Source organism: Magnolia sinica, chromosome 14 (genome assembly GCF_029962835.1).
Source record: "Magnolia sinica isolate HGM2019 chromosome 14, MsV1, whole genome shotgun sequence".
Taxonomy (NCBI): Eukaryota; Viridiplantae; Streptophyta; class Magnoliopsida; order Magnoliales; family Magnoliaceae; genus Magnolia; species Magnolia sinica.
This window is the reverse complement of record NC_080586.1, coordinates 49,778,344-50,066,701: the sequence shown is the minus strand read 5'-3', so window position 1 is coordinate 50,066,701 and position 288,358 is coordinate 49,778,344. Positions and strand designations below refer to the sequence as shown.

General features: G+C 39.7%; 2 protein-coding genes and 1 non-coding gene across 8 annotated transcripts; 2 read left to right on the top strand and 1 right to left on the bottom strand.

Annotated features, from left to right (window-relative positions):
* The first annotated feature begins 8,959 nt into the window (after positions 1 to 8,959).
* Positions 8,960 to 9,066, top strand: LOC131226436 (small nucleolar RNA R71). The gene has a single exon (XR_009161821.1). It is a non-coding gene; the product is annotated as a small nucleolar RNA R71 (small nucleolar RNA).
* A 53,514-nt stretch (positions 9,067 to 62,580) lies between these two features.
* Positions 62,581 to 85,663, top strand: LOC131225496 (pheophorbide a oxygenase, chloroplastic). Its single transcript, XM_058221031.1, has 7 exons — positions 62,581 to 63,101; positions 63,534 to 63,769; positions 63,875 to 64,001; positions 67,352 to 67,488; positions 70,925 to 71,084; positions 84,223 to 84,501; positions 85,164 to 85,663. The coding sequence occupies exons 1-7, from the start codon at positions 62,697 to 62,699 to the stop codon at positions 85,416 to 85,418; spliced, it is 1,599 nt and encodes a 532-aa protein (XP_058077014.1). The 5' UTR covers positions 62,581 to 62,696; the 3' UTR covers positions 85,419 to 85,663.
* A 1,834-nt stretch (positions 85,664 to 87,497) lies between these two features.
* On the bottom strand, positions 87,498 to 267,723 carry LOC131225494 (protein SHOOT GRAVITROPISM 6). 6 transcript variants are annotated; one of them, XM_058221025.1, is made up of 51 exons: positions 267,495 to 267,719; positions 267,178 to 267,268; positions 266,841 to 266,895; positions 266,620 to 266,751; positions 261,312 to 261,383; positions 259,568 to 259,658; positions 259,369 to 259,464; positions 259,073 to 259,151; positions 258,922 to 258,985; positions 251,250 to 251,353; positions 251,014 to 251,119; positions 241,492 to 241,581; positions 214,063 to 214,140; positions 213,751 to 213,818; positions 213,575 to 213,674; positions 208,812 to 208,988; positions 208,620 to 208,709; positions 208,371 to 208,436; positions 208,137 to 208,235; positions 207,983 to 208,057; positions 195,319 to 195,378; positions 190,643 to 190,732; positions 190,153 to 190,274; positions 179,152 to 179,281; positions 178,981 to 179,060; positions 167,790 to 167,925; positions 159,879 to 159,960; positions 152,231 to 152,376; positions 152,045 to 152,125; positions 151,828 to 151,928; positions 140,524 to 140,762; positions 139,913 to 140,022; positions 139,644 to 139,772; positions 139,448 to 139,522; positions 139,209 to 139,342; positions 139,046 to 139,118; positions 138,347 to 138,478; positions 126,003 to 126,184; positions 125,771 to 125,893; positions 125,611 to 125,671; positions 125,414 to 125,509; positions 123,735 to 123,835; positions 102,636 to 102,741; positions 99,591 to 99,704; positions 99,420 to 99,494; positions 94,471 to 94,569; positions 88,685 to 88,756; positions 88,486 to 88,571; positions 88,279 to 88,372; positions 88,095 to 88,202; positions 87,498 to 87,987 (listed from the first exon to the last, which is right to left on the bottom strand). In XM_058221025.1, exons 1-51 carry the CDS (start codon positions 267,532 to 267,534, stop codon positions 87,859 to 87,861), a joined length of 5,139 nt encoding a protein of 1,712 aa, XP_058077008.1. In that variant the 5' UTR covers positions 267,535 to 267,719; the 3' UTR covers positions 87,498 to 87,858. The 6 variants fall into 6 exon arrangements, 5 of the variants coding, with proteins under 5 accessions (XP_058077008.1, XP_058077010.1, XP_058077009.1 ...); XM_058221027.1 differs by lacking the exon at positions 190,643 to 190,732; XM_058221026.1 differs by lacking the exon at positions 195,319 to 195,378.
* Between the last annotated feature and the right edge of the window lie 20,635 nt (positions 267,724 to 288,358).

The following is a 288,358-nucleotide window of genomic DNA, read 5'->3' as shown; positions in this document are numbered from 1 at the left end:
CCTATCAGCAGGTGGAGCAGACGATGGTGCACGACTCAGCTCAGGAACCGAAGGCGTGACTGGAGGAGCCATAGGTGTCGGCCCAACACCAGCATGAGACGGACCCGCCTGTGGATCTGACTGGCTATCGCTCAAGGGAGGAACCCCAGCAAGCGACTCAATCAAAGAGAGACGGGCCGAAGACTTTGAACCCTTAGGAGGCATCCCTACATTTAACAGAGGATGCAACCTGTCAGATTCTACGTCACATAATCCATCCACACAGCAACACAGCACAACACCAAAGATAAATAACATGCATTCCATTAATCAAAATCGTCGCAATATAAGTAGTACAGCAATACATGAATCACGACTAGGAAAGCATGTAAACAACAACAACATCTAACACTTCAAACAACCACAACAGCCAACAACAACCACAAACAACTCCAACTACAAAGCCAACAATGCCAACACATAGAAAGAAAACAACAAACAAAGCAAAGGACGGCCACGACGACAGCTACTCGTCGGAATCAGGAGATGGAGGCGGGGCACCCTTATCCTGCAAGCAACACAGGATAGACTTTAGAGTTCGAGCCACCTTCTTAAACTTATGCCTAACAAGGGCTCGAAGATCAACAATATCCTGGCGTAAAACAGCCTGCCCTTCTTCAAGCCGTGTAAGACGGGCATCTCTGGCAGTCTGCTCTGCGCTCTGCTCTGGTGCCACAGGAGGAGAGTTATCACTCGAATTCTGTGCCTCATCCTCTTCCTCATCCTGCTCTGTTTCTTCCACAGACTCAGCACCACCTTCAGCATAACTCTCTTCAGCATCGCTCTCAGACTCAGCCTTACTCTCTGAGGCATGTCTACCAGAACCGATCTCCATCTGCTTAAGAGTCCTCATATTAATATGATGAACAGGAACCGGCTTCTCTGCTCCAAGCCTATAGCCAAACTCATGTGCAAGCTTGCAAATGAGGTGGCCAAATGGAAGCGACTCGGTTCTCCTACTCGAACGAGCGATGAGAATAATCTGGCACAGGACGTACGTCGGCACACATAACTTCGCTTCCTGCCCCACCTGATACAGGAAATCCACCATCAGGCGCGTACACTCGCTGCGGTTGCTCCACCTTGGGTATACATTGAACGTACACATGTGATGAAGCAAACGGAAGTCGTCCGTCATGTAGGTAGCCAGAAGACTCCTATTAGGCTGCCATTCGACCAGACGACCACACAAGGATCGGGTGCGATGATCCCTCTCGCGCACACTATTCATATTTTTCTCACTGGCATGCACTTCACCAAGTGGCACATTCAGGAGTCGGGATATCAAAGCAACATTGACAATACCCACTCGACCGCTACCACAAGGAATCTTGAACTGTAGAGGCTCCAGCGAAGGATCAAGGATGTTGGCATAAAAGGCCCGAACAGTGCTAGCATTCACGCGATACTCGCCTTCAAACAAGGGACACCAACCAGCCCCTTCTAGGCGCTTCAACAACAAAAACTCACCATACAGCCGCGGATCAACATGAGCCTCAAAAAGGACTCTACGGCCTTCATAGACTCCATGCGACAACTCCACCAACAAAGTCTTACCAATAGGAGCTCGAGAATCGAGGTCCCGCTTGGTCTGGAATTCACGAGTGGCGGACGTGCTCGCGACGGCACCTCTCGACCTCCGTGCACGGGTTGGACGACTAGGCCCGGCTTCATCCACGGGCGCTCTCTTCTTCCCCATCAAAGAAAGAAGAGTAGAAATGGAAAATATGGCCGTGATGAACTCAAAGAGGGCCATGAGAAATGAGAGAAAGAGAGAAATAGGAAGATGGTGAAGCTTCCACACACTTAAGAGCCAAAATGGGAATGTAAGAGCTCAAATGAGAAGGAAAGAAAGAGAAAACAGCAATGGGAGTGAGGGTTTTGAAATAGGGTGATGGGGTTTGCATGAAAATGGAAGAAGAAGAGGATTTGGAAAGGATTTGGAGAAGATTAGAGAGGGTTCTCAAGAAAAGGAGAGCTTGGGAGGGGAGTTTGTGAAGGAAATAGGGTAAAGAAGAGGTTTCAAATAGAAAACCGTGGAGGGGTGGGCCACACTAGGTCTAGAAATCATCGGCCCGCCTGGCCCACTGATCGGCGAGCCCTCGCCGAACCGGCGATGGCATCGCCGGTCTCTGGACTGACCGGCGATGCCTCGCCGTTTAGGCGAGGTCCTCCTGGTCCCCCATGGTCAAAAAAGTGTGGGTCCCCCCCTGGGCCCCACTGGAAATGCCCCGATTGGCCCCTTGTATGATTTGACGCCTATCGGGCCATTCTGGCAGAAATCTGATTAAAATAAAGATTTCTTGAAGGTTTAAGGGTTAAGACAAGATGATCAACCATCTAAACTCATTAATAGATGATCTAGAAAAGGTTTCGGGTCGCTTTGTGTGATTAGGAGAGAGCACAGACTCGATCTCAGCGAAGGTTTTCAGTAAACTTTCGCCGATAGAAGCTACGGAGCACAAACACAAAATCTACGATAGACCCGCACCTAAATATACTAAAGTGGCGACAATGTGCGGTGTGTGACCATAACCCAGGTCTGGTTTAATCCAGATCATGCTTTGATACCAACTTGTAATGCCCTGAAATTCGGGGGTCGAGCATAACTCAGCTCCCGAGTTCCAAAACATCACTTATGCAACATATTTAATGATGGATATATGTTGTCTGTATTAGTACATAAAACATGGAATAGATTAAGCCAAAACTCAAATATAATTCAGGGATAAGTGAATAAAGCAAACGGAAGACTTATAGAAATATATGTGTACAAGTGTGAATCCCTAAAGTACATATACAAACCAGGTCATGATGAAAGTGTTATTATCAAAATTACAAGTATCAAGTTACATCGTTAAATCCCAAAAATAATCCCAGAGTCCCGCGCATCAAAACAAGGCTCGCTAGAACCCGTCTGAAAACTGCATATAAGAGAAAGCAGCCTCATCATCATCCATCTCCCGCTCTGCCTCAGAAGTCGCATCAACATCTGCAACATCAGAACCTAAGACAGAGTCTGGTGGGTATTTAACACCGCCCCAGAACGTGGGAGTGAGTGATCAACTCAGTGGAACAATAAGGCACTGGTTAACATGCTATCAGTTCAATCAAGCAGTAATGATAAAGCAGAATAATTAAACAAGTCCTAAGTACTCTTGTTAATGCAAGGATGTATGAAAAATGATGCGTGCCCTCACGCGTACACCCTCAGCGTCTTCATCTTACGTTACGTATGACATCGCCTCAAAGTGCGCCACATCTACAAAGCACATGCAAATGCGGTGCATGAATATGATTACCAAGTTGTTATTAGTCCTTTTCATACAGTAGGATTGGGAAGCTAAGATACCTTCCTCATATCACCATCCAAACAGTGATCCATTCTAGGGTCGTCAATCCCAGACATCTCATACGATCATATCGTTGTAGGTCGTAGCAAAGGGCTCGTCACCAATCAATGCACGACTTTCATACCTTCGTTACTACACCAAGGCTCGTTACCTCAATGCGGTATCCAGGCATGCTCGAGGTCACTACAAAGGGCTTGTCACCAATTAATGTAGGCCGACAGCACGAATATAGTATCCCATACCACCATAATCGGCTCACGAGTTTGGTTGCTCACTGGTCACTACGGGGAGGCTCGTCACCCCAGCGTAGGCCGACAGCTCGACCACGGTGTCCCATACCACCATGTCCGGCTCATGAGTCTTAGCGGATCAAGGTACCATGGTTAATAGGATTTCACTGGTAAGTTCGGTACCCTAGATTCAAGCAGTAGCGTCCATACATGGTGAACATACATCGGATAATCGGGTTACTTAACGAACTCAACTAGCACGAGCACACGTTGGGTTGAACGACATAGAGTGCGCAAACACTCCGCGTGGCCAAACCACTGCCGCCAACTCTAATACGACTCGAGTTCGTCTAATACGTCCTACGTGGCGAAAGCAACCTCAACCACAACCTTAAGGCAGATTACCGATTTCCTGGACTAATGCATAGCCCCACACACATTACACTACAACAGATATTCATATTAAATGTAGAACAGTAATGGAGCAACAACTTAAATCATGTGGTACTCAAGCATTTGAAGAATATCAACTTAACATAAATGTAAGCATAAGTAATGCTTGAAATTAAATAACAAGGAATGTAACTAGCAAGAAGGAAATCATGCACACTAGTGGGAGAGTTGAGAATCGCTTCTCAACACCCATACTAGGTTCAAATATCACACCTTAGATCAATCAGGCATTTCTACAAACACTTAGAATACATGATATAACATATATGACATATGTTGAAATACAAGTATTTGGACAATTCCTTTTACCAAGGAGTTGTCACACACACATCTAACATACATACATGACAAATAATCATGGCAAACATAAGTGCATATTTTATATGTATACGGTACTTTATAAATACACATAGAATACACAAATCTCAATATAATACATGCATATCAGGAACGCAACATAAACACAACATTTGGCATGTGAAATCTCATCCATAACAAGAATAAATCATTAACTGGCATTGAAAGCCTTGAAAACCATAACCTATACACTTAAAGTCCGCACCTTAAGCCAGAAAAGAAACACCGAACTGATTTAGATGAGTTGTCTTCGTCAACAGCGATAGAATACCCTAAAGCAAGAATAGAAATGAGATACAACAACACCAAGACTATTCTAAGCTCTAACACAGATTAGGGTTAGGTTAACTTACCCAAAGATGAACTCAGAACCGTCAGAATAACGATTCAAAGTGAAGGTTCAAGGATGTAGAAGAACAAGGAAGAATCTAAGATGATTCACCAACTTCTCTCTCACTATCTCTCTCTTTTCCACTCTCTCTCCAAGCTAGGGTTAGAGAAAATTCGTATGGAAAAGAGAGCTAGGGTTTAAGGACTATAAATAGGCCTCATAATGATGAAAATAACCCCAGGGACAAGGTATACTTAGGTTATAACCAAAGCAAGCCTCTCTCGATCCAACGAAGCACTTCTGGTGGGCCTATAACCACGAAAGGTCGGACTTAAGCTCCTCAACCATGGATCTAGGTCAAGCTGAGTTTTCGTACCGACCGGCTCTTCAGATCAGCCGTGGCAGACCACACTCAATTCAACGGTCACGGAATCTCGATCAGGTCCACAAGCACAAGGATATGCCTGGGCCACCTTCCCTGATCAGAGGGTGAAATTGGGTCAGAATCCAACGGTTAGATAACTTAAAATCATCGCGCAAGCGACACGACTCAGATTTCATAAAAGCTTATTAAATTTCCAACCGTTCCCACACTCTTCACTCCGAACTCAATCAAATCGACCCAGAGCATCACATGGACTTGATTTTTGAGGTAATGGTCAAGCCCAACATGGTGACCGCAACAGCCTAAGATCATCACTATCGGACTTTCGACGCGTGGTCCAGGTCCGATCCAGAACTTCCAAAAATTCTCCAGAACAACTGGATTTAGCGATGGATCCCAGATTTCAGAGTAACGTAACGCTAACTAATCTACAAGTTTTGAGCCATGCAGATACAATTTAAAGTGATTGATGTGAATTTCACAAGCAATCGAGTATAGCGCTAAGTACTCCAAAAACAACTACTTAGGGAAAGATAAGCACAAAATTTCTAAGGTCATTACATCAGGTGGGGCTTAGCATCAATTTTAGAAAGAAGATACTTGAGTGCCGCAGATCTGTGTAAATGATGATCTTGGATCCGATCAAATAGGACCTAAATTTGCCCAAAATGAACACTACACCTAAGAGTTTCTTTTCCGTAGTAGAGTAGTTCACTTGGGTAGGATTTAGAATTCTACTTGTGTAATGAATAATGTAAGGCTTCTTTTCTTTTCTCTGGCCTAAAACTGGCCAGGAGCATAATCAGATGTGTCGCACATAAGTTCAAAAGGAAAGCTCCAGTCAGGTGGCTGTATGATAGGTGCAATGGTTAACATAACCTTAAGCTTAGTAAAAGCTTTCTGACATTGCTTAGTCCACTCGTATAGTGCACCCTTTTAAAGTAGATTACATAGAGGACGAGAGAAGTGACTAAAGTCCTTTAAGAATCTCTTGTAAAAACTGGCGTGTCCTAAGAAGGATCACACGTCTCATATGTTCTTAGGTGGAGGTAAGTTAGAGATAAGATCAATCTTAGCATTATCCACCTCAATTCCCTTGGATGAGATGATATGTCTAAGGACAATTCCTTTACGAACCATGAAATGACACTTCTCCCAATTCAGTACCAAATTCTTTTCCTCATATCACTTTAGCACACATTTAAGATTCTCCAAACAATCGCTAAAGGATGGACCAAAGACAAAGAAATAGTCCATGAAGAGCTCTAAATATTACTCCACCATGTCAAAAAAATACTCAACATGCATCGCTAAAAAGTGGCGGTGGCATTACACAGTCCAAATGACATCCTTCGGTTAGCATAGGTGCCAAAGGGACATGTGAATGTGGTCTTTTCCTGATCTTCAAGGACTATCTCTATCTGTTTGTAGCCCGAATACCCGTCAATGAAATAATAGTACGAGCGACCAGCTAGCCTTTCCAAGATTTGATCAATGAAGCCCAAAGGAAAGTGGTCCTTCCTTATGACGGTATTCAATTTTCTGTAGTCAACGCACATTCTCCAACCAATAGTAACTCTGGTTGGCACAAGTTCATTGTTGGCATTGGCTACAATGGTGATTCCGGACTTCTTAAGAATCACCTGAGTTGGACTCACCCATTGACAATCGGATATAGGGTATATGATACCCACATCCAATAGCTTAAGAACCTCAGCCTTAACCACTTCCTTCATGTTTGGATTTAATATATGTTGTGGTTGCTAGGAGGTCTTCGCATTATTCTCAAGATAAATACGGTGAGTACAAATCAAAGGATCAATTCCCATGAGGTCCGTAATCGACCATCCATGGGCTCCCTTGTGCTCAATGAGAGTAGAGATTAGCATACTCTCCTGTTCTTGCTCAAGGTGGGAAGAAATAACCACCGGGTATGTCTTATTTTGACGTAAATAGACATATTTCAAATCAAAGGGCAAAGGTTTTAAGTCAAGCTTCGATGGCTTGAGATTAGACGGTACAGGTAGTACATCAGTTTAGGGCAATTCTTCAAATTGTGGCCTCCACCAGTTAACTTCAAGTACCGGCACAATATCCAGCATGGTCCCCATCTCCCTAATCATGTCATCATCAAAATCATGAGAGTGGGTCAAGCACGTCTCTAGAGGGTCAGAGGATAAGGTCAAAAGTGTTCTATCTTCCATGAAAGAGTCAATCATATTGATGTCATGGAAATCGCCATCATCCTCTAACTATTTGCTTGTATTGAAAAAGATATTCAACTCCAATGTCATATTTCTAAAAGATAAACTCATGACTCCATTCCAGTAATTAATGATTGCATTTGATGTGGTAAGGAATGGGTGACTAAGAATGACTGAAATTTGAGTACTCATATCATTGATGGGTTGAGTATCTAGGATGATAAAATCTACCTGTTAATAGAATTTGTCAACCTGGACCAACACATCCTCAATTATCCCTCTCGGTACACGAACTAAGCGATCAGCAAGTTGTAATGTTGTCCAAGTAGGTTTCAATTCACCAAAACCTAGTTATTCGTAGACCGAGTAAGGAATCAGATTTACACTCACTCCTAAGTTAAGAAGTGCATGTTCAATCTGGTAGTTCCCAATTACACAAGCGACAGTTGGGCTACCGGGATCTTTGTATTTCTGTGGCACATCTTGTTTTAGGATGATACTCATTTTTTCAGTTAAAAAGATTTTCTTTTGAATATTTTATCGTCTTTTGGTCGTACACAAGTCTTTCAGAAATTTGGCATATGAAGGTATTTGTTTTACGACATCAAGTAGAGGAATATTGACCTTCACTTATTTCAACACCTCTAAAATGTCCTGGGAATTGAGAGAGGTTATGGTGCAATCAATCGTTAGGGGAATGGTGCAATCGGCTTGCCTTGAAGTTTTGGTTCTAACTCTTGTGGAGTGTTGCTAGGTCTATCAGTTCCATCTACTTCCGGTTCCTTAGACTTCTTAGCCCTTACCAGAATAGATTTGTCAATTATCTTCCCACTCCTAAGAGTGGTGATAGACTTAGCTTGCTCAATTTGATTTAAAGAGCTTGGATCACTTATTTCATATTGTGGTTTAGGATTGGGGAAAGGTTGAGCAGGAAGTATCCCCCTTTCTATAACTGTAACACGTGAATCCATCTTTTGCATAAATTTTGTAAGTTCTCGTATTGCTTGAGTAAGTTCTTGAGTTTGTGTGAAATTTTGAACCGGTTCTTCTTGAGGTTTCCCTTGATTTGGAATTTGATTAAAGAAACCTTGAGGGGTAGCAGTTTGTCCATTCCTCCAACTGAAGTTTGGATGATTTCTCCAATTAGGATTGTATGTATTGGAGGTAGGTTTATTGAAAGGTTTTTGGTAATTATTCATGGCATTGGATTGCTCATTCAATACCTCTTGAAAGGCAGGTATTATTGGATAATTTTCAGTTGTGTGAATGTTGCAAGCACAAATACCGCAAACAGTTTCCTTAGCCTTATCCCTCTTTAGTTCCATGGCCTCAAATTTCCTTATGAGATTAGACACTTTAGCATTGATATCATCATCCTCTTTCAGAAGGTATAATCTGCCCCTCCTTTAATTGAGTGGGCCTAGAAGTGGTGCTTGATTTTGGGGAGGTGTCCCATGATTGTGCATTTTCAGCAAAGTCTATCCAAGCAGTCCCTCACATCATCGACATTTTTATTCATAAATTTTCCATTGCACATTGTCTCAACCAATTGGCACATGGAAGATGTCAGTCCATCATAGAAAAAGTGTGTAATGCGTCACGTTTCAAAACCGTGTTGTGGGCATGAACTGACAAGATCCTTGAACCGCTCTCAACATTGGAAGAATGTTTCATCCTCCTTTTGGGCAAAGTTCATGATTGACTTTCTAAGGGTGTTTGTTTTATGATGTGGAAAAAATTTCTTTATGAACTCCCTTATCATGTCATTTCATATGCCAATAGATCGGGGACGTAGTGAATGCAACCACGTCTTAGCTTTCTCTTTCAAAGAAAAGGGAAAGAGTTTCAGTCTGACCGTGTCCTTAAACACATTAGGAAAATATAAAGTGGCTATAATCTCGTCAAACTCTTTCAAGTGCACATATAGACTTTCAGATTCTTGTCCATGGAATTTTGGAAGGAGTTGTAACACCCCTAACTTAATATCCATATGTCCCATATTTTCTGGAAAAACCATGCATGAGGGTGTGCTCACCCCCGCCGGTTGTAAATAGTCTCACAAAGTATGAGGTGGTGGTGCTTGATGCACCTCATTCTCATCCTGGACTTCCTCAACCTGAGGTTGAGGTTGTCTTCCCGGTTGATTGACCGGTTAATTGGTAGTCATAACTTCAATTAACTCTGTGGATCTCATGTGGTGTCTAATCCTGTGATGGATAGATAACCCCTCAACCAATCCTCCTTCACTCAAAAGACGTCGAGTGTTGTCACGGACCCACTTGGACATGAAACACTCTTAGCCCTCAATTTCATATTTTAAACTAAAATTAAAAAAGGAAAGAGGGAATAAGAATTCTGAAAAAAGAAAGGAAGAGAATTAGAAAGAAGTTACCAAATTGGAAGTTCCTAATTTTAGATCCGGCAAAACAAAATAAAAGAAATCAGTTTCTAATAACAGAAATTCTAAAATTAGAAAGTTTTTTAAAACATAAATAGAAAGAAGAGTTAGTTTATAAAAAAGCAATCCTAAAATTAGAAAGTTTCTAAACTAAAATTAGAAAGTAGATCTCAGAAAAACAGAGAAGGAAAGTTTCTAAAAAAGTTAGTTTTTAAAAACAAATTAGGATAGTGTCTAAACCTATAAATAAGAAACTAAGTTAGTTTCTAAAATAATTCGGAAAAAACCTAACCTTAAAAAAGAAAAAAGAAAAACCCTAATCTTAACATAATTCTAAAACTAGTTAATCTCAGAAAAATTCAATCGTTAATCCTCGCAACGTGCCAAAAACTTGTTCACAACCCCAAGTGCAGGGTCGCGATGTAGTAATAATCTCGATGAAACCGACGTCGAATCCACAGGGACTAATCTTGTGTATATTATGAAAGTAACTAGAACTAGAACTACAAGAAGATGTGAATGTAAATTTGAATTAATTGAGAGAGTAATTGTGATTGAAGTGATTAAAATTAACAAATTCAAAGGTGGTAACTATGGTTTCCAAGGATCCACTTGTAGAGATTAGGGAGATCTATGCTTGATTCAAGGACACAACTGGAATCAAAGTCCCATCTTATCCAATTGGAAGATATCTCAGTAAAATCAAATCTGAACTTTCATTGACCTAATTCTCAATGGATGAGAGGTGTGAGAACTGGAAGTGATTCCATCACAAAACCATGCCCAAGAGACAAAGCAAACAACAGGATTTACCAATCCCACATCCAATTATAAGAGAATTGGAAAGATTAGGCATGATTCCATCACCCAACCATGCCCATGAGACGATGGTGAACAACAAGATTTCCTAATTTCATAATCTCAATACATGAAAAGAACATACTCAAAGCTATCGCAAATCTATTGTAATTTGAGTCACAACAAACCATTAACAACTGAAAGTATTTCTTAAATATCAAACTAGAATCAAAGATAGTTCAACTTAAACATGAATCAAAGCAATAAAAAACATCCTATCACGCTATAAGCTTCACCTCTTAGCCCTATCCAAGAGGTTTAGCTAAATATAGATATGATTGAACTAAAATCTCTTAAGAAAAGCATAAAAACAACTAAGGAAAAGGAAGAAAAACTCTTGGTGACAACTTCTTCATGCTTTTGGTCCACTCTTTAAACCCAAGAAGATGCCTAGGAACATCCTAGGGACCCTTATTTAGAGTTTTGCAACTTAAACTTTCGTACCGAGTTGAAAAAATCCAAAAACCGCCTCAAATTACGCAGTTCGTGTGTTGTCTACGTAACCTTAGACGAGTCAAGGAAATCCTTTGACTGGTCAAGGGCACCTTTGACTGGTTGAGGCTTTCCTTCGATTGGTCGAGGATGATGAAAAATTAGAGAATTTTGTTGCTGGAGTTCAAGTCGAGGATTCTTCGACTAGTCGAAGAAGGCAGATTTTTAGGGTTCCTTTTCTTCTTTTCAAGTCTTCAATGCTCCTCATTCCTCACTTGGTTTTCTTGGATCTTTGGCATATGAATTCTTCATTCTTGGTCTCATAAGATCCATCCTTGGTTTTGGTGATTCCTGAGCGTTAAATCCATATTTTTAGCATCCTTTTTAATCTAAGCTCTTAAATTCACCTTGCAACACAAACATGATTAAAATAGAACAATAAGAGTTATCATGTTCATAAAACTAAGTAATAAAAGGGGGATAATATGCAATATTTGACCCTCAACTAGTAAGACCCTTGCTCTTGTGAAGAGCATAAATCTTAGGTTTGGGATTAGAACCTTGGCCTATGTGGCCTAAACTGTCAGGTTCGGGATTAGGACCTTTGCTCTTGTGTAGGGCATAAATTGTAGAGTCCTTGTGTAGGGCTATAAAGGTTTGAGGTGAACCTAATTTGAAACATCCGATAGTGAAATTTGGTGCACTCATAGGTTGAGTGCGTCCGCCGAGAGTGGAGTAGACACGTAGTCGAACCACTATATATGATCGTGTTTAGGATTGCTATTTGCATATTTATTTAATTATGCTTATGTGTCTTAGATGTTTAAATATGATGCTTGATTAGATGAATGTTTAGGATTGACTGGAATCACATCCCACACACTCATATACACTATCTTCTATATGCTAGTTGCTTAACTTGCATATCTAGTGTAGCCTATGTGATTGGACCCTCTATTGGCTTGGAAGCCTTTTGAGTTATATTGCCTTAGTTTAATTACAAATTAGTTTAAGTTAGGCAATCAAATTTTTAAATTGCCATAATTTTTAATTGGTCCTAACCACCCCCGCTCTAGGACTTAGTCTACATTCTATAGCTTCGCCACATTCTGCACTTAGACGCATTGCTACTCCATAAATGTAATTTCAATTGGTATCAGAGCGGGTTCCTCTTGAAAGGCTTAACCGCCTGGAGTTGATCCTAGGAGCTTAAGAATGATGACTAGTTAAGAGGGTAATGCCATCTCACAACCACCGTACTTTGATGGGTCTAACTACACATATTGGAAGGCTAGGATGAGGATATTTCTAATGTCCTTATACCATTCAATTTGAGATATTGTGGACAAAGGATGGACAATTCCCATGGAAGAGGTCGTGGTTGATGGTAGCACCGTGAGCACTCCCAAAGCTAAATCCAAATGGAGTGCCTCTGAGAGAGCTGGGTATATCTATAATACCAAAGCTCTCGATGCTATTTATTGTGCAGTTTCCCCCAATGAATTTAAATGCATATGTACTTGTACAACGGGGAAGGATGCATGGGATATATTAGAAATCACCCACGAAGGAATTGGCATGGTAAAAAGATCAAAGCTTCAGCTCTTAGCCGCGTAATTTAAAAACATTAAGATGGAAGAGTCTGAAACGTTCATGGAATTCTATTCTAAACTGAATGACATTTGCAATTCCATGTAGGGTTTAGGAAAAAGGATTCCAATAGGACACATTTGTAGAAAAATTCACAGATCCTTGCCGGATAGGTTCACTCCCAAGATAACCTCAATAGAAGAGTATAGAAATATAGATGAGATGAAAGTATATGAACTTATAAGGTCCCTACAAACATTTGAATTACACTTTAAGACCCCTTCTAAAGGTAAGAAACTAGTCGTCTTCAAATCATTATATAGGCATTCACATAAACATAAAGAAATTAAATTAGAAAGTGATAGTAATGTTGTCACGCCCTAGACTCGGTAACCGGACTCACAAGGAACCCGATAGTCGGTTATGGTCACATCAGCCCCCGTAGTACCCCATTCTCAGTTCTTGAAGCAGGTTCTAATCCTGGGACCCTACAAGGAGGATTTTCAAATTATATGTTCATTCCAATACGAGCATACCCAAGATCACAACAAGTAAATCTCAGAAATAGCAAAGGAACACACAGCAAAATCCACTATAAATTTGAACTTTAGATACATGGCTGAAGGAACTACATATGATAATAGAAGAAAGAGGGAAGGATCTGCAATACTGGGGTCCTCGGCTCAACTCCTATCTAAGCTCCGCTGCTAAGATGCCGACCTAGGATCTCCTACACGCATCAATCGTGCATAAGCTTATAGAAAGCTTAGAGGGTGGTGAGAGTGTGTGACAATGGTGAGTAGAAGAATAATAGGGGATGCAAAAGGAAAACATGACAAATGCCAATATCCCTAGCCTTACCAAGGCTGAGTCATGAATGCAGGAAGCCATACCAAGGCTATGCAATGCAATAAGGCTTATGTAGCCAACACCAATGTAATGGGAAGTAATGTCAATGCTCATAACTAGTCCACATATCCAATATAGTTCCATCATAAGGAATACCACCGGGGTCTAATGCACTATAGGATGACTGCCTCTCTTAAGACAGCACAGTCAAACGATCATAAGAGACCACACAACCTGCCTATGGACAGCCAATCACCAGCAAGGCTCAATGGTAGCGGACCCGCTCACGAGCTAGTCAGACTCAGCCTAGTAATGCCCACTCATTCAGGCGGATAAGGCCACATCCCATCTTAACCGACTTCATGACATTGGGGACGCGGCCTAACGGTGTAAGGCACTCGGGTGCTCATAATTTTCACTCGGTCATGGCATTGAGGTGTCCTCTAGGTACCTTGAAGGTTTAGGGGCTTTCACCCAGGGATATCCTATGCACCCCAAATGCTCAAATAATATATTTTCGATGTCCACATATGGCCATCCAGGAATACCCCTTGGGGAGGCAAGGCACTGACAAGGCAAGGGCAATAATATCCATGAGATGTGATGCCGAATGCATGAATCACGCATACCAATTATGCACTAGCTCCAAGCACTCAATGTGCATAAGAGGGGAAAACTCCATCCCTCTATCATATCAACCCAATGACCACGCACAATTGAAGTCCAAACACACCATGATGCATATGGGTCATGAGGGTGCACCATACGACAATGATGACTTGGAACATACTCCTCCTTCTCTAGGAGGAAATCAAGTCTAGGTACTTAGACAGTTAATCTAAGGAACAATCCTTTAGTGGGGGCCCATTACTTTGGGGTAGCCCACAAAGCTAAGGAGGGCAATATATAAGCCTAAAGGAATAAGCGATCCTATCGAGGGCATATGGTGGGCCTTAAACCACCCATATCAACCCATGGGCCTACCTTAGGTCCACCAAGGAGGACATCCAACCTCAACTGGATCCTAAAAGGGTAGCCCGCCACTACTCGAATATGAAATAAGGCCCAAGGCCTAAGCAATCCATGGCCTAGTGGGCTATACACCAAACCCAAGGTAGGCCCTCAAGCAAGGTTTGGGCCCAACCATAAAGGTCATAAACCTACATATTGTGGTGGGCCTAAAGGGCAGCCCGGTGATCCAACCATAAGGGCAATCCTTATACTTATTCCAAGTAAGTTGGGCCTTATAACTTGGCCCAAGTACTAGCTTATTTTTGGTGGGCAAATAAGGGCCCAACTACTAACATGTTATGGCCCACAAACCCATCACAATAAGTGAAAAGATATAGGCCCAAAGGTCATGGGGCCTATCTAGAAAGTTCCAGGACAAATGGGCCTAGAAAATTCAACAATTAACTATGAACATTAATCCAATAGAAACCCAACTGGGGTGGGCCTCAAGTGTGCACTAATTAAGCCCGGAGCATGATAGGAAATAGGGCAAGATGTGTGTGCAAACATCCCCAAATCTGGTGGGCCATGTTGCCCCAAAACAAACACTTATGGGTAGCAAGTTTGGGCCTATTGCTAAAATTCCAACCCACCCACTTTCTAGGCCTGCTGGGGTCCAGCAATAATTATTTTATATAATATTATTGTTCCCTAATGACCCACAAATGTCACAAAGGGTCCCACCAGAGGAAGGGAGTGGATACAACACATATATCAGAGGAAGGGAGTAGATACAACACATATATCAGGTGGGCCATGCTGCTGGACTGGACGTCCAACAGCAGCCCAATAGGCTTGGGCATCCTTGGGTGGACGGTCATGGGGGCCTGGATGGCAACCCCCAAAACACATCAAAGGTGGGTCCCATATGTGGACATCCCATAGGGAAGTGGGCCACGTTCCATGTGGACCAGAATCAGGATGAACGGCGTGGATACAAAACACATCAAGGTGGGACTAACAGAGGGTGGACAGCCAATCCATGTTGGACGTCCCAGCATTGGGCGTCCAGCCTGGTGGGCCGGTCCAGCCCTCACTGACAATTTCTCAGGGGTCCGTTGGCCTCGAAATTTGGTAGGTAGGTCCTATCATGGGTGGGACACCCCCTGGAAAAGTTTCAGATTTTTTTTTTGAAATAGAGAATTATTTATTTAAAATTAAAGAAAATTGTCTACCCAAAAATCTGGTTAGTGCAGATTTTTGGCTGGCCCTGATCTGAGCTCCCAATGGGGTGGACTAAAGGCCTCCAAAAATTGGGGAAAATAGTTTTTATGTCCCCTCATATGTATACCACAGGGTGGGGTCCACACAAGTGGCCCACCAATGCAAAAATTATTTTATAATTAAGGATTTTCAAATTGTCATGTTGTTGAAATAGTGCAGAAAATCCAGACTGTCCACCTCACTTAGGCCACACCTTTGGGACCTTAATCAAGGTCGGATGGGGCTGAAATTTAGGGGACATCAAGATGGGATCCCCACCTTTCAGAAAAGTATATTTGGTGGGTAAGAAAATTCGTACAAACATTTTCAAAATCTGGTCCAAAATCAACCAGAAAACTGTCCAGAAAATTCTAGACATCAACAAGTACTTAGATAAATTAATTATATAAGTTAAATAAAAAGGGAAATACTCCAAGAACTAGGTGTTATGGCCGACCCTAGTGGGCCCCACAAATGTCCAAAACAAATCCTAATATTACCATACTTGCATGCATCAATAAAGGTCAGCAAATGGGACACCCAACCATAATGTAGGTGGGTATGGGCGTCCCACCCTAGCTGGACTTTTCTGGTCTATCCAGGCCCACCAAGTGGACCACACACATTATCAGCAAACTATAAGAAAGGTAGAAGAGGAGGAAGAACATTCCGACTATTAGGAGAAGGCTTTGTCACTATTGAGCCTTCCCCAGCACAATCACACCCATACATTGCATTTACATCTATATTACACCATAGATCATCATCATGCATGATCTACATTTAAGATGAATGGCTGGGATGCCATCCCAACCATGATGCAAGGGTCTAGATGACCCATCATGTTATGAAATGAGAAGAACCCTCCATGATGGGGTCCATCAAGGAGAAACCCCATGCATGGACATGCATGCATAAGATGGGCCATTTTGGCCATATCCAAGGGAAGGTGTAGGATCTCCACCATTGATTGGTGGGTCCTACACTTCCCAAAAGAAGAAGAGAGTAGATCTAAACTATGGAATAAGAAATATGTCAATTAGAAGAGCACCTACATAAAATATCTTCACCAAACTTGGATCACCAAGCTCCAAATGCTCCAAGGAACCAAGATAGATGGATGAGATGAAATTTGGATGGATAGATCATGAGAGAGAGGAGAGGGAAGGGGTTGGAGTGTGTAGATGTCCCACCTCTCTCTCAAGTGGGAAGAAGAAATGGGAAGGGAGAAATGAGAGGGAGAGGGAGAGAGATGGATAGTTGTAGGAATCTCAATATGAGATGGTGGCTTAGAAAGAGAAGTTTTATAATTTCTTTCTAGAAAAAGAGTGTATGGGATGGAGAAATCTCATCATGGCTAGGGCTAAATGGTGGCTATAGGGTAGGGGTGGGTGGTGTTTGGGTGGTGGGAAGTGTAGGTTATGGAATTTTGGGTGGTGTTGGGTAGTGTGTGTTAGAAATTGCACAAGAGGGAGTGGGCCACCTTGAAAAGTGTGCGCTTCACACTAGGTGGGCCACATGATCAAGATCAAAGGCTAGAAATGAAACGTACACAACTTATGATCCTCACATCGGATGGATGCACAAGACAAAGCGTCGGAACCGCAACGACGATGCGAACAAGATGGCATAGGTTTCAGGTTGATCCGAGTCGGGTCCACATGACAGGACTTAGGGATGACCGCAAACACTATCCGGGAGTCGCAGGTCACCATGATTCGACCGGTAGGACCACAAGAATAAGAGAAATGAAATGCACACTTGAAATGGCCAAGCTATATGTCCTAAAGGGGGGGTGAATAGGACTATGCCAAATTAAATTTAAATACTGCAGAATATGAAACAAAGAATAGATAGCACTATACACCAATCACAATATAAGAGTAGAAAGCAACCTAAAATAGAGAAATAGAAACAAAAATTATTTTAAGGACAACCTTACACCAAAAATCAAAGTTTATGGTAGGACAACCTTATTTCTAGAACAAATAGAGAAACTGAAGCTCAACGTAATAAAGAGATAGTAAAAATATAATGCTGAAATGTAAATCTAAATTATTACAACATTCCCCACTGTGCTTGAAATGTAAAATTTACAACATTCACATCCACACATACATTTCACAATTCTGAATGATAAAAGATAGGAAATATAAATCACACATCCACAACACAAAGAATTATAGTGGTTCGCCTATGTATTCACCAACTGTTAAAAAACAGCCATACAGAATGCTACTCCACTCCTAATATCCTCACATAGGGGATATTAGCATTCACTATCAAATAGGTTTTCACAAGTTCACCCAAAACCTTCACAATCATGTCTTTTTCAAAGGGCTTACACAATTCAAAAACCCTCACTTCTGAGTTTTCTGGCTCTCCTCAGATAACCAACAATTTTGAGATTTTTCTGGCTTAACCTCAAACAAAACCAAACAATGTAAATTACAAAAATTGTAAAATACCTGATTTTCTCCTTCGTTGTAGCAGCTCAGAAAAACCAAGTCGGAGTAGAGATTTGAATGTCAAAGTTTAATGTCCAATACTCACTTTATAATGGTTCTAGGTTCTAATAGATTTTAAATTAAAACAAAAGGGCTAGCTCTAATTGATTTTGACTCCAGAAAAAGGAAAACAACAATTCCTCTTTTCAGATTAGATTGGAATGCAAGAAACAAAATCAATTAACAAAGCTAAAGAAAGAATATTAAATATGCACACTTAGCTTAAATGGAGCACCGACTTATCTCTCAGAAGGCCGAATTAAATCAACTGAATTGCTTGTTTTATTCTGAGATTCGTGCTCTATTTATAGGTGAACAAATCACGTCTTCGACTGGTCTAAGGACCTCTACGACTAGTCGTAGAACTAACAGATATTTGAAAATTCGGGCATGATAAGATTTGGCAGTTTCACGACTAGTTGTAGGTTTCCTTCGACTGGTCGTAGGTCTCCTTCAACTGGTCATAGGTGGCCGAATTTCAACGCTGTTCTTTGAGTCGTAGGTCTACGACTGATCAAAGATGCAATCGACACTGTTCCTACGACTGGTCGAACAGTCCCCAGGACTAATCGAAGCCTAACAGAAAATTTCTGATTTTTGTAACAAACTTACGACTGATCCAGGAAATGTTTAGACAGGTTGAAGTAGTGCTAAGACTAGTCGAACAAAGTCCAGGACTAGTCTTAGAATGGACCAAACTCACTTATATAAAACATATGAATTATGTATCAAAAATGGCCTACTCTAAAGGTCAACCTAAAGTCAGTCATACCTCAATAGTGAAGCAAGGACATTGAAACTTTAGAGAGGAGTGACCTTTGAAAGTAATGGAGCTTGAAGTCTTGATGTCGTTTAAACTTAAGAGCTTTTTGAGATCTTGAGATTGAACTTGAAAGCTTTTTGAGATCTTGAGTTTAAACTTGAAAGCTTCTTGAGATCTTGAGTTTGAACAGTGCTTGTCAAACTAAGTTGATCGTGAGTAGAGCATTGTTCTTCACAGATGCAAGGTTCATAACAGTGTCTTTGGTACCACAAATTTGACAACAAACAGGGCTATAAACTATAGCACTTACAACACTCATACACACACATGCACACACATACACTCGGGTCGGGTCTTATAGATGTGGACGAAGAGGAATTAGAAAATACACTTAAGAAATTTCTTAAATTTACTAGAGGGAAGAGTTGTGACAAGAAGGACATGAAAGTGTATAAGCATAAAGGAAAACCCACTAAACCATTTAAAAATGTCCAATGTTACAACTGTGGAGAGTATGGACATTTTTCTCCTGATTGCCCTTGCAAAATAAAATCTAAAGGCAAGGTAATGGCAACAACATGGGATGATAAAGAGGAGTCCAGATCTACTTTAGATGACTCCTCTAGTGTGAAAGATAAGTGCCAAATGTGCATCTTATCGGCTCACGTCACACCATCCCTCCCAAGGAATTTGAGAGACCATAACTCCGCAAGGAGGTGACCTTAGATGTCCATTTGAGCTAAATTGGTAAATCAGAGGACCATGCCTCCTCTATGAACTTTATTGTTGAATTTGAGGATTTTAGCCTCATACTTGAACATATATGTAAATATGAGGACTTTAGCCTCATTTCATTCTTTTATCGTAAATCTGAGGATTAAGCCTCATTTAACTCAAGGTTATCTAAGTTTTAAAATCTGCTAAACAATACATCACATGTTTTTAGCTTAGATTGTCCTTAGTCATTTCTATTTTCATTGATATATCCGTTTGAATGACCTAAATTTACATGCTCCTTATTTTTAATGTTTATATGCATCCCTAACCCTTGTCAGTATAAGCTTTAATTAATACATTATTGACTTATAGAGTTGGTTCATATGTAATTTCTCTTGATATATCTAGTTTGGACTAACTCTTTGTCAACTACTGGCAAAAGGGGGAGAAAGATCAATCCCACAGAAAACATCCATTTTCTTGTTGTGTTTGTTTGTTGTGTTACAGGTTGATCGGGGAAGCAATTATGGGGGAGCATTGCTACATTACATGTCTTAATGTATCGAGTTATAAATAATTTATATTTGACATGTAACTTTGTTTAGTTGTTTTGATATGTCATTGGTATGGACCATGACATGGTATATGTTAGTTTGTGTCATGTATTTAACAAAGAGAGAGATTGTTAGTGCACTCATTTTTACACTCTGGTTTGTCAATGACGTAAGTAGTTGTGTTGTAAAGTTGGTTGAGCCCTTGGAATGTGAATGAAAGTGCCCTGGTTTGTCAATTAGCGTGAGTATTGAGTCAACTAGACTGCAGAGCCTCATAGGAAGATCAATTCAAAGCGTCTACCTCAACCGGATGTGTGCAAGCTCGCCACAAGTAAATCTAAGCATCACATCCCATGTCCCAAAACACCAGGTATATAAACCCTTAAAACAAGTTAGAACATCATAGGATTTTTAAGTGAAGAAAACTTTTTTCAAAATCAGAAAATCTCTAAGTTTTCTTACTTTGTCGATTTTATCGATACACAGCTCGATATGATCGACATGCGCTGTCGATGTCCTCAATGACAAATCAATTCCATCGGAATGAAGACAAAAGTGTCCAGCAACCACATATATCTCTGAACGGATTTATCGATGTATCGATATACCTATCGATATCATCGATATTTGAATCTCGAGTCCATCAAAGGTGACTCGATAATATCGACAAGCAGATCTCTGGTGCCCCTATTTTTTCTTAAGAATATCATATGTGCATCGATATATCAAAGCCCCCTCGATACCATCAAAGTTCAAATCTCGATGATATCGATCATGGGCATGAAGATTTTCAGCAAAATATTTCAGGATAGTTTATTTATGATCGAGGGTCACTCGATAATGATGATATCGGTATAGTTTCGATGGCATCGATCAAGGACAGAAACTATCCAGCAAGCTTAAATGAAAATCTCTTGGATTTATCGATGCCTCGAAACAACTATCGATATCATCGACATTCAAATTTCGATGATCTCGAAGGTCCCTCGATCATTCTTGTAAACCTAAAATATTTCAGAGCAAGTCCCTCTCATTTTCAAATGTCGAGGAATTGAACCTCGCATCAATGGAATCAGAGTTCAAAATCCGATGACACCGATATGTATTTCGATTCCCCTCGACCAGCTGGCAATATGTTTCAAAAGCGTATGACATCTGAGTTTGTGTCATCGAGCGGACTGTCGATGCTATCGAGAGTATACGCTCGATGATATCGATCCCGCTCAATGATATCAAACTCTGTCATAAATGTGACCGTTTTATATCCATTGGAACATTTTGCCTATATAAAGAGGACTTGTCTATTATTGCTGGTAGAGAAAGAAGAGAGTGTTTTTGAGTGTTTAACCTTAGATCATTTACCCGAAGCCCTTTCTCTCATGGGAGTTCATCCTCCAATCTACCCTCATAATTAATATTCAATAGACTGGATTGGGGAATGAACTTCCGCATTCAAGGATCCTTCAGCTACCACCTTAATGGCAAATCATTAACCTTGACCCAACCCGTCGCCGCGTATTGGTACATCTTCTGAGTTGCAGATCAAGGAAGCAGAAGACTCTTCATCAACAAAGGGACTCATTTGCTTATCTGTAAGTTATCAGAGTCCAGAGGACCCTTGTAATCATTCCTTTGTAGGATTGGGTCTAAGGTGTTTCTCACCCTTTGCAAGTCCTTTAGGAGGCCTCCGGTGGGAGTGTACGTGGTGGGTGCATTGTGTTGACCCTTGCTCGTGAGAGCATAAATAGTGAGGTTCCTTGTGTGGATCCTTAGCTAGTGTGCTTAAAACCGGGTGCTATGTGTTGACCCTTGCTCAAGGAGCATAAACAGTCAGCCTAGGTGTAGGTCATAAAGGTTGAAGGTGCACCTGATTTAAAACCTTAGGTTTGAGGTGAACCGCTATGAAACCTTCTTAGTGAAATCCGGTACACTCAAGGGTTGAGTGCGGTTACCGGGAGTGGAGTAGACAAGTAGTCGAACCACTATAAAAATGACTGTGTTTGAGATTGATATTTATTTGCCTGTGTGATTTCCTTCTATATTTTCATATCTGATTATCTAAAATCACACCTCATACACACACACACACAGAGTCATATCCATCATAAACTAGATTGCATATTATTCATCTCTAAAATAGTTTGTGATTGGATCCTTTACCGAGCTTGGAAGCTAATAGAGTTATTTTTGAGTAATCCTAATTTATGCTTGTTGTTAGGATTAGTGTGATAGGATTTTAAATTGGCATAAAATTATTAAAAAGTCCTATTCACCCCCTCTAGGACATATTGGCATATTTCCACTTCAACTAAAGTGGTCTTCACCGTAATTTTAGTGAAGATCGAAGACACAGCGGAGTAGAAGTAACAAGGTGGAAAGAACAGGTAAACAAGTGGCCTTGGTGATCTTAACCCTTGTCCCAAAACAACTCTTTAACCTCTAGATGATTTGGACCTAAATAGGAAAATCCACTTAGATCATCTATTCAAGTCGTTCTAAGTTCATATTTTCCATCATTCTAGAGTTGGCTTAAGGAAGAATGAAGTTGTTGAAGATTTAAAGGACAAAGAACTTAAACAGGAAAATCTGTCCAATTTAGGTGGCAGAATGTGCCACTGAAGCTATTTAGGTAGAAGAATGTGCCACCGAAGTTGTTTAGGTAGAAGAATGTGCCACTGAAAGTGACTGTTTTTGTCCAGCAACTTCAGGATATAATTCGGTACCACCGAAGCAACTTCGGTGATACCGAAGGTACCTTCAGTAGCACCGTAAACTAGTTGTTTTCTATTCGTTGAAACTTTCTTTATAAAAGTAGCTTGTAGAAACTTAGAAAATGGATGGATTAAGGCATTTTAGAGACTCTAGTGTATCTCAAGCCTAATCTATAGCTTAGAACTCTTTTCCACTGAGATTCATGTACTCTTACTTGTGATTTATCACTCAACAAGCATTCTAAACTTCTATTAAGGAAAAACATGATCTCATGCCTTCTCTAGAGTATTGAGACCAACCTTATAGGTATATCTATAGTCTCTATGATACTCTAGAATGTCCATCAGTTGAATTACTTAGGATAAACAACTTCCCATTAGTTGTAGGAGATTCAACCCACTCCCACCACCTTGGTCATCTTGAAGAAGAATCAAATGCAAGGAGATTAATCGTAGAGTTGAAGCCTTGGCGAAGTAGCAACAACATGATCGGGGGAGCATCGGGGAGATGATTGAAGCACGGGAGAGTGGAGATCAAGCAAACTAAAAGGAGCTACAAAAAGAGACTCAATCCGACAAGTGTCATTGTTAGGAGTCCAAAGGTTAACCTCCTTCCTTGTGAAAGATTGAGGGTAATAGTTTGCTATTCACAAACTCAAATAGGTTAGGGAATAGGACCCTTGCTCTTGAGTAAAGCATAAATATTAGGTTCGGGATTAGGACCTTGGCATGTGTGGCCTAAATTGTTGGGTTCAGGAGTAGGACCCTTGCTCTTAAGTAGAGCATAAATCTTAGGTTCGAGATTAGGACCTTGGCATGTGTGGCCTAAATTGTTGGGTTCAGGAGTAAGACCCTTGCTCTTGAGTAGAGCATAAATCTTAGGTTTGGGATTAGGACCTTGACCTGTGTAGCCTAAATTTTTGGGTTCGGGAGTAGGACCCTTGTTCTTGAGTAGAGCATAAATCTTAAGTTCGGGATTAGGACCTTAGCTTGTGTGGCCTAAATTGTTGGGTTCAGTAGTAGGACCCATGCTCTTGTGAAGAGCATAAACTTAGGTTCTAAACTAGTGTAAGTGCTATGTTTTCTAGCTCCTATTATTATCAAATTTTGTAATGTCAAAACCTCTTGGAATCTATGTCTTGTGTAGCTCATCTACAAATTCAAGACAGTGCATCTCATGTACAAGATCAAAGGTCTTTATCTTAAGAACTTCAAATGTAAGATAAAGAGATATACAAGTTCAAGTACATAGTTCACTCCTTCAAACTTCAAAGTTCAAGGTTTCAAAGCTACATCTAAAGGCAAGACAATAGTCTTCACTTTAGTATTCAAAACTCAAGTTGGAATACAAGACAAGTACTTCAATTTTAAGCTTCAAAAGGTCTCAAGTTCAAGCTTCATCATATGTAAAGATCTCAAGCTTCGTGAACTTCAAAGAACGACTATAAGCTAAAGCAAAAGAAGATTCAATGTTCATATATTACTTACAAAGTATGAATGACCCTAGATTGACCATATGATAGGTCATTTTGAATACATAATTTAATTGTGTCATTTTATAAGTGCATAGTCTATTTTTTGACTAGTCTTAAACTAAGTTCGACTAGTCCTAGCACTGGCTCGACCAGTCCAAGAAATCCTTGACCAATCCTAAGTTTGTTACTTATTTTCAGGATTTTTTTCTAGAAGCCTTGACCAGTCCTGGAGACTACTCAACCGGTCGTGTGAATAGTACTCAACCAATTCTGCAGACTCGACTCAAAGTCTAGCAACTAATTTGAGTTCCACACTACCAGTCGTGGATAGGACTGAAAAGGCCAAGCTATATGTCCTAGAGGGTGGGTGAATAGGACAATGCCAAATAAAACTAATAACAGCGGAAATAAAAAGAAAATGATAGCCAAAGTAAATCACAAAGCAGTAAATTAAAATAACCTCAAAATTCAGATCTTGAGAGGTTAATACAAACGTTGTTCTAAGGATAACCTTACACAAAAAACCAGAGTTTATAGTAGGACAACCTTATTTCTAGAAAGATCTTTGTATCAAATCTCAAATCGAAGAGGAATACAGAATTAAATACAAACTGAGTAAATTGTAATTAAAAATGTATTGTTCTAGGGATAGCCATACACCATAAAAATGGCAGGGCAACCTTGCTGGAACAACTTTCAAAAGAAATTGAAAATCAAGCTGATAAAGGAATAGCAGAAAATAAATTCTAAGCTATTACAACATTCTCACAAAGCTTGAATTAAATAATTACAACATTCACCACCATACATACATCCCACAAAAATTAATTAAAGATTAGAAGAATAAATCAATCAACCACAACACAAGGGTTTATAGTGGTTCGCCTGTGTGTTCACCAACTGTTAAACAACAGCCACACAAAATGCTACTCCACTCCTAATATCCTCACACAAGGGATATTAGCGTTCACTAAAAATAGGTTTTCCCAGGTTCACCCAAAACCTTTACAATTGTGTCTTTGTCTGTGGGCTTACACAATTAAAAAAAACCCCACTTCTGAGTTTTCCTGGCTCTCCTCAGAAAACCAATACAACAAGATTTTTCTAGCAAATCTTGAAAGAAACCAAAATAGAAAGGGATTTACAATTAAATGTAAAATACCTGATTATCTCCTTCGTTGTAGCAGCCCGGTAGAACCAAATCAAAGTAGATGATTGAATGTCCAAGTTCAATGTCCAGTACTCGATTACAATGGTTCTAATTCTAATAGATTTTAAATTAAACCAAATAGGGCTTGCCTTAATTGATTTTGATTCTAAAAAAAGGGAATAATTAATTCCTCTTATCAAATCAGATTGGAATAGCAGAAACAAAATCAATTAAATAAAGCTAAGGAAAGAGAATATTAAATAAGCACACTTAGCTTAGATGAAGCACAGAATTATCTCTCAGAAGTTCGACGAAGACTGGCTTGAATGAATTAATTAAATCGAGGATTTCTTCTGAGATTCGTGCACTATTTATAGGTGAGCAGATCGGGTCTTCGACTGGTCTAGGGAGCTTTTCGACTAGTCGAAGCAACAACAGATATTTGAAAAATCTGACGGGATATACTCTGACCGTTCTACGACTGGTCGAAGGTCTCCTACGACTGGTCGTAGGTCACTTACGACTGGTCGTAGGTCTCCTTCGACTGGTCGTAGGTCCTGTAAAACTTCGCTGGAATTTGAGTCGAAGATGTTCGACTGGTCGAAGATGCAGTTGACACTGTTCCTACGACTGGTCGAACAGATTCCTGGACTAGTCGAAGCCTAACAGATTTCATCCGGAATTTGTAACAAACTCACGACTAATCGAGGAATTTCTTAAACTGGTCGAAACAAGTCTAGGACTAGTCGAAGAAGGCCTAGGACTAGTCGAAGAACAGACCAATCACATGTAAAATAAACATTCGGTTTATGTATCCGAAATGACCTACTTCTAAGGTCAACCTATGGTCAATCAAACCTCAATCATGAAGTATGGACATTGAAACATTCGGAACAAGTGACCTTAAAGAATGAGTCTTGAAGTCTTGATGTAGATCAATCTTGAAATCTTCATGTAGCTCAATCTTGAAAGGGTCTTGAGTTCTTTACCAACTGCCTTGTACTCTTTAGCTTGAGTCTTGTCTTATGAGCTTAGCTTGTTCATGAATGTTGATCCTTGAGAGAGCTTCACTTATGCAAGTTATATATAACATAACAGTGATTTTGGCACCACAAATTTGACAACAGACAGGGATATAAACTATAGCACTTACAAGGACTCGACTGGTCATGGAGGCCACTCGACCGGTCGAGCAGGTCCTTCGACCAATCATAGAACAGTCTGATCTTATCGCACCCAAATTTTCAAAATTTTGTTGGTCCTTCGACCAGTCGAACCGACCTCAGGACTAGTCATAGATGCGATTTCTGCACTTATAAATAGAGCACGAATTTCAGAGTTTGATATCCAATTCAAGCAAAGTCAATACACCACTATGAGAGATAAGTTAGTGATATTCTTAAGTTATTTAGTACTCATTTCATATTCCCTTTAATTAGCTTTTTGCATTTGATTTTGTATTCTGCATTCTAATTTTATTTGAAAGAGGGATTGAAGTATTCTCATTTCTTGGAATCAAAATCAAATCAAGCTAACCCAAGGTGATTTAATTTAAAATCAATTTAGAACTTAGTACCATTTCACAAGTGAGTATGAACATTAAACTTCTACTCCGAATTGGTTCTTCCGGGCTGCATTAAAAGGAGAATATCCAGATAAGTATTTTACTATTTTGTAAATTCATTATTTTGGTTTCATTGAGATTATGCTAGAAAAATCTCTTTGTTTTGGTTTGTTTGAGGTGATTCAGAAAACTCAGAGTGTGGGATTTTTTAAATATTATGAGCCCACTTAAAAGACACAATTGTGAGGGTTTTAGGTGAACCTTGAAAAACCTGTTTTCATAGTGAACACTAATATCCACTGTGTGAGGATATTAGGAGTGGAGTAGTTGTGTGGTTGTTTTTCTAAACAGTTGGTGTACACACAAGCGAACCATTATAATTTTTAGTCTTGTGGTGATTGATTGATTATTTCATTTTGTGGGTGTTGAAATTTTCCTTTATGCATTTGTGGAGAATGTTGTAATTTTTTTTATGCAAGTGTGGGAATGTTGTAATAGCTTAGTTATTTTCGTTGTTATTTATTTCTTTATTCCTCTATATCGGTTTGAGATTTTGATACACAGAGCGTTCTAGGAATCAGGTTGTCCTACCATAAACCATTAGTTTTTGGTGTAAGGTTATCCTTAGAATAACATCTGTATCAACCTCTCAATACTTGAACACTTGAGGTTGTTTTACATTTCTGCATTGTGGGATTGTTTAATTGCTATCTTTATTAATATTTATCTAAATTCTGCATATAATTTTTAATTTGACATAGTCCTATTCACCCCCCCTCTAGGACTCTTAGCTCGGCCTTTTCAAGTGGTATCAAAGCCTAATAGCTCATTTTAATTATTATTTCTTTTGGATTAATTTTCTGAGCTAATCGATCTAAGCTTTATAAGATTTCAAATTTTAATAGCCTTTCAGTCACTAGGCCTCCACCATTTGATGGCTCCAATTATGGCTATTGGAAAGCCAGGATGAGAATTTTCTTAAAATCCATGGATGAGAGCATGTGGCAAGCCACAGTAACTAATTGGACCCCTCCTATCACTGAAGTGACTGGTACCAATGGATCTATAACTGTAAAAGTAACACCTTATTTTACTTGGACCGATCTTTAAAAAAGTGAGAGTAGTGCCAATGCAAAGGCTCTAAATGTTATCACTTGCGCACTATCACCGGATAAATTTAAGAGAATTATATCCTGTGATACTGCAAAGCAAGCCTGGGATGTTTTGGAAATGACACACGAGGGAACAACAATTGTCAAGAAATCTAAAGTCCAAATCCTCACAACCAAATTTGAGGAAATGCATATGAAAGAAAGTGAAACTTTCATGAACTTCTATACAAGATTTAATGACATTGTTAACTCTATATGGGGTCTCAGTGATGAAATCCCAGAAAGTAAAGTCTGTGCAAAGATACTATGCTCAATACCTGAACGGTTCAATTCAAAGGTGACTGTGATCCAAGAACTTCATGATACGGATAATATGAGGGTAGAAGAATTAGTTGGCTCATTACAAACCTATGAGTTAAACTTTAAAGCTCCTAAAGGTAAATCCATTGCTCTTAAATCTTCTACAAGTATTTCTAAAGAAAATAGTAGTAATTCTGATTTAGAAAATTTTGAAGATGATATGGCCCTTTTAGCTAAAAAGTTTTATAAGATTTTCAAAAGTAAAAAAAGGGTTGATTTTCAAAAACCTAATGAAAAGAAAAGATCTAAATCTAAAACCTGAAAATCTTTAAAAGACAGTTAATGTTACAACTACCATGAATATGGGAATATAATAAACAAATGTCCTAAAAAGGACAAACCTAAAAGGAAAGGAATGTTGGCTACTTGGGATGAATCTTCCAGCTCTGAAGCCTCTTCTGAGTCAGAAGATTCTGAAACCGAGTCAGGTAATGAAGTCAAAGCCCTTATGACTCTAGCTATGTAATAGCACATACCCACACTGTATGATATTGTCCGCTCTGGGCACAACCCGCACGGTTTTGTTCTCGTGGTTGCCCTCAAAAGGCCTCATACAGTATAGAGTGACAACTCCACATATAACCACCATTACTTCAAACAACTCTTCCGATGTGGGACAAGTTACTATACAGTCAACTGTAACAGTAGCTCGCCTAGGCATCCAGCCCCACCCACATTGAAACAGTGACCGGGGCGTCATAAGCTAAGTTCACTTTTTCAGATAATGATGATTCAACTAGTGAAGAAAATCTGAATAGTGATCGTGAAAATTATCTTCAAGATGCTTATAATGCCTTATACAAGGAAAGTTGTAAAATTGTTGTAAAACTAAAACTTCAGAAAGAAAAGTTTTCAAAACTTAAAGAAAATTTTGATAATCTTGTTTTAGAAAAATCTCACATTTCAGATTGTTTTGAAAAAATGAAGTGCGATTTAGATTTCAAAAACTCCCAAGTTGAAAACTTAAAATCTAAAAATGAAAAGCTAAAACTTGAAGTCTCTTCACTTTTGAGTTTAAAAGACACATGGAGGTATACCCAAGGTGATCCTAAGTTAGAAAAACTTTTATCCGGATCTAGAAAATGTGGTGATTGATCTGGATTGGGCTACGATAAAAGTATTCCTCCCAAACATAAGAATACTCCACCTAAATTTGTGAAAGGGGAGTCTTCAAACTCAAAAGGGAAAAGTCTAAATCAAAACTATTCTAAAAAGGCTAAGACTTTTCAAACCATAAAACCTAAAAGCAACCATATCAACTGTAAAAATCAAAATCAGAATCCTTTAGCTGATAAAATTGTTAATTTACTTAAGGAGCTCTTAAAATCTAACTCAATGGGTCGGTCTTATATCAACTACAAACATAAGAAGACCAACTATACTCCTAAACCCAAGACTATAATGAAATGGATTCCTAAGGTTACTTGCTTGGTTGCCCACACTGCTTTCAAAGCTACAAGCCATTCAAAGTGGTACTTAGACAGTGGATGCTCCAGACACATGACTGGCGACAAAGGTCTATTCACCAATCTTAAAGATATGAGTGATGGTTCAGTCACATTCGGTGATGGTAGCAACTGCAGAATAGTTGACCAAGGTACGGTTCAACTCTTTAACCTCCATCTATTTGAGAATGTTTTATATGTACAAGGGAAACACAACTTATTAAGCATCTCTCAAATATGCGATACTAATTATAGTGTAAAATTTACTAACCTAGGGTATGAAATTTAAATAAAAAATTTTCTATAATATTAACTGGTCGCAGAACTTCTGAAAACTTCTACATTGTAAGTGATTCAAGCTCATCTAATTTATCGTGCTACATGGTCCATACCAATGAGACATGCCTTGGACATGTACAATACCGCAACTTGTATAAATTAAGCAAAAGAGAGTTGGTAAGAGGCTTACCCAACATACAAAAAATAGATAAAATATGTGGCAAATGCCAGATTAGCAAAAAAACTAAGAGTACTCACAAAAAAAAAGTGAACTCCAATGTCACATCTAAACCACTCGAACTTCTCCACATAGATATTATTGGACCAACCAGAACGGAGAGTCGAGGTAGCAAGAAGTATATACTAGTAATTGTTGATGACTTTACCAGATATACATGGGTAGTCTTCTTAAGGGACAAATCAGAAACTCTCGATGAAGTAAAAAGGGTACTTAAACGTATCCAAACGGAAAAAGGATCTTAAGTCTAAAAGATCTGTAGTGATCATGGATCAGAATTTGAGAATAGCAGTTTTGAGAAGTTTTATAATGATCAGGGAATAACACATGAATTCTCTGCACCCAAAACACCACAACAAAATGGTATAGTAGAAAGAAAAAAATAGAGTGCTTTAAGAAATGGCAAATGTAATGTTAAATAGTATAAAGCTCCCTAAAAATCTTTGAGCCGAAGCCATAAATACTGCTTGTTATATAATTACCGCATTTATACTAGAAAATTAAATGGGAAAATGGCTTATGAAATATGGTTTGATAAGAAGCCCACTGTCAAATACTTTCGAGTTTTTGGCGGCAAGTGTTACATTTTATGTGACCGAGAAAATCTGGGTAAGTTTGACACCAAAAGTGATGAAGGGATATTTTTAAGGTATGCTCTGAATAGTTGAGCACATTGAATTCTTAACAAGAGGACTGGTGTAATTCAAGAGTTTACTAAGTGGTTATTGATGATCACTTAAATACACCTGTCTCAAGTTCAAAAAATGATGAAGTTCTTCTAATTGATAAACCAGACTCTTCATCAAGCCAACATAACACTGAACTGAGGACTATTAAAGACCATCCAACTAATCAGATTATTGAAAACTCTCTCACTAGTGTGCGCACTCGTAAACAGTTAGAAGATATGTGTAATTATGTGTGCTTTACATCTCAGATAGAACCGACTAACATAAAAGAAGCCCTTTCTGATGAAAACTGGATTGTTGCGATGCAAGAAGAGCTTAATCAATTTATTAGAAATAAAGTTTGGTACTAGTTCCTAGACCTAAAGATAAACACATTATCAGAACAAAATGAATTTTTAAAAATAAGTTTGATGAACTTGGTAATATTATTAGAAACAAGGCTAGGTTAGTTGTACAAGGGTACACTCAAATTGAAGGCATCGATTATGATGAAACCTTTGCCCTAGTAGCTCGTCTTCAATCAATCAGACTATTTATATCCATTGCATGCTTTAAAAAGTTCAAAATATACCAAAAGGATGTAAAGAGTGCTTGCTTAAATGGCGATTTGCATGAAGAAGTGTATGTTGAACAACCAACGGGTTTTGAAGACCCTAAGAATGTTGATCATGTATACCGCCTAAAAAAGGCCATTTACGGTTTAAAACAAGCTCCCAGGGCATGGTATGAAAAGTTGACTAAGTTTCTACTAAGTCATAACTTTATAATGGGAAGTGTTGATAAGACATTATTTGTAAAGAAACATAATGATCACATTTTAATATTGTAAATTTATGTTGATGATATTATTTATGGATCTACCTGTGTGTTGAGGCATAAAAAATAAGAGAAGGAAGAAAGCAAGAGCTGTTGTGTGAAAATCACCTAAAAATACCTGTTGTGCAGAAATTACTAGAAATTAGCTGTTATGCAATAATTACCCGGGCTCAACTACCACACAAAGGAGTCCGCACAAAGGGATCTGCACAAAGTAGTCCACACAAAAGGAAGAGTGTGCAAAGGTGTCCATGCAAAGGACTCCGCACAAAGGAGGAGCATGCAAAGGTGTCCGCGCAAAGGACTTCGCACAAAGGAGCACGCAAAGGTGTCCGCACAAAAGAGGAGCACACAAAAGGGGAGCGTGCAGTGCTGATGTGGCATGATCACACATGCGAGGGGCTATAAATATCCCCTGACCCCTTTAAAGGGGTCATTAGCAATCTGTGAGAGAGGAGTGGACTGAAGAGAGAGAAGGTAGAGTTTGTGTGGAATAGCCATTGTGCGATGCACAAAGCCTCCCGCGCACAACGCTTGCTGCGCACAAAGGCTTCTAGCGCACAAAGCCCATCTGCACATAGAGCCTCCAGCACACAAAGCCCATCTGCACACAAACCCATTTATGCACAAAGCTTCCTGCGCATAGAGCTCCAGCCTCCAGCGAACAAAGGCTTTAGTGCATAATGGAATGATAGCTTTCAACCTGATATTTGATATAATCAAATATCTACTTTATATTATAATTTGTGAATATTTTATTTTGGAATCAAGGGAGAATGGGATGTAAAAGAACTTGGAATGAATGAATAATGAGATTATCTTTCTTGCCTTCTTCTGTTAAATATAAAGTGAATAAATTACCCGAAACAGAATACATTTGTTTCTTGTTCGAAACAAAACAACTTCGTCGAAAAGTGGAGAAGCTGTGGTACATATGACCAGGATAAATTAAGGAAATAGGTTGACCACAGAGGATCGCATCAATGCAATGGCAGAAGCACAAGGAGCACTCATGGAAGAGTTCAGGAACCTTAGAGAGGCTCTAGCAACCCTTGGGCATAATGTAGCCCAAATGGCGACTCCAGTAATGATGGGCACAATGAATGGACAAGAAAACCAGCCTGAAGGTTTTCAATCATAGGGGGCAGGATCACAAGGATCTGCTCCAGCCGCAAGAACTGTAACACAAGATGAGGTGAGACAAGTCGTTGAAGAAGTTGTCAGAGTAGAAAGAGAACATGAAAATACTGGTCATTTCAGATACCGAACGTCGTATCCAAAAAAGTGGAAGATATCCCATTTCCAGCCAACTTCAAACATCCAGATTTTCAGAAGTTTAATGGAGAGGGATCGCCAGAAGAACACTTAATGCACTCCATTACTAGCATGAAGAATTTTTCTACGATACCTCAGTATTGCTTACGATTGTTCGGGACGTCACTGACGCACAAAGCATTCTGATGGTATTCCAGCCTGGCTCCAGGGTTGATACGTACTTAGGAACAAATGCAGGACGCCTTTACGTCAAACTTCTTCTCTTTCGAATGAGATGTCAGTATTACAGAATTGGCTTCTATGCGACAGAGAGAAAGCAAACCAATGAAAAAGTGTATAGACAGATGGAAGATATTAGGGGCATCGTGTAGACAGCTACCGGAAGAAAAAGAACAAGTCAAAATGTGTCTGAATTCTATGAAGATAGGAATCGCGTTTGGACTCACCAACGCCGACATCAAAACTTTTCGTGACCTAGCCACCAAAGCTCATGCTTTGGAATTGATGATTCATAAAATGCCAGCGTTCCACCAGGAGACAGTTAGGAGAGTGTCCACTAGGATGGCTGTAAATACCATCAATCGTGACAAGAGAAGTAAAGATACAAGGGACTCAAGCAAAAAGAGATCAGAATGAAAAGAAGAATGGAACCAATCAAGAAGCAGATACAGTGGAAAGAGGCCCAGGGTGCTCAATTCCCACGAGCGGTTCGCATTCGACAAGGAAGACGTCGTTCCCATGATGAACCAACTGCTAAAGGTTGGCACGATTGAATTACTGGAACCCAAGCACCCCGAGGATGTGACAAAAACAAGAGAGAGATTTTTGCCGTTACCATCGCCTGGTGGGACACCCGACTGAGAATTGTTATACATTGAAGCGTATAATACAATGGATGATAGATAGAGGTGAAATAGTAATTGGAAAAGAAAAGGAAAGAGGTACGATGACAACAGTGAATATGCTTACGATCCGAGAAAAGGGCTGTGAAGTGAGAAAGAAAGAGGACCGGAAGACAACAAAAAAGGTGGCAGTGATTACACTGCGATCGGGAAAAAGGATGGCAAGTCCCGTGAAGCAAAAAACAGGGATCGCGAGAAGAGAGGCTGTCGATGGGCAGGGCGATGACGATGAGAAAGAAAAGAAAAATGAGATGACGAAGGTGACTTATGACGTAATAAGTCATTTGAAGGGCATACCGGCTCGGTTAAGCATATATGATGCGCTTAAGTTATCAAAAGAATTTCAGTAAAGTTTAGTTCAAGCATTGTCTAATCATGATGTCAGAGAAATGGAGCACGAAGAGCACATGAGCATGAGAACTGTCTACCAATCATTTTCTTCTCTGATAATGATTTGATTTGTGATGCAGGGCATAATAGGCCACTAATGATAGAAGGCATATCCGCGAAAAGAAGGTCAAGCGAATTATGATAGATAATGGGTCTGCAGTGAACCTCTTGCCACTCTTGATGTTGAATAAACTGAGGTATCGTCGTTCAGATCTACACCACAGTAGAATGATGATACATGGTTTCGATCAAGATGGGCAGCAGGCACTCGGTAAAATTACAGTAATGCTAGAAATAGGGGAGTTGATTACTAATGTCATGTGCCACGTTATAAATGTTGTGACGACATACAATCTTCTCCTAGGAAGGCTATGGACCCATCAATATAGCATCATACCCTCTACACTGCAGTAATGCTTCAAGTACTGTAAAGATGGGATACAGTATAAAGTAACGGCCGATGCGAAGCCATATAGAGAGGCCGAGTCCTTCTTTGCAGATGCTAGTTACTATAAAGGATTCGCTGAAGATGAAAGAAAGAATGATGAAAGCAAAGTCCTAAAGGACAAATAAGTAAATAGGATTAAAGAAGAAACAGAAAAGATTAAATCATCCAAGATAGCAGAAGCAAAGAAGAAATTCTATTTTGTGCCGAAACATCTAAGACAACTAGGGCAGCCGCCACTTACCTTGCTATCATCTGAACAGTTGAAAATTTTGCAGTCTAATTATACAGTGCCATTGCCGTGTGTTGAGAGAAATAAGCCATTTTCAGCCGCACCAGGAAGATTTCAAGTCAAGCCTAACGCAAAGCACCCGGAGCCAATAGAATTTTATGCTTCAGTGGAAATGAAGGCAGGGGAAGAAATCGAGGATGATGTGCACCGTGGAAGGCTAACACTGCAAGACCTCATGAAGTATAGTCCAGCAAGCAAGAAATTATGAGAAGCATGGGGTTTAATTATGAAGAACCCACCGGCTTGAACCATGGCAGAGGAATTCAAATTCCTATCAGGGTCAGCTAGGAAAGGAGAAGAAAATTTCAAGGACTGGGGGCAGAGTCATAAGTGAATATGGTTACAACCAAACAATTATCAGAAGTTGTACCTTAAATAGTTGAGTATCCTGAAATGGCTCTGAAGTAAATGGAAGATGGGGGGCAGCCGACAATAAACAGTTTACGCGAGATAAACCTGGGTGCTAAAGAAGAGCCAAGGAGCACATTCGTCAGTAGCAAGAGTCTGAGGAATACGTTCAGCTCCTCAAAGAAAATAAAGACGTCTTCGCTTGGACGTATGCAGAGATGTCGGGCTTAGAACCTTCCATAGCACTGCACCGATTAAATATCTCTAAAGAGAAAAAGCCAATTAAGAAAGCACAAAGACGATTTCATCCAGACTTGGTTCCCCTGATAGAAGAAGAAGTCATTAAGTTGATAAAGGTCGGGTTTATCAGGGAGGTCAAGTATCCCAAGTGGATATCAAATATTGTCCCTGTGAAGAAGAAAAATGGACAAATCAGGGTGTGTATTGACTTCAGAGATCTGAACGAGGCCTGTCCGAAAGATGATTTTCCTCTCCCAATCACTGAATTATTGATTGACAGTACGACCCAGTATGCTATTATGTCCTTCATGGACGGCTATGCAAGGTATAATCAAATTCGGATGGCACCCGAAGATGAAGAAGCGATGACATTCAAGACGCCATTAGGAATTTATTATTATAAAGTTATACCATTCGGTCTCAAAAACGCCGGGGCGATATATCAAAGAGCAATGCAGAATATCTTCCAGGACATGATGCACAAGCATGTTGAGTGTTATGTTGATGATCTGATAGTTAGGTCATAAGATCATCAGGAGCATTGCGAACACCTGGTTGTGGTTTTTCATCAACTTAGAAAGAAACAACTAAAGATGAATCCAGCTAAATATGCATTCGGGGTGTCTTCGGGTAAATTTCTCAGTTTTTTGATATAACACAAGGGTATTGAGATCGATCCAGGGAAAGTTAAGGCCATTCAAAATATGTCGCCACCAAAGACATTAAAAGAATTAAAAAGTTTGTAAGGAAAGTTGGCGTCCATTCTCCGTTTCATTTCGAATCTAGCTAGGAGATGTCAGCCATTTTCCCATTTGATGTAGAAAGATACAGAGTTTGTATGGGATCAAGCCTGTCAAAATGCGTTTGACTCAATAAAAGAATTGCTGAAACAACCGCCAGTACTAACAGCTCCAATAAAGGAAAAACCACTTATTCTGTAGGTATCTGCCACCGAGAATTCTTTGGGAGCTTTGTTGGCTCAGGTGAACGAAGCTGGGAAAGAAAATGCTTTTTACTATTTGAGCCGAACTCTGATGGGCGTGGAATGCAACTACTCCCCTATTGAGAAAGAGTGTCTGGCGTTGATATTTACGGTTCAGAAATTGAAACACTACTGTCTCTCCCATGATATAACTTTGATCTTGAGAGCAGATCCGATAAAGTTTTTGATAATAAGGCCGATGTTATCTGGGAGATTGGCCAAATGGATGTTGCTGCTTTTAGAATATACTATTACATACGAGCCGTCAAAGGCGGTAAAAGGGCAAGCAGTGGCGGATTTCCTTGCAGCGCACCCTATAGCAGAATGTGAAACTATCAATGATGACTTTCCGGATGAACAAGTTATGTTGACTGATTCACAAAGCCCGTGGCAGATGTACTTCGACGACGCTGCTCGAACATCAAGAGCGGGGTCAGGGGTGATATTCATTACTCCTCAAGGTGATTTGCTACCTTACTCCTTCACATTGGGAACAACATGCACAAACAATGAGGCTGAGTATAGGGCCCTCATCATTGAAATGGAAATGGCTCAAGAAATGGAGATAAAAACGCTGCATATCTTCGGAGATTCTAAATTAATTATAAATCAATTGACGACTAAATTCGAAGTAAGGAAGCAAGAAATTTTACCATACTGCTGGAGAACGCAGCAGTTGCTGGAGCAGTTTTGTCATGTCGAGATTAAGCATGTACCAGGTCTGAAAATGCAAGAGCAGATGCTTTAGCCAGCTTAGCAGCGGCTCTATCCTACCTAAATCGGAGCCCTTTCCAAGTAACTATAGAAGAAAGAAGATTTTTGCCATCTTCAGAAGTCATCAATGAAACTGCGGAGATGCTTCCTATATCATGTTTGGAAGTAATGACTGATGATTGGCGTCACCCTTTCATCGATTATCTCAAATATAAGATCTTGCCGGAAGAACCAGCGCAGAGATAGCAAATTAACTAACGGTCAAGTAGATTCATCATATGTAGCAAAGTATTATACAGAAAATCTTATAATGGAGTGCTAATATGTTGCTTAGACAAACAAGAAGCGAGCCAAACATTACAAGAAGCACACTCTGGAGAATGTGGGGCACATCAAGCTGGCCAAAATTTATTCCATAGAATACATCAAATGGGGTATTATTGACCTACCATGTTCCAAGACGCGATAGATTATGCGAAGTGATGTCATGAATGCCAAATTCATAGAGATGTTATACACGTTCCTCCAGAAGATTTACACCAGTCGGCCGCTTCTTGGCCTTTTTCAGCCTGGGGACTTGACGTCATTGGTCCTATAAATCCGCTTTCATCCAAAGGAAAGCAGTATATTTTGGCAGCAACAGATTATTTCTCCAAGTGGACAGAAGCAATAGCATTACGCAGTGTCAAAGAGAAGGATGTGGTTAATTTTATCCGGCACGCAATAATATACCGCCATGGAATTTCAAAGAAAATTATTATGGATAATGGCACTCCTTTCAAAAACATAAGCATGGAGAAGCTCTGCCAGAAATTCAGTATTCATCATTCATTTTCAACACCATCAAAATCTGTCATTAGACTCATCTAAATATGTTAAAGGATGTATATATAGTTAGAGATCTATTCTGAAACAACTTAACCATTCGATTCAAGATCATTCAGTCACTTGAGATACAGGGTTGTCTAATTATAGAAATAACAGCAAATTTTCCCTAAATTGGATTACAAACCTCATATCTGGTGATCAATATAATTAGGCCATTAGTCGATAATTTAAAACACTTCAGCCATTACACCTTAAAAATTGTCCATTAAATCTTAAGAATATTTGTTAATGTAGATTATGAGCCATCTATCCCCGAGATTAGCCATCAATCGTCAAATACACGCCATGAGGCGTCTTGACCATTGAGACAACTCCCTGAGACTTTTTGACCATTGACGTTAAAGTTCAGGATGACCTGACCATCAGAACGATGGAGATCCATAACTGGATGATTCAATCAATATGTATGGCCCACCTAAACTCTAGATTTGCTTGGTTCTTGGTTAAAGGCCCTTATTGGGACCTCCAAGGAGATTAGATGGAGTGGATTTCACCATACATCTCAAGTGGACCCATGAAAGTGTTGCGAGTGTAGAAAATTTACATGCACCGCGGTGTACAGGACCGCCAAACCGGGTCAATAGGCGCTAACCCGTGCTTTTCAAATAAAGAGAGAGATTCTCTCTTCTGGCGCCTGGATGGACAGACAACGTCCGTCTGTGGATTCTATGGCCCACCATCATCATCCAGGTGCATGATCCAGCCATCCATCTGGTTTAGACAGTGGGCCTGACCAAAACCCAATTGATTTGACGAGCTTTCCTATACGTTTGGGCAAACAAACTCGGCCTAAATGGAGTTGCACATGGCAATTTCCAAAATTAGAAATCATTTTCACCTTGCCAGCTTGGTGATCCACGTGATCACCTCTCCCTCAATCCTAGTCGTCCGTCTCACGTAATCCTAGCCCTCTAAAGCTAGGTTTTTATAAAAAGAAAGAGATGGAGAGAGAGAGAGAGAGAACAGCCGTGGGAGGATTCGTTCGTGCACTATCATGATCCTAACCACCTAGTCGATTCTAGAACTCTCTCTCAAATCAATCTAGATCATCCATTTAAAGACCCTTATATGTAAGGAAACCCTAGGATCTGGATAGGAAGGAGTTTTCTCCCTTTTTTACAGCCATCGGAGAAAAAAACGCCTGTTCCATTCTTCCTCCAAACCCACCGAGAGAAACTCATCTAAACTTTGATTTTTGGGTCCCTCAAGCTTCTAGAGATGTATCTAGACAGTCCAATGTAGAGGTTTCAAAAAAATACAGCTTTATTTACAATCCGCCATTAGAGCTAAGTTTCTTCTCCCATCCAAGCTACACCGAGTCACCTCGAGCGGGGCGATATTTGGTCGAGTTGGAGATGCTTTTGCTGGCCATAGTTGAAGAAGAAGGAAGGGAGAGAAAGAAGATCGAAAGAGAGAGATCGTGGGTGTTAGAGGCGTGGTCTGAGTTCGGTCCGGGTTTAGTTGCATGACCTGTCTGGTCGAAAGAGAAAGAACAAGAAGATGAGGAAGAAGCAGATGGAAGAAGAAGAAGAAGAAGAAGAAGAAGAAGAAGAAGAAGAAGAGAGCGAGAAAGAGAGAGAGAGAGTGGGGATGGTGCCACACTCCCGTTCAGGCTCGGGTTGAAGTCGAGGGCTTCCACAACAACTCGACTCAATCGAGTTGTCTGTCCGAGTTGGGTTCATTTGGGCCCTCTTGAGCCTCTGAACAGGAGGAAAGAAGAAGAAGGAAAGAGAGAAGAAGATGAGAGGAAAAAGAGAGGAGAAGAAAGAAAAGAAAAAAGAAATAGAGAGGGAGAGTGAGTCAAGCTGAGTTGACTCAGTGAATCGACCCACCATTTCAACAACGAGTCGGGCTGGCTGGGTCTGAGTTTGATTTGAATTCAGACCTTGTAAAAGGCCAAAGAAAATAGAAGAAGGAAAGAAAGATGAGGAAGAAAAAGAAATGAAGAGGTGTGAGGAAGGAGAAGAGAGTTGAGGGTCGTGTCGGCTCAATGAGTCTACCCACTCATTTCAGGGTTGAGCCAAATTAGTTGCAGGCAGAGTTTGGTTGGGTTAGCAGCATTGCATCAGGTAAATGCCTCTTTTATGTTTTCATTTATGCAAGTTTCATAGTATTTACTAGTTAATTTAATGTCTTGCTAAGTTGACTCGGTGAGTCGTAGTGGAATTTAAATTAAGTTTGGGTCCAGCTAACCTGGGACCCTAGTCGGTGTTGAACTCATATTGAAACATGTAGAATTTCTAAATATTCATTTCTGAGTCACATTACACTGTATCGAGTCGAACCGAGTGAGGTTGAATCCATTCCATTTCGACTCGAGAGGTAGGCTTATAATCATTTCTATGTGGAGACTTTCATGTTATATTAATATCTAATACAAGTTTAGGTTTTAGATAGAGTTAGGTCTTAATTCCAACTTAATTTTAATTCTAATTGTGGGATAATCTAAGATAATCAGATGATATTCATGAATTAGGGAATGGAATTGATTTCAAGAGCCATTCGCAGCTTCTAAACTTCATTTGATTTGAAGAGAGTCCACACTTTAATGTGAGGATCACCCTTCAAGCTTTTCTACATCTTGATGATTAGCTTTGCTATTTTTCCTTGTTCATTTATCTCATTAATTGCTTAATGTAATAGATTGTTCTTACTAATTTTGATCCCTTAAGATAATTGATGAATTGGATTTGGTGCGAATTAAATGCCTTTAATCTGATTTGAATTGTACGCTTTAAATATGCATGTGCTATCTCGATGTTATTATACACGATTTAATTTATCATCCATAATTACTTAATAGAATACTTAGAGGTCCTCGAACTAGTGGCCATCTGTGTTATAGATTAAATAAATTTATGTTATGGGCTATCATCTTGTGGATCATTTTTGCCTATGTGGCTTTTGGGGAATAATCCCTTCTCATCGTACTATTAAAAGAAATATTTGGCCTTTGCGGCTTTTATAGAATAATTGTCTCATGTGGCTTTAATGGATTGCCTTTGTATAACCTTACAATGGTAAGTTCTACTTGTTGGACTACGATTGGCTACTAATTGTCTAGGTTACCTTTAAACACCTCAACTGTTAGTCTCATGAGCCAGGGATGGTGGAATGGGATACTATGCCTGAGCTGTCAGCCTATGCTGGGTAACAAATCCCGCATAGTGACCTTTGAGCTTTCTTAAAATGATTGTTTGAAATTAGAATAACAATGGTTAGGCTAATCACGCATTTTCATAGCATATGGTCTTTTCCATGTGACTAGTTCTCCTTGGGTGTATCTTATGTACTTTTCCGAGTGGCTAGATCTCCTTGGGCAATCTATATATTATTATAGTCTTTTTCAGGTAGTTAGTTCTCCTTGGGTGTACCTTATGTACTTTTTCAGGTGACTAGTCCTCCTTGGGCGATCTATATATTATTATGTTCTTTTATGGGTGTTTAGTTCTCCTTGGGCGTACCTTTGTATACTTTTCCAGGTGATAGTCCTCCTTGGGTGATCTATATATCATAGTCTTTTCCGGGTGGCTGGTTCTCCTTGGGTGTACCTTTGAATACTTTTTGGGTGACTAGTTCTCCTTGGATGACTTTTTACCAGCTAGATGTGCATCCTTAAGTCTGTGAGCATGTGCATATATCCATGCATTTAAACAAGATCATCTTTGTGAAATTTATTTAATGAATGTGTATCTGATGAACCTTAGCTGACTTCCATGATAATTATTGTGTAATATTTGTTATACACTGTCTTTGTTAACTATGCTTAATTATCTTGATGATACGATAAATCTTGAGGGGTATACCTTATTGCAATAGCCATTGACGTTATTGAACCATATTAAGAGTGCAGGAGACATAGATGATGCACATATTGGTGTTCATGTGGATTAGGAGGAGCCAAAGGACCCTGTAACTCTCTTTCTGGACTCCATTTCATTTTAATTTGTACTGTATGTTTTGTAATAAGTTAAGACATTGGTCTGTATAATTTTTTAGGTAACCACTTAAAATCTTGGTTATGTATATTTAGACTCCCTCTTATACTTGTATTGTTTCCATCCTGTTATATTACTAACTTTGATAAAAGGAAAAAAAATGTATATGAAATTGGCTGTCTTTAAAGGTTAACGCTCGAGTTTTTGGAACACGAGTAGTGTACTCGGGTTTCAGGAACCGGCAATGCAATATACGATGCGAATGAAATGACCAAGCTGGAGTGTGAAGTCGGGATGATAGCAAGTAGTATCACAAGCTGTGGGGTCATCACAAGGGATTTCTATCCAAACTAGTCCCATACCTAAATTTGGATAGTCAGACTCAATGTGGTAAACTCCTGATCTCAGGTTAGTCGTGCACCCCAACCGAAATCCTGGCCATTGCAAAGGTACACAACAATTAGTTGCGCACCACCAGCCCCAGTGATAGTGAATGAATAAATGAATAAATGAATGAGTAAAACGCTGAGTATGCAACTCCTGCTCAATAAGTCCACATATCAGTACTGTACATCTCTGGGATCATCACCGGGGTCTAGTACACTCTACACAGATCACCGCCCACTGGACGCGCAACCATGCAAGTGGAAGAGACCTCACTATCCACCTGGTCAGTAGTCAGCCAATATCTACCCGGTATGTTGATAGCGGACCCATTCACGAGCTGGTCAAACTCAGCCTAGCTATGCCCCCTACCCTCGGGCGAGTAAGGTCACACCCCCTTCCAACCAATCATGACACGGTGGGAGACGCAGCCTTCTGGTATTCGACACTCAGGCGCTCATATATCCACTCGGTTTAGACGTTGGAGCGTCTCCTGGCCACAGAGGTTTATGAACTTTCACCCAAGGACATATATAGCACCCCATGTAGAAAAAGATTTTCGGTGTCCTATCTGGCCATCCACGATATGCCTCTGAAGGCTACGGCCTGGATATCACTAGGGCCTACAATAGTCATATCCCAAAATGCGAGATACATGAGTCATACCATCCAGTCATGTATCAAACTTGTGCGTACCGTGCACTCATGTGGGGCAACTCTATCTCTCAGGGAGTCCCATAATAATCCGCCCAATGACATGTGCTATGATCAATCACTCCTCATATCAAGCATGCAGATGATGTGTATGGGCATGTGTCCTGATGCTATACTATCACATACTCATAATCAGTATCAATAATCGGCCTAACAAAGGGCCTAAGGGAAGATCACAATGTAGGCATTTAACCATCATTGCCCATCAATATGGACATTTAACCAACATTTCTCCCAAGGAGTGGCCCACATAAAGCCTAAAATATAGTGGGGCCCATGGCCTCACACAAGGGCCTAATGTACTTTTCAATGAGCTTCAACATATGGACCTTGTATACATCACATCAAGCCTCATCATATGGGCCAATATACATCACATCGAGCTTCATCATATGGGCCTCATATACATATATCGGGCCTCATCATATGGGCCAATATACATCACATCGGGCCTCGCTTAGGGGCCACATACACATCATAATGGGCCTCATCATATGGGCCATATATATACATCATATTGGGCCACGTCCCATGGGCCTCGAATACATCACAATGGGCCACAACCCATGGGCCTTACACATTGCAATGGGCCGCATCTCATGGGCCTAATACACATCACAATAAGCGTCAAATACAGGCCGCATATACATCATAATGGGCCACATCTCAGGGCCTCATATACATCGCAACGACCACAACAATGGGCCTCTCATACGGCCACAATGGGCCCTGCTCATGGCCGATGGGCCCCATCGGGTGGACCGCGGGGATATGAAACACATACATCATGTGAGTCCCACCATCAGTGCAGATTTATAACACATACATCACGTTGGGACCCCACCGTCAATACTGGACAGTGGGAATAAAATACATATATCACGGTGGGTCACCACAGATGGTCAGCGTGTGTGCATTGTGCATCAAGGTGGGGTCCACATTAGAGTGGCCCACCTGCTTTAGATCAAGGCGATATTTGTGTTTCCTTTCCATCTAGTAGGTCAGCGGATGGACGATGTGGAGGATATAATACATATATCACAGTGGGTCACACACACGTGGCCCACCAGAGGTTTGAATCTGCCTCACGTCTAGATAGACGGTGAGGATATAACATTACATCATGGTTGGGTTTCCAACGTCCAACGAACTAGACGGTGCAGATGAATCACATGCATTGCGATGGTCCCACGCGGTGGGACATGTGTCATCAAGGTGGACCCCAAGCCAGGGATGGACTGGAAGAACATATACATCATGGGGTCCACGGAGCTTGCTGACGTCAACCATCAGCTGATAGTTGCGTGGGACCCACCATCCCTGCAATGGTTGGACGGTATGGATACAACACATGCATCATGAGGGCCACACTATCGACGTGTGGCAAAACATACATCTGTGGCCTCCACTGTCCATTGCTGGACGGTGGATAACGTGAATATACATACATCAGGTGGTGTCCCACCTTGGATGGACGGTGTGTGTGTACAAAATACATACATCTGGTGGGGGCCACGTCCCAGCTAGACAGTGAGGACCTCACACATGCGACTGGGTCCCACCGTCCAGCAAATGGACGGACGGTTGGGATATACACATACCTCGTGTTGGGACCACAGAACTTGCTGACGTCAGTAGCAACCACAGCTGCTGGGTGGGCTATTGGCCCATCATCCAGAAGATGAACGGCTTAGATTTCACATACAGCAGGGTGGGTCCACGTGGTGTGGCCCACTAGAGATTTGGATCAGCTGATGTTTGTGTTTTGCCTACGTCCAGCAGCACCTGCTGCTGGACAGTGCACATACAACACATATTTGGTGAGGTCCACATCAGTGGGCCGCCCCACTGATCAAGCTGATAATTGTATTTTTCCTTCGTCCGGGCCTGTCCAAACGGATAGCCGGGGCGGGCCGGCTGGATGCGGTAGCAAGGTGGGTCCCCGATTTGGATAGTAGATGCGGTCCGCTAAATGGACAGCATGGATAAAATCAAGCATCGGGGTGGGCCATCAATCAGGGAAAGAGATATATATATATATATATATATATATATAGAGAGAGAGAGAGAGAGCAGTTATGGGAGGGGCCCCACCACTATGGGCCCCTCTTTTACATTACACACCTGCATACATCACTTGGGTCCTGTCACGCCCCAAAATCGGAAACCAGGCTCACAAAATTCCCAATCCGGCACCGACAGTCTCCGTAGTGCCCCATTCTCGGATTCCGGCACTCATATGTCAGATTCCGATCCTGAAATCCTACAAGGAGGATTTTCAGTATGAATTTTTTTTTGTAATAGAGCATAACCACAAGCATAACCAAGTCACAAAACAACATCACCACATATCCACTATATCAAAAACTTTAAGTACAGTGCGGAAAGGGAAATACAGAGTGATCAAAAACTCTAAAATGATCTGATGTGCGCTCCTGCCTCAGCGCTGCTGTGATCTAAGGCCACCTACATGCAACGGTCGTGCATAAGCTTACAAAAGCTTAGAGGGTGGTGTAAGTGTGTGCGCAAGGCAAGCGTCAAGTGTACAATATCAAAGTAATGCGGAAATACGTGGTAAGTCCATAAATGCTATCAGCTATACCAAAGCTATGTGATGCAAGGCATGAATTCTATCGGCCATACCAAGGCCATGCGATGCGAGGCTTATGTAGTCAAATGTCATATGCGAGATGCAAATCAATTATGCCAGTAATCGTCAAGTATACATATCAGTACAGTTTCTCTCTGGGATATAACCGGGGCCTAATACACTCCACACTGACTGCCGTCTCCCTAGTTGCACAGCCCAGCAAGCAGAATAGACCTCACTATCCACCTGACCAGTAATCTGTCAATACCTACCCAGCTTGTCAATAGCGGACTCATTTGCGAGCTAGTCAAACTCAACCTAGCTTATAGCCCCCTCACTCAGGTGGATAAGGTCACACCCCCTTCCAACCGACCACGACACAGTGGAAGACGCGGCCTACTGGTATTCGGCACTCGGGCGCTTGTGTATCCACTCGGTCTAGACATTGGAGCAGCTCCTGGTACCAAAAAGGTTCTGGGATTTTCACCCAAGGACATCTTAAGTGCCTACAGTACTAGAACCAAGTATTTTCGTTATCCGATACGGCTATCCACGATGTACCTATAGAGCCACGACCCTGATGTCGCTAAGGTGTACAATAATCAAGTCACACATATGAGGGATGCATGAGTCACACCGTCGAATCATGCAGCAAATCCTGCGCATATCGCACGCTCATGTGGGGGCACTCCGTCTCATAAGAAGTCCCGTAAATGCCTCAGCTCAACGGCTTATGCTATGATCAAACATTCCTCATATCAAGCATACATATGATGTGTATGGGCATGAATCATGGAGCTATACTAAGCATGTTATAAAGTGATGAACTGTCCTTACAATGAAGATGAGCCTAGATGGCCTACACACAACAAGTACGGGCCTATCAATGGGCCCTAGGGAGAGTTATAATGCAGACATTTAACCAACATTATTCTTACAATGTGGACGTCAAACCAACATTACTCCCAAGGCATGGCTTGCCATAAATATCATTACACAAACCATGGTGGAATCACACATTGCAATGGACCTTAAGTACATCCCATTGGGCCTCAACCCATGGGCCTTAGATACATCAAATGGGCCACATCACATGAGCCTTATATTCATCAAGTGGGCCACATCAATGGGCCACACCAATGGGCCTTATGTACATTGCAATGGGCTATAACCCATGGGCCTTAAATACATCACAATGGGCCCTCTTGTGGCAAGTGGGCCACATCACATTGGCCATATACATATCAAATGGGCTACACCAATGGACCCCATGTATATCAAATGGGCCACACCCAATTATAAGTTGTGATAATGATTTTCCACCATTAAAATTCCCAAGGCCCACGATAACATTTATTTCCCATCCAATCTAATCATGAGGTCACACTGACCTGAAAGGGGTTTTAATGGTGGATGTTCAAACCCACTGTTTTCTATAGTGTGGTCCACCTAATCATAGATCTGTCTTAATTTTGAACTCAAGCCTTAAAATTACCTGACAAAATGGTTGGACGGTTAGAATGCAACACATGCGTCATGGTGGGGTCCACACACATGGCCCACCAATTAAATGGACAGCTTGGATATAACACAGACATCAAGGGTGGGGCCTACTGGCCGTTCAGCAAATGCCTGGACGGCATTGATAAAACACATACATGGTGGGTTCCACCGTCCACTGCCGTGGACGATGTGAATAAAACACATACATCATTGTGGGTCCAACGTGAGCCTTCCTTAAGTTTACATGTCATCCAACCCGTTGATAAGGTCACGCTAACCTGGATGAAAGGAAAAACAAATTTCATACTGATTCAAAACTTTTGTGACCCAGAAAAGGGTTTCAATGGTAGCCGTTCAATCACACTACTTCCTGCCGTGTGGGCCACTTGAGTTCCAGATAGGGCCAATTTTTTGGATGGGGCCCACTGTCCTAAGGGGCCTAATAGATGCACGGTGTGGATATTCAACACACATCACTGTGGGACCCACATATGGGACCATGGTCCCTATTGTCCGTCCACCAAAACGCTGCAGCGTTCTGCTGCGCGTCAACAGCAACAGGCGCTGCCTACTTATATTTTTTTCTTTTCTTTGAAAAATGGAATTTCTGGGGTTTTTTGTACGTGGGGCCCACATCAGGAGGATCCACTTCGCCCAATGGCTCCTAAGGCTCAAAACAAGCCAAACAAGCCCAATATTCAATATATTTTGGTGTGTGGAAACATCATGTGAATTTTAACGATGAGAAACACTGTTTTTCTATTCTATGACCCACGAGAAAGTCGAATTGGCCCCATTTTTCAACTCAACACCTAAAATGGTCTGGTGAAAGGGATGAACGGTGTGGATTAAGTCCATACATCAAGGTGGGGCCTGTATGAGTGGCCCACCTATTAAGCTTGTGAATCAAGCTAATATTTTTGTTTTCGTTACACGTCTAGTGTCCCTAGACGCTGGACGGTTTGGCATAACACATACTTAAGGTGGGCCCTGCTCAGGTGGGCCACCAAATGATGGATGGTGTGGATACAACACATATGTAAAGTGGGCCCTACCTATAGATGGCTTGGATAAAATACATGCTTCATGATGGGGTCCATCCGGGTGGGCCACATGGCCACATCATCATATACAAATAGGAAGAAATGAAAGATAGAGGGAGAGAGAGAAAAAAAAAAGAAAAAGTAGGACACACGTGTGATGGAGGGACCCCGACACTATAGGCCCTCCTTTTTAAGCATTCGGTCATACATCAAGTGGGTCCCAATACATGTGGGCCCACCAAATCAAAAATCAACGGTGGAGATTGCTTCTCCACCAAAATGGAAGGTCTAAATGACCTCTTTAGATCTTAGGAAAGTAAACATCATGATGGGATCCATGGAGAATGGCCCCATCATGGAATGATAATGAAAATCAAGGTGGGCCATCGGCCACATCAAGGGTCCAAAGTGAGATCCATACCATCAATCGGTAGGCCTCACTTGGCCCATCATAAAAACATGAAAATCTAGCATATAGAAGCACCCACCATTCGATCTTCTTGGTCCGATGGAAAGTTAATCTCCTTGTGTCTCACTTTGATGGTGGAAGATGAAAAATGAATGGCTAGGATGAAGGTTTTTGAGAGAGAAAGTGGGCCACACACAACTCTCTCTCCTTAGAAATGCATGGATGTGTACTCCTTTTGGTTGCTTGGAATTTTGTGTTGAGAAAGAGAGAGAGAGAGAAGGGGGAGTTGTAAGGGAGATAGAGTGATGGGTGATGGATGTGAGGTGAGTGATGGGTGAGGTGAGAAACTTGTTGACTTCTGGGGTTTGCTTGACTTGTGGAGAAAGAAAGCATAGGTTGCTCTTGTACTTGACATGAGGTGATTGATTGATTGATTTGAGTGATTGATTGATGGGACATGATGTAGAGATTCTCTTAGGATTGCAAACGTGCAATTTTTCTTCGAAATAAACGCCGGCCCACATCTCCCTGCCAGGGTACCGGATCGGGATGCAAGACGCGGCGTTGGAACCGCGGCGACGGTGCGGTCACAATGGTACAAGTCTCGGATTAATCCGACTTAAATCTACGGAATATGACTTAGGGTTACACGTAAACATCAATTATAGGTTGCAGATTGCCGGACTTTGACGGGAAGGATCACGGGAGTCGACGGAACAGTACGCAATGTGTTTCTATCTAGGACTTATGAAATCCACCACCATCGGCAGATTTCAGGCATCCTAGACATGAGAATAAAAATTTAATTCTTGAAGTCATGAATCAAGGTGTACCCGGGGGAGGGAGGCAACCTTTGCCCATAAATCAACCTCATAATGAAGAGCAATATCAGGTTAGTCCAGAAGTACCTCCAGTTGTTGCACAACAATATTGGGATCATAATCAAATTGTTCAAATGGTTCAGGAAGTAGCAGGCCAAGTTTTCAGCCGAACTTCTACTCCAATTTACTAAAAGTCATATCCTAACTAGATCAACTGGCAATATCCACTGTTGAGGAATTATCGACCTAGACTCACATTATTTACAAGTGATACAGGTCAATCGACTATAGAACACATAAGTCGTTTTACCATATAATGTGAAGAGTTGGCCAATAACGATTACTATAATTGTAACTATTTGGTTATTCACTCACTAATGTAGCTTTTACTTGGTATTCCAATTTATTACTAAATTCCATGTAGAATTGATAAGAGATGGAAGAAAAGTTCCATGCTCAGTTTTTCTATAAGAATAGAAATTTCTATAATTGATCTTGCTCGTTTTCAGTAATTGTTAGGAGAATCAGTTAAAATTATATTGCTCAATTTAAGAGAGCCAAAAGTCGATTCAATTTAGTTACGACCGAAGTAGAATTTATCCAGTTAGCTCAAGACGGAATCGGAACGAAATTCATAAATCTCTATGATTTGATCAGAAATGTGTCTCGATATAAGGCTTTGCTTCATGAGTCAATGCGATAAAAGAATTCTTCAGCATGGACATTATTATGACCCTAATTATGATGTTACAATAGATGAAGTAATGGCTAAACAACCATTCATATGCTATGCATTAGTTAAAGCAAACGCAATGACATCATCTAATCAGAAAGTTTAAAGAACATATACCTTTGATATTACTTGGGCTGACGATATCTTTGATATCATGTTAGCTGGTAAATTTATCAAAATCGATGTTAACCATAAGATTCTAACGGCCAAAGAATTGAACAAAATTAATTACTATAAATGGCATGGAACTTTGTTACATTGTACTAACAAATATATTATTTTTAGGAATGTTATCCAAGACAACATCAACTAAGGATTGCTGAAGTTTTCTGAAAAAGAAAAGAAAGCAATGATGATCAATACTAATCCATTTATGTTTGATATGGATATTAATATGGCCAACGTTAATCCTCAAAGGTTGGTTCGGCTGTGACAAAAAAATGACTTCGAAACTCAAATGGATCAAGCCAGTGAGATAAATGTTGGCAAAATGAGTATGAGGCCTAAGCATACATTCAAACAGACCGAAGCACATCCAGAGGCAATAATTTCAAATTGTCAGCATCTGTGTGAGAAATGTGCGAGGCCAATTCGACCGAATTAAAGGTTTTATCGACCAAGTTATTGAACAGAACGATTGATCATTCAAAGCAATGAAGAAGGAAATCCATCTTTGCAATTAATGGATAAGTATGCCAGTAATCACCCTCGGGCCATCCTAAGGTAAAGGATGGTTAAACCTCGTTCTACTCAAAAGGTAGCTTGGAAAAGGCTCAGTCATCCAAAATTTTCATAAGTACTAGAAGGGATGAATCGTACTAAAAAAATGACGTTGGCAAAGGCAACAAACCACAAAACGAAGATAGTTAGCCATTGGAGGGGGCGAATCTTAGATGAAGTGCTCACAAATCTGATCAAAACTGGCAATACCAAAGCTAGAAGAAAAAAAGTAATATCACTTAATATGGTAGAACTTCATGTAGGGGTTGACTCGATTAAAAATTAGAATTATGATAGGGCATCAATGGATATGGAAGGATCAACCTAATACTTTAGTGATGGAGATTTTTTAGATAATCTTTTTATTGAAGAATAGATTGCAAAAGTGAGATCATTAGAACAACCTCTTCTAAACCGAATAAATAAATGGAGAATGAAACTGCAAATAAAGTTGATAAGCAATCGAATTCGAAGATACCTACGGGACAATGTACGAAATCGGTAATACAATTTGACTCATTCCCACCAATTGCATTGAATTGCAATATGATGCTAACACTACCATTGAGTTTCCAAGGTAAAGCATCTTGACCAAGCAAGATGGAAAAAAATCTAAAAGAGTTAGGTCCTATAATTATATAACATGGTTCTTTAAACTCCGAGGAGGAAGCTAAAAATGTGACGACCATTACAGTTGAATCAGGATCTCCTTCTGAAAAAATAGTTATTGAAAGACAAGCTCTTGCAATGACCCAACACTTGAAGCTATTGTATATATCCGTACACTTGGAAGGGCATTTGATCACTCAGGTTTTAGTCAACAATTAATATACTCCCAATTAGAATAACGACTAAATTGGGAGAGACTTAAGACGACCTTATTCCGACTGAATTTACAATAAGTAATTTTACTGGAGGAGTAACACAAGCACAACATGTTTTACCGGTTGAACTAACGATGAGAATCAAGAAGGTGCTAGCCACTTCTTTGTAGTCAAGACTTCATCAAATTACAATGATTTACTTAGACGGGATTGGATTCATTCATTCTCATGTATTACATCATCACTACACCAATTCGTAATCTTCTAGAATTAAGACAGAATAAAATTGATTTTATCTGATAACAAACCATTTTTAGTTATGTCCAAGGTGGCCAAGGTTTATTTATACGAAAATGAGATTGGACCAATACAATTTACTAGACAAGGCAAGAATGACAAATAGATTATGATTGACTGAGACTCAACCCAAATAATGTAATACATGCTACGATGATGATTCATCATCTAAATGAAAAGTTGCTGAATGCTATAATTCCATATATGGTAAAATGGGTGGATGGCCCCACAGAAATTTGTCACATCATCACAGTCCGGTTCTATGGTTTGGACGGTGATTGAGTTATATATATATGACACGTGTATAAATGTAAATGGCTTACTCCCTTATGTGGTCCCCGTACCGGTTAGAAACAACACTTGAAGCCCAGCAACAGCTTGCAATGTCGTGCACGGTAACGCCCTTTGACAAGTGCAATCCTTTCAGACCTTGCAGAAAATGACAAAAGTCACTCACCCACCCGGATTCTTAACTTCGCTCACCTTGAAACTTACTTGGATCCAAAATCTACCCTATCCATTCAGTAGTTGGCCCACTGTGCCAATATAAATGTGGATTTTTCTTACTAATTGTCCATTTTTATTCACACACATGTATATAAATGATTCAATGAAAATGACTTCACCCTTATTACAATGAAAATGTTTATTGTGGGGCCCACCATGATGCACTGTTGACAGTCAAGTTTAGCCAAAGTGTCCAAACATCAGTCCAATTTAAAATTGAGGTGGGACGCAATGTACGAAACAGTTCAGCAAGAGACGCCTCTAATGGGACCACTAAAGTGTGAAAACAGCCTGTTGGCCTCGCCATCCCTTAATTTGGGGCAGATGCTTCAGTTGAATTTGTTGGATGGCATATACATAGCATGGTAATGCCCACATAAAATCAAGGGTAGGTGTCCCTCATCAATTGTTTTATCTTGTGGTCAACCTAAGTCTGGGTCCTTACTCTTGCTCGGGTGGTAGACTTTCAGGAGTTTCAACTCCCGGTCAAGGGTTCGAGCACCCATAGGTGGTGAAATTCCACCAGCGTGAGTGTGTGGGGTGTGTGTGCGATGGATCGGCGTGATTTCTGAGCCCATGTCGGGACGGAGCTATGCATATGATGGTTGGAGTGGATGTCATTAATACATCACCAATGTGGCCCATAAACAATTTAATGAAAATAGTTTTGGGAAGAAATCATTTTTTGTAGAGTGCGGATATTATATATATATATATATATATATATATATATATATCTTTGGGAGGGGGAAGGGTTGCTCCTAATGGCACAATTTATGGGATGTTAGCAGGGTCTCCAAAGCTTTTGAATGGTACATGAGGTGCCCAATCATCAGTAGAGAGGGCCCATTCAATTGTGCCATTAGGAGCAGCCCATGGTGCAAGATCATGCCAATCAGATTACCCCAATTCAAAGAATCAGGTAAATTTGTTACTACTATCTGTCCTTTTTATAGGCCATAGAATACATTGTTAAAATTATAAAATCAAACTACTACTTTGGAATTATAAGCCATAAAAAATGGGATCGATTGGATTGATGGTTTGAGATGATGTTTGGGCCTATGATGTTCATCTGCTCAATTTTGATTGTCTATTTTCCATATTATTGATCGGATGCTTAAGATCATATGATAAATGTGATTTTTAAACCATAACTTACACTTATTTGATAGATTGTTGAAGATGATGATTGGACATATTTTATTCATGCACTTACCGTCAATTTGTCACGCTATTTATCATATGCTTAGGATCATCCAATTATTGTTATTTTTATACTATGGCTTGTCCCTATTTGGTACCAAAAAATGAAAAATTGATGATTGGGCATTGCACGTATTATTCAAAAGCTTAAGGGACGTTGCTAACATTTTCATGTAAGGTGAGGTGTTAGCAACATCTCCAAAGCTTTTCATTTAAATGTGGGATGCCTAATCATCAATTTAGATCATCCATTCTTTCATACAATTAGGGGCAAGCCATGGTGTAAAAATCATGCCAATTGGAATAACCCAAAAAATCTGATCAAAATTATAAAAATGGACAATCAAGATTAAGCGGAGAAACAAAATTGGTTTAATCATCCTCTTGAAGGATCTATTTAATAGATCCTACTTTGTAATGCTTATTATTCTAAAATAGTACTTCGATTTGATAATTTTAAACATTCCACTTATGGCTTGTAAAAAACAAACAAAATAAATTGGCCTCATTCATAAGGTTATAGTCATCTAATCGATGTAATTTTTGCACCATGGCTTTCTCCTAATAATAATATTAAATCTCCATTGATGATTGGGCGCAAATTAAAAGCTTCGTATGCATTAGCAAAACCCATACATATATATCCATACATATATCATGCATGTGTGTGTACACACATATGTATGTATGACGAGAAGATCTCAAGTTTAGCTACTTAGCCATTAAGTACCATCCACCCAGCAAATAACTTCCAACCTATAATGTGCATGGAACATCCAACCTATCCAATAAATTATACACACAACGAGTAACACCGATAACAAAAATCAGCTTCATGGTGTGGACCATTATTGTATTTAGTAATTTATCGATTGCTAAATATTATTTTTTATGGTATGGCCTATTGGATGAGTGGATGTGGTTGATTGTTACACAAATTGATCCTCATGGTGGGCCAACCTATTGGAAGGGTTGGATGTCACATGCACATAACAAATTCGAAATTAAGTCCAACTACTTGGTTATTGAGTTATGATCACCTCATGGATAACTTACAACTATTAAGCAAATACAACATACAACCCTTCCAATAGTTTGGCCCCACCATAAGAATCATCTAGTGAAAAAAATAAACCCATTCTACTCATCAAATGAGTGAAAGCAATATCTATCATTGATAAATTGCAAAAGCAAGTGTGGTCCACTATCAATGGATGTGGTCGATTTTTGCATAAGGCAATCTTCATGGTAGAACCAACCTATTCGACAAATTGGATTTTGCACACACATGAAAGGTTAGAAGTCATCCACTAAGTGGACCATAAACTATTGTCCAATCGGTTGGGCTTGAGACCCTTGTGTATGGAACTTAACTGCAACCTTTTTGGCAAATAAATTTATTAACTTACATATGCGAGAGTTTATCATCGCAAAGTTAGATTAATTGGTGGTATTAATTACCTTTTTTAAGAGAGAATACTTATTAAGACCGGTCAAATATTTGTTTGTTTAAATTCTTACCATCGACAGAATATCTTCCATTTAGCCATTTGGGGGATTAAACTTGTATAATTTTTAAGATATTGGGATAGGTGGCATGTACAACACATGCAGAGACAACGGAAGAGTGAAAAAGCAGGAGAAATGGAAACTAGGAGGAATAAAAAAGGGTGATTGTAGGAAATATGTGTGTGGAGGGAGAGAGAGACTCACTTGGTTTTAATGGTGTGCAACCCATCTTCATGTTTCAATGTGTAACTTACTTGAGTTTTAGATCTGGCTCATGTTTTAGCCAATTTCCTGACATAAGCCACAACAAATGTACCTTATGATTTACACCATCAACATAGTGGGGCCCGTAGAGCTTTTGCTGCATAGTTTATCTTAATACATTGTGCAGACCATATATAAAGAGGAAGATAAATTTGAGCAGGCTACATACATCAAAGAATTGAAAAATGAAAATACAAGATTATAGATAAAATCTAAGCTGTTTAAAGGTTTTTTTCATGTGAAATCTAAACAGCGACAACAACTACATTATCTAATTTTAGAAACACCTTGACTTCATTTAAAATATGTTATCTAATTCTAGAAACACCCTTCACTTCATTTAAAATATGTTCCTAATCTTCTGAATATACGTACCTCAACATGATCATCATATAGAGCACAAATTTCGTTAATTGAATCATTACATGGGCTACACATGAATTTGGATATTTTAGGATCACGTGGGTTGTTTTTCATGGTGTGGCTCACTTTATGCTTGAATCCGTTACATTTTAATTTTTTTTAATCATCATGATAGGGTTCATTTATACGACCAATAAACTTGTCTGACATATGCACCCCACCATGGCGATCACAAAAACCACAAATTTTGTCAATCGAATCATTAGACGCTCTGCAAAATGAATTTGGATTTTTTTGGATAATGTGGGTTGTTTTTCATGGTGTGGCCCACTTATGTTTCATTCAACCATATTTTTGTTTTTGTTATTATGGCAGGGTACATCTTTACGATGAGTTGGATAGTATTATCTAGCAAAATCACAAGGAAATTTAAGGTAAAAATCTCTTTTCCCCTTTTATTTTCACATTGGTATACAATGAAAAAGGGGCTTCACACAAAATTCAAGAAGAATTTCCCTTTGTTTAAATTTCCAGAATGTGCTTCTCACATGAGAAATTATCAAAATTCTCACTATTTCTTTTCTTTCCCAAATTTTAGAGTTCAGCATATTGGAGTCCATGTGGTATCTATTCATTCAGTATAACTTTTCCAACAAATGCAACCCCTCACGGTGATCAAACAAATAAAAAGAAAGGGTGGGCCACATAACAATTCAATGGTTTTTAGGCGGTGTATAATGTTTTATAGGGTGTGGCCCAGCTATTGACTGGAAAGTCCTGATTTTCTGTTCATTTGATCACCATGATGGTAGGACATCATACACGCACCATGTGGGCCACTCACACCATGATCGACTCCACTAGGAACAAATTAGACAGAGACGGCCTGTTTTGGGATTTTGAAAGAGCCACCACATTGTTTTGGTAAAAATCAGATTTGTTAAGAATTTTGTCAAAATTTAAGGAATATTTATGAAAAAATTATTTTCATTTTACAGTTTTTTATTATCTAAAACTTTCTAAATATTAAAATTTTAGTAAAACACTTATATCTCATGTTTTTTTTTTTTTTTTTTACCGGAAGAAACCTCACCGTCTCCATTGCAGGCGAGTTATCTTTTGGAAATTTATTTTACGAGATTTAATTGTTTAACACCCAGATCTATTCGATATTGGCAGACTAAGGGGAGATACCTCGTTTCAACACTTGAGGTCTTGGTATCGATCCCTAGTAGCGGTGTGTCATGCCCCAGACTCGGTAACCGGAATCACAAGGAACCCGATGGCCGGTTCTGGTCGTAACAACCTCCATAGTACCTCATTCTCGGCTCCTGAGGCAGGTTCCGATCTTCGGATCCTACAAGGAGGATATTCATAACAGTATAATCATTTCCAATATAAGCATACCCAAAATCACAGCAAGTACATCTGAGATAACAAAGGCACACATCACAAAATTCACTATAAATTTGAATTTTTACAATCATCCATAAGGTCCAAAAGGACATACATGAGAATAAAAGGAAAATAGAGAGAAATCAGCAATACTGGAGTCCTCACTACTCAACTCTATTCCACGCTCTTCTGCTACAGCGCCTACCTAGAGTCTCCTGCACGCATCAATCACGCATAAGCTTATAGAAGCTTAGAGGGTGGTGAAAGTGTGTCAATGGTGCAGAGAAGAATAGTAGGAGGTATAAGGAAATAAGCATGATCAATGAGCATATCACTAGCCTTACCAAGGCTTACCATGAACGCGATGCAATGAGTAATGGGTGCCATACCAAGACAATGCATGAAGGGGCTTACACAGCCAATGCTAATGCGATGCAAGTAATGTCAGTACTCATATCCAAACTATAAGTCAAATACATTTCCAATCATAAGGAAATCACCGAGGTCCATTACACTGCTAAATGACTGCCGCTCTGCAGACCCCGCACAATCAAACGAGCGTAAGAGACCTCACTACCCGCCTATGGACAACCAATCACCAACAAAGCCTGAAGGTAGCGGACCCATTTACGAGCTGATCAGACTCAGCCTAGCAATGCCTCCTCACACCATGGAGGTAAGGCCACACCCCTATCCAACAGACTACACGACAGTGGGAGTCACGGCCTAACGGTATAAGGCCCTCGTGCGCTCATGTATTCTACCTGGTCACGGAGTTGGAGCAGATCCTTGGTACCATGGAAGTTTTAAAATTTTCACCCATGGGCATCCTATGCACCCGGTATGCTCAACTAATATTTTCGGTGTCCACACATACGGTCATCCACGAATACCCCTGTGGAGGCAAGACCCTGATGAAGTAAGGGCGGATATTTACAAGCTATGCAATGCCAGATGCAAGAATCACACAATCACCCATGCATCAATCCCAAGCATCCATCTCTCGGGGAGATACCGACATGTCCTACAGAATGACACAACCATGACAAATCATACCTCAACCAAGCATACATATGATGCGTATGGGAGTGGGCTCTGAAGATGAATAGGGATGCTAATGAGGTGGAGATGAACTCTCTACCTAACCATGAAGGGTATAGGTACTTAACCAATTCCTTATAAGGAATACAACCTCTAGTGGGGGCCCATATACCTGGGGTAGCCTACGAGACTAAGGAGAACAATGGTATGGGCCTAAATAGATGAAATGAGCCTAGCAAGGGTCTATGGTGGGCCTTTAACCACCCATAGAAGCCCATGGGCTTACCTTAGGGCCACCAATGTGGACATCAAACCACAATTGGTCCCCAAGAGGTAGCCCATCTCTAATTGATCATGGAACAAGGCCCAAGGCCTACGCAACATCAGAAATAAGAAACGAACAGCCATAAGCATACCACAAACACTCATGTTGGGCTTCAGAAAGGTGGCCCAAGGCCTATCCAAAACATGGATCTAAGGGAAACACACATAGCCTAACTCATATATATCACTATGGGCCCATAGGGGAAAGGTTAGGGCCCAACATAAAGGCCACTAATCTCATATATTGTGGTGGCCTAGTGAGCAGCCCATTGCTCAAACCACATTGGCAAATGTCATGCTCTTAGTCAAGTAAGTTGGGCCTTCAACCCGGCCCAAGTATTAAAGTTGATTTGGTGGGCAACCAAGGGCCCATCTACTTGTGTAATCCGGCCCACTAACCCAACACAATTATATTGTAAAAATGGCCCAAGAGTTCAATGGGCCTATCTAGAAAGTTCCAGCTCAATTGAGCCTAAAGAGTTCAACAACTAGCTACATTCATGGACCCAATTAAATTCAACTGTGGTGGGCCTCAAAAGTGCATTTATTAAGCCCAACATTTAAGGAACCAAAAGTATAAATTATTCCCTCTAAGATCTTCACAATGTGGTGGGCCCAACTCTTCAAAATTTCAGCGCAAAGGCCAAGCATAATTATAACAAGTTGCTGGATTTTTAACCCAACAAGTTTATGGGCCTATTAGAGTCTAGTAATTGTTTCATTTGATTAGGACATCAGCCCAAGTGATCTAGCTATCAAGTCAGAGGGCCCCACCACATAGGGTTACATCATACGACACAAGGGAGTAGGTGAGCCACACTGCTAAACCAAAGTCCAGCAGGTAGCCCACATGGGGCGTCCCATATGGGCCTGGGCGGTCCAAGGCCTAGATGGCTTAGCTATACATACATCAAGGCAGGCTCCATGTACACTAAAGTGGGTCCCATAGGAGATGTACACTTGGGGTGGACCCTCCCTACGTGGGCCACCCATGGATGAGACGGCTGGGATATACAACACATCAAGGTGGGCCCATGAAGCAGGCTGGATGCCCCAGCCTGGGCATCCCTGCCTAGCTGGCCACTCCTGGCCCCACCACGGATAGGTCAAATGTCCATTGGGTCTAAAATTTTACAGAGTGGCACTTTCATAGGTGGGTCACACCCCCACAAAATTTCAGAATTTTTGGATATTCTGAAGTATTTTAATTAATTTAAACAAAATAGTCTGTCCAAAAAATCGGACAGACCTAGACGTCCCAACGTGGTGAGCTAGTCCGGCACTCGCCACGGTGTGCACAAGGGTCCATGGGCCCTAAAAATTGGTAGGTGGGTCCCAACATGGGTGGAACACCTCCCTGTAAATTTTCATGATTTTATGATACCCAAAAATATTTTAATTAATTTGAAGGATACAATCTGTACAGGGTGGAGTATTGCTGGAATATGACTGTGCTGAATTTGGGCTATTCCAATGAGTGGGTCCTGGGCCTCCAAAATTCTGAAAATTGAGGGCCAAGGTCTCTCATCATGTATACAATAAGAGGAAACCCAAAAAAGGTGACCCACCATCATCAAAATAATTTATGAATTTCAGTTTACAACAGTCTACATTGCTGGACTGCACAGCAGAAAATTAAGCTGACCACCCCTCTTGGCCCACCCTTTTGGATAACCAAATGGAGTCAGTTGGGACTGCAATTTGGCATACTTATAGGTGGGGTCCACACCTTTAAGAACCATATATTACATGGGACCAAACACCCCTCCAAATGCCCAAAAATCAGGCCTCAAGATGACCCAAAAATCTGTCCAGACAGTTCTGGACAGCAACATATAACTGAAAATAAATAAATATAAATACTATTTAAAAGGAGATTTAATCCTAGCAAATCATGGTATGGACCACCCCAGTGGGCCCCACAAACATCCAGACCCTTCCCATTACAAAACACCCCTTACATATGCCCCATATAGGTGGATTAGGGGGCGCTAATGTCCAAGGGTGGACTGTCATGGACATCCACCCTCCATGGATGGTCTGGATATTTTTGGTCCACAAAGTGGCCCACACACTCATGATCAGAAAGTTATCAACAAAGGAAAATAAGTATTCGGCCACAAGGGAAGGGTCTCCGCCACATTGAGTCCCTTCCCCTCATCACTCATACACACACATTCCACTATCACAAGATATACAAGATCTACATGATCATAGGATTTCTACTTGAGATCTACAATCTCCACCAAGAATCAAAGGTCTAAATGACCCAAAGATCCTTGATCAAAGAAGGAAAAGCCATGTAGGGGTCTATGAAGAATGACCCTTTGCATGGAACATGCATACAAGTAAGATGGGCTATAAGCCCCATCCATGAAATCTTGGGGGCCACCACCATCATTTGATGGGCCCCACAAGCTTCAACATTAAAAAAAAAGGAAGAACATGTAAGAAATGGAAGAAATCTGAATTTGCAATTGCATGCACACCCACCTTAAGAGCTCTATCAAAATTCCACTCCAAGTTTCTAACTATCCAAGGAAGCAAGATGAAGGGTTGAGATGGGTTTTCAATGGAGGGATTGAGGGGAAAAAAGGAGGAGAGAGGGTTGAAAAAGAGGAAAAATGGGGCTGGATTTTTTTTTTTTTTTGGCAAGAGAGAAAGAAAGAGAGAAGAGAGTAGAGAGAAATGAGAGGGAGAGTATGAAAATTTGCTAGAAAAGATAAAGAGGAAGAGTAATCATCACTTTCTCCTAGATAAGAGAAAAATCATCATAGCCTATGGTGATATAAACTATGTTGCTAGGTTAGAGTAGGGATGGGTAGTGTGTGGGTGGTGGGTGGTGTAGGATATGGGGGGTTTAGGTAGTGAATGAGTGATGTGTGTTGGAATTTGCACAAAAGAGGGTGGCCACCTTGAAAAATGTGCCCTCCACACTAGGTGGGCCACATGATCATGCTCAAAGGCTACAAATGAGACGCACACAACTTATGATCCACACATCGGATGGACGCACAAGACATGTCGTTGGAACCGCGGCAACGATGCAGTCACAATGACATAGGTCTCAACTCGATCCGAGTCGAGTCTTCACGACTGGGCTCACGGATGACCGCAAACACTATTCAAGGGTCACGGGTCGCCGGGATTCGACCGGTAGGACCGCGGGACCAAGATGGACGGAATACATACTTACACCCACATACACACAAGCGAACTCGGGTCAGGTCTCACACAGTGGCTAACATGAAGTATGTACTAAGAAGCTAACCCTAAAAAAAAAAAAATTGTTTAAATATAATTTTTTTTTGTTTAAATAAATTTTTAATATTTAAGTAGCTTTTGATAAAAAAAAACTTTAAAATGATATATATATATATATATATATATATATATATATATTGTAAATTCTGGAAACTTCAAAAAATTAAAAAAATTTAAAAAAAAGGTCAGCAGCGAAAGAGGCAATTTTGTCATTTCAATTGAATTAATAAATGAAAGTGCTCTCGTTCCCGAGAATCCAATAGAAAATTCCAGCCTCGCCTATCAAAGCACGCAGCTGATGGCAGCAGCATCCCTACTCTCGCTTCCCATCCTTCTCCAAAACCCCTCCAGAACCCTCCTTCCCTTCTCCAACTCCTCCTTCAGAAGCATCAGCAACAGCAGCAGAGCCAAAGGAAGGATTCTTTCTCCTCCTGTCCGCGTCGCCGCTCCACCCACTCCAACGCCAACCCTCGCTGACGCTGAAGAAGGAGAAGCAGAATCTAAGGAAGAAGAGAACTCGGAGAGGGGGGAATTCTCATGGAGGGAGCACTGGTACCCGGTCTCTCTCATCGAAGATCTCGACCCTCGAATCCCCACCCCTTTCCAGCTCCTCGGCCGCGAAATCGTCCTCTGGAAAAACCCTAACTCCGGCGATTGGGTCGCTTTCGATGACCGTTGCCCCCACCGCCTCGCCCCCCTCTCTGTATGTTCCTCATCTCTTCTCTTCCAAACTCGCAATTCTATTATAGCTTGGATGGATGATGAATTCATGGCTATTTGTGGGACCCACTTTCTACACGCAATCATTTGCACTTTAATGAGTTCTTTGATACTCTGGCAGACTGTGGTAGTTGATACACAGCCGACTCAGAAACTGTACACGTGATGCAGGGCATGATTTTACAGGTAACGTGTTGTTTGGGTGCCTGTAAATGGGGCTAAAAGGTCATTTACTGCTTACAGCCAAACATGACAGGCTGTAAATTATTTACACCTGTAAATCACTCTCTCCTCAGACACTGATACAACATTCTATCAGTAGTTGATTTCTGTAACAATTTCCTGATTTCTATATATATATATATATATATATATATATATATATATATATATATATATATATATATTGTGGCAGGAAGGACGGATCGATGAGGACGGTTTCTTACAGTGCTCTTATCATGGATGGTCTTTCAATGGCAATGGATCATGTGCTCGGATCCCGCAAGCGTCATCGGATGGCCCTGAGGCCCGGGCCGTTCAATCACCACGCGCATGCGCCGCAAGATTCCCCACACTCGTCTCTCAGGGCTTGCTCTATGTTTGGCCTGATGAGAATGGATGGGAGAAAGCTTTTGCTTCCGAGCCTCCCATGTACTTGTTCTTAGTTTCTTTTTTCTTTTCTGTGATAGTTTCTTTATTGTTTTTCAGCTTTGTTTTTGGCACTTGATTGCTGACTGATGGTATTGGTTTTATTAGGTTGCCAGAGGATTTTGATGATCCTGGGTTTTCGACGGTTACGATTCAACGAGATCTGTTCTATGGATATGATACGCTTATGGAGAATGTGTCAGATCCCTCCCACATTGATTTTGCACACCATAAGGTATGTTTGAATGGTGAATGCATTCCTGTACATTGATCATACCATGCCAGTAAAATCTACAGAATAGGCCCTGAAAGAAGTGACATTGGACAGTCTAAAGCACTCTTACATGCCTTTAGAAATAAGAGGATTATAGGCTTGATGCATCAGTTCTGACCCTGCAAGGTTGGCTCCTCATTTTCCGATATAAGGTGTTGATCTGATTTTCCTCAGTATGGATGGGGAATACTCCAATGGCTGGAAGGTCCTAACCCATGGGTCAGTGGAGTACAAATAGATTATTACGAAATATATAGAAAAGTACAGGAAAATGGCTAAAGATTACATGCCTGGGATCTTTAGATATGGAAGGTTGTTGGGGGCCTTGGGGCATCACCCATCTTTGGTAGGGCTTGACACATCATGGTTTTAAATTTTGTCCAAAACTGAGTCAACTCTGTATCCATGAGATTGACACTTGTTGTTGGTCAAGTCGCACCCTTGATACCAGACTGAGTTTGAATAACCAAAAGGTAAACAAATAATGACAAGGTACACCGCAGGCATACATAATAACTCGCCACATGTTTACATAAGAATACGTGCACAATGACAATGTACATGGATGTTCGTAGGAATGGATACACACTTCAGTACTTATCTCATGATGCTGAGATAATGTACATGGGCCCATGATGCTTATGTGGAATCCAAACTTCTACTAGGCCCCATGCTCACCATGCATCGCAAGAGTCATCCTGATCTAAAACTCAGGTGGGACACAACAGGGATCAGTGTACAATCGTGCCTGGAACCTGTATATTTACCAGTGTTTTCAATAGCGTTCATAGCGTAGTGTGTATTGTATGCTATGTAGCGTTGCTCCTTGGTAGTGTAAGCTATAGGTGATGTAGCGTATGCTACATGTAGCTTGTAACTCAAGCAGCGTAGCTACCTAAAATCTGTCTGTCTCTCTCTCTCTCTCTCTCTCTCTCTTTAAGTGTTTCTTCCATTTTAGTTTAACACCTATTTTAAAATGGTGGTGACTCATCCCCATCACATATGACACTACATTAGATCAATTTGGACTATGCAAATTGTGGTCCATATCATGGATAGAGCACTTAGATCAATCTGGACCATCCAAATTGTGGTCCACATCGTGAATTTGTGATGTTTCAACTAATAGAAAAAGAGGTCACACTTAGAGATGTCTGAAATATGTGGTTGACAATTCGGATTCGCAATCAAGAATTCATAAGAATTATGCATTTTATAAAATTTATCATAATTTTGTATTATTTTAATTAAAAAATATTGTATCGTGTAGCTAATGCTACATGCTATCGAGGGCCAAATGCTACACCATATGCTACATGCTATTTAAAACACTGATATTTACTTTTTTTGGCCTGCCTAAGTTTTGGAATGGTTTGAGTTTTGACCCTTTATCCTGGTGGGGCACACAAGATGAAGGGGTTACACGGCATTATAAACAATACAGACATTCCATTTTGAAGTTTCTATGGTATGTGTCACCCTCCCCAATGTCTGCCATTGATCCCTTTTGTGTGGCCCATTTGAATTATGGATTAGGCTGGAATTTGGTATCTAGGCCTAACATGAGGGGACTCATCTAATGGAATTGTTGGATGACACTCACACAGCACGGTGGGCCCACGCAATTTGAATGCATGGCGGTTACCATGAGTTGTACCTTGTAAGTTGTAAAGCATGTGATCATGCCCATGGCATTAGCTAATATGGCCAGTCATTGAATAACCACCCAAGATTTGATGGCTTCCCCCCCCCCTCCCCTCTTTTTTTTTTTTTTTGTTTTTTTGGTTATAATGTTCACAGCTGTTTATAAATATCATCATCATCATGTATGCCTTATCCCAACTAATTGGGGTCGGCTACATGAATCCTGTTTATGCATATACTTCACCAAAATAAACAAGAAAAGACTTGATACACTGGTAGAGTGTGATGGATGATACACATGCACTTAGAGATAATGAATTTCACATGGAATAGAAGTAAATTCAAATTAAACCATCCAAATCATGGCTCGAAGCTCAGATGCATCAGGAAGCAAAAATTACGCTTATTTGATTATGTGACTATTGGATTGGTGGAGAGTAATTGGATGGTTAAAAATGAAAGTGATCCAATGGTCCTATTTCAACAAAGAAGCATCCATGAACCAGAGGATAGAATTGTTCAACCAATTTTATTTCGGGACTAAACCGTAGTGACAGTGATTTCCATAATTTAGTCAGTTTAACTTAGAGTTAATGTATGCTAAGGTGCAATTTCTCAGTACTTGTGTATCAAGTGTCATACTCAGCTGGAGTATCAAATCTCTCCATTTATAGAGAGTCCAGCGTATAGGCCGAGCTGGGCCGGGCTATTCATCATTGGCCCTGGCCTGGACTCTGGGCCAAGATTTGAAGCCTGGGCCCGACCCTCAGGCTACTCCTGGCACTACAGGGCCGGGCTGTCCAGACCATCGCCAATCCTAATTGCCATGTTCCTGCTACTTACATGATTCACTATAAGAACCTGTTGTTTCCAAATGAATCACCCAAAAGAAATCACTGAAGGAGGACCTTGATATGTTTGAATCTCGGCCATTGGGTGACTTTCCCCTACTGTCTTTTCCTTTTAACAAGCTGTATAACTATTTATGGAGAATTCCCTGACTTCTTGAGTGTCCAATTCCCCTACTTTGATTTGGTGTCATCACTAAGCTTTCTCCTAAAACTTGGTGCCTAAATAACCCGCATCTAATTATTTAGGGAAAAACTCAGTTTTCCTATATTTTCTATTTTTTCATTTTCCCTGAAAGTCTTCACTAATGTCTCTACCTGGTATATTTTTATAATCATTATATGTGAGATGCTATTGTGAGGTTTTGTGCTAAACTCTCAGTTCCTGTGTTCAGTACTGAGATCTGCACTGAACTAATTGCTGTTACCTATTACTCAATTTCATTTATTTAACTGATATTATGCCATTTATTTTGCCTATCGAAAAAAGATGATGCCGTTGTTTTTCTCATAATTCATTATTTCACTGGCGGATAAATTGCAGATTTTCCTTTAAAACCAATCAGTCTTAGTTACTGGTTTTCCTACTATGACTTTTCCTTGGATGAAGACTCAGTAGTCAAAGGAGTAAAACTTCTGGTTAAGGAGTGAATGTTTGACATATAGCTTAGTTATGAAGATATAAAGATAAATAAAGACACACCGTTTGCTATTGGCATTCTTATCAATTCTTCTTTTGCTGTACTGTCATGGCTAATAAATAGCGTCTTAGTTTCACAAAAGAGAATATTTTGACTTATCAAGTATTGAACTCTACAGGTTACAGGGAGAAGGGATAGAGCCAAGCCCCTGCCATTTAAATTGGAATCGAGTGGACTTTGGGGCTTTGCTGGATCCAATGTTGGGAACCCACGAATCAGTGCCAAATTTGTTGCACCTTGTTATTATATAAATAAGTAAGTCATTCATCTTAACCCACACAATTTGTATTATTTTTATCAATAGCAGCATGTTTATGTTGATGTACGATTTGACTCTTTTTATTTTTCCATAGTTAGCATGTTTATCCAATACCTTCTTCACTCTTTAAAACTCGGTTTTTGTCGTGTGTGACAAAGTGGTAGATGTGAACTTTTAAACATTATTTAGGAAGGATGACCAAAAGGCCAACGTATTTGATTCTTTCGATTAAAATTACCCTTTTTATACAAACAGGACCATCATATTGGAAAAAGCAGTGGAGTTCACTGTTTGTGACAAACAGGGTACTTCTTGTCGTGCACTGAGTTTATACATGTGGGACCCCTGGTTGGTTTATCCAAGCCATTAATCCGATGGCCCCCATCATGGATGGATCATGCCCAAGAAGTCTCTCAAATTGGAAGATCCTAACCATCAAATCTCATGTGCCTATGTACTTAATTAAAATCCCCTTTTCATACAAAAAAGACTATCATATTGGAAAAGAGGAACAAACAGGGGACTTCTCTGTTGTGTACTGAGTTTATACAGTAGGATCCATGGCCATGTATTTACTTGACAATAATGAAAGGTTAGGGTTGACCACATAAATAGATCTTCTGGGCATGGTTCATCCATGACGAGGGCGATCATATCAACGGCTTGGATAAACAAACTGTCGGCTCTGCATGTACAAATTTGGTATGAGCATGGAAGTTCCCATTTCAACACAAACAGGGAACTCGGCACCTGGAAGTATAAACAATGCCATGTTCACTTGAGGTTATTTTTGTAATTTTTCCTTAAGTACTAAAAATATTGAAAATTAATTAACTCTCTTTTTGATGCAAGACAATTAATCACTTGCTCTAAAAGCTCAAACTGTTAGAGTATGGCGAATTAATCCCTTTATCTCATAGCCCAGGCCTTACATCGCATGGGTTAGTACCTCGGCCGAACCCCCTTCGTGAGCCCCAAATCACATGGGCCGCCCACCCCGAGTGTGTCTCTGCGTCCCATGGGCTACCCTACTCGAGCCTGGTGTGAAATGTGCATTAATCACCCACGGTGAGGAGTCTCGAATGCGAGACCTCTTTCGTGGGCTGCACCCACCCCGAGTGTGCCCCTGCATCCAATAAGCGACCCCACTCGAGCCTGGTGTGAAAATGCCCCTACATTAATCACCCCCAGTGAGGAGTCTCGAACACGAGACCTCCTGCTCTGATACCAATATGATGCAGGACAATTAACCACTTGCTATAAAAGCTCGAACTGTTAGAGTATGACGAATTAATCCCTTTATCTCATAGCCCAGGCCCCACATACCTCGGCCGAACCCCCTTCGTGAGCCCCAAATCACATGGGCCACCCACCCCGAGTGTGTCCCCGCATCCCACGGGCTACCCTACTCGAGCCTGGTGTGAAATGCGCATCAATAACCCCCGGTGAGGAGTCTCGAACACGAGACCTCCTCCGTGGGCCGCACCCACCCCAAGTGTGCCCCTACATCCCACAAGCGACCCCACTCGAGCCCGGTTGTGAAAATGCCCCTGCAATACTTTTCCTGAATAATACACCACACTAATGTAGATCATGATACGATGGGCATCTACTGAAGTGCTTAGCTCAAAAGTTGTAGCCATAATAATCGTAGCCACTTTGTTCAACGGCTTACAAATGGACATCTAGCAAGATAAGCAAAACAAGTTAACAATATTCATAGGTAAATGTTGCAAAATTGGTTAGTAATTGTTGTTTTATTGCAACAAGAGGTTTTTCATTTCTTTTATCTTATAGGCAAGGGCAAATTTGCAAAAAGTACATAGTTAATCTTGGAAGTTACACATATTCAATTCTTCATTTGTTTGTGAAATTAGAATTGGTGTTTTTTTTTTTTTTTTAGTTTTGTTTTGTTTTGTTCTGACACTAATTAATGACACTTCATTTATTCAAATACCCTCCCCTTTGCTCTATGAAATGTCATTTTGTTGCTTTCTAATTATTAAATATTCTGTTGTTCTGTTCTCTCCACAAAGACTAGAGACCGTACAACAGAGTCAATCGCCAAAATATTTTCTTCCTTCTCGAATGGGGCCCCATTGCTAGGTTGAGAACAAGGCACCAATTGATCCCGGCATTGCCCACTGCAACCCAAACAGACATATCTCCCCCATAAAGAAAGAACCTACACTGCAATGGATGAAGTTATGATTCACAGACTTTATATTTGCGGCACAGTAATTATGCATTCATAATGATGATATTCCTCCATCGAAGATGATTGATAGCCAATATCTTGTCATATGCCACAAGCTGCCACATAAGCCAACAATGTGATCTGATTCACCCTTCCATCATATCTGAGCATTATGTAGAAGGAATATTAATGCCAACTGTTGTGGTTTTGGGCGATGGTCTGACCTTAGGAAGATGTTACTAGAGTCACCTTTGGCTAAAACGACTTTTAAAAGGAGCTAGAGAAGATGCTTCATCCTTATCCAAGCGCACAGAGAAGATCCTTCATCCTTATCTTAGTGCATTTGAATCTGCTCAATTGGATTTTCCTTGTTTGGATTCCCCGGAGAATGCATCTTGATTGCCCCTGCATTGTCTTAAAAAGCCTGCTCATACTAGATGCACCCAGGTGCCAACTAAATATCTGAAATTTAATTCTAAGCATTAGGAGGATAGTATCTCCCCTTTGACAAGTTTTTGAATTTCTGCTTTCACCAGAGTTAATTGATGTTGCCTGTTCCCTCATAAAAATCAGAGATCTCAACACCCTGATATTCTTTCCGAACAATGACCCAGTTGATGATGTTGCTCTCTATGTTTTCCGCCACCATAACTAAAGTGGATATCATATTATTAAATATATGATTGTACCTTCCAATGCTATTCCAAAGTAACCCAAGAGGAAGCATTTGCCAAATATCCTCCCCTTAGAATTGAAAAGACCTCCTAAGACCTTTCACCACCTCAACAAATGCTTTCTTGGGAGACCCAACAGATTGATTGTCTTGATCTGTGAACCACTAGCCCCAAATGTTCATTCTGAAAACCCGAGTGTACTGTGCATAGGCTTGGGTTGAGAATCTTCATGTCAATCATCATCTCCTTCTTCCTTTCGTATGGTGAGAAGTGGCACACACCAGTTACCAGTGACTTTTTGTTGGGTATGGGCTTGCTGCGGATGTGAATAAACCATAGTGCAAATCTGGGCCAAAGAAGGCCACGCCGTTGACAGCCCTAGGCATGTACCTTAGAAGAGGATATTTCTCCCACAAAACTTCTGTTCCTTTTGTCCTGAAATATTGTCATTAATTTGGTGAGATGCAAAAGAATTTTCTTCTGTTATAAATGTCAATGTTAACTCTTTCTTCTTCTTCATTCTTTTCATGATCATTTCATCAATGCATTTTTTATTTACAGGGTAGAGATAGACACAAAACTCCCTATTTTTGGTGAACAGAAATGGAAAATATGGATTTGTTCCTTCAACATACCTATGGCTCCTGGGAAGACCCGTTCAATCGTCTGCAGTGCTCGAAACTTTTTCCAATTCACGATGCCAGGCCCTGCTTGGTGGCAGGTAAGAAGATCCTTTTAAACAAACTTGTGAATCATACAATGTCTCCCCATGAGATGGTGTCAGTTTCTTCTGAAGCTCATATCCAATGTTGTTAAATTGCATATGCGATCATGTGCGATTGCGTGATCGCATATGCGACCGCATTTTTTTTTTCAAAAAATTTAAAAAAATCAAAAAAATTAGAGAAAAATGTGAAAAACTATAAGAAATTAGGGGGAACTTTCTCGAGTAAATAGATATTTAATTTTACATATTTAAAATACATTTGAGAGAAATAAAATCAATTAAACAATGAATTGAGTATACATCAAGTCATTAACATTCAAGAATTAGGATTATTGTGTAAGAGAGGGAAATGTAGATTGTAGAATGAGAGTTCTTGAATCTTGAAAGTTGAATTCTTCCTCGAGAGTGCTTGAAGCTTGAATCTTGATCTTCCAATAGAGGTAAACTTATCTTCTTTAATGAATAAATGATCTTCTTGCTTTAATCTTGTAAAGAAGTAGGAACCAGGAACTTGGTTGGAAGTAGGATAGGAACTATGTAAGAGAGATTGATTGCACTTGGAAGTAAGAATGTAAGAAAAAAAAAAGAGTAAGAGAGTTTTGGAATGAGAATGTTGCAAATGGAGGAGGTTTGGATGTCTTTTAATTGGCAAAAGGTCTTCTCTCTCTTTTTTTTTTTTTTTTTTTTTTTTTTTATACACAAAAATAAAAATAAATAATAAAATAAAATAAAATAATTTGTGGATGCCAATATGCGATCACATATGTTGTATGCGATTGCATATTCTCGCATTTTTGGCATATGCGATCGCATATGCCATGCGATCACATATTCTCACATTTTTGGCATATGTGATCGCATATGCACTGCAATCGCATATGCCATCATGGCATATGCAAAATGCATGGGAGAATTTGCATATGCGATCGCATATGCGAATATGCAGTTGCATTTAACAGTGCTCATATCATTATTGCACTCTTCAACCTAAATATACCATTCTAGTTTGTTTGTCCTGTTCCAGCATATGATGTAAAGGCTATTGCATAGGTGCACCCCTGATAGTATGTGCGGAAGAGTGAGCTCTCAAGATCTGACAGTCTACACGATATGAGACCTCCACAAAGCCGAAGATGAATAGTCCAGATCTAGCGGTCCACCTAACCATTACTAGAGCAGATGGGTCTAATCACCCCTCTGATTATACGGTATAGATGGCCTCGGATTACGATCTATGGCTTAGATCGTCCCAAGGACAAGTTAGATGGACAACTATTAATTTCTCAATTTCCTCTTTTACTCTCGTTGTTGCTTAATGTATTATTCACGAAAGAGTCTCTTCCCATTTATAGGGAAGGATGGGGAGTTTGGATGAGACCAGAAATTATCCGATCTTATCGTTATCTCCTCATCTAAATCTTCATTTAAAGTTGAATGTGAAATTCAACTTCAAACGAAAGAAAGAAAAATGATTAATAAAAAAGAGGCCAAACCTCATGGGACCCACCCACCAGTGATTGCCCACCAGTGGGCCCCATTGGCCTATGTTCAACATCTCCCTTTTAATCACATTGTGGGATAAGCACAAAAAAATAAATTTGTCCATTTAACTTGCCTAATAACAATCAAAACCAAACATCGCGATAAAAAGAATCAGAGGCGTGGGACCAAGGTACCCTGTATCGGTAATGGTGGCCGTAACGACCGTTACGACCCTCGTAATGGTTAGAAGTATTCTTTTGCTTGAAAAATTCTAAAAAAATATCTAGAAAATCAAGAATAATATAAATATTTCAAATATGTATTCATTTTTTGTTTTGAACATGTTTATGGAAGTGTAATGGTCCCAATCTTTGGTGACAGTGTTGTATCGGGTTGTCTGTTGAATTGTTTAATATGATTATGTCTCTAATGTTTACACATCACAATTAAGCATTACAACTAGAAATCAGGAAAAGGCATAAATACTGTTTTTTCAATTTTTTGAAAAAAAGGGGCCCTCGGAGATTCTCTTCGCTCAAATCATTTCAATCCATAATTTCAATCTTAAAAGCTATATAGTAAGAGTGGTCGAAATATGTTGTAAAATGATATAAGAGAGTTTTTGGAATGAGAAAAGTGGAAAAGAGGAGAAAAATGAATTTAAATAGAAAAAAAAAAGTGATCGTTTTTCAACTGTTATGGAAGTAACAGTCGTTATGCCCTGTAATAGCCTTTACGACCACCGTAACGGCTGATACGGTCTCAAAAAACTAACTGCCGAATTTTACCCCCGTATCGCGTAGTGTATCGTAACAGATACAGAACACCTTGCGTGGGACCAGCTAGATCACCGTAATCTTCTCATAGGTGTTTAAGTACTAAGTGACCACCTAACTAGTACTCAATAACCTATGCTTTACAATGCCTGTTTTAGTCCGCATGATCACACCGGATGGAGTTAACTCCCGATCTGGAGTCCTCGGCCAACATACACACTTATCCAACTTATCGAGTTATTATGAAAACTCGGTTTTCACAAACTTCGACTTAAATCAATTTAAAGCAATACTTATATATATTATATACTTTTAAGAAAAAATACGGTTTGTAAAAATCTATAAAAAACACGATACTATTGGTGGATAAGTCTTCAAGTACGTATTTATAGTTTTAGAAACTTGGTGTAGCTGTCACGGGATCTTCCTCACGCAGATGTGTAATTTAGAATCAATCAAGCTACTTTCGTAGCATTACCGGGTCTGGCCAATCAAGGGCCTTTTGTCATAGTACACTAAAGTAATGATACCCAATCTCATCCTCCTATACATAAGAGGAGGGTAGCTAAGGACACAAGGAGTCACCTATGGGTCTGTCTACTCACACATTGCAATGATTAGATCTAATCAAAGCAATCTGTAGGTAAAAGGTCCCAGCATGTGGCTACAATCCAGGTCATAAAGTGGACAATACTAAGTATATGTCGGGTTTACAATGCGCAGGTCATTCCACATGAGGTACAATTTATCTCATATCCTCACAACCTAGCTATTAATTCAGGCCATAACATTGATCGCATATAAAGTAATAGTACAATTATGTTATTCGACTTGATTAGTCCCATCTTCAATCTTTTAAGGCTGTAGGCGGATACGACTCATATCCTCATCCTTTATTATTCACAATAAAGAGAAGTCCATACTTAGTGTATGAACATCGCCCCAAATGTACTTCTCTTGTACATTCAAGGTTGGTCAACTCATGCGAGTGGATGACCGGCCTGTCGACAAAAAATAGAAATCCTACATGATCTCATGGTAAATGCTGATGATCTACATACCTAGTCTATATAAGTACTCAATACTGAATAAATGGAATGTGTTATTCATTAATAAAAGATCAAAGGTACTAGATACAAGCATATCACTCAAGCTCTCCTCAATCCCATCTGCCTGACGTGAACTTGAAATAGATCTCTAGCTATAGGTTTCGTCATGGGATCAACCATCATCTACTTAGTAGAAATATAGTTGAGGGCAACCTTCTTATCTCTCACTTGATTATAGACGTAATGATACTTGATCTCAATGTGCTTGGACTTCTGGTGGTGTTTAAGGTCCTTTGCTAAGTTAATGGCAGAAGTATTGTCTCTCTTCAGCGAGATAGGCTGACGAATGCTCGGTATAACACCCAGACCTAGTAAAAATCTGCGAACCTATACACACTCCTGAACTGCAGCACAACATGCAATGTACTCGGCCTCCATAGATGAAAGAGCTGTGGATGTCTGTTTCTTACTTGACCACGAGATAACTCCCCTTCTGAGTAAGAAGACATCCTGAAGTAGACTTTCTCTCATCAGCGTCATTACCCCAAGCAGCATCAGAATATCCTTTGAGCTTGAGACTCGTGCCTTCATAATACAACATTAGGTCTTTCGTTCCTCTGAGATAGCGGAATATACGTTTGATGGCTTGCAAAACATATCTCAAAGATCCTCAAGGGCGTAGGATGGTTGAGAAGGAATCCTCCCAGACCACATCTCATATGAGGTCTTAGGAATAGATTTGAATGAGACTCTATTAAGGACGTGGACGGCTGTTAGCAACACATCTCCCCATAATGTGGTAGAGAGATTGACTTGTGCCATCATCGATCTAACCATGTCCAATAGTGTCCCATTCCTCCTCTATGCAACACCATTTTGCTGTGGAGTGTAAGCTATTGTGTACTACTAGACAATGCCAACATTTTCACAATATGATTTGAATGTTTCAGATGTATACTTGCCACCTCTATCGGATCGAAGGATTTTAATATTTTTCTCAAGCTGATTTTTCACTTCAACTTTATATTTATGAAAACAACCAAAAGCATTAGATTTGTGTGAGATGAGATGCATATATTCATAGCGCGAGTAATCATCAATGAAAGTGACAAAATATTGACAGTCATTTCTAGCATGCACATTCAAGGGTCCATATATCTTCGAATGGATTATCACTAGTAGGCCCTTGGACCTAGCCGCTTTAGGGAATTGTTTCTTCGAAGTCTTCTTGAACACACGATGTTCACAAAATGACAAATCAACTTTGGATAATAAATCCAATAGACCAGAACGTACTAGTCTTGTCATATGATCCTTTTCGATGTGACCTAACCTCGCGTGCCATTTTAGAGATTCAGACACTACAGTTTCATTCGACATAGCAGATAAATCAAGAGGTGCATTATCACTATTTATGTTAAGAATAAATAAATCTAAAATTAAATCTCCCTATGCAAAGATGAGGTTATTGAGTCTTAAAGAAACCTATGTCTCGGAAAAATGAATGTCAAAACCATCAATTAACAACCTAGAAACAAAGATTAAATTCCGACGCATGCCCGGTGCATAAAGAGTATTACGGAGGATTATTGTTTACCCCATGCGCGTGGAGATGGTAAACGCCAATCCCTAGTATGTCTTCAAAAACATTATTTCCCATATACACCTTGTAACTCCTCGTGTCTACAGGTCGGAATTCCTCGAGTCCTCAACGACTTTGTGTCACGTGCTTTGTTGCGCCTGAGTCCAAAATCCTTTCGTTAGATAGAGTATCGACGGAAAGAATTTGATAACAAATGCCTTCATACAAAGTATCTAGTGACTTAGGAATTACAATCTTTTTATGGGCACACCGTCGGGCATAATGGTCGGAGTTTCCGCAAACGAAGTAGATTATGTTTGTCTTTTTCTGCTGCTTTTTTCCATTCTCTTTCTTGGGATTTGGAGGAGTTGTTGCAGACTTCTATTTTTGGTCATTCTTTTTCACCTTCTTGCGCGTTTTGTATCGTTTCTTGTTAGCTTTCTGCTTTTGGGTCTCTGATGCAAAGGCCTTGGTTGAACTTGGCTGAATTGCATTCATTTTAACCTCTAGTACCAAATGGCCACAAAAGTTTCTGAACATAGTGATAGAATCAGTATGGTTCAGAATCCTTTTGATTGAGGCCTAAGATTCGGATAAAGGAACGGTGCATTACTATTATCTTTTGATTTTCAGTCAATTTGCACCCCACATTCCTAAGGGCACCTATCATCTGCTCCATTTTGCAGATATGATCTTTGATAGGGCAATCAACTAGCATCCTGTATTCCTGGAATTCTAATTCCATTGCTCAAACCTTTGCATCTGACTTCTACGCATAGGCATTTGCCAGTGCTTCCCAGATCCATTTAGTAGTGTTATGCACTTCATACATTGGTACGAGTTCTTTGTGCATTGTGCCAGTGTTCAAAATATCGATATCGCATTACGTATCACATCCTTTGGGTATATATATGTATCGGTTATCGCACGGGATATATCGTTTGTATCGGGTAATTTATCGCACTTTTTGGGAAACATAGGGAAATATTGCGAAAATGGTTGAATTTTTCAATGAAACTTCAGGGATTGTTAAAAAAGACCTTAATACACACTTTTAAATCATAACATCTCAAAAAAGAAGTGCTCATAATAGATTTCCTTTGTATAGGTTCCTAAGTTATGTGTTGTCTAACTAAACTAATGCAACTATATTCAAATTGAATGCATAACATTTAGAGTGTATGCAATGATCATTTCATCAAACATTCCTAAATACTTCGAAATTAGTCTTAATTGATAGCAGGTTGAAGAGAAATTAAATAATAATAATAATAATAATTTTTAATTAAAAAATGATTTTTATTTTCCAAAATTTAACAAAGACTTAACAAATTAGTAGATTAGCCCTCATACATGCTTGATTTCATGTTTGGAGTGCAACATTGCAAGCAATTTGGGAGAAATTGGGGAAATTTCGAATTTCCCCAATTTTCCCCAAATAGGACCACCTACACTCAAATTTCGAATTAGACTGTATGTGATGATCATTTCATCAAATACTCTTAAACACTTTGAAATTAGTCTTAATTGATTGCTGGTTGAAGGAAAATTTTGAAAAAAAAAACATGGTAAACATGAAGAACCAATGGATTTATAACCATTTGACACTGATTTAACATAATTTCAACAAAAAAAAGCGATCGAAAATTGAAAATGTGCACTGGATCAAACATGTGGGATATATCGACATTACTTGTCCATTTCGTATTGCACAGGTGGGATGCAAGATGTATTGTGAGATATATCGGCTGATATCGTCGATATTTAAAACATTGCATTGTGCTAATTAGGACATTATGGGCAGAACGATTTTGTTTACGCTACTTGTTGTAGCAGTTCATTGCAGCCCTATGTTCTCTTAAATTTCCGTTCTTAGCCAATATAGGTTACTCTTGAACCTCATCTAATATATGCGATATGTTGTCCTCGTCCAGAAGGCTTTGCATCGCGCGGGACCAGTCTTCGTAGTCATTACTGTCGAATTGTTGACCTTTGAGCTTTTTAACGATTAATGCTTTGGTGGCCATCTCTGCATTGCATCACGCAATGTTTTAACTTTTAAATATCGACGATATTAGCTGATGTATCCCACGATATATCTTGTATCCCACTTATGCGATATGAAACACATAGGTAGTGCCAATATATCCCACTTATTCGATTCAGTGAGCATTTTCGATTTTCGATCCATGTTTTTATTGTAAATCATGTTAAACCAGTGTCAAATGGTTACAAATATATGCTTCTTCATATTTTCCATGAAAAATCATAGATTTGGAACTTCGATTTTGAGATTTCGGGGAGATGGGTCAAGTTGCGGAAAATTGAGAAAAATCAAAATTTCTCAATTTCTCGCAAATCAATTACAATCTTTGTATCCGAACACAAAATGAAACATGTATGTAACCTGATCTAGTGCTTATTTTTTTTTCTTTTGAATGTATTATCTGTGTTTCCATACATGTCTTCTCACGTTTATAAATTATATGAATAGATTTGGAATATACTTGCATCAATTCACTTGGAAAGCACGTATATTAGGATCCCATACAAAGGAAACCCCTATTATGTGCACTTTTTTTTTTTTTTTTTTGTAATGTTTTGATTTCTAAGTGTGTATTGATGTCTTTTTCAACAATCCCTGAAGTTTCATTGAAAAATTTGACCAATTTCCCAATTTTCATATGTTTCCCAAAATGGCGATACATTACGCGATACAACCGATATATCCCATGTGATAACCAACATGTATCCGTATCCCAAGGGCGCAATACATTACACGATAACAATATTTAAAACATTGGCATCACGAATCACTACTTAGCTATGATCTAAGGTATTGTCAGTAATCATCAGCATTTCTACGTGTTATTCAAATTTTCAAGGTATAAAAGTAGTCCACCCATTTTAACGAGATCTGAAAGTCTACATACTTGAATGGGCGGTGTAGATCAATCAAGTTTTCTTATTTAAGATGAATATGATGCTTTTATAAAAATATATTTGTATAACATGCAACCTTCCAATACAGGTTACATGCATCATTTGGTGGAGAAGACTTAACTCCTACTCAAGTTTGCACAACCTTATATATATGGAGCATCTTAGCACTAAGTTTTCTATTTTCTAATGAAAAATGGGCTTAGATCTAATCACATCAAGCGTAATTATATCACATATATAAATGTTATCATCAGAAGAAAGAAAAAAACAAACCGCTTAGATATTAAGGGAGTCCTATGATCACCAATGATCATGTCCATTCATGATGGATCCAATCATTACCGATAATGATCACCGTTGATGATGGATCCTCTCATCAACGTTGATCATCACGATTGATGATGGTTCCGATCACTAATGGTCTCTTGATCAATAGTGAATAAAAGGATATATAAAGGAAACTACATTCCCATGTATGCATACGTACCTGTAATAATTAAGAAACACGTGAGATATACATTTTGATTGTCGAACCCCAAGAAATGTGTAGTCTACCTTAAATGATTATAATCATGATACTGATATATCATAATCAAAATCACAAAAAGTATATATTTTTTAATTAATTTTTTTAATCATTTATTTTAATACATACATCGATCATTATGATTTCAAGAGATCTTAACCGTTAATCATAAAAACGGACCACACTATAGGTTAGATCCTGCTAAAAAACCCCAAGTCACTTCCTACTACTTAGTTTAAATCAACCCACAAATGGCTGATTAAAAAAACATTTAATAAGATGTACTTCATCTTGAAAGAAAGTGAATTAGGCTTCAATTCCAGCCCATTTGAATTTGTATATTAATATGGGGTCCATATGGGCTTTCTAACCACTCATAGAATGCTAATGATGGTTCCTTTATTTTTGTTAGAAAAGGCAGATTCAGATAGTTTCGCAAAAATAAAATAAAAATGCTATACAAGAATAATGGGCCCGTCCAGATTTGAGCCCACCTGACTAAGGAGGCTTTAGACAACCACTGGACAAAATTGTTATCTATTGATCTCATTAAATGGGACTTAGGCCTTCAATTTTGCCGTCCATTTCATAGCCATAAATTTGATAAGCTAGGATAGATTGATTAATGTTTTTCTGGGCTAAAAAAAAAAGGATCTCACGATCATAACAGTGCGGATTGATGCACATTCCAGCTACATATTCATTAAAGGAACATGATAAACCCACACCGTCATCAGTCCCTTATGATTACCGTATTATAAGAGAGGCAGTGTCTATTAAAATGGCTTCTTTTTGTTTGACCCTCAATATCTCCCTTATCATTTAGTAAAATCAAACATTTGAGATTTGATAAAGCCCAAAAATAATATAGTAACATAGATTAATTTGAGATATAACTCAATATCTCCCTTATGATTATATCCTATTGTTTTAATCCGATTTATTTTCTATATTGTTTTTTTATTCTTATCCGGCCAATAGCCCCCTGTTTTTTTATTCTTATCTGGCCAATAGGATGTAAATCTAGATATCATACATTTGATATTACGATTACTATTATTATAATTATTTAATCCCCATACCTCATGAAGAAAATAAATAATAATAATAATAATAATAATAAGCGAATATATAAATGATCGATGTATAATTAAAATAAAATATAGAATATAATAAAAAGGGCTACTGACCTTTCGTGATTAAAACAATAAATCGGAGATCCGCCATTGAGTCTCTCTGATACCACTGAAAGTCCGTGCGGAAGAGTGAGCCCTTAAGATCTGACTGTCTACACAATATGGGTCCTCCACAAAGCCGAAGATGAACGGTCTAGATCTAGCAGTCCACCTAACCAATACTGTTGCAGATGGGTCTAATCACCCCTCTGATTCTACGGTATAGGTGGCCTCAGATTATAATTCCAGCTTAGATCGTCCGAAGGATAAGCTAGGTGGACAAATATCAATCTCTCATTTTCCTGTTTTACTCTCGTTGTTGCTTAATGTATTATTCACGAGAGAGCCTCTTCCCATTTATAGGGAAGGATGGGGAGTTTGGATGAGATCAGAAATTATCCGATCTTATCCTTATCCTCTCATCTAAATCTTCATTTAAAGTTGAATTTGAAATTCAACTTCAAATGGAAGAAAGAAAAATGATTAATAAAAAAGAGGCCAAACCTCATGGGACCCATCCACTAGTGATTGCCCACCGGTGGGCCCCACTGGCCTATGTCTAACAACCCCTACCTCTTGCTTCTACCACCAACTACCATTGCCATGCTTGCACAATCATTTTGTTATTTCCTTTTTTGCAGATTATCTTTGGAATCATTTGAGATTAGTTTAGAAGGGAAGTCTTTGTTGTTACTTTCCGATAATTCCTCATCATTGAGTTTGTAATCTCTTTTTTGTTGCTTCCCTCTCTATGCTTCGTTAATATAGTTATCTTTACCATTCTAACACGTGCAGGCGCATGCACGCGCCATAAAAAAACTACCTACTAGATTTTACTAATTTTAGATGAATGTTTTAAATTCCTTAGTATTATTTTATCATAGAGAAACAATCACATGCAATATGTGGACTTTCACTTACCACTCCATCCCTCCCACTGTGTCACCTGTGTAGGACACCTGAGTTGTGTAAAAGATGGGCCACACCATGATGATCACTTGCCATGTCAATCAGGTTTGATTGACTGTCCATTGATTCTGACAGTGTCACCTGTCCATCAACCAGCCTGATGCCACCCCTGGTGATCTTCATGGTGATCCTATTCTGGGATACATCAATTAAGGCCTGGAAATTTTTAATAAAACAAGCTTGATAAAGAAGTCCAGCACTGACAGAATGCATCCTTGAACAATTCCCAGCGATCTGAAGGAATATTGTCTATGACTGTATGGTTAGTACAAAAATCCATGGATGTTCCTGAATGGGAAAAGGTTGGTGCATCATGTGGAAACCAATTTCCCATGGTTGGGGAGCTTCTGTGGATGATTAGAATTGTTCAAGATGTGATCTTTTCTCTTTATCAAACGCTATATGTCAGAATCGTTTGTCCTATGACCGCACTTGTGTATGCTTGCACCTGAGTCCTCTTGTGCTATTGCTCCCACTTTCTGCAGTTAGGTACTGCCAATGATAAACAGCCTCAACTAAGTTCCTGATGCCTAGCTTCCATCCAACTTGAACTCTTTAGAGTTGTTTTGATGGAGTAGAAGTCTCACTTAAGGAAAGAGTTCATATAAGTATAATAATCACTTGTAAACAGTTTTTGTTTATCATGTTTGGGTGCTGGGAAGATTGGTAAGATTATATGTTTGGATGGTCGAGATGAGATTCCAGGAACATATGTAATATGTATCCTCTTGAAGGGAGGGAGGGGGAGGGTATCAAGAAAACTTGGGAGCCATTTAGCGTCTTTACTAATAAGAGTTTATTTGAGTATTCTAAAAAAAAGCTCTTATTTAGAAAATAGATTGTTTGGTAAAACTCTAATTTTACCACTTATCTTGTTAGAAGTAGCAAAAAAGCTCTTTAAAAAAATTAGTGCTGGATAGGTCAGTTTTTTTAAGGGCTTTGGGTTGAGTGGTTAGATATTTTTTGCTAATTTTTGGACAAGTTTCTCCTTCAACTTTTTAAGTAATTCCCATCTTGCTCTCTCTCTCTCTCTCTCTCTCTCTCTCTCTCTCTAAGGTAGGCCACATGATGAACGACTCATATTGAAAGTGGGGCCCCACATGATGAATAGCCCACTTCAAGGTGGCACCACATAATGCATGGTCACATCAAAGGCAGGCCCCACGTGATAGATGGCCCATATCAAAGTGTGACCCCACATGATGGACGATCCACATCAAGCGGTCCCCACCTGATGGATAGTCCACATCAAAGGTGGGACCCACATGATGGATGGTGGACATTGAAAGTGGGACCAAATGATGGAAGGTTGACATCAAAAGTAGGCCCACATGATGAACGACCCATTTTGAAGGTTGGGCCCCACATGATGGATGGTCCATAGCAAAGGTGGGACCCACATGATGGATGGCCCACATCAAAATATGGCCCTGCACGGACTATCCGCATTAAATGGGCCCTACATGATGACGGTCCACATCAAAGGTGGGACCGACATGATGGATGGTGGACATCAAATGTGGGCCCGCATAACAAATGACCAATATAGGTGGGGCCTCACATGATGAATGGTCCACATCAAGGTGGCCCCACATAATGCACAATTCACATCAAAGGTGGGCCCCACATAATGCACAATTCACATCAAAGGTGGACCCCACACGATGGATGGCCCACATCAAAGTGTGGCTCTACATAATGGATGGTGGACATCAAAAGTGGGCCCCACATGATGGACAACCCACTTCTAAGGGGGGGCCCACACGATGGACGCATCAAATGTGGACTCTAAGTTATGGGTAGTGGACATTGAGGGGCCTCACATAAAAGGACAATTAGTATTAATGTGGGCTCCACATGATGGATGACCTACATCAAGGTGGGCTCCACATAATGGACGGTCCATGTCAAAGATGAGCCCCTAATGATGAACGGTCTACATCCAAGATGGGCTTTGCATGATGGACGTCCCATTTTGAAGGTTTCGTTCATGTGATGGACAGCCCATTTTGAAGCTTTGGTTCACATGATGGATGGTCCACATTAAAGGTGGCCTCCATATGATGGGCTATCCACATCCAATGTCCAACATAATGGCCGGCCCAAATGTCTTAAAACATGAAGATTGTAGCCATCCATTCTTTTGCCATTTGGGGCACAATCCATCTATGGTGAGATCCCACAAAACAACTGTCTAGATTGCTCTTATAATGGAGTTGTAATATTTTAAAATGACAACTACCCTAAAAAAAAGCTCTTGTTTGAACATTTTACCAAACATGCTTATGTCAAATAAGAGCTTTTTTCAGTTTTGAGAAAGTGATTTTACCAAACAAGCTTATTTAAAACAAGAGCTAAAACAAAAAAGAGCTTATTAGAGTAACTCTTATTTGAAAAGCTCTTATTGAATTAGAGCAAAGATGCCAAATGAGGCATTGTTCTTATGAAACAACACTGCTGCAGAACTAAAATATTGAAGGTTGTGATTCCCTGCATAGTTGGATGTTCATTTGGTTACCTCATATTCTCTTTTTGAGATGTTGACAATTGTAGTAACTCACCTTGTTTGTCAATTTATAAAACAGGGAATCTCACTAGTTTTTTTTTTCCCCCCATCTGTGATCATGCAGCCGGTCCCTAGATGGCATGAGCACTGGACTTCAAACAAGGTCTATGATGGTGATATGATAGTCCTTCAGGGTCAAGAGAAAACATTCCTTTCAAAGTCCATGGAATCTTCGGCAGATGTTAATCATCAGTATACAAAAATCACTTTCACACCCACACAAGCAGACCGCTTTGTTTTGGCATTTAGGACTTGGCTGAGGCGGTATGGAAAAAACCAACCTGACTGGTTTGGCTCTACTTCTAAACAACCATTGCCATCAATGATCTTGTCGAAACGTCAGGTGCATAAGCTACATTGCTAATTCCATTGCTCATTTGGTTTGCTTTGTTTGACAGTAGGAATTATTAGGGCCTGTTTGGATTCAGGCAAAGTTGTATTGCGACTAGTAATCCATATCATGCTGTCAGTGCTAGCTGGTCATGGACATGCTGTTGCTAGCTAGTAATTCTATCCCTTTGTTTTTCAAATGCCCTGGAACATGGACTGGATAGATTGTGGCACATGTGGGAACTTAAGGATTAGGTGATGGCACATTTACACGCGGATGTGCACATTTGACATGTCCCACATTTTATAGTGCTTAAAGATTGATGGTGGTACATATGCACGTGGGTATGCTTGAACTTAGATGTCTCATCCGGTATGTTGGAACATGTAATGCATCTGCATGGATAAGTGTGATTGTCATCTTCACTGAAACCTTAAAGTGTCATTTTCGAGTAGTTCCACCTCTCCACCAGAGACATCCAAACCATAAGGGTCATGTATCCATGACTAGTCCGAAAGTGCACCGACACAACTTTGCTCAAATCCCAACAACCTCTTGATGGTCTTTTGCCATTTGCCATTTGCAGAGCTTATTGTGTAAACTGATGCATATTGATGAATTGATATGATTTTTATTTATTTATTTATTTTGTGTGGAAAATTGATCTCCTGCAGATGCTGGATAGATACGAGCAACATACCCTTAAATGCTCATCATGTAAAGGAGCTTATTCTGCCTTTCAGACACTACACAAAGCACTGATCGGTGTGACTGTCATCCTCTGTGCAACTGCTGGGATCCCTTCAGAGATGCAGCTGCGGGTTCTCATAGGTGGTGCTGCAATTGTCAGTGCTGGTTTGGCATATGCTTTGTATGAGCTCCAGAAGAACTTTGTCTTTATTGATTATGTTCATGCAAAGATCGATTAACTAATCATAGGATGAATGGCCTCATGTACAACACTCGAAAAGGGCGGGTGTTTCGAGTAGATCTTTAATGTTCGGTTGATCCTGCTGGTGCTGGGCTGTTTGAAAATTCATTTTGTGAAATTAGTCTGCAGGATCCATAGAATTTACACAAGTGTTTCACCTATGTATATAAAGAAATGTAAAAGATGCCAGGAAATGTATGTTATCAGATTCATTCATATAAAGGGAGAACCCCAAGTTCTTACCCACAGGTACATTTTGTGAATTTGGCTAAAGGTCATGGTATGTGTTAATGCATGATGTATGTCTAGTAGCTGAATGCTGAAGTTAGCATTAGAGAGCAAGCCAAGAGGTCCTGTACAATGCCTGGGCTGGGGGCTTTCATTCTGTAAAATACTTGGGTAAAAGTTGTGAGGAATACAGTGATGCATTTAAGTCCAGGATGTACTACACCTAGTCTATGGATGATCTTAATCTGCATACTGCACAATAGAAGAGCTTTGATATTTTAGAAGAACACGTTTGACTCTTAACCATGCGATTGCCAACTTTACATAACATATATATATATATATATATGAAAATTATCAAGGGGAGCTTCTGAGAGAGTATATTAGGCTGGGATATACAACCCTCGTATTTACTTACCTGCATGTATGCTTTTATACGAAGGAAAAACTAAAGGGGTGTTTAATTTTTCATATCCTTTGTAAATATAGGTAGTTGTGATTACTACTAATGCATATTTACCTAGAGATGGAAATCCGTGATATTTTTCTCCTCGAAAGTTGGTCCGTAAAGAGCTGACTTAAATTTCTGGGCCATCCTAATGTATGTGACTTATCCACAAATCCATCTGCATGAGCCAGAAAATGAGGCAGATCCGAAGCTCAAGTGGACCACACTACACGAAATAGCAATCCAAATATGTTCACCACTGAAAGCCAACCTTCCTAGGACCCACATTGATTTTTGTTAGTCATTTAACATGTTCATAAGGTCACAAAGACATGGATAAAGGGAAAACATAAATATCAGCTTGATCCAAAACTTCTAAGAGGCCCCCAAGAAGTTTTCGCCTAGTGGTGTGGTCCACTTGAACTTTGGATCAGTCTCATTCCCTAAAAGGAGTTGACAAAAGGGACGGACAGCGTGGATAAGTCACATATATCATGGTGGGCCTCACACTTGTGATGTTTTCCGCCTCAGGTTTAGAGACTGAATACATGATTGTCAACTTTATATTGGGAAAGCTGCTGGAATTACAAATGTAAATAATCATCATCTATTTATGGGTATTTACAAAAGTATTTACAAATCAAACACCCACTGAAGAAAGGCTAAAGGGCAAATAAAGAAAGCATGAAACAAAGATAGAAGGCCAAAAAATCGAAAACAGAGGTCCATTACATATATGACCAAGGTGTATGTACTCGTGGGTTCAATCATAGGCCCACATTCACATACACATAGGGCCATCCTTGGCCTGGCCCTATCTTGGTCCTAGCCCGACCCAGCCTTGACTAAGAGGGAAAAACTTTTGACAAGGCATTTAGCTAATTTAAGGTATGGTTGACTGGCCATACATAGACTGGCAAGTAGCCTAGTCAATAATTCACCATTTAAAAAGTGGTCGGACCTTGTATCCTTGCATTGTGGACTATCCACACCACCCAACTTGTGGGTTACCTTGTGTATAGAGCATTTCTCTAAAATCATAGCAATCAAGAATTCTAATAATCCAATTGATGACTATCGAATGAATAGTTAGGAGTACCATAGTGAGTGGTCCAAAACAAAGGGCATGACCAGATGGTAAATATCAGTTTCAATGTAATTTTCAGTTTTGCTCCATCTGAAGTTGTTGAAATCTGCCATGTTCATGGTGAAGACTCACCATCAATTTAAAAGTGATGAACTATATAGCAGGATAGCTCACCAAAAGAAGCCTAATTTTTGCAACTGCTTCACCTCTGAATCTTCAACTTACGAACCATTTCCTCTCTTTGCATGCCTTGAATGTGCCAGCCCTACTGGTACGGTAAATAAATAAATAAAAGCTCCAAACTCAAACAGAAGTCTACAAAACAAGAAAACCTAAGGCAGCTTGCATTGATTAGGGCCTCGTTCATTCATTACATTCAGTTCATGCACACCTATCACCATCTTCTGGCAACTGCATGCAGAACCCACATACAAAACAACATTGAAACAAGAAGTACAATACAACAAACTAATTACATACATGATCAACTATACAAGTGAATTGTAGCTCATATACACACAGCTAAGGAACCAACTCTCAGCCAGTGCAAACCTAACTCAGCGGACTCGGTGGACTTGTTTGGCTGGTCACTCAATTTACTTTTTTATTTTCTCGAAGTCAGGAGGATATTTACTGTTATGGACTTGACTCATGAGCCCTTCTAGCCGAGTCAGTTCAGTCGAGTCGTGATGCTCTCCATGCAAGTGAGTTGGCTTTCATCAGCATGCCTAGAGCTGATGAGCATGTTGCTCGAACAACTGCATCTGGAGAACGACTCATTTTGCCTACCAACATCCCAAACACCTGAGAGAAGAGAGGCTTCTTAGTCTAACAAGTAACAATGAATTATACTGAAATCCCATGTGTGACTGAGGTGTCTGTTCTGTTCACCACAAATTCAACTTACAGACCTGTGTATAATAAGAAGCCATGGAGCGTTCATCCTCTGAAATTGACAGCATGCTGCTGGAGAAGTAAATGGCATTCGCCTGGATTACTGGCCAAGGAGCATCAAAGGCCTGCATCAAGATGCCATGATTAGCTGTTTTTTTCTTTTAAATGTTATGACCTCCCAAAAACTAGTAACATGCAAACCTGGATAGCTGACGCCATGTAACTATCAGCCCTGTTGAAGAAGTTCTGATAAAGTTGCCTTGTAACATCTCTTATAAAGTCCTCATAGTCGGTTCTGCTTATTTACAAGAAAGAGACCCCAAATTAATCTGTGCAGAGCTGAAGATAACTGATCAATTCAAGATCAATTTCAGATACTGCGATGTTTGTGGATCTGTTATTATATACCGGTGGTCGGAATTGAAACAATGTGCGTTGAAGAGAGGAGACATGCCATCCACACTCATTAAGGGCGCAAGTCGTCTTAGGGTGTTCTATTTACAGAAAAAAAAAAAGAAAAAAAGAAAAGAAAAAAAGAAGCAAGATCATAAGGCATTTTCTACATAAAATTCATGGAGGGGAAATGTAAAAGCAGCAGTTATCGTACTCGGCAGGCCTGGCGAACATTGGAATCATCATCATGAACATGGAGAAGTAGTCGTGGTAGCATAGAATGCACCTGAAAAATGGAATTCGAATGCAATTAGCAGTGCCAGTTCACCGTCAGCGGCCTGCAGTACTAGCTACAATACCCACAATATTTTGGACACATGAATATGCATAAAAGGAACCATATATGTGACCCAAAACACAATGAATGTGCTTGAGACCCATCTCTTCACTCAAGAAATGAAGTGAGCATAGGCAATAGCATGGGACTAAGGGTCATCATTTCATTTTAAACAAACAGATAAAGAAGAACTTGCCAAATTTAGAATTATAATAATTGAGAGAGTTACATTACAAGAATACCCGATATCAGTAGATACCTGCAATATTTTAGCAATTATCGGTTGACATTAGCAACAGACAGTATTCGGCAGAGAAAAAAATTCCAGTAAAAATCCATCTTTTGCACATTTTTTTTTTTTTTTTTTAAGGGATTGTGTTTCTTCGCATGTTTTAACAAACTCCATTCAAGTTGCTTTGCATTAAAACACAAATTCAGTGGAGAAATCACGATCGAGGAGTGGATTCAGGTAGGAATTGCAAAGGAGCAGATCCTGAGGTTTGAGGTGTCTATTAGATTTGTTAAAAAATATTTTAACAAATCCCAAAAACCAATTCCCCCACAACCGTACGACCAGCCACCTTCCCCCTTACTTCCCTCTTTGGTCCTTGATTCTTCAAGCCCCAAACTGATGCATGACATGAAATTTTAAACATGATACGCGAGATTCCAGGCTTTAGATCATACTAGTTCAAAACAATCACACAAAATTCTACATCCCAAATAAAGTCAAGCACTCAATCAAGGGGAATCTATGCGGGTCCAGGCCTATACATGCTAGGGCTGGATCAGTTAAAATTATAGACCAAATAATACTCAAAGGAGAATATATTCAGCCACACACGCACAAGAATAATTTCCCCAATCCAAGGGATTCACAAGTTTCAATTCGGAAAACCCTAGGGTTGGAAAAAAGGCAAAGAAATTGGGAGTTTAAGACAATCTAGGGTTAGGGTTAGGGAAATCAAGTAAGAGAGGAGTGAAAGAGAGGAGAGAGTGAACCTGAAGGCCACCCGCACGTGTGGACAACAGGCCACGTCTGACGCATGTGCACTGAGGGCAGTCCGCACGTGCGTGGGGCCCACGAACCTAAAAACCCCCTCCTTGGGGTTGGTCAGCTAGGGTTGGACTACAAACCCCCCAAGTTTTTGTCTGATCCAACGTACGGTCCGTGTGTGGTGCTCCGCCGAAGTTTCAGCCCTCCTGCAGGGCCAGATTCCAGAAATCTACTGTAGAGGAGGAACGACTGCAAAATAACAATGGATTTGCAGGTGGAATGACTGTAGGAGAAGAGAAATATGGATGGTAGAAGGTGGAGGTGAATCGGGATGGGTGTGGCTTCGCACCACGGTAGTTAGCCCTTCGAAGCAGGGAGAGTTTTGTACCCAATTGGATTTTCACAACTTGGAGATGAGTAGGAAAACATAGAAATTTTATTCAATCATCAATTAGAAAAAGACTATAAGGGGTGCCTATTTATAATAAAATCTTATACCCCAAAACTCGCGCCATGTGCACACCCTATTACTTGGAGACAAAGTAATAAAAATAACAATTAATCAAAGCAATCTAAATTGTCCATGATATTCCTAATAACAATAATAAGCAAAACCCAAAGTACTAGATCATTTCGAATAGTGGGCCACGATCATGAGATCCCATGGTGGGATTCACATGGCAATCGAGTCTACTCCAAGGAACCAAAACACAGTCCCCCTAGCTAGGGGATCCCCCTTGGACGTCGTCATCGATCCAGATCGATGGTGGGACCCTCCCCCTTGCGTACGTACATAGGGGGCGTGCGTGTGCGCGTGATGTCCTCATCACAAACCCTAAATCCCCAATTTCCAAAACCTAAAACCCTAAAACCCTAACCCTAGAACCTAGAATTCCAAACTCTAATCTCCTAAATTCCGCAAACCTTAAACCTCCAAACCTTAATTCTTTCAAAGCATAACAAAGTGCAAGTGAATCCTCAGATTTAAATCGAATCCTATGCTAGATGGAAGTTCTACCTTCCATTGGGTTGTTTTCGATCAATAATCTTAAGATTCATATGTGGGATTGTGATGTGGCCTTGAATTTGAGCATATTTGACTACTTGATTTCTTTAGATTTGTGATAAATTGGCAATATTTTGTATTTTGATTTACTCTAATAATCCGTTTATTAATTCATTCGCATCATTATAGTTTAGGCTATTCGACTTGCATCACATTTTTCCATTTCAGCACCTAGTCAACTATGGGCCTGTGACAACCCTTCCTAATTTGTCCAACTATGACTTGGTCCTTGAATGAAACATTGGACTTTCAGTAAGTTGATCTCACTTATTGTTATGGTAGAACTTTTTTTTTTTTTTCCCTCGGAAAGTGTTTTTCACATCACAAGGAATTGTTGGTACAGCTCAAGTATAGGATCACTTCTTTGATTATGTCCCACAAACTGCATAAACAACATTTTCTCTTAGGGTTCCATGTAGTATTCAGCATCAATTGTTGACATCCCAACCATAGATGCTCTTGTTTACTAAATAAAATTGCCGATGAAGTGTGAAACAAAGTGGCAAAGGATTCGGGTGCAGGAGTGGGAAAGCATCTATTTCAAAATGTTAACAAAGATAAACAACTACGAAGTGGGAGTATTAGCAAGAGTGTGAGTCTGTAGTGGGAACAACACTTGAGTTGATGGTTTGTCCAACCAAGTACCAACTAGCAAGGAATGTCCATGACTCTAAGCTGAAAAAATGCACTTCGCTAAGGCCATGTGCACCTCTGCAGTCTACATGCATATAGTGTTTGAAATATCGGTATCACGTTACGTATTGCATCCTTGAGATACAGATACGTATTGGTTATCGCATAGGATATATCGTTTGTATCGGGTAATTTATTGCACTTTTTGGGAAACATGGGGAACATTGGGAAAATGGTAGAATTTTTCAATGAAACTTCAGGGATTGTTAAAAAAGAGCTTAATACACACTTTTAAATCATAACATCTCAAAAAAGAAGTGCACATAATAGGTTTTCTTTGTATAGTTTCCTAAGCTATATGTTGTTTGACTGAACTAATGCAATAATATTCAAATTGAATGCATAATATTTAGAGTGTATGTGATGATTATTTCATCCAACACTTCTAAATACTTCGAAATTAGTCTCAATTGACAGCTGATTGAAGGGAAATTTCGAAAAAAAATATTATTTTAATATTTTTTTATAATAGATTTTAATTAAAAAATAATTTTTATTTTTTGAAAATTGAAAAGGAGTTAACAAATCGGTAGATCAGCCCTCATACATGCTTGATTTCATGTTTGGAGTGTAACTTTGCAAGCAATTTGGGAGAAATTGAGGAAATTTGAATTTTTCTCAGTTTTTCCCCAAATCGGACCACCTTTACTCAAATTTCGAAATTTGAGTGTATGTGATGATTATTTCATCAAATACTCCTAAATACATCGAAATTTGTCTCAATTGACAGCTGGTTGAAGGAAAATTTTGAAAAAAACATGGAGAACATGACAAACCAATGGATATTGAAATCAAAGCTCCAACTCCGTGATTTTTCATGCAAAACATGAATAACCAATAGATTTATAACCATTTGACACCGATTTAACATAATTTCAACAAAAAAAAGGGATCAAAAATTGAAAATGCTCACCGGATCGAACATGTGGGATATATCGGCGCTACTTGTGCGTTTCGTATCGCATAGGTGGGATACAAGATATATCGTGGGATATATCGGTCGATATCGTTGATATTTAAAACATTGCATGCATATGCATGTATGTGGAGTGCATAAGGTGGCGACACAATTTTGATGGCATGGCCCCAAAATCAGGCTGAGCACTCATCAGGTGGGCCATACATATAAGAGAAAAATGGATAGGTTTGCCAACTGATAAAATTAAACATGCATGTCCAGCCAGCCCATGAGGAACCAGCTTCAGGTTGGCATGTGTGACTGTGAAGGGGTGAATGGGCTTTGCATAGCTATTGAACTATTGAAAACATAACCATACTTCTGCTTCCTGCTGAGCTTCACACTTGTCTTTCTCTGTAACTCTAATATTATCTAATATTCTTGCACCACCTCATTAACGCTTGTCTCATCACGTCACCCCTACATACAGCTGAAACCAGATTGCCTCACGCATACAAATTCTTAGCGGGAAGTCCTTTCAATCCCAAAAATTATTTTACAACTGCTTCAAAGCTCAAGAGTGAACAGCAAGTGATACAAAACCTGCTGCAACTTGGTTAAGAAAACCCATATCCGACATCATGACTGATTAGAAATGATCAAGCTTCTGATTAGCATGTTAACTTGGAATTCTTGCAAAACATTCATCTATTTCGAAACTGTGAAATGAAAGATGAGCTGCTCCCAACTAGCTTCTACTTAATCTGAATATGACTACCTTGGAAAAGAAATATATTCTCATAGAATGGAGCTTCTCACAAGTTTGCATGGATGTAATCATAGCTCCCACAATGTCAGCTATGTACTTTGGTCACGTTAGGTAAATAAGTAAACGAAGCTTCCCAATATTTTCAGGTTCACGATCACATGTTTAGGCTCCTTCCCCTTGCTGCTTTTCAGTTATTTTTAACTGCACCTATGATGCTCGGATACGTCAAAATAGGTAAAATGTCCACATTGAATTGTTTATGATACTTCAATTTTATGTGTAAATTCCACACACACACACAAAGAAAAAGAAAAAGAAGAAGAAGAAGAAAACTCTATCTCGGCCACATCTATGGTGTATCAATGCCATATCTGGGCATCATTGATCTTGAGTGAACATTAAATTGAAGTTTATCATCCAAACCTCACCCAACAACTTCGACATACTTCTTCTAGTACAGAACTACAGCAGTATACCTTCTCAACCCAGTGCACCACTCCACCTTCCAGACAAGGAAATACTATTTGCTCCCCTTTTACATGGATTGACTTCAGTCAGCAACATTTCATGTGAGAATCAAGTTATCCTTGTAAACAAGGATGACTGCTCTTCTTTCATAATTTTCTTTCCCAAAGATTTAGACTATGCTAGTTCCGGTATGCACCAATCAACATCAGAAATGCAACAATTTCTCATATGAGGCTTGCGGTGTTTATTGCATGCCATTTTTGCCTTTCATGAGTTCCACATGTAGTCGGCATTATGTTTACTTTTGAACCCTTGGTGCACTTCATGTAGATCCGATACCCATTTCACCATGTAAAAGTGTATTCTTAATATCCATATGTGAAAGTTGCCATGTTCAAAGGCAACCAGGGCAATCAACATGCACAACATAGTATTTTTGCAGACTGTACATCCATGATAAACCCATTATAGTCAATCATGCCTTAGAATTCACAGATCATTGTCACGTGAGATCAAATTATAAGGTTATTCAAGGGTGTGCTTTCAGTGCTTAAAATGCTAGACTAACATATAGCAAGTTCTGTTTAAGTGAAGTCAGTATATAATCACTTTTTTGCCTTCTCCCCCCCCCCACAAATTTTGAACAATAATAATAGATGGAAATCTTAAAAGCAAGCATGAAGAATAATGTTATCAATTAAATCCAAACTTAGAAAGATAGGGGACATCTTTGACTTTCCAATTGTAATATCAATGGCTATATGGTAAATACCTGCTCAAGAAATGCCTCATGTTGTGCACCATATCCGTAGTTGCTTAGTGCTCCAAATGATGCAAAGGCATTAGCTCGCATGTTCCCATTCATGCTGGTCTGTTGCCAAACAATGAGTAATAGAAAAACAGCATGCTAAGAAACATTTCTTGTTCACAACAACAATTAAGGTAATATAATTTAAAGGAGTGCTAAAATTACATGAGATCCAACGGTACAACAAAATGAATGTGCAGCCAAGAACCCGTAAAGAAATTTTTTTTTTTTGGGACCCAATCACACTTGGTCGGGCATATTTTCAAAGTTAAAAGAGTTAGAAGTTGATGTAAAACTACAGGACTTATACCATGAAGTTAGGTGGTGGAGTTTTGAGAAGCAAAAGGCGAGGGATTATACACGCGTTGTTAGGTCTATCCCCAATATTATCAAAATATCCCCAATATTATCCGTATCTCCAGCTCGGTGATACCAATAACACTGGTAGTAATAGAAATTTCAAGCATCGGCAATGTATCGCTAAGTATGGCCAATATTTTTTACTGTGTAAATTCCAAGTGTCGCTTGTATCGCCAATGTATCGACAATATTTTGATAATATCACCAATGTATCGATATCGCCAAATATCTGTTTATAAAAATTTTCCATTTCAAAATTTTTTTATGGGCGCATGGTTGTATGCGGTGTTCAAATTATTGATGATAATATCGATAATATCATGATATTATTGTTATCACAACATGGGCAATATCAAGATCACAGTCTTTCGTTTCCATTCTAGTTGTTGTTGATATTCTGAAATATCGATGGATGTTTGGATGGATAAATGGGATTGATGGGATGGTTGGATTGATTTCTTACAAGCACATGCTTTTAGGCCCACATTAAATGGAAATTTATTATGTATGCATTCTTTTTACATTTTTTAATTATTAAATATGCAAAAATATGTATTTTAACATCTCCTGAAGTTTCACTGGAAAATTCCACCATCTACCCCATGTTTACCCACATTTCCGGTTATTGGCAATATTGATACTGTTTCCATATCTTTGGCCAGCAAAACTTGTAGCGATACCGATAATTCAAACATTGTATACATGTGGTATATCTAGATATAATACATAGTGACGGGTTTCATTCTGGTTGCTGGGTATTAAGGCCATGAATTATTGTCAGAGATTAAGAATTCTATTACTAAACAATGTTAAGTCTGTATTTTCTGCATTGATTGATTAGTTATTGGTACTAGGGCAAAATGAAATCAGCAATTTAAATTCTAAAGACCTAAAGTTCTGAATCATAAAATCAAGGGCACAAAAATATGATTAGCAAGATTAATTCTGAAGACTGGTATGAGTCAATCATTCTGACATGGTTTAGTTTTGGAGCGATGAGTTGCCAGGTGATTCATTTTGTTGACATCTAAAACCAACTCAACATGGTTATTAGATGATATTTGAACCATGGTCACTTAACGATATTTGTATATTTATACCCTTTAGCATATCTAACCAGTATAGGTGACATTTAACTGCTACAATATTATGATTTTCCAGTTATTATAGGGTACTAAGAATTTATTTTAGTTCCATTTTGTACCCTAGTAAGGTGAAGGAATCCTAAACATGGCTTATGGTTTCAAAAAGCAATTAAGATACGACTGGTATCATATATGTATCGGCCACCCCTATTATCCTTTATTGAGTTGAAATGGGCCATTTCGCAAAAAAAAATAAAATAAAATAAAAAAAAAAAATAAAAAATAATAATAATAATAATTAATAAATAAATAAATAATAGAAAAGAAGAAGAAGGCCAAGAAAGTCTTAGACTTTGAGAGGGAAAACTAGTATTCACAATTCCATAACCAGACATCTCAATTATATAATCATGGTGATAAACTTAAGTCATTGGGAACCCTGAAAAGTCTTAAACTTTTAAAGGCTTCTTTGTTTTGCCAATTATCCTAATAATGTAATGGAAATGTGTCATTATTACGAATTTACCACTACCAAACCAAACATGGGAATTGTCGGTCAAATCCAGATGTATTTAGGAGATAGGTACATAAATTTGTAATCATTGCACTTTTTATGGCATATAGTGAAAATCTCGAACCCAAATAGCGACATCAGTGTATTTCGGTGATGATTTGACATTAATGTAAAAATAATAGATTTTACCGCCAATAAACCAAACATAACAATTGGTGGTCAAATGCAAATGTTGTTAGGAGACGAGTAAAGTAATTTGTATCATTGCATATTCATTTACATTACCAGTGTAATTGGCAAAACAAATAGGCCCTAAGAGGTAAAGTCAATATGCAACAACTTGTGCTCTTTGAAGACTTGGGTTCAATGATAAGAGAACTGGGTCTGGTTACTCTTAGGGCTATCAACCTTCTCAGTTGAATATATTGAGAACATTATTCAAAATGCTTGTCTCACGAATTACAAGACAATAGATCCTCACAAATTGCCGATACTAATTTGCTAAGAATCAATTGGGCTTAAGGCTACAATGTCATTGTTGGTAGGAATCAAAATATCTAGATTTGGGTTACAATTTGTATCAATTAAACAAATTGCCAGAATTCCTAAAATTAGACATTCTCAAAGAGCCGTATATTCTTCTTGTTGATCAATGATGATGACAATATCAGGTAACCTCATCTTTATTTGATCCCACCCATATATGTTTACAAGTGAGATAATTGTCTCTTCAACATTGTTGCATCTCTTTTCGGGAGACGATAAAGCAAGGTATTTCGTATTGGTAATAGTGGCCATAACGATCACCATCGTTACTGATACGGGTATCAGCCATAACGGCAGATATGGGGGCGTAACGGCCGTTACGACCCCCATAACGGTTGAATTCTTTTTTCTTTTTTTTTTTTTTGCCCAAAAATTTGTGAAAAAATATTTAAAAATCTAGAATAATGTAAATATTCCAAATATGTATTCATTTTTTGTTTTGAACATGTTTATGGTAGTGTAACGGTCCACTCTTTAGTGAGAGTGTTGTATCTGGTTGTCTGGTGAATTTATGAACATGGTTATGTGTCTCTAGTATTTACACATCACAATCAAGCACTACAACTAGAAATTGGGGAAAAAAAAAGACATAAATACAAGACATCATTTTGTTGAATTTGCGAAAGGCGATATGGTTATGGCATGTATTTGTCATGGATGGTTGCCCTCCGGTACCTTGAAGAAGCTCCATCCTCGTAATGTGGGACTGTTCAAAATCATAAAGAAGATTAGTGTCAATGCTTATGTTTTAGATCTCCCACCAAATTTACCTATCAGTCCTACTTGCAATTTGGAAGATCTTTCCATCTATTGTAGGCACCATACTGATGATATATCGAGGAACAAGCTATCACACTTCCAACCATTTTGCCACCAATAGACATGATCATTGATGTTTTTGACTACCAGATCTTCTCCACACGCCAAGGTGGTTACCAAAAGTTTCTCGTCTGTTGGTAGGGACGACCTCTCTCCCATGCTACATCGATCACAATTACAGACTTCCAGCATGAATCCTGACTTCTATGATAAATATCAGGCCATTAACTCGCCGAAGTCGAGTTCTTTCAGGCTGGGGAGAATTGATGTAGGTTGAACTGGGCCCAAGACCCCTCAATTGGCCCACCAATAAATGGCTCGAGCCTCCTAATTAGGCAGCTAGCTATGCAATAATGAATTAATCAAATCTTCTTAAATGCATTCTTATCCCTTAGGCATATCTTTATTACTTCTCCATTTTTGTAATAAGCCATTGGTTGTCAATGACATTAAGAATCTTCCTTATTTGTATATCTCAAAGCTTATTTAAGAGCATAGGATGAGTAGTATCAAGGCACCTTAGAAATGAATGAAAATTTCTAGTTATTGTTTTGCTTTATTCATGATTCTTGTGCTTAGTTGAAGGTGCCTACGTTTGGGCAAATCCTTCCCATCAACCAACTACACCAATGCAGTACTCAACGTCTAGGTGTACTAATAGAATTCGGGGAAGATAAGTCCTAGAGATATCTAAGAGAGTACCAACATTGGTACAACCAGAAGATGGCCTAGGCACAATATTATCAACATGTGGAGCGGGGCAGCAGTGCCATGGCTGACTGAGTGGGGACAAAGATGACGACTTTGAGTTCTCTCGTAATTCCATGTGGGTTTGAGGGATAACCAGATAGGTATGTTTTTCATTGTTTGTTACTTGCATTTGTATTGTATGAACGCATTTCGGTTATTATTGCTTTGTTTTTTACGATAGCACATGGTTTAGGCCATTATTAAGGTCTCATTACGTATGGTTCTTTTTTGCAATTTTTTACTCCTAAATATGTAAATATGTGTCGTTTAGCATCTCCTGAAATTTCACTAAAAATATCCACTTTTCCCCCCATGTTTCCTCAAGGTTTCCCTTACTCAGCGATACATTTCCTGGTATCGGCGACATTATTGACGATATCGATACATGTTCCTGCATCCCCTATTAGTGATACGTGTTCCTGGATGGAAGTTTTTTAAAGATGTTTTTGTAAAGAATTTTACCCTGCGAAACTAGTCATAAATTAGTAAAAGAAAAATAACATAAGACAATGCAACGGAAACAACAACAACAATTGCACGGTAGCATTTTGAAGTGGAGTAGAGCATGGATAGATGATAGTGCTTACTTCGAAACCTTCATAGGATAATAAGATAAAGTAACGTGTGATGAGATTCAAGCCTATTTAGTATAAAATTAAACTTGTCTATTTACATTGAAGTCTGATATCTATTCTTTTTTGATACCTTCAATAATGTAGCATTATTCAAGAAAATAGAAGTGTACATAATGACACAATAAGATTTCAAGCAATTGCAACACGAGAACAGAAACACTGATCTTAACTATGAAAAGTGCAATGGATGAAAGGGTGGCTCACTTGGAGATTTCTTAGCCGTATAGAAAGGTTTAGTAAAAGTGGATAAACAGCATCTTTCGGTGATGACTCAAGCACCTGTTGCATGTAGCATTGATTCATATTATAATAGAAACTGCCAAGATTCATGACAAAAACTTTCATGAATTCAAGTATATTCCTTAGGAAACTCACTGTCTGTAAGCATTGGACAGCAGTTAATTGAACCATTTCATCAGGATCCTCAAGCAAAGCTACTATCACCCCAAGAACTTGCGTAGTGTATTTAAGCATATAATGTGTTGGTATCTGCAATGAAGTTCAATTGCTAGAAAGAATCATTACATGGACCAAGATTGCAAAGACACAGTCACAATGAAAAATTAAACAAGTACAAGGTATCATAATTGAATATATGAATTAAGCTTGACAATTGCTTCTGATTTTGCCATTTCATAAGAAGGCCATGTTAAGAAACTATACCCATGCTCACTTTCTCCACAAAGAATCATATGGATTTCTAAACAGCCATGCAACAACTGAAAAAGACTATTGCATTCTCACATAATCTAATTACTGACCAACAAAATGAACTTTGTGTGGCACACCAGGGTGCAGGAAGCAAATATGAAATGGTGCAAGACTTCAATCCTAGTTATGAACAGTGTTCGAATTATCTCTGATATTATTGAAATATCTCAAATATTATCTTGATCTCCAGCTCAGCGACACCAATAACATTGGTAGCGATACCAATAACGCTACCGATAACATAATCTAATTCCTGACCAACAAAATGAACATTGTGTGGCACACCAGGGTGCAGGAAGCAAATATGAAATGGTGCAAGACTTGAATCCTAGTTATGAACAGTGTTCGAATTATCTCTGATCTTATCGAAATATCTCAGATATTATCTTGATCTCCAGCTCAGCGATACCAATAACGCTGGTAGTATCAGAAATTCCAGGTATTAGCAATGTATCGCTAAGTATCGCCAACGTATCAATATTGCTAATGTAATCGCCAATATTTTCAACTATGTAAATTCTAGGTATCTCTCGTATTGCCAATGCATCAATATTGCCAATGTATAGCCAATATTTTCAAATGTAAATTCTAGGTAATGCTTGCATCATAAGTGTATCGACGATATTTCAATAGTAATTTTTTATTTCAAGTTTTTTTTCATGGGCACATGGTTGTACGCAGTGTTCAAAATATCGGTATCGCGTTACGTATCACATCCTTGGGATACAGATACGTATCGGTTATCGCACGGGATATATCGTTTGTATCAAGTAATTTATCGCACTTTTTGGGAAACATAGGGAAAGATTAGGAAAATGGTTGAATTTTTCAATGAAACTTCAGGGATTGTTAGAAAAGACCTTAATACACACTTTTAAATCATAACATCTCAAAAAAGAAGTGCTCGTAATAGGTTTCCTTTGTATAGGTTCCTAAGCTATGTGTTGTCTAACTAAACTAATGCAACTATATTCAAATTGAATGCATAACATCCAGAGTGTATGCGATGACAATTTCATCAAACATTCCTAAATACTTCGAAATTAGTCTCAATTGATAGCAGGTTGAAGAGAAATTAAAAAATAATAATAATAATAATTTTTAATTAAAAAATAATTTTTATTTTCCAAAATTTAACAAAGACTTAACAAATTAGTAGATCAGCCCTCATACATGCTTGATTTCATGTTTGGAGTGCAAAATTGCAAGCAATTTGGGAGAAATTGGGGAAATTTCGAATTTTCCCAATTTTCCCCAAATTGGACCACCAACACTCAAATTTCGAATTAGAGTGTATGTGATGATCATTTCATCAAATACTCCTAAACACTTTGAAATTAGTCTTAATTGATAGCTGGTTGAAGGAAAATTTTGAAAAAAAAACACAGAAAACATGAAGAACCAATGGATTTATAACCATTTGACACTGATTGAACATAATTTCAACAAAAGAAAAAAGGGATCAAAAATTGAAAATGTGCACCGGATCGAACATGTGGGATATATCGGCATTACCTGTCCGTTTCATATCGCATAGGTGGGCTACAAGATGTATCGTGGGATATATCAGCCAATATCGTCGATATTTAAAACACTGGTTGTATGTAGTGTTCAATTTGTCATTGATAATATCTCAATATTGTACATATCGCAACATGTGTGATTTGGAGACCGCGATGTTTCGTTTCCTTTCCAATTGTTGATGATTTCTTGGTGAAATATCGTGTTGTTGATATTTTGCAATATCGATGGATGTTTGGATGAAAGGTTGGATGATTAAATAGACTGAATGGGATGGTTGGACTGATATCTTACAACAACACATGCTTTTAAGGCCCCATTAAATGGAAACTTGTTATGTATGCATTCTTTTTGCATTATTTATTTATTTTTTAAAATTTCTAACTATGCAAATATGTCCATTTTAACATCTCCTGAAGTTTCGCTGAAAATTCCACTGTTTTTCCCATGTTTCCCTGCATTTCTGGTTATTAGCGATATCGATATTGTTTCCGTATCCCTGACCAGCGGAATTTGTAGCGATACCGATACTTCGAACATTGGTTATGAATAAAGCATGTGAACCATTTGAAACCATGCTGTCACTGGTTGCATAAGCCCACATTGTTTGAATTTGATCTTTTAGCTCAGGCAGAGAACTGGATGTGGTTATTTCCTATCAGCATGTTATCTTCTCTCAGAAGCAGAACAGACCGAAGCATAGTGCACAACCCTCCTACGTGTATGATTTCCTTTCCTGGACGAACATGATGAACATGTATATAGACGAAAGTAGTGCATGCAGATAGCATTGAGTAAGTCGATAATATGACCAATTAAATTTGCTGCAATTATCTAGATATCACAGGAATAGACATTGAGAAGTGACAAGAAACAAATAAAAAATTGGATGATTTGACATGCAATTCTATCTTATCTACATGACTTCGATACACAACACATTTTATCTAATTACAGAATTACCTCACAGCTGTAACCTAGAGAAGTACTAGCTTATACAGAACATTTTAGGTGATGAGAAATTCTACGAAACATGACACTACACTATCAAGCAAGGAACAGCCGCAGTTAATAAACATGGGCAGACAAATGAGAAGGAATGATGTCCAACACTTATCCCTCAAAAGTGGAGAACAGGTGTTTGCCAATGGAAGATTTAAATGATAAAATTGTAGGGAAAAACAAGACCTGAACAAGTCCTCTTAGACAAAGGCGTCTTACGGTAGGTGAATCATCACGAACATGCATACACATCATCTCAACCATTTCTTCCAATAAGGAACCAACCCCATCACTGTAAAATAGCACCATTAATTAGTGATGAGATATGCAAATCCATAAACAAGCCTATGAAAACAATACAGATCACAAGACTAAGAAACATGCATGATCACATAGAGCATCAAAGTGCTTTAATCAAGCCACACTCGAAATGCATTAGAAATTAAATAAACTTCAAATACTACAGGAATTAAAATCAACATGTAATTTGTTTCTTCTCTTTCCTCACCAGCAAAATTGTTGAAGGTATAACTTGGGAATACAGTCCAAAAGTGAAAGGCTATGTGAGGCAGCTAGTTCGATTCCGTACTTCTAAACTTATTGAATGCTCATCTACATAAAGCGGGACTAGCTAATTTTAGATGTTCTAGTAGAAAAATGATTTCACATGAAGCAATTGGATATATTACTACATGTGTTACAATGCAGCTATAACGCAATTGGACACTAAACTAAGACCATCTTTGAGGAATAATCATTTCCAACATAACAATATCACATGCGATGATCTTCCAAACAGAATAAGACAACCTTTTGAAGTTGCAAAAAATGAAAATAGCAGCATTCAAAACTTAGAAACACTAGGCCAAGGTCGTTATATTTGAGTCATGCCAGATACGAACGAATGTATCAGTAGCTATCTTACTTGAGTCCAGTACAAGGGCGGTTATAGATCTGGGAGTCATATTTACTCAAATACCAAATATGAGAGTATGTGAACTTGATTATACTTAACATATTAGTATTTTTACTAGAAATTTTGTTTAAAAAATATGTCAATTAATTTTAACTATGCTTCTATAGTTTTTATTTCCTCATCATCATCACCTAAACCTTATGCCAACTAATTGATGTTGGCTACATGAATCCTTTTCCACAATTTCATTCTATCAAGGACCATAACTTCAGTTAGACCATACGTCATCAAGTCTTTTCTTACTACCTCCATCCACGTCCTTTTAGGCCTTCCCCTCGCCCATTTAAAGCCTTCAACTTGTACGAACTCACTCTTCTAACCAACACGGTTCTTCGTCTCTGTTGCACATGACCAAACCATCTAAATCTACTTTCCCTGTCTTGTTACCCATTGGTGCTACTCCTAAATTCCATCGAATGCATTCATTTCTAATTCTATCCTTGTCTTGCCACTCATCAATCTCATTTCAGCTACACTCATCCTATGGAAATATGGTTTCTTAACTGTGCAACATTCTTTCCCATAAATGTTTTGGTGAAAAATAACTTATAGTGTAAGCTAAAAAGTGTGTAGCGTAGGCTTCATTTGACTTAAGCTATTCTCATGAACTACATAGAATGATGGCTAAGCTACTATATCTATCCTATGCTACAAACTACATAGCATAAGTTATTTAAACCACTGGTTAAGTTTTAATATGTAATAGTATGAGTTAGGGGATACAATAAAGCAAAGGAGAGTTAACATAACTTGTATACATGAGACCAAGTGAAAAGGGGTAAAAGCAAAGTAAATTGATGCGGTATAAACTTTCGTAAATAGGAAAAGAAAATAGTATAAATGGGGTAGGTGATGTGGACATCACATCACCACTTCGTACATACCAGAGACGTAGGCGTCGACAGGCTACATTGACACTTTCACTTTGGCTAGGCGACTAATGGTGATCACCAGTGGTCATTGACGAGCATTAGAAAAGCATGGATGGCATGGATCATATTTGGAGATCATCTCACCGTTGATCATGGTCTACATGATTGTCCATCCATTGGATAGTCTTGTGTCCCATCATGGGGCCATCCGATGGTTGGATTATGTTGGACCCTTTTGTTAGTTAGTTTTTCTTATGTTATGTGATGATTTGGACATTTTAGTTTGTGATTGGATAGTGAACATTTATTTGCTACATAATATATTTTTTCTGGGAGGGTAGATTAGACTTTTTACCTTTTAGGACATAATGAGTATTTTTCTTTTATTACTAAAGGGGTGGAATTGTTATTTCAACAAATTTTTGCTATAAAATAATGAAAGAGGGGTGGGGACGTCCAACCCTATTGTGAATTTAGAGAAAAATCTGAGGAAGCTTTGTGGGAGTTTCTTTCTTCTTCCTTCATCATTGTGAAGTCTAGATCTTTGGATATAAGCTTAGAGGGTGTGAAGTCACTCTATCCTTCGTCCCTAAGATCCTTTATCTTCCACTTCGTGCTTGGTGAATCGTAGGTGGTAGGTCTTTTTTTTAAAATTTATTTATTTATTTTTAAAATTTCAATTCTAAGGTAAGATCTTGCCATTATTCTCACTTGGATCTTATTTTACTTGATCTATTGGCAACCTAAACCCCATTTGATCTGAATTTGAATTGGTTTTGTTCCTTTGTCCATAAAAAGGCAACTTAATGTCAGTCGTTTGCGTTCAAACTTTCACCTATTGAACCCGAATTATTCCTATGCTAGTTGGAAGATTTTTATCTTCCTTGGGCCCTATTTTCTGAGTGCTTTGTTTGGTGAAAGGGATGATGACTGTGATTTGGCCTCGAATCATACCCGTCATCTCTTGGGCTTCACGTTGTTTGCATGTGCATCACACTCTAGCTTGGTGATTTTTATATATTCCTTTGATTTTTAATTAAATCTCAGTCACATAGCTGGATTTGCATCATTCTACATCAAAGTGGTATCAGAGCGGGAGGTCTCGTGTTCGAGACTCCTCACCGGGGGTGATTAATGTAGGGGCATTTTTACACTGGTCTCGAGTGGGGCAGCCTATGGGATGCGGGTGATTCGTGTGAAGAGGAATCCATGTGAAGTGGGGCCCATGATGAGGGTTCGACCGAGGTCCTAACCCATGGGATGTGGGGCCTGGGCTATGAGATAATTGGATTGATTCGCTACTCTCTATTAGTTCGAGCTTTTAGACCAAGTGGCTAGTTGTCCTACATCAGTAGGGATAGTTGTAGACGAAGATTTAAAGGATAAAGTTGTTGATTTTAAGAGAGTAGGCAACAAGCTTTTATTGATAAAGCTTATGTTGGGAGAGGGAGAGAATCAATGTTATTAGTGCATGTGCCGCACGTAGAGATTTGAGGAGAGAATTACAAAATAATTTCGGGAGGACATGTATGGAATACTTTAATAAATAAAACATGGAGAGAGGATATTTACAGGAGGAATGATTATGTGGGAAAAGATGAGGAGAGGATATGAAAGGGTATATGGATGATATGGTTTTGGGAATGGAAATGAAACATAGGGTGATATCCTTGATTTTTCAATGGCACACGATCTTACAATAGTAAATACATATTTAAAAGGAGAAAAACATTTAATAACCTTTAAAAGTGGATCATATACAAGCAAAATAAACTTCTTTGTACTTAGGAAGAAAGAATGATCAATATGTAAAGACTATAACAAATACCAGGAGAGAGTTTGACTATGCTAATGTTATGGATGTTTTAGCAAGTGATAGAAGGAAGAGTGAAATTAAGAGGTCAAACAAAGTGTTGGAATTTAAAGAAGAGAACACCATGGTATTTAGGAATAAGTTTATATCAAATAGAAAAGAAAAGTGGAATGAATTAGTTGAGTGCATTAAAAAAGTGGCAAAAGAAGCTTTAGGAGTATCCAGAGGCAAAGCTGCTCCTATAAGATAAATTGGCAGTGGAATTATGAGGTCCAAAAGGCTATTAGAGAGAAACGACCATGCAACAAGGCTTCACAAGGGAGAAACGAGAAAATCGTAACAGAATATAGAAATGCCAAAAAGAACTCTTAAGAAAATAATGAAGCTAAACGTAGAGCATATAATGGCATGCTCAATATATTGGGGACGAGGATGGGAGGAAGATGTATTCAAGCTGGTAAACATAAGGAGAGGAAGTGCTTGGACATAATTCATTTTAGATGGATTATAGGAGATGACTAGAGGATATTGGGTAGACTCGCGCAACATAAAGGGGTTTTTGGAGTGGGTGGGACTTGCATGAGATGATCGATCTTCTGATGGCTGATGAAGAGTTTACACTGTCTAATAGGCAAGAAAAGGTAGTGATGTCCATATTAGATAGGTTTTTGGTTTCGTCTGGGTGGGTGGAGAATTTTTCGTTGGCTTCCACATGGGTGCTAATGAAGCCAATGTCTGATCATTGCCCTATTTTCTTGGACTCTACTGGGGAGAATTGGGGCCCAAAACTGTTTAGGTGCTCATGTGGTTGGAGGTGGAGGGATTTTCCAAGTTGATCAGAGAATGGTGGGAATCTATTGAGGTTGAGGGTTTTGATGGCTTCAAGTTGAGTCAGAAACTTAAGATTTTAAAAGGCAAGATATTGACGTGGAAGAGGGAAGCTTGAGGGAGACATAAGGGTGAAATAAATTATTTATTAAAGGGAATTTAGGAATTCGATATAGAGGTGGAGGGGATGGCTTATTAGAAGAAAGGAAAAATCTTAGGGTGAAGCCGTCTCAAGATTAATCTAGTCATTTGAAGGAAGAAGATATCAAGTGGAGGCAGCGGTCGAGAGCCACTTGGTTGAACGAGGGTGACAAAATTACACAAAATTTCCACAGTATAGCAAGCACTTGAGCCATGTCAATTGGAGATTCCTAGATTATATGTTGGGTCGCTAAGGATGTGGGTTGAAGTAGATGGTTGGATGAGGAAGTGCGTTCGTTCGCCCAGGTTTTCAGTGTTGGACAATGGATCCCCTAAAGGGTTCCTCAAACCACACTAATCCATACCGTTATTATTGTAGGGGCCCTTATTCAGTACTATAAACAGTTTAAATCATTGGATTTGTTTTCAATGATCCAAACCATTCATATGATTGCTTCGTTTTTGTGATCCTAACCATTTACATAATTAGTCATATGCTAAACAAATCAAAGAACCATACGTGTTGGAGCATAAAAAATTGATTAAAAGGAGTAGGCAAAGAAAGAAGATTGAAGAAATAGATTGAAAGAAGCCAAGTTGTGCGGCCGAATTCAAGTTGTGCGAGACCGCGCAACTCATCATAGTTGAGTGGGTCCGCGCAACTTATCATTAAGAAGTTTGTGTTGAAGAATGCAAATGATGCGAAGTGGGCCCCATGGCACAAGATTTGAGGATTTGCACGTGTGAAAGGCTATAAATACTCCCTTCCCCCTTCATTTGAGGGATCGGATTTCTCAGAAGACTGATACCTCTGACAGGTATCGAGGAGAGAGAGGGAAGAATGATAAGGCAGAACCGTGCAACCCTATTGAGTTGCGCGGACCTGCGCAACTCCTTGGTCCGCACAACTCAACAAAGTTGCGCGGATGATCCAAAAAAGAGAGTATTATTTAATATTTGTATACATTATCTTAAGGGCTTCTCTTCAGGATATTATTCATACTATTCATGAAGACATATGTGAAAGAAGACTCGCACAACTCCTCTCTTATGGAGACTTGAATGATATGAACCAAAATGCTGCCGAAATTTACATTTGAATCCATTCAATACTCGTACTTTTAATCATAAAGACTTTATCTTGGAATCAAAGGATAAGAAGGATGTAAACGAATTCAGAATAAATGAAATGTGATGATTATTCTCTTCATTTATTTTCTTTGTTATTATTAAGTGAGATAATTCCCAAATCCAATACCATTCGTTTCTTGTCGAAACAAAATGACGACTCTGTTGGGATCTTACTTGATATTAACTTAGAAACAATACAGAGAATATTATCATAGTTTGGCGTCTTATAGATGCCAAAATGGCTACTCTTAACAGGAACATCTTCCCTTTCATCTCGAAGATAAGGTACATAATTAAATACTGATTGATATCGTTTTGATTTCTCTGACAGAATTACAATATGATACATACGTTCAAGCTACAATCGATGGCAACCATTGCAAGCAAAACAATCTTTTACTTCTCGCCGACGGGATTTGTAATAGAATATGCCCATGATCAATCTCCGATTTATGAGAAACAATCTGTGTTGATCAAAAATGACAAATCTCAAGCCATGATTGGAGTCATAATTGTCTCACCATTAGCACAGAAAAAAAGTAATGACTGGGGATAGTTGTGTCATGCCAAAGGCCAAGAACCAGAAACACCATAACTGCCAGGACAAGTTTATCGTCACAAAAAATCAAAGGACCGATAACACGAAATGCAGCTAGAAAGAACCCTGAACTTGCTCCTCTAGCGTTATACCCGGGAAAATCAGTTCCTTCATTAACGTCGCAGGACTTTCCGGCTTTGCCTGTGGCTAACACTCGATGGACAAGAAAGGAAAAAAGGCAAATCACCTATGAGAAGCATATCAGTTTTCAAAAATGCATCTCCACAGGTCGTGTTACAATCGTCTGAATTTTAAGGAAGCACAGGAGAACCAAATGGAGCTCCTCTCTCACTAAGCCCCATCATGCCAATGCGTTCCTACTCTACTCCAACGACTGCTTTGTGAAAAAGTGGAGAAGCTACCGTATATATGAGAGGAACAAGTCAAGGTCCAACGCTGACTGCAGAAGATCACATAACCAAGATGGCACAAGCTTAAAGAACACTGATGGAAGAATGCAGGAATCTCCGAGAAGCTTTAACCACTCTGGCACATAAAGTGGCTCAGATTGTAGCTCCCCCAATGATGGCTGCCAGAAATGAACGCGAACGACAACCCGAGGGCTCACAACCACCGAGAGCGGGATCACATGGATCCACTCCTGCAATAAGAGCGATAACTCAAGAAGAAGTATGGCAAGTGGTTGCAGAGGTTGTCATAACTAAAAGAGAGCGGGAGAATGTCAAACGATTCCGTTACAGGACACCTTACCCAAGAGAGGTGGAGGATGTACCTTTCCCAGCGAACTTCAAGAACCCAAATTTCTAGAAATTCAATGGGGATGGATCTCCAGATGAACACCTCATGCACTTCATTACAACAATGGGTAACTTCTCCACTGTCTCGCAGTACTGCTTGCGACTATTTGGCTCTTCGTTGACAAGGAAAGCCTTCCGATGGTACTCTAGTTTAGCGCCAGAATCGATACGAACATGGGAAGAAATGCAGGATGCCTTTGTGTCAAATTTCTTTTCGTCAGATCGTGAAGTTTGCATTACGGAACTAGCTTCTATATGACAAAGAGAAGGCGAACCTATAAAAAAGTTTATAGATAGATGAAAGACATTGGGAGCTTCGTGCAGACAATTACCTGAGGAGAAAGAACAAGTGAAAATGTGCTTAAATTCTATGGAGAGTGGAATTGCATTTGGTCTCATCAGTGCTGACATAAGAACCTTTTGTGATTTGGCTACGAAAGCTCATGCATTAGAACTAATGACCAAGAAAATACCAGCATTTCATTACGAAACAGGCAGAAGAGGACACGGTAAACTGATGGCAAATGTCTTCGACTGAGAAAAGAAGAATGATATTCCCCGTAACAGAAAAAGTACAGAAAAAAGAGAAGAGTCAGATCGTTATAGAAGCAGATTCAATGATAAGAGACCAAGATCCCTTAATTCCCATGAAGGATTTACGTTTGAGAAGGAAGATGTTACCCTCATGATGAAACAACTGCTAAGTACAGGGACAATAGAGTTACCCTTGTCCAAATGGCCCGAAGAAGCAGAAATGACGAAAAAAAGAAATTTCTGCCATTATCATTGTTTGTTGGGACATCCCATGGAAAATTGCTTTACACTGAAATGCATAATTCAGAAGATGATAGATAAACAAGGGTGAGATTATAATAGGAAAAGATAAAGAAAGAAGTAGAAAAGTGTCAATAAACATGATCTCTGGCTGAGAGATTATATACGAGAAAAAGGGAGGGCTGAGGAAGAAGGAAAATAGTAGCACAAATATTGATAATTCTGCAAAACGAATGGGTAAAGCTGTGGTGATCACATTACGCCCAGGAAACAAAGTAACGAGTCCTCTCCAAAAACAAAAGGCTGGAGTGGTATGGGAAAGAATATCCGGGATGCACATCGATAACAATAGAAAAGAAGAAAAGAATGAAGTCGGAAAATGTAACTTATGATGTGATAAGCCATCTGAAAGGTATACTAGCTCGATTAAGTGTGTGATGCACTACAGTTATAAGAAGATTGTAGACACACTCTAATTCGCGCCTTATCTAATAATGAGGTCAAAAAAGCATTACTCGTAGAGATGGAAGGCACAGAGCAAGAGATACAAAGCAGTTGCATGCATGTCATTTCCTTCTCTGACGATTATTTGACTTGCGATGGGGAGCATAATAGGCCATTAATGATCATGGGTCATATTTGTGGTAAACAGGTTAAGCGAATAATGTTGGATAATGGATCGGCAGTGAACCTGTTGCCATTAACAGTGCTGAATAAACTCAGATATCGTCGTTCACATTTACGCCCTAGTGGAATGACGATACAGGTCTTCAACCGGGATGGGCAACGTGCGCTAGGGAAGATTACATTAACTCTAGAGATAGGGGAGTTAACTGTCATTTGTCATGTCATCAATGCGGTAATGACATATAACCTCCTGTTGGGTAGGCCGTGGATGCATCAGTATGGTATCATACCATCCACCCTACACCAATGCTTCGAGTATTACAAAGACGGAGTTCAGTACAAGGTAATGGCTAGCGCAAGACCATATACAAACGCAGAAGCTTTCTTTGCAGATGCCAGTTACTATGATGGATTCGCAACAGTAGGGAGAAGAATGGTGAGAACAAAACCTCAAGAAGTAATCACACAGAGATAATAGGGAAAGAAGCCGAAAAAATGGAATTGTCTGGGAAAGTGAACACGAAAAAGAAGTTTTATTTCATGCCAAAACACTTGAGACAACCGGGATAGCCTTCATTAACATTATTATCACCCGAGCAGCTGCAGATTCTACAGTCGAATTATACAGTACCATTGCCATATGCTGAAAGTAACAGGCCGTTTCCGGCTATCCCAAAAAGATTTCATGTCAAATCCAGTTTAAAGTATCCCGAGCCGATCGAATTTTATGCACCTTCGGAAATGAAAGTAGAAGAAAGAGTCGATAAAAGTATAAGTTGTGAAAACTGACATTTGAAGATCTCAAGAGATATAGTCCAGCCAACAGAAAAATTATGAAGAACATGGGTTTTGACTACGAAGAACCAACTGGCTTGAACTATGGAAAAGGAATCCAGATTCCAATCGGAGTAAATGAGAAAAAGCGAGAGAAATTCTGCGGATTGGGGGCAGAATCTTCAGTAAATATGGTCACAGTCGATTCGGGAGAAGAAACTGATTCTGAAATAATCAAGCATCCTAAAATAACTCTAAACAGATGGAAGATGGGGGGCAGCTGACAGTTGACAGTTTGCGAGAAGTAAATCTGGGCACAAAAGAAGAACCACAGAATACATTTATAAATGCTAGTTTGCCCGAACAAGAAATAGATCAATATAACAAACTCCTAAAAGAAAACAAAGATGTATTCGCCTGGACATACGCAGAAATGCCAGGATTGGAACCATCAGTAGCAATGCATCGACTGAATATCTCCAAAGATAAAAAGGCCAAACAAACAAGCACAAAGGCGATTCCATCCAGATCTAATTCCCCTAATATAAGAAGTAAATAAATTGATAAAGGTTGGATTCATCAAAGAAGTCAAATATCCTAAATGGATATCAAATATTGTCCCGGTGAAAAAGAAAAGCGAACAAATTAGGGTATGCGTTGATTTCAGATATTTAAATGAGGCCTGCCCGAAAGACGACTTCCCGTTGGCAATAACCGAGCTATTAATTGACAGTACGGCGAAATACGCTATTATGTCCTTCATGGATGGCTATGCCGGGTATAACCAGATAAGAATGACTCCAAAAGATAAAGAAGCCACGGCATTCAGAACTTCATTGAGAATTTATTGCTACAAAGTCATGCCGTTCGGTCTCAAGAATGCCAACGTAACATATCAAAAAGCAATGCAGAACATCTTTCAAGATATGATGCATAAGCATGTCGAATGTTATGTAGATGATTTGGTAGTCAGATCAAACGACCATAAAGAACATCACAAACATCTGATTTTAGTCTTCCGTCGGCTCAGAAGGAAATAGTTAAAGAGGAATCCGGCTAAATGTGCTTTTGGTGTCTCGTCAGGAAAATTCCTCGACTTTGTTATCAGACATAGAGGAATTGAAATTGACCTAGGGAAAGTCAAAGCTATTTAAGAAATGCCATCGCAAAAAACATTGAAAGAATTAAAAAGTTTGCAAGGAAAGTTAGCATATATTCGCCGTTTTATCTCTAACCTAGCCAGAAGATGTTAGCCATTTTCTCACTTAATGAAGAAAGGAACGGAATTCGTATGGAACAAGTCATGTCAGAATGCGTTCGATTCAATCAAAGAATTGTTGAAACAACCTCCAATATTGGCAGCTCCTGTGAAAGGTAAACCACTCATTTTATACACATCTGCAACGGAGAATTCACTAGGAGCTCTACTGGCACAGGCAAATGAACATGGGAAGGAAATCGCGCTCTATTATTTGAGTTGAACTTTGATAGGTGCAGAATGCAACTATTCGCCAATCGAGAAAGTATGCTTGGCATTAATATTTGCAGTGTGGAAACTAAGACATTATTGCCTTTCTCATGATATAATTCTAATCTCGCAAGCGGATCCCATAAAATTCTTGATGACTAGGCCGATGTTATCAGGAAGATTGACCAAATGGATGTTGTTGCTTTCAGAATACACAATTACTTACCAGCCGACAAAAGCAGTAAAAGGACAGGCAGTGGCAGATTTCTTGGCAGCTCATCCTGTAACAAACAGTGAAATAATCAGTGATGATTTCCCAGATGAATAAGTGATGATGATTGAATTGCCAAACTCATGGCAAATGTACTTTGATGGTGCTTCTCGATTGTCAGAAATAGGTGCTAGAGTGATATTCATCAATCCTCAGGGCGATTTACTGCCTTGCTCTTTCACATTGGGAACTATGTGTACCAATGTAGCCGAATATAAAGCTCTTATCATTGGAATGGAGATAGCTCAAGGAATGAAAATAAAAGCGCTGCAGATTTTTGGGGACTGCAAGTTGGTTATAAACCACCTAACAATCGAGTTCGAAATAAGAAAACAACTCCTACCATACTATCGACGAGCACAACAATTACTAGAGCAATTCCATGATGTTGAAAGTAAACATATACCGCGATAGAGAATGCAAGGGCAGATGCTTTAGCTAGCCTGGCAGCAGCTTTATCTTGTCTAGATCGAAGTCCCCTTCAAGTAACAATAGAAGAAAGAAGATTTTTACTATCATTTGAAATCATTAATGAAGCCGTTGAAGCACTTCCTGTATCATGTTTGGAGGTTACAACAGACGATTGGCACCAGCCTTTTGTGGATTTCCTCAAATACGATATTCTACCAGAGGACCCAGCACAAAGGTTACAGATCAAGCAAAGATCAAAGAAATTCATTATGTGTAGTGAAGTGTTATATAGAAGATCTCAAAACGAAATGCTGTTACAGTGTTTGAATACGGAAGAAGCAAATCAAATATTGCAAGAAACCCATTCTGGAGAATGCGGAGCACATCAAGCTGGCCGAAATTTATTCCATCGGGTGCATCGAATGGGGTATTACTGGCCCATCATGTTTAAAGACGCTATCGATTATGCGAAACGATGTCATGAATGCCAAATCCATGGCGATGTCATGAATGCCAAATCCATGGCGATGTCATACACGTGCCTTCGGAAGATCTTCATCAATTGGTAGCTTCTTGGCCTTTCGTCGCCTGGGGACTTGATGTCATCAGTCCCATAAATCCGCCTTCATCTAAAGGAAAACAATACATTCTGGCAGTAACAGATTATTTCTCCAAATGGACTGAAGCAATTACACTGCGAAATGTCAAAGAAAAAGATGTCGTGAATTTTATTCGACATGCGATAATATATCGCCATGGTATTCCAAAAAGAATAATCACAGATAATGGTACTCCTTTTAAGAACAGGGGTATGGAAAATTATGCCAAAAATTCAGCATTCATCATACGTTCTCAACACCTTACTATCCACCGGCCAATGGATTAACAGAGGCATTCAACAAGACAATTGTGAAAATACTGAAGAAAACCATCACGGGAAATAAACGCGATTGGGATGGAAAGTTGCAAGAGGCTCTATGGGCTTACAGAACTACTCATCGAACTGCGATAAAAGTTATTATTCATTGGTATATGGTGTCGAAGCTATTATACCCATTGAAACACAAGTCGCGTCACTCACAGTAGCAGTACACCAATCAATCACGGATGATGAAAATGCCAAAATAAGGCTGACCGAGTTGGATATACTCGATGAAAAATGCCTACCAGCCTAACAACGATTAGAACTATATCAGGCAAGAATTTCAGCCACCTTTGATAAGAAAGTTAAACATCGCTTGTTCCAAAAGGGGGATATGGTGCTAATGTTGAAAAGACCTATGGTGGTCACTCGAAGAGCTGGGGGCAAATTTGATCCCAAGTGTGACGGTCCATATGTGATAACAGAAGTATATTCAAATAGAGCCCGTCGATTCGTGGATCAGAATGGACGAGGCATCGGTATACCTGTTAAGGCTCACTTCATCAAGATATATTACCCCAAAGAATCGCTACAATTTTCATTCCGAAGATTATTGAATATAATACTTCCCAATCAAAAGGGGGCAAGAAAAGCAAAATGATGAAATAGCCTAAAAAGGCAAATGCCATGTATTCTTCTCCATATATGAATGAATAAAAAGTAGATTCTCAAGAATATCAAGCAGGTTCAAGTATATCAATCTTATCGCTGATCATTACCAAAATTAATACTATCGCCGATTATCGCCAAGCGCCGATGATTATCGTCGAATTGATATTATTGCTATTGCTAATCGTTGCTGACCACTATTACAAAAACCATTGTCGTCAAATTGATATTATTGCCAAGTTGATACACTATTTTAAAACATAAATATTATCAAGGATACTATTATCAACAATGGCAATATATCATTTATCGACTTATTATCTACGGCAGCGGAATGCTATACATGAGTCCTACAATAGCGATGACGATTTATTATCTACGATAGTGGAATAAGCCTAGAAGGCCAATCACGTATAAGACCTACCACAATCGACGATACATCAAATATTATGCGGGCAGCAGTGAAAAGCCAGTGACCCTAAAAAGCCCGCGTAGGCCATCACATGCTTAGACCCATGCGGGTAGTGGATGGAGCCAACGACTAAAAACCCTAAGCGACCAAAAGTCCACAACGGCCGTCACGCGTGAGACCAATGGCGTCTGTACAGCTTTTGACAACGTCATAAGGGAATGTGAGAGAAAAAGCCTTCTTGTGAATGGGTTCGACCTGGCAGACGAAGAAAAAGCGGGTTGCAATGTGTGCTCTTTGGCTTGTCCATAGATAGGCCAACCATGCGTAAGACCCCCCTAGATTCCTAGTTTGATTCCAGTAGAAACTCATGACGGGTCTTTAAAATAAACTACCCCCTCATCGATGGACTGACAGCTTTGAATTTGGTACCCTAAGGTAACCTTGTGCACCCCATGAACTCTAAAGAGTTATTGCGGCCAACCCTGTGCGTAAAACCCGATGGATCGCGGTTTGTGAACTCTCGGGCCACGATAAGTCCAACGAACTCATAAGAGTTACAGAGACCATTTGTGTAAGACCCGACTCCAACTACTTGTGAGTCTAAAAAACTGTGCCTGCTCCACTACTTAAGAGCTTGAACTGTGTGAAACTAAGACTAACAACTAGTTGCGCCCATCAAAAGAATGCCATGTAGATGACATCATGCTAACAACCATGAATAAGTTATAAATTTACTAGCATGCATTATCAAAGTATGCTTAAAAAAACTGATGAGGCAAAAAGCATGTAAATATATGCTTAATCATTTCCAATGTATTCATGAAATTCTTCAACAACCAAAATTCATTAATGATATGCGAGCATGAAATTACATTAGATGCAAAAGAAAATTTACCAATCTGTTGATATTCCTAATGCAATCATATATTTTTGGAAATCCTGTTTCAATTGAACTTCGGCAGCCGCATTGTCTAACTCCGCATCAACAACAAATTTAACTTGACCAAGAACATCAGACAATTCTTTCAAGGAAGCTATGGCTGCTTCATCTTTCGAAATCTCCGACTGTTCTAGATTAGTTATTTGCGTGATATCTTCAATGTCGGCTTCAAGCTTGCTGGTCTTTAAATCTACTTCACGCTATTGAGTCTCAAGATCAGAAATCAGCTGTTTAAGACTCAAAGTCTTCTCGCTAATAACCAATGAAGAATGCTTAGAAGCACTCACTTGTTCGTGGAGGGAGTTGAATTCTTTATTGTACCCAGAAAGTGTCGTCATTGCCCTGGCAAACTTCTCTTCAAGATGTAGTAGATCCTTCTGGTGAGCAAGTATTTCGGGGGCAATAGTCATATCTTGAGTAGACTCCAGCTTATGAAGTGTGGCGCAAAAATGAGAGAGAGATTCACGCAAAGGAGAGATATTTATCTTTGCCATCCTCGTAGCATTGTCTAGAGATGCCAATGCTATCTCCAAATCTGACCATTGTGTTGGATCTTTGAAGATATATATGGCCGCTGACAAGGAACCTTTTAGCAAGATCAATGCATGGGGGGAAATCTTCTCTAAAGATATTATATTTGAAACAGTGGCAATGGAATTGGAGCTTGCAGATCCACTTGAAACAGGGAGAGCTACAAAAAAAAATAAAAATACATATAATAAAATATGAATTAGAAGGGAATTTATGAAATACCATTACGAAATAAGAGACTAAATAAATATACTTGCAGTCGAAGCTACTGGAATTAGAGCTGGCATCTCTACAGATTGCACTCTCTTAGGAAGAGATGAAGGGCCAAGCATGTCCAAAGCCATGTCAGCAAAAGATGGCGCTCTAGCCTTAATACTAGAAGCAATCGTAGTCGGAGTTGTGGTATCAACTGGTTTTGTTGGAAAGATTATTTCGCAAGCCATTGTACTAGTTTTGACTAAAGGTGCAAGAGACGTTTTAGCCGTTCTAGTAGAGCGTGTGCCAGAAGTAGGAGCAGCCGTAACAGTTTGAGCCGCGCCTATAGAGATTGGAAGAGTTTCTGAAATTGTTGCAGTACCGCCTGTCGGACCAAAAAATATCGTACGCGGGAGAGGTGAATAATCGTTACTCAATGACATAGTCAAGTCAACCCCCGGTATGTCTTCATATTTTCCATAATCAAGAGGCTCTTCCTCTTCGTCAGCTTCTATAGCCATTGTATGAGGAGCGGCGACATCTTGAGGCATTTCTCCGTCCACTTCAGTAGCTGCAATGACTTACTCTTCATCATCGATGTCCACCTCCCCTTCTTCTTCTTCATTTATATTCAATTCACCCTCTTCTTTTGAGTCATCAGGATGATTCACTCCCGGTAGAAGAAGAGCTACCAGAGGAGGATTCTTCATCTTCCTCCTCCTCTGATGATGAAGATGATGATGAATCCAGAATCGGTTCTTCAATGATTACCTGTTTTCCTTTCCACGGAGATCTTATCTTATCAGCATGGACAGGTTCTTTTGTGACAACAATTACAGGAGAGACGGAAGATCTAGCTTGAGTTTGCGATCTGGTGACCAGAGATGACGAATCTCTACGAGCAGATGATGGTCGAGGAATAGATGGCGATACCTCGAGGTTCAGAAGGTCTGGCAACCGCTGGAGTTGGGGACCGAACAATAGATGCAGGAATTTGAGAAGTCTCTGCAGCACCTGTGGTGTCTTCTCAGCCAGTGTGCCTTCTTTGACCTTTCAAATGCTCCAAAGGAAATCCATGAGCAATCCAGCCCTCCAGGGTATTTGCAGGTTTAATCTGGCAAATTGGCTCCTTAAGAGAAATCTCCACACAGGCCTCACCAGGGGCGGGGGCATGATCCCGTTCAATGGAGTGTCTTACTCCTATGAGATTGCGCTTTCTGATCCTAGGAGCAGGTACCCATATAGGAGAATCTACCGGCATACAACGACGAATCAAGAAAGATTGGTGCGCCCACCATCTCATCCATGGATAGGTAGTATGAACAAAGCATCCGAAACTAGAAATAATAAATTTTGAATTAATACGAGCAACAAGTAATTGTCTCCAGACCAATCCCCAGTTGTAAGGCCCACCACCATAACTTCTCATAGCGCGGGTTACTACCTCGGGGTGTTCAGTCATTGTTTGGTCATATCCGAATTGTCGGGCGAATCTGCTTGGATAGTATGGTTCTCTCCAGAATTCACTACCTTCTCTTAACAGCAGGCTGTTAGACCTAATTGAGATGAAGAAAGCTTGCACAACTGGAGGAAGATTTTCACCATCGAATGTTTTGTGATCAACAACATACTTAGAGAATGAAAATTGATAGAAGTCGAAGGCATTGGTTGATTCGATTTTATCAATCACCCATTCATATGTTCTTTTTGACATCAACCGCTTTTGATAATGATATAATGGGATGCGCTAAGGATGGACATAAGCTTTCTCTGGGTCGTCATATGTCTAGGGAAATAGACACCTAGCCACCGGGAGAAGTAACCCCATGGTGTAAATGCTGAACTGGCTCCGATAGATGGATTCTGACAGTGAGTGGCCACATCGCCAAAAGCCCTGTACAGCGAACAGAGAACAGAGGGTGCTAGTGAATATTTTCAACCTTCTACTAGTCCTCCTGCAACAACAAATACAGTGGGTCTGATGGCATCGGCCCATTTGGAACTTAGGAGCACGACTATACTAAGCCAGTATGCAAGAAAAGTTGCCAGTTTGCCCTTAAAAGTATACTTCGGGGCATTCCTTATCCTCTGGCGAGCATTCTCCAGATCATCAGAGTGGTTATTCCTGAAACTGCAATGAAAAGAGAAGAAAGTAAATAAGGCGAATGTTGGTAAAATACATGAATGCGTGATATAAGTCGAAAACTATACCATAGTCCTTGAGAAAAGTGGGCCAGCCAAAGAAACTGGGGAATTTTCTTGATGTTAGGGAATTTGGACATTTCCCTGAATAATTCGATTGAAGCATCAGACACCAATGCTTGTCTTTTGGAAAGTGAGAAATGCGAAAACTCTTCATTTATAGGGATTTATTCGTCGTAGAAACGACCTGTTATGGGGAACCCTGCCATCTTGTGTAGATCCCAAAGAGTAATACTGACTTCACCTAAAGGTAGATGGAAAGAATTGGTGGTGGGACACCAGTAGCTGAGGAACCCTTTGTAAATCATAGGGTCCTTGTAGAAGTATTCAGAAGTAGCTTCGATAGCTCCATAGAGGCCAACTTCTATCAGTACAGCAGAGTGCTTGTTGAGAATCGCTTTAACCCAGTCAATATAGTAATTGCGTGAGGACAAGAAGCTGCATGTGCGAAATTCTTCGTTTCCCCACAAAGAGCTCGTCTCTGAAACGTTGATGTACTGTTTCATAGAAGGTTGTAGGAAACAATTCATGTGGGTTATAACAAGGAATAAGGAATTGCATTGGATGAATGTTGCCAACTTGTTGTTTTGATCCTCTCTCTGACAAGATACCCTCTAGCATTCTTGGTTCTTTCATAGGACCAGTTTGGGGTATACATCATCTTGCTCTGGGTCATCCGATCTATGGGCTCGCTTTGAAGAATAGACAGATGGCGACGAATGTTCAAAGAAATCACTATCAGCACATCTCTGAAAGGGCTATTAAACTTTATGATGCCCTCCTGGACTTTTACAGTGTCCTAGGTGTTTGGAAGTTTCTTCTTCTTGTGCTCTTTGATTTTCTCTTGAAGCTCTTCGTTTTTCGACTTGCTGCGTTTCTTTTTGGAAAATGAGGGAGGCGGTGTATCTTCTCTAGCAGGTGAACGGGTGATATCAGTGCAAAGATTGGCTGTTGATTTCAGCCATGTCTCCTAGTCAATCTCTCGTCCTTGTTTTGGAGGTCCCATTATATCTTCGGCAATAATGGCTTTGCATATCGGCCAAGATAACGCTTGGATTCTGTCAGAGAAATCAAGAACGGGTAAAACAGGTTCTTTAATATAGGCAGGACGTTTTTTGGTCACTTTAATTCTCTTCCTTGGGTGATCTTCGTGGGTAAGGGGGGAAGAGGTAGGTTCAGGAATTGAAGAAGAAGACGTAGGGACTGGAGAAGAAGATTCAGGAATTTGAGAAGGGGTTGGGGAGAATGGAAGTCTAGCATGGGAAGGCTGATGAGTTGGCTGTTCTACGAGACGATAAGTCCTTTTAGTACGAGCCATGTATGAGAAAGCTGGGAATTTGGCTAAGTCTGAAAAGCTGGGAACTTGGTTAAGTCTGGAAAATTGAAGAAATTTGGGCAGAATTTCAGAATGGAGAGAAATTGCACTAAGTGCAGGGGAGTTGTGTGGCCAGACTAATTGTGCGACGGAAGAGTTGCACGGACAGATGAGTTGTGTGATAGAGGAGTTGCGTGATGAGGTTTTGGTCTGAGGAAAATGTTTGAAGTGAGGAAATGATTGGAAGTTCAGTATTTATAGCCAATTCAGGACCCGATTTGAGTTGCGTAGGACCCGATACAAGGAGTTGTGCGGGTTCACGCAACTCGATTCTCAAGCAGGGTATTTTTTATCCTTCATTTTACCTGATGATCAAGCAAACATCGGATCAAGGGGGCATTTGTTGGAGCATAAAAAATTGATTAAAAGGAGTAGGCAGGGAAAGAAGATTGAAGACAGAGATCGAAAGAAGCCAAGTTGCGCGGCCGAATTCAAGTTGCACAAGACCGCGCAACTCATCATAGTTGCACGGAGTTGCGCGGGTCCGCGCAACTTATCATTGAGGTGTTTGTGTTGAAGAATGCAAATGATGAGAAGTGAGCCCCGTGGCACAAGATTTGAGGATTCGCACGTGTGAAAGCCTATAAATACCCCCTCCCCCTTCATTTGAGGGATCGGATTTCTCAGAAGACTGATACCTCTGACAAGTATCGAGGAGAGAGAGAGGGGGAAGAATGATAAGGCAGAACCACGCAACCCTATTGAGTTGCGCGGACCCGCACAACTCCTTGGTCCGCGCAACTCAACGAGGAGTAACGTGGATAATCCAAAAAAAAAAGAAGAGTATTATTTAATATTTGAATACATTATCTTGAGGGCTTCTCTTCAGGATATAATTCATACTATTCATGAAGACATATATGTGAAAGAAGACCCGCACAACTCTTCTCTTGTGGAGACTCGAATGATATGAGCCGAAATGCTGCCGAAATTTACATTTGAATCCATTCAATACTCGTTCTTATAATCATAAAGACTTTATCTTGGAATCAAAGGATAAGAAGGATGTAAACAAATTTAGAATAAATGAAATGTGATGATTATTCACTTCATTTATTTTCTTTGTTATTATTAAGTGAGATAATTCCCAAATCCAATACCATTTGTTTCTTGTCGAAACAATACAAAATCAATTTCTATTTAATAGGCGCCTAAACCATGTGTTGCGTAATTAGTTTCTATTTAATAGGGGCCTATACATAGATACATCATCCGACATCCATCATCCATCCATGCACAGATAAATACATAAGTAAATGCATGCATTTATGCGTTTATAAACCCATATTAGTCCATACATGCGTAGCACATCCATCCACCGATGCACACATCCACGCATAAATATATCATACATCCATCCATGGATGCATGCATAATTATCAAATAATATAATTATTCGTAAAAAGTAAACTTTTTTTTTTTTCATAATTTTTCAAACTTCAAAAATAATTTTTGAATTAAAAAATGCAATACGTCACTCATCCATCCATAAATAGAAAAAAATTACTAAGTTTTCATGAAACAGTATCATTTTTTCTAAATAAAATAATTTTTTTTCTTTAAAAAAAAAAACATTTCCAAAATTGAAGAGTGGTTGAAATCCATTGACCAATCAGATCCCAAATAAATAAATAAATGATATAAAAAAACAAATTTCCTATTTTTTTTTTTATTTTCGCAGTATTTATGCATGTTTTCTCCCTTCCAATTTTTCCCCAAATGAGGGATTTCATTCATGAAAATTGAAGAATGAAAATTCACTCCCCAAATAGTTCCAAAAAAACTATAATAATATAACAAATTTCTTTTTGTGAATTTTTCTTTTCTTATTTTCTAGTTATTTGTGCACATTTTCCCCCTTTCCAATTTTAACCCCAAAATGAAGGATTAGATTCATGAAAATTGAAGAAAAGTAATGAAATCCAGTTCCCAAAATTCCCATTCTTTCTGATTATATATATATATATATATATATATACACACCTGCTTTATGTACCTTTTCTTCATTCTCAAGCTCTATTGGTGATAATATCGCCAATAGAATTGATACAAAGGAATTTGTAAAGAGAAAGCAGCGTTTTTTGGGCAACACGACAAGGTACCAATACATTAACGATATATTGCCGATGGCTGAAAAAATCGGCATTTCCAAAAGTATTTGTATCACCAACCTGGTGATACCAATAATTATCGTTGATATTATTGATAAAAACGGCAATAATTGGAACATTGCTAAGACTCAGTTAAAACTTAAAACTGAAAAGATTCACACACCTTTGCTACATAACATTTAACTAACTTATAGCTTCCTTAAGATATTAAAAGTCCTGTATACATATATACAATAATAAGCTAATTTAACACTATCTACTTCAAAAAAGGCACACTGCATCCTTTTTTTTTCCTTTTCCTTTTTCTTTCTTTTTCTTTTTTGGCATAAAAATTGTAAGGAAAGAAAAAGAGTATTCCTTTTGCATAATGAGTTCAAGAGTCAACTAGCTCACAGTTATAAGTTTGAATAGTGCAGAATTTGCAACCTAGCTAAAGGTGTGAATCACTAATAAGGAAGGTAAGCAAGCATAAGACAATGCTTCTGAGGCTGAAAATTCAACAAATTGATCTAGTATTTGGCAGAAGACCACACTATAAGCAAATACCTATAACGGACAAACTCAGATAATGCGGCAGCTGCAGCTTCCCTCTGAAACCATTGGTGTCGATTCAAGGCTTTACTCAAAATTAAACATATAGGTTGAACCTGGGAAATGAAATCAGCATCCCCAAATAGAACAACATCAGTCTAACAAAGGAACTTTTGGATAGGAGACACTTCTCCATGATTATATTTTCCTCAAAATAGATAAATATTTGATTCTGAAGAAGCTAAAAGCATATGCCACAAAACAATAAGGAATTTTATATCAAACAAGTCTTGAATGATAATAAAGAAAGTTACCTGCATTGTGTACATAGTACATGAATGGGTACATGCTATGCTACTTCTTCCAACACATGGTACACTAGGGGTAGGCTCAAGTGTGGAACTCCAATACATACAGTGAATGCAATATAGTTTTATATATGAACTCATACTGCAATTTATATATGAAATGATGAATTACAGACCCCGAATGCTTAGTGTTATATTATAACTAAATAAATAAAAGTATATATCTCAATATAAATTTGCATTAACTTGATGAATAGCAAGACTATGGAGCCATAATTTCGGGTCATGGAAAAATAGTAATCTGGATTACAAATGACCCATAATTGAGATCACTCAAACCGGAACCGAAAACATTGGGGTTGATGTTTTAGGTTACATTTTAATAACGCATATCAAGAGATTTGATAGAGATTCGATGGTGCATGCATTTTCCTTAAGAGAATAGCCTGATGTTTGAGGAGGGTTTTCAGGAGGAACATGTTACAATTAATAGTTGCTTGTCCAGAAACCTTTCCCTGGCATTCTTCCAAGAGTTTCTGGAAATTCTCGTCTGATAATCTGGTGGTTATGGATGAGATATTCTATACTATCTGAACAGTTATTGAATTGCGAAAAAAAAAAAGAATGCTGTTTGCTTGGGTAAGGTAAATGCAACAAGATCAATGAGCTTCAAGCTGTACCCCTAGCTGCCATAACATACACAATAATTGCAAATGTAATTGCCTGAAGAACAAGAGGGATCGGTCCCAAACTGGAGTGGAAGAAGCTATTGAAGGGGCTACATCTAGCAGGTTTGAGTAGGTAGTCCTAATGACAGGCTACATCATGATCAACCTTGCTTGCTGCTAGTGTTGCCAAAGGCATCTTTAGCTTATGGAATGGGCTGGCTACAGCCCTTTGCTGTTTCATGCATTAGCCTGCATGTGCTACTGCCAGTTGCAGCAGCTATGCATCCTGTGTAGGCTGTTGTTCATAGCCCCGTGAAACATGCAAGTGGGGTTCACCTTGACATATGAGCAGCCGTAAACATATACTCTTTTCATGTTGTGCCACCATGTAGCTGTTATTGTGGCAACAAGAGCTGTCTGTTGCAAAGAGATGATGAAACACTGGTCCTATGCTAAGGCTCAACCACATTGTATTTCACATGTGGAGTCCATCAGTGTTCATCCTTAAATGGGAATCTTATTATTTATTAGAATAATTCAAAAGTTCGATTTCTTAAAACGGGCAACGTGCATCCACGATATGTGATTCTTACTATTTAGATCCCTTTCTATGGCCTTTATTTATGTAGCATGTCATGTTTCTTCCCATTTTAATGAGTTATAATATGACTATGAAAAAAATAATAAGAACGACTACATCCCAATTATATCATATTACCTCTTTAGGCCTCTTCATAGAGATGCAACTGGCCAAATCTCCGATAAGATTGATCCACTTCTCATTTTCCTTTTGTTCTCCACCTCTAGCTAAAATCTACATAAAAAAAATCTTAGACTAAGTATCCATCTCTCATGTAATGGTAAATGCAGGCCATAGCTTACAAGTAGCATAGCTATTGCTAAAGGAGATGGTACCTTTCCCATTTCAAGATCCCCAACACAATCACAGAATGCTTGAAAAGCTGGTAACACAGTCCTGCACAAAATAAAATTAAGAAAGCCATTTGAAAGCAAATATCGACATTAACTACACATGAAAGGAAAAAAGAATGCAGTATTCAGTGGCCTAATGTACCATAGAGGTTCCTGCTGACCAGATCCAGCTAGACCATGGCAACTTCCTAATTGAAGTGTAAGTGCAGAAAGAACAGCAGCATAGCTTCGTTCAACAGCTTTCTTCCCAGTTTTACCGCCACCTCTGCAGTGCAGATAAAAATCTTTAATTCTGAGAGAGCTCCTAAAAGACAACACAAAAGATAAAAAGCTATCGAAGTCATTTTTGTGATTAAACTATAATTGACCCAGACCTGAATAATGCAGTGAGAGCCAGAACAGCTGCTTGGAGGATGTCTTCCTCAATGAGGATTTCAGAGGAATGATCACCACTGTCTCCTTTCTCTGCATCATCTTTAAGTATTGGTGTGTGGTTAAGCACAGATATCACATGCTCGAGAAACAAAACGGAGAGTACTGTGTGCTGTGAAAATGCCTGTTATAGAAACAGATGAACAGATGAAATTGTTATGAACAGGAAAAGCAAGTGTTGTGAAAATCCCAGATAAGAGAATCCCCATCGAAATAACAATATCAAGAATCCCTGTCAGGCATAGGAAAACATTGACAGTAAATTATCCTCATTCCAGGTTTTGAAATGTTTTGGCAGCATGTAATTCTGGATATGCAACAGTTGCATACAGAGGCCTACATATTGTCATGCATTTGACTGACACAACTCTTGTTCAGGTTTGATCAAGTTTGAAGAGATGGTAAATAAATAGTGAGAGATAGATCATTCATAGTGAGCTTTAAGGAAAAGGTTTATAAGATAGCTATTCTTTTCTTTCTTTTCTTTATTTATTTATTTATTTATTTTTTGGTAAGATACAAAGACGGCAGTTTGAGTGGCTATGTTTTATAAGGTAAAGTGCTGGGCAATTAGAAGGCAACATGAGCAGATAATGAGGCTTGCAGAGATGAGAATGTGAAATGTTATTTGGGAAGAACCGGGTGGAGAGCATTAAGACTGAAGTCACCAAAAGCAGCCTAAGAGTGATCCCAGTAAGAGAACATTGAGAGGAGATAGAGATGGTTTGATCATGTGCAACGAAGACTAAAGACAGCAGCCAGTGAGAAAGGTAACCTAAAGGGTTGAAGGGCCTGAAAAGGAGATGAGAGGAAGACCTAACAGGACTAGGATCGAGGTGGTGAGAAGTGATACAAGGGCTGCCGAGGTGGTGAAAGGGGAATGAAGGCTTGTTCACTTGCCAAAGATTGGACCAGGAGAATATTAGCATTGATCATAGTATTCCTACTACTACCACAATTTCCAGACAATTTTCAGCACTAATCCTTCTCAGATTGACCAGGACCTCCTGCATTGTATTCCACAGTTGGTCGACCAGGCCCACAATGACCGTTTGTTGGAGATCCCTTCGCTGTTGGAGGTCCGTTCGGCAATTCACTCCATCCCTAAAGATAGTGCGGCTCGGCTTGATGGCTTCTCAGCCAGTTTTTTTCAATCTTATTGGGAAGTGGTGGGTCAGGACATTCATCGGGTGATCTCCTTTCTCTTCCAAGGAGGAAATATTCCCAGGTCTATCTCGGCTTCTATTATCTGCTTAATTCCAAAATCAGCTTCTCCTAAGCGGTTTTCGGATTATCGTCCTATCAGTTTGTGCAATTGTTTGTACAAAGTTTTCTCCAAGATAATAGTCTTCAAGCTTTCTCAAATTCTGCCTTTGTTGATTTCGCCAGAGCAGGGGGCATTTGTTCAAGGTCGTTCGATAGCGGAAAATATTGCTTTAGCTCAAGAGCTATTCAGGGAATTAAATAGACCAGTTCGTGGGGGCAACATTGTTTTGAAGCTAGACATGGACAAAGCATACGACAGGGTAAGCTGGGACTTCCTGAAGCAGGTCTTGAATTGGTTTGGATTTAGCATGTGTTGGATTAAGATGGTAGAAAAATGTTGGGTGAATAGTTGGTTTTCTGTTCTTGTAAATGGAGAGATGGCGGGTTTTTTTAAATCTACAAGAGGTCTAAGGCAGGTAGACCTGATTTCTCCAAGCTTGTTCATTCTTTCAGCTGAAGCTCTAAGCAGAGGTCTCAAAAGCCTGTTTAATCGTTAAATCTGCCGACCATTTGCAGTGTAGAGGGTGCCCAGCGATCTCGCATCTGCTTTATGCTGATGATGCGTTAATTTTCTCAAATGGGAGTAAATCCACGCTGCTACAGATTAAGAAATTCCTGGACTCCTTCCAAGCGTCCTCGGGCCAAAGTATCAATCTGAGGAAAAGCTCCTTTTTGGGTGTAAAAAAGTTGTCTTGGGCGAGAATTAGATCAATTGAGGCTATCCTTGGTTTCGGCATTTCCTCTTCTTCTTTCACTTATCTGGGAGTACCTATGGCAGACGGGAGGCTAAAATCAAGCGCTTTTAAGCCGTTGGTTGATAGAGTTGTGGGTCGCATCAATGGGTGGAAGGCCCGTATTTTATCCCAAGCTGGGAGAGTGGTCCTGGTGAAGAGCGTCCTTTCAAGCATTTCGGTGCACTCTATGGCGGCTGTCCATTTTCCTTCTCAGGTGCTGAAATTAAATGAGAGGCACATGGCGAATTTTTTCTAGGGCTGTTCTGAAGGAAAGCAGAAGTGTCATTGGAGGAATTGGCACTTGCTGGCAATGCCAAAAAAGGAGGGGGGAATCGGTTTTAGAAAACTTACGGATATTATGGAAGCTTTTCGATGTAAAATGGCTTGGTCAATTAAGTTTGGGCAGGAAGACAATGTTTGGAAATCTTTTATGGCGACCAAGTATCTTCATGACTTGTCTCCAGAGGCTTCTAATCGATCAAGGCGGGTTCCTTCTCCCCTGTGGAAGAGAATCAAGGAGCGCATTCTGATGGTGGAATCCCGAGTTCAATGGCAAATAGGTGCTGGCAATTGTAATTTCTGGAAGACGAATTGGACGGGTCTGGGCCCTCTTGCGTAGCTGGTTGAAGCAGAGGTGCCAGCTAGCTTGCAGGACATTCATGTGCGTCAGGTGCTTCGTCCGAATGGTCCTCCTCCCCCCTCAGCTGTTTTCCTCCTCCTTCCCCAGACAGTTATTGATCATGTGTTTCAGGTAGGGTTCAGCATCTCTGAAGACGCTGACGTCCCTTTTTGGCCATTCACGACTTCAGGTGAATTTTCAATTAAATCTGCGTGGTCTTTGAGCAGGGATCCGGGTCCAGGTCGGAGCTGGTCAAGATGGGTGTGGCATGCCAATCTGCCACCTAAAATCTCGCTTCTGGTCTGGAAGGTGCTTCATAATGCGGTCTCGGTTGACAATGCAGTTCAATCTAGACGCATCCAAATTGCCTCCAGCTGTGTTTGCTGTTCCACTCATGGCTCCTAGCCCCATCATATAGAGACTTTGCTCCATATGTTCGTTAATAGCGACATTGCTCAGACAGTTTGGCAAACTGTGGGCAGAAGGTTTGGCATTTCTGTTATGGCAGCATTATCGGTTGAATCTCGGCTATCTCAGTGGTGGGCGGCTATCTCTTCAATGCGGTCCAACTCTATGAGTCGAATGCTTATTCCTAGCACAATTATTTGGGAGATCTGGAAAGCACGAAATGGTGCAGTTTTCGACGGTGTGCTGGTATCGTTAGATCGTATTCTTGCCAGAATCAGGTGGTGGGATGATCTTCTCAGCAATTCTATCGCTGATAGATGCGCGCCTGGTCCAGGAAGGACCGATCATACTAGAGTAGGTGTCGTCTCGCCTTTTGCCTCTAGATCTAGCGGCCGAGCAGTTCTGATTAGATGGGAGCGGCCATTGTCGGGCTGGGTGAAAATTAATGTTGATGGGTCGTCCAGAGGCAATCCGGGCAGTTCGGGAGGAGGTGGTATCGACAGAGGGGAGATGGGTAATTTCCTTTTCGCTTTTTCTGCAGGTTATGGGGTCGGTTCTAACACGGTTGTAGAATTGTGTGCGGTATATGATGGCCTCCTTCTCGGAATTCAAAGGGGTTATAGCCAAATCACTCTAGAATCGGATTCAAAACTGGTTGTTGATTTGCTAACTGGAGTGGCTAAGCAGGGTTGGAAATGGAAAATGTGGTTATATAGGATTCATCAGCTGCAACGCAGAGGTTAAATCAGATTTGCACATGTTCTAAGGGAAGGGAACTCGCCTGCGGATTTGATGGCCCGGTTAGGAAGTGCTACTCAAGCGAATGCATGGTTCGAACGTCTATCGGAGCTTCCTCCACAGGTCAGAGGTTCCATTTTCGTTGATATGGTTGGATTAGGATCTATTAAGATGATCTAATCAGCTTTTAGAGTCTTTTGTATTTTTATGTGCTTCTCATGGCTGGCCCCCAATTTTAAGTAAAGGGGTGCCTCATTTGTATAGGTGCGAATTTTTGTTGATAAAAGATATAGAAGTAACTTTTTGAAAAAAAATAAATAAATATATTCCTACTACTACCACATGCCAACCATCGATCCAGGCATTCCATTAATTCATACCACTAGAGGCAGGCCATGTTGTAAAAATCAGGCCACTTGGATGATTCTAACTCTTTGAATATTGTCCATTTCTTATAACCGGGCTGATTTTTATGAGAAAAAAAGCAATGGTTACCATCAACTAATGGAAGTGCCTTTTTGGGGTCGTAACAACCAATGTTTGAAGTGTCGGTATCGCTACAAGTTTCATTGGCCGGGGACACGGAAACAATATTGATATCGCCAATAACCAAAAAATGGGGAAACATGGGGAAAATGGTGAACTTTTTCTGGAAACTTCAGGAGATGATAAAATACACATATTTTCATATTTTAGAATTAAAAAAACATGGCAGAAAGAATGCATACATGATAAGTTTCCCTTTAACAGGGGCCTAAAAGCATGTGTTGTTGTAAGAAATCGGTCCAACCATCCCATCTATCCATCCAACCTTTCATCCAAACATCCGTCGATATTTCAGAATATCAACAACACAATATTTTGTCAAGAAATTGTCGACAACAAGAAAGGAAACAAAAGACCGTGGTCTTGATATTGCCCAGTGATGAGGGCATCGTGCTTACACGCGCACGTACGCCACCCCCCCCCCCCCACGCATGTACGCACGCAGGAGGGCCCCACCATCGATCTGGTTCGATGACGGCGTCCAGGGAGGGCCTCCTAACTAGAAGACGAAGTTTTGGTTCAAAAGGGTGGGCCCGATAGTTAAGAAAAGCCCATCATGAGACCTCATGATCGTGGCCCACTTGTCGGATTGATGTCATATTTTAGGTTTTGCTTATTGTTATTATTTAGAACATCGTGAGCGCTTTGGATTTCTTTGTTTGGTTTTTATTTTAGTTTACTTCACCGCTAAGTAATAGGTTGCGCACATAGTGCGAGTTTTGGGGTATAGGATTTTCCTTATAAATAGGCACCCCTTGTAGTTCTTTTGATTCATTTAAGTTTAATAAAAATTCCTGTTTTATTTTTCTGTTTTCTTCGTGAGTTGTGGAAGAATTCAAAAGTGGGTGCGAAGCTATCCCTTCTTCGAAGGGCTAACTACCGTAGTGCGAAGCCACATCTATTCCCATCCGCCCCTACCCTCTTCTATCCATATATCTCATCTTCTATCATCATTATTGATTTGAATTTCTTAGCTTTTGCAGCTATTCATCCCCCTACAGCCAATTTCCAGAATCTGGACCTGTAGGATGGCTGAAACTTTGGCGGAGCACTACACCTCGACCTTACGTCGGATCGTCGTCAAACTTGGAGGGATTGGAGGTCTCCCTTGGCCGACTAAGGCCTAGGTGTCACTTTGGGGAGGCAGGCTTCCATCACACGTGCGGCCAGCCCACCTGCGCACATGCGTCAGGTCCGGGTCACCATCTGCACGCGGGAGCTTTCTCCGGGTCAGGTTTTCCTCTAGTTTTCCTCTTTTCATTCCTATTTCATAAACCTTATCTTTAGTTTGCATTAGCCCTAATTTATTTGCCCTTTTTTTTTTCACCCTAGGGTTCCTTGATTTGAAATTGGGGAATCCCTTAGATTAGGGACTGATTCTTATGCATGTGTAGTTGATTTCTATTTCCCTTTGACATCATTTGGCTTATAATTTTTATTAGTCCAGCCCTGGCCTGTGTTAGCCTGGACCCGCATAGATTCCCCTTCCATTGAATGTTTGGACTATCAAGTGGGATGTGGAATTTGTGTAATTGTTTCTAAATTGGTATGATCTAAGCCTGAATTCTTGCACATCATACTTGAATTTCATGTCCTGTATCAAATTTGGTATCAGAGCCTAGGGTTCTTGTAGAGGAATTCACCACATATTTAGGGTTTAGTTTGTTTGAGTCCTTCATGCATCCAGTCCATCATATATAGCTGTTAGAAAACCGTAGTCCCTGATATATATAGCTGAATTTTCGTAACGGTGTGTAGTCTCCTTCATATAGAGTCTCGTAGGGTCATTTAGTTTTTAGACGCATATAGTTGCCATAGCAGGTCCTTAGGTTGAGCAAGTCAGTTTATGCCCACACGTACGGGTCGTGGTTTCGGTTTGCACCCCACACTAAACATGGAGTAACTGCAAGAAACTGTGGCCAAGTTAGCCCAGCAGGTTGAGTCCTTGAATAAGTACTTGGAACAACGCATAGATAAACGCCTTGAAGAAATAGAGGCCTCCTTCAGGGCAAACCCCACCACTGGAGAGGATGTCCAATCTCATGCAGTTGGTTAGGAGGTTAGACCAAGAAATGGAGGCGGCCAAGGGGTTGGTCATGGGCGTGTACCTGTGCACCCACCCCGTGAAGTACATCTTGATCAATATGACCTAGATGCACAACTCCTCAAGGGAGTTAGGGTAGATGCCCCTACATTTGATGGCCACTTGGACCCTAAAGCCTTTCTAGATTGGCTGCCGGATATGAACCACTATTTTGAGTGGTATGATATGTCCGATGCTCGACGAGTCCGATTCACCAAGATGAATCTTGTGGGTCAAGCAAAGAGGTTTTAGGCGCCGATTGAGCGAAAGAAAGAAAGAGCAAGGGAACTCCCAATAGTTCATTGGGTAGAGATGAAAGAAACGCTTAAAGAAAAATACCTCCCTTTCTCTTATCGCTTACGATTGATTAAGGAGTGGCAGTCTCTTCGACAGGGTTCATTGACTGTTGCGGACTATATTGAGAAGTTTGAAGAATACTCAACCCGCTGTGAGGTTGATGAGGACCCAGTACTTACCCTTGCTCGTTTCAAAACAGGCCTCCGTCCTGACATCAAGAGAGAATTGCTCGCCAAAGAGATAGACACTATTGAACAATTGTACCAAGTAGTGTTAGATGTCGAGCAATACCTTAAAACATTTGTGGGAAGACAGTTTGACTTTCGTGAATCTGGTGCTAAGGCCAACCCCTCTGGGGCTAGACCTAACACGGGATTCCAAAACAAACCTTCCCCTAATGTTCAGCCCAGACCCAAGGATGATAAGGGTAAAGAGATTGTCGGATCTAGTTCACGTGGAAGCGGGGCCACTAGGTGTTTTAGGTGTCAGAGGTTTAGTCATTTTGCTCACCGGTGCGGCACGAGAGAGGGCACCAAAGTACTCCTTATTGATGAGCAAGTAGTAGTGCCCCCAGAGAGTGATGGTGAGGAGGAGGAATATGAGCTAGTCAAAGCCCCTAGTGATGAGGAAGAGAGAACACAAGAGTTTGCGACCCTCGCAATTGTGCGTTGCGCTTTGGATCAAGCCAAGAGCACCAATGACTGGCGCCGCAACACGATCTTCTACACTTATGCAAAATGTGGGGAAAAGAGCTGTAAGATGATTGCGGATTGTGGTAGCTGTGCCAACGTGGCATCGACTAGCACTGTGAGTCGTTTGGGTTTGAAGCTGGAAGCCCATCCTCAACCCTACAGAGTTTCTTAGGTTGATGAAACATTCATTCCAGCCTTGCACTGTTGTCTTGTCCCTATTCAGTTTAGATCATATAAAGACACAATTTGGTGTGATGTTGTTCCTATGGATGTGGGCCATATCATTTTGGGTAGGCCGTGACTCTATGACAGAGACGTCACCATATTTGGTCGTTCAAATGTGTGTACGTTCTGGTTTGAGGGCAAGAAAGTCAAGCTAAATCGAGAGAGCATGAGTCCGTGTGCCGTGCTCACCCTTCTTACACCTAAGAAGGATGGTACTAATTTTAAAATGCTTGGAAAATATCGATTTATGGGTGTTTGGCTGCATATGGTAGTTGTTGTACTGAAAATACTTATACCCCATTGATGTAGGACAATTGACCACTTGCTCTAATAGCTCGAACTGAAAGAGCAAATTAATCCCTTTATCTTATAGCTCAGGCCCCACATCCCATAGGTTAGGACCTCGGCCGAACCCCCCTTGTGGGCCTCACTTCATACGAGCCACCCGCCTCACACGAGCCGCCCACCCCAAGTGTGCCCCTGCATCCAACAGATCTCCCCACTCGAGCCCGGTGTGAAAATGCTCCTGGATTAATCACCCCTAGTGAGGAGTCTCGAACACGAGACCTCATGCTCTAATGCCACTTTGATGCAGGACAATTAACCACTTGCTCTGAAAGCTCGAATTGATAGAGCATGGCGAATTAATCCCGTTATCTTAAAGCCCAAGCCCCACATCCCATGGGTTAGGACATCGGCCGAACCCCCCTCGTGGGCCCCACTTCACATGGGTACCACCACACACAAGCCACCCGCCTCACATGGGCTGCCCACCCTGAGTGTGCCCCTGCGTCCCACAAGCCACCCCACTCGAGCCTGGCGTGATAATGCCCCTACATTACCCATATGTTAGTTGTTCCACTGCATATAATTGCAAATTATGGATGGACATTTTGTACACGTATGCAGTGAACTAACATGTATTTGAAATAAGATGTCTTGTCTCACAATCATCATCATCATCATCATATAAAGCCTTATACCAGCCACTGTTTTAAATATCGACGATATCAGCCGATATATCCCACAATATATCTTGTATCCCACCTGTACGATACGAAACGCACTAGTGCGATAGATCCCACATGTTCGATCTAGTGAGCATTTTCGAATTTCGATGCTCTTATTTTCTGTAATTCATGTTAAATTAGTGTCAAATTGTTACAAATTCATGATTTTTCATGTTCTGCATGAAAAATCATGGATTGGGAGCTTCTATTTTGAGATTTTGAGGAGATGGGCCAAGTTGCGAAAAATTGAAAAAAAATAAAATCAAAATTTCCCAATTTCTCGCAAATCGTTTGCAATCTGTGTTTAAACATCACATTAAAAATGTTTGTAACCTAATTTAGTGATTCTTCTTTTGCTTTTGAATGTATTGCTTGTGTTTCCACACGTCTTCTTACATTTATAAATTATATGAATAGACATTGAATATACTTGCATCAATTCAGTTAGACAACGCATAGATTAGGACCTCATATGAAGAAAACCTATTATGTGTACTTGTTTTTTGTAATGTTTTGATTTATAAGTGTGTATTGATGTCTTTTTTAACAATCACCGAAGTTTCATTAAAAAATTCAACCAATTTCCCAATGTTTCCCCAAATTTCGAACAACAACGATACATTACACGATACAACCGATATATCCCATGCAATAACCGATATGTACCGTATCCCAAGAATGCAATACGTAAGGCGATACCGATATTTCAAACACTGGTCCCAGCTACAAGACTCTTGTTCTGAAGTTCCAATATCGAAATCTCAAATTGTCAAGATTCATGCTAAAAGTTGTGGTCAGACTGGGTTGTGGGCCAAAATGGAGGGGGTGGATCAGATCTTGTGAGTATTCAGCCTCCATCTTCGTAAATGGATTGCCAAAAGTTTTTTAAGAGCTTCTTGGGGTCACCGATGGGAGGATCCTTTGTCACCTTACTTGTTTGTGGTTGTCGGGGAGGCGCTTAGCAGAAAGCTTTAGAAGGGGGAGGAAAATGGGCTTTGCAATGGTTTCATGACCTCAAATGTTGGGCCTCAGATAAGTCATCTTCGGTATGTAGATGATACCTTGCTCTTTTGTGATGCAGATGTGGTTTCAGTTGACAACCTATGAATGATTGCAATTTGTTTTGAAGCTATTTTGGGTCTAAACATTAATCTTGACAAATCTGAGTTGCTTTCTATCAAGGTTGATGGAGAGGAGTCACGTCAGCTTGTGGACATTTTTGGGAAAAAGGTGGGGTCTTTGCCATTGATGTATCTTGGTTTGTCTGTTTGCATTAGGAAGTTGGCAAAGCACCTATGGGATAGGGTGATTGAAAGAATCAAGAGGAAGCTAACTAGTTGGAAGTACAGATAACCTTATCAAGACAACCTTTTCAAATATGCCTATTTATCAATGTTGTCAAATCGCATATGCGATTGCATGCGATCAGCATATGCTGTTCGCATATGCGATCGCCCAATCGCATATGCCATGGCATATTTTTTTTCAAAAAAAAAAAAAAAACTAAAAATTCATCTAATTAGTACACATGATTGGATTGGGTTATTTTACTTATTTCATTATAGTTTGAGTGTTTCATTAAGTGATATATTTAATTACTTATATTATATTATATAAATTTTAACAAAACAATCAACAAGCTACATTAAAAGATAACTAATTATTATAAACTTTGAACAAAGAAATTTTAATGATAAATGGATAACTTGAAACAACTTACAAGTTAATTTACAAAAAGCAAGCACAACTTATAAAATACAAAAAATAAACATAATTGAAATAATTGTAGAGAGATTAGAGTAAGAAAGAAAGAGGTGTAAGAGAGAAAGAGTAAGAGATTTAGAGCTTTGGAGTAAAGAATAGTGAAAATGGAGGGGATATGAGTGCCTAATTATAGGCAAAATTTCTCCAATTTGAAAAAAAAATAAATAAATCTTCTGCGCTTGGCTATTGGGAAATATGCGTTCGCATATGCAGTATGCGATCGCATACTCGCATATGCGATCGCATATTTATCGCATATAAAAGTATGCCATGGCATACTTGCTAGGATTGCATATGCCATCATGGCATATGCGATTTGATCAACAGTATGCGAGTACGCGATCGCATATTTATCGCATATAAAAGTATGCCATGGCATACTTGCCAGGATCGCATATGCCATCATGGCATATGCGATTTGATCAACAGTATGCGCATATGCGATTGCATTTGATAACAATGTTTTTTGTCTCTTTTCAAGTGTCCCAAGTTGGTGGTAGATAGGCTTGAGAAGTTAAAGAAGAGACTTTCTTTGGAACGGGGATAAGGTTGGGAGGAAGTTCCACCTTATCAAGTGGGATGAGGTGTGTAGGCCAATTGGGGTGAGGGGTTGTGGGCATTAGAAGTTTGGGGGATATGAATCTCGCATTTCTTGGGAAGTGGATTTGCAAATTTGGATACGAGCCAGGAAGATTGTGGAGGGAGGTGATAGCAAGTATGGTGTTACCATGGGTGATTGGTTTGTAAAGAGATCCTTCTTGTATAAAGCCTCAAGTATTTGGAATGAGATTGCGGAGACTAAAAAGTTGGTTCATAAGGGAATTACTCTCTTGGCAATGGGAGTCGCATTTGATTTTGGGTGGATGTATGGTGTGGTTACAATGCGCTTCAAAATCTCTTCCCTAGAGTGGCTTCCATCGCTTCCAATCATTTTGTCTTGGTGGCGGATTGTTTCGCCATCTATGGTGGTCAGGTTGTTTGGATTCCCCATCATCGTATTTGTTGAGTTAATCAGGCTATTGCAGCATCTTAAGGACTATTCTCCTTCTCAAACGGAGAGAGATTCACTTCTATGGTTGGCATACCCCTCAAGTAAATTCTTTGTCATGTTACTATTTTAGATTATCAATTCATTGCATCAAACTTCTAATTTGACGCATCCCTATCATCACTGGTTCTATGGAGCTCCTCCTTGGGTGGTGGCTTTTGCCTGGCTAGTGGGTTGGAGTGGATTCTTAAGACAGATAATCTATAGAGGAGATCTCTTATCCTTCCCAACATTTGGTTTATGTGTATGAAGAATGCGGAGTCTATCGATCATCTATTCATACATTGTCTATTTGAGAGTGTGGGAGCATTTTTTGGCTCTATTAAATACTGCTTCGGTGATGCCAGAGTCAATGGTAGATTTTATGTGGGCGTGGCATGGGGGTTGGAGTTGGCAAGGTTGGTAAAGCATTGTGGAGAATAATTACCATGGCCATATTTTGGGCCATCTAGGGTGTTAGGAATGGGTGTTGTTTTTGAAATGAGAGAGTTGACTTTGAAGAGGTTATTAGAAAAGTTAATTTTTTGGTTTCAAGTTGAGCTGTTGATGTTAAGGCTATTCATGTTGCTAGTCATCTTCTTTAGGCTAGCTTGCTCGGATTGTATTATTTTCTCGCTTTTGTGAGCTTCTTATAAAGCTTTTGTTATCTCTCTCTCATGGTCAGGATTTGATAACACAGCCAACAGATTGTCCAGTCTCACAATGAGACGATAAATACATTTCTAAATGATAGCAGTAGACAGTTCCTGCTTTGTTAGTGAAAATGGAGAAAAAAGGGTGCCAAAATAAGTACTCAAGGAAGGATGTCAAGTGTATCATAACTAATCTGTTGGAAGAATATTTAAATAAAACTCACATAAAATGCATCCTGCATTGGCCAGCCACCTCGCAACCTGGAAATATCCTTTGTAACTATATCCCTTCCAGCAGCAGCCAATACTTCATTGAAAACAACTTTCGAACTTGTAGTCTCCGCAAGACAACATATCTAGTAAGGCTAAGAAAATATTGCATACAAATATTAAAACTTTAAGAACTCCAGAATTTGCCACTGCCCCAGAATTAATTATAATGTCAAATCATAAGTTACCTTCCAAAAAACCATCAAATCATAAGTGAATATTAATCAAGATCTATAGTAATCACAAGGATTATATATGGTTGTCAAACCATGTATTAACAACCCTAAAAACCATTATTTACTCTCCCAAATATATGAAACATATTAGGATGTGCATCAGGATGTGTTGAATGATAGCAAGTGCAACCTTTTGGTTTAAAGGAACTAAAACATTAATTAATTATAAAAGGAAAAAGAAGACAGAATGAAAAAATAGAAATAAACAATAAAAACTATGTTTGTAACAAAAGCAAGACGTGTATATGAGCATATATGAATATATTAAATTTATTCAGATTACAAGCGAGATAAAGTTAAGTTGCTCCTCCAATGCTCCAATACACATTGGGTAACACTTACCATATTAGAAAATATTTTCAAGCTATGCCTAAAGTGAAATGAAATTATGTAAAGAAAATGATCAACCAAAGATACAGCACCAAGAACTTCCTGACGTAGATGTTTCTCAGTTACAAACATTGTAGCAGAAAGCAAAGATTGGGTCGTCCTGTAGACATGGAAATGGTTGGCATAAGATATTTGCTAAGACGTTATTTTGCAAACTAAAATACATGATGTGCCAATGCTAAGCCAGAACCTCGAAACATCAATTTCATTCAACTCATTGCCTCTTCTTGTAATGAACTCAATGACAGCCTGAATTGCACCTTCTGCTGACTGCTTCACTTTATCACATATAGCAGCAGTGCATCCATGCATGGTGATTACAAGCTGCACAAAATTGATAAGAGATATAGAGCTGCTCAAACTGAACTTCATGCAAATCAACGGAAACAAAAATAAAATAAAATAAGATAAAATGAAATAAATCCTTACCTCATCTTTGGTTAGCAAAATGCAAACAGAAGAAACAACCCTGTTGAAGACCTCCGACTGATCAATAGAAGCATCCTACAAAAGAAATTTTGAAAGATATTTTCATGCATGATAAAGTAGTTATACAGACACTTCAAACATTGTACACAAGAATCAAGAAAAATGCAAAATATATAATGGTTTCAGGTAATCTCACACTTCTCAAAATGGCAATGACATCTTCAAGGGAACACAAGGCACCGTATGACATTTCCATATCTACACCAAGAGCAGATCCTACTGGTCTCGGTAGTGATAACGCTATGCTGAAGCATAGATCAAGAATCTAGAACAATGTAACATAGTCGAGATTGTTATGTCATTACAGGATTTGCAAATCTATCAGACCACTATGTTTTCAAAAAGGAATATGATTGAATTAGCATTTAATGGATAACTGTAAACAACAGCCCATTGCTTACAGACCTGGGCAGAAGCCTTTATAACTTCAGAACTTGTATCTGCACAACGCGGAAGATAAATCATGACCCTTTCCCCCAGGCATAGAGACTCTCGACTTGGCAGTATAAACGCAGCTGGAAGCAGCACAAGAAAGGACACAATATTAAATTCAGATGCAAACATGTCAAATCAATATCGTTAAAATCAGTATTAGTATTAATTTCATTTTATTTTTATGACAACAGGGTGTCCCCGCCCCTTATTAAGGCGAGACTATTCCCTGCAGATGCACACAATCACCCACAAACCACGTACATCGGGTAAAATCAATATTATTAGGTAGAAATTTATTGATTGTAATCAACCTATGTAATAGACTACTAGATAGTGCTTGATTTGATCAACCAACATAACAGTCTAGTACATAGCGCCTGGGAGTTTTGCGCGATCATTGCCCATCCCCAGCCCAGATAAAGGAGGTCAGCAGTTGGTATCAAACTTTTGCATAACTTTCATCATGAATCCGGGCAATATGACATTCCAAACTCAGCCCTTGAGTGGAATGGCAGAAAAGGATTCATGTAACTGACCCCAATTAATTTGTATAAAGCTTAAATGATGATGATGATGATTACCAGGTAGATTGGAAGAATTTCTTTGAAATGTCCATTCAACTTGCTTGTTGTGTATGCAACTTCCCTGGCAACCAAGGCTGCAGTGTCCACTGGAACAAAGCGCCCGGAACTTGAGAAGCATCTCGTGGACAGCAATACAACCCCTTCTCCTTTGATGCTCCATGGATGATGAAACAAATTGATCGATTTGTCTCAGAATATGCAACAGCTGTTCAGCTCGACTTCTGCCATCTTCTCCACTGATTATGTGAGCTTTGTTAGTCATATGGTTACGATTGCATAATCAATGTGATTTAGAACTAATGCTTCACCAAATTTGGACTGTGAGAAATGAAACAAATTGATCAACTTGTCTCAGAATATGCAACAGCTGTTCAGCTCGACTTCTGCCATCTTCTCCACTGATTATGTGAGCTTTGTTAGTCATATGGTTACGATTGCATAATCAATGTGATTTAGAACTTATGCTCCACCAACCCACAATTTGGATTGTGAGAAATGATTTACATATATGGCATGTGTATTGTAGACAGTGTTTGTAATATCGATACTATTGGCCAATATTATCGTTATCGCTGGCCAGCGAAACGAAACCCGTCGTAAACCCCTCGGAAATTTTATATATATATATATATATATATATATTTCTATGTATCGTGTGATATATCGCACCATATTGCACAATTTTTTGTGATATCACCAAAAAAAAAAAAAAAAAAAAAGAAGGGAAAATCATTCAATCCAGAGGATTTTGGTACCTATAAAAGAACATTGCGTGATCGGAAGCAGAATTTGGTGGGCCACTCGATCGATCCATAGCGGTGCGTCGTAAGCTCCATGAAATCTCGATTTCCCTTGATTTTCTTCGAATAGATGCTCCATTTACATTGTATAGGAGATTTTGACAAGAAATTTGCAAAACCCCTAGAGATTTGGGTTTAATCGAGGGATTTTAGGGATTCGAGAGACTTTAGGGTTTCGGAAGGTCCAAAACCCTCTCTGTTTGCAGGTTTTCGAAATTTGGCTTTTAAATCATTTTACGAACGCGGGTGCATCGCGCTAGCTGAAGACGGATGATCGTATCACGGGCTCTGTGGGGTCCATCTTGATGTATATGTTTTATCCAATCCATCCATTCATTATGGAAGATCATTTTAGGGCGTGAGTCCAAAAAATAGGAATTTTTAAGGCTAAAATGGACCACACCATAGGAAGCAATGGAGATGAACGCTGACCATTGGTAACTTTTTGATAGGTATAGAAGTTTTAGATCATGCTGATATTCAATTTTTGCCTTCATTCAGGTCCATGTGACCTTATGAATAGCTTGGATGGCCAAATAACCATCACGATGGGCCCTACCACATTTTGAACAGGTTGGATGGCAAATAACTTAATCACCACTGTTTAATGTGGTGTGGTCTACTGGAGCCTTCAATTTGCCTCTTTTTTTTAGATCATGCACTAAAATGATCTGTCAAAATGGATGGATGACATAGATAAAACATACTTAATATGGTGGGCACCATACAGTCCCTGATAGGTCCATCCATCTCTTACCATGCACGGGCAGAGGGAGCGAATTAGTTGTTACCTGGATTAGAGCTTAGTGGGTGTTAACCTTACTGTGTGGGGTCCACCTCGATGATTTTTATCCATATCCACGACGTCCATCTATTTTATTAGCTCATTTAAGGACGTTATGCCAAAATTTATGCAGATCCAAATCTCTAGTGGACCACACCACTGGAAAAGGTGGTAAATAACTATTAAAAGCTTTTTGTAGGCCACAAAAGTTTTGGATGAAGCTAATATTTGTATTTTCCCTTCATTCATTTCTGCTTGACCTTATCAACAGGTTGGATGGAAAATAAACATTACGGATCTGCTTGAAGTGGGCCTTGGGAAGTTTTTAATGGTGAATATTCAATCATCACTGTTTCTTGTGGTGCGGTCCACCTAAGATTTGGATATGCTTAATTTTTAGCAACTTGTCCTAAAATGTTTTGGAAAAACCAATGGACAGAGTGGATATACTAAATGTCATTAAGGTGGGCCCTATGGTAAGGGTAACATCCAAAGAGTTGTTACCCAGATAACACCTAATCCACGCCCGACCGCAACATGGGTGAGTCTCAGCAATGTGGATGGGACCGCTGACCGTAGGGCCCACCTCGATGTATGAATTATATATCCACGTTGTTCATACATTTTTTTTGCTTATTTTATGCCATGGTACCAGAAATGAATAAGATAAAAGTTTTAGGTGGACCACGGCACATGAAACAGTGAGTGTGTATTCTGTGTCTACTCCGTCCATTCGTGTGTATTCTGTGTCCTACTCCATCCATCCATTTTACCATATAATTTTATGGTTTTAGGTGAGACCCCGGCCTCACCCAAGACCGTAAAGCCCTATCGTGGAGCCCAACTTGATGTGTGTATTTTGTATCCACTCCATCCATCCGTTTTTTTAGATCATTTTACAGTATGATCCCAATAATTAAGAAGATCTAATTATCAGGTGGACTATACTCAAGGAAACAGTGGTAGTTGAACACGGTACTATTAAAAACTTCTTAGGGTGCACCTTAATTTTCCCTATATTTTATTAGGCATCCAATTTGCTGATAACTTCACATAAGTTTGAATGAAGAGAAAACAATTATCAACTTGATCCAAAACATCCGTGGTCCACTAATGGTCAATCACTATTTTTTCATATGGTATGGTCTACCTGATTATTGGATCTGCTTCATTTTTTTGGATAATGTCCTAAAATGATATGGAAAAATGGATGGACGGGGTGGAAACTGAATATAGTTTGTCTTTAGTTCAATGGGACAGTGCATAGCTTAGACCCTATACAAAGGAAACCTATTATGTGCACTTTATTTATTTATTTATTTTGAGATTTTATGATTTAAAAGTGTGTATTAAGGTATTTTTTAATAATCCCTGAAGTTTAATTGAAAAATTCAACCATTTTCCCAATGTTTCCCAAAAAGTGCAATAAATTACGCGATACAAACGATATATCCCGTGTGATAACCGATACGTATCTGTATCCCAAGGGTGCGATACATTGCGTGATACCAATATTTCGAACACTGATTGTAGATAGTATGAAACCATTTGAAAAGGTGTAACATCACCGTAGTCTGAAACTTCAAAAAAATAATAATAAATAAATAAATATTGGAAGTGAAATTAATAGGAGGGGAAGAAGGGCTTGAGAATAGGAATGTTACTTGTAAATTCCTCATTCAAGAGCCAAACAAAACTTAGCATATCACATGCAACATGCTGGCAAATATGGATTGTTTAGCAGACGGTCAACTTGGTGCAAATACCCAATGCTAAAAATCAGGCCAGACCGGCGGGGGGATATTTGGAATTGCAGGAATCACCCAATGAACATTCCAATCCCGCAAACGTGTCATGTTAGCACAGGTGGTGTGTTTGACCTTGGCACTTGAAGATGGGGCATCTAGGATCAGAATTCCTTGAGAGAGGAAACTTCCTTGCCAAGTGAAATTTGAGGAAGTGCAATTTCTTGTAATCCCTCTCAGGCAAACCAATGTAGCCTTCCTCACATAGTTAAAATTTCACTGCAAATTACTTGGTGTGGCCTGGTTAATATTAATACAGCCATCAGGAAGTACATAGCACTCATTTTAGTGTATTCAAATAGGAATAGGTGGGATTACAAAGTAATTATCAGGCCGCCACCAAGCTATTTGCACAACGCAAGGAAATCTAGTTGTGTCAAATAGAGAGAGATAAATTAGTAGTTGCAGAAGTCGTTACAAGAACAAAGGATCCCAATCATACGTATCTTGCATTCAATAGTTCCAGTGCACTCATTATTGAGGCTCTCATCAAATTGCTAATGTTGAAGATAAGATTGGACTAATATAATCACATATTCAAAAAGTAACCAACTGAAAGCAGGGAATTATTGAAGTTGCACTCCCCATCATTCATCAATGACAAGCTAACGTGGTAGAAACCATTGTTTGAATTATCTCCGATATTATCAAAATATCTCTGATATTATCGTTATCTCCAGCTTGGCAATATTGATAACACTAGTAGCGATACCGATAACACTGGTAGTACTAGAAATTCCGGGCATCAACAATGTATCGCTAGGTATCACCATCGTATCGATATTGCCAATGTTTTCAGTCGTGTAAATTCTAGGCGTCGCTTATATTGCCAATGTATCGATATCGTCAATATTTTGACTACGTAAATTCTAGGTAACGCTTACATTACAACTGTATCAACGATATTTCAATAATATTACCAACGTACAGATATCATAGAAAGTTTGTTTATTAAAAAATTCTATTTCAATTTTTTTATGAGCACATTGTTGTATGTCGTTTTCAATTTGTCGTTGCTAATATTCATAATATCTCAATATTATCGTTATCACAACATGCACGATATCAAGACCACAATCCGTCGTTTCCTTTCTAGTTGTCGATGATTTTTTGGCAACATATCATGAGTTGCCGATATTCTGCAATATTAATGGATGTTTGGATGGATGATTGGATGGTTACATGGGATGGATGGGATGGTTAGACTGTTCCTGACAACGACATATGCTTTTAAGCCCCCATTAAATGGAAACTTACTGTGTATGCATTCTTTTTGTAAACTTTTTATTCCTAACTATGCAAATGTGTATTTTAGCATCTCCTAAAGTTTCACTGAAAATTCTACTATTTTCCCCACGTTTTCCTGCATTTTCGGTTATCATCGATATTATAGGCGATATCGATATTGTTTCCATATCCCCGGCCAACGAAACTTGTAGCGATACCGATACTTCGAACACTGGTAGAAATTTCCACTAGTTATCATCAATGGCATTTCCTTAGCTCAGCCCATGGCCTTGTAGAAGAGATCACCGTAGGCTTTCAACAATTCTCAACCAATCCAACACAATCAAGTCGCTCATATACTTCCATGTCCAAAAACATTATCCAAAAGGGGATGGTTGGAGAACTGTCACACAATTTATTTATTTTTCATTAGTCTTGCCTATTCACTAGAAACTCAAGCTTGTGTAGTAAAAGTGTAACGCCTCGGAAAAATCCATACAAAGACCCGAGTACCACCTCAGGCAGAAATCACTATGGATCGAATCCTTTAGAAAGTAAATGAAAATTAATTAAGTACTAAACTAAATAATCAGTGGAATTAGCTCGAACCACTTTCTATACGAACTGCAAGACTCAAAACCATTAGGATCGCCAACTCAACATTTCCTTAAGACCTAGGAGCAATCTCAAAACCCAGTTGTTCTCGGGAGCATATTGAAACTCCGTATCGGACCTGGACCGCGCGTCGAAAGTCCGATTACCGCGAAACTATACGGTTATGACCGCCTTATTGGGCTTGACAACCATTACGGGAATCGAGTTCAAATAGTATCCAAAAACGCAAAACTTGAACCTGGAGCGAAGTGTGTGAGAAACGCGAATATCTTTAGAAAATGAACTCAAATTTAAAGTGATTTGGGCCGTTCACTTGCAGGCCAAATTTAAGGTTTCAGACCGTCAGATTCTGACCCAACTACACCCTTGGATCAGGAAAATTTCCCTACACATGTCAATGTACTTGTGGCCCTGATCGAGTGACGATAGCCGTTGAACTGAAACTGGTTCTCCACGGTCGATCCACAAATCCGATCGGACCGAAATCTTAACTTGACATAGATCCATTGTTAGGAAACTTTTTCCAGACTATATGCAGGTAATGGACCTCCAGATGAGCTCCATTGGCCCGAAACAGATGCCCTTTGGCTATAACCTAAGTATACCATGGCCCTGGGGCCGTTTACACTAATTCTGGGCCTATATAAAGCCCTTAAATCACCCCTTCTCTCCCTCATACGAATTTCCTAAAAACCCTAGGAGAGAGAGAGGGAAAGGGAGAGAGGAAGGAGGGATTCTTGGGGATCGTTGTTGGGATCTTTTCCCACAACTCCACACGCCGATTCGCCTCTCTACCATGCTACTTAACCTGTTTCGATTCTGATTTGGGTAAGAAATCCTGACCCTAATTTTGTTTTAGGAATCTAGATAGAGGAATCGACGAAATAGCTAACCTATTTCGTGATTTAGGTAGCCGTTGTTCTATAAACGAAAGCGTAGGATTCGAACCGATTTCGAAACGAGATTTCCGACGAAAGGTACAGACTATAAACGTTTAGGTAATGGTTTTCAAGGTTTTCAATGTCAGCTAATGATTTATGTCTGACTTGATTGCTGTCATATAATCTTAGTTACGACGTTTTCGATATATCATATATGTGTAAACTAGGTTGCATATAAAATGCATTACATGTGTTTGTTGAAATGTTTGAATGAATATGAAATTACGATTTGAGCTTGCCATGACTATTAACCTAGGATTCACGTTTGTTGTATGTATGACAATCCCCTTGTGACAGGACTTGCCATAATGTATGCCGTAACTAATTTAGTCTATGTATAATACAAAATGCATTCCATGTGTTTGTTGAGATGTTTGACTGAACATGAAATGATGAATTGTGCTTGTCATGATTTCTAATCTAAGATCCATGTTTGTTATATGCGTTATAGGCTATGTTGTGTAGGAAATTGCTATAGTTCATGTCATAACTAATCTAGTCTATGTATTTGATACTGTGTAGGCTAAATGTTTGATAAAATGCCTGAATGAGATATTGTTTGATGAATTATATTTAATACGGGTGTTGAGATAGAATTCTCAATTACCTTATCTATATGTATAATTTCCTTCACGTAATCTTAATTTCAACTATGCAATTTATGGATGAATTGAAATGTTTGGTAGCATGTTCAATATGTCTATAAAATGCTCAAATGAGTGTTGTACTTGGATTGTTTGTTAAATGTCTATATGATTATCACATGTCTCCACATGCTGCATTTAAGTATGATCGGGACTACTATGTAGTCCAGGCAATCGGTAACAATTTTTGTTTGAGTGGCAGAATTAGTGTCGCCACATTTGATGCGTTCGGTAAATCCGAGTCGTACGATGATTGTCGACAGTGGTACCATGTCGATTAATTCAACGTACGCTCGTACCAATCGAACTTGTCTAATAAACCGATTGGCCTATTGTGTGTTTACCATGTATGGATACTACTGCTTGAATCTAAGGTACCACTTACCAATGTAAAAGCCCGTTTCACCATAGTAGCACGATCCGCTAAGACTCATGAGCTAGGCATGGCGGTATGGGACACCGTGATCGAGTTGTCGGCCTACGCTAGGGTGGCGAGCCTCCCCGTAGTGACCAGTGAGCAACCCAAACTTGTGAGCCGAATACGGTGGTATGGGACACTATATTCGAGCTGTCGGCCTACCCCAGCGTAGCCTAACTGCGGTCCCAACGTGGGTTGGGGTGAACCGTCTAATCCGAATTCCCTTCGAAAACAACACTCCAGTTGGTAGGGCGTTGGTGGAGTAACCTCGAGTATAAACTCATGAACTTGCCTATCCACTGCTTTTCAAATCAGGGGTGATGTTGCCCTATAACTTGTCTATCGTATGTGATTAACTAGGATTAACGACCCTAGATGGATCATTGTTTGGGTAAATGATATAAATGGAGGTGTACCTTAGCTTCCCGAATCTGTTGTATGAATAATCCTAATTAAGAACTTGGCTAACACGACCATGCACCGCATTGCATGTGCCCTTGGCGAGGAAGAGCACAGTGGGAGTAGCATGTGCAACCGTGAGATGGTGTCGCTGAGGGAGTGCAGGCGAGGGCATGCATCATTACACATATCATTCCTGCATTACACAAGAGTAGTTATGATATGATTGTTGTATTGCTTTATCATTACTGTCTGACTGAATTGATAACATGTTAACCTTTGCTTTATAGTTCCACTGAATTAGCTACTCATTCCCACCTAGGATGGTGTTTTAAAACACTAACCAGACTCTGGTTTAGATGTAGGTATTGAGGTAGTCTATGTTATGGAGCAGGACTATATGGATGAGGAGTTCTCCTACTTCCAATTATCAAGCGGGTTGATGTAGACCTCGTGTTGCTTCGACGGGATCACAGGGATATATGATTTAGTCGAACACTTTACATTTTGACATTTTGTATATTTTGAAACAAAACATATATGTATTCAACCCCGTTACATTATCATACTCTGGAGGTAGATACCCGCTTACTTATTTCAATACATATATTTCAGTCTTTCGCTTGCTAAATTACATTGACTCTGGAGTATGATAAGCTGATTTAGTGTAATCTCACTCATGTTTAATGTATTAATATGGACAACATTTAAACATCATTATTTATGTTGCATAAGTGATGCGTTGGATCTCGGGAGTTGAGCTTTGCTCGACCCCCGATTTTCGGGGCGTTATAGAAAGATTTTCCCTTAATTTCACTTTATCTGTACGCTTTCAATGTGGGGAGTTATGTCGCAAAACTTGCAACCACTTGCCTCACGGGGTCCATTTTCTTAGTATTTACCTCATCAAATTTTTAACAATAGAAAGGTTCCATTCAACATATTCAAAAGAAATTTCTTTGAGATGAATTGCTGCGAAACGAATTGATACTTGGAATGGCAACCTTTGGACATCCCCTACGTGAGGAGAGCTACATATCAGTGAACAAATCAATACCAATGGTACAGTCAGATCGTACTCAAATTCCAGAAATATGGTCTTTAGGCATCATTACAGGCCTCAATTGACTTAGAAATAAAACCTCAAACACTTTACATTAGTTCTCTTTTTATTCCTAAAGTTAAAGGAGATTTAGCAAACACTTTACATTAGTTCTCTTTTTATTCCTAAAGATAAAGGAGATTTAGCAAACACTTTACATTAGTTCTCTTTACATTACTAAAGTTAAAGGAGATTTAGCATATTATTTAATAACAGGGATAATTAGGTAAATGAACCCTTCATTAAGTTTCTGATTAGCAAAGCATATAAAAATAAAGGGAAGAGGGGCAGGAGGGATGCTAGCAGACTTTTCTCCCGATTTTAAAAACCAAAACTCTTAGGAGATTCTTTTCTTGAGTTTGAGATGGGTGCTCGCTTTTATAGTTTTGATGTTGTTGATATTTACTCTCCAAGATTCCATTTATCATATTCCATCATGTTTCTCTTTAAATGCAAGGTATTTCAATTGTTACCTAGATCTCTGTTAGTTCTGCTACTGATTTGTGATTGTGGGTCCTCGATGTCAGGTGCACTGCCTACATTGTTGACTGGAACATTATTTTCTATGCAAATAGTCATTAATGTAGCAGACAGCTTGGGGTACGCACAATGTTTGAAGTATCGGTATCGCTACAAGTTTCGCTGGCCTAGGATACGGAAACAATATCAACATCGTCGATAATATCGCTAATAACCGAAAATGTGGGGAAACATGGGAAAAACGGTAGAATTTTCAGCAAACTTTAGGAGATGTTAAAATGTACATATTTGTATATTTAGAAATTAAAAAAAAAATGCAAAAAGAATGCATACATAACAAATTTCCATTTAATGGGGCCTTAAAAGCATGTGTTGTTGTAAGAAATCAATCTAATCATCCCATCCGACATAACCATCCAACCTTCCATCCAGACATCCATCAGTATTGTAAAATATCAACAACACATGATATTTCACTAAGAAATCATCAACAATTGGAAAGGAAACGAAAGATTGTGGTCTCAATATCGCGCATGTTGCGATATTGATAAGATCGAGATATTATTAATATTATCAATGACAAATTGAACACTACATACAATCATGTGCCCATGGAAAAAAAAAAAATTTGAAATAAAAAATTTCTAATAAACAAAATTTTGATGATATCAAAACGTTGGTAATATTATTGAAATATCATCGATACACTTATGATACAAGCATTACCTAGAATTTACATAGTCAAAAATATTGGCGATACATTAGTGATATTGATGCATTGGCAATACAACCAACACCTAGAATTTACATAGTTGAAAATATTGGCGATTATATTAGCGATATTGATACGTTGGCAATACTTAGCAATTCATTGCTAATACTTGGAATTTCTGATACTACCAGCATTATCGGTATCGCTACCAGTGTTATCGGTATCGCTGAGCTAGAGATAAAGATAATATCAAAGATATTTTGATAATATCGGAGTTTAAGGGTCGGTAAACAAGCAGCCCAAACAACTAGTTTTGTTATTTGGTCAGTCTGTACATGCCTGTCGCGTCATCAATGCGGTGAGTTGTGCTTGCTTCCTCAACTAACTTCTATCAGACTGCAATGCAACTAATTATGGGCTTTAATTACATCCATTCGTCTTGTTACAAATAATGCTTTAAATATCGTTATCGCGTAACGTATCGCACCCATGGGATATGGATACATATCGGTTATCACATGGGATATATTGGTTGTATTGCGTAATATATCGTTGTTGTTGGGAAACATGGGAACATAGGGAAGTTGGTTGAATTTTTTAATGAAACTTCGGGGATTGCTGAAAAAGACATCAATACACACTTTGAAATCAAAACATTACAAAAATAAATTAAAAAATTGCACATAATGGGGGTTTCCTTTGTATGGGGTTCTAATATATGCGCTTTCCAACTGAATTGATGCAAGTATATTCAAAGTCTATTCATATAAATTATAAATGTAAGAAATGTATGGAAACACAAGCAATACATTCAAAAGCAAAAGAAGAATCATTAGATCAGGTTATAGATATGTTTAATTTTGTGTTTAGATACAAAGATTGCGACTAATTTGCGAGAATTTGAGAAATTTTGATTTTTCTCAATGTTCCACAACTTGACCCATCTCCCCTAAATCTCGAAATCAAAGTTCAAAATCCATGATTTTTCATGGAAAATATGAAGAATAAAAAATGTGTAACCATTTGACACCAGTTTAACGTGATTTACAACAAAAACATAGATGGAAAATCGAAAATGATCACTGGATCGAATAGGTGGGATATATCGGCACTACCTGTGCATTTCGTATCGCACAGGTGGGATACAAGATATATCGTGGGATATATTGGCTGATATCGTCAATATTTAAAACACTGGTTACAAATAAAATGCATAGAAACAACTCAAACACTTGGCCCTGTCCAAGGAAAGTAAGCAACTAATGCAACACAATGCAAGCATACAAGTGAGAACTACAAGCATGGGAGATTTATGATTTTCTCAATAAGACTACTATAACTTACATAAAATCATGTAAGGAAAATAAAGATTACCTTGTGAGGAGAATTGCACATAAGAGAGTTACGAGATTGTTTATAAGGGGATCGACAACATTCGACGGATTATTTGGCAAAGCAAAGAAGCCTAAGGTAGCCTGTCAAGGTTATTGCCCCTCATTTAGACGCCATAAAACTCCAACATATCAAAGAAAGAAACAAGCAAAGAAATCTAAGTGACAGTCCGGACGAGTCATAATAGAATGAATGATACCTTCATGACATGATTTCTTGTCTCAATTGTTAGCTTTGGTTCTATAGAAACCAAAGTTGTACATGCACTTAAAGCAACCGTCTGCAGAGACATCCATAACCAGGTCCCAATATCAGAAAGTTCAGCCAAAGAAGGCAATGGACAATAAATATAATTTAGGGGGCCAACTACAAGAAACATACTGACTTGAGTATGGAGGAGTTCAAGATTAGAATCAGCAAAGCCGTCATTATCATCTATTCCCATCAAAGTCAATATATAGTCCAACATTTGGTCTCTTTTCTTTAATGGGAATGATGCACCATTTTCAGCAGCATTGATGACAGCACGCCCTGCAACATACATGGATATGATTTCTTTATCTATTTGGAATTAATAGTTTTTTCACAAGACTCATCCACTACTCAATGATATTCTCTACACCAACAAAACATACAATACCAACAATGTTGGAAAAGAAAACATAAAATGAGAGGTTGATACACAAACTGAATAATCAGTAAAAAGGATCCAAAAATGCTAAGATGCTTATACAAAGAACGACATACAGTCATGGAAAGCAAATTAAGATGGTTCAGTCATGTGCCACAGAAACTGGAGACAACCGCTACAGGTAGGGAACTTCAATTAGTTAAAGGGCCTATAAGAAGGAAGAGGGGAAGAACCTAAAGAACACGTGTGAACATGTTGAGAAGTAATCAGAAGGCATGTTCACCTACCAAGGATATGCCGGTGATAGGAAAGAGTGGTGAAGGGATTCATAAAGCCAAACCCCTAACAGTTAGGACGACGCTATGATGAAGGCATGAAGTTGACAGTGATGACCATGGTTTTTAGACTCGGCGACTTGTCTGGGCTTGAGTCGAGCCACACCGAACCACCAGCCTGTATACACCCCTTGTGAGGGGGAATTGTGCCATCCAACCAGATCGAATCGATTAGTACTAAATCCGAGTTGACCCACCCAAGTCATAAACCATGATGATGATGATGCCACAAATAATAAAATATTATATAAGCCAACAAAGTGCCCTATTGCACCCCATGGCCTACTATCAGAAATGACAATACACAATCATGCATTCCATACCAAAGCACATTGATTCATAGCCAAGGACATTCACGAAGATATAGCTATCGGAGAACCATTAGTAAGAAATGTGGTCTGAATGGTACTTAGATCAGTATATTGTATAATCTGGGGAAATCAACTTCAACACGCCACCCATCTGATGCAGGACTGTTGGATCAACAATCAAGGTCCACTGCCTGACCCCTTGCTGCTTGAACCCCACCAAATTAAGGGTCTGAGTGGACTGTAGGAAATCTTATAGTACAGTTGACATGTGGCTCCATAAGATCAATCAGTTAGCAAAAGCAATGGACTGATTGGACCGTGGAGGCCAACACATCGAACCAGCAGTTTCTAGGAGCTACATACAAACATGTAAAGAAAAGGCTATTGTACAAAGTGCACAGCCACAAGGACCATATAGTTTGTATCTTTTAGTGTTACTTGGGAGTCTTTAGGCTAGTTTCCTCTTGTTATCTTCTTTTCTTGCATTTTATCGATTAGTTTCAGACAATTCAATTAAGCTATTTGTGAGGGCTAGTAGGATCAAGTTTTGGTATCCTTGGATTTTACCAAGGCTATAAAAGCATAGCCATTTAAACAAATTCCTCTTTTTCTATGTTTCTTGATACTAGAAACAATGTTTAGAAGAGACTCTTCCAAAATTTTAGAACTGAAACTCTTGTACGCTCTTTGTGGTGAAACTCCACATATTCATCCCCAATTTTTAATTTTCCATTGTTCACTGCTGCCATTGAGTGATTAATGAATGACTGAGAGCTTCAATCACCTAAGGTGAAATTTTGTTTTCGAACTTCCTACATAGTCTATTATTCTTCTAGATGTTTTGGTCCCATGTTTGGGTGCTTCATTGAATTGTATCAGAGCAAGTACCTTCCTTAGGCAACCTTTTTTTCTCATTTTTCATCCTTTATCAACACAAAATTTGTCCATCACTCATAAACCTAACCCTAAATTTAGCCCTTGATCCTCAACAGTACAACCCAAAGCCCTAGGCTTAACCTCAATCCTTTACTACATCCCAATACCCTAACCAAAATCCAAACTCCAGGCCTCAAATCCCTGTCAAAAGCCTAACAACAGTCCTAAACACTAAGCAGCCCTCACCCAACAGCAATTCCACCACTACAACAATCAACTGTAGCTTCTTGACATATCCTATAGTCCTCATAACTTAAAATCCAGTCCTCCAAAGCACTCCCGCAGCAACCCTAGCATTAATACAGCATCTAGGCCAACCAAAGGCCACCTATAACCCTAAATAGTTTGTAAATCCTAGCTGTAGGCCCTGTCTAAAACCCAATCTCCATGCAATCATATTTCAACCACAGCCTATGCTGCACACCTAAATCCCCCATTCGGTCTAAACTTATATGCGAAGTTCTAATATGCAGCATTTTGACACTTCCAAATCTATGAAGAAATTGCTCACAGGACTGTCCAAATATGTTCCTATCCAAACTGAAAACTTAATCCACCTCAGTTCAATTTCAGCCCCATCACCACCCAGAAATTGTCCTGTAACAGCTATTTTCCAACACTTTCCTAACCACCATTCCATCTGGAGAATGTGGCAAGGATTCGCTGATCCGACCTGGGAAAGTCCCATCCAAGCCCTCCCTGAATAAGGTACGATATGGTCTAGAGAAGTCTCATACGAGGCTAGAGAAGGCTAGCAAACAGAGAAAGGAAACCCAAGGCTAACAAGCACGGGCTAAGCCTACTCATATGCTTCTTAGAAGAAGGGGACAAATCTTCTTTGAATGGCTGGAACTCATTGTGGATTTACTACAACTATGGGAGCTTAGTTGGTAGCTGCATAACCTACACGCAATCTTCCCACCAGTTATCCATAAGTTTCAGCACACGATCTTTCCAGGCCCAGTCCTTATATTTCAGCCCTTACTTGCACCCAGACAGTCCACAATTCATCGAGATTTTCCACCCAAAAACCTGTCCCAAACAACCTAACCCTTACCCATTCCGATACCAAATGCCTCGGTCCTCACAGGACATCTAGTCATAGAATGGTGGAAGATGACTAATGCATTGAGAGCACTAAGAGTGGTCAAACAGATGCTCTGAATGGATATGCGTACAATAATGGTTACCATGGATTTCATGAATGGTCAAGCAGATGCTCTGAATAGATGGCTCCAAAACTGTAATTGACTTTTAGCATCAAAAGAAAGGTCATATCGGTCACGCCTCAAACTTGGGAACCGGGCTTACAAAATTCTGAATCCGATGCTGACAGCCTCCGTAGTACCTCATTCTTGGCTTCTGGCTCGCATACACCAGGTTCCAATCTTAGGATCCTACATGGAGGATTTTTAGGGTGATTTTTATTTATTTATTATTATTATTATTATTATTATTTTGTAAATGAGCATAACTACAAGTGTACTCAAGTCACAAAACATTATCACCACATATCCACTAATATAATTTTTGAGTACAATGTTGAAAGTGAAATACGTGATATCACAAAACTCCAAAAGATCAAGCACATGATCCTGCTTCAATGCTGTTGCAGTCTAGCATAACCTACACGTAACAAACGTGCGTAAGCTTACCATGAAGCTTAGAGAGTGCGTGCGTGTGCACGTAATACATGTGCCAAGCATACAAATTTCAAAGTAAGCGAAAATAATGGAGGGCTAAACTGGCAAGTCCATAAATGATGTTAGCCATACCAAGGCTACGCAATGCGAGGCCTATGTGGCCGAATGTCATATGCTAGAGATGCAATGCAAACATGTTGATCCTCAACTAGTCCACATATCAGAATAGTTCGTCGCTGGAAACATTACCGGGTTCTAGTACACTCCAACACTGGCTGTCGCCCCATCACGTGCATGACCAAGTGAGTGGAAGAGACCTCACTATCCGTCTTGTCAGTGGTATGCTAATGCACATCCGGCTCGTCAATAGTGGACCCATTTATGAGCTGATCAAACTCAACCTAGCTTACAGCCCCTTACTATCGTGCGAATAAGGTCATACCCCTTTTCAACCAACCATGACACAGTGAGAAACGCGGCATATTGGTATTTGGCACTCGGTCTAGACGTTAAAGCATCCTACTGGTAGGGGTGTACACGAACGAGCTAGCTCGGTTGGCACGCTCGACACGACTTGAAAATGCTCGAATCGACTCGACTCGAACTTGAGTTCGAACCAAGTCGAGCTGATTTTTGGAGCTCGAAAACGAGTTTGAGCTTGCCCCAGCTCGAACTCGGCTCGACTTGGTGTAGGGTATATATACCCTTTAAAAAAAAAAAAAAAAAACCTACTTACCTTACCCGTTAAAAAAGAAACCCTCCTTTAGCCGCACTGCACGGCCGCCCATTTCCCTTACCCTTTAAAAAATCCCTAACCCTCCTTACCCGCACGGCCACTTCCCTTACCCACACGGCCGCTCGTTTTCCCTAACTCGTCTTCTTTCTTCTCTCTCTCTAGTCTCTCCCTCCAGTCCTCCCTCAAGCGCTCACCTCGCCCTGTCCGGCGCCCCTTGCTGCAGCAACTGCCCTGTTTGGTCCCCACATCGACCGTCTGGCGGTCCCTGCCCTGCCCGATCGCCCCTGCCCCTGCCGCAACTCGCCAGTCTAAGTCCGACCGCCGGTAAGCCGCAAGCCCGGTCACCCCTGCCCCTTGCTTTTAAATTGATGAGCCCCCACGTGATGTGTTGCAGAAATCCAAGCCATTCATCAAGTGTGTTCTGGCATTTAGGACCAAGCCCCAAAAATCAGCCCAAACCATAATGAGGTGGGCCCCACCACAGGAAACAGGACATTCTAGATCTCAGGTGGGCCCCATCATGTGATTTTAGAAGTTCTAGGCATGTTTTTATGCCGTTCCAGATGGTGTGGCCTACCTGAACTCCGGATCCAGCTAATTTTATATGCATTTTTTGGAAATTTGACATGCATCATGTTGGGCCCCACATGCAATTGACTATATTGTATAGTTGACCGTATGCAATTGTTCTCCAAAGAAAAAAAAAATAGAAAATCATATTTTAAAATAGCAAAAACCATATCAACTTACAAGAACAAACGATCAAACATTATATGATGCATATATTAGTCTATGCTCCCTAGTGTATTGCCATCTGGTGACTTGCATTTGATAGTTTAAATCTTCATTCTTTGTCAGGTTATGAGACATTGCATATTTGTCAGGTTATGAGACATTGCATATTCCCTAATGTAAGCTGTCAACTGGAAATAGTTATTGTTAGAAAAACAAACTTGGCTCGAAAGCTCGAAGGCTCGAAGCTGGCTCGAACTAGTCCGATTGCTGACTGAGCCGAGCCGAGCCCAGGCCAGCTCGACTCGGTTCGGCTCGATGTGCACCCCTACCTGCTGGTACCACAAGGGTTTTGGGACTTTCACCCAAGGACATCCATAGCGCCCTAATGCTAGAGCAGATATTTCCGGTATCCATCCGGCCATCCATGATATGCCTATGGAGGTCATAACCCTGATGTCGCTAGGACGTAAAGTGATTGTGACATACAAGATGCGAAATGCATGAGTCATACCATACAAATCATGCATCAAACTTGCGTGTACCACACGATCATGTGGGGCAACCCTATCTCATACGGGGTCCCCTAAGTATCTCAAGCCAAAAACATATGATATGATCAACCTTCATCCACAACAAGCATACAAATGATGCATATGGGCATATAAATAGGCATGATATCCGCTTGATTCTTTCCTTGACTACCAATCTTGATTGGCCTATGTTCCAGCTAGATGTTAAAAATGCATTCCTTCATGGCAATCTGGCAGAAGAAGTGTATATGGATTTGCCCCTTGGCTTTCAGCTTAAGGGGGAATCTGGGAAGGTGACAATCGGGCGGCCATCTATATTGCGTTTGACTTAGTCTTTCATGAGCGGACTAAACACATTGAGGTTGATATACATTTCATTCGAGAGAAGATATCCTCTGGATTACTGGCTACTCCATTTGTCAAATCTACAAAACAACTTGTAGACATGTTTACGAAGGCTCTCAGCTCTCCCATGTTACAAGAAATCTCTGGCAAGTTGGGTGTGATGGACATTCATACACCAACTTGAGGGGGACTGTTGGAATATTAAATTAGTAGGGTCATTTCTGTAAATATGATATTAGTGGACTTATTTGCAAATATTGTATAAAGTAGGCTATTATGATGTAATAAAGGAAAAAAAAAAAAAACCTACATATATATTGAATAAGATAAGAGAGGTCCCATGTACTCACTCTTTTTCTCTAAACCCTCTCTCTCACATTTTTCTCCCATCTCTTTCACATTCCTTCTCTTTGGTTCTTTCATTCTTCAGTATTTGGATTCTTTAGGATACTTCCTTCTGTTATTTTCTTTCCTTGTTGTTTATGGATTGTCTTTAGACATCTTAGGTAAGGTAACTATGAGCGCAAATAGGATTAAAGTATTGGTCTCCTTTTAGTCCAAGGACTGTACCAACTACCAGGGTAAAAATGTACATATGCATGAATGGAGAAGATATAACTGTATGAGATTTTCTATTAGATAAATTCCTCCTAGAAACATTGTTTAGAAGTGAGGCTCTTCCAAATCCATAGGAGTGAGACTCTTCTAGGTTCTCCTTTTATTGTAAGACTCTTCTAGGTTCTCTTTATTGTGAGACTCCACATACTTTATTGTGAGACTCCACATACCTGTATAGTGTATTGGTCTATAAGAAGTTCACTCTAATTTGGGTGCTTCATTAACTTCCACGGAAGACTAGGCCAGCAAGCTATTCTGGTAGCACTTCTGTTGTACCAGAACACTTGGGAAGGATAGAAACCAGAACTCAATGAATGGGAAATTTGTGTAATGGTAGAAGTTTACAGCAGGAAAAACTGACCTATCTAGGAGCATGACCTCATATGAAGTTTCTTACACTTCCACAAAGTAGGGTTTCTTTACGGGATATACAGAAGTAGAAGATTATACCAGACTTTTATTTCATATTCAATTTGTGGGAGGAGAGCATGGAATTTGAAGATGAATTCCACAACTCAAAATGAGACTGGATTGGAAGATGACAGGTAGCTATAGTCATGAATTACAAAATAACCCTTGAACTCCATTAAAAGGAGCCTTATTAGAAAACAATTGTTAGTTTCACTTTGAACAAGAAGAAGACTATCATCAACAAATTACAATAAACGAGTGCATCCTATGACAATTGTTTGCATGCAATTCTTCTCCACAATTCTTTCTCAAATGCAGTTCTGCCAGATTTGCAGAAAACTGAATCTAGTATCATATCTTGATGAAACACTTCCAATGAGGAAAGCTGTGTACCGAAAGCTGACAGTAGAGAACAGCACAAAAGGGGAAAGAAATCTGTCTACCGATGGTACACATTGCACAATAATCAACCCCAATCTTTAGGAAGGAGAGTTTCCCCCTGCCCTCCATTGAGACACAGGTGAATCCATCAAGACAGGTCCATAAATCAGTGTCATGAACTACAAAGTTGCAGAAATGAATCACCTACAAAATATAGAATTACATTTGACACCCATATACAAGTATGTCAAGAAATCACTCCTAGATCAGGACTAAGAGTCAATGGAATAACACAGTTGTGTGGATACATGCCATTCATATGTTAACAGGCTGAGCTATAAAAGATTCTAATATACAAGATCAATATCAAGAAAGAGACCCTGACAGCATATTCTCACTATACAGAAAAAGATATTCTCACCTAATAAATCAATTGCAGTGATAACAGCTTGCTTTGCTGTAGGACGACGTACGTGAAGTAGTCTGGAAAGCATATTCGTCCCCTGTAAGTAGAATTTCAGACCAAGTAAACAACCTAACTAAAATGTATTGAAGAAAACAGATCACAAAAGATGCATTGAAGATCCTTACATGATGCTTCCAGAACTAAATCTACCAGTGAGCTGAACGAAGAAAAGCTGAGGTTTTAAACAAATTGAAAACAGCCTTAGATTTATTTTAACTGGTTTACATGGTTTGCATTATGTGTAAATTTCAAAAGTTCCATCACTCACCTTAAGAACTGAAATGGGCAACTCAAATCAAACTTAGGAGGAATGCAGGGAAATAGGCAGGATGAGTTCATTCTGTTAGTTAGGAGGAATATAAGGACTTTTCAGGTGGTGGGGCATTAAGCTCATAGTGGTTCAAGAGGTATTGTTCCCATTCAAACACAGGCTAACTGTTGGTAAAAAGGGGAGGAGATGAGAACTAGAAATGTATTGCCTAGTTAGAATGGGTCCATTTGTAATATTCATAGACTTTTAAGTCTATGAAGGCGCTTTTCAAGCCTGTCAAGGAGATTTCTAGGATATCTAGGACTCTAGAAATCTCCCAAGTCTAGAAGACTACGGGGCTATTTGGCATCTCTACTGATAAGAGCTGATTTGCTTATTCTAAAAAAGATAACCTCTTGTTTTGAAAATAAACTGTTTGGTAGAACTCTAATTTTACCACTTATTTTTCTTTTTCTTTTTTTTTAGAAACTAGCCAAAACGCTCCTAAAAAGTGTTGGAGAGGTCACTTATCTTTTAAGAGCTTATTTGGCTTAAACCAGTAAACAATTTTTATTAATTTTTGGACAAGTTTGTCCTTATACTTTCAAGTAATTCCCATCTTGCCCTCTTCTCCTCATTACAATCTCTCCGAAGTAGGCCCACATGATGAATGATCCATATTGAAGGTGGGGCCCAACATAATGAATGGTCGAAATCAAGGTGGGCCCACATAATGCACGGTCACATCAAAGGTGAGCCCCACATGATGGATGACCCCCATCAAAGTGTGGCCATACATGATGGATGATCCGCATCAAGTAGGCCCCACTTGATGGACAGTCCACATCAAAGGTGGGACCCACATGGTGGATGGTGGACATTTAATGTGGTACCACATGATGGAAGGTTGACATTAAAGATGAGCCCACTGATGATCAACCCATGGTGAAGGATGGGCCCCACTTAATGGATAGCCCATAGCAAAGGTGCGACCTATATGATGGATGGCATCATGGCGGACATTAAAGGTGGGTCCAGTGCTTTAAATTTCAACGATATCGGCCGATATATCCCACTATATATCTTGTAGCCCACTTGTGCGATATGAAATGCATAGGTAGTGCCGATATATCCCACGTATTCGATCCAGTGAGCATATTCAATTTTTTATCCATTTTTCTTGTTGTAAATCATGTTGAATCAATGTCAAGTGGTTACAAATCTATGATTCTTCATGTTTTCCATGAAAAATCATGATTTTAAAGCTTCGATTTTGAGATTTGGGGGAGATGGGGCAAGTCGCGAAAAATTGGGAGAAATAGAAAATTTTTAATTTCTCTCAAATTAGTTGCAATCGTTGTATCCAAACACAAAATCAAACATGTAACCTGATCTAGTGATTCTTCTTTTGCTTTTGAATATATTGCTTGTGTTTTCATACATGTCTTCTTATATTTATAAATTATATGAATAGACTTTAAATATACTTGCATCAGTTTAGTTAGAAAATGCATGTATCAGGACCCCATACAAAGGAAACCCCTATTATGTGCACTTTTTTGTAATGTTTTGATTTCTAAGTGTGTATTGATATCTTTTTCAACAATCATTGAAGTTTCATTGAAAAATTCGACTAATTTCCCAACATTCCCATGTTTCCTAACAACAAAAGTACATTACGCGATACAACCAATATATCCTATGCGATAATTGATATGTATCTGTATCCCAAAGGTGCGATACATTACACGATAACGATATTTAAAACATTGGGTAGGTCCCACTTGATGTGCGGCCCACTCAAAATGTGGCCCCATATGATGGACTATCCACATCAAGTGGGCCCCACATGATGGACGGTCCACAACAAAGGTGGCACCCACATGATGGATGGTGGACATCAAAGGTGGGTCCAACATGATGGATGGCCCAGATCAAAAAAGTGGCCCCGCATGATGGACTGTCCACATCAAGTGGGCCTCACATGATAGAGGGTCCACAACAAAAGTGGGAGCCACATGATGGATGGTAGACGTCAAAGGTGGGTCAACATGATGGATGGCCCAAATCAAAATGTGGCCCTGCATGATGGACTGCCCACATCAAGTGGGCCTCACATGATAGATGGTCCACAACAAAAGTGGGAGCCACATGATTGATGGTAGACGTCAAAGGTGGGCCAGCATGATGAAAGACCCATATTTAAGGTGGGGCCCCACATGATGAATAGTCTACATCAAGGTGGGCCCACATAATGCATGGTCCACATCAAATGTAGGCCCCACATAATGGATGGTCCACATCAAAGTGTGGCCGAAAATGATGGACCATCCACATCAAGTGGGTCCCACATGATGGGCGGTCCACATGAAAGGTGGGATCCACATGATGGATGATGGAATTGAAGGTGGGCCCACATGATGAACAACCCATATTGAAGGTGGGGCCCCACACAATGAATGGTCCACATCAAGGTAGGCCCACATAATGGACGGAGTGGGCTTCACATGATGGATAGCTCAGATTAAAGTGTAGCCCTGCATGATGGACAGCCCACATCAACTGGGCCCCACCTAATGGATTGTCCACATCCAAGGTCTCACATGATGGATGATCCACATAGAAGGTGTGCCCCACACGATGGATGGTGGATATCAAAAGTGGGCTTGACATGATGGACAATCCACTTTGAAGGTATGGCACACACGATGGACACATCAAATGTGGACTCCACGTGTGGGTGATGGGTAGTGGATATGAGGGCCCCCACAAAGGACAATTAGCATTGATTGTGGGCCCCACATGATGGATAACCTACATCAAGTTGGGCCCCTAATAACGAATGGTCCACATCCAAGACGGGCCTTGCATGATGGACGACCCACTTTGAAGGTTTGGCTCACACAATGGATGGTCCACATCAAAGGTGGGCTCCATATGATGGAAGGTACACATCTAATGTCCAACATAATGGATGACCCAAATGTCTTAAAACATTAAGCTTGTAGCCATCCATTCATTTTCCATTTAGGGCACAGTCCATTTATGGTTAGTTTCACCAAAACAACTTTTGGCTTACTTTTATAATGGAGTTTTTGTCATCTTTAAAAATGACATCAACAACCCATTAAAAGAAGCTCTTATTTGAACATTTTGCCAAACATGCTTGTTTCAAATAAGAGCTTTTATTTTATTATTATTTTTTTTTAAGTGATTTTACCAAACGAGCTTATTTTTTTATTTTTTATTTTTTATTTTTTAAAAAAAAAAATAGATAGAGAGAGAGAGAGAGAGAGAGAGAGAGAGAGAACGAAAAAAGCTTATTAGAGTAGCTCTTATTTGTAAAGCTCTTATTGGATTAGAGTAGAGATGCCAAACAAGTCCTGCATTTCAAGGTCTAGAATATCTTGGGGGATTCTAGAATCCCCCAAGATCTACAAATTATAATTCAAGATCAGTGTTCGAAGTATCGGTGTCGCTACAAGTTTCGTTGGCCAAGGATACGGAAACAATATCAATATTGTCGATAATATTGCTGATAACCGGAAATGCAGGGAAACATGGGAAAAACGGTGGAATTTTCAGCGAAACTTTAAGAGATGTTAAAATGTACATATTTGCATATTTAGAAAAAAAAAATTGCAAAAATAATGCATACATAACAAGTTTCCATTTAATGGGGCCTTAAAAGCATTTGTTGTAATAAGAAATCAGTCCAACCATCCCATCTGGCCTATTTAACCATCCAACCTTCCATCCAAACATCCATCGATATTGCAAAATATCAACAACACATGATATTTTACCAAGAAATCATCAACAATTGGAAAGGAAACGAAAGATTGTGGTCTCAATATCGTGCATGTTGCGATAACGATAATATCGAGATATTATCAATATCATCAATGACAAATTGAACACTACATATAACCATGTGCCCATGAAAAAAAATTGAAATAAAAAATTTTCTAATAAAATTTTTTTGATGATATCAATACGTTGGCGATATTATTGAAATATCATCAATACACTTATGATACAAGCATTACCTAGAATTTACATAATAAAAAATATTGGTGATACATTAGCGATATTGATGCATTGTCAATACAAGCGAAACCTAGAATTTACATTGTTGAAAATATTGGCAATTACATTTAGCGATATTGATACATTGACGATACATAGCGATACATTGCTAATACTTGGAATTTTTGATACTACCAGTGCTATCGGTATCGCTACCAGTGTTATCGATATTGCTGAGCTAGAGATAAAGATAATATCGAAGATATTTCGATAATATCATAGATAATTCGAACACTGTTCAAGATCATTTAGAAGATTTCAAGAACATTGAGGGCATTTTAGAATCCTATTAAATGAAAGTACTCCAACTACATTTTCTACACTTCCCCGCAAGCTAGAGTCCAGTGTGTTGAAAGTATCATGTAGACAAAAACTAATTGTAATCTTGGTCACTGGTGAGAATGCTGACTAACCAGTTATCAAAACAAGAAAAGGCATAGTAGAGAGAGAAACGCTCACACACAACTACTTGAACATTGCATTTTTGTCCAACTAACTAGGCATTTAATGATAAAAAGTTCCCTCTTGGATACAATATACACACCTACATTGAGGGATTTTGAAATGCTTGTCATAGTTATGCAAAGTAGCACACAAGTCAAAGACAAGCAGAGATCCACCCTCTCTATTTTAGGCCAAAACCAAATCTCCCCAACATGTAGTCGAGATAGGTCCAGTCTAAGTGATAAAAAGCCTTCTCTAAATCTAATTTGCAGACAATACCGCCTATTCCCGATTTGTGACAAGTGTCTATACTTTCATGGGCCAGCACGGTCCAAAATCTGTTTGTTAGTAAGAAAGGCTCCTTGGGGTTCAAAAATAACATACAAAAGCACAGGGTGCAATCTAGTAGCTAGAATTTTAGCCAAAATTTTGTAAGAGGCTCCTAATAGACTAATAGGCTTGAAATCTTTGAGATCCGAGGCTTATTCAATTTTGGGGATAGGGGGGGCTATGAAAGAAGCTCCCATGGTACGAGAAATTTTTCCCAAGATATGGAATTCAGATTTTTAGTGATATCGATACATTGGTGATATTATTGAAATATCACCGATACAATGGCAATACAAGCGACACCTGGAATTTACATGATTGAAAATATTAGCAAAACATTGGCAATACCAATGCATTGGCAATAAAAGCGATACCTAGAATTTACACAATCTAAAATATTGGCAATACATTGACGTTATCAATACATTGGCCATACTTAGCAATACATCGTCAATACATGGGATTTCTAATACTACCAATGATATCAGTTTCGCTACCAATATTATCGGTATTATCAAGCTAGAGATACATATAATATCAGGGATATTTCAATAATATTGGGCATAATGCATGTAACTTGATCTAGTGATTTTTGCTAACATTGGGATTTTTCAAAAAAATAAATAAATATTTTAATTAAAACATTATTGTCCTCAAAATTCCACTTCGATTAGTGGTCAATTGGCCCCCATTTTAGAGTACTTAGGAGTGTTTGATGAAATCATCGTCGCATACACTTTAATTTTGGGATTTGGGGGAACATAGGCCGATTTTTGGAAAATTCAAAATTTTTCCAAAATTTTCCAAATCGGTTGCAGTCTTAGTGTCCAAACATGAAATCAAATATGTAACCTAATTTAGTGATTCTTGGTAATTTGAGGATTTTTTTAGAAATATATATATATATATATATAAAATTAAAAAATATAAAAGAAAATTCAAAATTCCACTTCATCAACGGTCAACTAGCCCCCATTTCAAAGTTAATATTTTCTTTTCTTTTCTTTTTTCCAAAATTCCACTCCTAATGTATGTGCAACTCCACGTGGGTCTAAGCCACAACTGCAGGCATCATTCGTAGATATATTTCTAGTTTTCTACTTCTCTTTTTTCAAAAAAAAAATTTTAATTTATACTTTTGAATGTATTGCTTGTGTTTCCATACATCTCCTCCTACATCTGTAAATTATATGAAATTGACTTTGAATATACTTGCTTCAATTTAGCCAGACAACACATAGATTAAGACCCTATACAAAGGAAACCTATTATGTGCACTTGTTTTTTTTTTTTTTTTTTTAATGATGTTTTGATTTCTAAATGTGTATTGATGTCTTTTTTAACAATCCCAAAGTTTGATTGAAAAATTCAACCAATTTCCCAAAATTTCCCCATGTTTCCCAACATTAGAGATATATTATGTAATACAAACGATAGATCCCATGCGATAACCGATATGTATCTGTATCCCAATGGTGTGATACATTACGCAATAAAGATGTGGAACACATTGCCTAGCGATATGCTTAGGCGTCTGGCGGGTGACCGCTAGACACAGTGGGACACAGTATTAGCACAAGCAAAATTTGCATAAAATAGCAATGTTAATCGTACTAATGGCAAGTCAACGTTCATGATTATGTGTGGCAGAACATTGTTGCATACAGTCGACTTGGTCCTTGCCTACTGTCGAATGTGTTAGTGATGATGTGAATGCATGTGGAAAGTATCCGGGAGATCTAGCAAGCAATTAAGAAGAAGATTGAGAAGAGAAATGCATATTACAAGGCTAATGCTTATGCAAAACAGCAAGAGGAGAATTTTGAAGTTGGCAACTTGGTGATGGTCTATTTAATAAAAAAGCGGTTTCCCGTTGGTACCGACCACAAACTAAAATTCAAGAAGAACAATCCTTGTTGAGTGATGGAGAAATTGGGTGACAATGAGTATCTCATCAATTTACCTGAAAGGCTACATATTTCACCAATTTTCAATATTACAGACCTGTATGAGAATCAAGGCGACCCAAATGATGTGCAAGCTGCTAACGAGGCTGAGTGGGTTGAACAGCTTCCTAGAACCCAAGAGGAAGAAGTGGAAGCAATGCTTGATGTGTGTGAAGCTAGAACTCCATGTGGAAACTACATCAGGTTTCTGGTTAAATGGGTTGGACTTCCAGTTACTAGGAGTAATTGGGTCACAGAGGATGAGTTAAAATGGCTAGACCTAGTGAAGTATTCTGAGTGGAGGAAATTTGGAGCCATTTTCTCACTCTTTCCGGGATTTCTTGGGTCCTACAAGGTAGTGTTGTGGACCAGTTTAACAGGTAGGGAGAAGGGTTATACTCCCCTAGGGGATCCTTTTGTGGAGGATCCTTTTTTGGGTTATACTTGCTAAAGAAGAAGATTCAATTGATGGTTGCTGGGTGGATTCATTCGTTATGGGGTTTAGGGGTTCATCTACTTTGGATATTTGTAATGGACCGGGATTCACGATCAGGATATATGCTAATTCGTTTTGGCCCTTGCATATGAGGCCTTTGCTATGTGCCATGTGTCTCTTTATATGGATGATTACTCATCATCCTTTGCTTTTCTGAGTGTTCTCCCCCTTTTTCAATAAATTTTCCAATACCATTTAAAAACAAATAAACACTTTCGCAGAATACCATGACTCAACCAACACTTCTCGATTTGAAGACAACAGTACAACATGCCTGGAAGTACATTAAAGCTAAAGATATTAATTCATACCACCAATGCATCAATTCTGGCTTCTATCACAGTGGATGGAGCATATCTTGCTGCATATCCATACATTAAAGCTAAAGCAGCATGTATGTCATCGGCATCTTCTATTTTAACTTTAGTAGAAAAAAACGACAGAAATCTGCAACAAATAAATACCCAAAGTGTAAGAATACTGCATAAATGCCACTTGATAAGGAGAATAGGAATTAAACAGAAAGAAGGAAAAATGCAAGAAAAAATACAATGTGGTATGTACTCCAAGCATGCAAAGGCGCTCTATTTATTCCTTTCAAAAGTAAACACTACATTATTATGAGTTTGACGTTAACTCTAACACAATAAGAAACAATTTGAAGTGCAGGCACTTCAAACAAAGAAACCGAGGATGGACATAAGAGCATTGGACAAGGCAGAGGTCAAAAGTGAAGAGTCAACTAAAGCCAAGACAAAATAGATTGAGGAAAAAAAATGTCCCTAACCTTCAAGTACCATAAAGACCCAAAATATACAAGTTGCTAATACATTTAGTTTGTTTCAGAGGTTTCCAAATATCTATGTCGATGCACACACATGCTCGGCAGGCCGGCCTCATGACGGCAATTATGTTTTCGACCATTTTTTTTTTTTTTTTTTTTAATTTTTTGCGATTGCAGGGGTGAATTAGCTCATGAGTGCTTCTTGCTTAACTTGGAGTCCCCACTAGCCGATATAGCTCGAAATCCATGGTCGGCTATACATCGTGGAATCGCGATGTGTTAGGGAATCAAAGACTCCCCAACTTGAACGACTCCTGTGGTTGGTCTGTGGCTGGGGATTCTGAGTATGGGCCTTGGTGACAGAGAAGGAAGGGGCTAGGCACCCTTCCCTGCCTACACACTAGTGTGATCTCAACTTTGCGGGATTTAGGGATTTTTGGGGATTTAGCTTTAGAAAATTATTGCTATCGAGGCCAAAACTGTGGAGGCGAAGCACTCAACGTCAGCCCAGACCTAAATTAAAGAAACCTAAAGTAAAACAACCGCAATCACGATCATGGAGACAGGGCACTCAACAATAATCTTGAACATGTAGTACAAGCAATTAATTGAGTGATGACGCTATTTGTAGTTTAAAGAAATGAAGTAAATGTAACTTTAGGCCTTGAGATGTGAGACAGAAAGGGGAAGATTCGACACTCTTTGATGGAAGAGATGATCGAATATCCCCAATTCCGACCCTACTCCTGATGGACCCTAATCGATGAAATGTGGTTTTACTCCTCTTCTTATATTCTTAATTTCTCTCTTTTCTTTTCTTTTCTTCTCGTTTTCTATTCTTTTCTTCTCTTTTCCTTCCTCCTCTCTTTTCCTTCCAATTCCCTCTCATACTCTCTTCCATTCTCTCGCCTGTTTATATAGAGGGAGTCGACAGGAATTGGATTCCCTTTGGCTACCGACGTGGCTAATCTCGAATCCTGAGGCCTCCCACAGCTGTTGTGCTGAATGTGGTTTAACTTTGGACATCAACAGGAATGAGATTCCAGCCATTGCACAAAGCTCGTATTTCATGGTGCATTTGCCACACAGAAACCCAAGATGCCACATGTCAGGCTTTGACTGGTGGATGGTGGTTGGTGGAAATCCGATTCCCTTTGACACCATTGTCGTTAATTTTTCATCAAGCTTGATTCTAAAGGATGTGAGAGAGTTCTCCAGGTGACTGGTTAGGTGATGGGGACATCACGCGCACACGCGCGCGCACGCCGCCCCCTACGCACGTACGGAAGGAGAGGGAGGGCCCCACCGTCAATCTGGCTCGATGACGACATCCAGGGAGGGCCTCCTAGTTAGAAGACGGAGTTTTGGTTCATTAGAGTGGGCTCAATAATCAAGTAAAGCCCATCATGGGATCTTATGAGCGGGGCCCACTAGTCGGATTAAGTTCATACTTTAGGTTTTGCTTATTTATATTATTGAAAACATCATGAATGCTTTAGATTTCTTTGATTGGTTTTTTATTTTAGTTTACTTCATCGCCAAGTAATAGGTTGCGCACATGGTGCGATTTTCGGGGTATAGGGTTTTCTTATAAATAGGCACCCCTTGTAGTTCTTTTAATTCATTGAAGAAATAAAAATTCTGCGTTTTTCTACTCCTCGAAGTTCTCGAGTTGTGAAAATCCAATTGGGTGCGAAGCCCTCCCTTCATCGAAGAGCTAACTAACGTGGTGCGAAGCCACATCTATCCCGATTCGCCCCCATCTTCTACCATCCCTTCTTCTCATCTCCCACCATCAATATCCACCATCTCCTACAACCAACCCATCATCAAATCCATCATCCTTTCGCAGCGATTCTCCCCTACAGCAGAATTTCGAAATCCGGCTCTGCAGGAGGGCTAAAACTTCAGCGGAGCACCATGATCAAACCAATCATCCGTTTGGCCTGAAACTTGGAGGGAAGGTGGCCCACCCCTGGCCGACCAGGGTTAAGCTGGCCTTTTTCTAATTTGTGGGCCCGACGCACGTGTGGGCCACCAGCAGCGCATGTGCATCAGGCGGGTTAGCTGTCAACATGTGCGGAATCGGTTCCAGGTTTTCTCTTTTCTCTCTTTCGCTCCTCTCTCACCTGATTTCTCTAACCCTAACCCTAGATTGTCCTAAATCCCTATTTCCATGCCCACTTAAACCCTAGGGTTCCCCGAATTGAAATCCGTGAATCCCTTGGATTGGGGAAATATTTCTATGCATGTGGATGAATTTACTCTCCTTTGAGTATTGTTTGGTCCATAATTTCTATTGATTTAGCTCTAACATGTGTAGGCCTGGACCTGCATAGATTCCCCTTAATTGAGTGCTTGAACTTTTATGTAGGACGTGGAAATTGTGGAATTGTTTCTGAATTATTTTGATCTAAAACCTGAGATCTTGCATATCATAGTTAATTTTCACGTCCTGCATCATTAGGGTTTTGAGTGCTTTCAAAGAAAACCAGGCATTTAGTTTCGAACGCCGGTTCGAATCATACACAATTCTCATATCTTGGGTGGGGAGTCTACTATTGACAATAGCTCTTTTTTACTTTTGCTAGATGAAAAATAAAAAATTCAAAAACAATATTAATTGTGATTTCTAACATTCTTATTATCTCCTCTCATTCTCGAATTTGTCTAAAATATCAAGCGAAATAGATACAGGTCGAAGTATAACTTTTGTGAGAATGTACCTTTCAAAAAAAAAATTTAAAAAGAAAAGGAAAAAACCTTTGGGGAGATGCATCGAGTGGTGAAGTGTCCCAATTGAAGGAGCACTAGGCAGGGGGTTATTGGAACATAAATCATGTGAAGCTCATCTTATCAACTATCTAGATGAATTGGATAGCACCAAGATGGTTAGGCCCATGAGACACATGCAAAACAAATGAGAAAAAGTGGGCCATTACAAGCAGTGTTCGAAATATCGGTATCACGTTACATATCACACCCTTGGGATACGGATACACATCGGTTATCGCATGGGATATATTGGTTGTATCGCGTAATGTATCATTGTTGTTGGAAACATGGCGAAACATTGAAAATCGGTTGAAGTTTTCAATGAAATTTTAGTGATTGTTTAAAAAGACATCAATACACACTTACAAATCAAAACATTACAAAAAACAAGTGCACATAATAGGTTTTCTTTGTATGGGGTCCTAATTTATGCGTTGTCTAACTGAATTGATGCGAGTATATTCAAAGTTTATTCATGTAATTTATAAATGTAAGAAGACGTGTGGAAATACAAGCAATACATTCAAAAGCAAAAGAAGAATCACTAAATCAGGTTACATACATGTTTGATTTTATGTTTGGACACAAATTGCAACCGATTTGCGAGAAATTGGGAAAATTTTAACTTTTTTTTTCAATTTTCTGCAACTCGGTCCTCATCCAAATCTCAAAATCGAAGCTCCCAATCCATGATTTTTCATACAAAACATGAAAAAACATGGATTTGTAACAATTCGACACTGATTTAACATGATTTATAGAAAAAAGGAGTGAAAATAAAAAAATGCTCATCGGATCGAACATGTGGGATATATCCCACTACTTGTGTGTTTCGTATCACATAGGTGGGATACAAGAAATATCATGGGATATATCGGCCGATTTCATCGATATTTAAAACACTGATTATAAGCATTGATGATGTAGGGACTACTACTTTGGACATTTTTGTAATTGTTGGGTTTCGAAGGTATTTCTATAATTCATTGTTGTTAGATCTACACATTTCCTTCTTCCTTTCCAATGCAAATTAAGTCTAGATTTCATTGAGATCGTTGATTCAAGATTATGATAGGACGTACCATAGTAGGATTTCAACAAAAATCCATGTCGAGGCTCTAAGAAGAGAGTGAAAGCATTGTATAACCAACGGCAACAGGTCGATCAACAAATGTCAGTAGTTTTAGCCGTGGGAAGAAATGCTCATGTAGCAGAGTGCATGTGAGAACAGCATACGTGTAATTCACAGCAGTTTCATGGTGGCGACAGATCGGTGAGTGATCATTTGTGGTTGCGGGTGTGAGAAGAAACACTAGTGTGACAAACGCATGTGTTTGAGATCGTGTTGTATCTCGAGTTTTGGCTTCTTCTTTTTCTTAACAATGCCGCCGCATGGTAGATCGAGAACAAGAGTCAACGACTTCTCAAAGTGTTAATGCAACACTGCGCACGGTTCACATTCATTTCATGGAAGCATGAGTATAAAAACGTCAGATGATTCAGATGCTTCCTCCCATTGTTGTATGCCTTTACAGGTGTGAGGGATGGAAGATCCTACAAGAGCAAGGCAGGAGGAAGCCCCTCGAATCAATCTTGGTGTCAAGATTAGGACTCTAGAGTTCTATGGGGGCTCCTTGTCAATGATCCCAAAGAGTAGCTCAATGTCGTCGAGCAAGTGGTCGATTTCCACAAAGATATCGAAAGATCAACTTGTCATTCTAGTGACCTCAATTCAAGGGCCAAGCATTAGCTTGATCGAGGCACACCCGCCGTACACGAGCATCAAGCGAAGCAAAAATTCCCTACATGAGAAAAGATGTGTCAAATGATGTATAAGGCTTTTGTCCAGCTCGACTACATGAGATCTAGTAGGGAAGTTGATCAGTGCTCACACAGTCAACAAAAGCAAGGCATTTGGCACGGTTCAAGGCTGCTCAGTCCTTACACCATCAATGAATGAAAATGAGTCATTCCTTAAAGTGCAAGGCCACTCCATTTGCCCACCGTCAACCAAGGCAAGTGAGCCATTCAATACGATAAAAGTTAGCCTAGTCCTCACACCACCAACAAAGTGAGTCATTCAGTACATTGCATGATCATGTGGTCCTCTAATCCTCAATGAAGGCAAGTAAACTATTCTGCATGGTGCAAGGTCAGCAACTTGAAAGCAACAAGAATTCCATGCCTCACAACAACCGAAAGCATTAGGGTGTTGATTGCCATCTCGTTTAAGACATGATGCGAGACACATACACTAAAGAGACAAAATTTGAGAATTGCCTGGTCTCTAGGGGGACACATGACAATGTTGATGAGTCCATTCCCCATGAAGCTTTTTGCAATCTTCAATGATGTCCAATTCCCAATGCTGACTCGGTTGAGTTTCGGAGCATTGATGGAGACAGCCTATGACAAGGGGTCAAGAGAGCCTAGCAACATCATAGGGGATCCAATCAACAAGGCGGCATCAATCGAATCTCACAGGGCCACGAGAATTGGCCCACAATGCAAAACCAGTGGAATCCCAAAATGACGGGCAAGGTCCAATCTGTGGTGGGGAGTCGATGGATCTTCATCTCTCTTAAGTAGGCCTTTGCTTGGTTTCATATCAAGTTTACATTGCAAGCACCATCTAAGAAACAACACCGGATGATCTCATGATAATTGGTGACTACCACGAAGTAGGAAACCTTTATGGTCAAGTAGAAACTTCTATGCAGGTGAGAGGTTATATCTCTACCATTTGATGGGTGTAGTTTACCATACAAGCACAAGGGATGTCAAGGTTGGTTTGTGATTTTGTTTTGATCACGGCTCAAGGCCAATGCCTTTCAGACAAGGGGACAACACCATCCCACCATTTACCTTTGTTAGTATGCCGACCATGGCCCATTAGGTGGCACACCTTCAAAATTTTGATACAGAAATGTTGTTTCCGATCTAAGAGAGCAATGGGGGCCTTTGTCGTGGGCCTCATGGGCCTACAACAGGACACTAGGATGTGTCACTTAATGTTATTTCTCAATTCACGTTTTTCCGCAAAAGTCAATCGGCATCAAACATAGTAAACCATGTGGGGAAGAATCTATAAAGAGAAACGACAACTGCAACTTGAGGACAAGTTCTCTAACAAGGGGAGTCAAAGTGGACCTCATGGCTATCAACTATCTGGATGGCCTGGATCATGCCACACGTGGTTGGGCCCATGACACACATGAAACAATGAGGACATCAAGTAAGCCATTTATGGTGCTGATGTGTAGGGAATGCTATTAAAAAAAATAATAATAATAATAAATTTTTTGGGTTTGGGGTATTTTTGTAAATTCTTTATTGTTGGCTTAGTAGTTAGCTAGTAGTTAGGGAGTAACACAAATAAAGGACCACTCTAATGTTCCAAATGAAATGAGAGCACATATGAAAGAGGTATTGTGTTTAGCATTTTTCATAGAAGTGCGGGTAGCACCTTGCAAGGAAATCAGGGAAGAATTATCATCTTCCATATAGGGACTTGGAACTTAGGATAAGGGCATGATGCAAAGTAGGATGACATTACATTCCCTGAGGATTGCGTAATAGATTGGAACAAATTGGCATATGGATAGGCTATTCACGCATTTACATAGACAGCATGGGATAGGGGGCTGATGCAAAAAGTTCCATCTAAGCCAATGTTTGGGGGGTCTAGATGAACTCATAGCAAGTGGGGTGGCAGCAGCAGCAGTAGCGGGTGGAGTGCCAGTGTCTCAGGTGTTGAGAGTTTTGGGGCTGAGATATGAGGGGGCCTAATATGTATTGCAGCTAAAGCAAACATGTACCAGGACCATCCAAGGATCCATTATTTTATATGAAATGAGTATGCGAAGTAAAACTGATTGAAGGATCTTCGGAGTAAGATAAATGTGGGGAAGAAGATGGGTTCAAAACCATGACATGTGTACATTTGGAGAGTAGCCACCATTTTTAAAGTTGTGCTAAACAAGCACAAGAATCTAGCCTGAGATGTAATGTGAGGCAAAAAAAAAAATAATATCGCACAGAGGTTTTTTTTTTTTTTCAAACCTGCTACAACATTAGAATATTTGATTCATTTTGATCACCTAGAGTGAAAATCAGATTGATCCACTCATTTGGTGGGCACAATGGTACACTAATTCCTTGTATCCCATCAGTGCGATACAAAACACACAAGTAGTGAGATATATCCCACATGTTTGATTTGGCGAGCATTTTTGAATTTTGGTCCTTTTATTGCTATAAATCATGTTAAATTAGTGTCAAATTGTTACAAATCAATGATTTTTCACGTTTTGCATGAAAAATCATGGATTGGAAGCTTCAATTTCAAGATTTGGAAGAGGTGGGTCAAGTTGCAGAAAATTGAAAAAAAAAAAAATCAAAATTTCCCAATTTCTCGCAAATCATTTACAATCTGTGTCCAAACATTAAATCAAATATGTATGTAACCTAATCTAGTGATTCTTATTTTGCTTTTGAATGTATTGCTTGTGTTTCCACACATCTTCTTACATTTATAAATTATATGAATAGACATTGAATATACTTGCATCAATTCAGTTAGAGAACGTATAGATTAGGACCCAATACAAAGAAAACCTATTATGTGTACTTGATTTTTGTAATGTTTTGATTTATAAGTATGTATTAATGTCTTTTTTTAACAATCACCGAAGTTTCATTGAAAATTTTAACTAATTTCCCAATGTTTCCCCATGTTTCCAACAACAGCAATGCATTACAGCATACAACCGATACATCCCATGCGATAACCGATACGTATCCGTATCCCAAGAATGCGATACGTATCGCAAAATCGATATTTCGAACACTAGGTGGACCTATAGTTGCACGTAGAATTAAACAACGCGGCAACGGATTTAGGTATTGGAGCAAAAAAGCACTCGTGAAAATCTCATCAGCAATGGACAGCCAGTGTTCAGAGCATCAATATTGTTACATGTATCGATGACCAGGGATATGGAAACATGAGTCGGTATAATTGATACTAAGAAAAATATCACTGTCTGAGGAAAACATTGGAGAACATTGGGGAAACGTTGGGAAAAAGGTGCAATTTTTATCAAAACTTCAGGAGATTTTAAAAGACACATGTTTACACATGTAGGAATCAAAATGTTGCAAAAAAGGAACAACTATACATTGTTTCCACTTCATAGGGGACTAATCATGTGTTGTTGAAAGAATCAATATAAAATAAATACATAAATTTGAAGCCAATAAATAGATCGGCCAACACGCAATATATAAGATTTCCACATTAATTAACAATGAAAAACACATTTTCCAATATAAAAACTGGAAAAATTAGGATTTGAACAATTTCCCCCATTTCCCCCCCAAATCTTTGTCAATGCATGCAAATCATGCATTGACATGGATTTCCATTGCAATCCATGCTAACATTTGAAAAAAAAAAAAAAAAAAAAAAAAAAACAATAATAATAACAATAATAATAATAATGATAATACATAAGAAGAAGTTTCAATGGAAATTTCGTCACCTTTGAGTTCCAACCCGTCTTCGTTTCGAGTTGAGATTTCTCCCGAAATCCAAACTTTGACTCAATAAAAACCAAGGGTGATCAAAATCACCCAAGGAACAAAATTCAAAAAAATAAAAATAAATAAAATAAATAAAATGGGTTTTTTGGATTTTTATTTTTATTTTTTTGCAATTTTCTGTCAATACTTCGCCTATTTAGGGATTTTTCCTTGCTATCAGGGATCTTATTGCTGGTATCTGAGATATTGTCGATAGTATTGCCAATACAAAGCAACTTTTAAAAGAGATTCTTCTCAAAATAGAACTAATATCGATAATATCACAAATATCACCGAAATTATCGAAAATATCAGTGATATTAGGAAGCTTTTGGACTTCCAGCAGTTTCAATATCGATAACCCGACGATACTTATAATATTGGTAATAGTATCAATGATATCGCCGATAATTGGAACACTATGGACAGCTAGGAAGCAAGACTAGGAGCATGAGTCCTAAGCATGACCTAACATGGGAGCAGCACCTAGTTAAAAAGATCATGCAACTATGGACCACAACTGGACTCCATTTTAATTGGCTCGAAAAATTCAACCCGAAGTTGTTTAAAACAGGTTGCATCCATTCTATACCTGTGAATCCAGGCACTTGTTTATAGCCTTACTTTCGTTACCATGGCTCCATTATTCGGAGGCAAGGAATATTGACGAGGATGTTTCTAGTAGAATTGGCCTTGGGTGGATGAAGTGAGATGTGCTTCTAAAGAAATGTGTGATTGTCACATGCATATCAACTAAATGGGAAATTTTTAAGATGGAGATTCAACCGGTTTAGAAAATAACATAAGCAAAGACTGAGTGTTGCATATATAATGATGTTCAAATGGATAAGTGGGAAGATTAGAAAAGATTGAACTAAGAATGAAGTTATCTGAAGAAGCCTAAAAATAGTCCTGATAAGAGAAAAAATGATGGAGACAAGATTGAGACGGTTCGCTCATGGGCAACAAAGGTTAGAGACTACTCCAGGTAAGAGGAGAACATTTATTAGGGTTGAAGAAAATAAAGAGAAGATGAGATGAAGACCTAAAAGGTCACGAATCAAGGTGGTGAGAGGAATGTGATGGCTTCTTCATTTACCATGGATAGGGCATTAGATAAGATTGATTCGTGAAATAGGATTTGTAATAAGATTGATTCGTAAAGCCGAACCAAATGGTTGGGACAAGGATATAATAATGATGATGGTGACGATAGAGCTAGGCATCGAGTCGAGTCGGACCGAGTTAGGGCTGACCCAACTCAATCCGGTTTTGAAATAGGCCTTACCTGAACTCGAGTTGACTCGATACCGAGTCTAGCATGCCTGAACCGATTAGAGTCCAAGTCTAGCATGGACTTATCCAGACTGAGTCTGACCCGGTCAAAAGTACCGAGTCGGTTCGAGTTGGCACCAATTAGGATTGAGAGATGAGGGAGGGAGGGAGTGAAGAGGAGAGAGAGAGAGGAGGGTGGTGGTGGCGGTGGGTGGTTGCCAGGTTTGGAAGGGGAGGGAGTGAGGGAGTGGAGAGGAGAGAGAGAGAGAGGAGGGTGGTGGTGGCGATGGGTGCTTGCCGGGTTTGGAAGAGGAGGGAGTGTGTGTGTGTGTGTGTGTGTGTGAGAGAGAGAGAGAGAGAGAGAGAGAGAGAGAGAGGAGGAGGAGGAGGAAAAGGAGGAGGAGGAGGGTGGTGATGGTGGTGGGTGGTTGCTAGGCTTGAAAGAGGAGGATGAGGGAGGGAAAGAGATTGGGATCAGGTCGGGGTGGGTTCGGGTCAACATATAGGGTTAGAGATACTTAGAAATTAGGGTTTTTACCCGAATCCGAGTCAAGTCGGTTTCGGATCGAGTCGGGTCTGACCGGATCGAGTTTCGGGTCGAGTCGGGTAGAGTTACTGGGTAACTCGAACTCGACACGGTTTGAGTTCGGTTTGGGCGAAGCCTACTCAGTTCGAACAGACTCACCCACTCGGTTCGGGTTGAGTCGGGTTTAAACGAGTCGGACAAGTCGAGTCATCTGGTGCCCAGCTCTAGGTGATAATGGTGATGATGATGATGGTGGTGGTGGTGGTGGTGGTGAAGACGACGATGACACTTCATTCGTCTTTTAGTGACTTCATCTCCAAAAGGGGAAAAAATCTCCATGAGAAAAGACGAATCATTAAATTTTTAAATGCTGTCATTTGATTATTTTTAAAGAAAAAGAATTGGAGTTGTAACAGATGGACCTTTGCAATAGAATTTACTAACACAATCTGTATTGTATCATACTACTAAAAGATCCAAATTGGCCAAAAACAAATGAAAAAACAAAATATATTCTAGGAAAACTACAACTAGGAGTACATATACTTTTGAGAGATACCTTAGTAACATATTTCCTCCAACATTGTCCAAAATCTTTTTCAACATTTCCAATACAGTATCCAAATGTGATGCTGCAACCTGCAAAAATAATGATTATATAATAATAATGTAAGTCTTGGAAATAAACAACAAGATGATACAAAGAAGCAATCTATTGTACCCTACATACCAACCCAATGCCTTTTGCCAGACCAAGCCTATTCGTTGGTACTGCAATATTCGCATGTTTATACATCCAATCTATCTTTTCATGAACATAAGCTCTATCATCAACCTTTTTAAGGAGCATACCAAGGCATCTGCATCAGGAAAGGAGGCAAAAATGCATTCACAAAAGCTTCATAAAATCTGAAAAGACTAAAGACTAGGTCCTGCCAAAATGTAAGAGTTAGTGGTACTTCTTGAAAAGAAAAGAGTTTGAGGCAGCCAAGGAAAAACTTAAGAAGTCCCAACTTAAACAAAAAAAAAAAAAAAAAAAAAAAAAAAAAAACACTGTGGGATCCCTAACAATTGAAGTAAACTAGCACAAACAATAACTTTGGATCCCAACAGTTTGGCCCACATTTGCAAAATAATAACCATAAAAATAATACGTTGAACCCAAAGATACTTTTTATTGCATTCTTAATAAATGGTCGAGCTTAAAACAAACACAGTCAATAAGTGAGGACACATGCAAATAAGTGTTGTTGGTCCTAATCCAAGCCAAACAAAACTATATGGATGAATAAGGAACACAGCACAGTTATAACTCCAGGAATGCTACTGCATATCTTAAGTGGTTCAGTAGCAACATATGAATTAACATTGAGATTACATAAGACTATTCAAAAGCAGTTTCCTTACCAAACTCAATTTGAATATTTATTCATATTATCAAACTATCAAACCTAGACAACAATACAAGTTTATGATCATCTAAGAAGATGTCACAACCCAACAATATATTTCTTCTTTTAGTTGGTGCTCCAAAAATGCACAATTTGTATGTGATTCAGACCTGAAATGGTTTTCTCGATTCTTGTTGATGCTCCTGGCACCAAAGAAAGGTTTTAATGTTCAATCTCATGAATTTCAAATGTTTCATGCTACTTAAGCTATAGGGATAAGTCTCAGACATCAACAACAGATCAGTTCATCAGTCATTAAAAACCAATTAGTCAATCATCTTAGGTCACCTAAAGAATGAACCTGAAGGGAAAAAAGTTATACGATAAGACTATAATTTAACCATCTAAAAACTTATTGAGGGATGGGCTGCATAGTTCCTAGTTCATTGTGTATCAGTGGCATCCTTCATTCACCTCAAAAAAAAAAAAATAATAATAATAATAATAATAATAATAATAATAATAATTTAAATTATTATTATTATTTTTTTAAAGGAAATATAGGTTTATTAGTAAAATTTTGATAATGAAAGGACACGCTACACAATCTTACATATTCAAGAACAGCATGAGCCAACAAAGCAAATCCACCATATACTGCTACATAAGCTATCCACAAGCTTCTTCTTTTTTCTTTTTTGAAGTTTTATCCACAAGCTTTACAAACAAACCAAAATAATAATAATAATAATAATAAATGACCAACATACAAGATAATACAAGGAAATAGCTACTCAGTTGTGCAAGCCCATACAATTTATTAACCAACAAAATTTAAACCAAACAACTTCACGTGGCACTACAACATAAGCAGACTGAACACTTGAAAAACCATTCAATTGGTAGGAACAACGGGCACCATGCACAAAGGGCAAGGAGAGTCACGCATGCTAGGAATTCCTTGCTAAGGACCAACAATTGCAATGACCTATCCCCATCATGATAAAATTTACCAGAACATTCAACTAGTAAAGGTGATGGGTGTCATGTTCAAAGGGCAAGGACAGTCAACATCAGCTGATGAGTCAAGCTCACTAGGCATTGCTTGTTGAAGACCACCAATGTAATGGTCTTATCCCCATCAAGATAAAATTTTCGAAGGTGACCTTGGTTTGTCGGCCAAGGCTATAGATTCATTAAACACATCAGTGTAACGCATGCACAAACTAGAACATCTAAGGGCATCACAGACCTTTTATTGACATAAACTTCCAAGGTCTAAATTCGGAGTATTATACACACACACACACACACACACACACTAATGACTAGGGACACAGAAACATGTATCATTGTCATCGATAATATCACAAATACTGTGTAAAATATTGTTGTCTGGGGCAAACATTGGGAACAAAGGTGGAATTTTTCAGTGTTACTTCGTGTGATGTTAAAATACATATGTTTTACACACTTAGGACACAATGTTACAAACAACAAGTATACCTTATAGGTTCCACTTTATGGGGGCCTAAACCATGCGTTGTTAGATAAAAGCAATGAAATGATCAGGTAGTATGATAGGAGGGGGAGGGTGGCAAGAGCTAGAACTTCCTATAGGCAAGATATTCCGTGACAGTAACAGTGGTCATAACGACCACCACTGTTACCTTTACAATACAGGTCGTAATAGTTGTTACAGCTCCCATAATGGTTGTTACGGTCTCTTTTTTTTTTTAATTGAAAGAAAATACCCAAAAAACATACATCTGGCCCATAACGTTAAAAAAAATAGTAATAAATGTAAAACCTATATTTGCCTCGTAATAGATCATTATGGGGTTGTTACAACCTTTACAGGGAGCGTAACGGGCCATTAATGGCGGTTACAAGTCATTTTTTACATAACAATTGTTACGACCCCATAACGGGTAACGGTTGCCACCGTTACCTTTATGTAACAGCCTGATGAGGACATCACGTCACGTACACCCTTACGTACGTATCAGAGGAGGAAGCGGGCCGCGCCGATTTTCCTGTGACTAGGCGAGTACTCGCGATCGTGCTGAATACCCCATATGCATGTGCGAGCATCTGGAAGACCACACACTGACGAAGGAGCCTCTTAGGGGAGAATAAGGAGTAGGTAGAATTGCAGGAGGGAAGATGCAAGCAGAGGATCGAGGGAGAACGGGGGAGGAAAGATGGTTGTTGTGGAGGGACAATAACGAAAATGGCCCAGTGGTGAGAGTCCACCCTAAAGTCGTGGAGAATACTTGGGAAGTGCTCCAATGGAGCCCCGGTGGTGCAAGTTAAGGGAGGAGCTACATAAATGAGGTGAAGAAATAGCTTATCAATAGCAGTGAAGTGGTTATTAATCAAAGTATCCTCAAACCCCTCTATGACAATAAAGTATGGATTTCTTTAAGCCTAAAAGTGGAGATGGATAGGATCCTCATCGCTGGGATATTGTTTAAGGATGGACTGGAGGAGCAGCTCCACAGGTGGGTTGTTATGTCGTTGTTTGTAGGTTTGAGAGCCTCAATTAGAGCTATGGTTTGAGGAGGCTTTTGTAATTATGTGTTTGTGCATAAGGGAGGCAGTTGTAGTGGATCTAGCGACGAAAAGAGCTGCGGAGATTAGGTTAGCGAGGATCGGGCGAGAAGTAAAATATCATTACTGGTACCAGAGAGAATATTTTTTTTTTTTTGGGGGTAGGGGGGTTGGGTGGGACGGCGTCTAAATGTGTTTGCTGCCCTCCCTCCTTTTCACCCCACGTCAAGATGATTGATCATGTCTTCGCCTCAGGCACCATGGCCAAGAAGGTGTGGGATAACTTTGAACTTCTCTTCAATATCCACTCGACGTCCCCCGCCATGGCAACCGGTAGGGCAACCAGATGGTGGTCTTCAGCTGGCACATCTGACCATTTTAAAATCTTAAAAGGTCCCACTCCCTCTTTCATATTCTAGGAAATCTAGTTGGCCAGAAACGTCTCTCACTTCGAAGATTCCTCAGTTTGCGCAGCCAAGGTGATCGCTAGAGTCCTTCTCTAGATCAACCTTCTCGGTCCATCTCTTCCCCTTCCCAAGGTGCTCAACAAGTCCTCAGCCACTGCCCTTTCTGCGTTGGGGATCAAAGGGGCTACAATGGTTGCGAGGAAGGTCCATGTGGTAAAATGGGCTAGACCGCAGATGGACTGGGTCAAAATCAACATGGATGGGTCGTCTCTAGGTAACCCAGGCCCCTCTAGGGGTGGTGGTGTGGGAAGGAACAGCGCAAGCAATCTCCTTTTTGCATTCTCTTCGAGTTATGGTTTTAGGTCTAACTCTCGGGCAGAGATCAGGGCGATCTGGGAGGGCCTTTCCCGTTGTGCTGCATTGGGCTTTACCAAGGTGGAGGTGGCCAACGACTCCATATCAGAGATTGGAACCCTCTCTAAAGACTCCTCTCCCCCATGGGCCATGTGGTATTGGTGGGCCAGGGTCAAATCGCTAATGGTCAACATGGAGGTTGTTCTCTCCCATACTACTAGGGAGGCAAACGTCGTGGCCGACTTCGCAGGGGTAGTGGCAGCCAGTTGCACACGTTCTTCCAATCTCCGGCAGAGCTCCCCTCTCCAATTAGAGGTCTCCTTTTCCTGGATAGAGTCGGATTGGGTAGCTTGAGGGAGGGCTAAATCCTTTGTTTTTGCATTTCTCATATGATACGCGGACCCGTTCCCCTTTTTGCTTATGGGTCAGCCCGAAATCTGCCTTGTATAGTTTTTTCCTCATATATGAAATAGCTTTTTTAAAAAAAGAAAAAAAGGGCAGACTGATAAAGGTGGATTCCATGGTTGCTTAAGAAAAAGGCGTTGTATGCCGTCCATGCTCCAACATAACACCAAGAATTAGGAAGGAGGCATGGAACCTATCTCTTCCTTGCCAGTAGCAAGGTGGCGGGGAGGCAACTAAGAAGGCACCTCGTGGTCTATTTGTTGTCATCTCTAAGGTGATGTCAGGAAGCAACATCTCAACAGTCAAGCAGTAGAGGGGTGGGACTGATGGAGGCCCAGAATGTGGGGTTGGGAATGTCGCTTGCTTCAGCAATGAGGTTCAGACAGCCAAGCCTAAGGTTCGGGTAGAACATGCCGGTTCGGTGGGTGGCATCGAGCTAGCAGTGTTAGGTTGTGCTGGGCTCAACGCGAGGCTCTCTCCACATGTCTTTGGAGTGGAGAGATTGTCACGTGTTCTCTCCGGTGTGTGTGACTTTTATCTCTTGTGGCAACCCATGTGATCTCTACCTATTCCCACCACATATGCGAAAACCTTTTAAGTCTAAGTGCGAGAGATGAGGCTATTTCTAGAGATTCAAGGATGTTATTCGAGTTCAAACTCTTTGTTCGAAGAAGTGTTCTTGGATGTCTCTTTGATGATAGTGGGGGAGGTTGGGCAAGGGATCAAAACTATCCACGGCAAGAGCGAGTTCGGCTAAGAGGCATCGCATGCATTGGTGGTTGTGGTGCAAGATTGCAAGCGTAAGCTTACCTACCTAAGCAGGAACTTCGAGGGACTAGGCAAGGGGCAAGAACCCAAAGGAAAGTCCTTGAGATCACCCCACTAAAAGTGATAGTTGACGAAGGGGTTGAGGTGCTTCCCTTTCAAGAAAAACCAGAGGGTTCAAATGAAGTAGCTGACAACAAGATGACCAGTTATGTTACAGTGGTAAGGGGAAAGGGGTAGATTAAGGAACTCGTGAATCACGTGGGGAAACAAATTAAAGTCACATTTGGGGATAACGAAGAAGATTATTATACTTTCTTTCAGTTCTTGGAGGCTCGTGGTAGGCAAAAGCAACACAACCGGTCGCACATCTAGCAGTCCTCCAAAGGTAGTCAAGAGTTGTTAAGTCTAATCTCTTAGGTCAATTATGAGTTTGGAGGCTTATTAGGGGGTGATGAGGGACGAAGGGGAAGATCAGTGCCCAAATGAAGATCTTAAGTTGGAACATGAGGGGGTTGGGCTGCAAGTGAAAAGGGAGCTGATCAAAGATGTCTTAAAAGATCAAAAGCCTGAGTAATTTCGTTTCAAGAAACCAAAACTCAGTGTTTTGATAGGAGGATGTTGGACTTTCTATGGGAAGTTAGTTCCAAGGATTGGGTGGCCATAGATGTCGTTGGTTCTGCCAAAAGAATTATGGTGGCATAGGATTCTAGCATTTGGAAGGAGAATTAGTGGGGTGGGAATTTCTCAGTTTTGGTGTTCTTGAGTGTATCGATTGGTTTTTATTTGATGTTCAAAGTGGTCTACGAGTCAAATTTGGCAACAGAGGGATAAACTTGGGGCAAAGCCAAGTTCAGCTCACAAAAGGGCCATGGGAGGTGATTTTAATGTCACCTAGTTTATATTTGAAAAATCAAGTGGAGGAAGAATTACTCAAAGCATGAGGGTTTTTTCAGATTGGGTGGATTCGCACGAGCTGACTGATCTTCCAATGGGGGCGGAAAGTACACTTCGTCTAACAGTTAGGATCAAGCTATGATATTTAATCTCGACAAATTTTTAGTGGGTGTAGAAGTACCCATTGGTCTCTCAGCTTGGGTTACCGAATCCAATGTCAAATCATTGCCCTATCTTGTTGAAAGTGAGGAAAAGAATTGGGCCCGAAACCATTCAGGTTCGAGTAGATGTGCTTATGGGTAGAGGGGTTCTCCAAGCTAGTCAAAGTCGATTGATGTTGAGGGTTATGTCGAAATCAAATTAAGTCAAACTTAAAACTCTCGAAGGGAAAAATCAACTCTTAGAAGAGGGAAGTGTTGGGGAAGAGGGAGAATGAAATTGAAATGATCCTCAACAAGATTCAGGAACTCGACATTGAGGCAATAAAGGTAGGGTTGCTGGAGGAAGAAAAGAATTTATGGAAGAAGCTCGCGCAAGACCTCTGCCTTAAGGAGTAGGAGATCAAGTGGAGGGAACGATCGCGTGCCACATGGCAAGGAGGACAATAAAAACACAATATTCATCCACAATATCACGAGTGCTCGGGCCAGATGCAATAAGATTAGTAGCATCGTTGTGGAGGATAGAAGGATTGAAGAGAAGCATAGAATGTGTGACTCGATAATCCAATTCTACAAAGGTCTGTTGATGGTGAAGGGTGGAGGAGACCAAGTCAATAATTTATCCTTCAGAACCCTGGCAAGGGAGGAAGCTAATTCACTCGAGAGACCAATTTTTGAAGATTAAGTGAAGGTCGTTATGGACTCTTTGGGAAGAGAAAAGGCTCTGGGCCCTGATGGATTTCCTATGGCATTTTTTCAAGTCTTTTAGGAAGTTGTGAAAGGTGGTGTGCCAGACTTTATATTGAAATTCTTTGGAAGGGGGCATCTAACATCAAAGCTCAGAGAGTCCTTCATTACAATCATTCCAAATGTGACATGTGTGAAGAACTTGAGGGATTTCATACCTATCAACTCGAGAGATGAGCCATACAAGATCTTAGCCAAAGTCATAGCTTCTAGACTCCGGAAAATATTAGCAAGCATCATATCTAAGAACCAAGGATCTTTTATAGTAGGAAGACAAATCTTGGATAGGGCATTCATAACTCATGGGTGCATTGATTCAAGATACAAAGAAAGGCTAAAAGGAGTCATATGCAAGCTGGAAATCGAAAAGGCCTATGACCATGTGAATTGGGACTTCTTAGAATACACGTTAGGCCGAATCAAGGGTGGGAGGAAATGGAGAAGGTGGATGAGGGAGTGCACTAGCTCAGCTAGATTCTCGGTTCTGATTAAAGGTTCTCCGAAAGGTTTCTTCAAGAGCTCAAAAGGTATCAACCAACGTGATCCACTATCTCCCTTCCTCTTTGTGGTGGTAGAAGAGGCTTTGGGTAGAATGCTGGAGCGACGACAAGAGGTTGGCCTTTTCCATGGGTTGAGTATAGGAAGGTCAAGTCCGCTAATATCCCACCTTTAGTTTGCCGATGACACAATTCTTTTTTGCGAGTCCAATGTAACCATGGTAGACAAGCTAAGAGTGATTATAAGGTATTTTGAAGCGATGTCATAGTTGAAAGTTATTATCGCCAAGAGAGAGATATTGGGCGTTCACATCCTTTCAATTAAGGTTGAGCAGATGGCAAGGATCTTTGGGTGTGTGACGAGTTCTTTCCCCTCCACTTATATTGGCCTGTCCCTATGCATTGGGATTTCGGAAGGCAGCTGAACGTTAATGGGGCAAAGTAGTGGAAAGGTTTGAAAGGAAATTATCTATATGGAAGGGTTGGTACCTGTCTTTTGGAGGCCATATTATTCTCATTAAAGAAGCCTTGTCAAACTTTCCTGTCTATTTTATGTCTTTATTTAGGTATCCAAAGTCGGCGTTAGCTAAATTGGAAAGGTTGAGGTGTGAGTTCTTGTAGCAAGGGTCAGAGGAAAAGCTTGTTTGGGGGGGGTGGCGGCTATGGAGGGATAACAAGTATGGGTGTCAAGATGGAGGATGGTGCACCAAGGATTCCTCCTTTTATAGAGCATTTGTGATTTGGAAATGGCTTTCTTGCATGAAGCTTAAGTTCTTGAAGGGGAATGGATTTTCCCTCCGTAATGGAGGGAAGACCTGCTTTTAGGAGGACGTGTGGGTTGGTAGTACTCCATTACTAAGTTGTGTTCACAAGAATAGCTTGTCTCTCCACAAAATGCTGTATTACATATGGTTGCTCGTGGCTCAAACTGTGGAAAGTCAATTGTTTGGTCTCCCTCTTGCCGTAGATTCCTTCTCGATGAAGAAGTGGAGTATGTATCGCTTCTAGATCATCTCCAACTATGTTGCACAGTGAGAGAAGACCAAGATAGGATGGTTTGGCTGAAGGAAAGTTGGTACATTATGGGTCCGCTCTTTCTACTAGTTAGAAGGGGAAGAGTTCTAACTATTGATAATTGTTAAAAACAGTCATTGATGATCCCTAATATATGCCTCATGTGCATGGTAAATATTGAATCGGTCAATCATCTTTTCATCCATAGCCTGTTCGCATGGCAGGTGTGGAGTGGAGTCCTTGGGAGCTTCAATATTGCTTGGACTACGCCAAGCTCAATGGACGAGCTCTTTATGGCTTGGCATGGGTGGGTCTTCGGAAGCAAGAGAGGGCTATTGGAGATTGCATTTATTGGCTGCCCTTTAGGCAATTTCAGGAGAAAGGAATGGAAGATGCTTTCGGCATAAGAGCAACATTGTGGAGAGGGTCATCACCAGGGCATTTTTATATGTAGTATAATGGGCCTCTTCTATAGATGCTTTGAAACATTATAATTTCCCCTCCTCTACGCTGTAGCTTTTGTGCCATCTCAGCACTTTTTAAATAAAATTACAGTTACCTTTTGAAAAAAAAAAATAGGAACTAGTTAGGAACATCCATACATGCTTACATCCACCAGACACACATACACATGCATGCATGCATGAGAATACATGCATAGATGCATCCATCCATCCAGCCATCCACCGATACACACATGTAAGAAATAATTTATGAAACGAAGTTTTTTTTTTTTTTTTTCAAAAAAAAAAAAAAAACGGAGATTTTTTTCTAATATTTTTTCATTTTTAAATGATTTAAAAATAGTTTTTTGAAACTAAAATGAAATTTGTGGCCAATCAATAGATTAGCCAACAGTCATGAGTGTATAAATTAGCACTTCAATCAAAACTCATCACCTATTTTCAAAATAAATAGATTTTCTATAAATTTTTCATTTTTAAATGTTTGAAAAAAATTATCGAAGAAAAGGAAAAAATGTAGCTAATTGATAATTGGTCATCACTCGTGAATATATCAAATTTTGCACGCTTGCAATCTCATTTTAAGGGGTAAAAACAGGTAACATTAGGTTTTCCACAATTTCGTCCATTTTTATCACTCAATTTGATTTTTTAACCTCAAATCCATGTCAATGCATGAGAATCATGCGTAGACATGGATTTTTAGTGTAATCCATGCTAACATGTCTAAAAAATATAATTTTTATCAACATTTCTCACCCTGCAGTTCCTACTAGTTTCCTCTCTCGAGTTGTAATTTATCCTCTAAATCTGAGATTTGATATCAAGATTGACAAAGCTACAAAGACTTCCATATTGCTGTGGAACCCATCTCTGATCTTAGAGGTATGTCATGACTGTCAACTCAAACACCTCTAGTGTGGTCAAAATCACATAAGAAGAGATGCCACAAAAAAATAAAATAATAAAAATTTAAAAAATCACAAAAAAGGCCTTCTTCTTTTTTCTTTTTTCTTTTCTTTTTTTTTTTTGCATTTTTTTCCCAATTTATTCTCTATTTTGTGGGTATTTATGCAGGAAGTTTCAATATCGATGATAATATCAATATTCTCATCAATACATGTAATTATACAAAAGGGGTTGGCTCAATATCTCACAATATCCACAACATCGCAAAATATTGATAATATCACCAATATAAATTTCTTTTACCGCTATTATCTGTGTCGTTGACACAACAAAGCCAATAATATCACAAATATTATTGATAATATCAGGAAATATGTAGAACACTAAATATAAGTAATTCTAAAGTCAAAAAAGGTCGAAAAGATGTCATCCATTCCCGTGGAAGACAGCATTTTACCGATGGAAAAAATTAAGCAATCTGAAAAAATGTGTTTTTACAAAAGAGATTGCCAGAAGAAATATATAGAAAAAATAATTTAACATTGGTTTTTACTAACGTCGCAAGTCGCAACCTTCATGGAGATGTTAGCAACATGCCGAATTCAAGTGACACATGGATCGCCCAATCATTGATCCAAGCCATTCATTCATTCATACAATTGGGAGGCAGGCCACGGTGAAAAAATCATGCTGATCAGATGATTATAACCCTTTGAATGGGGCCAACTTGTTACGGCCGTCCGTTTTTTACAAGCCATAGATCACATGGTAGAATCATCAAACTAAAAGCAATACAAAGTTGGACCTAAATAGAAGTTTCAAGATGATGTTTGGACTTATTTTGTTTCTCTACTCAATCTTAAGTCTTGACTGTCCATTTTCCACACTATTGATCGTGTGGTTAAGATCATCCGATCTGCATGATTGTTTCACCTTAGCTTGTTCCCAATTGTATGAATGAATGAATGGTACAAATCAATCATTGCACACCCTGCATTGCTTAAAACCATTGGGGGCATAACTAATGTCCCCATGAAGGTGGGGATGTTAGCAAAACCCTTTAACATTTAATAGAAAACCACAAAACGTCATAATATCCTACTGAAATATTGAAGTTCAAACAGAACTCATTACATAATGAAGACCATATTTGATAAGAGATAGTACCTATGAAGAAGTGCTGTGTGCTCATCATCAGCGATATATAGTTGATATTGTTCAGTAAAAGCATTCCCCAATGAAATCACCCACTCAGTGTCTGGAATGACGTCCAAAGATTCTGCAAGGAACTGGGATTCCGTTGAATAAGAGACGTGACTAAATGAGTGAATGAAAAATTTTCTACACTCCAAGGATTCTTGCTGCGGCTTCAACATTTTCCTTATTTCTAAAGGGGTTACAAATCAAGGAGAACTGGAATTTCAGCATAGTTCAGGAGAAAAGAAGAAGAAAACACATAGCAGATCTCAAGGATTATCAAACTTCTAAGTGTTAAACAATCCAAATTTAACTAGAAGAGTTTTAGCTAAAACTTCATTCAACAAAATTTAGCTCAAGTATGTGATACAACAAACAAATGAGATGAATCTTTGTGAAAATCCCATGTCTAGAGAATCAGATACACTAAAGATATAGCCTTAAAGCTTGTTGACCTTACATTGATAATCATGTCATCCCAAGTCTCTTGGTAAGAACTGTCCTGCTTTAGGTCTTCCGTGTCACTGACATATGCCTTCATTTTTGGGATCTAGCGCTTACCAAACAACGTCTCAATAAGAATTTCTAAAGATCAACAAATTCCAGTATTTACATAATTATTTCATAAGTAAAAACATAAGGTAAAAGCATGTGAGACAGCACCATGAGAGAGAATCTCAAAAAGAAATTATTCCAAAGATTCCATCAAGATAACTATACCTCCATTTTGAAATCCATAACAAACATTTGTCAATAGAAATCCCAGATACCAGGTTCATTTTCAGTAAGGGCCTGTTTGATTTTCCATGATACTGGTAAATTCCTGGTAAATAGGTAATTATTACTTTTTCACTTGTTTAAAGATGAGTGAGTAATTCCACCTAGAAAACTGGTCCAAAAATGTTTGACTTAAATCCGCGGGCCCCACCATGATGTATATGATATATCCGTGCCATCCATCTGTTTTATTAGAATATTTTAAGGCATGAGCCGAAAAATAAAGAAGATCCAATGCTCAATTGGCCCACATGAAAGGAAACAATGGACTTAATTTGTCCACCGTTGAAAGTTGATTCTTTTACTGGGCCCACATTGAGGTTTATTCACCATCTAAACCGTTCATAGGGTCACATAGGCATGGATAAGTGAAAAACATAAATATAAGCTTTATCTAAAACTTCTAAGGGCCCCAAGAAGTTTTTAATGGTAGGCATTCAATTCTCACAATTTCGTGTGGTGTGGTCCACTTGAGCTTTGGATCTACCTAATTTTTGGGCTCATGCCTTAAATTCAATTGGCATAATGAATGGACGGTGTGGATAAGCCACACACATTACGGTGGGCCCCATATTTATTTTGCAAATTTCTTGATTTAAGCGTTTAAAAAGTAATAGGTCAGGTCAAGCATCGGAAAAGATGAAGTAATTACCTTGGTAAATAATGATTACTCATTTACAGGGTAATTACACTTGAGCCAGAAAATCAAACAGGCCCTAAATGTTTAACAAGAAAGAGATCTGGAAAATAGAAGTGACGTTCATTCTGAAGTCATAGAAGTAACTACTTTAAAAGGACCAACATGAGCATAATCAGGCATCATAAGCAACATGGATAAAAGAGTGATTCTATCTCTATTAATGATTGTCTGAATCCCCAAGCATTAAAATTGCAAGAAAGGTGAATGACAATCTCCAGCATGGGTCAATTCTGTTATGACAAATTTTGATGCCGTCAAGAATCTTAGGCAACACAAACAAGAAGGAAAAAGAGCAGGCGAACATTACACATAAGATGGCATGTAAATTATTGTTCTTCTATACACACGTGAGAGGCTTATCAATCAACAATGATACATTATAGTCATTTTTGGTGCATTGGTTTGCATGGAGGAATGCAAATCCTGCAATCAAGGCTACTCAGCTAACACGCCACTATATTTTTCTATAAATATACTTGAATACCTGACCCGACCCTATTTTAAACAAGTCTAAAAGTGGATGAATGTCTTTTAAACAGTGGTCAGGCCCCTTTGGTAACGGCGACACCCGGGGATCATGGGTATTGTTGACAGTCATACTAATTATGGATCTAAATCCTACAAATCATCTCTATCGAGTCAATCCTATTAAATTTATAAAAATAAAAATTAAAAATAAAAACCATAAACTCATCACTAGTTTCTAGGTCAATTTTGAATCTGAAATGACCAAATCTCGAGAAAGATGTAGAATTAGCCATGGTAGATCCTGAAAAGGCCTTCGAAACAAGATATACTAATAACGAAAACAGACAACATGTGCAAAGTGATCGCTACCAAAAGCTGTTGTAAGCATTCATCGATCAGATGCCATCGATGTTCTTCCACAACCTCAATCAACTTCAATTTTTGTTTCCTCTGATGGCCGTTGATTAGCTGCTAACTAGGTTTGACCAGTTATTGACAAATGTGAATTTCGTAACTTTCTGCTTTGTTGACTTTCCAAACTCATTCCCTGCCTTTGGGGAGCCTTCTTTTCTTTTTATACTATTAGCTTTCATGGTAGGGAAGAAAAAGAGGAAAAGAGAATAAAAGTGAAAGAAGACAGTATCATGGCCCGTTTGGATGACAGTCCTAAAATGATTTTTCTGAATACAAGTTTCTGTGTAAATGATAATTTTGAAAATCAGTTTCTGAAAATTGAATTTATCTGGAAATTTTGTTTGGAAGGCACCAACTGTTTTACAGTCTTTTTCTTAAAATTTTGTTTGGATGACCATGTTTGAACAATAATAATTTCATGAAAGGAAAGCAGCATAATGTAGTTATTAATCCAAATATCTGATTGCACACATGAAATCCTCAATTTCCAATGATCTAGTTGGATATAAATCAAACTAGTGACCATTTTTCTTTTCTAAGCCGTTCTTTTCTCAAACTGTAAGCATCCTCCACAAGGAAGGTTTCTAAAATCACAGAGCACATTGTGGATGGACCATGCACATGGTATAGTTATGGCCATGATATTCTGCAGCTATTTTTAAAATGGGGATGGTTCTTCAACCAGTCCCATGAACATAAGCATAGTTTTGTGGTAATCCAAACCATATAATCACTAAACCAAATGTGGAGAGAGAAAAATCAAAAAAAATTACTATGGAATTTCTTTCTGATTTTTCCCTTGGAGTTCAGATTGCTCACTTAGTTTTAACCATCCCTTTGTTAGTCATCAGTTGGATTGTTAGGATGTTCTGATCAGTGTGATTTTAGAGATGGCTCATCCAATGTGTCCCACAATTTGAATGATCTGGATGGCCATACATGAGCAGTGCAAGGATGAGTCATCAAACATTTGAAAATGGTAGTTAACTATCACAGGATCTAACCCAGGCCATTCTCTTCTCAAGAGTGCACTGTGTATTCGGTTCACGTGAGAAGTTAAAGTGTACTCTTCATGGCACATGTGCAAATGTCGCACAACTTTGCAGAATGAAAACCGTTCATCAGTTGGATCTGTACTATTAGATGTGTTGTTTGGAAAAACCAAGCTTAGGTATGTCAAAGTGAAGGAGATTTGACCGGTAAAAAATAATCTCCCAACCATTATACACGTTCATCTATTTTGATGCATTTTACGCTACCTGATTAGTGGATCAACTTAAAACTTTGGGCCAGAGAATCTACGATGGGGACACAACTGATGGACAGGTTGGATCTTTGACATGTGTGATAGTAGCACATGTATGAGTGTGTACAGGGGCTGTGTTGTATCACAGGATTCACAACCAAATTGGCCAGAGAGAGCTGCCTGATTTTTATTTTTATTTTTGAAGTAAAAAAACACATCTCTTGCAATTTCTGCTTGCTTGACTTTGAGGCCCTAATTTGAGTATTATTAAATCATTTTACATGAGCGAAAATTGGTGGCAAAAGGGAAAAAAATTTCCAGCCATCACCCAAACAGGCCTTCGGGGGTTTGTTCCTAATAAAGTATTGCAAGGTAACACAACTAGCGATCAAACCCTAGAATACACACACACACACAATATTGTCTCTAGCAGCTCCACTAACGAGCCGGAGACAATATTCGAGTCATAAACACAACAAATATCAGTGTACTGCAGCAGCACCAAATGCAGTACCCATACACAGCCATACATAATTTCCAACACTCCCCTCAAGCTGGACCATAAAAATCATGAATGTGCAGTCTGCACATCTCCTCAAGATTAGAGGAATTACGCATCCTACCAATAGAAATAACCCTAGCCATAAATTGAAAAAGAAAAAGAGGGATTACGCCTCCCAAAACCCCAATTCACGAAAGCATCTACTAATGTGCGGTACATTGTATCCTAGGCGGTATGATAGCATGTAGCATGCATACCCCAAGTGGACCATAGTGCATACAAAGGTTTACTTGGTTCACCACATTGTGAGTAGCCACAAATAAATGTACCACATACTAGCATGAACATCTCAATACCCGGTACACATTATATTTAGTAAAACCCTGGCTCCATGGGGTAAATACACAACCAAAGGTGTGCCAACCATAACTATCTATAGGATGACTTATATCAAAAACATGAGAAAAGAAAGTACAGAGATTTTTTTTTCCTTTCAAAGGATAGATAGAATGATATCACACCACACATCCCAGAAAACATGAATGTCAACAATTCAAAGCCAACATTAGCATCCAAGTATGAAACAACAAAAGAATTGACTTTTATAGACCACACTTTCTTGTATTACCATCCATTTTTTGTATGAAAAAAGCTAGTCCAAAATGTTAAAGAATACATGCACTTGTGCCTGTAGGTAAACCATTAGGAAAATTTTGGGAAAAGCATTACGCAAATTCAGCAAAGGTTTTCGATCTCAGAATCTCAAAAGTTATCGTGGTAACAAATTCTCAAGGACAATATACAAAGAAGTTTTAGATTAAATCTGTATTGCCATCCAAATCGAAGGAAATTCTCATTCTTGCGTTAAAATTTGCATTTGAAGCTCTAAGCTGTCATGACATAGTTTAGATGGTTCAGTGGTTTATCACATTAAAGATGAAATGCCTTAAAATAGTATATCTTATAGTTATATAAAGCCACTCAATGAATTAATATTTCCTACATAAAAGGTACCTTATAGTTACATACCTCATCTTGCCAGAACAAACTGATATTTGTAGGAAATAGTGGTGCCAAGTGGCACAAGACCTGTAAGGATTAAATTGGAAATGAAGCTGTCTACTGATTTGGAACAGAAAACTACTAAAAGTGCTTAGTGTGAGTCTTAAAATGATTTTTTTTAAAAAAACTAGTGAAGATAATGGCATTATATCTGAAGTTCAATGGGCCAGACCAACAAAATATACTTCACGAATCATAGTTATATTTCTCGTAGAATGCTAAAAACTTGAGAGACCACTAAAGAATAATTGCTCATTGTGATGATAAAGAATCTTCTTTCCAAGGAAAACAGGTTAAAACAAGATATGACAAGCACATGTAAGGATGAAGCATTTTTTGTGCCACATTATTAGATGAACAGAAAGCGAATGCATGAACAGAATATACACTAACCAATACTAATCTGTTTGAGAAGACAAACTTCAAATTATTTTCCAGTGACTAGCATCCTCTATGCCAAAACTAAAGACATTAAAGGTAATAAAAACTGTGTCAAAAAAATGAATACAGAAAGAAACCAATATCTACAATGATTGCTCAAGCACACTGTACAAGAACATGCACCTGAAACCTCAAATAACTAAGGGGATCGCCAAGACAAGCAAGAATGCATGAGCCTTGAGGTAGTTTCCCTAAAAGTTTAGGAAATGGATTCAAAATCAGCAATCAAGGAGGTGGCTAACTGCGCGGGATGTACGCATCCAAAACTGGTCAGGAAAATATCACTAATTTATGAGTGGGTGACAAGAGGGACTTCTTATTGCTGCAAGTTGGAGAAGGAGAGTAAGAGAAAAATGAAAAGGCACTAAGCCCACCAGCTGCGTAGATTCCGCTAGAGAAAATGAAGCCTGCAATTGTTCCCTACTTTCAATCTGGATAAGTCTAGATGAGGAGGTGAGGTTGAAAATGCATAACCGGCAGTTGATCCAGTCAAGCCCAGTGTTGGAGTGGAAGATACATCTCTTAAGAGGCTCAGAGTAGGGCCACATCGAAACATGATGACCCGGTAGTCAAGGTAGAACATGAGGGTCAACCTCTGTGAATTTCAAATCCAAAGGTCTCGAGCTGACAGTTCAAGATTGTTGTCTTGCTACTTCCATTGCCAGTCAAAGGGGATTCACAAGGCAAGTTGGTTTCAAGGAACGGCACAGTTTGGTCTTTTTGCAAATTGCAAAGGATGATTTACGTGTGGGAGGGGAATTGCACACGTGGAATATTAGCAGAGGCAATTGTGTAAATTCACAAGGGTTCATTTCAAATGCAACAGATTCACAAAGAATCAAGATCAAGCACCTACGAGGAGCTGGTTCAAGTGAAAAGGCCAGCAATCAGGGTTCGATAATGGGTTGAAGACTCAGCCTTCAGACTTCACATATGAACAGATAAGATTTTGAGAAGAAGGGGACAGAGGAAGACAATGTGATGTGGTCAATTAGGGAGTGGAGATTCTATATCATTAGACACATCAGAAGATCTGAATCTGGCAGAAGATCTTCTCACTCTTGAAACTCAGATGGCTGTTAGGGGAAGATACTGTCAAAGAAGCTGGGTTGATTAAGCCAAAGAGGAGGGCATAGGATTTGAAGAATTTTGGCAAGCATAGCCCAAGTAGGAGACAGGAACCTTCAGTTGATCTCCTTGTGAAAATAAGATAGTGGACACAGTGGAGAAAGCTGTGGGAATCTCATTCAAACCACTGGAAGAAGATTCTCTCTGGCTTTTCCAATTCGTAGAAGAAAGGGAAAAAGAAAAAAGCTCCAATTTCAGCAACCTCAGGCAAGAAAAGGAGCAAAAGAGAGAATAGCTTAGGTCGTCATCTTCAGTTAAGTAAGATAGAGCAAAGTTGGTTGACAGAGAACGTAGAATGGGCATAGTAGCAGGGCTACAACTTGACTTCGGGTCAAGCCAAACCCAATTGACCCAAACTAAGTTTGGGTTGGGTTGGATCGGGTTTTTAAGGTCCTCAGGTTGGAAACTGCCAACTTGCTTTAATTCTGGTTGGGGTTGGGTCGAGCAAATACTGGTCAGGTTGGATTGGGGTTGGGAATAATCACACATGTATTTGGGTTGGGTTGATGTCAGGTTGGGACAGTTCAGGTTGGGCAGATTACAGAGGACTTCAAGTTGGACACCTCGGGTTGGGCTTGGGTTTACCATCAACCCAATCCAACCCACCCAAGTTGCAATCCTAAGTAGAAGTCAAGGAGCCTAGGGGAAGGGAACAAATGGTCTTTCGATGAAGTTTCTGTAGAATTACAGACCTCGTATGCCCGCTGAAAAGAGTTACTGTGAAGGCAGTGATAAACTCCTAAAAGGCTCAAGCAGGTCAAGTTCGAGGAAATAGAAGTGGAAGAAATGCTGGATGCTTTGGTTAAGAACAATTTGGGAACATTGCAATCATTCCGACTGGTTGGTATTGAGCCCCATAGGGGGGCTCTAGGGGCATTGTAGTTATCTAAGATGTAGCTCTTATCTAAAATGAGATTTCTGGGTGGGAAATTTTAACATTTATACTATCATCAAATCTATGCAGGATGGTCTCAGGCTCTCAGCAAGGTCTCCATGTGCCTCTATTGGCTAAAAACAAGAAGGGTTTGGTAGATTGGCTAGAAAAAAGAAACAATGGCATCCAATCAATCCAAGTGGTGGGGGTCGATTGGCTACAAACCCAAAGTTAGTACAGCAATTGTGAAGTTTCTTTTTTAAAGGCAATGAAAATTTTGTTAAAATAAGAACGCTACAAGCGCAAAAGATTAAAAAGGAGCCCCAACCCAATTAAAAGAAACAATCAGCTGAAATATTCAGATTAGAAGCCTACTCTTTTACACAAGACATTGGCCCTCCCTAATAGTAAGAAGCTGAAACACTCTTTCGCCTAGATCACAGGATGCCAACAAGGATAGCTACCAAACCTTTTTTCCATCTCTTCTGATTTCACCACTGTGCCAAGCGAGGAAAAGATCCTCTATAGAACCCGGCATCACCCAATAGAACTTGAAAACCCCTAAGAAGCCCTCCCGAATGGACCTAGAATACGAGCAATGGATAAACAAGTGGTTTGCCAATTTCGCATCATTAAGGCACATGGAGCACATGTTCGGAATCCACATTGCCCTCTTTTGAAGATTACCAATAGTGAGTGCCCAGTTCTTGCACACCAACCATGCAAAGGCGGCTAGCTTTAGAGGGGCATCATAGCTCCAAACAAACCCCAAGGGGTACAGACCTACAACCACACCCTCAAAGGTGAGGAGTCTATAGAAAGATCAAATAGAAAAGTTTCCCAACTTCTCTAGACTCCATACCGAAGAGTCTTTCATCCCCAACACCAAGCAGACTCCATGAAGCATCTCCGAGGCCCTTTAAAATTCCTCCAGCTCCTCTTCAAAAAGGTTTCTTCTATAGGAGGGAGACCGCACCATGATCTCTCCGATAAGTAAGAAACAACCGGCCAAATAAAACTTGTCATCTGAAGTTATCTGCACCAGCTTGGGGAACTTGGCACGAAGCCTATCACCTAGGCAGACGTCTTCCTAAAAGAGTACCATTTCCCCATTTCCTATTGCGAAACATACCCCCTTCTTAAAACTCTCCCTCACTCCTTCAATGGCCTTTCAAATATTGGAGGCTCTATATAAGAGGTAGCGAAAGAACCAACACCACATCCAAACACCCCAACCAAACGACCCACCCCCTTAGAAATTCTTTTACCTAGAATTTTGCTCTTCAAGGTATTAACGCTCAACCCTGAGACCACTTCAAAGCATTTGATAATTTTTCTAATGTTATCCACCATACCCTCCCTAGCTTCACCAAAGATAATTGTATAATCAGCAAACTACAAATGGGAAATATGAGGCCCTCCCCTTCCCAACTCAAAGCCTTTAAAGAGACTAATCTCCGGAACTTTCTCTAACATCCTACTTAGCCTCTGCCACCACCATGAATAGGTATGGGGATAATGGATCCCATTATCTTAGCCCTCTCGAAGAACTTTAAAATAAATAAATAAATAAATAACATTTTTAATGACTAGTTGACCATAATTAAGAATCTTGTTAATCAAACACATGATTTAATCCAGCTTCTCCACCAAGCCCCACAACCCAACCTAACTAACATATAATCTAAGAAGTCCCAGTCCACATGATCATAGGCTTTCTTGATATCCAATTTACACACCACCCCCTTCTGCCCATCCCTATGGCACACACCAATGCATTTGTGTGCCACCAACGCACAATCACAATCCGTCTGCCTTCAATCAAAGTATTCTAAGTCATGGAGGTAACACTGGAAAGAACCAACTGAAATCTGGCTTCTTAAATCTTCCTGATAATTTTGTAGGGGCTACCTATCAAACTAATAGATCTAAAATCTTTTAGGCTCTCTACTCCATCCTTCTTTGGAATTATGGCAATTGTGAAGTTCTAGCTAAATTTGTACAACATGGAACAGTGGTATTGGCAAAAGTTAGGCAATCTCCAATTCGACTAGATTTCAAAAATTCATGCAAACATCCAAATATCTGGCTTTACGAATCTTCGTGATGATTTTTTAGGGGCTACCTATCAAACTAATAGGTCTAACATCCCTAGCTAAATTTGTGTAACGAAAGAACCAACCAAAATCCGGTTGCAAGAATCTTCGTGAGGATATTGTAGGAGCTACCTATCATATTAATATGTCTAAAATCTTTTAGGTTCTCTGTGTAATACCCGACTCAGCCTATAAGTATGATCAATAGATTGGTAGATGAGGTTCACCTTCCGAAACAAAACCCTGTAATGCTTGCATGTACAACCCAAATACCCGACATGACTCCTAATAGTGCCTAAAGGGTACAACCCTCATAATGCGACCGTAAAAATTCGAAACTCATACCATGATGACCGCCCCGATGAGACAAATTCAACGCTAACTTCCGCACACGAGCACGTGACCCTGAATGCAGGTTATAGCGTGAAGAATTGACACCTTTACATGTGCAAATATCCATGAATGTATATGAATGACACCATCATGAGGTAAGGATGAGTTCATACTTGAAACTATTCCATTAATATTGGTTGAAACTAAATATAAATTTAAGTGTTAAGATAACCTACTCCATGACTCATAAAAGTCAATTTAATGAGGTAGGTAACTTCATTAACTAAAAGTCAAAGCTCTTCCTTAATTTAAGGAGAGTCATCACACCTAGCATATTTTAATTAAATAAATACTCATTATAATGCTACATGGAGCATACTTAGGGAAGGTAAAACTAGCTTAACTAACAACTAATAAAGAGAGACTCTTAAAAGTCAAAAGTTTTACATGATTCAAGGATATCATGCCACCTCACCAAGTTCTAGAATCCCTTAATTGCATTTAGAATGTGATTAAGACCCTCTAATCAAGCTCTAACAAGATATATAAGGCTAACATTTGAATTAATAAAGGAAATGTAGAGTAGTCAACAACACAATCCCTTAAAACAAGGAGATATGTCCACATGGCTAAGATATTTCTAAAAAGAGGTATGGAGGCCATTTATGATAAGCCGAAAAGTCTCTAATTAGGAGATTATCATGAGACGATCATCCATGAATCAATGAGAGCCATACACCTCATAGATTATAAGATTTATCAAAGTAATTAACTATTGTCGATATAAAGGGGTGATGAATGGATTTTTGGACACCTAGTACCCAAAATTCCTAACTCCTCTAACCACTTCCTAACCCATCTTTAGCCCCTAAAACCCCTCCTAATTAACCCCAAACAACGTCTTAACTTTAAGCTAAAATAGACCTTACAATCAAGGTCATCCAACCATTGAAAGTAGATTAATCTCATTAGCAAGGTGAGTGCTTCCCCTTCATTTTATTTCTTACTCTTATTTTATTTTGATGATGTAGGTGTGGGACCTGCTAACGAAGGCCCCACGTTGACTTTCAAATGTCATCTGAACCGTCCAACAGTTTATATGGTGGGGCAGACAAAAATAATAATAATAATAATAAATAAATATTTAAAAAAAATCAGAAAAATCAGCACAATATGTGGGATCCACTGAACTTGGGCTCCATTGTCAAATTGATGGACTTGATAGGATGGTCAAACCCTCACCCACCCATTAAAAAGAATTTAAATAAACAAAAAAAAAAAAAAAACAAAAAAACAAGTGGCAGCAACTGACGCTAATGCAAAGTCTGTTGGACGTTGCATCGCAGCGTCAGCAACTGTTGACTACTCATGGAGTGAAAGGGGCAAACGGATGGGGCCCACTCCTGGCCCAATCATGATGTACATGCCCCATTCGTACCACTCGTGTGGTTCACCATATCATTTTAGTGCCTAGGCCTAAAGGTCAGCCATATTTGGTCCTCAAGTGGACCAAACAACAAGAAATATGTGTTGGCCGTTGAAAACCTTCAAACACTCACTGGAAAGTTGGTTTGCCACAGCAAAGCACCCTTTAAAAAAAACAAATAGTAATGATAATAATAGAATGATTAGGGGTGTGTGTGTGTGTACATATATATTTATATTTTTTTTTTTAAAAAAAAAAAAAGAAGACCCAACCAAAGGATGAGAGGCGTCCTCTCTCTGGATGTTGGGACGACCAGAGAGGGAGCCCTCTCCTTTGGCACGTGTGAAGGCAGCAGGTGGGGCCCACCTTGGGACCCCATCCTAATGCATGTATTATATATCTACATCGTCCATCAGAGGGGGCCATGAGGTGGCGTCCTCTCTTTGGAGGCTGGGTTGGTCGACCCTCTCATCTGACATGTATAAAGGCAGCAGGTGGGACCACCTTGGGACCCCATCTTTATGTATATATCATGCATCCACGCCGTCCATCAGAAAGAGGCCGACCACCTTAAGCCAGCAACCCAAGGATCAAGCAAATCTAAAACTTAAGTGGTCCACATGGTGAGGATTCAACGCCTACTGTTGAAAAATAATAATAATAAAAAAAATCCTATGGCCCACCGTGCCTTAAATTTTATATATATATATATATATAAAATCCTAAAACCCATTTTTATACATGTGCTTGTTGCCACGCCGTCTACATGGTAGTACCCCTTGTGGGCCATCTTGATGTGTGGGTTTTATCCATTCTGTTGATCTGGTGGGCCACCCCTAAGATGAAACAAATTCAAATTAAAAATGGGCCGCATCATTAAAAACTACGCAAATTGAAAGGCCGCCAATAAAATCCTCTTAGGGCGTTAGCTGTTCAAAGGGCCCAAATTTGTGGGGCCTATTGTAAACACGACCTTGTTGTATGGCAAAGCACAAAAATGAGGGAGATCCGAATCTCAAGGAGGCTGCACGTCAGGAATTGGTAAGGATTGAACGACCACCGTTTAATTTTCCCTAGGGCCCATCATAGACCCTACCATGATGTACGTGATCATATCCATGCTCCCCTGTTGAACGTCAATTTGATGGATGCACGGTACACTCGTGCCATTTCGGATGGTGAACTGCCTTGATGCATACAGTGTATATTCAAACCATCCTTTCTTAGAACTCAACATCGTATTGATCTAGAATAAGTTATTATAGGTGCCAAAGTAAAATCGCCCATCGTCATGTAGTGATCAATTTTGCGATATTTAATTAAATTGTTTGAAGGATGCTTCCACATAAGAAAGAGGGTTGATGGATAGAACGGAATAATAGATTAAGTCATGAATAATAACCCTAGATTAGCAACCCTAAGAATTATAATCTGATTCAATCATAAGTATGCGATGGAAAGGTTTGACTTGCCAAAGGTAGGGAGGCCATGAGACTAGTCTAACCCCAAGTTGACAACACCACGTTGGGATTGGCTTCCCAGGTAAGTGACTCTTTAGTCATATTGCATCCTACATAGCGGCATGCCTTGAGTTCTGGTTATCCTTGAGTTACTTGTCATGTACATCACGATGCCTTCCATAGCATGATACATATGATGAGAATTAGTATCCTAATTCTTTACCACACCACGGATTGATCGTATTACGTAGTCTACCATTGAATTATGATAATGATGATGATATTGATTCATGGGACACTTGAAATGTGGAAATAGTAGGGGATGATGTGCCCCTTAGGTTGAAAGTCCCTAAACCCCAATGATACCTAGAATGCATCACCGTTGGGCCAGGTGGACACATGGGCTATGGATTTGACTCCCACTGACAAGGTCAGGTTGAGAAGGGGTAGGTCCGACCCGCCATAGGGCTGAGGTGGCAAATGGGGACCTGTTTGACCCGCCAGTGAGGAGAAGCACGAATGAGGTTTGTTACTAGCATGCACAGTGGGAATTTGTAATCCCACTGGTGAGTAGCGATGTCAATTGCTAGTGTCTGGTGCATGGGCATTGACCCCGGTGGATCCTAAGTCCCAGCAATATATTGATCATAGTTATGATGGTAATGTTCAGGGGTAGTACGGTCAAGTTTGCGGTGAAAGGACTATCTGCAGATGTTTATACAGTTTGCATGCAATTATTTTATGCCTCTCACACATAATCACATTTCATCATTCATTCAGACATCACTCTACATAAGTTATCTCTTATGGTAGTTTCTTTCATTATGTCTTTCATGTTAGTTTATCTTGCATGCTTATCATGAAGACCACGTACTTATTAAGCCATAAGACTTATTTGTCTTTTAAACACTTCAGGTGAAGAATCTAAAAAAGAAAAACCAGTAGTGACCACTGGTTAGGCGACACGTCCGGAGACTGATTCAACTTTTGGATTTTTGGATTGTATATGATGTATATATGCATTGCGCAGTCAAATGATGTACTTTTGGATTGTAGTATACAATTTACTGGTATACAGACATTACTTATCTTGTCTCTAATATTTCATCATTCATTTAGACATCGAGCTTAGGACTTAGCGTGTGGGCGTTGAGTACCAATCCCAAGGTTCGGGTTGTCGCGCGCCAGATCCAGTGGGTATAGTGGTTGTACAGGACTACCGGGTTTGGGGTGTGACACTCTGCTCCATCCTTCTCTTAAATGATAGCAATTGTGAAGTTCTAGCCAAATTTGTACAACATGGAAGAGTGATATTGTCAAATGTTAGGCAATTCCTAGTTTGACTTGATTTCAAGTGTTCGAGCAAATATCCCAAATGTCGTTTCTAAATATGAGAAAAGAGAAACAATGTTGTTCTTGGTTGAGATCATTACCAAGGTTTGAATTGGTTTCTGCTCGCTTTTTGTTAGATATAATAGGAAGATGTTACGCGATATCTCATAGCCTCTCCAAATTCAATGCAAGGGGCCGACTAGGTAGGAAAGTTGGATCACCGGTCATTGATCTAGTTCCGAGTAAGGAGGGCATGGTGGGGCTAAAAGACTTTAAGACCACTAATCCCACTAGTGGGCCTTACAAAATATTAGCTAAAATCCTCATGGCTATAACAGTCCACATCCTTCCAGCTATTATCTCTTTCTGCCAAGAATTATTGTCACGATAGGCAAATTCTGATTGGATCCATGAAGCATGCATTATCAATCTAAATCGAGAAGAATGGAGTTAGTTCATAAGTTGGACATGACAAAACCGTATGACATGGTTGCTTGGGGCTTCCTTCACTATATGCTGAGAAGGCTTGGATTTAGCCTTAGAGGAAGGACACGTATGACAGAGTGTCTATGTTCAACATCCTTGTCAATCCTTATCAATGGGACTTGGGAGGATTATGACAAGGGACCCTGTCTCCTTTTCTTTTCATTGTGGTGGTGGAAGCACTAAGCAGAATGTTGAGCAAGGTGCAAGGTTCTGAATATCAACATTGAAATGTAGCATGTACTGGCCAGCCCAAAAATGACAAGATATGAAATGTATCCAACTGTATGCAGTGTAGTGTCATAGACTTCATGCCCACACATGATCATAATGAATGCTTTTTTCAGGTTTGGTTGCTATTGTCAACATGTATATTCTTTTGGACAGGATTTGTAACTTGTACTCCTAGTAAAAGCACAAATGTGTGCGGGTTCAGCTTGAAAAGGTCTCACCGGAATGTGACTGTGAACAGAAGTTCACTTGGATAGGGATTTACAGGTCTGATTGTATGTGATGATACTGACTGTGAACTGAAATGTATATTTTGGACATGGATTTTGAAGTAGAATAATATGTAGTCAGATATGATCCTACTGGTAATTATATGGTCAGAAATGATCCTTATGTTAATTATATTCACTACATGTAACACGAACCACAGTCAAGCAGGAACAGAAAAACTCCTTCCACTTCGTTCTTCACAGCTATTGTTGTTGATATTTGGATAATTTTACCTTTCAAGCATTGTTTAAAAGCCATTCTTGTTGCAGATTACTCATGCTGAAATATTACATGGTGTTCGTTGGAAGGAAGCCAGGCATATATGAAACCTGGGATGAAGCAATAGCCCAAGTGGATTGTTACAGTGGTGGCCGTCACCAGAAATACGCCTCTTACATGGACGCAGTTTCAGCATGGATTGATGAAATGGGAGAGCCAGTTCCGACAAGTATAAGTGCTGAAGAATCACCTCATCATGTAAATCTTGGCATTCCCTAACAAGATGGTTTGGACAGAAGAGGTGGTGATCCACATACAAAATGTCGTATCCCAACAGTTGTCATCGACGAGGTACGAAGGGAGATGGCACAGGAAGATGACCGCAAGGCTAGGGACTTCGATGTCCTTGTTCGACTTCTTATTGTGATGATCCTTTTTCTGTTTTGGCTGATACTATGTGTGCATGTCTTAGATAAAAGGGCATTGTAGTGTTCTAAGGGCCTTTTTTGCATGCACAGGTACATCTCAAGATCGCTCACTAGGGGACTTGCCTCCCTTGGTGCTTTGGTGCAGACTTGAACTGATTTTTTGGACTTTGAACATAACTGTAGGGAATTATGTTCTGGTCAATGAATCAAACAGGCGAAATTAGTTGACCATGAAGTTGATGGAAGGCTTAATTACTGATGTAATTAGCATTACATCTATTTGCTATAATTTACTTTCATTTCATGGCTATCAAACAGGGTCTAACAGGATGAAATGGGAGAAATTGGGAGAAATAAATTTTGGATTTCCCCCAAATCCTTCATTTTCCCCAAGTTCGAGAATCAAAGTGTAACAAATGATAAGATCAGCCAACACTCATAAATACCTGAATATTAAGGATAAATAACATCTGGTTGATCAAAAAATTTTAATTAAAAATATTTTTTTCAAAAATTCTAAAAAGTTTTGTCGATCTGTAGATTAGCCTCCAACCACTCTAATGTGAATTTTCCACACTCTAATTGCAAGATAAATGGATAAAATGGGAGAAACTTCAGATTTTCTCCATTTTCCCCAAATTCACTAATCGAAGGTTGAAATCCATGATTGCGCATACAAAACATGCAAAATCATTGATTATCATTTTTTATACTGGTTCCAGGTGATCTAAAACAGAAAAATCTGTCTAAATTCGAGAGGAAAAAAAACTCACCAATTTCGTTTTCATCCCACCCACTCTCTCATCTCAATTTCCACACCCAAATCCCCTTTTCTCTTTAAACAATTGAAAAGGAGTGGTCGAAATCAGCTTAGGAAGCTAACGGAAAAAAAAAAAAAAAAAAAAACTTTGAAGAAAAAAAAAAAAAATTGGCATTTTTTCCAAAAAAAAATAAAAATGCAAGGGGGTTGACTTTTATTGCACAAGGGTTGGTATCAACGATATCGTGAATACAAAGTATTTTTTAACTAAGATATTGACAATATATTGCAATGTTTGATATCTCGTGGATACATTGCAATATTTAGCAAAACATTGTGCAATATTGGGATTTTTCATTACTACACGTCTACATGTGGGTTTCGTATTGCCCACGTTCGATGCCGATAGTATAGATCAATATACTGAAATAAATGGATTGGAGGTCATTGAGGACATATAGATACCTTCCACTTCTCACAAGTCCAGTATCCTCCTCTCATGGTATGGAAAGGTTAATTTCAATAGCATCCTTAGATGGAACATTGGCATAGCTTGGATTGGGGGTTCACCAAGGATGATTATGCAAACAATTGTTGCATCTTTGTTGGTCCTAATGGGGCCACAGATTCTAATGAGGCAGGAGTACGGCCCTTTGGCTAGGATGAAGGAACTTGACCAAATGCATGGACTGGCCAAAATAGAGGGTGATTCCTCAAATATCATGAATAGGGTGTCCTCTGAGGAAGGTATCTGTGGAGGTTGGAGAAATTGATGATGGAATCAGGGAACTGTGGACAGCTCTCTAAGTCTCTTTCATTGATATTCGTAGGAAGGAAATGATGTAGCTAATGGATTGGCAAGGATGGGTACCAATCTTCAATTACTGTTGATTGGATCCATCCTTTTGTCGTAATTTTATAGCTTCTTTTAATAAAATTTCATTACATCCTCCATGCACATGTGTGTCTCCACAAAATCCCATTATATGACACTTAATTCAGTTTACTATCAAAGGAGTGGTGTGTTCGTCTCTACAAAATCTATTATATGATACTCATTTCAGCTTACTATAAAAGAAGTGTGTTCCATTCTGATCAAGATGAAGCAATACAGAGCATTACTACTGAAGAAGAATAAAGGAGCACCAACCGTCAGAATCTGAGTTGCCAATTGCTCCCTAGCAAGAGGATCATGCAAAAGCACCACCAAGCGTGCAAAAAGCTCCTGCATTCACATATGAGAACCAGATTTATCCATGGACACTAGAAGTAAAAAAGGCACATCCAACACAAGGGACCTCTACCTCAGGTTTAGGAATATCAATACGAGTTACACAGTCATTAAGCACTGAATTAGTATATGATGATCTATGCCTACATAACTCCGAGATGCATCTGCAGACCTGCAAAAGCAATGTAAAATTGGGTCAAGAAAGGAGATTCTCACAATTGTATATAAATTAAGCTACTACTGAGTTTGTTGCATAACATGAACACTTGCATTGCAAGGTAAAAGAAAAGAAACAGAACTCTCTTACCGTAGCAGCTGCGCCTGTATATTTTCGCGGAATAATCATCTTCAACAGAAAAGGCCACAGGATATGCTGAATAACATACAAATTTTAAGTACAAGACATTATGCACAGTTAATTATACTAATGCCCGACAGCAGAGACTTTATATCCTATAAACAAAAAGGGTAGCGATCCAATTAAGTTCACCTTAAGAGTGAAGACATTGCAACACTGCAGATAGATATAATCAATGAAGCAGAGTATGACATTTACCTCCATTTCTGGAATAGTAATAACCAGTAAAAGAAGCCCTTTCTCACAGATTGTTCTCAACTCTGCAGGACAGATAGCCCCTATCTTCACCTGATAATAAAATTGGCTTCAGTATATCAAGCCAAGAATGCAGTCCAGAAGGTAACGATCTAGTCTAAACAGTGATAGACTTTAGATAACTGGATACCAGACCTCTAGTTTCTTATATTGAAAAGGCTGGAAAGAGCCACTCATTTGAATGGTTTCCCTTAGGGAGTTGAAATCTTTTGCTTCTTCATCTGATATAGCACAATGGCGTACAAGGAATTCAACAAACAACTCCGCAGAAGGGCCACCCAAGTAACAGTGTAAAGCCATAACCACAATTAGCTGACAAGAAAAGCACCACAATTAGCACCCTGGAAATAATATATAGATTTGATGTACAGTTACAAACAATCCAATCCTGAAACCAAAACATGGAGGAAAGGTTTTGTAGTATTGTGTAAAAGAGAGAGAAGAAAAAGTGAGAAAGAAGATAGAATACAAAAAGAGGTAAGAGTTGGGCATCCTACCCTCTTGCTTATATTCTTTAAGTAATAATAAATAAATAACCAAAAAGGACAATTAATACCCCTCACTTATTACAATATGACCTGTACAACTTAAGTGCACCCAATATAACAAAGGGACATGTTCAAGAACAAAGAATACGTGGGCCACATGATAGCAAGGCCATAAGGCCCACATCCATCATCACTGACACCCCCTCAAGCTGGAGCATAGATATCGTCGATGCAAAACTTGAAATAAACGAATACAAACTGATTGTGACCAAGAGCTTTAGTGAACACATCCGCGAGCTGATCCTAAGACTAACACACAGCACAGAAACTTCGCCATTAAAAACCTTCTCACATATGAAGTGACAATCAAACTCAATATGCTTAGTTCTCTCAAGAAAAGCCGGGCTGCAATATGATAGGCTGCCTGATTATCACGAAACACCCGGATCGGCATATTCACTGCAAAACCCATTTCCTATAATAGCTTCTTCAACCACCCAAGCTCATGTGTAGTTTGAATCATAGCTCTATACTCCACTACGGCACTGGGTTGGGTTACAACACTCCACTTCTTACATTCCCATGTAACCAAATTTCCTCCCACGAATGTACATTGCCCAATTGAACACCACCTATCAGTAAAAGAGCCCATCCAAAAATTCGCATCAGAATACCTTGTAACTTGAATATGATTATGTCGTTTACATAAGAATCCTTGGCCTGGTGATTTTTTAAAATATTGCTAAATCCGAACTACTAGATCCATACATGTGATCCTAGGAGAACTCATGAACTAACCACAGTAGCATATGATATATATGGCTGGGTGATGGTCAAGTAATTAAGTTTTCCAACCAGTCTTCTATGCCTTCTTGGATCATCAACCGCATCTTAATCACTAACCAGTTTGTGACTCCAAGAGATTGGTCTAGTCAGCTTAGCACCAAGAAGGCATGTTTTCCTTGGCAAATTCAAGACATTTCCTTGAGATTAATACATACATTTCTTTGATCTTGCAACTTCTATCGCAAGGAAATACTGAAGATGACCCAAATATTTCAGCAAAAAGTGATGAAGTAGATACTGCTTAAAGTCTTTGATCCATCTAGTATCACTACCTGTGACCCGTGTTTGTGATATCAATAATATCAGACAATACTATTGGTAACATATGTGAAGGATGCAAAACTGGCCGCAAGTTTGCAGACTTCCAAGTATTGGTCGATATACCGACAAATATGGCATTGCATCGGCGATAATATATTGCAACTACGCATTATACATTATCGTCAATACCATATCAATATTGACAATAATATCGATGATATCGACAGTGAGGTATCACATTTTTTCAAAAAGAATCCAAAAAAATATATTAAAAAATCATACAAGTCCTCTCTCTCTCTCTGTTTCCGTATCCCAGGGGTGCAATGCATCTGTCGACACCGTTATAGAAAGCATTGTTCCCCTAGTTCTCCTCCGGTTTTCCCCCCAATCCAAACACACCCTTAGCATCCAAGCAGGGTCTCAATCTTTTCACAATACTGTTTGACTGAAACTTAATGGTGTACACCCACCAACATTCAACAGCATACTTGTCAGATGGAAGATTAGTCGGCTCCTAGGTGTCATTATGATAAAGAGCACTTATCTCTTCCTCCATTACCTACCTCCATCCCTTATGAGACAAAGCTTCCTGATATGACTTAGAACGAAGTGGGAAGAGAAAGACAACGCAAAGTGAGAGAAAGACGATGCAAATTTACAAAATCTTGGAGCTGGACAATGAAAGGAGACAAATTTTGAGATGGAATGTGTCTAACTTTCTTGACTTCAATAGGAAGGTCAGAAGAATCAGAAGGTATAGGGGAAGAAACTAGATCAACAAATTTAGAAGAAGATGAGGTGGATAGCACGTCACAATCAACTTCACTAACTTCCAATTTTTGTAGTGAGTACACTTTGATTGTAGGTCAACTGCAGGAATGGGCTAACCAGTGGAAGTGGTTGTGTATCAACCTCAACAAGTATAGGTACTAGTCCAACAGAAGGAGACTCTGAAGTTTGCATTTCAAGAGACTTACCCTTGCCTAAGAAGAATGGAGTGGACTTAAAGAAGGTAACATCAGCATAAACGAAGTAGCTTGAAAATCAGGACGATAACACATGCAACCTTTCTGAGTTTTGGAGTAACCAAGAAACACACATCTGGCTGCTTGAGGATCTAATTTATCAAGACCGGACTCTAACCAATCGATAGAGCATAAGCACCCAAAAACCTTAGGGGGCAAGGAATACAATGGAACACTAAGGAAGAAAACCACATGAGGTTGACAGACCTCTAAGACAAGGCATCCTATTGCTTGAGTAGCATGCAATTAAAACGACATCACTCAAACACTAATTGGGACATTCATACGACTCAACAATGCACATGTTACCTCAAGTACATGATGATTTTTCCATTCGGCAATGTTTTGCTATGGAGTATGAGCACATGATATTTGATGCAAAATACCATTTTCTGAAAAATGCAAGATAAAGGAATGAGATACATACTCTTAACATTATATGAACAAAATGCGTACGCTTAGGAGTTAAACTGGTTCTACACTTCTATATGAATGACTACGAAAATAGAGAATAATTTAGATCTATCTTTCATCAAATAAGACCGAGTGATTCACGAAAATCATCAATGAAAGTCACAAAAGACATATTGTCTTATACCCTCCCTAACAGACTAGAGACTTGAACAAGTCCTCAAGCATATGATGAAAAAAGCAAATGGACCTAAACTACGCTTTTCCACTCGTGGCAGAAACGAAACTTTGGTTCTTACTCAACTCACACTCTAACCTTGAGACAAATGATAACTAAGGTATCCCAAAATGATGGTAACCATTACATGTTACAGGGTCATAATGGCCATTAAGGAAAAAATGATAGTAGTGGCCCTGTAACAGGCCATTACAAGGCCTAAATAGGGTTTTTTTTTTTTCTAAAAGAAAAAAAAAAAAAAAACCATAACAGCTGTTATGGCCCATATCGTAACGGTAACGATGGTGGACGTTACACGTTACGGCCACCGTTACCTTTATCGAATACCTTCATGATAACGACAAAATGACACTCTTTAGAATCTCAAGGATCAATAACCAAGGCAACAAAACCACACCAGTAAGGAGAGATATTTGTCTACATTAATACAACAGAATCATGGTCAAGATAGTAAAGGCCACCATATTCACAATCTTCTTCTTTGTCCTTAGATCATGAAAGATGCAGTATGAATTATAAAAGGTCACAAATCAATTAAGAGTTTCTGTGAGTTCACTAACTGATGTAAGACTAAAAGGAAATTTAGGTACATGGAGAATAGATGACAATAAAAAACAGGAATCAGGGTGAAAAGCAACCATGCTACACGCTTTGGACTAGGTACCATCTGTGAAAGTAACAAATGACCTCAACAACAATGTATCAATAGAAGAGACATTGGACTCCACTAGAGCTGAACATGGAACAAAAGGATGGACATTGAATAACGACCACAGTCCATCCATAGTTTGAATAACGACCAGTCCATTTTATTAATTCGTAAATATGCAAATATGGAAGTGGTCTTTGTTACAAAAAGGAAGCTAATACAGCTGCAGGTTCATCCTTGTCCTTGCAGAAAAAGTCCAGTGAAGGGTATAATGTTGCATTACAGTAAAATGATATCCCTGCTCAGATTTCGATTCGGGAATTATCATCCACCTCCAAGGAACACTAAGAAGCTTTTGTATGCCAGACGCACCAACCAGCCCAACATGTTCCAACCGAACACAAGGAAGAGTGACGATCATGTATACAGGCCAGACACCGAAAGATCACATTGGTTTCTTAAGAAACTCTCAGCACAAGGGAAATATGAGGAACAAGTGAATGAAAGAAAAGAGAGTTTTAAGAGAAGGGGATGGAAAGAGGTCTGGATTAGATTGATTGCCACTTCAATACCATCAAGTTTTGTGTAGAAAAGAAAAGAAGGAAAAAGTGAGAAAGGAGAAGAGAGAGAACAGAAGAAAAAGAGAAGTAGGGCTGGACATCCCACCCTCTAGCTTATATACTTAAGTAAAAAAGAATAAAACAAAAACACCAATAATACCTCACCTATGATAATATGACTTGTACGCTGTAAGTGTAACCAGTATAACTAAGGGACAACATGATCAAGAACAAAGACTAGGCGAGTCATACGACTTTATGGCCCATATTACAATCATCTAGGTGGGCCATACAACTTTACAGCCCATATCCATCATCATTAACAGATCTAAAATAAGAAATCCCATTTTCCCTTAAACAGAAAAAATAGTAAACTTCAGACAAATCCTACACAAAGAAACTGGGCTGCTCAACGAATACCTCAGCAAGTGCCTTCCAGACACCTAAGCTCTGCTCCTCTAGGAGCACTTTCACAGTTTCAACAAGTAGAGGCCTTTTTCCATGCCAAGCTTCAGACAACCTCCAAAAAGAAATGTTTAGAGAGTCATGCTCTGTTAAAGCAATAAAAAGATTGAATCAAAGTTACAAAAGGCAACCTCGGCAAGAGATGCTTTAAAACACAAAGGGCTCCAACTGTAAAAGGTTCCTCTTTTGACTTGCATCTCTGGATATCAAGCATAAACAAAGTCAGATCACAGAATAAGATAGGAATTAATCCATAGAAAATGTGAAAACATGCCAAGAAAGGATAATACTCAACAGCATATCATTAGGGCGTCTGTTTGATTATCCACTTCCTCTTAAGAAAAAACAAAGGATGGAGAGGAAAGGGATTACATCCAAAGAATAGTGAAGTATTGCAAGCAATGTGACTTGCAATTGCTCCACTGACTGAAAACATTACTCACATTCAAAAGGAACAGGAAAAGGTCCTCGGGGTAAAGCAAACCAACTGTCAGAAAACAATGTTGAACTTCATTATAGGTCTGCAGCAGAAAAATATAAAATTACTATCAGATGTGGTGTGCAAAAATTTAGGTATTCAAATCATCTCGGCTGCCAAAGTCGTTACTGATATTGTCATCTGATGGAAAGACAATGATTCCACAAATACAACTCACCAAACAAAAACTCCCGAAGCTCAAGTGAAAATACTAACCAGGCCAACTACTCTGATTTACTTGAAAAAATGCTTAGAAGAGGACAGAGGAAGTGGAGATACCCTAGACAATATAAAAATTTAACGAAAATAATTTTTTTTAAGGTTTATTTGGCATCTCCCATTACAGCAATCAGAAGAGATTCTCTGCAGCAAAGCCAGTCTCCTGGTGAAATGTTCTGTTATAAGCAACTGTAACTAGCTCTAAGTCACGAGGCTCGTCATGTAGATCTTGAGTTTCTTTTTTTCTTTCTTTTTTCTTTTCTTTTCTTTTTCTATCGATTACAAAGAAACATAAAACTTACCTGCTTCACAGCAGATGGACTCCAATTTTGCCACCAAAAAGAACCAGAACATCTTGACAGCTTGGCAAAGATGCCACAAACTGCCTTCTTATGGTCCAAACAAGATGGGCCCATAAAGGTCACCAGTCAGAGAAAGGGAAACCAGACAGAAGTTCTCTAGTCATAACCATAGGAATCTTTCTTCCCAAACATAACAGTATTACCATAACAAAAGCACAAAAAGAAGATTTACCAATTTCCAGTGACCTACTCATATTTTTAGACTTTTTCTCTTTGAAACTCAAATGGAATTTAAGAGACCAGCTTTGCTATGACAGCCTTCAGAAACAAATTTGATTCTCGAAGCCCATCGTTTTAAAAGGTCAAGCTATCCGACTCCAAAAGTTCAGTCTTAGTTACCCTCCATTACAAGATGTTGGTCTTGAGGAAGCAAGGGTAAGCATCAACATGGACAAAACCAATTCAAGTGCAATAAGATCCCGATGAAATATGCAGGTCCCTAGTCACCATCCTCCCAAGCCAAGAACATATGTTTTCCCCAAGAAAAGAGTCCAACTAAACTTTATAATTCCAGCTTGCTCTGAAAATAACAAATATTTAAAGTCTAATCTTCTTTACGTGAAACCCAACCACTTGAATAGCCCTCCAAGCGAATTCAGCTTAGACGAGACTTTGAGCGAGTCTTGAGCACAACTTGGTCTCCTTAAATTGCCAGAAATAAAATGATTAAAAAAACGATAAAATAATGAGAAAACACTCAGAGTTTTTACACTCTTGAGCTTTCCTTGAGCAAATTGACATATTTTCAACAAAAGCTCAACCAAAATGTGATGATCTTTGAGTCCTCAAATCATCAAGTTTCCCAGTATGGCATGGTTGGACTGTTGGGGGGATGCGCAAGAGCAACCCCGAGTTAGAATCAAACAACCAAGCACACAGAAAACACAAGGTTGTTTTACATGGAAAAACCCTCTCGGGAAAAAAACCATGGCACAAAGCAACAGCGAATCCACTGATAATCAATGTTTACAAGAGATGGAAGAGCTTACCATTCCAAGAATACACCCTGAACACCACAAAAAACCTAGCTTTGAAATCTCTTTGCTCACCAAAAGACCCTTAGCACATTTGAATACCTTAAACACGGATTAAAAACCCTTAAAAAGGATTAAAACCGAAATAGGAAACAAAACCCGCAATTCCACAAAACTGCGCAAGTTAGTCGATTGGAGCTTCGATCATATCTAGTGTCATCAACATCCCATCAATGGGATCGAATCCACCTTCGATCACAACGATTTGGCCCCAAAAACTGTCCGGCGAGCAAAGGCCAAAAAACAGGATTTTCTTGATGGGATCGAGTGGGCTATCGATGAGATCGACAGTTGCTTGATGGGATCGAATGGTTTGTCGATGGCATTAACAAACCCAGTTACAGTCAAATTTAAGACATCTGATCACAATCTCAACCATGTCTTCAATTATCATGAACGACAACTCCAAGCTCCATCTTTAATTGCCTCCATCATATTTCTACCATCGTCATCGCTTCTCATGTACACTCCACCTTCATCAAGCCTTTGCTAAGCCTAGAGAAATCGCACATAACTTAATTTCTCTGAAGGAACCACCTTCATAAGAATGTTCGCCCGATTCAAGCTTGTGTGGATCTTCTCAAGGGTCATTCCGCCTTCCTCAAGTACTTGTTAGATAAAAAGATGATGAACATCAATATGCTTAGTACGAGAACAGAAAATCGAGTTCTTCGCCAAATTGATTGCACTTTCGCTATCACAATTTACTGACACGGCTTTCTGCTGAAGCCAAAGTTGATTTATCATCCCTCTCAACTAAACGCCTTCTTTGAATACTTCCGTCACCACCACATACTCTACTTCAGTTGTGTAAAGAGTTACCACAGACTGAAGCTTCGACATCCAACTAATTGCTCCACTCGCTAGCACAATTGAGTAGCCAGAAGTTGATCTCCTATTATCCACATTACCTGCCTAATTGACATCCACATAGCCTATCAACTTGTCTTCTTACTTTTCAAACGTCAAGACATAGTCTACTATACCTTGAATATACCAAAGTAACCATTCTACTGCCTCCCAGTGTTGCTTGCCAAAGTTAGCCATGTATTTACTCACGACACCCACTGTATGTGAAATATTAGGTCTCGTAAAGACCATGGCATACATCAAACTGCCAACAACACTCGAATAGGGCACATGAGACATCACTTGCTTTTCTTCATCTGTAGTAGGACATTGTTCGGAAGAAAGCTTAAAGTGAGCAGCATGGGATGTGCTAACCAGTTTCGCCTTGTCCATACTAAAGTTTTTCATTACATTCTCAAGGTATTCAGCCTGTGATAACTGTAGCCTGCTCCTCTATCTGTCTCTGTGAATATCTATGTCGAGAATCTTCTTTGTAGCCCCCACATCTTTCATTTCAAATATCCATGACAGTTAAGTCTTCAAAATATCGATCTCAGACATGCTATGGCTGGCAATAAGCATGTCATCTACGTACAATACCAGTACGATGAATTGTCCATCATTCAGTGTCTTATAATAGACATAATGATCATATTCACTTCTGGTAAATCATTGACTCATCATGAAAGTATCAAAGCCTAGGCGACTGCTTTAGTTCGTATAACGACCTCCTTAACCTACAAACTTTATTCTCTGCCCCTTTCACTTCGAACTATTCTAGTTATTTCATGTAAATCTGCTTCTCCAACTCCCCGTGAAGGAAAGCAGTCTTCACATCCATCTGCTCCAATTCTAAGTTGTATTGGGCAACCAACACCAATACAAATTTTATAGACACCTGCTTGACCACAAGTGCAAAAATCTCGCTGAAATCAACACCCTCCTTCTCCGCATAGCTTTCGCGACCAATCTTTCCTTTTATCTATCATGTTTCTTTTTGAAAATTCACTTACACCCGATCGCTTTTCGCCCCACTGAAAGCTCCACCAGCTCCCATGTCTCATTCTTATGCAAGGAATTCATCTCGTTATGCATGACTGTTATCCACTTCTCAGCATCAGAACCATCTAATTCTTCCTGGAAGGTAGACGGATCCCCCTCATCTATAGTGAGGGCAAACGCAACATTCAAGTCATCCTTGTATCTAACTAGCAATCTGCGATCTCTTGGCAGATTTCTTCTAAGAGGTGGCTGCTCCACTTGCTCTTGTACCTCTGCCTGCAGCTTAGGCTCTGCCTGTGTATCTTCTTTTTCAATCTTGACATCAATGACTCTTGATTTCTCCGGTTCCTTGCGCTCATCCTTGCGAAACAAGATATCTTCATCAAACCTGACATCCCAGGTAATTATGATCTTTCGTGTGACTCAGTCGTACAGCTTGTACCCCTCCACACCATTACCATAGCCCACAAAAATACACTTCTTAGCCCCTTGGTCTACCATATTTCTCTCAACTGACGGTACATGAGAGTAAGCATCACAACAAAATACACACAACTGTGAGTAATCAACCTCATGACCACCCTACACTTCTTTAGGAATCTTGCAGTGTATTAGCGTAGACGGGGACCAATTCACCAGGTAACAAGCCGTGTTAACGGCCTCCGTCCATAATTCATTACCAAATCCAGCATTACTCAACATGCTTCTAGCTCTCTCTAAGAGAGTCTGATTCATCCATTCTATCACTTCATTCTGCTCATGAGTGTGCCTCATAATCCCCACAGCTTTACAAAACTAGATGAATGCCTTTGAAGTGAATTCACCTCCGTTATCAATCCTTAATACCTTCAGTTTCCGCCCTATCTACCTTTTAACCATCGCCTTCCACACTTTAAATGTGGCGAAAACATCAGATTTATTTTTGAGAAAATAAACCCCACATTCCTAGAGTAGTCACCAATGAATGAGACAAAATACAATGACCCCCCCCCCCCAATAGTAACAACAAGCGGCGGGCCCCATACATCTTAATACACATACTCAAGCACACCTTCACAAACACGCTTTCCAATTTCAAAAGTTAGCCTTAATTGTTTACCATATATGCAATGCTCGTGTATACTAAATACAATACTTTTAAAAACAGGAATCAAGCAACAATCAGAAAGTACCTTCATACCATGGTCGCTCATGTGGCCTAGGCACGCATGCCACAATCGTGCCGATGTGGATTCTGCTACAGACGTTGTAGATCCACTAATTTTAGTGTTTCCGATCAACTTATATAGATTACTGCTTCGCTGCGCTTTCATCACAATAAGTGCCCCTTTCGAAACTTTCAGAATCCCGTCATAACTAGTGAACTTACAACCAAGTGTCTCAAGAGCCCCTAGAGATATCAAATTCTTCCTGAGGTCCAAAACATGTCGAACATCTGTCAAAATACACTCCACCCCATCAAATATTCTGATGCTCACTGAACCGATTCTAACAACTTCACAGGCGATGTCATTACCCATAAAAACATGTCGACCATTGTACTCGTTGTATGTGGTGAACCAATCCTTGTGAGAAATCATGTGGTATGAGGCTCATGAATGCAAAATCCAGTCATTACTGAGGTAACCATATTTGGATGTGGTCAAGACATCACCACCATCCGCCTCCTCGCATGATTGTGTTGTGTTGGCCTCTTTTAGCGCATTCTCTGATTTTTCTCCCTTTTGAGCCTTAAGGTTCCTGCAGTCCTTCATATGCAATGTCATCCCACAATTCCAGTATTCCTTCCCCTGGCAACCAACGCATCCATAGAGGTACCGCTGTTACTGTCTTTCTTTCTCAGTTGTTTCTCATGAAGAGATAAGATGACAGTCTCCACATCAATGGTAACCCTCCCATGGATGGATCAATGTATCTACCAAATTCTCGAAAGATTATGGAAGCAAATTCAAGATTATTAAGGCTTGATCTTCCTCTTCAATCTTAACATCTGCATTCGTCAGTTTATATAGCAACTTGTTGAAAGTGATCGTGTGTTCATTAATGTCAAACCCTTCTGTCATCTTAAGATTATAGAATTGATTCTTAAGATACAGACAGCTACCCAAGGATTTCTTCATGTACAAAGCATCCAGAAGCAAATGTCTCTGTGCAAACCTTGAAATGAGAGCTTAGCGCAGACCGAGCTGGAGGGGGCGAGGACATGCCTCATCAAATCTTGAGGGAAGGGCCAAGGCGGAGGCCAAGGCCGTAAGGTCAGAGGTGAAATTGGCCACGATGACGGCCCGTTTAGCCAAGGTGGAAGCGTTCATCCCGTTAGCTCGTGCTACAACGGTAGAGGATTGAGTTGCCGCCCTCGCTGTTGAAGCAGGTGTTTGCCTATCACTCAACAGTGGGAACGGGGACGATGGATCATGGAAAGCCTCTGGTGGAAAATCCTAATTCCCAATCTTTCGGCTCTGAATCGCCCTGGAAAGCCATGGGTTCTTCACATTTGTCCGACATATCTGACATCTCAGCCCGAAAACAAGAGCAGAGCAGTAGAAACGAAAGGAGAAGGAAAAATGAAGAAGATTTGAGGAAGCAAAGCTCGCCGGAAGGGAAGATTTCGGACTTACCGGAAATCACCAAGTCTGGGAAGACGGGGAGAGGCAACGGGAGCAAATGGCTGGAATCGTTAGGGTTCCCCCCTTCTTATAGGCAGCTCAGCCGCATGCATTAATTGCCTGCATTTAATGCAACAGCCGAAGAGGCTCCTGGACACATACACGCGGCCACGTGGAGGCCTCCCGTTCGATAGGCGATCTGACTTCCCAAGTAGCGCCACGCGTCCCTGCCCCATGCGTTAGGAACCGAAAATGTACCTTTCCAGCGCACCCCTCCTCGAGCATGCTATACCATCATTGCAAATCCTCCTCGATCTCTACGCCTACCACCCCCTCTTCGTATTAATGACGAGCTGGCTCGACCTCCCATACACAAATATCATTAATCCGATCTTACTACACCGACTTACTTCTCGAGCTTACACAATCAGCTCGAAAGTAGGGGGCTATTGTTATGGGTAAAAATGAACTGGTAAGAAATATGAGATCGGCTTAGATATTTGTGCACGTCGCGTGGTCGGCACTAGTACCAATCATGACCAAGGAGCTCCTCAACGGCCAGAAAGCGGTAATCCTTTGTGCGGAGATTTGTCTGTCCGACGGCTCTGCTCACCAGAAGATGAAGCTCCGCTTCCTTTGGAAGAGGACGAGGGCCAAGCTCTCCCACGGTCCCATCCATTTCCGAGCTCCTAGTCAGATGTATTGGAGAAGTCTCCGAAGCACGATCTCGTACCGGACCACACGCGAACCTACTGCACTGGCACTGCTTAAAGACCCGCAAGGGAGTCCCTAAACCGCACAATAAGATAAAGAGGATGGCCATCCCCGATGTCACCTATGTTCCACCAATGAAGGGAGCTCGGCTTCAATGCTCAGACACAACCTTCACGAGCAGGTCGGCTAGTCGAGGTACAAGGGCTCAATGCCAAAGATCTGGTCACAAGGCACGAACTGTGATTATTGGAGGGAAGCTCAACCATAACCCAACGAAGAGCCCAACTCAGAGAGTTCTTCCTCAGGGCAGCCGTAAAGATCAGCTCGGATGGTCGACGTCGGTCTCCTACTACATATGTCCTCCAACCCCAACCACTTGATCTTATCATCACCGAGGATCTCGCGAAACAGTTGAGAAGCGTCTACTAAACGCACGCCTATCATTCAAGAAGCATTTCTATCCCCATAATCGACTCCTAGGTCTATAAATAGAGGCCCCATCTACACTGAAAGGTACGCACCAGTAAACCCTCAACTCTGTTGGATCCATATTGCCTGACTCTGACTTAGGCGTCGAAGGGTCCCCCTACTACAACCAGGGTCTCCTTTGCTATCTTCTTGTGTAGGTACTCGGAGGTCTAGCAAGGGTTAACCGGATTTCAGCATCAACAGGTTCATAAACAATGAATATGTGATGATGGAAACCCCATCTATGGTGGGCGTGTGGACGTATGGTGGTTAGATTGATGTCCTATGATGAAGAATCTCATGGGAACATGCAGATCAGCGAGTTAACCCGTTGTTACAAGCTAAACCGCCTAGTCTACAAGGTGCGCCCACTAGACTAGCCATATGAACCCTATACGTTGTAGATTGGGTTAGTGTACTTGATGTGTTGAGTATGAGTTGTTTAATGGTGTTTAACATGATAAATATATGATGATATGTTGCTGGACTTTTGGTTATTATGAGAATAATACATGTTTGGACGTATGAACATGGATTCGAGGGTAGAATCATGTTTATGATGGTTTTATGTGGAAACTATGAATGTTTCATGATGAATATCCTATGTTGAAGAACATGGCGCACCCATGTGATGGAGTGACCTTGGATTTGTATATTTTGAATGCCACATCACAAGGAAACCATTCATCCCATGTTTTATGGAAACCTATTGTGGAATTATGGAAACCCATGTGGGTTAAGATGTTGAATTGATATGGAATGTCCATGTGTATAGATTATTGTGAATTATGGACGATCCAAGTTGTTGGATTGTTTCTTATTGTGGATCCATGAGTCGATGATGAAGGATTAGAGCCATGTGTAGCATCACGGCTGAGGTATGTTCATCCCTCCATGAATGGTGTCATGTGAAGGGTAATGACTATCATAGGGTGTGGTGGACCATTGAATGGGGTGTGGTGGTGACCTGATATGTGTGAGCATTGTTAAACCAGTTGGATGCTAAATCGGATTAATTAAAGGGTGGAACTAATCTCATGCATTCACTAGGATCCGACTTGGTGGATCAAACTAAGAGCGTGTGAAGTTGTAATTGGACTACTCCCACTTCACATGTACCTCAGTAAACTCTAGTGACTAGTGGTTATTAAGAGTGTGAAGTTGTAATTGAGCCACTCCCGCTTCACCGTCTTATTTAATCTGGGACCCTTCATCAGAGCAGGCATATCATGCATTGCATTAATTAAGATTTCATGTGGATGTTTTGTTTTGAATTTATATATGAGGTGATTATGCTATTGTTGTGATAATCCTGGGGGGATGCCCTCACTGAGTTGAACCTAGGCAACTCATTCCTTGTGTGGAAAAACAACCATAGCCCATGCAGGTGATGATCCAATAAGTGAGCCAGAAGTTCAAGGCGAGGATTATGAAGGTTTGTGGCAGCAAATGGCGGATGATGAAGCCGATACGACTTACCGAAAATCATTTCCTTTATTTACGTTGCTTTTCGGAGGGCAGAACTTGGACTATGTTATTTGGTTTGATTGAACATTTGGTGAATGGAACTTAGAATAGTGCACTTAACAGAATAAGATCTATTTTCCGTCATTTATGCTATGAATGCCATGAAATTATGAAAATTTATGTGGATGCAAGGAATACGCGGGTTTATACCCTTGACATATTCAAACTAACACCTGGGAACTCGACCCTTCGTGTTGTCCACAAGAGTTGAAATTTCGGGGCGTTACAATTTTTGCAAGGAAAGTTGAGTGAAGTTGGGATTTTGGGACTTAAATGTACATGTAGGAGTGTCTCTGATTGCTTTTATGACGGGTTGGGATTTTGGAACTTCCTATTTAAGAATTTCCGTTAAAACAGAAAACAGATTAGCAGGGAAAGTTGGGTAAAGTTGGGATCATGGGAAAGTTTTATAGAATATAAAAAGTTAGCTTTCTAATTTGGGGTAGTTCTCTCTCCAAAAATAAAAAATAGAAAGGGGCAGTTTTAGGCAATATTTTAAAACCCAGGCCTGACTATTTGGTTGGATTGGAACTATCCTATAAAATGGGTAGGTCCCTAAGCTACCCCGCATTTGACATAACCTTACCCACCTAGGTCGGACAGGTTTTGCCAGTCCAAATGAAGAATCGTTAACCCCGGCCGGGTGAATAAATACTACATGTTATTTTTAGGCCAACTTTCCTATTATTTTCGTATAGGGAAGCTCCCTGTGCAAAACTAGGTCCTTATCCTTGCCTTGGTGGTAGATTCCCAGGAGTTTCGACACGAGGTCTAGGGTTCGAGTACCCATAGGTGGTGAAATCCCGCTACGGTGTTAGTGGGAGGTGGGTGGGTGGGTGTGTGAAAAACAAAAGTTCCCTGTGCAAAACTCAGTTTATAAATTTGGGGGCCATGGTTGGTCTATCCAAGCCATTGATATGATGGCTCCCATCAAGGATGGATCCCCCCCCCCCCCCAAAAAAAAAAAAAAACCTTGCTAGATCAACTCTAAATTTCCCATTAATAGAATGCAAATACATGATTAAAACTAAATGCATGAATAAATCATATTCAATGGAGGAAAAACCAAAGATTCGATGGACAACATCTTCTGATTTGGGAGATTTTCTGGGAACTGTCCATCCATGATGGGGGTTGTCACATCAAAGGCTTGGATAGACCAACCATGGGCCCAAATCAAAGGGGACGATCACATCAATGGCTTGGATAGACCAACCATGGGCCCAAATCAGATGGGAGATGTCAAATCATGGTTTGGATAGACCAACCATGGGCCCAAATCGGATGGTGTTGTCACATCACGGCTTGGATAGACCAACCATGGGCCCAAATCGGATGGTGTTGTCACATCACGGCTTGGATAGACCAACCATGGGCCCAAACCAGATGGGGACTGTCACATCAATGGCTTGGATCAAGGTGTTCCGTATCCGTTATAAGTTAGCCGTAAAGGCCAATGCGTATAGGTAATGGTTATGACCGTTACACAATACGAGAATGAAACAACGCAGTTGGTTTTTTGGCAACGTATAAACTGTTACAGGAGTCATAACAGTCGCTATAGGGCATAACGACCGTTACCCCCGTAATGGTTGAAAAAACAGCTACTTTTTTTAAATCTATTTTCTCATTTTTCCACTTTTCTTATTCTAAAAACTTTCATATATTATTCTACAGCAAATTTTGATGCGGACACAGGTGCATTCAAGGTGTACCAACGAAGAAAGCGCCAACCACAAGTGCTGTCCTTGTGGATAGGCGAATATTGAGGAGCTGAAGACCTTTCACATGTGATTGGACATATAAAAGACCCCACTTAGGGAAGACACATGTGAAGGAAGATTGGAGAAAGAAGACCGAGCGCCCAAACTTTCCCATACTTATGTTATTTGCACATTTTTTGACTTAGTTAGGGGTCTTTTAGTAATCTTATATCTTTATTTGCTTATCCTAGGGGTATTTTAGTAATTTTATGTCTTTATTTGCTTATTTAAGTGGGGTAAAGCCCTAAACACGAATTTCAACTATTGATTAATGAAAAGCAAACCCTTTGGTTGCCTCCTTCCTCTCTTCTCTCTAATGGTGGTTCTTCTCTCCCCTTGATCTTCTTCTTCTAATTTCTTCTTGTGCCCCTCTAACTTCTTCAAGGTAATAACTTTCTTCCTTCTATTTTTCAGTTTTGGCTAATTCTTCTTCGATCAAAATCTTGAGAACCGATCTAAACCCTAAATCCCCAAATTCTCAAATCCCTAATCCGAGAAACTTCTTGGTTCTTCGGACTAGTGATCTTCATTGATCGATTGGGTGTGACCATGCAAGATCGGGAGGTCTCATCCTTACGGATCCAACCTACGTAGTAATTGAATTCCATACTCCATGGTTGTAGTGATGGCCCGCTCCATTGCATGTTTCCTTTATGATTTTCTCAATTATGATGATTACTATTAGAATTTTAGATCATTTATTCCTTTTATTTTCGCTGTTTAATTGTGTCCATGAGCATGCATCATAATTAGGTTTGTCCTGCGTTAAATTTGGTATCAAAGCCTAGGCTTGCATGGTTTTTGTCTAGATCGAGTTATCAAATTAGGGTTTCGATTTTTAGGTTTAACTTCGAAAAGTTCCAGGTTTAGAAAGTTTTCAATTTTAGAAACTTTCCAATTTTAGAAAGTTCCTAATCTGGAAAATTTTCAGATTTGAGTTGTTTCCTGTTTCAACTTAATTGTGTCAGTTCATAGTAGTTTTGCATTCATCGCATTCATCTTGAAAGTCATAACACCTAGTAGTCTAGTTAGGTAGAGTTTGGTTCAAGTCTTCATTGTATGCCCACAAGAAGAGGTAGAGGTTTCGGACTTCAACCTACCATGAATAACGAGCAGTTATCTGAGCAACTTGCTCAATTGATACAAAAGATAACCGCCCTAGAAGCGGGTCAAAGGCGTGAGTTTGCCCGCCTTGAGAACCAAATTACCACTACCATGACTAAGGTGGAGCAACTAGAGGCGTCCCAAAAGGAAAACCCCACTGGAGGGGAAGATGCGCACTCTCAAGTGGAAGGAATCATTGAAGAACGTGCTGCCACACGTGGTGGTAGTGAGGATAGAGATCGTGGTAACGGTCGTGGTGTGGTGCGAGAGGCACGAGCCACATGTGGTCATCAAGACCGTTATGATCCAGATGAGCATGCGATGAAGAGTGTGAGAGTTGAGGCCCCGAGTTTTGATGGACGCTTGGATCCCAAGGCATTCCTTGACTGGGTTGCTAACATGGACCACTACTTTGAGTGGTATGGCATGTCAGAAAACCGTCAAATGTGGTTTGCTAAGATGAAGCTTGTGGGTCAAGCCAAGCTCTTCTGGACCAACACCGAGCGTAGGATAGAGAGAGTTAGTAGAGCCCCTATCACACATTGGTATGAGATGAAAGAGAAGTTGAAGGAGAAGTACCTTCCTCTCTCATACCGTCAAAAGCTCCTTGACCAATGGCAATCCTTACGCCAAGGGTCAATGCCTGCCGCTGACTACATCGCTAAATTTGAAGAGTATGTGATGCGATGTGATATCCGAGAAGACCCTCTAGTAACGCTCTCGCGTTTTAAGACGGGCCTTTGTGCGGATCTTCAGCGCGAGTTTATTACTCGGCCCTTAACGGACTTAGATGAAGCATATCAAGTCGTGCAGGAGTTAGAGCAGTATCTGAAGGCTCCTGTCTTTCGTCGTTTTGAGTCCCGAGACTCCAATGCTAGATCTAGTTCCCAAGGAACTAGACCTAATATTGGTAATCAACCTAGGGCACAGGCGACCATTCCGCCTAGGCCTAGGGAGGACAAGGGCAAAGGGGTTCTTGGTGCCGGTCCTAGTAACATGAGTCAAGTGAGGTGCTATGAGTGTGGCAACCTTGGACACATGTCTAATCAGTGTCCTACGAAGAGCCGTGGGAGAGCCTTAGTTATAGGCGAGTCTCACGAGGGTGGAGATGACCAGGGTGATTATGAAGTTGAACAGTATCACCCTGAAGGAGGACTTACTGATGAAGAAGTGGATGGAGAAGCAACGCTTGCAGTAGTCAGGCGTGTGTTAGCTCAGTCTAGAAGTAATGCTGACTGGCGTCGAAGCACTATCTTCTACACTATTGCCAAGTGTGGTGAAAAGAATTGTAAGGTGATAGTGGACAGTGGAAGTTGTCAGAATGTGATTTCCACTAGCACCTTAGATCGCTTAAAACTGCAATCCACACCTCATCCAGACCCGTATAAAGTTTCTTGGGTTGACAAGACATCCCTACCTGTCACCCAGCAATGTCTAGTCCCCATCGAGTTTGGGTCATACAAAGAGTCCCTGTGGTGTGATGTTTTACCTATGGATGTGGGACATGTTATCCTAGGTAGACCGTGGCTATTCGATAATGATGTCACGATCTTTGGCCGTTCGAATGCGTGTACTTTTATGTATAATGGTAAAAAGATCAAACTTAATCCCATGCCACCTGAGAATACACTAAGGAAGAAGAAGGATGAGAAGGCAAGTGAGCCTAGAGAAATGGGGAAATCCAAACCTAAGTCTTTACATATAATCAGCGCAAGAGAGTTTGAAAAAGAAGCTAAGGAGGATTCTATGGTGTATGCCCTTGTGGCTAGAGAAATTACACATGCGGTTCCATCAGAGTTGCCCTGTGAGGTGACCTCGGTCCTGAAGGAATACAGTGATGTATTTCCTGAAGACTTACCGAATGAGTTGCCACCTATGAGGGACATACAGCATGCCATTGATCTTGTCCCAGGGTCTACTTTACCGAACCTTCCTCACTACAGGATGAACCCTGCAGCGCATGCAGAGTTGAAGAAGCAAATTGATGAGCTTCTGCAAAAGGGTTTCATCCAAGAGAGTATGAGCCCGTGTGCCGTGCCTGCATTGTTGACGCCAAAGAAAGACAGCACGTGGCGCATGTGTGTGGACAGCTGTGCCATAAACAAAATTACTGTCAAGTATAGGTTCCCTATACCTAGACTTAATGATATGCTTGACATGATGGCCAGGTCTACTATATTCTCTAAGATAGACCTCAAGAGTGGATATCACCAAATTCGTATACGCCCAGGAGATGAGTGGAAGACGGCGTTTAAGACGAAAGATGGGCTATATGAGTGGTTGGTCATGCCATTCGGCTTGACTAACACACCCAGTACTTTCATGCGGGTGATGACACAAACTTTGAGGCCGTTCATGGAAAAATTCCTAGTGGTGTACTTTGACGATATTCTTATTTATAGTACCACTAAGGAATCACACCTTGAACATTTAAAGAAGGTCTGTAGTGTCCTTAGGAAGGAAAAGTTGAACACTAATCTTAAGAAATGTGCATTCATGTCTAACCAAGTTGTGTTCTTAGGATTTATAGTGTCATCTGAAGGGATGCGGGCAAACCCTGAAAAAGTCAGGGCCATAGTTGAGTGGCCAGAACCAAGAAACATTCATGAGGTGCGAAGTTTTCACGGCCTAGCAACTTTTTATCGTCGGTTCATTAGGGGTTTTAGCACGATCATGGCTCCCATTACCGAGTGCATGAAAAAGGGAGAGTTCGTGTGGTCTAAAGCCGCCGTCAAGGCTTTTAAAGAAATTAAGGGCAAGATGGTGGAAGCTCCTGTCATGCGTCTACCTGACTTTTCTAAAGTCTTTGTAGTAGCGTGCGATGCGTCTGGTGTCGGTATAGGTGGAGTGTTGAGTCAAGAAGGACACCCAGTGGCCTATTTCAGTGAAAAACTGAATGAGGCAAAATAAAAATACTCCACTTACGACAAAGAATTTTATGCGGTAGTGCAATCCCTGAGACATTGGCGACACTACCTCCTACTGCAAGAATTCGTTTTGTTTTCTGACCATGAGGCTTTGAGATATTTGCATTCTCAGAAGAAACTCAACCCAAGGCATGCCAAGTGGGTAGCGTTTCTTCAGGAATATTCGTTTGTTTTGAAACACAAGGCCGGGGTTGAAAACAAACCAGCGGATGCCCTTAGTAGGAGAGTGGCGTTGCTCAACTCCTTGAGTGTAGAGGTAGTCGGATTTGAGCAACTGAAAGATGAATACCCCATATGTCCTGATTTTGGGGGTACTTACGCGTCGCTCTCTAGTGACCAGCATATTATGGGTGAATATGTTCTTAAAGATGGCTTTCTTTTCAAGGGAGACAGACTAATTATGATGAAGCATATCAAGTCGTGCAGGGACCACTCTTACTATAGTTTTGTGGGCGAATAAAAGACACATGTGAAGGAAGTATAGGGTTGTGATGTAGTAATAAACTCGGTAAGACCGAGGTCGAATCCACAGGGACTGAAACCTGTACATTATCTGAAAATAACCAGATCTAGAACTAGGCTTGGGGACGAACGACAGGAGGCTTCAGATATTGCTCTAACTCCTGCACGACTTGATATTATAGTAGACCACTCTTACTATAGTTTTGTGGGCGAATAAAAGCTCTGAGGCCAATTTTTTTTTTTTAATTTGAAAAAGGAAGTATTTATGCCTTTCTTTTCCTATTTCTAGTTCTAATGGGTGATTGTGATGTGTACATATTAGAGAAACATAGTCATGTTCATAAATTCACCAAATACAACACTCTCACCAAAGAGTTGACTATTACACTACCATAAACATGTTCAAAACAAAAAATGAATACATATTTGGAATATTTACATTATTCTAGATTTTCTAAATATTTTTCCAGAATTTTTTGGGCAATTTTTTTCAACTATTATGAGGGTCGTAACGGTCGTTACACCCCTATATCGGTAACGGTGGTCATTGTTACGACCACCATTACCAATACAGAATCTACAAATTGAGCTTCCCACAAGGAACTTCCCTATGCAAAATGAATAAGAAACTCGGGACATGTTTGTTAACTCTGAAAAATATTACTTAATGTGGAATTGAGAAAATGATCCCTGTTAAGTGTTGTTTGTTAACGCCAAATTCGGAAAGCGCTATGGGATTTTTCATTGAATTTTTTCCATGTGGGAGTCTGGCTTAATGGTGAATACGGAATGCGCTCAACGAATTCTTCTATATAAAAAAAATTTACTTCCAAAATTACCCATCCTCAAGTTACTACGGAGATTGTTTCTCTTCTGAATAGTTTGCGTAATACATGACCCAAATTTTAACATGTGGAACTTCTTTAGGCCCCACCATAATTTATGTGTTAGATCCACACCGTCCATCAACTTTTTCAGATCATTCTAGAGCATGAGCCCAAAAATGAGGCACATATAAAACTCAAGTGGACCACACCATAAAAACCAACGAAAATTGAATAACTATTGTTGAAACTTTCCTGGAATCCAATGTGACGTTTGTTTCCCATATAACCTCTTCATAAGGTCACACTGACATGGATGAAAAAGAAAGAGCACAAATATCAGCTTGAATAGGGCCTTAAGAAATTTTCAACAGTAGGTGTCCAATTTTTACTATTTCCTGCAGTGTGGCCCACTTGAGACTTAAATATACCTCTCTCTTTTTTATCTTATGCCCCCAAATGATATGGAAAAGTGGATGGATGGTGTGGATAAAACATATACATCATGGTAGGCCCCACAGACCCACTAACAAGGCCGCCTTCTCCTGGCGGCATGGGATCAGATCAACAAGGATTTCCTGTTAAAGACTTTCCCATAGTTTCCTACACTGGAATGTAAGGTGGGGTCCACCATGATGTTTATGAGAAATCCAACTAGTCCATCCATTTTTCGAGCTTCTTTTAGGACATGAGACCAAAAATGAGGAGGTTCCAAAACTCAAGTGGGCCATACGAGATGAAACAGTGGGAAATGAATGCCTCCCGTTGAAACCTTCTTAGGCTCCACCTTGATGTTTATATGCCATCCAAACTGTTTATAAGGTCATTTTCACTGAGATGAAGTGAAAACACCAAAAACATAGATAGATACAAAACTTTTGTGGCCATATAAATATTTAAATGATAGTCACTAAATCCCCACAGTTTCCCATCGTGTGGCCCATTTGAGTTTTGGATCCACCTTATTTTTGGTCGCATGTCCTAAAATGAGCTCAAAAAATGGATGGACAGGTTGGATTTCTCACAAATATCGCAGTGGGCCTCACCCAAAATCCTTGCACAGAAACTTCCTCCAAAAGGATTTTGCATGAAATCCGCATCCATGCAAATTGCCCAGTGACGCTGGCAATGGTGAGGTGGGATTGGGCAATGCTTTTTGTGCCCAACCATAATATTGGTGTTTTATCTACACCATTCATCTATTTTTTCTGATCATTTTAATGCATTGGCTTAAAAATGAGATAGATCCAAATCTAATGTGGATCACGCGACAAGAAAACAGTGGTGATTAAATGCACACCATTAAAAACTTCTTAGGCCCACTGTAATGTTTATTTACCATCTAACTTTTTTATTAGGTCACGCATACATGGATGAAGGGAAAACACAAATATTAGGTACATCTAGAACTATTTGTGTCCCCACAAAGCTTTTAATAGTGGCCATTCAATCAGCACCATTTCCGATGATCCGGTCCATATGAAATTTGGATCTTCCTCATTTTTTGGATCATTTCCTAAAATGATCTGAAAAAATGGATGGACGGTGTGGATAAAATAAAACATGTACATTATGGTGGGTCCAAACAACACTGTTTAATAGCCACATCAATGTGGCAACATCAATCCCCCATCTAGATCCACTATGTTGCTAGACGAGATTTCCTGCCAAAAGCCTTTTTCAGGAAGTTCCGGTGCTATAAACGTAGGTGGGGTCAGCCTTGATGTTTGTGAGAAATCCGCCCTGCCCATCCATTTTGTGAGTTTATTTTAGGACATGGGACCGAAAGTGAGCTGGATCTAATACTCAAGTGGGCCGAAAATGTGATTGAACGTCCACATTTGAAATATTCATGGGGCCACAGAAGTTTTGAACTAGGGTAATATTTGTGTCCTTATGTATGCTATGCTGGATCCAACAAAAAAAAAAAATCCGTTCTCTCCTCCTGGTAATATTTAATATGTTTTTTCATATAACTTGGTAAAATTATAACTTGAAATTTTGCTAAAAATGTCATTTGTTTTTATGTAGATAAATATTATCTGGTATGCTTACACTCACACGAGGATTTATGGCACCATACTGTAATGTTCGGTATTGGTTGGGTGACTTTCGTAGTGGTGGGCGGCCTACTAGTAAAGAGGAGATTTTTAATCATATGCATGCGAAGTAACGGAATGTAATCGAAAAGGCTTTTGGCCTGTTGAAGGCGCGTTTTGCAATTTTGAAGCGGATGACACCATATTCCTTCTCGAAGCAAAGAGACAATTATTGCATGCATGACACTACATAACTACATTAGAAAAGAATCCATCTCCGATCCACTCTTCCAACAATACAATGATGAAAATGTTCTTTCGAAGATGAATATCGAATCAGAGAATGATATGCCTAAAGTGGAAGGAGTATTTCGAGACTTCGAACAAACTATTATGTCCAATATGTGAGAAGAAATTGCCGCCATACTTTATACATGCAAATCCTCGAATTTTTTTATATGTTTTTTTTTTTTTTTGAATAATGATATTTTAATTTTCTATCAAGCACTTTAGTTTATTTGAATTAAATAGAATGATTTTATTTTCATTTAATAAAAAATAATTTCTTTATAAACAAACAGGTTGTTTCAAATTCAGTACTTAACTTTCAGACTTCAGCAATAGTTACCAAACAAGTTTTTTTTACTTCATATTCAGATTTTAGATTCAGGCTTCAGATTTCAGATTCATGCTTTAGACTTCAAATTTAACAAACGGGGCCTCGGACTCATTACTTTTTATATTTTTAAAACGCATTAAAAAAAATTTTAAAAATAAAATATCATTTCTATCAGCCCCAGATAAAAAATTTAAGACGGATCTATAACTCAGGTGGGCCACATCAAAGGAAACACTGAGGAATATTGAGAGCAGGACACCCACCGTAGAAAAGTTCAGGGGAAATTTGGTGTGAACAATGTTGTTGATACGCCATCCGACCTATTAGTTAGGTGATGCCATGCCACTAGGATAAAAGGATATATCAAAAATCAAGCCATTCCAAAAATCCTCTTCCAAGATGTTGGCTCTAATCTTGAGAGACATCGAGGATCGGTCTTCTTGCCTCCCAGCCTCGGATCGTCGTGCCTCCCCCTTAGTGTCAGATTTCTAGGGCGTTGCTCCCCGGTTCGAGTTGTTTAAGTTTTGTTTTGTTTTGCTTTTTGTATAGTGGCCAGTTTCTTGTGTTTGCTTTTGTCGTTTCTTTTTGTTCCATTCCTTCGTATAGGGAAGCTACCTAAACACGTATGTGTAGTAGGGGAAAGATTTGAAAAGAAATTAGCAACGTGGAAAGGGAGGTTTCTATCAATTGGTGGTCAGAAAACTCTAATCAGAGCAGTCTTATCATATCTCCCACTTCATGTCATTATTATGATGCCCAGTGTCAGTTATAGCCAAGCTGGAAAAGTTGAAAAGGAATTTTCTTTGGCAAGGTTTGGAGGAGAAGAAAAAGTTCCATCTTTTGGCTTGGAAGGAGGTGTGTATACCGTACGCGGAAGGGGAAGCTGGTATTAGAGGTCTTGAGTTGATGAACTTGGCCCTTCTAGGGAATTGGTTGTGGAGGTTTGGGACCGAAGAAAATGATCTTTGGGGTGACATTATCGTGGCAAAATATGGAAGTGAGACCGGCGATTGGGCAATCAAGACATCCTCTCTTAATAAAGCTTCTTGGATTTGGAAAGGCATAGCCCACATTTTTCCCAAATTTAATGAAGGTATAGGTTTTGTGATTGGTAATGGGGAAAGGGTTAGATTTTCGGAAGATGCATGGGTAGGGGAGATTCCTCTCCAAAGATCCTTCCCATTGGTGGTGCACCTAGCTTTGAAAAAGAATATCATGGTTGTCATGTGTTACAAGTAGTGTTCGAGTTGTCGGTATCGCTACAAGTTTCGCTAGCCGGAGATAAAGATATAATATCGTTATCGCCGATAATATCGCCGATAACCAGAAATGCAAGGAAAAAGGGAGAAATATGGAGAAAATTGTGGAATTTTTTAGTGAAACTTCAGGACATGCCTAAATACACATATTTACATATTCATAAATGAAAAAATTGCAAAAAGAATGCATTAAATTAGAAGTTTCCATTTAATAGGGGCCAAAAGGCATGCACTATCGTAAGAAATCACTCAAATAGTAACCAAAATGAGTTTATATAATGCAACTACAGCTGGCATACAGTAATTAAGACATGTAAAAGTAAATGAACTCAAAGATGGCAAAACAAGGATGGATCAGATTATCAAATCAGCATGGTATTTGATACTCTGGCTGTGTATGACCCTTGATACCTAGCATTTGAAAATGGTACGTGGCAAATTCTAACATAATCTAAATCATATTTTCGCTTCATCAAGATCTGTGTGACCTAATCAAGAGGTTTGATGGCCGAAAAAAAAAAACCATTGCAATGGCCCTATGAAGTTTTTAATGGTGGGCATTTAATCACCCACTATTTCCCTTAGTGTGGTCCACATCCACCTGAGATGCAGTCATGCAGATCTGTCTCATTTTGAGCTCATGCCTTAATATCAAAATAAATGGACGACATTGATAAAATATTTATCATTATGATGGCCCCACATAACATCGACCCATCAATCCACCGATATAAACAAATGGCACGTGCACACAGTATAAATCAGTACCTTTATCGTACTGAGTCAACTGTGTGGGGCCCATTGTGATTTATGTATTTTATCTACCCCATCCATCCATTTTACAAGATAATTTTAAGGCTTGATCTCGAAGATGAAGCATATCCAATGCTCAAATGGACCACACCACAGAAAACAATGTGAGTTGAAAATGCCTACCATTGAAAAATCTTTAGGGGCCACAAAAGTTTTGGATCCATGTCATTTTTGTATTTTACCTTCATCCATCTTCGTGTTATCTTATGAACAACTTGGATGACAAATAAACACCACTGTGGGCACCTAGGAAGGTTTCAACGGTAAGAATCATTGTCCCCACTGCCTTGGCAATGTGGTCCACCCTAGCTTTGGATCTACCTCATTTTTGGGTTAACTACGTAAAATGATCTCGCTAGTTGGATGGAACAAGTGGATATAACACATACATCATGGTGGGGTCCACGGAACTTGGTGACTTCCACACGCCATTGATGTTCGCACCCACATACCACGCTAAAAGGAAGCAAATTGTGTACCGAGTAACTCAGTGGGCTAAGTGTACTGAGTAAACTCTGTGGGGTCCACCATGATTTATGTATTTTATCCACTCCGTCCATCCATTTTAATATATAATTTTTGGGCTTGAGCCAAAAAATGAAGTATATCCAAACCTCAAGTGGAACACACAATGGGAAACAGTGTGAATTGAACATCTACCGTTGAAAATTTCCTGGGGGCCACAAAAGTTTTGGATCAAGCTTGTATTTGTGTTTTCCCTTCATCCATGTCTGTGTGATCTTATGAACAGGTTGGATGAGAAATAAACATCACTATGGGCCCAAGAAATGTTTCAACGGTGGAAGTTATTATTCCAACTATTTCCATTGGTATGGTCCACTTGATCTTTGGGTATGCTTAAATTTTGGTCTCAACCCCTAAAATAAGATGGAAAACGGATGGACGACATGGATAGACCAAATACATTCACGGTGGGCCTAACAGAGTTTTCTCAGTACGATAAGAGCATACTGAGAGAGCATATTGAGTAACTCAGTACCCAGTCTGATTTCCCATAGGGTTGGTGGTCAGTGTTCTGTGGGCCCCACCATGATATATGTGTTTCATCCATCCCGTTCATTCATTTTTTAAAATTATTTTATGTCTTGATGCCAAAAATGAGAGGGATATAAATCTCAGGTCGATCACACAAATGAAAACAATAGTTGTTGGATATCCATCATTAAAATCCTCCTAAGGCCCACTGTACTGTTTATTTGACATCCAATCTATTGATTAGGTCATACAGGCCCAGATGAAGGGAAAAAACAAAGATCAGTTTGATTCAAAACTTTTATGGCCCCCAAAAGGTTTTTAATGGTCGACGCTCATTCAACACTATTTCATTTAATGTGGTCCACTTGAGATTGAGATATACCTAATTTTTGGTCTCTTAAGTTAAAATGATATGGAAAAATAGATGGACGGAATGGATGAAACACATACATCATGGTGGGTCCCACAGAGCACCGACCATCAGCCATTGGCTAGTGGCAGGGGGAGTAGCCAATCCATTCCCAAAACGCGGACACTGACAGGTTGAGTAGCAAGACTCGCTACACGTCACCAAGTTTTGTGGACCCCACTATGATGTACGTGTTGTATCCACAACGTCCATTCATTTGAAGATATTATTTTAAGGCATTACCCAAAGAACGAGGCAGATCCAAAGCTTTAGTGGACCCCACCACAGAAAACAGAGGGAAGATTGATGTACACCGTTGAAACCTTCCCAAGGCCCACCATGATGTTTTATTGAAATCCAACCTGTTCAAAAGTTAACAAAGACATTAAAGAAGGGAAAACACAAATATCAGCTTGATCGAAAACTTTAGTGGCCTTCAGAAGTTTTTAATGGTGGTGTCACTCTCCCCACTGTTTTCTGTGGTGGGGTCCACTGGAGCTTTGGATGTGACTCATTCTCTAGATCTTATGCTAAAATGATCTCTCCAAATGGATGGACGGAATATCGCCGATAATTTAAACACTGGTTACAAGTTACAACTTCATTGGGTTGCAAGTGGTATGGAATCCTCCATGCCATGGCAATTTGCTTGATGTCGAAGTTAAAGCAGGAGTGCCTCAAGATCATGTGCCAATTAGAGAAGAAAGGGATAGAATGATGTGGACGAAAGAAAAGACGGGGCGGTTCCCGGTTCAATCTTTCTACGAAATTCTTAGGCATAATGAAAGTGATTGTTCTTGTGGGCATACAACCTTTGTGGCGCCCACCCAAAAGTAACGGCTTTCAAATGGCTCGTTGGAAGGGGAAAGGTTTTAACTTCTAACCATTGACAACCTCCAAAAGAAGGGCATGATTCTCCCAAACGTTTGTATGATATGTAAGGTGGACACGGAGTCAATTAATCATCTCTTCGTTCATTGTCCGTATGTTAGTCAGATTTGGAACTCTACCCTTGGTTTGTTTGGCATCTCTTGAATTATGCCAAAATCCCTTAAGGAGCTCCTCCTTATGTGGCATGGCATTTGTCTCAAGAGGAAAATTCAGGATCTTTGGCAGTTAGCTTTACTAGCCATTCCTTGGGCTATATGGGAGGAAAGGAATGGTAGGTGTTTCTGAGATGAGGTTTCCAAAGAAGGGGAAGTTATCTTAAAAGTCAAAAGGGTTTTGTAGTCAGATGGACTTCTTGTATAAATTCATTACAAGAATGTAATTTTTCTTTTTTGTGTGGGTTGTAATTCTTTGCACCTCTTCGGTGCCTTCTCAATAAAGTGATCAATTAATCTTCAATAATAATAATAATAATAAACTTTCTCCAATCTTCAAAAACGAAATTTAATAAAAGGCCAATCCAAAAGTCGTGGGCCGCACCATGTGAATATATAGGTTTTAGGAGGGTCATACATTTCTCCAACTACTGTGTCCCACATGAGTTTCTAATGGATTTGATTCTTGTTTTTTATGGTCAAAATGATAATAAATATCAGATTCACGGTTTAGATTTTACATACACATTATTAGGGCTGAAAGTCGGGCGGGTTGGGTCGGGTTGGTGCTCAACCCTAGCCCATCCCAAGGTTCCTATACCTCAACCCTAACCCAACCTCGGGTTAGGAATTCTCAACCCAAGCCCAACCCAAGCGGGCTCGGTCGGATTGGTCGGGTGGATATATGCTAATATTTTCGTTATTACATTCATCTATTATACTTCAGTACACATCTTATTTTTTATACATATGATTTTATTAATTATATATGTAGTTATTTATCGTAAAGAACTTCAGTTTTTTGAAACAAACAATCTAAAATATAGGACTACTCCTCATTTAAAAGTCATGTTGTTTAGCACGCAATCTATTTGAGAGAGAGAAGTCTAGCGTATCTTGTTAGCTTGAGTCATGGGAAATGACGTCGACCAATGAGACCCGACAGCACTGGAATTTCATGTGCCTTCAACACAGACAATCCGCACTCAATTATAATTTATAACTTATATATCAATCAGGTTCAGGTTTGGGCTGGGTCAGGCAACCCGAGACCTCAACCCAAGCCCGACCCAAGTTCAGTCACGGGTCGGTTCGGTTGAACCCACCCGACTTTCAGGCCTACACATTATAGGTGAGCCCCACATGGCTTTAGCATATGGTAGTTATGGCGCATAGCGGCATAAGAAAGTATGTGATCCCTATTCGGTATTCCCTTACTTAATTGGGATTTGGTAATTGGTTTCCAAACCTTTCCAATTTCACTGCATGTGGTGCCTAATACAAAGGCCCACTGCATACATGGCATTCAAATCATCAATTATGAGATCCATTTTATTAGATGTATCATGGACCAACATACATTAATTTTGACATCTGAATATCGGATTTGTGGAAATTTGTTTAACAATTGAAAATGAAATATTCATTGGTCTTATTTGAACAACAATGTGCCCACAAATCAGAGATTAAAAGTGTTAAACCAGTCTGATTTGGACTGGGACTTAATAACAGGGTATCCACAGTTTAGCTGGTTTGATTGGAGCAAATGGCTTGAAAAGTGCCAATGGTGAACTCACCCTACAACCACACACATGCCTAGCAGCATTTCTCTGAAGCCATCTACGGGTGCCTAGAGCTTGTTCGCGGTGGGGACCACATGTGAATGGGTCTCGGTGAGGATTCATGCAGCCAACCCCAATCAACTGGGGTGAGGTTTAGATGATGATGATTAATTGATTCCAATTCTTAGTTGCAAGATCGTTTCTAACTAGGTGCCTCTCCTGCTTCAAATCACGCTTGGGAATACCGCTCCAACGCCTGCTTGCCCACCTATTAATACTTGTTTACATTTTGAATAGATGCTTCCCCATTCTCATACCCGAATGTCTTGGAACTTCGCTTCACACTTCGTGAAACTATATTTCTTTTTTTTGTTTTGTTTAAAAATTATGACATCAGCTTACATCATGGCCTGACCAGGGTTGGCCCAGTTCGACCGAACTGCCCAAAAAAAGAGGCCAGCTGCTGGTTCAGGTTTTAAAACACTGGTTTTGGGTTCATTAAATAGCTGAAATTAGAAGGTGCTCTGGGGGGCAGTTTAAAGTTTGTTAACTTCTTTCTTTTTACATTTTCCAAGTTAACAGGCCAATATTAAAAGGTACTGTTCATGCTTTTTTTAATAGGTACAAAACTTCTGTTTTTGGTCTATTTTACTCTATTTGGGACTGTTTTGGACACAAATAATTGACATACTGACAGGTTTTATTAGGATCTAAATTAGAAGGTTTCGCTAAGATTAACTTGCAGCTATTAAAAACCAGTCAAAGGACATTGAGAGCATAGACAACTTTGTCCCCTTCATGAACCAATTGTTGCATGCTTGCCAAAGCAATCCAAAGAGACTTATGTTTGCCTAAATATTCGAAGATGAAGTCAAGCTTCAATGATTGGACTTTGGAGTTAAGACATAAGTTGAATTGTGCAGACCTTTCAAGCTTGAAAGAAGGATGTTCCAAGAGGAACCCATTCAGTTAGAGAGGTGCTAATGCCAACCAGAGTTAACACTTCTAGATGGTGGCTTTGATCCAACTTAGCTGTAATAAGTCAGTTCTAAGTTCTAACCTAAACTTTGAAATGATGGGTTAGGTATTTGGGAGGAATTATTAGTGGAGGAAAGAACATAAGGTGGAAGAACAGAATTATCAATGTAGCCCAGAGATCATAACTACAAAGATTAGAAACAAATTGGCTCCTGAAGTAAGGGTTAGAACAATTCAGTCCAAGAATAAAAAATTTAACACAGAGAGAGAGAGAGAGAGAGAGAGAGAGAGAGAGGATGGGAGGGAGGAGGCTTTTGGCTCTCTCTTTTTTTTTGTGTGTGTGTGTGTTGGGGGAATGGTTGAAAGGAATAAGATTTTGAAAGAAAAGAGAGTGTGACAGAAGATATAAAGTGGGAAGAAGAAAGGAAAAACAAACTCATAAAACAAATGAACTACAGAAATCATGGTTTTAAAAATCCAGTCTGGAGTGACTCACCTAGAGACTGGAAGTCTTACAACTTGCCCTGACTCAGTCAAAAGTACCAAACTAGTTCCAACCTGATCTGGTTTCGAGCTTTGACCCAGCTTGTTTTGTTCTCCATTGATAACACATCAACTGGGTTTCAGATGATATCCAAAGCCATGGTGGGATGAAATTAGTGAACAAATGAAGAGAGATAAACACAATCTGAATACTAAGGGATGAAGAGATCAGCAGGCCACCCAAATGAAGAACAAAGTCAGATCAGAGGACTTGCCTTGAATAAAAGGAACACAAAAAAGTGATATTGATAGACTTCCCAAATCTATCTAAGAAGATTCTAGACTTCTTATCAACAATATCTAGAGAGATCGCAGAGATGTTCTCAAGCATGTCTACAAGCTTTACTACCAAGGAAGCTTGTAGAATTACAATTACATATCATTAAAAGAATATCTTCATAGTACACGGATGTTACAAGAATATCTCATAGTACACATCATCAATTAACAACATTATCCTAGAGAATGCTTACATTTTTTTTTTCCTTTTTTCCAAGGCTTGATCCTGTTAGAGAAGGCTTGATCCCATCAAATCTATCTGAGAAGATTCGGCACTTCTTCTCAAGCTAATCTAGAGAGATCACACAGATGTTCTCAAGCCTATCTAAAAGATTAATTACCAACGAAGCTTCTAGAATTGCATACTTAATAGATACCTTCATAGTACATAGAAGTTACTACTTACAAGAATATCTCACAGTACACATCCTCAATTAACAACATTAACCTAGAGAATGCTTACATTTTTTTTCCTTTTTTCAAAGGCCTGATCCTGTTAGAGAAGGCATGATCCCGTCAAATCTATCTAAGAAGATTCTGCACTTCTTGTCAAGCTAATCTAGAGAGATCACACAGATGTTCTCAAGCCTATCTAAAAGATTACTACCAACGAAGCTTCTAGAATTGCATACTTAAAAGACACCTTCATAGTACATAGAAGTTACAAGAATATCTCATAGAACACATCCTCCATTAACAATATTAACCTAGAGGTTGCTTACATGTTTTTCTATTTTTTTCTTTTTCTTCTTGCAAAGCTTGATTCCATTAGAGAAGGCTTTAAAAAAAGCGCACCAAAAGCAGGTATGAAAACTACAACCCAAACAAAGGATAAAATTACAAACAATTAAAGTCAAAACCTTCAAAACATAAAATATGTAAATAATGCCAGAACATTGATGGACTTTGGTCAAGATTCAACCAGAATCAATTGTAAATACAATTACAAACAGCCACACTCAAACTAATAATCAGTTCTCAAGGATGCAGTACCTTCAAGCCCACTGAAAAATCCGAATTCTCACTGTTGTCATTGTTCATGCAAGCCACTGGAAGAAGTGTGAGTAAAATAATTGTAAGTTCCTGTTGCAAGCCAAAGCAGCACACACTAATCAAAAATTCAAAGTCCTCATGTCCCATCAATTATTGCAAAAACAAAGGATACAGCATGAGTTCTTCCAACAATAGAAACATGAGAAGAAGGAAGAATAAACAAATCGACAACCATTCCAGAAAAATATTTATAATAATAGATTACAGATAAAAATAAATAATAAATTGCAAGGAAACTCAGTAAAAGAATATGAAACTTGGGTAGCCTATTCAACAGATAAATAAAAACCAGGCAGAGATTATGGATAGAGTTGGTTTGATGCCTGGACCAGATCATCATTGAAGACAAACCCAAATGTGTCATCTCATGGGTCTCTGGATGGCTGCCTTTGGGAACAGCGGTTTATTTCAAACAAAATAAAATGAATGATTTCTAGGTCTTTTTTTTTTTAATCTCATTCAAACAGAGGTTAACTCATGGGCAGATGCTTCAGCTAAAGGTGGTGCATACCTTTGTATATCGGTGACATTTATCCATTGGACAGTCCCGTTTTGCCTCTTTCAATAAATGTAGTGGTTTATTCGTAAAATGTGGCATATAGTGCCATATCATTCAATTCTTAAAATTAACTCCAATGGGTCCAAACTTCACTTGTTTTCTGATCAAAAATTACAATCTGGAATGAAATGTGGATAGCACCCTCGTTATAGATGACAAGATTTGCAGAATCCCCTAAACTACAGAGAACAATCATCCCTAGGGGAAGTCCACTTACATCTTGTGAATTTAAAAAATCCCTTCCAATCTATGCAGAAGTCTAAAGAAAGGTGATCAACGAACCTGACTCTAGTCACTACTTCAAGGACCTGACCACTACCACCATTGTTGTGCTCACCAGCCCAGATTAGTCAAGATGACATGACGTCCAATCTAGGTAGAGCTCTAAGAAGGAGAGCAATGAACCCGACTCTAGTCAATAGTGCAAAGACCCTAACCTACACACTCATATGCCCATCAGCCTGGCTCTAGTGAAAGTTGCTAATGACCCCATCAAACCCTAGAACCACCCAAACCAATTTGCCAGTAGCTTTGCAGTTGTCATCAAAATAATGTTAAATCCAGCCTCCATGAGGGGCTTCTGGTTATCTGAAATTCTGATCATTGTCAACTCTTGCAGCATCCTATTGAATAGGTGATCAATTGGACCGCATAGATACGCCACCGAAGCACATATGCAAAACCATTCTCTTACATCTCAGCAACTTCCATAATCGTGTTTGTGAATGAGAAAAGACACTCATAAAGACATCAATCCAATCTTTCTGTACCACAATCAGTTAGCATATGGTATTTTAGGGGTGTTCGGCCATTTTCTCTAAATAGGTCCCCGTTGTGGTTTTATTGCAGCTTTTAGCTGCCCCTTTTGTTTCTATTTTTTGCTCTTTGATCAAACTTCCGATTACCCTTCAAAAGAAAAGGAGGAAAAGAAAAACACTTTCCATAGACTAAAAATTGTCAAGAACAAAATATTTACCATAAGCATCTCCCTGATCCTTTGCAATCAGCATGTGTTGATGGCTACCACAGAGATTATTTTCAAAGATACATTCAATGATTAAGATTTTTCTAATAAACAAGAATATTTTCTAAGATATGTTATTTTTTCTTCTTCTTTTTTTTTTGAAAGATGACAAAATTTATTAAAACACCTGCGAAAGCAAACCTAAGGCAGGGAAAGAATACAAAGAAGGAAAGACAAGAACAATCTTTTAGGGCTCCAAGCTAGAAACCCGATCAAAAAGAAGCGATTTGACCACCAAAACCTCCACTAGAGCATTTGTTGCGAAAACACCAATTGTTTCGCTCACCCCAAATCACCCAAAGGATTGCAATAACGGTTAGCCACCAAAGCACTTTCCCCACCTTCCCAACTCCTTTGCCATGCCAACCTAAGAGGAAGTCTTCTATGGAGTTTGGCAACACCCACGAAGCACCAAAAAGGGAGAGGAGAGAGGACTGAAGGACTATTCGGACAAAGAGAAAATGAATGAACAGGCGGCTCACCGACTCTGCATCTCTCGTACGCATCAAGTAAATGTTGGGGATGACCATAGACCGCTTTTGCAAATTATCAATGGTGAGGATTCGCTTCCTGCCGACCAACCAAACGAAAGCCACAACTCTAGGGCATGCACCGTATCTCCAATAGCAATAAGAGTTGATCTTCAACCTCAATTGAATGTTCCAAATCTGACCATAAAAGGAACGAACCAAGAACCAGTGTTTTAAATATCGATGATATCAGCCGATATATCCCACGATATATCTTGTATCCCACCTGTGCGATACGAAATGCATAGGTAGTGCCGATATATCCCACTTATTCGATCCGGTGAGTATTTTTTATTTTTGATCCATTTTTTTACTGTAAATCACGTTAAATCAATGTCAAATGGTTACAAATCTATGATTCCTCATGTTTTCCATGAAAAATCATGGATTTGGAGCTTCGATTTCGAGATTTGGGAGAGAAGGGGCAAGTTGCGGAAATTTGGAAAAAATTGAAATTTCTCAATTTCTCACAAATCAATTGTGATCTTTGTATCCAAACACAAAATCAAACATGTAACCTAATCTAGTGATTCTTCTTTTGCTTTTGAATATATTGCCTGTGTTTCCATACATGTCTTTTTACGTTTGTAAATTATATGAATAGACTTTAAATATACTTGCATCAGTTCATTTGGACAATGCATGTATTAAGACCCCATACAAAGAAAACCCCTATTATGTGCATTTTTTTTGTAATGTTTTAATTTCTAAATATGTATTGATGTCTTTTTCAACAATCCTTGAAGTTTCCTTAAAAATTTCGACCAATTTCCCAATGTTCCCATGTTTCCCAACAACAACAATGCATTACGGGATACAACTAATATATCCCATGCGATAACCGATATGTATCCATATCCTAAGGGTGTGATATATTACGCGATAACGATATTTAAAACATTGCCGAGAACCAACTAGATTTGTGACCGCGCCAAGCCATTTCATCCAACCTCCCTAAAACAGGGTGAAAATCTTTAAAAATGCCAAGCAACCACAACAACTCCTCCACTTCCTCTTCCCGAATATTCCTTCCACGGCGACGCCAAAACCACTTGACCTCCACACATTGATAAGATTTTTCTAATAAACAAGAAAGCCTACTCCCTCCCTCCCTCTTTCTTTTTTCTTTTCTTCTTTTCTTGTTTCTTTCTTCTTTTTTTCCAGCCAAAAAATACTGAGCTACTACTCCCCCCAAGGGATTGTTTTGATTAGTAGAAGATTGTGTGACCATGCTTTTGGGGTGGGGATTTCAGTGTAAGTTGGAGTATTGGGTTTATTGTTGGTATGGTGTACAACTTTAGGCACTCCTATGGGAGTGGACTGTGATGTAGACTGAGTAGGTTCCTCTGATAACAGGAATTCCACAAGTGGTTACTGTACATTTATGGGGAGCAATCTTGTCAGACGAAAAAGTAAAAAAGCATACTGTTACAATATCGCTCACTCATTTGCTAAGCTAGAATATCATTCAACAGCTCACGCTACTTGTGAAATTATCTGACTTCGCAATGGGTTTTGAGATCTCCACACCTATTCCTTTATATTGCGACAATTAAGCTGCCATCCATATTGTCTCCAACCTAATCTTTCACGAGAGGACCAAGCAACGATATCAGCCGATATATCCCATGATATATCTTGTATCCCACCTATGCAATACAAAACACATGAGTAGTGTCGATATATCCCACCTATTCGATCCAATAAGCATTTTCAATTTTCGATCCATGTTTTTGTTGTAAATCATGTTCAACTAGTGTCAAATGGTTACAAATCTATGATTCTTCATGTTTCCTATGAAAAATCATGGATTTGGAACTCGATTTCGAGATTTGGGGGAGATGGATCAAGTTGTGAAAAATTGAGAAAAATCAAAATTTCTCAATTTCTTAAAAATCAGTTGCAATCTCTGTATCTAAACACAAAATTAAACATGTATGTAACCTGATCTAGTGAGTCTTATTTTGATTTTAAGTGTATTGCTTGTGTTTCTATACATGTATTCTTACGTTTATAAATTATATGAATAGACTTGAATATACTTGCATCAGTTCAGTTGGAAAGCACATTTATCAAGACCCCATACAAAGGAAACCCCTATTATGTGTACTTTTTTTTGTAATGTTTTGATTTCTAAGTGTGTATTGATGTCTTTTTCAATAATCCGTGGAGTTTCATTGAAAAATTCGACCAATTTCCCAATGTTCCCATGTTTCCCAACAACAGCGGTACATTACGTTATACAAGACCAATGTTTTAAATATCGTTATCGCATAATGTATTGCACCCTTGGGATACGGATACATATCGGTTATTGCATGGGATATATCAGTTGTATAACGTAATGTATCACTGTTGTTGAGAAACATGGGAACATTGGGAAATTGGTCGAATTTTTCAATGAAACTCTAGGGATTGTTGAAAAAGACATCAATACACACTTAGAAATCAAAACTTTACTAAAATTTGCACAGAATAGCGGTTTCCTTTTATGGGGTCCTAATATATGCGATTTCCAACTGAACTAGTGCAAGTATATTCAAAGTCTATTTATATAATTTATAAACGTAAGAAGATATGTATGGAAACACAAGCAAAACATTCAAAAGCAAAAGAAGAATAACTAGATTAGGTTACATACATGTTTAATTTTGTGTTTGGATACAAAGATTGCAACTGATTTGCAAAAAAATGAGAAATTTCGATTTTTCTCAATTTTCCACAACTTGACCTATCTCCCCTAAATCCCGAAATCGAAGTTCTAAATCCATGATTTTTCATGGAAAATATGAAGAATCATAAATTTGTAATCATTTGACACTGGTTTAACGTGATTTACAATAAAAACATGGATTGAAAATGCTCACTAGATCAAATAGGTAGAATATATCGGCACTACCTATGTGTTTCGTATCGCACAGGAAGGATACAAGATATATCGTGGGATATATCGGCTGATATCGTCGATATTTTAAACACTGGTCAAGACTAAATATGATGCAAAGAAATTATAGGTGGATTGAAGAGTGATTCAAAGTATAAGATATACTAACCTACCACAAATCTAAGAAATCAAATAAACAAGAAAATTCATATTTCAATCTAAATCACAATCCCATAATAAACTAAACCATATAAAACATGAATTTTCAAAGGATTGATGGAAGGTAGAACTTCCCCCTTTAGCATAGACTTAGGTCTAATTCAAAGGTGGCTGATTTAGTCTTTTTAGAGTTAGAAGGTCTTTGAATAGTCTACTCCAATAATCTAAGTACACTTGGCAACGATCCAGGCTTGTAAACGATCCACTAAACCATCAGGATTGTATTTTACCGTATACAACCATTCACACCCAAATGCACAATTTCCAGCAAGTAATTCAACTAATGTCTAAGTTTGATTATGATAGAAAGCAACCATATCTTCTTCCATAGCTCGTTTCCAACCATCATAACTTAGAGCCTCCTAGAAAAATGAACAATAAACACAGACAACAGAAACAAAGCAAATTGTCAAAATGAAAGAGATAAACCACTAAATGAACAAAGTTGGAAATAGGATGTGAATTGCCAAGTAAATGAAACAAAGTTGGATACCACCTTCATCCCCCCTTCCCTATTCTTCAACTTGGGCCCAAATCAAGCCTCCTAGACCAACAATTTCCTACCCCCAAAGCTTTCCCCATGTAACAATTCGATTTCCCTCTTTACTTCCTTATCCTCACTTATCCATATGAAGGCAAAGCCTCGATATGCACTTGCCGATTGGTCTCGAGGCATGACAACCTCCATGACTACACTAGCTCTAATGAAGACTCTGGAGAAGTTAGTGGAGAGCAAGCCTTCTGGGAACCCAATTATGAACAAGTTTGGGTACTTGGCCAATGCATGCTTCTTGAAGCTTTGCCTCTCCACTCCGATCTTCCTCCTTCGGACCTCTATCCAAACCCCTTCTTCTCCTTCCTCAGTATAGTCCTCATCCCCTTGACCTCCTAAAACATCTCCCAGGGCTATCGCACCCGTCCAAGTTCATTACCATCCTTCCCTTCAATGGACTCTCGAAGCGATTCTTGAGACATTCCCCTGAGCTCCTTCCTTTGCCATTGTTTTTCCTTGCCACCCATTTCGTTTTGACATTTCATATGTTGGCACAAAAACTTTTCACAAAGAAGTCTTCTCTTAAGTAACACGCATCAATCCAAAATATTTTTGAAGCCATTATATTCAACAACAACGATCTAACAACCTTAAGTAAATCATAGCTCTTACATCTAGCTGCCCCATTTTGTTATGGTGTGTGTGCACATAAAGTTTAGTGAATGATACCTTGAGATGAAAATATAAGTCATAAGATAAATATTCCCTCACATTATCTAAACGTAAAACACAAACCTTAGAATTGAATTGAGTACGTGCTTCCATATAAAACAAGAAAACACTTCTGACTAAATTTTCAAATTTCAAGAAATATAGCCATGTCATACAAGGATAATCATCTACAAAAATAACAAAGTACTTGAAAGCAAATAAACCAGTAAGATAAATTGGACCCCAAATATCATAATATACTAACTAAAAAGGTTTATCACTTCTCTTGTCCACAAGAGGAAGAAATGATACTCTATGGTGCTTACTCAATCAGAAGCCTTGCACTCTAATCTAGACACATACAACAATGATGGAACTCGACTCTTTGACCTACTAAAGGAGGGATGACTACGCCTGGAATGCCACTAATGTGGAGAGATATATGTCTTGTATGCAGCTCCAGTTATTGCACTATTGAAGTAATAAAGTCCGTTGACTTCATGCCCTCCACCAATCATCCTCTCCACCTTTAGATCCTGGAATTTACAATTAAAATGATAAAATGTGATAGAACAATTTAAGGATTTGGTTAGCTTACTGGCTCAATAGAAATTTATGGATGTAAAGTACTAATGATAATGAAAGTGATAAGGTAGGACAAGAAATACCCAAACCAGACACACGGGTTGAATTACTATTTGCTAATGTGACAGAAGAAATGGACGACAACTGTACTGAGACAATACACTATGATTACCACTCATATGATCAAAAACTCTCGAGCCAATGATCCAGGAAACACTATCAGACGATGCAGAAAAGCGATACCTTACTGCACGAGAGTAGCTATGGATGGCGATGCAGGGGTGGAATGATCCTTCAAAAGTCCAGTATATTCTTCCTTCGACAGTGCAACTGTGTCACCTGTAGTATTGGGCTCACAACGAAGGAGATATGCTCGAAGATATAACTCTCGATGCCATCATCAGAGGAACTTTCGCCCAAGCTAGCTTACCAATAAGGTCCCAACACGTATCAACCGTGGCTACTAAGATCATAATAAGTACATTGCCGATTACCACGACCACTACCAAGGTTTCTACTGAAATCTATACCCTGGCCTCTCTAATTATTTCTACCTCCAAAGTAACCTCCTCCTAGATCTCTACCACTGAAACGGCCACCACTACTTCCCCATCTCCTCTGGCACACTGAACCACGAGTGAATGCCTCAGTGATGGATAGGATCTTATTGCCTCCATGGATCCAAGCTTGAAAAGGCTCGATCTTAGGACGAAGACCAAAGAGGAATTTAACAACATAGAATTCCTCTCTCATCTCAGTCTTATAACCAGTAAACGGGGTTTGGTATACGTGCAATTCTTCCCACATGCCTCGCAAGGCTGAATAATACTCTCGGATGCCCTTATATCCCTGTTGAAGAGCGAAGATACTCTACGGTAACTTGCAGATCTGAGTTAAATTCTTTTTGCATGAATGCGTCTCTCTTAGATTATCCTAGGCTTCCTTTACTATCTTGAAAAAGATAACATTCTCACTAATCGGCAGCTCCATATTATTTTGTAACAACTCTCTAATTTGAACATCTTCTACCGCCCAATCTTCTTATTATATTTAACTTTCTTCAGGTCTGTGAGAAGTCGAATACTTTAATCTCCTTTTCCCAATAAGGAGAACCTCTACCAATGTGGACCATTGCAAGAAATTTGTTCCATTAAGTTCATGTAATCTAAAAATTCATCAACTCATATGGAAAAAAAAAAAGACTAGTCTTGGCTTCATTCTTGACATCCATTGATGTAGGCAAAATCAAATAAACAAGGGAATAATGTTTAACTTACCCAACATGTATTCCACAAAACCATGTATATCAACTAACGCGATCACTTGATAGCACTGCTTGATCCAAAAAATTCACACGTACTGACGTACGCTTATTCTCTAACCCTTGCGCCATACACAACTTTCACACACACTTTAGATCTCAGATCTGGCCACACACACAATGGCCCACTTTTGTCCATCACATTAGTGTTATAAGAAAGTGGGCCTCATATGCATTCATCATACACAATTACATGACCCACCATATGGTGGTTGGAAGAGAATTCATGTAGATCAGCTCCCAACGACTTTTAGAAATTCACCGTAAGTAAACAAAAGAAGGAAAAGAAAGGGAACAAGGAAGTTGATGGAAGAAATCAATGCCCAAATCAGTTTCGCTCTGATAACACGTGGCGTGATTGATAAAAGAGAAGAAGAAAAGAGGATAAAGAATGAAAGGAGGAAGAGAAAAGGAGAGATTAGGTTCACATGCCTGCCCTCTCTTATTCACTAACATGGTTTTAAATAATTACAATAACACCATTCAACAAAAGCAAGAATACCCATTATGTCCTAAACATAGATAGGCTGTAGAAGGGCTATAGAACTGTCCATATTTGATAACAACTAAAAACAGACATACATGCATGTGTGTGACAACTAAGATCAGACATTCATATACAAACATATGTGTGTGTGTGTGTGTAACAACTGAGATCAGACACTCATATACAGACAAACATGTGTGTGTCTAACAACTGAGATCAGACACTCATATACAGACATACATGTGTGTGTGTGTGTGTAACAACTAAGATCAGACGTGTGTGTGACAACTGAAAACTAAGATCAGACACTCATACACAGACATACATGTGTGTAACAACTAAGATCAGACACACTCATATACAGACATACATGTGTGTGCGTGCATGCGTGCGTGTGTGTGACAACTAAGATCAGACACTCATATACAGACATACGTGTGTGTGTGCGTAACAACTAAGATCAGACACACTCATATACAGACATACGTGTGTGTGTGTGTGTGTGTGTGAAAATATCCTCCACTACCCATAGTGGAAATTATGGAATGCTATATGAATATTTATGGTTGCAACTATTAGTGAGGCTACAAAATTTGGAGCTCAACTGATATTAGAGCATAGAATAACATCGGGAAGAGACGCAAAGTACCTCAAAATCAAGCAAAGGAGGCCCGCTTTCTGACAACAAGGAGGCATTGAGGAGATTGTGCAGACTACATGTAGCTACAAAAGCAATCTCTTGATCTTTCCTATACCTGAGTACAGAGAAACAACAGACGGAACGTCAAAATAGGTATACTTGATAATATTCACATGCATATTCAACAATATTAAAAACCAGTTCATGAAAGAGAAGCTAGCAAATCAGCAGCCTTTAGGTCTTACAATCCCAATATGGTTGGGACAAGTCTTGGCAATGCTGCCTTCAGTTGTGTCCTGGTGATCAGTCCAACCATCTGTCCTAATGCCTCCACAGATGAGAGGCGTGCCTGTTAAAGAAGAAGAATTAAAGATACTGATACTTATGTTACTTCAGTAAAATGACATAAATACAAAACAACAGACACAGTTTATCGATATCATATGTACATTAGATAGCCATAAACCATTACTAGGATTCAATAATCACATACAAAACTATGTCACAGAATTTTCCAACAACATGTCTTGCACAGTTGCACTACAAATGCTAGAGAGGAGTGTGCGGCATGTTAGCAATGGTACAGAAAAAAGACAGGCATCTGTGTACGCTTTTCTAGCAAAAGCACCGAAGAACTCACAAAATGATCACAGACATAAAAGGCCTGTTTGCACCCTGGAACTCAAGTGGATTGCCATTACAGACTATCTTTGACAGCTCAGACACATCGGCACTAACAAATTAATTTGCGGGAAGAGGCCTGTGGCAGGTGGTGGGTTTCTCCCCGCCCAGAACCAAGGAGAACATTGGACACATTAGCTTTAGCTTTTCACCTTTGTACTCCTCGCCACAGGAAGAAATTTTGATTCTGACATGTCCTAGCTGTCAGAGATTGTCTACAATAGAGATCTATTTGACTTTCTAGCACATAAACTGGCCCTACGCCTATGGTGATGTACTAGTTCTACATTTGAAGTCACAAGCTCCAAAAAAAAAAAAAAAAAAACAAAAACAAAAAATGTTACCATGACAGCCTTAGATTTTCAGCAAAGAATTCCAAGGATAATTGGACATAAAATGAGTCAGACTGCAAGTCAACCAAGAAAATCCTAGCCATTGCTAGTAGTGACCAGGCAGCTGTATGGCCAATTAAGTCATTTACAAGAATAAGATTAACTACAATTATTGCAACTACAGATTTTTTATTTTTTATTTTTTTTTGAAGATTGAACTGCTACAGATTATTACTGTCACCATTATTCTTCGAACAAAGGAAAACAAACGTACAATAACAAAAGTTTCACCAATAATCATTCCAAAACAAAATTACACGCCAAGTATGAATGAATAGGTTTTTAAAGAGGTGTGAACAACCCAAATTTTGGCAATACTCAGGCTCAACTGTTAGCAACGCTATGTAAATGAGAGATCCCCTCAAACATGAGATGAAAGAGAGAGTGCTTCATCTGAAGATATTTGATATAATGCTAGCAAAGGGGGTACGAGAACCCACACAAACCAAGACGTACGAGGACCCACTCAAAACTAGGATGTACAAGAACCCACACCATAACAAGGGGAGAAAAGATCCCAAACACCATGGACCTGGATTTGCTTAGAAATTTCATTCTATGAAAGTTCAAAATGTCATCACAAACTCCATGGAGGTGTCTAAATGTCATCTCCAGGTATCTGAAATAAAGATTGAGAAGGGGAACAAGAATCAAAATGAAGAGGCTCCCTCCCTCCAAATTCCAATAATAGTGGAATGAGAAGGGATACAAGAATCACAATGATGAGCCTCCCTCCATATTCCAAAAATAGTGGATTCAATGGTGCAGTGTCAAAATAGGATTCTCACCTAAAGCTATCAATGAACCAATCCAATGAATACACTCGTAACAAGTTCCTATCTGAGACCAATCCAATCATTTCCAGAGTTGGCGACAGCTAGGAACTGTCAAGTTCTGTCGGTAACATGTCGGTCATAGTTAAACTCCCATCATAGAGCCTAGTACTCGAACATTGGCTCACAGCATTTCCTCCACCCCTTCTTACACTGCTCTGAAAAAGCAAGGCCACGAGTGAATAGAATGTTGGATCTCACCCAAATCATCCCATCTATCTTCCCAAGGAGAAGTTTGGTTTCAAACTCCAGTTCAAAGGGTGACTTATCTGTCAACTATTCCACTATCAACACCAAAAAGCCAAATTCTACTTACCTACTCCTAGACAAAAAGATTGTTGGATCTCACCCAAATCATCCTATACCCTTTCTTACACTGCTCTGAAAAAGCAAGGTCACGAGTGAATAGAATGTTGGATCTCACCCAAATCATCCCATCTATCTTCCCAAGGAGAAGTTTGGTTTCAAACTCCAGTTCAAAGGGTGACTTATCTGTCAACTATTCCACTATCGACACCAAAAAACCAAATTCTGCTTACCTACTCCTAGACAAAAAGACTGTTGGATCTCACCCAAATCATCCTCTACCCTCTACCCCTTCTTACACTGCTCTGAAAAAGCAAGGTCACTAGTCAATAGAATGTTGGATCTCACCCAAATCATCCCATCTATCTTCCCAAGGAGAAGTTTGGTTTCAAACTCCAGTTCAAAGGGTGACTTATCTATCAACTATTGAACTATCAACACCAAAAAACCAAATTCTGCTTACCTACTCCCAGACAAAAGCTTTACTATTCCCTGGGATTGGCTTTGGGCCTTTCCTGCACAGCAAAGAAGGCCTCCTTGCAAGGGGGCCCAAGCCATCATCTCCCTCCTTCCCTCCCTCTGTCAGGGGCGCGTCCAAGCAGAAAACAAGAGAGAGGGAGGTGGAGGTCATGGCCGCCAGTGTTCGAAATATCGATACTATTGGCCGATATATCGGCCGATATTATCGGTATCGCACCACTGCGAGACGAAACTCCTCCGATAACCCCCGGAAGATACCAAAAATCCAAAACTTCAGATATCATACGATATTATCGTTGATATCGTGCGATATATCGTCGATATAGTGCGATACATCGTCGATATCACCGATACAACCCACCCCGATCTAACAGTTCGAGCTTCTTTTTTTTTCTAAAAAGAGGAAAAACTGGAGGGAGGATTTCAGTACTGTGATTGGAGGTCGAATTTGGTGGGTTTCGATTTCCCTTTTTCTTTTTTTCTTTGAATCCAATGGAGATGCATCGCAACGCAACGGAGATTTCGACGAAGGGATTTCTCCAACCGAGATTTCAGCGAGAAATCGGGCCTATTGAGGTAAAGATTTGAGATTGTTAGGGTTCCGGAACGGAACCCTCTTCCCTCTTTCAAAACGCAGCTTTGCTGAATCCCTTAGATATCCGATTGCGTACTGAGTTACTCGTACGCTTTATCGTACCGATAAAACTCCGCGGGCCCACCATGAATGTATGTGGTTTATCCACACCGTCCAACTGTTTTTCCAGCTCATTTAAGGGGTTGATCCCAAAATTGAAGCATATCCAAAGCTCAAGTGGACCATACCATATGAAACAATGGGAATAATGATTACAACCGTTGAAACCTTGCCAGGCCCACAATGATGTTTATTTGTCATCCAAACTGTCCATAAGATTATAGAAACAGGGATGAAGGGAAAACATAAATATAAGCTTGATCCAAAACTTCCGTGGCCATCAAGAATTTTTCAATGGTATATGTTCAATTCAAGTTGTTTCCCGTGGTGCGGTCCATTGGAGCTTTAAATATGTTGTAATTTTGGGTTCAAGTCCCAAAATTACCTATTAAAATGCATTGAAGGAGTGGATAAAATATATAAATCACGGTGGACACCACAGTGTTTACTAAGTACACAAAATAAAATGCACCTGTAACTCGTGGGTAGATTGATGCTACGTGAGTAACAACTTAGTTGGTGTTATGCTTGCTGGCGTAGGGCCCACGTTGATGATATGTTGTAGATCCAATCCATCCATTCGTTTTTATAGCCCATTTTATGATGTAATCCCAAAAATCAAACATATTCAAATTAATAGGTAGACCACACCACATTAAACAATGATTAATGAAAACTTACCATTAAATGATATGGATCTGCTTAATTTTTCTAGTGCAGTCTACCCAAGATTTGGATCTACTTAATTTTTGGATTAATATGCTTAAACTATATGAAAAAATAAATGGACGGCCTAGATAAAATATATGCAGCAAGTTGGATTCCACAAATCCAGTGACAAGTCTGGCTGTTGTACCACATAGGTTGTGTGGTGCGAAGACGAGCGCTGACACTCCAAGTTGTACCAATGGTTCAAAGGAGATCAAAGCTACATGGGCCACACAATGATGTATTTATTATATCCACCCCGTTCATCAATTTTGCGAGATCATTTTAGATCATGAGCCCAAAAATAAGTCATATCCAAAGCTCAAGTGGACCACACCACAAATAGTTGTGGGACAATGATTCTCTCCATTAAAACATTTGTAAGGCCCACCATAACATTTATTTTCCATCCAATCTGTTCATAAGGTCACACATACCTGGATGAAGAGAAAAAAAAAAACAAATATCATATTGATCCAAAGCTTATGTGACCCCAAAATGGTTTCAATGGTAGACGTTCAATCCTCCATTACATTTTGCAGTGTGGTCCACTTAATAATTGGATTTGCCTTATTTTTCAGCTCAAGCATTACGACTAGCTTGCCAAATTGACGGGCGGTTTGGATATAAAACATACCTCATGAGGACCCACATAACTTGTTGACGTCAACACACAACCATATTGGTGGTGTGTGGTACACCAACTAATCCACTTCCGCGGATTTCCTGGGAAAGCCTTTGGTAGGAAGTTCCTGCGCTAGAAACGTAGGTGGGGCCCACCATAATGTTTGTGAGAAATCTACTTCGTCCATCCGTTTTGTGAGCTCATTTTAGGACTTGGGACCAAAAGTGAGCAAGTTCCAAGACTCGAGCGGGCTGCACTAAAGGAAAAGGTGGGTAGGGAAATTCCTACCGTTAAAACCTCCCTGGGTCAACAAAGATGCTTAAATACCATCCATAACGTTCATTACATCATTCCTACTGAGATGAACTGAGAAGACAAATATTATCCGATTCAAAACTTTTGTGACCCCACGAATATTTCAATTGTGTACGTTCAATCCTCAACCAATCTCTATCATTGATATGTATATTTCTCAATTTTTATTTTTTTTGCTTTTCAATGAATTTGTTGTGTTTTCATACATGTCTTTGATACATTTATAAATGTTAAGCATTCAATTTAAATATAGTTGTATTAGTTCAGTTAAACATCGCATAACTTCGGACCATTTACAAAGGAAATTTATTATGTGCACTTTTTTTTTTTGAGATCTTATGATTTAAAAGTGTGTATTAAGGTCCTTTTTAACAATCCATGAAGTTTCATTGAAAAATTCAACCATTTTCTCAATGTTTCCCCATGTTTCCCAAAAAGTGCGATAAATTATGCGATACAAACGATATATCCCATGCGATAACCGATACATATCTGTATCCCAAGGGTGCGATACATAGCGCGATACCGATATTTCAAACACTGATGGCTGCCACTGCTGCTGCTTGCCTGCAGCGGCACCCAGGCAGAAAACGGGAGGGGGAGAGAGAGAGAGAGATGCCATGGCCGCCTCTGCTCCGGCGATGGTGGCAGCTGCGGCCACAATTGGGAGAGGAGACAGATTGAGAAAAGTTTTTTTTTTTTTTGGCAGATAGGGTTTAACAAACATAGTTGTCTATTGAATTAGTAGAAACCGAGATCAACTACTTGAGGCATAAGTAGCTGAAGTAAAACAACCTGTGATCCAAACGGGCCCTTAGCAACAAGCAATGCATTCCCAATGTCTGTTTATTACATCCCAGAAGGCCAGAGAACAAAGTCCAGCTGTTAGCTTTATTGCTGAAGCAGAAAGATCACCATCTCCAATCTTTCCCTTCATCAAAATTTCATCAAGCCATATTCTCTATTACAATTCTCAACAAAGAGCAGACTCAACATGAAGGCAACTACTAATCGAACCTGGTTACAATTGAGCTAAATGATCATCGATTGCTATGGAGCATAATGAGCACTACAGAGTTCCTTCTATTGAATATCCCACAGGGTTTTGTAGTTCCATTGCCTGCTCTAACATCATCACCACCGCCATCATTTCTTCTTGTGGCCTGTATTTATATGTGTACACTTATGTTCCTTAACAGCCCATAGATATGAACACCCTTCGCTCATGCATGACAAAAGCATACGTGAGAATTATATGATCTGAGAGGATAATCAACTAATGAAACAAGCCTAGACACCACTCCTAGAAATTTGCCAGCACAAATCATTCAGGTATGCGGTATTTTATGATTGGCTGTTCTCTCTTCCAACCACCAATGATCTCAATCCCAAATTATCCATGTCATAGAGATCCAGAATCAGAAATAGGGACACCATGGCTGGTTAAAAGGCAATAATTAGGAAGTCATGCAGTAATCCGATTACATCATCTTTGTTCGAAAAGCACAAAAAAATTTTGTTTTCTAATGAAAACGTGAAAATACAGAATTTTTTCATTGACCCAAATAAGAACAAGGCAGCAAAAGCCATCGGGTAAGTACAGATATCAACCCTTCTCTCAACAGTAAACTCACATAAACATAAGGATATCTATATTCAGCTCAATAGACTAAACGGCAGTATCCAGTGTATAGTGAACTAACTGTCCCTACATATGTTTCACAGATATCTCATTGATTAAAGAGACGCGATTAGATCATCATAAGAGAAATCCATGTTTCTTTTCCAATTGAATCATCAACGATTTAAACCAGATAGATGGATCAAGAAAATCCAATTTATTTGTTTTCATGGGGATGGATAGAAAAGGGCTCATGTAAGATAAGACTAAGGTCGTTGTTCTTTCATCTGATTGATAAAGTCAAAATCATAGGAGTATGATCTTTATGCTAGTATACAGTGCATGGTGAACTGTCCCTACATATGCCAAACTGCTGCCTTCCCAGCTTCCCATGCACCTTCTTCTCATGCACTGACCCACTTCCTTCCCGGCCCCTTTCCCCAAGGGTTCCCCCCTTCCTCATGCCAGTAGCTCCTCTTGTCGCTGGATGACCAACGTAGTAACCTTCACACCACTTTAACACCCACTTCTCTTGCTGTCCCTCGAACTCAAAACCCCTTCAACTGTAAGTTCCAATGCTGCTTGCCCAGGAGCTCCAGCTTCCACTTGTTTTTGCTTCCCACTTTCTATGCTATTGCACTTGCATTAAGAGTAACTACCCTGCCTACCTATCATGTTTTCATGGGAGTGACAGCTTACAATGCTTGTTTCCTACTCCCTTATCTAGTAGAAGGCCCTGGTCCTAAACGGCTTGTTTCCCTGTTTCCTGGGCCTATGTCGAAGTGATCCAGACTGACAACCCCCTTCATAGAATGAACTATCTTGACCTTAGACTTGCGTATCACTGCTTCCACTTCAACTCAAACTCAAAACCTCTTCCTCGTCTGAACTGACGAGCCGACACGTAGAGGAAAAGAAAAGCACTGCATATGTAACAAAATGCAACATGCAGATACAAATACGAATGGCTGGATATAATATCTGATACACACAAGCTGGTAAGAGCATGTGTTGTAGTGTACACTTGCTTGTGTTTACTCGAGATCCAAATTCCATGTGCATATGCATGTGTTGTAGTGTACACTTGCTGTGTTTACTCGAGTTCCAATTTCTATGTTCATATGCATGCACTTAGATGTAAGTTATACAGATGCATGGGTATTGTTTATGTATATACAAAGAAGAGGGGAGGGGAGGGGAGAGAATGAGTCAGAATGAGAGAGAGTAATTAAGCAAGTAATGTAGGTCTTGGTGTAACAAACCTTCAGATCCCGAGAACTAGCCCAGACCCTCAATAGAAGTTCAAAAGCAGAATTCAGAAACGACCTGCACTTGAAGATACAATTTATCTTTAGGGAGAACAACAGCTGAGAGGTCATTTAGAACCACAAGTGCATCAAAATTCAAACTCACACAACGTCACTATCAAGAACCGGATCTGAAGGTAAATCCCTGCTATATATCCAAGCAGCTTGACACCAGCATTTGAATGCTGCAATGAAATCGCATGCACATAAGAGTAAAAAGAAGCCCATGTTGCGAACATGAATTATGCACAGATGAGAACAGAATTACACAAACCACTTCCGCTGGACTCTCGGAAGGGGGGGAAAAAAAAAACCACTTCAACTGAGATCATGGTGTTTAATACTCCAGACTAATACATTTATCATATTCCCAACAACAAGCTGATTTCACAATATATGTACCATTTGCAAAAATTGGCCGCTGTGCATCCCTCACATTTCCAAGAATAGGTAATACGCGCGAAAGAACAGACTTTAGTCGTGGGGTAAACTGCAAGGCTTCAATTGAATGAACAAATACAACAGGAAACTTAGTTTAAGCTGTAACATGGCATTACTGAAAACAAGGTCAATTCTATCAAAGCGGAATAAGATGTTTAACCTTCAGCTGAAGCAAAGTCCGCGAGTATTTGAACCATTGCTGGCAGAGCCGAATTAGGTCCAGAGAGATGAAGAAAAATTTCCTCCATCATCTACCAAATCAAAGGGTGACAAGTTAAAGATTCATCCAAAGAAGAATAATACAGGAATTTCCCATTTCGAAAATGAAAAAACAAGAACCAACAGAGAATGACCTAGTAAACATAGGTTTCCAATGGAAATGCAAAAACAATGAAGAAATAGTTCGGCACATAACATCAAGATGGAAGAAAATGTATACGGACCTGAAAATCTACAGGAAGATGTATATGGAAAGACCAACATGTATGTAATAGAAAAGTACAATGGTAGGTCTAGGAATGATCAGTCATTCATGATGCAGGACAATTAACCACTTGCTCTAAAAGCTCGAACTGTTAGAGCATGGCAAATTAATCCCCTCATCTCATAGCCCAAGCCCCACATCTCATGGGTTAGGACCTCGACCGAACCCCCCTCGTGGGCCCCAAATCACATGGGTACCGCCTCACACAGGCCGCCCACCCCGAGTGTGTCCCCGCATCCCACAGGCTACCCCACTCGAGCCCGGTGTGAAATGCGCATTAATCACCCCTGGTGAGAAGTCTCGAACATAAGACCTCCCCCATGGGCCCCGCCCACCCCAAGTGTGCCCCTGCATCCCATAGGCGACCCCACTCGTGCCTGGTATGAAAATGCCCCTACATTAATCACCTCCGGTGAGGAGTCTCGAACACGAGACCTCCAGCTCTGATACCAATTTGATGCAGGACAATTAACCACTTGCTCTAAAAGCTCGAACTATTAGAGCATGGCAAATTAATCTCTTTATCTCATAGCCCAGACCCCACATCTCATGGGTTAGGACCTCAGCCGAACCCCCCTCGTGGGCCCCAAATCATATAGGTACCACATCACACGGGCCGCCCACCCTGAGTGTGTCCCCCTATCCCACAGGCTACCCCACTCGAGCCCATTGTGAAATGCGCATTAATCACCCCCGGTGAGGAGTCTCGAACAAGAGACCTCCCCCGTGGGCCCTGCCCACCCCGAGTGTGCCCTTGCATCCCACAGGCAACCTCACTCGAGCCCGGTGTGAAAATGCCCCTGCATTAATTCATTTGCTTCTCACCACCCTAGGATTCTGTTTCCTCTTTGGTAGCTACCTCACTGGAATCACTAAACATGATAGAGGTGTTTGATTAGCAACTTAATGACCCACATCCCAATTGTCCTATCAGATTGATGAAACAACCATGATGGCAAGATGGGAAAGACAAGAATACAAGTCATCATTCCAAACTTGAGTTAACTAGACAAACATAATTGGACCAAAAAAAAAAAAAAAAGAAGAAGAAGAAAGAAACTAGAGAAGATGATGAGTGATCATCCCCAACAAAAATACAGTCCCCACAACACAAAACATACAAATGCATGGGACCAGGGTTTTAGGAGGAAAACTTTGGACCACAGGACAAGACTTCAATGGTTCTTTACATTTTCTGGGAATTTCATTTTGACATTTTTCTTATAATTAATTTAATTTGACTTATTTCTAGAGAACTTGAGGCATTGCAAACATATATCTCTGTTATGAAACTCATACTTTTCTGTCACTGTTTCTTTGTATGCAGCATTCCCTACTGATACAAAACCACCAACTTGATATTGGCCCTCAAATAAGAAACTAAGGCCATTGTTCAATGCATGACATTAGAAAAGCTTACCAGATCAGGCAAATGTGAACCAATTGAAACAAGAAGACCTGCTGCTGCCCTTTGCCAATCAGCATTGAATTCCTACATAAGAGAATATTTAGAAGATGTGAGAAGTCCAGATTGTGTCCATTTACCATGTATTACAAATAACTCCAGTGCAAGTGAATTAACCACAAATTCAGATATATTCCTGTGAGAAAGACTCAAAAACAAGTAAACATATTCAGTTATAAAATCCAAAACTGCAGGTGATGTGACCACATTACTGTTCTTCTCTTTGTTATGAACTTCCACTTGCTGAAAAGGGAGGGAAAAGGAAAGGAAAGCCACATGTGCTGCTGCCTGAAAGATGGCTTATGATGATCATCCACTATCATCAGGTACCAGCATCTCCAGATCATAATCAAATGTAACTGGAAAGAACAGCATAATCATCATAGCCTTGTACCACCTATTAGGTATTTCTGGGCACAGTTTGGCAATAGGCTCTCCACCTGACATCAACCCTCCATTACCTGGACTTGGAAGTAGCTCGTTAAAACTATAATATAGAAGAACATGTATCAGTCCATTAATAACAAACAATAACATAAGTAAGATCATATCTAGTTGTAAGAACCCTCTATAGAAGAACATGTATCAGTCCATTAATAACAAACAATTACAAAAGTAATATTCAGTTAACATAACAAGCAAGCTACACATACACGACAATTTTTAAAAGGCGGCAGACTTTTATTAAAAGAAGAAGACCATCAACAAAGATAAATAGAGGGATCCGTAGAGAGTGAACCCCTCATCGTCATCACCCCCTCTCTAGAAAGCCTATCGGCCTCCTCATTGGCTATCCTTGGCTACTAAGGAGCACTCGCTCCCAAAGTGATAACATACAGCTTAATCTTAGAAATACAATAATTGAGCCCCCAAGGCCCCAAAAAATACCCATAACCAACTGCAAGACCTGTTGGGAGTCTCCTTTAATATAACTTCTCATCAAGCGAAAAAGAAAAATACCGCAGCCCTTCTCTAAGTGCAAAATGCCAATCACCACTCAGCCCCGTCCATATAAGGGCAAGAGTACATGACATCACCTCTCCTCTAGCATTCTCAGGATACCACTCAGTGTAGAGGGACTTGCATTACCCAATGAGCATCCATCAAAGTTGGGGACCTAGGATTAAAGAAAGAGCTCCCATGAGCCACACTTGGCTTCAAACCCCGAATGAACTCCAAGTGGTAGAACTCCCAAAATTTCATTGTAGCTAAAACAAGTTCAATAATCACAGAGATGATATTCTTCTTTTAACCACCTCCTCCAACACACTTTATTCTCAAAGATCCTATCATTCCTTTCCTTCTAAAGACCCCACAAAATTACAAAAGGGACCATCTTCTACACAATGTTTCCTCATCGCTTGAACAGACATAAGCCAACCTAGCAACAACCTCTTTAGGAGGGGACACATTTTGATGCAAGACAATTAACCACTTGCTCTAAAAGCTCGAACTTTTAGAGTATGGCGAATTAATCCCTTTATCTTATAGCCCAGGCCCCACATCTCATGGGTTAGGACCTCGGCCGAACCCCCCTCATGGACCCCAAATCACATGGGCCGCCCACCCCGAGTGTGTCCCTGCATCCCACAGGCTACCCCACTCGAGCCCGATGTGAAATACGCATTGATCACCCCTAATGAGGAGTCTCGAACATGAGACCTCCCCCATGGGCCCTAAATCACATGGGTCACCCACCCAAAGTGTGTCCCCGCATCCCACGGGCTACCCCACTCGAGCCCAGTGTGAAAATGTCCCTGCATTAATAACCATCGGTGAGGAGTCTCGAACATGAGACGAACCTAGCTCTGATACCAATTTGATGCAAGACAATTAACCACTTGCTCTAAAAGCTCGAACTATTAGAGTGTAGCGAATTAATCTGTTTACCTCATAGCCCAGGCCCCACATCTCATGGATTAGGATCTCGGCCGAACCCCCCTCATAGGCTCGTGGGCCCCAAATCACTTGAGTCGCCCACCCCGAGTGTGTCCCCGCATCCCACGGGCTACCTCACTCGAGCCTGGTGTGAAATGCGCATTAATCACCCCCGGTGAGGAGTCTCGAACACAAGACCTCCCCGGTGGGCCCCAAATCACATGGGTCACCCACCCCGAGTTTGTCCCCACATCCCACGGGCTACCCCACTCGAGCTCGGTGTGAAAATGCCCCTGCATTACATTTGGAGTCCACTTTAGCCCAAACAGAACGAAAAAATGCTTCCAAACAGCACTGGCCAGCTTGCAATGTAGGAACATGTGGTCCACTAAATCCTCATCATTTTGGCACAAGAAGTCTATAACTGAAATTGCCATCCACACTTTCTCAAGTCTTCCCATTTAAGATTTACTCAACCTGAAGGCTTGAACCCTAACTAGAATGGGAGCCTTCTAAACTTTTGCGCACAACCACCCACTCCATTAAAAGGATAGATAAGTCAGAGAAAGCATTTTGTGGCGAACTTATCATGCATTTCCATATTTCACCATCCTCAGAGCTCAAATCAATGGAAGCCTCATTAAGCTCACCGATTGACAACCGCTTTAAGGGGCACATTTGGAGTGCACGTTAGTCCGAATGTATGGTATGCTTCCAAATGGCACTAGCCAGTTTGCAATGTAAACAGTCGGCCCATGTCACCCAACGCCGTTACTTAATCAGCTAGGTCAGCCCATACCTCTTTAGTTCTTAAGATCACAAGCATGGGTCTCGATAGATTATTATTTAGATTGAGATCTAGATGAGGCAAGCTACACCTATTATACTCTTTATTTATTTCTAGAGAATATTTCGATTGGACCTTTTTGGATAACATGTTGGGGAGGACTGGGTGTGGGAAAAATGGAGGTGGATGAGGGAATGTGTTCGATCTGCAAGATTCTCTATTCTAATCAATGGGTTACCTAAGGGTTTTTTAGAAGCTCAAGAAGTGTGCGGCAAGTGGAACCCATTTCCCCATTTTTATTCTTGGTAGTGGTAGAAGCTTTGAGCAATATGTTGTTAAAAGTGCAGCATTTGGGCCTTCTCAGTGGGTTCAAGGTTGATAGGAATAGTCCCCCAATCTCTCACCTTCAGTTTGTGGATGACACCATAATTTTTTTGCGATGTGAATCTGGATATGGTGGATAGGCTTCGAATGGTGATCGTTTGCTATGAAGCGATTTCGGAATTAAAGGTCAACATTGCCAAGAGTGAAATGTTGAGGATCAGAACAGAGAGGGGAAGTTAATTTCTCTTGTAAGAGTTTTTGGGTGTAGGGTGGGGTCATCCCCCTCTACGTACCTAGGCCTTCCTTTGTGTATTGAGAAGCCTCTGGGGCACTTATGGGTCAAAGTAGTAGAAAGGATGGAGAGGAAGCTATTAAGATGGAAAGGTTGATACTTGTTTCTAGGGGGGTAGGATTACACTAATTAAAGCCGCTCTTTCCAAAATGCCTCTATACTTTATGCCATTTTCAAATGCCCGAAATATGCGTTGTGCCGCTTGGAAAAAATTAGAAGAAACTTCTAGCAAGGGACGAAAGATAAGAACAAGTTTCATCTTTTGTCTTGGGAGGAGGTGTATGCAATGGAGGGGGGCTAACATACGAATCTTGGGGACTATGAACTTAAATTTCTAGGGAAGTGGTGGTGGAGGTTCGGAAAGGAGGAAAACTCCCTTTGGAGAAAGTCCATTGCTTCCAAGTATGGATGTGAGGCCGAGGGATGGTGGACAAGAGAGGCTTCATTGCATAAAGCATCCAAGCTATGGAGGGGTGTCTCTAGTCTAGTACCAAAGCAAAATTCAAGGAGGGGATTGTTTTCTCGGTGAGAAATGGGAAAAATAATAATAATAATAATAATAAGTTAGCTTTTGGAAGGATGTTTGGGTGTTGAAATCCTCTTTAATGGATGAGTTCCCAAGGTTGGCATGGTTAGCGACAAATGGCGACATATTCATGGCAAATTGTTGGTTGGATACTGGATCCTCAGGGGGGTGGTCACCCCCATGTCATCGGAATTTATCATATGAAGAGATTGGCAACTTTACTCTTCTCCTTCAAAGAACTCATTTGGTCAGTCCATCTCACAAGCAAGATAGTCTTATGTGGACTAAGGAAAGTTCAAATTGTTTTTCTGTTAGCGCCTTTTAATCGATGATGTGTTGCCATTCATTAGAGGGTCGAGCCCCGACACCTATGGTTTAGTGAACGTTTGTGTCCTTTCAATAGGTAGTGATGAGACATCAATCATGAGTTCATCCACTATCCTTTTACATTGGGGGCATTGGTCCATGCCCGTTTCAGTGGACAGTTAATTGGAAGCAGACCATGGAGTTTGCATTCCTAAGAACACTCAGGCCGAGTGGCGTCTGTCAATCTTAATGGCTTAGTAGGCTATGTGGGGTGAAAGGCATGGGAGATGTTTCAACAATTCTAGGAATGATGTTTGTTTTGTTATCTATAGGATGAAATCTTTGTTGCCAAATGGGCTTCTTGTATCGCATCTTTGAGAGATTAGGGTTGGAAGCTTTTGCGCGCCATCTCAGCGCCTTTCTAATAAATCTTCCTTTATCTTTCAATATATATGTGTGTGCGCGCGCGCGCGCTTTCATTGAGATTGGCAGATGTAACTAATGATCAAAAGATGTTATTTCTGATCAAAAACAGTCATCATGACGATCCTGGATTACAAATTACCCCAATGTGAATAGTTGGAAAAAAATATTTGGAATGGTCCTAGTCTTCTAAGATGTACATTGGTGGTAGGAGAGAACTGGTGTACATAAATGGAAACAAAAAGGAGACCATTACAGATGCTCCATCCCATGATAGTTGGAAAAGTGGCATTCTCATAGAGATGTCATGGCTTCTTCATTCCATGCGACATAACCTTAGGAGTTTTTTTTTCTTCTATAGGATGTGACCTAACCTCAGTCATGGAGTATTTCTTTTGAAGACTATATATATATATATATAGGGCACTGTTGAAAGAACATATTCACATGGTAACAGTTTGGCATGTGTTTGTCAGCTCCAAACACAGCTGGCTTTTTCTAGTATTCATAACAATTCAAGCACAACCGGAAAGTAAAGCAGTTACAACTTTAGAGTCAATTCTTTCAATATGAATACCAAGGAAGCCAGGTGCGAGTTGGACATTTCCGCTTCATTTAGCCATAATAATCGCAATTCAACTCAGTAGTGCATCCAAATGCAGCCTTTACAATCCAAGCAACTACAGAAATAAACCATGGAGGGCAAAACAGGGGGCAGAGAAACAACCTTGGACGTGATCATCTCAGCGGTGGCGATCTTAGCGAGCTTTGCCATGAGGGGAGGGTCAACGTCTTTCGTGTCCATTGCACGGACAGCAAACGACATCACAAGAAAGATACCGGCCATGTTACCAAAACGCTGCAATCATCAACGGACTCAAAATAACAAAGAACCTAGATAGGAAGGAATCGAGAGCCAAAATCTGGAGGATGAGAAAGGACACATACCCGACGGCCTCCTCTAGAGACAGTTGAGCAACAATCGAGGACAAGAAGGGGGTTCCTACAAGGTTAAAATCGTCGTTAAAAATAAAGCCATTTCTTCTTTCTTTTTAAAGATTATATGTGTGTGTACATACATACATAATGTATATATGCATGCATGTGTATGCATATATGTATATGTATATACGAGGTGTGTGTATGAGTGTTTACACAAGAGGATAAATTCGTTGATACTCCGCCGTATAACAAGAACTCCTACCCGGGCATCATAGCTTTGTGTGTGTGTGGAGGGAGAGAGAGAGAGAAAGAGAGAGAGAGAGAGAGAGAGATGGATAATTACAGAGAGGCAACCTCCTTGAGAGAGGCCATGGAAGCTTTCCTGACGAACATGGATTCATCCGCCAACGAAGAAACAAGAACCTGTACGGCCTCTGGAGAAATACAGAGAGAGAGAGAGAGAGAGAGAGAGAGAGCTGTGTGAGAGAAGGAATTGCGTGTTGATTTATAAACGACCATCCCGATTGATAGAAATGGTACAAATTCTCACAATTGTATTACTAAAAGCAGATAGTGGAAAAATAAAAGGGTGGGGATCATCGATCTCGGTGGGCGGGTAGGGATATCAGTTTGGTTGAAAGGGAGATGGGAGTGGAGTACCTGGTGCTGGAAGAGCTGTTCCAGAGCTAGAAGACGCCATTGACGAAGAAAGGAGATGAAACGAAGAGAATAGATGAGAGGAGAATAGATGAGAGAGGGAAGGAGGAGGTGGAGAAGGAGAACGGGGTGATGACAGCGCATCGACAGGCACTTTACTCCCTTTGTTTTCTATTTCTTGAATTTTCTTTTTCGTTTTTTTCTTCCCGACGAGCCCCACGTTTTGCTTGGTTCTGTCTCTGCACATGATATGATAAAGCGATTCGCGCGAATATACGCGCCGACACGTGTAGCTTTGATAATCCATCACGCCGTCACTTATAAATTACTTAGAAATTCTAAGCCGTCAGATTCAACCGTCCAAGTTATGACCCATAAAAAGTATCATAAACCAAAATATTAAGCTTATTTGATTATCCGATTATTGGGTTGGTGGACGGTTAAAATGAAAATATCCAACGGTCATATTTTCACAAACAAGCGTCCACAAATCATAGGTGAGGATTGTTCAACCAATCTGATCTCAGGATTATAAATTTGCAATAGTCGATTTCACAATTTAGTCGGTTTTATTTGAGTTAATAAATGCCAAATGTAAATTTTCTAAGATCCTGCTTTTCTATCATCTCTTGTTGTACAAAGCACGTTGACTGTCAGTCCCACTTAATTGAGTGGCCTGGAATTCTCACGCATGTGGAAGTTGGCACTTGTAAGTAGATTCGGCGTGTCAATCAATCCCACAGTAACGATTGGAGGGCTTGTTTTGGATTTATGGAACGCCTGGGAAGGAAAAGATTATTTCCTAGAAATTGATGGGAAATTAAACTTTGTTTCTCCTGTTTGTCTTTTGATAAGATTTTTATGAAGATTTTGAAAACTGTTTGTACCAAAATTTGTGCGGATCGATGGTGATAATATGGGCACCACGCACAAGAGATCTTCAAAGAAGACCTTCATCAGCCATTCAAGGAGTGGTTAGTCTTTGAATATTTTAGGTATATTTGGTCTTTGGGATAGAGACAAATGGTTACTTCTGCCACATTAAACTCAAAGTGTATCCTTACGGTTGAGATCACGGTCAATAAAGTATCATCAATCTTTTCCCAACTAGTAGAGCTGTACACAAACCGAGTTAGCTCTGGTAGCTCGCTCGACTCGACTCGAAAAAGCTCGATTTGACTCGATTCGAAACTAAGTTCGAACCGAGCTGATTTTTTTAGCTCGAAAAGATTTCAAGTCGACCCTAACTTGAATCGAACTCAGATCAAACTAGTACGGTGACTCGGTAATTTTGATATTGATGTTGCACACCAAGTGTTTGATGAAATGACTCAACAAAGTGTCGGCTAGTGGCGAGAAAGGTATGGATATGAAACAAATACCCTTGTATCTTGATTTTGATGTTGCTTATTGACTATTTGATGAAATATCTGGAAATTGTTGCTTCTGTTTTACATACCGTGAGAAATTGAAGGTGCACTCCGTGTGTTTGTGAAAATGCCACACAGGCGAACTCGGCTCAAACTAGCCTGAACTGCTGACTGAATTGAGCCGAGCTGGCCAGTCAGGCTCGAGGACCGAGCCGAGTCGAGTTTGAGCCGAGGTCAGCTAGTGGTCGAGCCGAGTCGAGCTGTGCCCAGCTCGACTCGGTTCGACTCGTGTACACCTCTACCAACTGGTTACACACGATAAAACCATGTGGATGAATGGTGATGATCTCATATCTCGTCTTGAAGCTTATAAATACTAGAAGCAATTTTGGAAAAAAAAAATGGCTCTCCAAAACTCAACAAGAAACACAACTATCAATCCGGCGTAATGTTGTGTATCTAGGCATAGTTTCTCCTTGCTCAGTAGCAATAGGCTTTAGTATAGATTTAGGTTCAATCTGTCCTTGTATAGGCATCGGACCAACTTAGGTCATAGCCAATAGTTGTAATTCCCTTCCATCTACGCTTATGTGCCATATTTGAAGAAAGACAGTCGTTTAGGAACATGTCTGCCTCGCGATCATACGTTGGGCCGATTGTAGTTGTAATTTCTGGCATTGCCTTTGCATCGGTCATCAGCACACTACTCTTGGAAGCACCATGTTACTCTCAGCCAGGTGGAACAATTCTTCATAGTGGTAATTCATTCACTTTTCCCTCAACCGCATCCATCTTTTCTCGTTATTCATTCCGACCATACAACTGTTGCACCTTCACAAGTCCTTGGATTTCCAAGGCAAAAAAGAGTTCAATTGGAGGAAGAGCTACAACCTCCGCCAATCATCTTAGTAACGAGCGCATGATAGATAGCTAAATATACGAACAGTTGAGCTACGATTGAGCCTCACTCTATCTCGACACCAGGGGTCGGTGATCACGGTTTGAATCGGACCCAATTAGTTCTGGCACGCCTGCAACCCTCACATGTGTTCCGTACAGTAAAATTCGAAAACTAACACCGTTTTGGCACGCCCAGTGGGATAGGTGTGCAGTTGTTAATTGAAACTTTTAACAACATGAGTAGACAATCTTCTCGAGTAAGTGAGAATATGGAAGAACAATACCTTGATCAGGCCCTAAAGCATTAGCAATGCAGGTCGAACTAGAAGTCCCTGATCCACCACTTTCAACAATTCCAGAAGTATGGTCAACATCATAAAACAACTCTATAGATTCTAATGGAATACTAGGAAGTGTGAATGTTAGCCTGCGAGAATTAACTGAATAAGGCAGATTACAAGTTGAATATTCTGGGACACAAGCATAAGCTATAAATAGGCTTGTAACTTTCCTTAATAACAAGTTATCGGATTACCGTCAACATAATCCAGAAATTCATAAATTTGGCAATGTTATGCATGAAATGTTGATGATGTTTCCATGCAATGTGCAGCTAGACCCGGATATGGTAGGCCGAAATATGCCACCACAGGTAGGCATTAGAAGGAATGGACGAAATGGTCATTTTAACTGTCCGAATGAAAATAATTTGAATCTGTGGGAATATTGCGTATATGAGTTGTCATGGGTTATCATCAGTTGTAATATACAATATATAGAAAAGCTCTAAATAGGCGGCTTCCTTGCATAGACTTGTAGAGTGGTTATTTAAACCCAACTTTGGGTTAAAGCAATACAGAAAAACTCAAGGAGAATTCTCCAAATTCTTGAGTTATCATGTAATTAGAGCCACACATCTGAACCATCAATCCTTTAGTCCTTTGCTATCGCGGTCCTTATCATTGCCGCTAGTCCAGAGGTCGCTTGTGGTCATGCCCACACTGTTGTTGCCCTTTCGTTGCAACAACCCATTCCATCTTCCCACACCTAAATCGATCAACCTTCATCATCAGCATCAAACCCCAACTCTGCCATCCACTCGCCTGTGTCGAACGGCAGCCAATCATCTTGATCGTTGCGCCCAAAACTCCCTGTCGCACACATCATCTTCCCCAAGCCTCCACCTGCAAAACCCATGTCACGCCCATCAGCACGGATTGTTGCCCACCTCAATCATCTAGTGGTCCCCAGCCAGAGCTATTCAAGATTTGGCATCCCCTGCTGCCACTGCTTCTCTGTTTAGATTCGATGTTGTTGTTGTTGCGATTCGACATCACTGTCCATACCGTTGTAGGCATACCTGTCGCCGAAAACCTCCTAATCCACCATCGTTTCCGGCAATCATCTGCAATAAGAAATTTCAACAATTCAGCCATTGCACGCACTATCTCTGCTCGCCAGATCCGATCTTGCACCCATCTCTGGATCACTAAAAATCAGTGGTACATTTCTTCTCCGTGTTTTTTTATGGCATCCATGAATCCCTCTGATAAGATTAAAACTATCCATGTTAGGTTGGATGGGAAAAAAATTTCCCTATGGCAGTTTCAATTCAAGCATTTTCTAGCAGGAAAGAGCCTCTACGGCTATGTGGATGGTTCTATGGGCATACCAAATGATGAAAAGGAACTCCTACCTTGGAGCACCAATAATTCGAAGGTGGTCATATGGATCCTTAACAGTGTTGAGGGCAACATTGTCATTAACCTCACATCATTTGAGATAGCATCCGAAATATGAGCTTACTTGAAATGTGTTATCAACAATCAAATCATGCCCGTCGCTATCAAGTAAAGTGTGAGTTGTCAAAATTAGATCAAGGAGCTCTGAGTATACAAGATTTCTATTCTAAACTTACCTCCCTTTGGCATGAGATTTAACTTATGGATCCAGTTATTCCCACTGCGGCAGTAGAGACAGTGAAGATACTCCGCGACACAAGTAAATTGATGCAATTTCTATATAAACTCTATCTAGAGTTTGAGCCAACCCAAGCCGCTTTGATGAACCGGCATCAACTTCCATCTCTTGAGGCAACTCTATCTGATTTGATGGCAGAAGAGACACATTTGAAAACCCTTGCTTCCATGAAAGAGGTTATTCTTGATGCTACCCTCATTACTCGCAATTTTTCAAAAAATTCACGAGACATGTCAGAAGTTAAATATTTTAAGTGTAATGGATTTGGTCATATGGCTACTCGTTGTCCCAACAAGAAAGCAACTCTAAAATCCTCTGGAATAAATACTCTGTTTTGTCAATACTAGTAACAAGAAGGACATGATATAACCAATTACCCGACTTGCCTCCTCTACCCCCTCACTGCCAGCGACATGGAAGTGCATTTCTGGCTTCCTCTACTGAGAAGCCTAACTCATCATCTATAGCCCTATCGGTGCAGCCTAATCTACTTTCCCCCGAACAAATTTAGCAAATCCTCCAAGCGATGAGTTATTCAGGTTCAATAGGTAATATTGATCCTAGAAATCTTTGGTATATTGACTTAGGGGCATCTAATCATATGACTAGTGACCTTTCTTATCTGACTGATTGTGTCCCCTAAAGAGGAGTAGGTTCCATCTACATTGTGGATGGGAACCATTTATCTGTTTCTCATATCGGGTCCTTGAAAGTCTCACCTTTATCATCTCGCAATTTCTTCCTTCGCAAAGTGTTTTATGTTCCTAAATTATTTGTCAACTTGGTTTCAGTTGCTCAACTAGTGGAAAATAATTGTTTGATTTTGTTTTCTCGATCTGGTTATTTCATATAGGATATGGAAACAGGGAAGCTGATTAGGAAGGGCCATAAGAGAGGAAAGTTGTTCACTTTGGAGTTTGATCCCAGAGTGGTCTCCTGGCGTTGTTTTTTTTTCTTCCATCTTCTCATAATATCTTTTACTAATAAATGCTGGAAACTTTGGTATAATCATTTAGGGCATCCAAATTCTAAAAACATGTTTTTCTTATTTAGATCTGGTCTTTTAAATGATAAAATAAATATTTGTCTCATTTCCATTGATATGAACTAAAGTGGGCAACTTGGGCCCGACCCGGTGGATCCGACCCGACAGACCCGACTTGGTACCGTTCCGAACAGAACCAACGGTCTAATCGGGTCTGATCGATTCTGATCGACCAGATTCGATTTAATTTCGAGTCGGGTTCGGATAGCACTGTACCTGAACAGATCCGGTCCAAATACCCAGACCGAATGGGTCTGAACCAACCCGAACAGACCCGACCTGGAGCGACGTTGGGTATACCTATAAATACGCTTTTTTTCATCCACAACCTAAAACTCTTTTTACACTACCCGTTTTTTCCCCAAAACTCTCCCGTTGGAGAGAGAGAGAGAGAGAGAGAGAGAGAGAGAGAGAGAGAATGGTGACCAAATGCAGAGAAGGAGAAAATGGATTCTTCACTTCTTCTTCTGTCTGCTCCCGTTACTTCTTCTTTGGTATTTGCCTTGTGTTACCTTTTCTCTATTTTCCCAAATGGTTAGCAGTGAGCTGATGATTTTTAACTTGTTTTCTACTCTTTCGTTTATGATGAATCCAGCAGAAGAAAGAATCGTGCTACCAGAAGTTGAGTTTTCTCTTCTTTCCTTAGAGTTGCCCTCCTCAAGAGGAGTTAGTTATAATAGATGGACGCTCCAGCTATGCCCAAGGAGAGTGAGGCTGTAGTTATGCCAAACGACCTAGAAGACCCAGCGATGCCTGAGGACACTGACATTGATTCATCTGGAAATATTGGTCTTAAGAGCCCCTTTCATCTTTTTTTTCATGGATGCAAGGTTACCATTTCACTTTCTTCTTCAAAATGAAAATTCAAATCTAAAGATATGCAATGAAGTAGATTCATCTACTGCTTGGGGGGTTTATCTCTCAGGCTTCTTGATTCATCATCATCATAATCAATTAATTGGAATTGTCTACCAATTGCTTTGGATTCATCATCTAAGCCTTATTTCAGGCTTCTTAATTACTTTAAAATTTTCAGAGTGTGGTTGTAGGTTTATAAATTAATCCTTATTTCAATAATGGAATTACCAGGAGTATTCCAGAAAATGTTATTACTTTCTTCCGAATGAGCGATGAGTTTTGAGTTTGTGTACATTTTCCACCATGAAAGTAGGATGCCCAACCTTGCACAATCTGATCCGACTCGATTTTTCTGACCAAGTCAGACTCGGATCGGTTCAGATCAGTACATGTTCGGGTCGGACCAGGTTGGCTGACTCAGACTCGGTCCCGGTTCGGTCTGAGTTCGGGTTGGGCCATGTAAAATCCGGACCTGGTCGAGTTGGGCCAAATCGGAGCCGACTTGGTCCGATGCCCAGCTCTAATATGAACTATGTTAGTTGCAAAATGTGTAAATCTACTGCATTGCCATTTTCATTGAGTAACTCTCTGACTCAGAATTTGTTTGATCTCGTTCATACTGATGTTTGGGGTCCATCTCCCATCATGGCTCCTGGTGGTTCATTGTATTACATCATCTTTGTGGATGACTTTTAAAGGCACACTTGGATTTATTTCATGAAGCACAAGTCTGAAGCATTCTCATGTTATAGACAATTTTCATCATATGTGGAGACCCAATTTGCAAAGAAAATTAAAGTTCTACGGTCTGACTCTAGGGAGAGTACATGTCTTACAAGTTTGAGACTTTTCTAAGTTCTAATGGTACTATACATCAGCGAATGTGTCCTCATACCCTGGAGTAGAATGGAGTAGCAGAATACAAGAATCGACACATTATTGAGGTTGTAATCACCATGATGGAATATGCATGTCCTAAAATTTCTTTGGGTTGAAGCAAAGTCAACAGCTGTGTATCTGATCAATCAATTACCTTCCAGTGTTTTGGCCAATCGAAAAACTCTCACGTTATTTCTTCATCATAAAGATCCAGATTATAGCCAGTTAAGAGTGTTTGGATGCATTGCTTTTGTTCATCTTCTAGAACAAGAATGGGATAAACTCAGCCCAAGAGCAACTAAATGTGTATTTCTTGGATATGGAGGGCATCAAAAAGGGTATCGTTGTTATGATCCACGTGCTCATCGTGTTCGTGTGTCTAGACATGTCACATTCTTTAAAAATTTACTATACTATAAAGTTGTCCATGCATCTCCATCGGTTACCGTTGTTCCATACTCTATTTCTCATATATCTACTTTTAAAGAAAATCATTATTTGCTTCCTTCTTCATCTCCTCCTTTGCAGGTCTACCAATACTGTGTAAAGCCTATCTCTCTTAGGTCCTCTCCTACAGTTGCTCCTGCTTCCGATCAGGTGTTCTCTTCTCCTATAGCGCAAGTAACTGTCCCACCCTCAACTGAGATCCAATTACATCATTCTAGTCATTCGTTTGTTCCTCCCTGTCGATTACATCTTTTTGCCTCTCATCATGCCTTATTTTCTGGATTAAATTCTTTGGTTGTCCCTACTTCTTATTCTCAGGCATATACACAACCGTATTAAGTAAAGACCATGGATGATGAGATTTAGGCACTCGAGGAGAATGCTAATTGGACTCTAGTTCCATTACTTGAGGGGAAGCAAGTGATAGGCAGCAAATGGGTATATACCATAAAATTAAAATCTGATGGGAGCTTAGATTGATACAAAGCTCGGCTAGTGGCCCAAGGCTATAAACAAGAGTATGAAGTTGATTATGATGAGACATTCACTCCAGTGGAAAAAATGAAAATGGTTCATTCCTTGATCGCTATAAGCTCTTATAATGGTTGGCAACTCCGTCAACTCGATGTCAAGAATGCTTTCCTCTATGAGAATCTCAAACAAGAAGTTTACTTGAAGCAACCTCCCGGTTATAAGTCCAATGATCCATGCTTAGTTTACAAGCTATCTAAAGCTTTATATGGGCTCAACCAAGCACCAAGAGTGTGGTTTGAAAATTTTCATGGGGTGTTAACCACAATAGGCTTTCTCAAAGCCAATATGACTCATTATTGTTTATTCTCAAGTTTGATTCAAGTCTTGTTGCTTTATTAGTCTATGTTGATGATATTCATCAGAGGCAGTAACATTCAAGGTATTCCTGATCTCAAATCACTACTTTACTCCTCATTTCATATGAAGGATATGGGGCCATTAACATATTTTTTGGGTCTTGAAATTTTTTATAATACTTGAGGTTATCTCATGAGTCAATGGAAATATACTTGTGATTTGATCAAGCAAGCAAATCTTACAAATAACAAGACCCATTAAACTCCCCTGAAATTAAATGTCAAGTATAGGAAAGATGATGGAGACCTTCTCTCAGATGTTACATCCTATAGGCAGTTGGTAGGGAGCTTAGTCTATCTCCCTATGTCTCGTCCTGATATCTCATATGCAGTTCATGTTGTTAGCTAGTTTGTTGAGGAACCTTGCATATTGTATATGACAGCAGTTCATCGCATTATTCGATACCTTCGAGGTACCCTCAATTAGGCGCTTCTCTTTCCATCATCGCATGATCTGCAATTATCTACTTACTCTAACAAAGACTGGGCAGGTTGTCGCATTTCACGATGGTCCACTATTGGCTATTGTGTTTTCTTGGGACAATCATTGATGAGCTGGAAGTGTAAGAAGCAAACCATGGTATTTAGATCTAGCACAAAAGATGAATATCATGCAATGGCAAAGGCATGTAGTAAAATTACTTGGTTCTGGGGAATGTTAACAGATCTTGGGATTCATTTGTCTTTGCTGACTCTATTATATGCTGACAACCTCAGTGCTATTCAATTGGCTTCCAATTTAGTATTTCACGAGCACACTAAATACATTGAAGTTGATTGCCACTTTGTGAGAGAAAAATACATTGTTTGAATCATTTCTCTTCCACATGTGACATCAGAGCTACAACTTACTAATTTATTTACCAAAACTATGACCTCATCCCGTCATAGGTTTCTCTGTGGCAAACTGATGTTGGTTCATTACCCCATGTTAGTTTGAGGGGGGGTAAGAATATTGTGTATATGAGTTGTCATGGGTTATCATTAGTTGTAATATATTATGTATAGAGAAGCTCTAAATTGGTGACTTCCTTGTATAGACTTGGAGAGTGGTTATTTAAATCTAACTTTGGGTTGAAGAAATACAGAAAAACTTAAGGAGAATTCTCCAAATTCTTGAGTTATCAGAATCATGGCATGCCGGCTATATGGCCATTTGTGTCGAACAATGACATTCTCAGAGGTCACATGCTCGGTATGCAGCTTACTCATGGTTTACAAATACCTCCAATAGGAAACCCTGGGCTCCCACACGCAGGCTAGGAAGAATTTATTAATTTAATAAATGAGGTGAAAGGCCAACATCATGGTCGATGCACGAATAGTCCTGTTTATAGTAAACTGTACCCTGATTGGGTTGATTGGTTTACAAAAGTACCAAGGGGAACAAAAATAGATGAATTTTCATTATTATATGGGGACATGAATCAGTCTACATAGAACATATTGCTCGGTTCACCGTACAATGCAGTGAGTTTTCGACCAATGAATATGTGAAACTGAAATGGTTTACAAATTCATTAATTGACACAGTGTTTACATGGTATATTAATTTGCTTAAAAATTAGGTGCAATCATGGCAAGATATAGAAGAAATGTTACATGCTCAGTTTTATAAAACTGGACATGAGTTTTCCTTAGCCAATTTCTCTTGGCTCAGATAGTTACCCGGTGGACCGGCTGAAAAATAGATCACTTAGTTAAAAAAAGCAAAGAATAGATGTCAAGTATTTCTGCCAGAAGCCCAATTTGTGAAACTAGCTGTGAAAGGTTTAAACATGGAGCTCCAGAAGAATCTTAAAGATCTAGTGAATCTGTCGGATGAGTAACCAAGTATGAATGGTTGCTTAAAGAGGAAAACTAAAGGAGAAACTCATCCTCGGGCATGTAGTATCGTGACTCAAACTATGAGATCATGCTAGCCAAAATAGGTATCAACAAACCATTTATTTGTAAGGCTTTAGCCAAGACTAAGGATGAATCATCTCTTCAGGGTTCTTGTGTAGTTAAAGGGGTCTTGGAACAAAACAGGTGATATTCCTTTGATATTATAAAGGCTGACGCAATATTTGATCTCTTATTTATGAGCAAACTCATCAAACTTCTACCAAAATAAAGAATCCATTTGCCCGATGAATTGAAAAAGATAGAATATTATAAATAGCATGGCCAATGTTCGCACTCCACAATGAATTGTGTTGCTTTTAGGAACATAATTCAAGATAACATAGATTCAGAAATGCATAAATTCCCAAATAAAAGAGAATGAGGCTATGTTGGTTGACGTTGACCCGTTTCCATCAACTTTAGAATTAACATGGCCAAGGCGGATCTACAAAATATGAACGCTTCAAAATAGAAGAAGGAAGTCAGATTAGCAAAAGAACGGTATGGTTGTCAATCAGACAATGCCGACAAGAGGAACAATCACCGAAGAAATGCTAGGGGGCAATGTTCTTCTGGTGATAATTTGGTGATTAGAGAGAATCGTTTGTATGAAAGACGTCATGAAGATATTAAGCAATAACGGTCGGTGAAAGAATTTTATCTGCCGAATGGACATGGTAATAGATATGACAAATATAACAATGTTTGAAACATCTAGGTTGTTCATCTTTGGAACAATAATTCAGGTGTAGATAACACAAATTTCAAAGAGGGCCTGCTGAAAAGCATCTTCGGATGGTTAAGCCAATTGTGAATACAGTCAATCGATGGACCAGAGTTGTTCATCCTAAAATCCCATAGTACCTGATGGAAATGGCAAGGACTTAAAAACATCGTTAGTGGAGGCAACGAGCGGGCCTCAGGAACCTAGAAGAGCAGAATCCTATGCATAGCTAACAAAAATAGTCATTGGCGTGTAATTAACCAAATAATGGTTGTAACTGGTCATGGGTGAACAAATGAAACAAGAGGTATAGATCAATCGTGGTGGACCAGTTTCAGTTCAACTGTCACCGATACTCGATCAGGGCCACAAGTACACTGACATGTGTTGGAAATTTCCCCTGGTCCGAGGGTGTAATTGGGTCAGATTCTGACGGTCTGAATCCTTAGATTTGGCCTGCAAGTAAAACGACTTAATTCACTTAAGTCCCAGTTCATTTTCTAAAGATATTCACGTTTCTCACACACTTCGCTCCAGGCTCAAGTTGTGCATTTCTGGATACTATTGGGACTTGATTTCTGAGGTGGTTGTCAAGTCCAGGAATGCGGTCCTAACCCTATGGTTTCGCAGTAATCGGACTGTCGACGCGCGGTCCAGGTCCGATACGGAGTTTCAAGGTGCTCTTGAGAGCAAATGGGTTTAGAGATTGATTCTAGATTTCTGGGTAAAGTAGCGTTAACGATTCTACACGTTTTGAGTCTTGTAGTTCGTGTTTATAGTGATCAGTGCTAATTTCACTGGTAATTTGGTTTAACACTAGATAATTCTCTTCTAATTTTTAAAGGATTTGGTCCTTAGTGATTTCTGCTTTAGTGGTACTCGGGTCTTTGTATGGATTTTTTTGAGACGTTACAATGTACCCCCCTTAAAGAAAAATTTCGTCCTCAAAATTAGTACCTGTTCGTACTCCTCGAGAATCTGAGGGTAGTTCTTTCGAACCTCGGCTTCCGTCTCCCAAGTAGCCTCTTCTTCAGTGTGGTGTGTCCACAGAACCTTCACAAGTGGAATCACCTTACTACGCAACACATGCTCCTTCCTATCTAGAATACGCGTCGGTCGCAGTACATAAGTAGCGTCCTCACTCAACTGCACCTGCTCCCACTTAATAATGTGGGAAGGATCGGCAACATATTTCTTTAGCATAGATATATGAAATACGTTGTGCACGTCTGCGAGTGGTGTGGGCAAAATAAGATGGTACGCCACCACACCCACTCGATCGAATATTTGGAATGGGCTAATGAATCTTGGCGTAAGCTTCCCCTTCTTGCCGAACCGAAGGACTCCCTTTATGGGGGAAACTTTAAGGAACACATGATCCCCGACCTCAAACTCTAACTGTCGCCGCCTCGTATCCGCGTAGCTCTTCTGTCTGCTCTGTGCTGCCAAAAGTCGACGCCTGATAATGTCAATCTTCTCTGAGGTCGCCTGAAATAACTCTAAGCCAATCAAGCTCTTCTCGCCAACCTTTACCCAGCAATGTGGTGCTCGAAAGGGGCGCCCATACAAGGCCTCATAGGGAGCCATGCCAATACTCGCCTGGAAATTGTTGTTATACGCGAACTCTGCATAAGGAAGGCAATCATCCCAACTGTCCTTGAAATCCAGCACACAACCTCGCAGCATATCTTCCGACACCTGGTTTACCCGTTCCGTCAGCTCGTCAGTATATGAGTGGAACGCGGTACTAAACTTCAATTTCACACCCATTGCTTCCTGGATACAAGTCCAGAAGATAGATGTGAATCGCGTGTCTCGGTCCGACACGATCTCTAGAGGAACTCCATGTAGACGCACGATCTCCTTGATGTACAACCTGGCCAACTCGTCTGTGGAGTTCGAAACTCTAATAGGGAGAAAATAAGCCGATTTCGTCAACCGGTCTACGATCCCTCAAATGGAGTCATGACCCTTCTTTATCTTTGGTAGCTCAAAGATGAAATCCATAAATATGAAGTTCCATTTCCATTCTGCTATGGGCATGGGCTAAAGTAATTCAGGAGGTCGGCGATGCTCTGCCTTGACCTGCTGGCATGTGAGACAACGGGACACATAATCTGCTATGTGGGCCTTCATATTGTCCCACCAGTATGATCTCTTCATATCTCGATACATTTTCATGCTTCCAGGATGCATTGCCAATTTCGAACTATGTGCAGCCTCGAGAACCTCCTGTCTCAAGTCATGAAGATTTGGGACGCATAGGCAGCCACGGTAACGTAAGCCCCCATTCGTACCAACTCTCCACTTGGCGTCTTCATCGTTGCTAGCCTGGTCTCAAAGCTCAGACAATCGCCCATCATCTTTCTGGGCCTCAATGATCTTATCGTCAATAAGTGGCCACACACGAACGTGCGCGACACTCTCGAACAACTCCTTCACGGTGAGCTTCTGTTCGAAGTCTCGCACTAACTCTACCATATCCCATTCTGCCACCATCAGCGGAGCCGCAAACTTTATGGTCTTCTTACGGCTCAATGCGTCAGCCACAAGGTTAGCCTTGCCCGGATGGTAGGAAACCTCGAACTTGAAGTCTTTTAAGGTTTCCATCCATCGCCGCTGCCTCATATTCAGGTCTCACTGAGTGAATATGTATCTGAGGCTCTTGTGGTCGCAAAAGAGCTCGAACTCCTCTCCGTAGAGGTAATGTCTCCAGAGCTTCAGTGCAAAGATAACGACTACTAACTCTAGGTCGTGTGTAGGATAGTTCTCCTCGTGTTTCCTCAACTACCTCAAGGTGTAAGTAATCACCCTGTCCTTCTGCACAAGGACACAACCCAGACCAACGCGAGACACATCAGTGTATATAGTATACCTAACCCCTTGCTCTGGTAATAATAGCACAGGGGCGGACATTAGCTTGTCCTTCAGCTCCTGAAAAGCTGCTTCCACCTTCTCATTCCAGGCAAACTTCAGATCCTTTCGTGTCAACTGAGATAATGGTCTGGCGATCTTGGAGAAGTCCTGAATAAATCGACGGTAGTACCCTGCTAGATCAAGAAAGCTCCTCACCTCAGTAACCGAACCGGGATGCTCCCAGTCTTAAACCGTGCCTACCTTAGTGAGGTCAACTGCTGTCCCTTCCTTGGACACCACACGTCCCAGGAACTTGACTTCCTCTTTCCAGAAGTTGCACTTCTTGTACTGCGTAAACAACTAATTCTTCTTCAGAGTATTCAAGATTGCTCGTAGGTGTTCCTCGTGTTCTTCTCGACTCATAGAGTATATCAGAATGTCATCTATAAACATGATGACGAATCGAAACAGAAACGGCCGAAACACCCTATTCATCAGGTCCATGAACGCGGCCGGTGCGTTCGTAAGGCTGAACGACATAACGAGAAACTCATAGTGCCCAAAACTAGTCCTGAAAGCTGTTTTCTGCACGTCCTCATCCTTGACGCTTAACTAGTGATACCCTGACTATAAATCAATCTTCAAGAAATATTGTGCCGCCTTCAACTGATCGAACAGATCATCTATCCTGGGCAAGGGATACTTATTCTTCACCGTCGCTTGGTTTAACCTGTGATAATCAATACATAATCGTAGGGATCCATCCTTTTTCTTCACAAACAGCACAGGTGCTCCCCACGGAGATACGCTAGGTCGTATAAAGCCCGACCCGAACAGACCATCGATCTGTCTCCTCAGTTCCTCCATCTCACATGGAGGCATGCGGAATGTTGGTAATGAAATGGGTGTCGCACTAGGCGCTAGATCAATGGCAAAATCGATCTTGCGCTGAGGAGGCAACCCAGGTATCTTCCTGAACACATCCTCAAAATCTCAGACTACGAGCGTGGTTTTAAGTGTTGGGCCATCAACATTCTTTAACAAGGAAGCGTAACAACGCAAGTGGCTGGGCAAACTAACCTGAACCGTAAAAGTAAAGGCTGTACCCTTAGGTGCATGAGCTGTCAGCACTCTAGTATCGCAATCAATCTCAACCTTCATCTCGGTGAGCCAATCCATACCGAGGATAATATCATAATGCCATAGTGGGGCAACAATCAGGTCGACGAGAACTGTCCTGCCCCCTAAGTTTATCGAGCAATCCTTACACATCTTGGTAATGTCTGAAAAAATCTTTATGGCGATAAGAAGTCACACTCTCTTCGTGGGACAATTTTCAACCCCAGTCGCTTGACTGCTGCGCATGATACTATAGAGGTAGTGGACTCGGTGTCCACTAATAAGAAAACCAGTATACCTTGCACATGCGCTGTGACCTCGAAAGCCGGTGGTGCCGTAACTGCCGTCTCGGATGCCTCAGCTAACAGTGAGTGCACACGAACCTGCTGTGAACGGTTCAGCTGCGATGCCATAGGTCGCTGAGGTGTCTTGAAGCTAGGTGCAGGTGGCCAGAATGATGGATGAGCTGGTGCCTTCCGTAGAGGTGGAGCTGTGATAACATGTGGGGGCTAGCGATTGATCCTTTAGGGCGGCGAGAAGCCGTTGTCCCTCATCTTGGTAAAGCAATAAGTATCTGCATGGCCCGCACGTCTGCAGTACGTGCACCACAAGTCTGGTCGCCTCATAAGGGCTGGTGGAGCCACGATCTTGTGAGGCGAGTCTGTGCGGGGCCTCTTGCCAAGGAACGGTCGACTCGGTAGATCTGGTCGAGGCCTTTGACCCATGGGTGCACGCGTGCGAGATAAACGATTCCCATCCTGCTCCACTCGCAAAGACATGCCCACTAGTGTAAGTGTTATAGTTTTTATCCCTGTCTGTTGTCAAATTTGTGGTGCCAAAATCAATGTTATGTTATATATAACTTGCTTTAGTGAAGCTCTCTCAAAGATCAACATTCATGAACAAGCTAAGCTCACAACAAGCAAAGCTCACAAGACAAGACTTCAAGAAGAGTTCAAGGTAGTTTGTACACTTTCAAGATTGAGCTACATCAAGGTTTGATCTACATCAAGATTACAAGGCTCATACTTCAAGGTCTCAAGTTCCGAATGTTTCAATGTCCATACTTCATGGTTGAGGTTTGATTGACCATAGGTTGACCTTAGAAGTAGGTCATTTCGGATACATAAACCGAATGTTTATTTTACATGTGATTGGTCTGTTCTTCGACTAGTCCTAGGCCTTCTTCGACTAGTCCTAGACTTGCTTCGACCAGTCTAAGAAATTCCTCGACCAGTCGTGAGTTTGTTACAAATTCTGGATAAAATCTGTTAGCCTTCGACTAGTCCAGGAATATGTTCGACCAGTCGTAGGAACAGTGTCGACTGATCTTCGACCAGTCGTACAATCTTCGACTCGAAGTCCAGCGAAGATTTTCTGGACCTACGACCAGTCGAAGGAAACCTACGACCAGTCGTAGAACGGTCAAAGCATATCCCGCCGGATTTTTCAAATATCTGTTATGGCTTCGACTAGTCGAAGAGCACTCTAGACCAGTCGAAGACCCGATCTTCTCACTTATAAATAGTGCACGAATCTCAGAAGAAATCATCGATTTAATTAATCTATTCAAGCCAATCTTCGTCGAACTTCTGAGAGATAATTCTGTGTTCCATCTAAGCTAAGTGTGCTTATTTAATATTCTCTTTTCTTAGCTTTATTTTAATTGATTTTGTTTCTGCTATTCCAATCTGATTTGATAAGAGGAATTGTTATTCCATTTATTTGGAATCAAAATCAATTAAGGCAAGCCCTATTTGGTTTAATTTAAAATCTATTAGAATTAGAACCATTGTAATCGAGTACTGGACATTGAACTTGGACATTCAATCATCTACTTTGATTTGGTTCTACCGGGCTGCTACAACGAAGGAGATATTCAGGTATTTTACATATTGTAAATTCCTTTCTATTATTTTGGTTTCTTTCAAGATTTGCCAGAAAAATCTTGTTATATTGGTTATCTGAGGAAAGCCAGGAAAACTCAGAAGTGGGGTTTTTTTAATTGTGTAAGCCCACATACAAAGACATAATTGTAAGGGTTTTGGGTGAACCTGGGAAAATCTATTTTTAGTGAACGCTAATATCTCCTGTGTGAGGATATTAGGAGTGGAGTAGCTTTTTGTGTGGCTGTTGTTTAACAGTTGGTGAACACACAGGTGAACCACTATAAACCCTTGTGTTTGATTGATTTATTCTTCTAATTTTTAATTATTCTTTTGTGGGATGTATGTATGGTGGTGAATGTTGTAATTATTTAATTCAAGCTTTGTGAGAATGTTGTAATAACTTAGAATTTATTTTCTGCTATTCCTTTATCGCTTGATTTTCAATTTCATTTGAAAGTTGTTCCAGCAAGGTTGCCCTGCCATTTTTATGGTGTATGGCTGTCCCTAGAACAATACATTTTTAATTACAAGTTATTTCAATTCAGTTTATATTTATTATTGTATTCCTCTTCGGTTTGAGACTTGATACAAAGATCTTTCTAGAAATAAGGTTGTCCTACCATAAACTCTATTTTTGGTGTAAGGTTGTCCTTAGAACAACGTTTGTATCAACCTCTCAAGATCTGAATTTTGAGGTTATTTTAATTTACTGCATTGTGATTTACTTTGGCTATCATATTCATTTTAATTCCGCTGTTATAAGTTTTAATTTGGCACTGTCCTATTCACCCCCCCTCTAGGACATATAGCTTGGCCTTTTCAAGTGGTATCAGAGCCTAATAGCTCCTTTTTAATTCTAGGATTTAATTCCTGAGCTAACGATTTAAGCTATTTAAGATGTCAAATTTTGATAGCCTTTCAGTCACTAGGCCTCCACCCTTTGATGGCTCCAACTATGCTTATTGGAAAGCCATAATGAGGATTTTCCTCAAATCAATGGATGAAAATGTGTGGCAAGCCACAGTGACTGAATGGAATCCTCATTTCATGGAAGTTACTGGGGTTGATGGTTCAAAATCAATGAAAGTATCACCATATTACCAATGGACCACTCTTCAGAAAAGTGAGAGTAGTGCAAATGCTAAAGCACTAAATGCAATTACTTACGCACTATCACCGGATGAGTTCAAAAGAATCATTTCCTGTGATACTGCAAAGCAAGCTTGGGATATATTAGAAATGACACATGAGGGTACTACAATTGTCAAAAAATCTAAAGTCCAACTCCTCACAACCAGATTTGAAGAAATTCATATGGAGGAAAATGAAATGTTTATGGACTTTTACACTAGATTGAATGACATTGTAAACTCAATGTGGGGTCTTGACGATAAAATCCCAGAAAGTAAAGTGTGTGCAAAAATACTACGCTCACTTCCTGAACGGTTCAATTCTAAAGTAACCGCGATCCAGGAACTTCGTGATACGGATAATATGAGGGTAGAAGAACTAGTTGGTTCACTACAAACCTATGAGTTAAACTTTAAAGCTCCTAAAGGAAAATCTATCGCACTAAAATCTTCTAAATGTAATTCAGAAGAAAATTCTGATTCAGAAGATAATATGGCTCTTTTAGCTAAAAAATTTTACAAGATTTTTAAAAGCAAGAAAAGGGTTGATTTTCAAAAATCAAATGACAAAAAGAAGTTTAGACCCAAATCTCGAAAATCTTTGAAAGATAGTCAATGTTACAACTGTCTAGAATATGGGCACTTAGCAAATAGATGTCCTAAAAGGGACAAACCCAAGAAGAAGGGTATGTTGGCTACATGGGATGAATCATCTGATTCTGAAGGTTCTTCTGAATCAGAAGATTCTGAAACTGAGTCGGGCAATGAAGTTAAAGCTCTTATGACTCTAGCCAAATTCACATTTTCAGATAATGACTCTACAAGTGAAGAAAATCTGAATAGTGAATGTGAAAATGAAGATGATCTTCAAGATGCTTACAATGCCCTATATAAGGAAAGTTGTAAAATTGCTGTCAAACTTAAAATTCAAAAAGAAAAGTTTTCTAAACTAAAAAATTGTTTTGAATCACTTGCCTTAGAAAAATCACAAATTTCAGATTGTTTTGAAAAATCAAAATGCGATTTGGAATTCAAAAACTCACTAATTGTTAATTTAAAATCTGAAATTGAGAATCTTAAAACTGAAGTATCTTCTCTTCTGAGTCTAAAGGACACATGGAAATATGCCCAAGGTAATCCAAAGTTAGAGAAACTTTTATCCGGATCAAGAAAATGTGCCGATCGATCCGGGTTGGGCTATGATAAAAATTATTTCCTAAACAAATGTATACTCCTCCTATGTTTGTTAAAGGAGAGTCCTCAAACTCAAAAGGAAAAAATACTTATCATGATTTTTCTAAAAATTCAAAAACTTTTCAAAAACCTAGAAATAGCCATGTCAACTTTAATTAGAAACGAAATCCACTAGCTGAAAAGATAGTTGATTTACTCAAGGAGCTCTTAAAATCTAACTCTATAGGTCATTCCTACAAATGTACACAAAAGAAGACCAACTATGTTCCTAAACCCAAAACAGTTATGAAATGGGTTCCTAAAGTCACCTGCTTGGTTGCTCACACTGCTTTCAAAGCAACAAGTCATTCAAAGTGGTACCTAGACAGTGGATGCTCCAGGCATATGACAGGTGACAAAGCTTTATTTACCGATCTGAAAGATATGACTGATGGTTCAGTCACATTTGGTGATGGTAGCAACTGCAAGATTATAGGCCAAGGTACGGTTCAACTTTTTAATCTTCCTGTGTTTAAAAATGTTTTATACGTTGAAGGCCTAAAGCACAACTTGCTTAGTATATCACAAATATGTGATAATAACCATAATGTTCGGTTTTCTAATCAAAGCTGTGAAATACTAAACAATAAGGGTTCTGTAATATTAACTGGACGTAGAACGTCTGAAAATTGCTATATTATTAGTGAATCCAGCTCATCTAATCAAACATGTTACATGGTCCATACAGACGAGACTGATTTATGGCACAAACGTCTTGGACATGTACATTATCGAAATTTATATCGATTGAGCAAACGAGAACTTGTAAGAGGTTTACCCAAACTTCAGAAATTAGATAAAATATGTGGTGAGTGCCAGATAGGCAAACAAACAAAGAACTCACACAAAAAGGTGAATTCAAATACCACATTAAGACCACTCGAACTTCTCCACATGGATCTGATAGGACCCACCAGAACAGAAAGTTATGGTGGTAAAAAGTATATCTTGGTAATAGTTGATGACTTTACCAGATTCACTTGGGTAGTCTTCTTAAGGGATAAATTTGAAACCCTTGAAGAAGTAAGAAAAGTTCTCAAAAGGATTCAAACTGAAAAATCTTCTCAAATCAGTAAAATTCGTAGTGATCATGGATCTGAATTTGAGAATAGCAATTTTGAGAAGTCCTGTACGGACCAAGGAATATTTCATGAATTCTCTGCTCCCAAAACTCCACAACAAAATGGAATTGTAGAAAGAAAGAATAGGGTGCTTCAAGAAATGGCTAACGTCATGTTGAATAGCATGAAGCTCTCTAAAAATCTTTGGGTTGAAGCAGTCAACACAGCTTGCTATATTATTAACCGAGTATACACTAGAAAAGATAATAATAAAACGGCTTACTAATTGTGGTTCAATAAAAAGCCTACTGTTAAATACTTTCGAGTTTTTGGCAGCAAGTGCTATATTTTACGTGATCGTGAAAATTTAGGAAAGTTCGATACGAAGAGTGATGAAGGTATTTTTCTAGGATATTCTTTAAACAGTCGAGCTTATAGGGTCCTGAACAAAAGGACTGGTGTGATTCAAGAATCCATTAATGTTGTCATTGATGATCACTTAAACACACCAATTTCTAATTCAGATAATGATGAAGTACTAATCATTGATAAACCCGATACTTCATCGAATCAGACTGATTCTGAGTTGAGGACTGTTA

Excerpts from the sequence above, each read along its gene's own strand:
- LOC131225494 (XM_058221025.1), bottom strand. The coding sequence starts at position 267,534 with ATGGCGTCTTCTAGCTCTGGAACAGCTCTTCCAGCACCAG. Across the intron at positions 259,659-261,311 it reads GTTCACATTTGCCTGATCTG|ATGATGGAGGAAATTTTTCT; the intron begins GTAAGCTTTTCT and ends TTGATTTGGTAG. Across the intron at positions 140,763-151,827 it reads TGTGCAATTCTCCTCACAAG|TGGAGAAGATGGCAGAAGTC; the intron begins GTAATCTTTATT and ends TCACATAATCAG.
- LOC131225496 (XM_058221031.1), top strand. The coding sequence starts at position 62,697 with ATGGCAGCAGCATCCCTACTCTCGCTTCCCATCCTTCTCCAAAACCCC. Across the intron at positions 63,770-63,874 it reads TTTGCTTCCGAGCCTCCCAT|GTTGCCAGAGGATTTTGATG; the intron begins GTACTTGTTCTT and ends TGGTTTTATTAG. Across the intron at positions 67,489-70,924 it reads CCTTGTTATTATATAAATAA|GGTAGAGATAGACACAAAAC; the intron begins GTAAGTCATTCA and ends TTTTATTTACAG.